Genomic DNA, 252,305 nt, shown 5'->3' with positions numbered 1-252,305 from the left:
TGGATCCCGGAATTCCCGTGGGATCCCCAGGATCGTGGGATTCACCTACTTGGCCACTTCCTTGAAGGTCTTTCTCCGTGTGACGGTGGTGCCTTTGGACACGTAAACCTTCCAGGCATCGGGCTGTGGGGGGCAGGGGTTGGTTGGGGGGCAGAGGAGCCATGGAGGGGTTGGTTGGGGGGCAGAGGGGCCATGGGGGGGTTGGTTGGGGGGCAGAGGGGTTGGGGGCTGTGGGGCTGGACCCAGCTGGTAGTGAAAAGTGGGCCGGGAGTCACAGGGGGAACTGGGGGTCACGGGGTTGTGTGGGGGGCAGGGGAGGCAGAGGGAGCTTAGGGGGTCATGGGGGGGCTGGAGGAGTCCTGAGGGGCCTGAGGGAGACCCTCAGCTGATGCCTTGGGGGTCCCACAGGGTGCTCGAGAGGTGCTGTGGTGTGTCCTGGGGCTGTGGGGAGGGGTCCCACCTGGAAGGGGAAGGTGCAGGGGCTGTGGGGAGGGGTCCCACCTGGTAGCGGAAGGTGGGCAGGGGCTGTGGGGAGGGGTCCCACCTGGAAGGGGAAGGTGGGCAGGGGCTGTGGGGAGGGGTCCCACTGGAAGGGGAAGGTGGGCAGGGCTGTGGGGAGGGGTCCCACCTGGAAGGGGAAGGTGCAGGGGCTGTGGGGAGGGGTCCCACCTGGAAGGGGAAGGTGCAGGGGCTGTGGGGAGGGGTCCCACCTGGTAGCGGAAGGTGGGCAGGGGCTGTGGGGAGGGGTCCCACCTGGTAGCGGAAGGTGGGCAGGGGCTGTGGGGAGGGTCCCACCTGGAAGGGGAAGGTGCAGGGGCTGTGGGGAGGGTCCCACCTGGTAGCGGAAGGTGGGCAGGGGCTGTGGGGAGGGTCCCACCTGGAAGGGGAAGGTGGGCAGGGGCTGTGGGGAGGGGTCCCACCTGAAGGGGAAGGTGGGCAGGGGCTGTGGGGAGGGTCCCACCTGGTAGCGGAAGGTGCAGGGGCTGTGGGGAGGGTCCCACCTGGTAGCGGAAGGTGGGCCGCAGCTGGTAGTTGACCATCTCCTGGTGGAAGACGGGGGTGAGGCTGCCCGAGAGGGGGGGCACGATCCAGGCCCAGTCCGCGGGACACCCCCCCCGTGCCCGCCCCTCCGCCGCCAGGTGCTTCACGAACGACTCGGTGGCCGCGTGGTGGTCCACGATGGTCACCTGGGCCACCTGCGGGGACAGGGGGCAATGGGCACCTGGGCCACCCGCGGGGACAGGGGCTGGGGGCTCCGGGGGGGAACGGTGTCCCCATGGCAGTGTGGCAGCGGGGGGGCCCTGGGGTGTCGGGGTCCGTGTGACGTGGTGACGGGGGTCCCAGTGCTGTGGGAGCCCCCTGGCATGACAGTGTGGGGGTCTGGGAGTTGTGGGGGTCTCAGTGTGGGGGTCTGGGAGTTGTGGGGGTCTGGGAGTTGTGGGGGTCTCAGCATCGTGGCAGTGGGAGGTTCCCCAGGACACGGGGGGAGTGTCAGGGAGGTGTGGGGGTCCCCCTGGTGCAGCAGTGGGGGGTCCCGAGGCAGGGTCCCAGCAGTGTGGGGGTCCTGACAGGGGGGTTCTGGCTCTGGGAGCTGCCCTGGCACTGGGGGGGTCCTGGCAGGGGTCCCACCTGGAAGCTGTGCAGCACGGCCACGTTCACCTCCACGGCCGCCCGGTCCTTCCAGAGGGAAGAGCTGGTCCCCGTGTCCAGCCCCATGCGCTGGGCCACCTCCTGTGGGGGGCAATCGAGGGAGGGGTCACTGGGGGGGTCGGGCGGGGGGCTCAGCCAGGGGGTGTCAGCCAGTGGAGTCCTTGTGGGGTCCCAGAGGGGTCCCACGGGAGCTTGGCCCAAGGGTCCAAATGGGGTTCCAGTGAAGGTCCCAGAGGAGATCCTGGAGGGTCCTGGTGGGTCTTGGGGTATCCCAGTGGGGGGTCCCAAAGGTTCCCAATAGGTTCCCAGTGGAGTCCTTGGGGTGTCCCAGGGGATCCCGAGAAGGGTCCCCGTTGGGTGCTGGGGAGTGCCAGGGGTGGTCCCAGTGAGGTCCTGGGGGGGTCCCAGAGTGGTCCTGGGGGGTCCCAATGCGGTCCTGGGGGGTGCTGGGGAGGTTCTGGTGGGGTCCCAGGGGGTGCTGGGGTGTGGGGTCTCACGGGCAGCACGTTGTAGCGGTGGCGGTCGCAGAGGTTGCGGGAGCCGATCTCGGTGCCCATGTACCAGCCGTTGAACGGGGCCGCGGGGAACTCGAGCCCCCCGATCTCCAGCAGCAGGTTGGCCACGGCTGGCAGCGCGTGCCAGCGCAGCCCCAGCTCTGAGAACCACTCCAGCCTGGGGGGGGCACGGGGGGGCTGCAGCCGGACCCTCACGGACCCACGTCTGCCCCACGCTGGCCCCACCTGGATCCCCAATCTCCATCCCACCTGCACCCCAGTATCCCAGTGCCCAGCCAGGGAGGGAGTCAGCAGACCAGTATCCCAGTCAGGGAGAGGATCAGCATCCCAATATCCCACTGTCCAGCCCGGGAGGAGGTCAGCAACCCACACTCCCGGTGTCCCGTGCAAGGAGGAGACCAGCAGACCAGTATACCAGTGACAGAAGGGACTAGAATCACAGCATCCCAGCCCAGGAAGGGGGCAGTTTCCCGGTATCCCAGCCAGGGAGGGGGGCAGCAGACCAGTATCCCACTCAGGGATGGAATCAGCCCCACGACAGCCCCACGTCCCCAGCGGGGGTCCCAACCTCCGTGCCCCCTCCATCCCCTCTCATCCCCTCCATCCCCTCCATCCCCTCTCCAGGAACGACCCCGTTGGATCTCAGCCCGGAGGGGTGTCCAGGGGGTCCCCTGGCCAGGGGGCCCCGGGGGGTCGCAGCCCCACTCACGTGGGGTGCTGGAGCGGCACCTCGAGGACCAGCTCCGGGGGGAGCGGGAAGAGCTCGGGGGACTCGTCGGGGCCCTGCAGCAGCAGCGGCAGCACGTCGAAGCGGCCCCCCCCGGGGGTCCAGCCGTGCTGGATGCAGAGCTGGGGGGGACAGTGTCAGGGGGGTCACCAGGCAGGCAGGGGAGTCTGGGGACACAGGAACTGGGAGAAGATGGAGCGGGAGATGAGGAAGGATGGAGGGGGCATGAGGAGATGGGGGTGGAGGAGTGAGGATGAAGGGATGGAGAGGGTTTGGAGGAGATGTGGAGGGGGGGCCAGACAGGCGAAGGAGGAGGAGATGAAGGGAGGGATGGAGAGGGGATAGAGGGGGGATGAGGGTGGTCTGGGGGCCCAGGGGTGCCCACCTCGGTGATGTCCACGTTGGCGGGGTCGCCCCTCACGGAGCCGTCGGGCTGCCGGTACCCGGCGTAGCGGATCAGCTGCGGGTTCCAGATGCGGAAATCGCCCCGTCCCGGTGCCCGCGGCGGGAAGATGGTGATGGCAGACCTGGGGGGATCGGGGGGCCGTCACAGACCCCCTCTGGCAACGGGGGTCGGGGGGCCGGGAGGGCACTCACCGGATGTTGCCGCGGTTGGTGGCGAACTGGATGTGGGAGCAGAGGAGGCTGAACATCTCCCCCACCCCTGCACAGTCCCGGGCGTCGAACACCTGCGGGGGGACGGGGTGGGGTGTGGTCGGTGCCCCCACGGGTTGTGGTGGGCGCGGTGCCAGGGGTGGGGTCGCACCTGGAGCTTGTTCCACTGGATGCGGCCGACGCAGCGAGCCGCGTTCCGCCACGCCTGCTTGGCCCCGAAGGCCAGCTCGGGCTCCCGCAGCCGGTACGAGCCCGAGGCCTCGATCTCCGCAGCCACCTCCCGCAGCCGCTGCGTGTGTGCCGGGGAGTTCTCCCTGCGGGGGGGACCCTCAGCACCCCCACAGACACAGGGACACCCCCACCACCCCCACAGACACAGGGACACCCCCAGCATCCCAGACACTGCCACCTCCCACAGCTTCTGCATCTGTCCCCCCCGTGGGGGGACCCTCGCACTCCCAGAGACAGGGACTCCCCCTTGCTCACCGCCGCAGGGACACGTAGTACTGGGTGATGAAGTCCCGGGCCAGCTCCAGCAGCTCCTCGGGGGGTCGCATCCCCTCGGGGGTCGGGCTGGGCAGCGGCCGCGGCAGCACCAGGGACCCCAGGCAGCGCTGTCCCGAGCAGGGCAGCTCCTGGGGGGGAGACGGTGTCACTCGGGGGCCTGCCTGGACCCCCGGGACAGAACCCCCGTCCCAGCATCCCCGTCCACACCCCCCTCGCCCGTGTCTGTCATCCCGGCACTCCCCAAACCGCACCCCCGGGACAAATCTCCGTCCTGGAATCCCCGGGGGTCACAACCCCCCCCAGCCCTGCACCCCCCAAACCTGCACTCCCTCCAACCCTACCCCCTCACTTTGCCCCTCCAATCTGCCCCCCAACACGCACCCCATCCCACACCCTCCATCCCTGTGCCCCCATCCCTGCGCCCCCCCATCTTGGCACCCCCCAGCCCCACCCCGGCCCCCCGCGCCCCCCGGCCCCGCACCTGCCCCGCGGTGGCGCAGAGCGTGTCGTAGCTGATGCTCCCCGTCTCCCAGTTCTTCAGGCGGGCGAAGCGCGGGGGCTCCGCCGGGTGAGCGGGCGCCGGGCTGGGGGGGACACGGGACACCCCTGAGCCCTGCCCGGGCACGGGCGGGCCAGCCGGGGGTCCCAGGGGACGGGGGGGGCTCTCGCGGTTCCGACTCCGGGACCTCCCCGGGGTGTGGGGACCAGTCCGAGGGGGCTGCGACCCCCGGGGCACGGGCGGGGGAAGCGGGGGGGGGTGGGGGTGGGGACTTCCGCGCCCCCTGTTGCTGCCGGGGGTGTCCTGAGCCCCCGGCTCAGCCCCATGGGGATGGGGGGAGGGTAAGGGCTGGGGCGGGTCAGAGGATGGGGGTGCCGAACTGGGGGGCAGCAGTTTGGGGGTCAGGGTATGGGGGGACTGAGCCGAAGAGGGATCCAGGGGGGAACAGGAGACGGGACTGAGCCGGAGGGGTCAGGAGTTGAGGGGGTCAGAGGATGGGGAGGCGCGGGGCGTTCCTGGCCCTCGTGCGAGTGTGAACAATGGCCATGAGTCAGAGCGGGCTCCGGGCCACCGGGGGGACACACCTCCTGTCCCGTTCCCATCCCTGTCCCCACTGGGCTGGGGGTCCCCACACCTCCTGGGGATCCCCACGCCTCTATCCTCACCCGACCCCATGCACCCCCTCCCCATATGTCCCCATCCCCAAATCCAACCCGTCCCAGTGCACCCCGGCAGGTCCTAAGGGCTGCCAGGGCCACGCCGTGGGACAGGGGACACTGGCGTCGTGCCACGGGCGGTGGGAGCGGGGCTGTGCTGCCGGTGGGCATCGCGTCCTGCCCCGGTGACCCACGCGTGCCACCCCGTCGGGGACACCTCCACGGCAGGGACACCTCCACGGCGGGGACACGTCTCCAGTGGGCTCCGGCCATGGGGGATGTCCCCGGGAGCCAGGAGGGGGGTCCCCGTCCAGGTTCGGGGCCGCGGCAGGGTGGGTGCCGATGCCCCGGGGCCCCGTCCGTCCATCCCGTCCCATCCCACCCCGTCCATCCCACCTGGACACCCACCCGGGGGGCTCGGTGACAGCGGCGATGGCAGCGATGACAGGAGGGTCCTCGGGCGCGGGGCCGCGCGGGCGCGAGCAGAGGCCGAGGCCGGGGCAGGCGCGGGGGGCCCCGGGCAGGACCCCCGGCAGGTTCCCCATCGCGGCCCCTCTGAGCCGGGAGCGGCCGCTTCCCGCTTCCTCCGGCCCTGGAAGTGGTGACGGGGCCGCGACGCCCCCGCCCCGCGCACAATGGGCACCGCCACCGCCACCGTCACTGCCACCTCCGTCACCTCCACTGCCACCTCCGTCACCTCCAGAGCCACCGCCACCGCCCCGCCCCTGCCACCACCGTGTGGGACACACTGGGGACCCACTGGGGGGCTTTGGACCCAATGTGACCCCCGGCACCCCGGTACGTGGCCATGGGGAAGCGGCGATGGCACCCAGAGTGGGGGACATGGCACCCATGAGGGGGACATGGCACTGGGGGGGCCGTGGGTGACCCGCGTGGCACCGAGGGGACACAGCACTGGAGGTGGCGTGGCACCAGGTGGCATACGTGGCACTTGGGGGCACACACGGCCCTGGGGGGACACGTGGCACCGGGGAGGGTAAATGGCAGCTTGGGGGTACACATTGCACCCAGGAGGGACACGGCACTGGGGGGACACGGCACCGCGGCAGAGATGGGGCACACACGGGGCACACACATGGAGCTCACGGGGACATGGCACTGGGGGGGATAGATGGCACTTGGGGACACATATGGCACCGGGGGGAGCCTGGCACCTTGGGGACGCAGTGATGGCACCCAGAGAGAGGACACCGCACCCACAGGACAGTGGAGGGGACGTGGCACCCGTGGGGGACACATGCAGCACTCGTGGGGCCATGGTGGTGGCAGGGACCCCCATCCCGGTGCTCTGTGCCGGGTAGTTGGGTGCTCCGGGGGGTCCCGGGCCCTCCCAGCCCCCCGGGCCATCCGTGGGGCGGATGTCCGGCGGGACCCCCCCCATTTCCCGCCGCTTCCACCCAGTTCCGGCCGTTGACGTGCCGGGCGCTCCCAGGGACCCCCGGACAGACACCCACCCACCCCTGGGGGAGGGACACCCTGCGAAGGGGGAGTGCACCCCCTGACCCTCCCTTGGGGGGCACTCTGGGAAGCAGCGCGGGGTGGGGGGACGTCACCCCAGTTGTGGCGGGGGAGTCGCGCGGTGACCCCGCAGTGGGGCGGGGGTCCCGGGGGTCGCGAGTGCGGGACCCCGGGGCAGGAGCGCTGTTCGGGTGCGGAGGGGTGCGGGGTCAGCCGGGGCCCGGCGGGGGGGGTCCCGCCGGAGGTTCGCGGGGGGCTCGGCCCGCAGCTCCCGCAGCGACGGGAAACCGCGCCCGGTGCCGGCGAGGCGGTTCCTTCCTGCGGGGCGGGGGAGAGCGGGGGGCGCGGGGGGGCTGCCGCGGCACGGCGGGGGGGTCGGACCACGGGGAGAACGTCCCGGGGACCGCCGGGGGGGGGCACGGAGGGGGCGGCCCCGGCCCCGAACGGGGAGTGGGGTTCGATCATCCCGCCCGGGGGGGTCCCGGGTTGCCCCCCCGGCCCCGGGGTGTTCCCTGCCCATCCCCGGGGGGCGGGGCAGGCCTGTCCGTCACGGCAGAGCGCCCATCGATTGGCTGTCCTGGCCGCGGGGGCGGGGACTGGGCCATGGGACAGGGGGGAGCTGGAGGGGTCAGAGCTTGTCCTGCCCCACAGACCCCCCTCCCTCCCAGCCCTCCCCTGTACCCCACAGTGTCCCCTGCAGCGCACGGTGTCCCCCAGCCCTACAACCCCCCCGTGCCCTACGCCCCCCTCCCCTGCTCGGCTGAGCTCCGCTTGGTCCGGCCGGTCCATTCCAGTCCACTCGGGTCTGGCGGGTCCGATCGGTCCACTGGGGTCTGGTGGGTCCATTTGGGTCCGGTCGATCCGTTCAGGTCCTTTCAGGTCCGTTTGGGTCCGGTGGGTCTGTTCGGGTCCATTCAAAGCCGTTGGGGCCGGTCGGTCCTGTCGGTCTGGTCGGCTCCGGTCAGTCCGGTCAGTCCAGCTGGTTCGGTCGGTCCATTCGGGTCCGGCTGGTCCATTCGGGTCCGGTCGGTCCATTCGGGTCCGGCTGGTCCATTCGGGTCCGGTCGGTCCATTCGGGTCCGGTCAGTCCATTCGGGTCCGGCTGGTCCATTCGGGTCCGGTTGGTCCAGTCGGGTCCGGTCAGTCCAGCTGGTTCGGTCGGTCCATTCGGGTCCGGTCGGTCCATTCGGGTCCGGTCGGTCCCCGCGGTCGCGGCCCAGCGGCGGAGCCGAGCCGAGGCCGGCGACAGCTTCAGCACCTGGGACAGAGCCCGGGGGCGGCGGGACTGGGAGGGGACTGGGACTGGGATTGAACTCGGATGAAACGAGACTGGGACCGGACTAGGGCCAGGACTAGACTGGAACCAGGAATTAACTGTGTGGGATTGAAATAGGCCTGGGAGTGAGATTTGAACAAGGACTGGACTGGGAATGGGATTGGGTCTAGAACTGGGATTGGGACAGATTTGGATTAGGACTGGGACTGGACTGGAAGTGGGATTGGGACTGGAACTCAGATTGGGACTGGAACTGAACTGGGACTGAACAGGAACTGGGACCGGCACCCAGACCAGCATCATGATTGGGTCTGGGACTGGACTGAACTGGCACAGGGACTTGCCCCTGGACTGGACTTGGCCCAGGACTGAGATTAGGACTGGATTGGGACTAGGACTGGACTGGACTGCAGTGAGACTGGATTGGGACCAGCACCATGACTGGGACTGGGATTAGGCTGGACTGTGACAGTGATGGGACCCTGACTGGACTGGGACTGATCTTTGTGTCTGGGACCAGGATTGGACTGGATTCGGGCTTGGACTGGAATGGGATTGGGTTGGACTGGGAAGGGACTGGACTAGGACTAGGACCAGAACCGGAACTGGGACCTGGACTGGAGTGGAAATGGAACTGGGTTTTGGACTAGATGGGCAGGACTACACTGAGGTTGGGACTGGGACCAGAACTGGACTGGATAGAGACTAGGTGGGAACTGGGACTGGGATTTCGGCTGGACAGGACTGCGAGTGGGACCAGGACTAAATTGGACTGGAACTAGAATTAGGATTGAGATTAGGATTAGATCAGGATTGGGACTGGGACAAGGACTGGGACTGGTACTCGGAAGGGGACTGGGCTGGGCCGGGATGGCAGGAGAGGGAGGCTCCTCACAGGACATGGCTGGGGCTGTGCCTGGAGGCTCTGCCGCGGCCCCACTGACCCCATGTCCCCATCTCCCGGTGTTCCAGTGTCTCACTGGCCCTGCATCCCGGAGTCCCCGTGTCTTGGTGTCCCCATGTCCCCGTGTCCTCGTGACCCGGTGCCCCCGTGCCGCCATGTCCCCACGTCCTGGGGTCCCGGCGTCCCCCCGTGTCGCTGCAGAAGGGGGGTCCGGGGTGTCCCCGGGGCGATGGGGGGGGCGCGGTGATCCGTGGGCGGGGCCGTGGGCGTGGTCAGTGGGTGGGCGTGGCCACTGGCACCGCTGGCGCCCCCGGGCCGGGCGGGGCGGGGGGTCCCCGGGCCCCCCCCGGCCATTGGCTGCGGCCGCGCTGGCCCCGCCCCCGGGCCCGGCTGTCAACACGCAGCGCCCGCCGCGCCCGCCGGGCCGGGCCGGGCCGAACCGAGCCCAGCACAGCCGAGCCGAGCTGAACCGAGCCCAGCAGAGCCCAGCCCAGCAGAGCCCGGCCCAGCCCGGCCCAGCCCGGCCCAGCCCGGCCCAGCACAGCCCGCCCCAGCCTCAGCCCAGCCCGGCCGAACCCGCCCGAGCCCAGCCGAACGGCGCCGGGTCGAGCCGAGCCCAGCCGAACTCAGCCCCGCCGAACCGCGCCGAACCCAGCCGAGTCCTCCCGAGCTCAGCCGAACCGGGCCGGGCCGGGCCGAACCCCGCCGAGCTCAGCCGAACCGGGCCGAACCGGCCGAGCCGAGCCGTTCCGAACGGAGCCGAGCCGTTCCGAGCCCGCCCGAGCCGCCCCGAGCGGCGCCGAGCGCGCGGGGCGGGGGCCGGTCCCCCCCGGCCGCTCCGTGACTAAATAAGGCCGATGGCGCGGCGCGCACCGGGCGGGTAGAGCGGGGGGGGGCCCGGCCCCGCCGCCCCCTCCGGGCCCCCCGCGCCCCCCCCCCCGGCCCCGCGGCCCCGCTCCGGGCGGGCGGGGTCCGCGCCCGACGGCCCCGGGCCGGGGAGGGCCCCCCCGCCCCCCGGGCCCCCCGGAGCGCCGCCGTCCTTGGCTCAAGGGCAGCGGGACCCCCCGCGGCGCGGGGCCCCCCCGGGCCCCCCCGGCCCCCCCCCGCCCGCGCTGCCCATGGGCCCGGCGCGATGCCGGTGCGGCGGGGGCACGTCGCCCCCCAGAACACCTTCCTGGACACCATCATCCGCAAGTTCGAGGGGCAGAGTGAGTGGGGCCCGGGGGGCACCGGGGCCGGGGGGGGACCCGGAGGGGCGGGGCCGGGGGACCCGGGGGTGGGAGGGCCGGGGCCGGGGATGGGGGCATTAGGGGACACTGGGGGGACCCGGGATGGGGAGGACCAGGGAGACGGTAGTCTCAGGTGGGTTTGGGGTGACTGGGGACAAGCCCAGCTCGGGGAGAGGGGGGACACTGCCCACCCTGGCCCCCAGAAGCCCCTGGAACTGCCCAGCAGCCCCCAGCCCCGGGCGGGTTTGAGGTGATGGGGAGAAGCCTAACTGGGGGGGCTGCCTGCCCCGGCTCCCAGCAGCCCACAGCTCAGGGGTTCCCCCAGTCCCCGAGGGGTGATGGAGACCCTGCCCCCGGCTCAGGCTGCTGTGGGACTGGGGGTCCCACCTGGCCCATGGCCCCCCCAGCCCGCTGCCCAGCCACAGGTGCAGGGAGATGAGGGGGACATGTGGGAATGGAGGGTCTGGGGGTCCCCAGCATCTCTTGGGGCTCAGGCCCTGAGCATCCCCCTGGGGACAGGGCAGTGATGGGGCGATGCTGCCCCACGGGCCAGGCTGGGGGGTGGGGGACAGGCTGTGGCTGGGGGGTCTGGCCTGGCTGAGGCCCTGCCTTTGGGGTGGGGGTCCCCATGGTAGTTGTGTCCTTGAGGGGTCTCTGCAGATTTGGGGGTCCCCGTGGTGATGAGGTCCCTGCAGGGCTGGGTGCCGTGGGCTCCCTGTAGTGGTGGGATCCCTGCAGTTCTGGGGTCCCTGTTGTGGGGTCCCCATTATATGAGGTCCCTGCGGTTCTGGGGTCTCTATTGTGGGGTCCCTGCTGTGATGAGGTGCCTGCCATTGTAGGGTCCCCATGATGACGACGTCCCTGCAGTGGTGGGGGTCCCTGAGTGCTCATGGTAGTGGGGTCCTTGAGGGGTCCCTGCAGTGTTTTGAGTCCCTGGGTCCCTGCAGTTGTGGGGTCCCAGGTCCCAGTGGGGGTGAGTGTCCCTGTGGTTATGGGGTCCCCACAGTTCTGGGGTCCCCATGGTGGTGGTGCCATCAGCTTAGGGAGTCCCTGGGGAGGAGGGGGGGCAACTCACAGGGTGTTTGGTCCTGGGGAGCCCAGAGCCACGGATGGACGGGTGGGCTGCCGGGCTGGGGGTGCTCCGTCCTGACCCCCCGTGTCCCCTCTCCCCCCAGGCCGCAAGTTCATCATCGGGAACGCGCGGGTGGAGAACTGCGCCGTGATCTACTGCAACGAGGGGTTCTGCCGGCTCTGCGGGTACTCGCGGGCCGAGGTGATGCAGCAGCCCAGCACCTGCGACTTCCTGCACGGGCCCCGCACCCAGCGCCGCGCGGCCGCGCAGATCGCACAGGCCCTGCTGGGGGCCGAGGAGCGCAAGGTGGAGATCTGCTTCTACCGCAAGGACGGTACGGACCCGGCACGGGGACAGCCGGGGAGGGACCCGGGGACAGCCGGGGAGGGACAGCCGGGGCTGGGGGGCCGTGCTGGGGACAGCACGTGTGGGAGCGCGAGGTGCGGATCTGTTATTGCAGGGACGGTACGGAGCCCTGGGGGGCTGCGCCGGGCACGGGGGGACGGCAGGCACGGGGCAGACCTGCGCCGTGCCCGTCCAGCACCTGCCAATGCCATGGGTGGCACGAGGTGTTGGCACAGGTGGGAGCCTGGCACCTGTGGCTCCCGAGGGACACCGGTAGCTCCCGAGGGGCTGTGACACCCCCGGGGGTCCGCAGGGCTCCCCAGTACCACGATGGCTTCCGGCAGGGTGGGAGCCTGGCACTGGTGGCAGCTCTCGAGGGGCACTGGCACCCCAGGGCTCTGCAGCCCTCCCCGGTGCCACAGTGGCTCCCAGCCAGGGAGCCAGTTGGGGTCCCAGGAAGTCGTGTGCTGTGGGGCTGGGGTTGTGGGGTGGGAGCAGCGTGCGGTGCCCCCCCGCAGAGGGGTGGCAGGCTGTGTGGGGGCACCGTGTCACCTGGGCCAGGGACAAGGGCACGGGAGTGGCGGGGGCTGAGCCGGTGTCGAGTGTCACATTTCCACCGTCCTTCTGGGGTGGGTGTGGGGTCACCGGACAGAGTGACATCCCGGGGTCCCCGTGCCAGGGGGTGGATGCTGTGACCCCCAGAGCCCAGGCCGGGGCTGGCACCCCGCGCTGGCGGTGCCGGCGCTGCCCCTCACCATGGCCTCGTGCCAGCGCCATGTGTCCCAGCTCTGGGCACGCGGCCCTAGTTCCGGTGCCGGAGTAAACAAAGCTGGTGCCAGCTGCCGGCGTGGCCACGGCACCATGGGAGCCATGGTGGCTCTGGGGGCCCTGGTGGGGCTGGGCTGGGGTGGGGGGTGCTGCTCCCGGCCCTGGGACCCCCACCTTGCCACCACGGCACTGCCTGGCACAGCCGGCACGCCCCGGTGCCCTTTGGACTGCGTGTGCGGGGGGCTGTGGGGCGCAGGTGGCATGTGAGTGCCCCCCCACACCCTGTGCTGAGCCCTCATTAGGGTGGCACTAATCACCCTAGTGGTGCCACCAGCCGTGCCAGGCGTGGGGATGGGGCTCATGCTCCTGCCTGGGGCCTTCTTGGGGCTCCCAGCATGCCCAGCTGTGCCTCCCGAGGGGGGTGGGGATCCCACCCCCTGCCAGGCCTTGGGTGCTGCTATTGGGCCCATGGGGACGTGTGATGGGGGTCCTGGGGGTGCTCTGCGGCCCCCCCCCATGACTGCCCTCCTTGGGGACCGGCTGCCCTGTGGGACAGGGGGTGGGACCCCCTGGCAGTGTGGGACCCCTGGATCTGGGGTGTCCTGCACCCACAGACAGGCCCTGTGCCTGGAGACTGTTTTGGTGGTGCCACCATGGGTGCCCCTCTCCATGGCACAATGCCAGTGCCACCTGCCACTGTGGGGCTGGCTTGGGGAGGTCTCATGGGGTCCCACTGCTGCCCCTCACTGCACTGAGACGCCCCCCACCCCCGGCACGGGAGGCAGGGATCCTATTGCCGATGGCTCCGGCCTTGTGGCTGGGCTGTGGCATTCCCGGTGCTCCCGGTGCTCCCCGTGCTGCCGTCACCCCACGAGTGCCCCTGGAGTCATGCTGACCCCCACCTCCGCCCCGCATGCCCCCATCCCGAGCCCCCGGCATGTCCCGGTCCCCGGTGCCGTGGCAGAGCCGTGGCAGAGCCGTGGCAGAGCCTGGCGGGGCTGTGGAGCCGCCGCGTCGCCGCCGCTGCCGCAGCCATTCGTCTTCCCGACGTGTTGTTTATGGCGCCGGGGACGCCGGGAGGTCACGGCGCCCGCGGGGGACCCGTGTCCCCGTGGTGGCACCCGTGGGGCCTCGGGCTGCCCGGGCAGTGTCCCCAGGGAACGGGGAGGGGGCACGGCCCCCCAGTCGCTGCCGTGGCCTGTGGGGTCCCCCCGTGCGTGGCCCCGGTGTCGGCGCAGGGCGGGAGCGGCCGAGGGCACGGAGGAGCTGGATGGGGCTGTGTCACCGTGGCACGAGGTGGCACCTCTGGGCGTGGCCGTCCCCCGTGCCAGCGGGGTGTCCCTGTCCTGGCTGCACGTCTGGGGGTGCAGCTTGCAGTCCAGGCTACGTGTGCGGGGGTGCAGGGGGTGCAGAGCAGGGTGTAGGGATGGGGGTGCAGGTTGGGGGACTGCAGGGCTTTGGGGTGCAGGGGGGTCCCCCCACTTTGGGGGTCCCGGTGGTGCCCCCTGGCCGTTCCGGGCAGTGATGCAGGGGGTGCTGGGTGGAGGGCACAGGGTGGGTTTGGGGTGCAGCTCTGGAGGTGAGGGGTGCAGTTGGAGTGCAGGGGGTTGATGTGCAGGGGGGGTCCCATTGCAGTGTGGTGTGTGTCCCTGCCACGGGGGTCCCCTCATTGGTCCTGCCATCACCCTCACCACGAGGGTCCCGCTATTGATCCCCCCATCACCCCCACCCTGCTGGTGCCCCCACAGCCCCCACCCTGGGCCACTCCCCTGTGTGCAGTGGGCCGGGGGGGGGCCAGAGTCCCTGGGCTCGGACTCGGGATTCCCGCGGGGGCGGAGGAAGCCGACAGTGGCAGCAGCCACGTGTTGGTGCCACTAATTCCCCACGGCGGTGGCTCGGCCGGGACCCCGCGGTGGCCCGGGCCACCCTGTGCCACCCTGTGCTGGCCCCCGGCCCGCGGCCCCACGTGCAGCAGGGAATCCCCCCGCCGCGGGCACAGGGACACGGTGCCAGCTGGCACCCGCCCTGCCAGGCTGCCGGGCCCGGCGCCAGCGGGGGGGGCAGAGGGAGGACAGCACCGTGGGGTGACCCGGTGCCGTCACCCGTGTGTCCCGCCCTTATACCCGCGTGTGTCCCCCCGGGGTCCTCTCGGGGTGAGGGCCCGGGAGGGGGCAGGGTGCCCCCCCATCCCCATCACACAGAGATTACCCCGGGCTGCCCTGACCGCCCCGGCCCCCCTCCAGCTGTGGCACCGGATTAACGCCACAGCTGTTAACGACTTCTGAGCGGCTTAACCCGCCCCACACCCCCAGAGCCCCCCCGCCTCCCCCGCATGGCCCTGCCTGCAGCGTTTGGGGGGGGTGGGGACCACCCCCACCCTCCTCTGCCCTCCCGTGCCTCAGTGTCCCCCCGTGGTGCAGCTGCAGGGGGGGCTGCACCCGGCTGAGTCAGGATGGGGGGCAGGACAGGGTGGCCCCCAGGATGGGGTGCCCCTCAGGATGGGGTGCCCCCAGGAGTGGGGGGGGGGGGGCAGGAGGGGGTGCCTAGATGGTTTGGGGGCCAGGAGTAGGTGCCCAGCAGGGACAGGGGTTGCCCAGCAGAGTGGGGGGCAGGAGTGGGTGCGCAGGAGGGGCAGGGGAGTGTCCCCCAGTATGCAGGGGGGGGGCAGGCAGGGGTGCCCCTAGGGGGGTGCTGTTCCCTCGTGTCACTGACCCCCCTCCCCGCAGGCAGCTCCTTCCCGTGCCTGGTGGACGTGGTGCCGGTGAAGAACGAGGATGGCGCCGTCATCATGTTCATCCTCAACTTCGAGGCCGTGAGGGAGCCCGAGCCGGGGGAGGGCCCAGCCCCCAGCACCAACCACTGGGTCACCCCGGCCCCCTGGGGCCCCGCAGGTACAGGGGACAGAGACACCAACCCCTGGGTCACCCCGGCCCCCTGGGGCCCCGCAGGTACAGGGGACAGAGACACCAACCCCTGGGTCACCCCCCTCCTGGGTCCCCACAGGTGGGGAAGGGGCCTGTGTCAGCCCAGGTCCTGCTGCCCCCGTGTCCCAGGGGGACAGGGCACTGTAGGGCTCGTGGTGAGGGCAGAGGGTGCCTCGCTGCTGCTGGACAGCACTGGTGGGGTTGAGGCGAAACCCTGACCCAGACCCCGACCCCAACCCTGACCCCCACCCTGTCCTTTCCCACCAGGGCACAGCCAGTTCCCGTGGCTGAAGCAGCACCATGGGGAGGGGATTGGAGCTGGGCCCTGACCCCAGCCCTGACCCCGACCTGTCCTTCCCCCAGGGCGCAGCCGGTCCCTGCGGCTGAAGCTGCTGGCGCTCACGGGCAGCCGCCAGTCGCTGCCCCCGGAGCCGCCGGACGTGGTGGTGGTGGACCCGGGCGTGGTGGACCCGGGGGTCACGGACCCGGGGGTGGTGGACCCGCTGGTCATGGACCCGGCCCTGCCGGGCAGCGACTCGGGCCCCGAGGATGCCTCGTCCTCGCTGGAGCCCGGGGCCGGGGACCGCCCCGAGGACGAGGCGGCGCTGATGGGGGACCCCGAGCCGCCGGTGACGCAGTCGTCCCCGCGGGCCGAGCGCCTGGCGCTGGCCTTCACCAACCACAGCCTGGCCCGGAGCCGGTCCCGGGAGCGCCGGTCCCGGGAGAGCCTCCGCAGCCTGCGCCGGGCGTCCTCCGTCGATGACATCGAGGCCATGAAGGGTGACGGGGACAAGCGCTGCCACAGCCGCCACACCAGCGCCAGCGCCGGCCTGCACCGCGGCTCCAGCACCGGTACGGCCCCGCCGGCACCGGGCACGCTCCTCGGGGCTGGGGACACTGGGGCAGCCACAGCCAGACACCCTGGTGACCCCCATTCCCCATGCACCCCACGGCAGTGCCCGAGCGCTGGCAAGGGGCTGGAACTCCCCATCACCCCTGGGACCCCCATCCTGCCTCCTGCAACCCCCCTATCACCACTGGAACCCCCCCAGCCCATCCTGCAGGCCCCCCCCACCCCTTCAGCCACATCGAGCCTCAGGAATCACCGTGGGAATCACCTTGTTGGCCCTGGAGCTCTTTAAGCTCATTAAGAGAAGGGACAATAGTTATAATGATATTAAGGGTAACTGAGAGCAGCTCCACGGGTCCCGGGGGGGGCCTGTGGCACATGGCTGGGGGGCCCCCCTTGCCCTGGAGCTCCCCACTCGCTTTACCTGCTGTGGGACCCCAACCCTGGGATCTGTGGGGAGCTGTGGGACCCCTGCCCCAGGAGCCTCGGGGAGCCATGGGATGCACCCCGGGATCCAGGGTCCATGCCCCCCCAGTGCCCTGCCCGCTGTGGGACCCCCAGGGGTCCGTGTCCCCCCTGTGTCCGTGTCCCCGGTGACAGTGTCCCCTGGCAGGCGCAGTGGCCGCCGTGCGCAGTGCTCTGCTCAACTCCACGTCGGACTCGGACCTGGCGCGGTTCCGGGCCATCGGCCGCATCCCACAGATCACCCTCAACTTCGTGGACCTGCAGCCTGGGGGGCTCCTGGCCCCGCCCCCGGCCCCCCGCCCCATCATCGCCCCCACCAAGCTGCGCGACCGCACCCACAACGTCACCGAGAAGGTCACACAGGTAGGACCTGAGGGACGGGAACCCGCAGGTTGGGCGGTGCCAAGGTGACCAGGTGGTGCTGGAGGTGACCAGGTGCTGTGGTGCCCAGGGCATGCCAGAGGTGGCTGGTCAATGCCAGGGGCTAGGGGGTGACAGAGGTTGACCAGGCAGTGACGGAGGTGACCAGGTGGTGCAGAGGTGGCCAGGCAGTGACAGGGTGTCCGAATGATGTTGGAGGTGGCCAGGCAGTGCCATTCCCAGAGGGGATGGACAGTGACAGAGGGGGTGACAGAGGTTGACCAGGCAGTGCCAGAGGTGGCCAGGTGGTGCCAGAGGTGGCCAGGTGGTGCCAGAGGTGGCCAGGTGGTGCCAGAAGTGGCCAGGTGGTGACAGAGGTGGCCGGGGTGCTGCAGGAGGTGGCCGGGCAATGCCAAGGCGGGCGAGTGGTGCTGGGGGCATGGCCGGAGCCCAGGGGATGCTCCAGCAGGAGCTGGAGCTCACTGGGAGGTGCTGGAGTGCAGTGGGAGGCAGTGGGAGTAGGTACTGGTGCCAAGGGCATCACTGGGTCCCTGGAGTGCCCCAGCCTTGGTGGGGCCAGAGGGGCCAGTGTGCAGGATTAGAGGCCACTGTAGCCCCACTCTGGCACCGAGTCCCTCAGGGAGACTGGCCAGGGGGGTTGTGGCCGCAGTGTTCTGGTGCCAGTGGGTGCCATGGTGGGGGTCATGTGGCTGGGACAGACCACCCAAGGTGCATCAGGTCCCTGGGGTCTCCCAGTGGGGCACAGGCAGCAGACACCCCCTGACCAGGGTACCCCTCACCCGGTGCCATCCCTGCCCGGTGCCAGGTACCCCTCACCCTGGTGCAGGGTACCCCTCACTCCGGTGCCGTGCCTGCCCGGTGCAGGGCACCCCTCACCCCGGTGCCAGGTACCCCTCACCCCGGTGCCAGGTACCTCTCACCCCGGTGCAGGGTACCCCTCACTCCGGTGCCGTGCCTGCCCGGTGCCAGGTACCCCTCACCCCGGTGCAGGGTACCCCTCACCCCAGTGCAGGGTACCCCTCACCCTGGTGCCAGGTACCCCTCACCCCGGTGCCGGACACCCCTCACTCTGGTGCCGTGCCTGCCCGGTGCAGGGCACCCCTCACCCCGGTGCCAGGTACCCCTCACCCTGGTGCAGGGTACCCCTCACCCCGGTGCCAGGTACCCCTCACCCCGGTGCAGGGTACCCCTCACCCCGGTGCCAGGTACCCCTCACCCCGGTGCAGGGCACCCCTCACCCCGGTGCAGGGTACCCCTCACCCCGGTGCCGTGCCTGCCCGGTGCCAGGTACCCCTCACCCCGGTGCAGGGTACCCCTCACCCCGGTGCCGTGCCTGCCCGGTGCCGGGCGCTGGCGGCGGCCGCTAATCCGTGGCCCGTTGTGTAACCGCCATCTGCCACAGGAGCAGGAGGCGCCGCTTAATTACACCCTGATTGCCCCCCCCGCTAATGAGCTGGGGGGGCCGGGGGGCTCCGGGGACCCCCGGGGGGCTGCACGGGGGGGACCCGCTGCCTGTCCCTGACCCCCCCGCGCCAGGGCTGTCCCGGGGGCCCCGGCAGCTGGCATCGACAGAACTGCCCCGGCGCATCTGCCCACGCCCCCGGAGCCCCCCCGGACCCCCCCGGCCCCGCACCTGCCCGCACACGTGAGGGAGCCCCTGGGGACCCCCGTTCCCGCCGGGAGCTCCCGGCCCTGCTGCCGGGGCTCCAGGTGCTCCTCGCGCCGGTGCTGGAGCAGCCGCGGGGACCCTCGGTGGGGTGGGGGGACCCCTCTGGGGCGGAGAACCCCCCTTCACTCCGCACCCCCCGTTCCTCACGGAGCCTCTCCGTGTCCTCGGCCGTGGTTAAATGCGCCGCCAGTGACGCCCCGGTCCCTCCTGCCCCCGCCGCCGCCACGGGGGGACACGGTCGCCGTCACCGGGGCGGGCTCTGCCCCCGGCACTGGGGAGGGGGGCTCGGGTGCCCCGGCTGTGCTGGGGGGCATCTGCCCGGAATGGGAATGGGGGTCCTCCCCGAGGTGGGCAGAGCCGAGGACAGGGACACGGGGGACATGGGAGTGGGGGCACAGAGGTGTCCCTGGCTCGGGCACGGCGACCCCCGTCCGGTGGCAGCGGGGAACGGCGTGTCCCGGCAGCGGCACCGTGACTCACCCGCGGGGCTGGAGCCAAGCGCCCGGAAAGGTCACCACGCCCCGGTGACAGTGACAGGGCCTGGCGTGGCCGGGGTGGCCCTGGCATCCCCAATGGCTCAGGAACTCCTGGGGACCCCCGGCCCGTTCCGGCGGGGACCCCTGGAGGGGACAGGATGGGGCTGGGAGACCCCGGGCCCACTCAGGGTAGTGGGTCTGCTGGTGGCACCAGGCGGGGGGGTGTCACTCGCTGTCGGTGGCGGGCTGGGGACCCCGGGGACCCCCCGATCCCTCTGGCACCCACCGCGTGTGTGCGGGCGCTGCCCCTCAGATCCCACTTGGGCCAGGCTGGGGGTGCCCGGGGGGGGGCCGGGCGGGCGCAGCCGTGGGGCACTGCCAGGGCTGGGCGGTGGCCAGGGACACCGGCGGCGTGCGGACATGGGGACACGAGGGGCCGTGAATCAGCCGAGGCTGCCACGGCCAGCTCAGCACCGCCGTCGCCGTCCCCGTCCCACCGCCCCCGTCCCACCGTCACCGTCCCCGTCCCACCGTCCCCGTCCCCGCGCCACCGCGGACGGGCCGTGCGGGTCACACGCTGGGGATCCCTTGGGACGCGCGGGGCTGCAGGCGACATCTGGCAGTGGGGCGGGGGCTGGCAGTGGGGCAGGCAGGGGGCACAGCGGTTCCGGGGTACCCCTGCGCCCCGCCTCGCCCGGGTCAACCCCCGTCGTGCCTCAGTTTCCCCGCGGGGCCGTTCCCGGTCGCTCCCGGTCCCTCCCCCGGGGAGTGGCGGCGGCTGGAGCCGGGGAGGGGAGATCGGGGGGGCCCGGCGGGGGCGGGCGGCGGGGAGGGCTCGGGGGGTCCCGCCCCGCTCCATCTGCCGCGCGCGGGGGCCGGGGGCGGCGGGGGGGCGCGGGGACCCCCGAGCGCGGCCATGGCCCCGGCGCGGCGAGACAGCGGCGACCGCTCCGACGGGGAGCGGCGGGAGCGGGTCCGCAGGGCCGTCCGGGTGTCCAGCCTGGTGGCACAGGAGGTACGGGGGGATCCCGGGAGGAGGGGACCCGCGGTTCGTCGCGTTGCGCGTGGGCGCGGGGTCCCGGGGGTGTCCCCATGCCAGGATTGCAGGGATGGAGCAGGGGAGGCACTGGGGGTCGCGGCGGGCGGCTCTGGGGGGTGCCGGGGTTCCTGGGGGGTCTCTCTTGAGGGGGAAATGGGCTCCTGCGATTTGTCCTGCCGTGCGTGGGCGTGGGGTGCCGGGACTGTCCCTGGGGTGTCCCCACACTGGGATATGGGACACGAAGAGAGGGGGCACCGGGGGTTGTGGCAGGGGTGTTTTGGAGAGTTTGGGGGTCTCGGGATTTTCAGGGGGTCTCCCCCCGGTGGGAAAAGGGACCTGCATGCCACTCGTCCTGCCACGCGTGGGTGCCGGGGCTCAGGGATGTCGTCGGGCTGGGAGGGGGGGACACTGAGCAGGGGGTGGCACCAGGAGTTGCAGCAGACGTCTCTGGAAGGCTGCGAGGGCATCTGGGGAGCCCGGGGGCTCCAGGGGGTCCCCACTGCTTGAGGAAGGGGGTCCCGTGGCTTGTCCTGCTGTGAGTGGGTGTGGGGTCCCAGGGATGCCCCCACACTAAGGGGGGGGGGGCATCAGGGGTTGTGGTGAGTGTCTCTGGGGGGTCTGGCAGGGTTTGGGGCTCTCCCAATGCCCCCCGGGGTTGGGGGTGCATCATCCCCCCACGGGCACCCCATGACCAGGGTTGGGGGGCATCTCCCATCCCGGGCCCCCCATGACCAAGACTGGGGGGCATCTCCCACTCTGAGCCCCCATGTCCACCCAGTGCCACGACTGGGCCCAGAGCTGTGTCCAACTGTGCCATGGTGGCCGTGGCTGTGGCGTGGGGAGGGCTGATGGCACGTGGCTGTTGTGGTCCCCAGGTGGTCCCTTACATACCCAGGTGGTCCCTTACATACCCAGGTGGTCCATGCCATGTCCCAGGTGATCCTCACTGTCTCCCTAGGTGGTCCCCACCGTGTCCCAGGTGGTCTCTGCCATGTCCCAGGTGGTCCCATGGCCGTCCCCTCGCCAGTGGCCCGTGGCCGTGGGGCGGGTGTGGGTCAGTGCCAGCGTCACGGGGTGGGGGTCGGTGCTGGGGCGGGTGCACCGCCCTCTGGGACGTCACCCCCTCCCCTGGGGACGTCACCCCGTCAGAGGGCTCGTCCCCACCCTGCACGGGTGCCACCAGCAGCGGTGCCGCTGTCGCCGCCTGCCCGGGGCGGCCGCGCGTCCCCCGAGCCCATGTCGGGGGGTCCCGAGGGCACCGCCACGCCCCAGCTCAGCGACGTGAGTACCCCAGTGCCACCCCGGGGACAGCGGGGCGGGGTCACCACGGTTGGGATGTCCCCAGTGTCAGAGGGTCCCCACAGCATTAGGGTGTCTGCACTATTGGGGTGTCCCCTGCATCGGGGTGTCCCCTGAGTCAGGGTGTCTGCACTATTGGGGTGTCCCCTACACTGGGGTGTCCCCTGAGTCAGGGTGTCTGCACTATTGGGGTGTCCCCTGCACTGGGGTGTCCTTGGCATTTGGGTGTGCCCTGCATTGGGGTGTCCTCACCAGGGCCAGGTGTCACTGCAGCCAGGTGTCACCTGGCCAGTGGTCAGTGCCAGTGGTGACCACGTTGGGTGACACCTGCGGGGTCACGAGGTGTCGTGGGGGTTGGTGTCTGTCTGGCCATGGGTGTCCCCAAGGGTCTCCCCTGGCCCCCCCAGGGTCGGTGACGCAGGTGGGTGTTGGTGTTCAGGTGTGTGGGGTGCAGAGGGTCTGGGAACCTGCTGGGGTGGCTGGGTGGGTGCAAGGGCCTGTGTCAGTGCTGCTGTGGGGCACCTGGGCAGGTGGGGGGCACCTGGGCAGGTGGGGGGCACCTGCCAGTGCAGGTGTAGGTGTGGATGTTGAGGGTCCATGGGGCAAGTGTCAGGTACCGGGGCAGGTGTTGGGGGTCTGGTTTGGGGTCACCTGGCACAGCGGGTGTTGGGGGGTCCAGGGGGTCCCCACTGCGTCAGGGCCGGGCGGTTCTGCCGTGGGGGTGCCAGGGGGTGTTGGGGTGCTGGGGGGTGCCGGGGGTTGTTGGTGCCCTCGGGAGTGCCCCAGGAGGTGACAGGGGTGTGTCGGTGCCCCGGGGGGGTAAATCAGGATGCCGGGGGGGGTCTGGCTGCCCCAGGAGGTGACAGGGGTGTGTCGTGCCCCGGGGGGGTAAATCAGGATGCCGGGGGGGGTCTGGCTGCCCCAGGAGGTGACAGGGGTGTGTCGTGCCCCGGGGGGGTAAATCAGGATGCCGGGGGGGGTCTGGCTGCCCCGGGGGGTGCCGGTGCCCCCGTCCCCGCGCGGGGTGTGTGGGTATTTGGGGTGCCCCGTGGGCGCGGGTGTCTGGGTCGCGGCAGGTGCGGTGCCGGGTGTCCCGGGGGGCGGGGGGTGTCGGTGCCACCGCAGGTGTCGGGGACGCGTCACCGGGGCGGGACGTGTCACCGCGTGTCGCCGAACGTGTCACCGGCGCCGCCGCCATCTGTGTCACCGTGAGTGACGGGTGTCGGGGCGGGGGGAGCGCCGGGGGGGGAGTCGGGATGTCTCCGCGGATCGGCCCCGTCGTGACCCACGCACTGAGGGGGGGGGTCCCACTTGTGTGGAGGGGTCCCCAGCCCCTCATCACGCACCCCCGAGCCCTGCGTGGCACGGGGGGGGCTGTCCCCGTGGCTGGGGGACGTGGGGGAGCTGGGGGCTGTCCCCAGACTAGGGGGGCTGGGGGCTGTCCCCACCTTGGTGGGCTGGGGCCCCCCGACTGGGGCTCATGGGACGCTCGAGGGGTCCCCGGCTGTGTGTGCAGGGGGGTTGGCTCAGGGAGGGGTTACCAGGACTGTGCCCCCCCGGGAGTGCCCCCCGGGGGTGGCATGGGCCTGCCCTGAGGGGGTTAACCAAGTGCTGGGGTCGGGGGTGTGTTCGGGGGGCTGTGACTGGGTCGGGGTCCTGGTCCTCCTGCCCCCCCATCCAGCTGCCTGCAGGGCCAGAGGGTCCCCAAATGGGGGTCCCGGGGGGGTGTCCAGGTGGGATGTGGGCACCACCCCCCCCACCTCACCCGTGGGGCCCCATGGTTCAGGGAAGGGGCCGATGGTGCACAGTGGGGGGGTCCCAGCTGGTCCGGGGTCTCCCTTGGTGCACGGCAGGACCCCCCCCCACACCTCGAGGGCTTCTGCAGGCCCCGGGCCCCCCACTGTCGCCCCCCCGCCCTCCCCTGTGCCGCGGGCCGGGATTTGTCCCACTTTGCCGTGGCAGCTGCGATAAATTTAGCGGCGGGAGCTGCTGGTGGCTGGAGCCGCCCCCCGGCCCCCCCCTCCCCTGCTGTCCCCCCTGTCCCCCCCCGGTCCCCCTGCCCCCATCACACCGCAGCCACCCGGCACAGCCACGGCCAAAGGGGCCCGGCAGCCCCGGGGTCGGGGTGTCCCCCCCACCCCCTCCCCTTCCCTGCTGTCCCCCGTACCCCACCCACACTCACGCCGTAGTTGGGGGGGGCCACGAGAAGCTCTGGAGTTGGGGTGTCCCCCCCGCCCCCCCGTGACACCCTCCCCTGCTGTCCCCCCTTCCCTCCCTCTCCCCACTCACGTGGGAGCCAAAGGGGCCATCTGGGGCTCCGGGATTGGGGTTTCTTCTGCAGGACACTCCCAGGGACTCCCCCAGCCCCCCAGGGACCCCCCTGCCATCTGGGGCGCTGCAGCCCGAGGGGCTGTGACCCACAGTGCCTGTTACCCCCCGTGTCCCCAGGGTCCCCTGACCTGACGTGACCCCGTGACACCTGCCACCCCCTGGGGGGACATATTTGGGACACGTGGTGGGTGTTGGTGCTCAGCACCTCAGGAAAGGATGTGGGAACTGGGACCACCCCCCAGACAGGCCACGCGTGGCCTCGTCCCTGCGTCACACGGCGCGTGGGGACGCGGTGGCAGCGGGGATCCCCCGCCCGGGGGGGAGTGGGTGACGCAGGAGCTGCTGCGTGTCCCCGAGCTGTCACCCTGTGTCCCAGTGCTGGCATCACATGTCACCGTGTGTCCCAGCACCCTCACCGTGTGTCCCGGTGCCGTCACCGCGTGTCCCTGGCACTGTGTGTCACTGTGTGTCACTGTGTGTCACTGTGTGTCACTGTGTGTCCCAGTGCCATCACCGCGTGTCCCTGGCACTGTGTGTCACTGTGTGTCACTGTGTGTCACTGTGTGTCCCAGTGCCATCACCGCATGTCACCGCATGTCCCGGTGCCATCACCGCATGTCCCTGGCACTGTGTGTCACTGTGTGTCACTGTGTGTCACTGTGTGTCCCAGTGCCATCACCGCGTGTCCCTGGCACTGTGTCACTGTGTGTCACTGTGTGTCACTGTGTGTCCCGGTGCCATCACTGCGTGTCACCGCATGTCCCGGTGCCATCACCGCGTGTCCCTGGCACTGTGTGTCACTGTGTGTCACTGTGTGTCACTGTGTGTCACTGTGTGTCACTTTGTGTCCCAGTGCCATCACTGCGTGTCACCGCATGTCCCGGTGCCATCACCGCGTGTCCCTGGCACTGTGTGTCACTGCACACCCCGGTGCCATCACCTTTTGCCCCACTGCTGTCACCACGTGTCCCGTTGTCACGCGACTGTCCCTGCAGTGACACGGCTGTACCCGCTGCCCCCTGAGGGCACCGAGGCTCCTGGGGATGGAAGTGACAGGGCCCCCCTGCACCCCAGGGACATCCCCTGGCCCTGTGACCCAGGGGAGGGTGGTGGCAGCAGGGGACACGTTTGGGCTGAGCTGGCAGGACAGGAAGCGTGTCCTGGCCCGTGGGCACCACGCAGGTGGGACATTTTCCTGGCATGTTCCTGCTGTGTTCCCGGCGTGTTCATAGCATGTTCGTGCCCCATGGCACCTGCTCCCCACCACGGGGCTGATCGTATCCCCTCCATGCCAGGCAGAGGTGTGGGCTGTTCCTGGCGTGTTCCTGGCGTGTTCCTGGCGTGTTCCTGGTGTGGGTGTGCCCCGTGACACTGCTCCCTGCAGGGCTGGCTGCGTGCCCCCCACGCTGGCGCAGGTGTGGGATGTCCCTGGCGCGTTCCTGACGTGTTCCCGCGATGTTTGTGGCGTGTGTGTGCCCCGTCACACCCTGCTCGCTGCCACGGGGCTGCCTTGTCCCCCTCCGTGCCATTGGGGTGCCTGGGGGGGTTGTGACGTGTCCCACCTCGAGCCACATCGCCTGTGGGCACCCCCAGCCCTGCCGGTGTCGCCGCCGTGTCACCGCCGCACGCTGACCCCTCCGGCGTGTCACCGCGTGTCACCGCGTGTCACCGCGTGTCACCGGGGGCCGGGGGGGCTGACGGGGGGCCGGGGGGGGCAGCCCTGGCCGTGGCCGTGGCGGCGGCAGCGGAGCAGCCTGGGAAAAATTTCCGCCCCAATAATTCCTGTCGGCTCCGGCGGAGCGTGGCCGGCGCGCGCCACACCGGGGTCCCTGCCACACTGGGGGCCCTGCCACACCAGGATCCCTGCCACACCAGGGTCCCTGCCACACCGGGGGTCCCTGCCACACCGGGGGCCCTGCCACGCCGGGGTCCCTGCCATGCCGTGGGGCCCCACTGCCACTGAGGACCCCCCCTGCCCCTGAGGGTCCCCGCTGCTGCCGGGGGTCCCTGGGCACTGCGATGGGCACAGGGCCGGGGCACGGGGGTCCCCGGTGCCCACGGGCCGGCGGGAGCTGACCCCCACTGCCCCCCGCCCGAGGATGCTGCCCGCGCTCCTGCAGCTGCTCCAGGAGTTCCCGGGCACCCCCCCCGCGTCCCCCCGGTCCGGGCCCCCCCCCGGGCCCAGCTCCATGCCCGGGGTCCCCCTCTGTGGCACCTGCCTGGGGCTGCGCCGCGATGGCAGCGGGCACGGACAGGAGGAGAAGGTACCGGTACCGCACCCGGGCTCTGGCGTTGGGGGGGGTGGTGCTGCACGGGGGGGGGGGGTGGTGCTGCACGGGGGGGGCGGGGGGTGCTGCACGGGGGGGGCACCGTGCCCACCGTGACCCGGCCGTGGCCACACGAGGCTCCGGCTGCGTCTGGTCTGGGGAGGTTTGGGGCTTGCCTAAAGCTCTGGCCCTGCATGACTGGGGATCCCCAGGAGACCCCCCGGCCCCCCAGAGGTGCCCCCGGGGTTGGGGGGCCGGTGGGGTGCAGGGTGACGGTGCCCGTTCCCCTCCCTGCAGTGCCACAGGGGGTGGGAGCCCCACGGTGGGCATGGGCGGGGGGGGCAGAAGTGGGGTGAGGGGACCCCAGTGGGGAGCAGGGGGACTGTGACTGCTGTGGGGCACAGGGCAGGGGGGCTGTGGGTCACCCCCTGTCATCTCTCACCTGAGCCGTGGGGCTGCACATGGTGACAGTCTCTGTGGTGGCAGGGAGGGGAGGGACCCCCCCCAGGGACCCCCCAGAATGCCCAGGGACCCCTGGGTCACACCTAAAGGCTGTGCCAGGTGTCCTGCACAGGGAATGGGAGGCACGGGGGGTCTGTGCCCTCCAGTGGAGATGGTGAGGGTGGCTGGGGGGGGATTCATGCTCTCCTGATGGGGATGCTGGGCGGATGTCTGTGCCCCCCCTAGATGGAGATGTTGGGAGTGGGGCAGGTTGAAGGGCATGGGGGGGGAGCACAGGGTGAGTGGCACAGGACAGAGTCGTGTCTGCGGGTGTTTGGGGTGGGAAGTGCCCTGAAAGTGCCCCAACGGTGTCTGTGGGGCAGAAGGGGTTTGTGGGGTGACTCGGTGTTGGGGGGGCCTTTGTCCCAGCTGTGCCCTCCAGCCATTCCCCTTCACCCCCCATCACCCATGTCAGGGCCCCCGTGCACCCCCTGTGGCTCACACGGGGGTCCCTCTGCACTGGGGTCCCTCTGCACCCCAGAGAGTTACAAAACTGTTCATTTTAACACCACCGTGCCCAGTGTTGACCCAGCGTGGCCAAGGCCACCCCTGACCCACGTCTCCAAGTGCCACCTGTACCTGGGCCGGGGAGCGGAGCCCTGTGGGGTGCCGGGGTGCAGCACTGACCCCCCCGTGCCCCCAGGTGCTGTCGCTGGGCGCCGACGTGCTCCCCGAGTACAAGCTGCAGGCGCCGCGCATCCACCGCTGGACCATCCTGCACTACAGCCCCTTCAAGGCGGTGTGGGACTGGCTCATCCTGCTGCTCGTCATCTACACGGCCATCTTCACGCCCTACTCGGCCGCCTTCCTGCTCAGCGACTCCGAGGAGGCCCAGCGGCACCACTGCGGCTACTCCTGCAGCCCCCTCAACGTGGTGGACCTCATCGTGGACATCATGTTCATCATCGACATCCTCATCAACTTCCGCACCACCTACGTCAACTCCAACGAGGAGGTGGTCAGCCACCCCGCCAAGATCGCCATCCACTACTTCAAGGGCTGGTTCCTCATCGACATGGTGGCCGCCATCCCCTTCGACCTGCTCATCTTCGGCTCCGGCTCCGAGGAGGTGACGGACGTGGGGACGTGGTGGCTCTGGCTGGGCCGTGCCCTGGCTGGGCGGGGCTGTTTTGGTGCTGGGGGTTGCGTTTGGAGGTCCTACCTGTGCCCCCAGGCCGGGGATGGGTGCCGGGTCCTCCCAGGGGCTGGTGCTTGGGGGTCCCACGTGTGCCCCCAGCCCAGGACACCCCCATGCCCCCTGTCCTGCTCTGCAAACCACCTTTGCTCTGGGCTGGGACACGGGGGGCACCTGGGGCTCTTGTGGAGAGAGGGGACGGGGATCCTGCTTTGGGGCAGGGACCCAGGGCACCCTTTGACCTTCCAGGGATCTGTGGTGGTTCTTTGCCTCCACTGTCCCCTTTCCTCCCTCTCCAGACCACCTTTGCCCTGGGGGGCACCTGAGGCCCCCTCTGTTGGAGAGAGACTTATAGAATGGAGGTGCCTGGCTGGGGCAGAGACCCCTGGGCTTTTGGTGGTTCTGTGGGGTGTCTCCCCACTGTTGTCCCCCCGGCTGACGACACTGATGGGGCTGCTGGTGCGGATGGGATGGCCCCCCCTTCTGGGTGCCCATGGAGTGTCTCTGCCCCATTAACCCCCTTTCCCCCCACACCCCTAGATGACGACTCTGCTCGGGCTGCTGATGTGGGGAGAGGGGCCGGGGGGCCGGAGGTGCCTGGCTTAGGTCAGGGCCCCCCCTCGCCCTTCCGGGTGCCCGTGGGGTGTCTCTCCCCCCACCGACCCCTGTCCCCCCCAGACGACGACGCTGATCGGGCTGCTGAAGACGGCGCGGCTGCTGCGGCTGGTGCGGGTGGCGCGGAAGCTGGACCGGTACTCGGAGTACGGGGCGGCCGTGCTCTTCCTGCTCATGTGCACCTTCGCCCTCATCGCCCACTGGCTCGCCTGCATCTGGTACGCCATCGGCAACGTGGAGGGGCAGAGCACGGGCTGGCTGCACGCCCTGGGCCAGCAGATCGGCAAGCCCCTCAACAGCAGCGACCCCCGGCGAGGGCCCTCCATCAAGGACAAGTACGTCACCGCCCTCTACTTCACCTTCAGCAGCCTCACCAGCGTCGGCTTCGGCAACGTCTCCCCCAACACCAACTCCGAGAAGATCTTCTCCATCTGCGTCATGTTGATTGGATGTGAGTGACCGGGGGGTGAGAGCACCTCTGGGGGGTGTGAGTGTGAGAGGACACCTGTACATGTGTGTGCACACCTGTGTGTGTGTGCACACCTGTGTGTGTGTGAGAGCATCTCTGTGTGTGTGTGAGAGGACACCTGTACATGTGTGTGAGAGCACACCTGTGTGTGTGTGCACACCTGTGTGTGTGAGAGCATCTCTGTGTGTGTGTGAGAGCACCTCTGGGGGGTGTGAGTGTGAGAGGACACCTGTACATGTGTGTGCACACCTGTACGTGTGTGTGAGAGCACCTCTGGGTGGGTGTGAGAGCACCTCTGGGTGTGTGTGTGTGAGAGAGCACACCTGTACATGTGTGTGTGCACACCTGTGTGTGTGAGAGCATCTCTGTGTGGGTGTCAGAACACAGCTGTACGTGTGTGTGTGTGTGTGTGTGTGTGTGTGAGAGCACACCTGTATGTGTGTATGTGCACACCTGTGTGTGTGTTTGTGAGAGCACACCTGTATGTGTGCACACCTGTGTGTGTGTGCACACCTGTGTGTGTGAGAGCACACCTGTGTGTGTGTGTGCATACCTGTGTGTGTGTGTGAGAGCACACCTGTGTGTGTGTGAGAGCACACCTGTGTGTGTGTGTGTGAGCACAGCTGTGTGTGTGTGAGAGCACACCTGTGTGTGTGTGAGAGCACACCTGTGTGTGTGTGCACACCTGTGTGTGTGAGAACACACCTGTGTGTGTGTGTGCATACCTGTGTGTGTGTGTGAGAGCACACCTGTGTGTGTGAGAGCACACCTGTGTGTGCATACCTGTACACGTGTGCACACCTGTGTGTGTGAGAGCACACCTGTGTGTGCATACCTGTACACGTGTGCACACCCGTGTGTGTGAGAGCACACCTGTGTGTGCACACCTGTGTGTGTGAGAGCACAGCTGTGTGTGTATGCATACCTGTACACATGTGCACACCCGTGTGTGTGTGTGTGTGTGTGAGAGCACACCTGTGTGTGCATACCTGTACACGTGTGCACACCTGTGTGTGTGAGAGCACACCTGTGTGTGTGTGTGCATACCTGTACACATGTGCACACCCGTGTGTGTGTGTGTGTGTGTGAGAGCACACCTGTGTGTGCATACCTGTACACGTGTGCACACCTGTGTGTGTGAGAGCACACCTGTGTGTGTGTGTGCATACCTGTACACATGTGCACACCCGTGTGCGTGTGACGCCTTCCCCGATGCTCCATCCGAGGGGACCAGGGGCACCTCGGCCCGTGCACAGGTGACACACATGGGTAGGATGTGGCTCTGCTGAGGCAGGAGGCTCCACAGAGGGATCCAGACAGGTGGGATCCCTGGGCTGGGGACACCTGCATGAGGACCAGGCAGGCCAAGTGCCAGATCCTGCTCTGGGGCCACACCAGCCCCATGGAACACTCCAGACGTGGGGCAGAGTGGCTGGAAAGGTGGAAAAACCCTGGAGGTGCTGGTGACAGAGGCTGGACATGAGCCCAGGTGGGCAAGAGTGGGCACCTGGCTTGTGTCACCATAGTGTGACCAGGACAGTGACCATCTCCTGTGCTGGCACTGCTGAGCCACCTCCAGTCCTGGGGCAGTTCTGGGCCCCTCACAACAGGACACTGAGGGGCTGGAGCATGTCCAGGGAAGGGAAGGGAGCTGGGAAGGGGCTGGAGCAGCAGGAGCAGCTGAGGGAGCTGGGGGGGCTCAGCCTGGAGAAAAGGAGGCTCAGGGGGGACCTTCTGGCTCTGCAACCCCCTGACAGGAGGGGGGAGCCGGGGGGGTCGGGCTCTGCTGCCAGGGAACAAGGGACAGGAGGAGAGGGAAGAACGGCCTCAGGCTGTGCCAGGGGAGGGTCAGGTTGGATATTGGGGAAATTTCTTCCCCGAAACAGCCCTGGCACAGCTGCCCAGGGCAGGGGTGGAGTCCCCACCCCTGGAGGGATTTCAAAGCCCTGTGGATGTGGCACTTGGGGACATGGGCAGTGCTGGTGGGTGGGTGGGCTCGGGGGTCTGAGAAGTCCCTTGGTGATGGGGACCCCGGTGACTCTGAGCACCCCCCACGACAATGGGGACCCCCATGGTGATGAGGAGTCCCGTGACAATGTGGGCCCCAATGACAGTGGGCACCCTGGTGATGATGGGGACCCTCACAATGATGGGGACCCTCACAATGATGGGATCCCATGATGGTGGGGAGCCCTGTGGTGATGGGGACCACTGTGACGATGGGCACCCCCGGTGGTGATGGGTGCCCCGTGCTGATGGACACCCCCCTGTGCTGGTGGGCACTCCTGTGACAAAGGGGACTCTGTGCTGGTGGGCACCCCCCATGATGATGGGGATCCCCAATGGCAATGGGCACCCCAAGACAATGGGCACCCCATGCTGATAGAGACCCCTGTGACATTGGGCACCCCCCATGATGATGAGCATCCCGTGGTGACAATGGGGATCCCGTGGTGACAATGGGATCCCGTGGTGATGGGAGCCCTGGGTGACAATGGGATCCCATGGTGATGGGAGCCCTGGGTGACAATGGGGATCCCGTGGTGATGGGAGCCCTGGGTGACAGTGGGGATCCTGTGGTGACAATGGGGATCCCGTGGTGATGGGAGCCCTGGGTGACAATGGGATCCCGTGGTGATGGGAGCCCTGGGTGACAATGGGGATCCCGTGGTGATGGGAGCCCTGGGTGACAGTGGGGATCCTGTGGTGACAATGGGGATCCCGTGGTGATGGGAGCCCTGGGTGACAATGGGGATCCCGTGGTGACAATGGGGATCCCGTGGTGATGGGAGCCCTGGGTGACAGTGGGGATCCTGTGGTGACAATGGGGATCCCGTGGTGATGGGAGCCCTGGGTGACAATGGGCCTCCCTGTGACAATGGGCACCCCTGCGATGATGAAGACCCCCATGCCAACAGGTACCCCGAGCCTCAGCCCTGGCAGCAGCGGGGGGGGTTGGTTTGGAGGGGTTTGGGGGTGCAGAGCCCCCCCGACCTGCCCCTTCCCCAGCACCGATGTGATCCAGCGTCTTTGAGAACGTGTCTGCACCATCCAGCGCCCACACCCGGGGGCACGGGGACCCGGGGGTGGCAGTGGAGGGGGGGGTGTTGGGGTGCAGCCCCCCTGACGTGCCCCCTCCCCAGCGCTGATGTACGCCAGCATCTTCGGGAACGTGTCAGCCATCATCCAGCGGCTGTACTCGGGCACGGCGCGGTACCACACGCAGATGCTGCGCGTCCGCGAGTTCATCCGCTTCCACCAGATCCCCAACCCCCTGCGCCAGCGCCTCGAGGAGTATTTCCAGCACGCCTGGTCCTACACCAACGGCATCGACATGAACGCGGTGAGACCCCCGGCACCCCTGGAACCCACCACAGCCCCCCAAACCCCCACGGCCCTCCAGGACCCCCAAAACCCACCACGGACCCCTGGAACCCACCACAGCCCCCCCAAACCCCAACAGCCCTCCAGGACCCCCAAAACCTACCATGGACCCCTGGAACCCACCACAGCCCCCCCAAACCTCCACATCCCCCAAGGACCCCCAAAACCTACCACAGACCCCTGGAACCCACCACAGCCCCCCAAACCCCCACGGCCCTCCAGGACCCCCAAAACCTGCCACAGACCCCTGGAACCCACCACAGCCCCCCAAACCCCCACGGCCCTCCAGGACCCCCAAAACCCACCATGGACCCCTGGAACCCACCACAGCCCCCCCAGACCTCCACATCCCCCAAGGACCCCCAAAACCTACCATGGACCCCTGGAACCCACCACAGCCCCCCAAACCCCCACGGCCCTCCAGGACCCCCAAAACCCACCACGGACCCCTGGAACCCACCTCAGCCCCCCCAAACCCCCACGGCCCTCCAGGACCCCCAAAACCCACCACGGACCCCTGGAACCCACCTCAGCCCCCCCAAACCCCCACGGCCCTCCAGGACCCCCAAAACCTGCCCTGGACTCCCGTAACCTATTGCACCCCCTCCAAGCCCTCATGGCTCCCCAGGACCCCCAGATCCCTCCGTAGACCCCCATAACCCACTGCATCCCCCCCAAACTCCCATGGCCCCCCAGCCCCCCCACTCCTCGACAAGTATTTCCAGCACTTCTGGTCCTGCACCAGCAGCTTCAACGTGAACGTGGTGAGACCCCCAGGACCCCTTGGGACCCCCAAAAGGACCCCTAAAACCCCCCCCGGTGCCCCAGCCCCCCACTCCTCAAGGAGTATTTCCAGCACACCTGGTCCTGCACTAATGGCATTGACATGAATGCAGTGAGACCCCTCAAAACCCACAGGCCCCCAAAACCTCCATGGGACCCCTAAAACCCCCCATGGCCCTCAGGCCCCCACTCCTCAGGGATTGCTTCCAGCAGTCCTGGTCCTGCAGCCATGGCATCGACATGAACACGGTGAGACCCCCGGGACCCCCAAACCCAGCAGGGCCCCCCAGCACCCCCCGCAGTCCCCTGGCCCCTCGCTCCTCGAGCTCTCCAGCACGCCCGGCCCTACAGCAGTGGCACTGTCATGAATGCAGTGAACCCCCCAGGACACCCCTGCGGACCCCCAAAACTTCCTGGAGACCCCTAAAATCCCCCATGACCCTCAGCCCCCCATTGCTTGGGAAGTGCTTCCAGCAGTCCTGGTCCTGGACCAACAGCAGCCCCATGAACGTGGTGACCTCCTTTCCAAACCCGCCGTGCCCCTGACCCCTGTGCCCCCCCGACCCCTGTGCCCCCCCGACCCCTGTTCCCCCCTGACCCCTGTTCCCCCCTGACCCCTGTGCCCCCCTGACCCCTGTGCTCCCCTGACCCCTGTGCCCCCCCGACCCCTGTGCCCCCCCGACCCCTGTGCCCCTGACCCCTGTGCCCCCCCGACCCCTGTGCCCCCCCGACCCCTGTGCCCCCCGACCCCTGTGCCCCTGACCCCTGTGCCCCCCTGACCCCTGTGCCCCCCTGACCCCTGTGCCCCCCTGACCCCTGTTCCCCCCTGACCCTGTGCCCCTGACCCCTGTGCCCCCCTGACCCCTGTGCCCCCCAGGTGCTGAAGGGGTTCCCCGAGTGCCTGCAGGCCGACATCTGCCTGCACCTGAACCGCAGCCTGCTGCAGAACTGTGCCCCGTTCCGGGGGGCCACCAAGGGCTGCCTGCGGGCGCTGGCCATGAAGTTCAAGACCACCCACGCGCCGCCCGGGGACACGCTGGTGCACGCGGGGGACGTGCTCACCGCGCTCTACTTCATCTCCCGCGGCTCCATCGAGATCCTGCGCGGGGACGTCGTCGTCGCCATCCTGGGTGAGACCCCCCACGCGGCCCGGGGGTCCCGCGGGGTCCCCTCGGTGTCCCCCGGGGCAGCCACTGTGTTCAGGGGCCCCCAGTGCTGGGTGCCCCCAGGGTGAGCCCCCACCTCCTGGGCACCTCACAGTGCCCCATGGGGACCCTCTGTGGCCTGGGGTGCCCCCAGTCCCCCTCGAGTGACTCCCCCCAGGGTCCCCCAGTGCCCCATGAGGCATTTGCCCAATCCTGGAGAACCCCCGATGCCCCTCGGGGAACCCCCTCTCATTGTGGGTCCCACAATGTCCCGTGGGTGACACCCCCACCTCCCGAGGACCCCCCCAGCACCCCGTGGGATGGCCCCCTGCCTCCCCAAATGCTTCCTAGGGTCCCCCCAGCCCTTAGTGCCCCTTGTGTGACACCCCACCTCCTGGGGACCCCCCACTGCCCCTCATAGCCCCCCGGTCCTGTGCACAGCCCGAGTGTCCCCATGGTGACACCGAGGCTCCCAGGGACCCCCTGTGCTGGAGGCACCCCAGGGTGACCTCCCGCCTCCCGGGGACCCCCCAGTACCTCTGAGATAACCCCTCACCTCCTGGGGTCCCCCCAGCCCGGGGTACAGCCCCAGTGACCCCCCAGTGCTGGACACAACCCCGGTGCCCCCCGGGTGCTGGGGGCAACCCACATTGACCCCGCTCGTCCTGCTGAACCCCCATTGTCCTGGGGTGACCCTCCACCTCCCAGGGTGTCCCCCCTCTCGGGGACCCCCCAGTGCCCCTCCTGCCCCCCAGGTAAGACCAACAGCCGGGGCAGTGCCGGGACCTGCTGCACCCCCGAGCCCCTGGGATCCCCCCCCGCACCCACCAGGTGCTCCTCCAGTGACCACCCCTTCTCGGGGACCCCAGAGTCACCCCTGCCCTTCTCGGGACCCCCCAGAGACCCCCCCTTTCCCGGGGTGCCCCGCCAGGCACAAACCCCTTTGGGGAGCCGCTGCACCCGCGGGTGTGGCTGGGACGGTCCGAGCACCCCCAGAGCCCCCGGGACCCCCCAGCCCCGCGGACCCCCCCGGTCACTCCCCGGGCCCTCCCCCCCCCAGGTAAGAACGACACCTTCGGGGAGCCGCTGCACCTCCACGCGCGGCCGGGGAAGTCCCGGGCGGACGTGCGGGCACTCACCTACTGCGACCTGCACAAGATCCTGCGCGAGGACCTGCTCGAGGTGCTCGACATGTACCCCGAGTTCTCCGACCGCTTCTGGGGCACCCTCGAGATCACCTTCAACCTGCGCGACGTGAGGGGGGCTCGGGGGGGCGGGGGGGCGGGTGGGGGGTCCTGAGCGAGTCATGGGGTCCTGAGCCGGCTGGAGTGTCCAAATGAACTGGGGGTTCCTGAGAAAGTTGGGGGGTCCTGAACAAAGCAGGGGGCTCCAAGGAAGCTGGTGGGGGTCCTGAGCAAACCAGGAGGTCCTGAGCAAGTGTGGGGGGGGGTCCTGAGCAAGTTAGAGGGGGCTGAGCAATCTGGGGGGTCTCGGGTGATCTGGGGGTCCTGAGCAAGCCTGAGGGCTCTGAGCAACCCCTGGGGGGTCCTGAGCAAGCTGGGGGGCTCCTGGCAAAGCGGGGGGGTCCCGCAGCCCCCCGACTGTGCCCCCGTGTCCCCGCAGACCAACATGATCCCCGGCTCCCCGGGCAGTGACGAGCTGGACGGCGGCTTCTCCCGGCTCCGGCGCCGCAAGCTGTCCTTCCGCCGGCGCCCCGACAAAGGTGGGGGCTCGGGGGGGCCGGGCGGGCGCCGGGACCCCGGGGGTGACCCCAGGGGTGACCCCAGGGTCACCGGGACCCGGCCCTGACCCCGCCTGTCCCCCGCAGACGCCCCCAGTCCCGAGAAGCCCCGGGCGCTGCGGGAGGGCAATGGGGGGGGTCAGGCCCCCGGCGCCCCCCGAGGCCCGGCCGAGTGGGACCCCCCCAGCCCCTCCAGCTGCGGCTCCAGCGATGAGGAGGAGCCCCCCGCGCCCCCCCCGGGGGCCACCGCGCTGTCCCCTTTCCGCAGTGCCCCCCCGGCCCCCCCCGAGCCCGAGGAGCGCGAGGGCAGCGACACGTGCAACCCCCTCTCAGGTGGGTCGGGGGGCTCGGGGTGGGGCGGAGGGTCCCTCGTTCCTTCCCTCCCTGCTCGGGGTCCTGCAGACCCCACACAAACCCCGGCACCCCCGGGGGGGGGGTCCCGCATTCCCCCCCTCCTCACTGGGGGTTCTGCAGACACTCCCCAAAATCCCAAACCCACCTCCCCCAGCACCTGCCCCTGCACCCCCTCAGAAGGGCATGGGGGGGCTCATGGGGGGGGAGGGGGGCAATCCTCCCCTCCCTGTTTAAGGCTCTGTAGCCCCCCCAAAAGCCCCCACACCCTCTCCCCATCCTCCCCATCCTTCTCCCAGTCCCCCTTAAGCGTCCCACCCCATTCACCCCCCAAACCCACCCCCCCAACACCTTTTCCAGGCGCCTTCTCGGGGGTCTCCAACATCTTCAGTTTTTGGGGTGACACCCGGGCCCGCCAGTACCAGGAGCTCCCCCGTTGTTCCCACGGGGCCCCCCCAAATCCCAGCCCGTCCCTGACCCGGCGCCAGCGCTCCGACCTGGAATCCCGCTTGGATCTGCTCCAAAAACAGCTCAACAGGTAATTTGGGGGGTTCAGGTGAGACCCCAAGGGAGCCCCCCGACCATCCCCAAAGGGGTCTGGGGAGCCCTGAGTGCAAGGGGAGGAATGAGGGACCCCCAGCCCTACCCGAGCCCTCTGACACACCTTGAGGGGTACAGAGGTGCAGGGGGAGGTGCTGCGGGTCCGGGGGGCTGGGGGAGGGATGGGCTTGGGGGGGCTGGAGTTTTGGGGGGTCTGTAGAGCCCTGAGTGAGGAGGGGGGGAATGGGGGATCCCCACCCCATCCTGAGGTGCCTAAACCACCCAGTGGGATGGAGGGTGCCCCCCCCCAGGGGTGCAGGGGCAGGTGCTGGGCAGGTCTGGGGATCCTGGGGGGCTGGGGAGGGCTGGGGTTGGGGGTCCCACGTCTCGTCCCGGCCTGGCCACGCTCCCCATGGCCATTCCAGGCTGGAGTCCAGGCTGAGCGCGGACATCTCGTCCATCGTGCACCTGCTGCAGCGCCAGGTGTTGGTGCCCCCCGCCTACAGCACCGTGACCTCCCCCCACCAGCCCCCCCCGGCGCCGCTGCAGCCCCCCCTGCCCATCACCCCCCTCCGGCCGCTCGCTCAGGTGAGGGACCCCGGGGCTGGGGGGCACCTGCTTTGGGGGGATCCCACTGTCCCAGTCTCTGTGGTTGGGGTCACCCCTGAGCCCCCACAGATTTGGGGTGCACCCCGTTTTGGGGGCCATCACCCCGTTATCCAGCCCCTCCGTGGGTTGGGGTCACCCCTGAGCCCCCCCAGATTTGGGGTGTACCCCTTCCCGTGCCCCACCACTCCGTTCCCCACTGCTGTGGGTGGGCCCTGTGCTGGGTTGGGGGGACGCCCTAAATCCCTGGTGCTGAGTGGGGAACACCCCAAGTCCCCCAGATTTGGGGCAAACCCCCTCCTGTGCCCATCACCGTGTTTCCAGCCCTTCTGTGGGTTGGGGTCACCCACCGAGGGTCCCGGTGCTGGGGGGGTTCCTGGTGTGGGTCCCCCTGGATGTGGGTCCCCCGATCGATCGAACCCCCCCTACTCTCCCCCTCCCCGGTTCCGGCAGGTCCCGCCCCCCCCGCGTGCCCCGGACCCCCCCGACGTGGTGCTGCTGCTGGAGCCGCCCCCCCCTCGGCGCCGTTCGCTGCCCGGGGCGCTGCCCCCCCCCGCGGGGACCCCCCCGGGGACCCCCCCGCTCCAGAGACACTGCTCCGACCCCGGCAGCTAATGGGAGCGCCGGGGCACGGCGGGACCCCGGAGCCACGGGACCCCCGACCCCGGAAAGTGGCACCCCCGGAGCCCTCGGACCCCAGGACCTGGGACCCCTGGAGTCCTCGGGCCCCGGCACGTGAGACCCCCAAAGCCCAGGACGTGGGACCCCCGGAGCCACAGGACCCCCAGATTCCGGAATGTGGGACCCCCAGCCCCGGCCCCCCTGGACACCATGGCCTGGGACCCCTGGAGTCACAGGATCCCTGGAACGTGAGACCCCCGGAGCCCTGGGACCCCCGACCCTGGAACATTGGGACCTCCACAGTCCTCAGACCCCCACACCCTGGGACCTGGGACCCCTGCAAGTCCCGGACCCCGGCGTGTGGGACCCATGGAGCCACAGGACCCCCGAGCCCAGCATGTGGGACCCCCAACGCCCAGGACGTGGGACCTCCAGAGCCTGGGACCCCCGACCCTGGAATGTGGGACCCCCGACCCTGGAACGTGGGACCCCCACACCCTGGGACGTGGAACTCCCCTGTCCCGGGAGCTGGGACCCCCGGAGCCGTGGGACTTCTGGAGCCAAGGGACCCCCGGAGCCCCCACCCCTGGGCCCTGACCTGCCGGGGGGCTCCAGCCACTGCCCCCCACGGACACTGCCCCAGTGCCGGCGGGGGGGTTCGCCCCCCGGGGACCCCCCGCTCTCCGGCCCCCCCGGGGTCCCCCTGCCCCGGACTACCGGACTCTGCTGCTCTTCCTGCTCCTCCTTCCAGACCCCCCGGGACCCCCGGGCCGGGGGGGGGGTGTGCACAGCTGTGCCCCCGTGTGTCCCCAGGACCTCACGTGTGTGTCGGGGGTCCCGCCGTGCCGGGACACGTGTGTCCCCCCCCATCCGTGTGTCTGTGTGTCCCTGCCATGTGCCCCCCCGGACCCCCCAGCCGGGCCCCCCGCACACGTGTGTGAGCGCCCGCAGGCTCGGGGGGTCCGTGTGTGTCCCCCCGCGTGTCCCCGTCCGTGTCCCGGCTGGGGGGTGGGGGCACGTGTGTGCCCTCCCCGTCTGGCTGCGTGTCCCCTTGGACCCCCCGAGCCCCCCGAGCCCCCCGGGCGCTCCCCCCGCACAGCCGGGTGTCACATCGTGGGCACCCCACGCACAGGGAGGGGGACACGGGGCGGGGGGGCTGCCACCCCATAGCGTGTGCCGTGTTTGTCCCATGTCACCCCTGCATGTCACCCCCGCCGTAGGTGTCCCCAATAAACCGGACAGAGACCCCCGGGCTCTGTGTGTCACCGGGGGAGGGGACAGAACCGCGGGGGGGGGACACAATGACCTCGAGTGTCACTGTGCTCAAACATGGTGACAGCCGGGACGGGGCGGGGCGTCCGGCGGTGGCAGAGACAGGACAGAGGAGGTGACATGGCCTTTACTGGGCACCGTGTGACACATCCCAGTGGCACTGGTGTCCCACGTGGCGATGGAGGGGGTGGCATCACCTTTGCTGAGCCCAACAGGTGCAGTATGGCACTGTGAGGCACCGGGTGACACGTCCCGTGCCACGGTGTCCCAGAGGCACTGCTGTCCCACACGGTGTCCCAGAGGCACTGCTGTCCCACACGGTGTCCCAGGGGCACTGGTGTCCCACACGGTGTCCCAGGGGCACTGGTGTCCCACACGGTGTCCCAGAGGCACTGGTGTCCCAGAGGCACTGCTGTCCCACACGGTGTCCCAGGGGCACTGCTGTCCCACACGGTGTCCCAGAGGCACTGCTGTCCCACACGGTGTCCCAGGGGCACTGCTGTCCCACACGGTGTCCCAGAGGCACTGGTGTCCCAGAGGCACTGGTGTCCCAGGGGCACTGGTGTCCCACACGGTGTCCCAGAGGCACTGGTGTCCCACACGGTGCCAGTGCTGGGGTCAGATGAGGTGACATCACCGTTACCGAGCCCGGCACGGCGCGCGTGGCACCAAGTGACACGTGTGTGACACGTTACCGTGGCACCACGTGATGGTCTGGCACACGGCGCCGTGTGACATGGAGTGACACGTCCCACACCCCGGTGTCCCGGTGTTCCCGGTGTCCCCGTGGTGCCGGTGCCGGGCTCGGAGGGGTGTTGGCCCGTGGCCCGTCCCAGGGCGGTGTCAGGGTGTCCCCGTGCCGGGTCACACCGGGCGGTAGGTGCCGTTGTAGGTGAAGGGCTCGGGGTGGACGCAGGCGCCGGGGCTGGGGGGGGTCCAGCGCTGGATGTGCAGGCGGGAGCAGGCCGGGGGGTCCAGCGGGCGCACGATGACGGGGGCTCGTGAGGCCACCGACGGGTCCTCGTCGAAGAAGTTGAAGGGGCGCAGGAAGAAGCCGACGGCGTTGCCGGGGGTGGCCGTGTTGGGGACGTCCTCGGAGTGGGGCACGTGCAGGAAGCCCACGGTCACCCAGGCCACCAGGTCCTGGGGGAACCGCGGAGTCAGCTGACCCGTGGCACCATGGACCCCCCCACGGGAGCTGGGGACACCAGTGGGAAATGGGGAGACCCCCCAGAGCTGGGGAACCCCTCAGACCTGGGAATCCCCTCAGGAGCTGGGGATACGCTGGAGCTGGGGAGCCCCATGGGAGTGGGGGAGACCCTGGAGCTGGGAAGCCCCCTGGATCTGGGAGCCCCCAAAGCTGGGCCCCCCCAGGAGATGGGACCCCCCGTGCCCCCAGCGCTGTGTCCCCGGTGTCACCTGGTCCTCGATGGTCTCGTTGTCGCGGATGAAGCTCTCGAAGGTGACCGGGGGGTCCCAGGGGTTGTTCTGGCTGTAGATGCTGCTGCTGCTCGGCTCGTTCTCGTGACGCCGCGTCACGGCCAGGTGGTACCTGCACAGGTGAGGGGGTGGAGTCAGCCTGGGCCTGGCACCCACCCGTGCTGGGGGGGTCCCAGCCGGGGGGGCCCTCTCCCACCCCTGCCTGGGCCCCCCTGCTGTGCCACCCCCTGCCCAGTCACATTATGGGGGCATGGGGCTGGCAAGGGGGCTCGGGGGTTCCCCGGCTTTGGGTGCTCCCCAGCTTCAAGGTCCACCCAGCCCTGGGGGACACCCCACTTCCAGGGGGGTTCCCCGACTCCTGAGGGGCTCTCAAGCTTGGGGGTGTCACTGGACACGTCCCCACTGCAGCAGGCTGGGGTCCCCCTCAGCCAGGGCACTCACGGCTGGGACCACAGAGCCCCTGGGCGAGGCCACCGCCTGCTCTGGGGGGCTATGGAAGGAATGGGGGGCTCCGGGGGTCAGGTGCCAGCAAGGGAAGGTGCCACCAGGGGACTGTGGCAGTGAGGCATGGTGCCATCGAGGTCTGGTGCTACCAGGGGTAGGTACCACTGAGGGAAGGTGTCACCAAGGGGGAAGTGCCACCAGAGGAAGGTGTGACCGGGGAAAGGCACCGTGCCCACAGCAGTGGGTGACGCCGGTGAGTCGGCACAGAGCCGGGTGCCAGAGCCCACGGGGCAGCCACGCCCCCCCAGGGGCCCCCGCGCCCACCTGGCCCAGGTGACGCCGCGCTCCTCGCGCCAGCCGCGGGGCAGGACGGGCCCGGCGTGGGAGCTGAGCTGCAGGCGGTAGGCGCGGCGGTGGCCCCAGCGGTTGCGCCGGCGCGGGTTGGTGAAGAGCAGGTACCGCGGCGGGGCCCGGCCCAGCGGCAGCGCGGCCTCGCGCTCCCGGCGCCGCGGCTCCCGGTGCAGCCACGGCTGCACCACGCGGGCCCCCGCGCTCCAGGGGTTCGAGATGTTCTCGAAGCGAATGTCCATCGTCTCGAAGCTGTTCCCGGTGCCTGCGGGGAGGGGGTCGTGGGGGGGACACGGCGGAACAGACCCCCCGGCCGGGGACGGGACCCCGCGGAGGTGTCACCGCACAGGGCTGGGACCCTACGGACGTGCTGCACGGAGGGGGGGGGACGCTGTGGGGGTGACACCAAGGATGTGGACTGGGACCCCCTGGAGATGCCACCACCACGGAGGGGGGACACAGTGGAGATGCCACCAGGGAGGACTGGGAAACCAGGGAGCCCCCCCATCATGGGGGGCTGGGACCCTCCAGAGATGCCACCAGCATGGAGGGTTGGGGCCCCAGGAGATGCCACCACCATGGAAGACTGAGACTGCAGAGATGTTCCCATGGAGGGGTGGGACCCCACTGAGGATGGTCATCACCAGAGGGTCCAGGTGATGTCCAGGTGGCCCACCCCCCTCAGGGACAAGGCCCCCTGGTCCCTGGAACACCCCCTGGGTCCAGCTCCCCCTCCCAGCGCCCTCCCCACGGCCGGGGCGTGTCGAGAGCTGTCGGGGCCCCTCACCTGCGACATCCAGGTCCACCTTGTAGTGCACGAGGTGCGTGTGGAGGTTGCCCAGGACGTGGCTGTGCACGCGGCTGCCGTAGCGCCGGCCCTGGGGCGTGTAGAAGGTGGCGTGGATGTAGCCAGTGGCGTGGACCTTGGCCTCCAGCACGCCGTTGGGGTAGAGCAGGAAGTCCCAGATGTAGTCGTAGTTGTAGACGGTGGAGGTGGTCCTGAGCACCAGCGCCCGCCCCTCCAGCCCCGCGTAGAAGTGGAAGCCGCCCTGGAAGTCGTTGTCGAAGTGGCGGCGCAGGGGGACCCCCGTGGGCAGCTCGAAGACGCAGAGGGCGTTTCTGAAGCGCACGGGGCCGTCGGCGTCCAGGAGGTGGTGGGCGTCCAGGAAGGTGGCGGTCTCGGGGCAGTCCACGCCGCGCGCCAGCTCGAAGCCGGAGGCGCCCATGGCCCAGCCGGCGTCCATGTACTTGGTCTGCATGGCCGCCGGCGAGTGGCCGCCGTAGAAGGCGATGGCCTCCTGCACGCTCAGCTCGTAGGCCACGCGCTCGCCGCCGAAGCGCACGTCGAAGAGCTGGAGGCCGGCGGAGGAGCGCAGGCGGAAGGCCAGGCTCCAGCCGCCGTACTCCAGCCGGTTGCCGCGCAGGCGGTAGCGCCGGCCCTGCGGCTCGCACACCTTGGCGCCGTGCACCTCGGTGGGCGTCCCGGTGAAGAAGCGCCCGCGGGGCTCGTAGCCGGAGAAGAGGTGGCGGGCGGGGGGCTCGGGCAGGCGGGCCAGGGCCAGCGCCCCCCGCGCGTGGAGCTCGGCCAGCTCCCGCGCGGAGCCGAAGTAGCGCCCGTCGTACCAGAGCCGCCGCACGGCCCAGCGCCGCGGGTCGGGGTCCCGGTGGTCCAGCAGCACCTCCAGCCCCACGGGGTGCAGGAAGTAGCCCTCGACGAAGCGCTGGATCACCAGCCAGGTGCGGCGCTCGCCGGGGCCGAGCCCGCGCGGCGCCACGTCGGAGAAGGTGAGGCAGCGCGCGGAGCAGTTCCGGAAGCCGAAGCCGGTGGCCTCGCGCAGCAGCGGCTCCAGCGGCTCCAGGGCGGCCGCGAGCGCCTCGTGCAGCAGCTCGTACTCCCGCTGGGTCATGGGCCGCGCCCAGAAGGGCACAGCGCGGCCCCTCCGGGGCCCCAGCGCGCGGTAGGAGCCGGGCCGCGGCAGGGGCCCCACGGCCAGCTCGGTGACGTTGGGCTCCGCCTGCGCCCCGAAGAACACCACGGCCCGAGCCTCGCGCCGCGGGCGCGGCCCCCCGTGCGCCAGGAAGCGCAGGGCAGCGCGCTTGGGGGGCGGCAGCAGCTCCACCAGGAACAGCGAGTTCTTGGCCAGGGGGCCCCCCCGGCTCGGGGCCAGGCCCAGCTCCGGCCGCTCCATCAGGAAGGCCCGCACGGCCCGGAGCTCCGCCGGGGACAGGTCCGAGAAGATGGACGCGGGGTCCAGGGGGGCCGCCGAGGGGCCGGGGGGGGGCCGCGCTGACCAGCAGGGCCAGCGCCCAGGGGACGCCCAGAAACCACATCCTGGGGACACGGGACAGGGGGGTCAGCACTGGGGGGGGACAGCTGAGCCCTCCCGCTCCGGTGCCACCACCGGCAGTGCCGGGACCCCCCAAAACTGGGGGAACCACGGGCTGACCCCCAGCAAAACCGGAGACACCACGGGATGACCCCCAGGAAAACCAGGGAGAGCATTGGGTGACCCCCAGGAAAACTGGGAACCCCACAGGGTGACCCCCAGGAAAACTGGGAACCCCCCAGGGTGACCACCATGAAAACTGGGGACACTGCGGGATGACCCCCAGGAAAAGCAGGGACAGCAGAGACGACCCCGGTGGAACCCAGGGGGTGTTCCCAGGGAAACTGGGGGGCATCGTGGGCTGAGCCCCGGGAAAATCGGGAGGAGTGTGGGCTGAGCCCGGTGCCAGTGGGGATGACCCCTGGGGATGACCCCCGGGGACACCACAGGGCGACCCCAGACCAACTGGGGACCCCATGAGACGACCGCTGGGAAAACCGAGGGCACCGTGGGGGGATTCCCTGGAAACCTGCCCCCCCTCCCCTGCAGAGCCCCCCGGGCCCGGGGACGGGGGCCGTGCACCCCCAGGGTGGCTGTTGAACCCCAACCCTGCACTGACCCCCCCCGGGGCGGGCAAGGGGAGACCCCCCCGTGCCCCCAAGGAGTGCCCGGGGACCACCCCCGGCCCCCCCGCGCCCCCCTCACCTGCCCGGGCTCTGCCGACCCGTCGGTGCAGCGGGGCCGTCTCTGCCCGGCCCGGGGGCACTGACCCCCCCTCCCAGCCCCCGGGGGCACTGACCCCCCGCCCGCCCCCCCGGGGTCACCGCCCCCGTTCCCGCCCCCTCCCGCCCCCCTCCCACGGGCCCGCCCCGATTCAAGGCCCCCAGCGGGACCCCCATGTGTGTCCCCTCCCGGGGGGCTGCCCCCCCCCGCCCCCCTACCTGCGTTCCCTCGGCCGCATCGCGCCCCCCGAAGGGTCGGGGAGGGCCCCCCGCGGGTTAATGATCACCGGGGGGGTCACGAGTGCTCCGGGGCCGCCCGGTCGTTGCCCCCCCGCGCCCGGGGGGGCTCGGAGCGATCAAATTCCAGGGACGAGGCGAGATAAGAGCCGGGAATATCCCACGGGAGGGCTCCCAAATCTGCCGGGGGGGGCTCGAGGGGGGGTGTGGGGCCCCCCAAAAAAATCCAAACGGAAAAGGGTTTCTGACCCCCCCATCCCCACGGCGCATCCCGTCTCCATGGCAACGCCTCCCCGACCCCCCCGTTCCCATGGAAACGGGGCCCCGACCCCCAAAATCCACACGGAAAGGGGGGTTGGACCCCCCCCAGCCCCACGGCTGCATCCCGTTCCCATGGCAACGCATCCCTGGCCACGCCCCTCCCCGGCCACGCCCCTCCATGGCCACGCCCCCCGCTCCTCCCGCCCAAACCCGGGATAAATGGATTTAAAAGAAAAAAAATAAAAGGGATAATTGGTCTTTAAAGGGCAAAAAAACCGAGAGAAGTTGTTTGGACAAATCCCAAAATTCGGAAACAGCGAATTCACGAGCCCGAGGAATGGGATGGGGGGGTTTAAAAGCCAAAAACCCCCCCGGGAAAAGTTCTTTTAAAAGCCCCTAAAACGGGATACAGGGTTTTGAAGCCCCCGAAAATTGAACGAGAGGTTTTAAAAGCCAAAAAAACCCCAGGATAAGTAATTTTAAAGGCCAAAATATTGGGATAAATGGTTTTAAAAGGCCCCGAAATTGGGATGAGTCGTTTTAAACCCCAACAAAAAACCCCAGGATAAGTCATTTTAAAAGCCAAGAAATGGCACAAACTGTTTTTAACCCCCCCCAAAATGCAGAAGTGGCTTTAAAAGCCCCCCCAAATGGTATCAGTGGCTCTAAAGGCCCAAAGCCCCGGGATAAATCATTTTAAAAGCCAGAACTCTGGGACGGGTGGTTTTGAAACCCCCCCCAAAATAAGATGAGTGGGTTTAAGAGCCAAAAAATAAATTGGAAAAGCTCTTTTAAAAGCAAAAAAACCCCGGGCTAAGTGGTTTTTAAAGCCCCAAATGGGGATGAGAGGATTTAAAGGCCTGGGAGAGGGGGATAAGTGGGAAACGCCCCCAGAATGGGGTGAGTGGTTCTGAGAGCCCCCAAAAATGGGAAAAGTGGGTTTAAAACACGAAAAAACAAGGGATAAGAAATTTTACAGGTCCCCCAAAATGGGAGGAGTGGTTTTAAAAGAAAAAAAAAAAGAAGAATAACTTGTTCTAAAAGCAAAAAAAAAATCCCAGGGTAAGTTATTTTAGAAGTCAGGAAAATGGGATGAGAGGTTTTAAAAGCCCCCAAATTGGGATGAGTGGTTTTAAAAGAAAAAAAAATAATAATAACTTGTTCTAAAAGCAAAAAAAACCCACAGGATGAGTTATTTTAGAAGTCCCCAAATTGGGATGAGTGGTTTTAAGAGCCACAAAGAACAGGATAAGTGGATTTAAATGCCAGAACCCATAAAGTAAAATAAATAAAATAAAATAAATAAAAAATAAAATAAAATAAAATAAAATAAATAAATAAATAAATAAATAAATAAATAAATAAAACAAAAAACCAAAACAAAATAAAATAATAAAATAATAAAATATTAAAATAAAATAAAATAAAATAAAATAAAATAAAATATAAATTAAAATAAAATGAAATAAATTTGAATAAAATAACATAAAATAAAAAATAAAATAAAATAAAATAAAAATTAAATAAAATGGGATGAATGGGGTTTGAAGATGCAAGAGAATACTAAAAGCAGTTTCAAGAGTCCCTAAAAAGCAGGATAAATGGCTTTAAAAGAAAAAAACAACCAGAAAAACAAGGGAAAACAAACAAACAAACAAATAAACAAAACCCCACCTCTCCCACCAGGAAAAGTCATTTTTAAAGGCAAAAGAAAAACAGGGGATAAATGACCTTAAAGCCCCAAAAGAACTGGGTGAGTGGTTTGAAAGGCAACAAGAATTCAAAGGGGACAAAGTGGTTTTAAAGCCCCCCCAAAACGGGAGGAGCAGTTTTTAAAGCCCCTCAAACAGAATAAGTGGTTTTAAAAGGCACAGAAATAGGATGAGCAGTTCTAAAAGAACCAAAAAAACCAAAAAACAAAACAAGAGAAGTGGTTTTAAAGGGAAAAAATGGGGTAAGTGGGTTTTAAAGCCCCAAAAATGTGACGAGGAGCTTTAAAAGAATAAAATCCCCGAGCATATGTCATTTTAAAAGCCAAAAAAAAGGGATAAACTCTTCTAAAAGCCCCCCCAAAAAATGGATTCATTGGTTTTAAAAGCAAAAAAAAGCAAAGGAAAAAAAAAAACAAACCCAAAACACGCAAAAAAAAATCACAACAAACAAACAAACCAGCAAAAAAAAACCCAAAACAAAACAAAAAAACCCACCAGGATAAATCATCTTTAAAGCAAAAAGAAAAAAAAAGGATAAGTGGTTTTAAAAGCAAGAAAAAGAAAAAAATCAAACCAGGATTAAAAAAAAGAAAAGAGGATAAGATCTTTAAAAAGACAAAAATAGAGATGAGTGGGTTTAGTGAACGCCCCAAAATCGGGATAAGTGGTTTTAAAGCAAATAAATCGGGATGAATAATTTATAAAGGAAAAACCCCGGGGGGTAAATGGTTCTGAAAGCCCTGAAAATGGGATAAGGGGGTTTAAAAGAAAAAAAAAAACAAACACCCAGAGCGAGGAATTTTAAAGGCCCCAAAAACTGGGACGAGGTTTTAGGAGCCCCAAAAAAAATAAATAAATAAAATAAAAAAAGGGGGTGATAATTTGTTTTAAAGGTCAAAAATCCCGGGAAAGTCATTCTGAAAGCAAATAAAAATAAATGCCAAAAATAGGGGGAGAAGTGGTTTGAAAAGAAAAGAGAAAAAAATTAAAACCCAAACCAACCAAACAAAAAAAAAACCCAGAAAAAACCTTCCAAACCCAACCAAACAAAAAGCAAAACAAACAACCAAAGCAGGAAAAAAAAAAAAACTAACACAAAAAACCACACAAAAAACCCCAAACAAATAAAACAACTCAACTCCCCCCCAAAATCCCACCAAGACATCATTTTAAAAGCCAAAAAATTGGGATCAGGGGGTTTAAAGCCCCTGGAAAATGGGATGAGCAGCTTGGAAAGCCCCAAAACGGGACAAGGGGGTTAAGAAAAAAAAAGGGGGGGGGGGTTATGTGGCTTTAAGAGTTCCAAAAACTGGGTTAAGGGGGTTTTAAAGCCACAAAAAATGGGAAAAGTGGTGATAAAAACAAAAAAAAACCCACAGGGATAAATCAATGGAAAAGCCAGAAAATGGGAAAAGTGGTTTTAAGAGCCCCAAAATGGGAAAAGTGAGTTTTAAAGTCAGAAAAGAAAGTGGGACAAGGGGGGGTTGTAACCTGAAAATATCCCCGGAATGGGTTGGTTTAAAATAAAATAAAAAAATGGGATAAAAGGTTTTAAAAGCAAAAAGAACCCCAAGACATTTTAAAAGCCCCAAAAATTGGGATACAAGCCCCAAAAAAATCCACAACCCCCCCCAACAAACAAAACCAAACAAAACCAACCAAAAAAACACAAACACCCAGAAAAAAACCCAAAAATAAAACTTGGGATGAGTGGGTTTGATGCCCTTCAAAAGGGGGGTGAGGGGCTTCACAGGGCCCAAAACTGGGATAAGGGGTTTGAGGAGGGAAAACAAATGAAAAAATTGGAGAAGTGGCTTGAAAAGCTCCAAAAACGGAATAAGGGGGTTTAAAAGCCTAAAAAAACCCTCCCAGGATGAGCCCCTTTGGACACAAACCCCCCTTTCCCTCGCCAGAAAAAAAAGGATAATGGGTTTAAAAAGCAAAAAAACCCAAACCACTCCAGGATAAGTGATTTTAAAAGCCTTAAAACTGGGGATGAGTGGGTTTAAAAGCCAAAAAAACCCTCGGGATATATCATTTTAAAAGCCCCAAGGGAATGGTTCAGGTGAATGTAAAAACCCCCAAAAATGGGAATAAGGGTTATTAAAAGAAAAAAAAAACAACAAAACAGGATAAGTCACTTTTAACACCCCCCAGAAAAAAGATAAGTGGTTTTAAAAGACTCAAAAGATGGGATAAGTGGGTTAAAAACCAAAAAAACACCCCAAACCCTAAGTTAAGTCATTTTAAAAGACCCAAAAAATGGGATGAGTGGGTTAAAAAGCCCCAAAAAAGGGTCGAGTGGATTTGAAAGCCCCCAAAAATGGGATGAGCAGTTTTAAAGACTAAAATAAAAAAAAAAAAGACCAGGACTGGTGGTTTTAAAAGCAAAAAAACACCAAAAACCAAGCAGGATCAGTAATTTTACAAGCCCAGAAAATGGGGTCTAAAAGTTCCAAAACATGGGACAAGGTGGTTTTAAAATTATAAAAAAAAACCACCCTGGGATAAATCTTTTTAAAGGCAAAAAACCCCAATGGGATGAGTGGTTTTAAAAGCCAAAAAAAACCCCACCAAGATGTCACTTTAAAAGCCAAAAAACTGGGATAAGTGCTTTTAATGCCCTTCAAAAACGGCACGAGCAGTTTTAAACCCCTCCCCAAATGGGTTCAGTGCCTTTAAAACCACAAAAAATTGGATGAGTTGTTTTAAGAGTCCCCAAAAATAGGGATTAGTTGGTTTAAAATAAAAAAAAAAAAATAAAACCCAGGAAAAGTCATTTTTAAACCCCTGAAAAAAAGGGAAAAGCGGTTTTAAAAGCTCCAGGAGAAGAGGATAAGAGGCTCTTAAAAAGCAAAAAAAAAAAATAAAAACCCACCCCAGGGTAAGTAATTTTAAAGGCCAAAAAATAAATGGTTATAAGTGGTTTAAAAATGCCCTCAAAAGTGGTTAAAAGCCAAAAAAAAACCCAAACAGGAAAAGTCACTTTAAAAGTCACAACAGAATGGGCCAAGTGGTTTTAAAAAACGGGGTAAAGTGGATCAGACAGCCCCCAAAAATGGGATAAGAGCTTTTGAGAGCCCCCAAAAATGGGATGGGCAGTTTTAAAGACAAAACTAAAGAGCAGGACGGGTGGGTTGAAAGGTCAAACAAGTGCCCAGGGCTGAGTCATTAAACCAACCCGGGAGGGAGGTTCCAGAGCCCCAGGGCGGAGGGGGGGTTTGAAATCCCAAACGCTGCTCCCGGGGGGTTCCAGGGGCACCGCAGGAGCTGCATCCCGGATTCCAGCAGGGAAAACCCCTGGATCTTGGGGGGGGGGCTGGGGGGGATACAGGGAATATTCCAGAGGGTTCTGCCCCGGGCAGGGACACCTTCCACCCTGGGCCAGCCCGGGGGGTTTATCCCCGTGTTCCCAGTTATTCCCTCTGGGTTTATCCCCGTGTTCCCAGTTATTCCCTCTGGGTTTATCCCCGTGTTCCCAGTTATTCCCTCTGGGTTTACCCCCGTGTTCCTGGTTATTCCCTCTGGTTTTATCCCAGCTATTCCCTCTGTTTTATCCTGGTTATTCCCTCTGGTTTTACCCCCGTGTTCCCAGTTATTCCCTCTGGTTTTATCCCAGTTATTCCCTCTGGTTTTATCCCAGTTATTCCCTCTGTTTTCCCCCCACATTCCCAGTTATTCCCTCTGTTTTATCCCAGCTATTCCCTCTGTTTTATCCCGGTTATTCCCTCTGGTTTTATCCCAGTTATTCCCTCTGTTTTATCCCGGTTATTCCCCCTGGTTTCATCCCCACACTCCCAGTTATTCCCTCTGGTTTTATCCCAGCTATTCCCTCTGTTTTATCCCGGTTATTCCCTCTGGTTTTACCCCTGTGTTCCCAGTTATTCCCTCTGTTTTATCCCATCTATTCCCTCTGTTTTATCCCGGTTATTCCCTCTGGTTTTATCCCAGTTATTCCCTCTGTTTTATCCCAGCTATTCCCTCTGTTTTATCCCAGTTATTCCCTCTGTTTTATCCCAGCTATTCCCTCTGTTTTATCCCGGTTATTCCCTCTGTTTTCCCCCCGTGTTCCCGGTTATTCCCTCTCTGCCCCCCCTCCCAGTCCATCCCCCCCGGGGCAGTGCAGGGATGAAGGTCTGGCCGTTTCTCTCCCCCAGGTATGGCCAGGGCCAGCTGGAGACCTTTTCCCCTGCAGACTGGCTCCGTCCCCCTTTCCCAGGAATTCCCATAACTTGTCCTGGGGGGCTCCCTCCGTGCCCGACTCTCTCCCAGCACCACGGGATCCCTCAGCAAACGGGGATGTTGCTTCTCCCTTCCAGTAATTCTCGCTGCTGAGAGGCCCCTTCAGCACGTGCCACCTCCTGCTCCGGTGCCATCCCAAACTCGGGGCCTCCGGGCCGGTCCACGGTCACTTCCAAGGTTCCTGGATGAGGGGGGTTCCTCTCCGAGCTCTCTGTGGCCGTGGAGACCCTCTCTGTGAACACCCTCCCTGGGAACACCTTCCCTGTGAACACCCTCCCTGGGAACACCCTCCCTGTGAACACCCTCCCTGTGAACACCCTCCCTGGGAACACCCTCCCTGTGAACACCTTCCCTGTGAACACCCTCCCTGTGAACACCCTCCCTGGGAACACCCTCCCTGTGAACACCCTCCCTGTGAACACCCTCCCTGTGAACACCCTCCCTGGGAACACCCTCCCTGGGAACACCCTCCCTGGGAACACCTTCCCTGGGAACACCTTCCCTGGGAACACCCTCCCTGGGAACACCTTCCCTGGGAACACCTTCCCTGGGAACACCTTCCCTGGGAACACCCTCCCTGGGAACACCTTCCCTGGGAACACCCTCCCTGGGAACACCCTCCCTGTGAACACCCTCCCTGTGAACACCCTCCCTGGGAACACCCTCCCTGTGAACACCCTCCCTGGGAACACCCTCCCTGGGAACACCCTCCCCAGAGGGACAGCAGGAGCAGCTGGATTCGGCTCCAACCACCTCCTTCACGAGCCCCCGGATCTCCTTTCCAGCTGGAACGTTGTGGGGTTGGGATCCTCTCCCGTTGTGGGTTTGGGATCCTCTCCCGTTGTGGGGTTGGGATCCTCTCCCGTTGTGGGGTTGGGATCCTCTCCCGTTGTGGGGTTGGGATCCTCTCCCGTTGTGGGGTTGGGATCCTCTCCCGTTGTGGGGTTGGGATCCTCTCCACCCCTGACTCTGAGCTGGAGTGTCCCGGTGCTCCGGGCCAGAGGCTCCAGGAGGGACCATTGTCCCTGTCTGGGGTGGCCCAAGGACAGTGGGGAAAATCTCCTGCTGGAATTGCACAGAACCTGCTGAGGGTCCATTGGGAAGGAGGGGGGGACACAACCAGGCTGGAACCGGGAATGTGCACACTCCAAAATCCCACAGGGTCCCAAAATCCCACAGGGTCCCAAAATCCTCGTGTTTCCTTCTTGCCAGCTGGTGGGGATGTGGCCGTTATCCCGTTATCCGTTGGGATCTCACCACACCCATCCTGCCAGTTCATTCCTAAAAACTGGATCTCCTCTGCAGGTCCCTGTACTCTGTTCTATGGAAAACCCTGCTTTTGGTGGGATTTGGGTTGTTTTCTCCAGTTTCTCAAAGCCTTCAGCTCTGCTGCCTTGGTGATGCCACCGATGTCCCACAGGGATTCCGGAGCCTCCCCCGTTCCAGCCCAGTCTGGATGGACCCACGGGGCAGAGATGGGCCCTTCCCAGCCCTGGGAGGGTTCAGGGTCAGGGGATCAGACCCAGGGGATCCGACCCCGGCCTGGCCAGTGGAATTCCAGCGTCCCGGGACACCGGCTGCTTTGGGAATTGTGTTTCCCTTGGGAAAGCTGCTGTGGGGGCAGAGGCACCGTGTGACCCCCGAGGACGTGGTAAAAGGGGAGGAAATGTCCTTTATGGACCTCAGTCCCATCACTCGCAGCAGCCCGAGGCCCTCTGGGTGCCAAAGGCTCTGCAGATCCCGGGATGAGCCACATCCACCCCCATCCCTCCAGAGCTCAGCTCCAGGCACGGAGAACTAAGGAGGTTTGGTCCCAAAAATCCGCATCCTCAAGGGTGTTGGGGGAGGGTGACGGACACCTCACATCCCAACCCCCTCCGTGCTCCCAGCTCTGCTCTGATTTCAGGGATTTAATTGGGAAAACGTCTCCCAGCCTCGTGACTGCACCTGAAAGGCACAAACGGAAGAGGGAAGGTTGGGATTTGTCCTGGTTCTCTGAGGCCTGGAGCACAGAGGACTCGTGGCCCAGCACCTCCCTCGCCCTGTCCCGTCCCCCCGACCTGGATTCCGGAGGATCCTCCACGTGTGCTCCCGGCACGTGGAACTGGGACATCCCAAAAAAGCCCCCGGGGCCGTTGTCACAGCCGGGGGTGGCAGGGAGGTGACAGGGAGGTGACAGGGTGACATTCCCAGCGCTGGGCTGGGAGTGCTGGGAACAGCCTCGGGTGGCACAAGGGGGTGGGCTGCACGTGGGATCTTGGGAATATTTTGGGAATATTCCTCCTGAAAAGGGTCGTCCAGCCCTGGGAGGCTCAACAGCCGTGGGGATGTGGCACTGGGGACACGGGCAGTGGTGGCACTGGGGACAGGGGCAGTGGTGGCACTGGGGACAGGGGCAGTGGTGGCACTGGGGACACGGTCAGTGGTGGCACTGGGGACAGGGGCAGTGGTGGCACTGGGGACAGGGTCAGTGGTGGCACTGGGGACACGGTCAGTGGTGGCACTGGGGACAGGGGCAGTGGTGGCACTGGGGACAGGGTCGGTGGTGGCATTGGGGACAGGGGCAGTGGTGGCACTGGGGACACAGTGGTGGCACTGGGGACAGGGGCAGTGGTGGCACTGGGGACAGGGGCAGTGGTGGCCCTTGGGGACAGGGGCAGTGGTGGCACTGGGGACAGGGGCAGTGGTGGCACTGGGGACAGGGTCAGTGGTGGCACTGGGGACAGGGGCAGTGGTGGCACTGGGGACACAGTGGTGGCACTGGGGACACAGTCAGTGGTGGCACTGGGGACAGGGGCAGTGGTGGCCTCCAGGCCAGGCAGACTCGGGGGGTCTCCTGCAGTTTTCCCAGCCCAGCAGTTCCCCGATTCCGTGGTGTCCCAGTTTCCCCAGTGCATTCCCGTCCTCCTTCCCGGCTCCGGGGGCAGATGGAGGGGGGGGGGGGTCTGTCCCCGTTCCCGTGGGAATGTCACCATCTGTCCTCTGCTCGGTGACATCCAGCTGGGGGCACTCCCAGTGCTCCCAGTGCAGAGCAGCCTCCGGCTTACTGGGAGTGGAGGGAGATTCCCATACTGGGAATCACTGCAGGGCTGGTCTGTGTGAACTGGGCTGTACTGGGGCTGCCCTGTATGTACTGGGCTGTACTGGGGCTGGTCTGTGTGAACTGGGCCGTACTGGGGCCATACTGGGGCTGGTCTGTGTGAACTGGGCCATACTGGGCCGTGCTGGGGCTGGTCCATGTGAACTGGGCCATACTGGGCTGTACTGGGGCTGGTCTGTGTGAACTGGGCCATACTGGGGCTGCCCTGTAGGGACTGGGCCATACTGGGGCTGGTCTGTGTGAACTGGGCCGTACTGGGACTGGTCCGTGTGAACTGGGCCATACTGGGGCTGCCCTGTAGGGACTGGGCCATACTGGGGTTGGTCTGTGTGAACTGGGCCATACTGGGGCTGCCCCATATGTACTGGGCCGTACTGGGGCTGGTCTGTGTGAACTGGGCCGTGCTGGGCCATACTGGGGGTGGTCTGTGTAAACTGGGCCATACTGGGGCTGCCCCATATGTACTGGGCTGTACTGGGGCTGGTCTGTGTAAACTGGGCCGTACTGGGGCTGGTCTGTGTAAACTGGGCTGTACTGGGGCTGGTCTGTGTAAACTGGGCCATACTGGGGCTGCCCCATATGTACTGGGCTGTACTGGGGCTGCCCTGTATGTACTGGGCTGTACTGGGGCTGGTCTGTGTAAACTGGGCCGTACTGGGCCATACTGGGGCTGGTCTGTGTAAACTGGGCCATACTGGGGCTGTCCCATATGTACTAGGCTGTACTGGGGGTGGTCTGTGTAAACTGGGCCATACTGGGGCTGGTCTGTGTAAACTGGGCCATACTGGGGCTGCCCCATATGTACTGGGCTGTACTGGGGGTGGTCTGTGTAAACTGGGCCGTACTGGGGCTGGTCTGTGTAAACTGGGCTGTACTGGGGCTGGTCTGTGTAAACTGGGCTGTACTGGGGCTGCCCCATACATACTGGGCTGTACTGGGGCTGGTCTGTGTAAACTGGGCTGTACTGGGGCTGCCCCATACGTACTGGGCTGTACTGGGGGTGGCTGTGGGGCTGCAGGTGCCCCCCCAGGTCCGTGGGTGCCCCCCCGGGTGCCCCCAAACCACCCCCTGAGCCTCATCTGCATTTTTTACTTGTTTCTCCATTAACCCCCCCATTTTGGGGGGTTATTTATTGGGGGGGGCACTGGGGGCACCCGTGGTGGGTCCCACTGTCACAGCACCCCCAGGACTGGGAGGCTCTGTCCCAGTAGGTCCCAGTGGGTCCAGAGGGAGGGGAAGGGACACAAGGAGAAGAATTAGAATAAGTAGAAGAACAGCTGGAATAACCTAAATAGAATTTAATAAAATAGAAAAATAGAAAAGAATAAATAAACGACAATAACCAGAATAAACAGACATAAAGAGACTCCTGGCTTTAAACACAGACCTGGGGCAGGGCACTGGTGGGACTGGGAGGACTGGGAAGTGCCCTGGAGGGACATTCTGAGGTCTGGAGGCACTTCAGTGCCCAAAGGGAACATGGAGACACATCCCAGGGGGATTTTCCAAGGCCTGAAGATACTTCAGAATCCAAAGGGAACATGGAGACACATCCCAGAGGGATTTCCGAAGTCTGAAGATATATCAAGGGCCAGATACATCCTGATATATCTTGATCCATCCCTCTGGGGTGTGTCTCCGTGTCCAAAGGGACGCAGAGACACATCCCAGGGGGATCCCTGAGGTCCAAAGGGACACAGAGACACATCCCAGGGGGATCCCTGAGGTCCAAAGGGACACAGAGACACATCCCAGAGGGATCCCTGAGGTCCAAAGGGACGCAGAGACACATCCCAGAGGGATCCCTGAGGTCCAAAGGGACGCAGAGACACATCCCAGAGGGATTCCTGAGGTCCAAAGGGACGCAGAGACACATCCCAGGGGGATCCCTGAGGTCCAAAGGGACACAGAGACACATCCCAGAGGGATCCCTGAGGTCCAAAGGGACAGGGAGACACATCCCAGGGGGATCCCTGAGGTCCAAAGGGACACAGAGACACATCCCAGAGGGATCCCTGAGGTCCAAAGGGACACGGAGACACATCCCAGGGGGATCCCTGAGGTCCCAAGAGACGCAGAGACACATCCCAGGGGGATCCCTGAGGTCCCAAGGGACAGGGAGAAGCCCCTCAGGTGGTTTCAGGGGTGCCCAGGTGCTCAGTTCCGGGGTGTCCGGGATGGGCCGTGGCACTGGCATCACGTTCACGGGAGCACTGGGACAATCCCATCCTGTGGCTACTGCTGGTCACCCCCCGGGTCAGCCCCATCCCCGAGGGGGTTCCCATCCCCGAGGGGGTTCCCATCCCTGAGGGTATCCCTGTCTCTGAGGAGGTCCCCGTTCCCCAGGGGGTCCCTGACCCCACAGGCATCACCATCCCCAAGGGGGTCCTTGTCCCCCTGGCGACCCCTGTCCCCAGGGGTGACCTGGTCCCCAAGGGAGTCCCTGTCCCTGTGGGTGTCCCTCTCCCCCTGGGGGTCCTTGTTCCCATCCCTGGGGGTGTCCTTCTCCCCCTCGGGGTCCCTGTTCCCATCCCCATGGGGCTCCCTCTCCCCAAAGGGGTCCCTGTTCCCATCCCTGTGGGGGTCCTTCTCCCCCTGGGGGTCCCTGTTCCCATCCCCATGGGGCTCCCTCTCCCCAGAGGGGTCCCTGTTCCCATCCCCCTGGGGGTCCCTGTTCTCCTCCCTGGGAGGGTCCCTCTCCCCAGAGGGGTCCCTGTTCCCATCCCCAGAGGGGTCCCTGTTCCCATCCCCCTGGGGGTCCCTGTTCCCATCCCCATGGAGCTCCCTCTCCCCAGAGGGGTCCTTGTTCCCATCCCTGTGGGGCTCCCTCTCCTCGCAGGGGTCCCTGTTCTCCTCCCTAGGGGAGTCCCTCTCCCCCTGGGGGTCCATGTTCCCATTCCTGGAGGGGTCCCTGTTCCCATCCCCACAAGGGTCTCCATTCCCATCCCCATGGGGGTCCCTCTCCCCCTGGGGGTCCCTATTCCCATCCTCGAGGTGGTCCCTATTCCCATCCCCATGGGGGTCCCTGTTCCCATCCCTGTGGGGGTCCCTCTCCCCCTGGGGGTCCCTGTTCCCATCCCTGTGGGGGTCCTTCTCCCCCTGGGGGTCTCTGTTCCCATCCCTGTGGGGGTCCCTCTCCCCCTGGGGGTCCCTGTTCCCATCCCTGTGGGGGTCCCTCTCCCCCTGGGGGTCCCTGTTCCCATCCCTGTGGGGGTCCCTCTCCCCAGAGGGGTCCCTGTTCCCATCCCTGAGAGAGTCCCTCTCCCCTTGGGGGTCCCTATTCCCATCCCCGGGGTGGTCCCTGTTCCAATCTCCGTGGGGGTCCCTGTTCCCATCCCCAAGAGAGTCCCTCTCCCCCTGAGGGTCCCTGTTCCTATACCTGTAGGGGTCTCTCTCCCCTTGGGGGTCCCTGTTCCCCTGGGCGTGGGGGTCCCTCTCCCCTTGGGGGTCCCTATTCCCATCCCTGGGGTGGTCCCTGTTCCCATCCCTGCGGGGGTCCCTCTCCCTCTGGGGATCCATGTTCCCATCCCCATGGGGGTCCCTCTCCCCAGAGGGGTCCCTGTTCCTATCCCTGAGAGAGTCTCTCTCCCCTTGGGGGTCCCTATTCCCATCCCCGGGGTGGTCCCTGTTCCCATCCCTGCAGGGGTCCCTCTCCCCCTGGGGGTCCCTGTTCCCATCCTTGTGGGGGTCCCTCTCCCCCTGGGGGTCCCTGTTCCCCTGGGGGTCCCTGTTGCCCTGGGGGTCCCTCTCCCCCTGGGGGTCCCTGTTCCCCTGGGGGTCCCTGCTGCCCTGTGCCCGGGGGTCCCTGTTCCCATCCCCCTGGGGGTCCCTGTTCCCCTGGGGGTCCCTGTTCCCCTGGGGGTCCCTGCTGCCCCGGGGGTCCCTGCTGCCCTGTGCCCGGGGGTCGCGGCAGCGGCGGCGCAGCCGGCGGTGTGTGCTCAGGTTGGCCTGCGAGGCGAAGGCGCGGCCGCAGCGGGCGCAGGGGAAGGGCCGGTGCCCGGCGTGTGCCCGGCGGTGCAGCCGGAGGTGCCCGCGGCTGCGGAAGGCGCGGCCGCACTCGGGGCAGGGGTGGGCGCGCTCGGGGGGCGGGTGGGACCGCACGTGCAGCTCCAGGCTCTCCCGCCAGGCGAAGCCGCGCCCGCAGCGCCCGCACACGAAGGGACGCTCCTCGCACGGCCCCGCCGCGCCCGCGGGGCGCTGGGGGCACTGGGGGCACTGGGGGCACTGGGGGCACTGGGGGCACTGGGGGCACTGGGGGCAGCCGGGCCGCCCCCGCGATCCGCGGTGCCGCAGCAGGTCCCCGCGCAGGCAGAAGGCGCGGCCGCACTCGGGGCAGCCGTGCCGGGCGCGGTTCCCCCCGCGCAGCCGCTTGTGCGTGAGCAGGTTGCGGCGGTGCCGGAAGGCTTTGCCGCAGGTCCCGCACACGAACGGCGGGCCCGGGGCGGGGGGCTCGGCCCGGGCATCCCCCAGCTCGGCCCCGCAGCTCGGCCCCAGCCCGTCACACGGCTCCTCCCGAGGGGGGTCCCCGGCACAGCCCCCCGGGGCGGTGTCGCTCCAGCCGGAGCGGGGGGCACCGAACCCCAATTCCCAGTGTCCCCCGTCATCATCCTCACTGGCAGAACCGTCCTGGGCAACTGTTGGGAAAAGGGTGTCACCACAGGGGGTCCCAGAGCCACCGTCGGCCCCCCACCCACCCCCGTGACACCCGGGGGGCTGGAGGGACTCCCACCCAGCCCAGGGGAGTGTCAGACAGGGGCTCTGGCCCCGGCCAGCCCCTCACGGCCCAGTGACAGCCCAGGGCGTCCCCAAGGATGTCCCCAGTCACTCACCGGTGCTGGAGGCGTCAGAAGTTCTGCTGTCCCCCCCAGCACAGGGGACCTCCCCGGGCCACTCCTCCTTCATGTCAGTGAACTTGGACACGGAGCCTGTGCAGGAAAGAGACCCCTCAGTGCCCCCCAAAGTGCCCGGTGAGTGTCACTGGGGGACTGTCACCGCCACCAGGCCGGGGGCTGCCCTGGGGGCTGTGGGGGCTGCCCTGGGGGCTGTGGGGCTGGGGCACAGCGGATGGGGGGCTGTGGGGGCTGTGGGGGCTGGGGCACAGCGGATGGGGGGCTGTGGGGGCTGTGGGGCTGGGGCACAGCGGATGGGGGGCTGTGGGGGCTGTGGGGGCTGTGGGGGCTGTGGGGCTGGGGCACAGCGGATGGGGGGCTGTAGGGACTGTGGGGCAGCAGGGCTGGGGGATCTGGTGCCTTTACTCCTCACACCCGCGGATGCACTCACGGCCCTGTTCCCATCGGGAGATGGCAGGTCGGGCTCTGCCAGGGGGCTTAGGCTGCAGACCCCTGGCTCAGCCCCCAGACCCCTGACCAAGCCCCCAGGCCCCAGCTGAGCCTCTGAACCCCCGGCTGAGCCCCTGGGGCCCCCGCTCAGCCTCCAGACCCCCAGCCAAGCCCTGGGCTCCTGCCGAGCCCCCGGACCCCTGGCTGAGGCTGTGGACCCTCACCTCAGCCTGTGCCCCCCGGCCGAGCCTCTGGACCCCCGGTTCAGCCTCCGGCCATGCCCCCAGGCCTGTGACACCCCCATCTCCATGCCCCCGGCCTGGTGACACCCCCAGCCCGGTGCCCTCCGGCCCCTCACCCAGACTGGCCACCAGGTCGTAGTTGTCAGCCATGACCTCTCGGTACAGCGCCCGCTGCCAGGGCAGGAGCTCTGCCCACTCCTCGGGGGAGAAGTAAATGGCCACCTCTTCGAACGACACGTCGGGGGGCACCCCCTGGGGGGACAGCGGGGGGCTCAGGGGAGCCGGCAGCACCGACCCCTCGCTGGGCACCCCTGGCGGGTCACCCCAGGACTGCAGCACCTCCCGGGTCCCAAAGGGTCCTGTCCTGGGGCTGCTCCGGCCCCCACAGTCAGCACAGGGGGCCCGGGGGGACTGCCAGGGCTGGGGCGAACCCCGGGAGGAGCGGGGACCCCCGGGGCTCCCCGGGGCTGTGGGGACTCATGAGAAGAGCAGGGACCCCCAAGGCTGGGGGGCTTCCCGGGGCGAGAGCAGTGGGGTCCCCCGGGGCTGTGGGGACCCCCCGGAGGAGCAGGGACCTCAGGGGCTGTGGGGACCCTAGAGACGAGTGGGGACCTCTGGGGCTCTGGAGTTCCCTGGGGCTGTGGAGACTCCCGGGAGGAGCTGTGGGGACCCCCTGGGCCGTGGGGACCCCCCGGTGCCGCCCCCCGGTCTCTGCGAGCCCGCCCTCCCCCCTCCCGTTACCGCGCCCGGAGGCGCCGGGACCGCCCCGCCCTGTCCGGCCCCCGCCCCCCCGCGGGGACCCCCGGAGCCCCCCAACCCCGGGACCGGCCCCTCCGCCGGGACAGCGGGACCCCCCGGGGACCCCCCGAGCCCTCCCGGCGCTCCCGGGCCCCCCCGCTCACCCTCTGCATCTCCGGGCGGGGCCCGATGGCGGCGGCGGAAGGGGCCGGGCTGGGGGGCGGCCCCGGGAGCGGGGGGGGGCTCGGGAGCGGGGGGGGGCCCCGGGAGCGGGGGGGGGCCCCGGGAGCGGGGGGGGGCCCCGGGAGCGGGGGGGGGCCCCGGGAGCGGGGGGGGCCTCGGGAGCGGGGGGGGCCCCGGGAGCGGGGGGGGGGCCGGGAGCGGGTGTGGGGTACCGCGGACCCACCCCCGCACCCACGGGCCGGGGGGTCCCCGCGTGGTTTGGGGGGCTCTGCCGGGGCGATGGCGGCCGCGATCGCCCACCCCGGCAGCATCGGCCACCCCCCAAGCGGGGCTGCCCGGGGACACCCCCCCTGCTCTCCAAGACCACCTTCCACCCCCCAAATCCCGAGAAACCAGCCCGGCTGCTCCGGGAGTCTGGGAGCCCCCGCACCGGAGGGTCCCACACCGGAGGGTCCCACACCGAAGGGTCTCATGCCAGAGGAGGGTCCCTCACTGGAGGGTCCCACACCAGGGCAGGACCAACCAAAGCCCCCCCGGGTCCTGCCCCTGCAGCCCCTGTGCCCGATCCTCCCAGAACCCACCCGGGGGGACTCCAAGTGCCCCCAGCCGGGACAGGGGGGGGTCTGTGTCCCAGCGTGTCCCCCCAGTGAGAGCCCTCAGTGAGAGCCCCCCGGTCCGTCCCCAGGAGCACAGGGGGGGTCAGTGCCACCCCAGCGGATGTGACGGTGACCCCGGGGTGGGCTGGGTGGCCGCGCTGGTCCTGAGCTCCCACCTGGTGTCCAGGGAGGTTTGGTGGCCGCAGGGCGCGCTGGAGGGTCCCGGCACTGTCACTGTCCCGGTGGCCCCTTGGTCACGGTGACCCGGGGGCTGCAGCTGGCACAGCCTTTGCCAGGACTCAGGCTGAGATTGAGGCTCCAGGGAGACCCCCGTGTCCCCCCATTCCTGGACAGAGCACCCCGAGCTGCTGGAGCCATCAGAAGCTTTTATTTTAAATAACCTCAAAAAATAGAATTGCAGAGAGCAGAGCTGGGGGAGGAAGAGGGCTGGGGCGGGACCCCCTGCCCAGCTGGGGCTCCAGCGGTGGCTGCCCCGCGTCGGTCCCCTCAGAAGATCCTATTCCCTTTGGGATGAAGCGATGGCAGATCCCAGTGCCCATGGCCAAAGCTCTGCCCGAGGCTGCAGCCCCCTGGCCACTGGCTCTGTCACACCAGGGGGGACACAGAGATGCCAAGCAAAGCCCAACAAGCATCCCATGCCCCCCACGCCCCTGGAAGCCCCCCCAGCCCCCACCAATATCAAGTCCCAAAGCACAGTTATCCAGAGCAAGCAGAAGCACAAGCTGCCCCCCCCGCCCCCCCCGGACCAGAGGCATCTCCGGGTCCCTTCTGGAAGCAGAGCTGACCCTTTCCAGGCCACTTTCCTGGCTGTTTTCCCAGTGCTCTCCCAGCTCCTCTGTGTGGAGCCGGACCGGGGATCCCAGGTCATCCAACAGGAGAAAGGGCCTCAAGACTCCTGCAGTGGCAGGGCTTGGCTCTTCCATCCCAGCCATGTCCTTGTGGAATGCCATCCAGTCTGGAACAGCCTGGAAGGTTCTGGAAGCAGCTGGAGCCCTCTCGCCCCATGGCTGCCTCCAGTGGATGCAACTTTTAAGCCACTGGATCCAGCTCTTCCCAGTCTGTGTGGCCGGAGCCAACGTGGCAGATCCAGGTCCAGTGGCACCCCCTCCAGTCCTTTGGTGTCTTCCCGAGCCAGAAATGGGCCATGGCCCAGTCTGGCTCTGGTTTGCCCCATCCAATCCCCCCGAGGCTCCTCCAAGTCCCAGTGTCACGTCCAGCCGGAGGGATCACCCTGGCTCCGACCCCTCGGCTCCGACCCCTCGGCTCCGACCCCTTGGCTCCGTCCTCGTCAGGGGCCGGCGTGGGCGACTGTGGGAGCTGAGGGCCGGCCCTTGCCCGTGGGGGTCCTGGTGGGGGTCCCAGTGCAGGGGGGTCCCAGACAGCCAGGGCAGGTCCCAGTGCAGGTCCTGCTGTGGGTCACAGGCGGCCTGGACAGGTCCCAGCGAGGGTCCCGGTGCAGGGGCAGGGGTGGGGGTCCTGGCAGGGGCCCCAGCGTGCATCCTGGGGCACGTCCCCGTGAGGGTCCCGGGGGGTTACAGACAGCCGGGACACGGGGCCGGTTTTTCCTCGATGTGCTCCTGCTCCGGCGCTCCCGGCGTTCCCGGCATTCCCGGCGTTCCCGGCATTCCCGGCACGCGCTTCTCCTCGAAGGCCCGCGCGCAGCCCCCGGCCTTGGCCCAGAGCTGCCCCCGGGGGGGCTCGGGGGGGCGGGGGGCCAGGCAGGCGGCACAGCAGCACGGGGGGGGCAGCCCCGGCGCCCTGGGGCCCGGACCCTCCCCCGGGCACTTGCACGGGGGCACCGGGGGGGCTCCGGGGCCCGGGGGGTGCTCGTCCTGCATGAGCTGCAGGAGGATGTCGGCGGCGCCCGAGGGGCTGTCGGGCCGGGCCGGGGGGGCCCCGCGGGAGCAGGGGGGCAGCAGCAGGGCCGGGGGCTCGGGGCCCTTGCCCAGGGGGTCCCCGGCGGAGCAGGCGGGCGCGAGGCCGGTGCCGTGGGTGCGGCGGTGCCGCAGCAGATGGGCCTTCTGGCTGAAGCCCTTGCCGCAGTCGGCGCAGCGGAACGGGCGCTCCCCCGTGTGCGTGCGCAGGTGCACGGCCAGGTTCACCTTCTGCCGGAACCGCTTCCCGCACTCGGCACACGCGTGCGGCCGCTCGGCGCAGCCGTGGGGGCACTCGGGGCACGGCCGGGGCTGCTCGGCGCAGGGCGGCGGCTGCTCGCAGGGGTGGGCGCGCTCGGCGCAGGCGTGGGGGCACTCGCCGCAGGCGCGGGGCTGCTCCACGCAGGCGTGAGGGTGCTCGGCGCAGCCGTGGGGCTGCTTGGTGCAGGCGTGGGGCCGCTCGGCGCAGGCGTGGGGACACCCGGCGCAGGGGTGCAGCTGCTCAGCGCAGCCGTGGGGCCGCTCACAGGCGTGGGGCTGCTCGGCGCAGGTGTGGGGCCGCTCGCAGGCGTGGGGCCGCTCGCAGACGTGGGGCCGCTCGCAGGCGTGGGGCTGCTCGCCGCAGGGCCGGGGCTGCTCGAGGCAGGGGTGCAGCCGCTTGGCGCAGGGGCACTTGGCGCAGGCGTGCAGCTGCTCGGCACAGGCGCGGTGCTGCTCCGTGCAGGGGTGGTGGTGCTCGGCGCAGGGCCGGCGCTGCTCGGGGCAGGAGTGGGGCCGCCCGCGCGGGTTCGCCGGCGGTCCCCCGTGCTCGCCGCAGGCCTCCCCGCAGGGCCCGCAGGGGAAGGGGGCCCCGGCGGGGTCGGCGGCGCCGGGGGCCGTGCCGGGGGGCCCCGCGTGCACCCGCTGGTGCACCCGCAGGGACAGTTTGCTCTTGAAGCGCTTGGGGCACTCGAGGCAGGTGAAGGGCTGGCGGCCCAGGTGGGTCTTCTGGTGGGCCAGCAGGTTGGGCTTCTGCGCGAAGCGCTTCCCGCACTGGGCGCAGGCGAAGGGCCGCTCGCCCGTGTGCACCCGGTAGTGCGTCACCAGGTTGCCCTTCTGGTTGAAGCGGCGGCCGCAGACGCCGCAGGTGAAGGGCCGCTCACCTGTGTGGATGCGCTGGTGTGTGGCCAGGTTGGTTTTGAGGCTGAAGCGCTTCCCGCAGGTGTCGCAGCGGAAGGGGCCGCGCCCGCCGGCGCCGTGCCCGTGCCGCAGCAGCCGCTCGCACTGCGCCAGGCTGCGCCCGCACTCGGGGCACGGCCAGGGCCGGGCCTCGCCCGCCCGTGCCGGGGGGGACCCGGGGGGCAGCTCCGCGCCGGGACCGGGCTCGGGGGGGGCCCCGGGGCACGGCTTGTGCCCCGTGTGGCTCTTCTGGTGGGCGACGAGGGCGAGCCAGAGCCCGAAGCTGTTCCCGCACTGGTTGCAGATGAAGGGCTTCTCGGGGGGGGCCGTGGCGTCCCCCAGCCCCGGCTGTGCCCCCGGGGGCCCCAGGAGGGGGGGGCCGGGGGAGAAGTTTGGGGGGGCCTCGGGGGGCCGCAGCAGGGGCACCTTGGGGCAGAAGCCGTCGCCGCAGTGGGCGCAGGGGAAGGGGGGCTCGCCCGGGGGCGGGGGGGGGAAGCCCTTCTCTTCGCAGGGGAACAGCTCGGCGCCCTCGGGGGGCTTCGGGGCGGGCGGGAGCGGGGCGAAGGGGGGGTCCTGCGGGGCGGGCGCGGGGGGCAGCAGGGCGGGCGCGGCCCCGAAGGGCGCGGCGGGGGCCGGGCCGCGCGCCAGGCAGCGGCGCTGGCGGGGGACGTGCGTCTTCTGGTGGGCCTTGAGGGACACCTTGTCCTTGAAGCACTTGTGGCACTGGGCGCAGGGGAAGGGGCGCAGGTCGGTGTGGGTGCTCTGGTGCGTGACCAGGTTGGTTTTCTGGGTGAAGCGCTTCCCGCACTGGGCGCAGGCGAAGGGCCGCTCACCTGTGTGCACCCGGTAGTGCGTCACCAGGTTGGTTTTCTGGTTGAAGCTGCGGCCGCACAGGAAGCAGGAGAAGGGCCGCTCGCCCGTGTGGATGCGCCGGTGCGTGATCAGGTTGGGCTTCTGCCGGAAGCTCTTCCCGCACTCGGGGCACACGAAGGGCGTGTCCTCGGCGCAGCCCCGCGCCGGCCGCGCCCGCGCCTTGCCCTCGTCGGGGTGGGCGCCGTGGATGCGCTGGTGGGCCAGCAGGTTGGCCTTCTGCGAGAAGCTCTTGCCGCACTGGGCGCAGGGGAAGGGCCGCTCGCCCGTGTGCACCCGCCGGTGCGTGAGCAGGTTGGGCCGCTGGCTGAAGCTCTTCCCGCAGTCCCCGCACCGGAACGGCTTCTCCCCGGTGTGGATCCGCTCGTGCGTCACCAGGCTCTGCTTCTGCCGGAAGCCCTTCCCGCACTGCCCGCAGCGGAAGGGGCCGGGGACGCCCCCCTGGGCCCCCCAGCAGCCGGCGCGGGGGGCCGGGGGGTCCCGGGGGGGCTCGGGGCCACGCTGCCCGCCGGGGAACCAGCGGCCAGAGCTGCTGCCGGCGGCCGGGAACAGCTCCAGGGAGCCGGCGCCGATCCCGGGCTTCTCCTCGGGCTCCACCTTGCTCACCCGCCCGGGCTCCACTGCACCGGAGACAGCCCGCAGTCAGCCCGGCCCTCGGGGAGTTCCAGGCTGTCCCGAGTGGGAAGGCCCTGGATCCAGCCCCCCCTGCTCCGTGTGGGACCCCAACATGGAATCACCGTGGTCTGTGGCCCCCCAAACAGCCTCCAAACCCCCCTGAAGCTCCCAGTTTGTGACACCTCGAAGTGCCCCCAAAAACCCACTGCACTCCCCAGTCTGTGACACCCCCCAGCCTCCTGCACCCCTCGGCCTCACCCGCAGTGGTGCTGGGCTGGTGCCAGCAAAAAACTGCCAGTACCTGGCCCAGAGTGGTCAAAACTGACCCTAAATTACCATAAACTGGCCACAACCTGGTTCGGAATGGCCCAGAATGGGGGCAAACTGCCCCAGGATGACAAAAACTGGCCCAAAACTGCCCAAACCAGCCCAGAATGGCCAAAACTGGTTGAGAATGGACATAAACTGGTCCAAACTGGCAAAAACTGGTCCACAAAACTGGCCTAGAATGGCCATAAATTGGTCATAAATGGCTGCAAACGGGCCCAGAATGGCCACCAAATGGCTCCAAAATGGCTGAAAACTGGCCCAAAATGGACATAAACCAGCCCCACGCCGGCTCCAAACTGACCCAGAATAGTCCCAAACTGCCCTACACTGGCTCAGAACGGCCCCAAAGCATCTCTGAAGGTCCCAAATGTCCTCACACGGCCCCAGCCCGTCCCTTCCCCCAGTCCCAGGCTCCCCCATTCCCGAGGATCCAGACTCACCGGCGCAGGGGCTGCCCAGGGCCTTGGAGTCCTCCGGGCCCGTCCGCGCGGCTCCGAACGGCTCCTCCGGCGGCTTCATCCCGAACAATCCCACCGGCTTGAAGAACCGGTACCCTGGGGGCACACGGCTGTCACTGGGGGAGCCAGGGTTGGGGACCAGGGGACACGGCTGCCACCCAGAGAGCCGGGATCAGGGCTGGGGCTGCCACTGGGAGAACTGGGAAGGCGGGACTGAGCCGCTCCTGGGAGAACGGGGCTCTGGGAATGGGGGATGGAGCCGCTCCTGGAGAACCAGGTTCCAGGTGAGGTGGGACGGAGCCATTCCTGGGCTCTGGTTTCTTCCCGCAGCCTCTCCCACTCCCGGGAATCCCCCGGAACACTTTCATCGGCCCAGTTCAAAGCTCCCACAAAAATGCACTGAGCTCTGAGCAGAGAATTCCCCACCCCCCCATCCCACAGGGTCCCCTGCCCGTGCCCCCCCCACCCACCTGTGCAGGGATCCGAGGGGATCTCGGCGCCGACAGCATCCAGCTGGGATCCGGCCCGCGGCGCCGGGCTCAGCCGGGAATACGGGAGCAGATCCAGGGCGTGGGCGGGCTGGGGAGGGGGCAGCAGCTCAGCGCCATTTGGGGGCATTTGGGGCCCCTTTGTGTCAGTCTGGGACACTTCCCTGGGCAGGGATCATCCCCTTGTTCCTGCATCCCAAATCCCAGGTCCAGGCCCTCGCTCCAGGATGGAGCCCATGGCACTGGAGCATGTCCTGCCCGGGTAACAGGGATGTCACCCCACTCTCCCATGGCCCCTCGGGGGGTCCCAGCTCCGGGTGGGCTCATTCCCACAGGAAAGCCCAGCACTGGGACCCACTGGAATCTCCCTCAGCGTAGGGAAGCTGCGGCCCCTCCGTGCCTGTGACCCCATCAGAGCAAGCAGGGCTTGGCAGAGCCCCCAGAGCTGAGGGATGAGCCCCCACAGATCCCTGGTCCCCAAACCAGATCCCTGCCCCCCCAAACCAGATCCCTGCCCCCCCAAACCAGATCCCTGCCCCCCTAAACCAGATCCCTGCTCCCCCAGCAGATCCCTGCTCCCCCACCAGATTCCTGTTCCCCCATCCCGACCCCTGCCCCTAAACCTGGTTCCTGTCCCTCCAAACCAGATCCCTGCCCCCTGAGCTGGGGGCTGACCCCCCCCGCTCCCTGAGCCCCCCCAGGATCCGCACTGGGGGAGGAACCTTCCCTGAGGAGCCGATCCTGCTTTTCCAGGGACACCGAACCCCCCAAGCCCCGACCCCCCCCGTGTCCCCCAGGATTCCTCTCCTGTTCCCAACCCCAGAGCCTGGTGCAGGGCAGAGCCGGGGGGGGCCCCGCGCTCCGGGACTTCCCAAAGCGCCGATTTCCCGGAAAAACTCTCGGGGGGTTCCAGGGATTGAAAAAAAAAAAAGCACGGGAGGAGTCCCGGGCCCGGGAATCCCCCCCAACGTCCCCCCCAAAAGTCCCGGGGTGGCGGAGCCGCGGGGGATCCCGACGGGAATCCCCCCGTACCTGGGGCGCTCCCCCCGCGGACATCGCTCCCCGGGGCCCCTTCCCGGCCCCTTCCCGCTTCCTTCCCGCTTCCTTCCCGGCCTCTTCCTCAGCCCCTTCCCGGGCTCTTCCTCAGCCTCTTCCCGGCCTCTTCCCGTCCTTTTCCTGGTCTCCTTCCGCCACCGACTCGCTCAAATGGCCGCAGCGGGGTCCTGGGAGAGCGGGAGAGCGGGAATGTGAGTGGGGATGGGATCGGGACGGGATCGGGAGCGGGAGCGGGAGCCGGGCCCGAGGAGCTCGGCAGCCCCGGAGCGGACTCGGCCTCCCCCCGCCCCTCTTCCTCTTCCTCCTCCTCCTCCTCCTCCTCCTCCTCCCCCCGGAATTTGGGGCGCGGAAGGGCCGAGCGGGGCCGGATCCGACTGCGAACCGAGAGAGCTCGGGAGAGCTGGGAGTTGTAGTTCGGGATGGGATGGGACGGAGGGGATGGGAGACAGCGGGAGCGGCAGCCGGGAAGGGCCCCGGAGCAGGGAACGACCCCAGCACGGCAACGGCTTATCCAGCCGGGAACAGCCCCCGAGGCAGGAATTGCCCCGGGAGCCGGGAACAGCCCCGGTACAGCATCTCCTGGACAACCGGGAATAGCCCCGGGGCTGGGAATGGCCCCGAGGCAGCCTCGTCCTGCCAGGAATGGCCCCGGGAGCTGGGAATGGCCCCGGCACAGCCCCGTCTGGGCAGGCAGGAACAGCCCCGGGAGGCAGGAATAGCCCCGGGACAGCCCGGCCTCGTCCAGCCGGGAATAGCCCCCGGGAACATGGAATAGCCGGGAATGTGGAATCACTCGATAACCGAGAGCAGCCCCCGGAGCCGGGAGCAGATCCAGCCCCGATCCCGGGCTCGGGGGGTCCCGGTTCTCCTCGGTGCCGCTCGGGGGGTTCGGGATGGCCCCCCCAGCACCAGCACTCCCGGATCCCCCCCAGCAGCTCCTGCGGGAGCCTCGAACCCGCCGCTGCCCCGCGTGTCCCCCCCGAGACCCCCAAAAACACCCCCCAAAACACGCCCCGACACCCCTCTGAGCCCCCAAACACCCCCGGCACCCCCGAGACCCCCCTGAGGCCCCCAAAAACACCCCCTGACACACCGACCCCCCCCGACCCCCCCAGCCCCCCGTTCGCGTCCCCGGGGTCACGTGACCCCCCCCGAGCCCCCTCCCAGGGAACCTCACGGGCGGCCGCTGTCCCGCGACGCGATGACGTCACACGCCCGATGACGTCAACGCGTCCGTGATGTCATCTAGAAAAGACACGCCCACCGCGTGGCCGCGCCCGGCCGGGGGCGGGGCCTGAGGCAGCGCCCCCTGTCGGCATCACCGGGCTGCGACGGGATGGGAGGGGCCGGAGAGACCCCGCCCCCGGGTGCCCCCAGTGCCCCCCAGTGACACCCCCAGTGCCTCCAGTGCCCCCAGTGCCCCCCAGTGTCACCCCCAGTACCCCCCAGTGCCCCCCGGTGCTCCCAGTGCCCCCCAGTGTCACCCTAGTGTCACCCCCAGTGCCCCCCAGTGTCACCCCCAGTGCCCTCCGATGCCCCCAGTGCCCCCCAGTGTCACCCCCAGTGCCCCCAGTGTCCCCCAGTGTCACCCCCAGTGCCCCCCAGTGTCACCCCCAGTGCCCCCCGTGCCCCCCAGTGCCCCCCAGCGTCACCCCCAGTGCCCCCCAGTGCCCCCCAGCGTCACTCCCAGTGCTCCTCCAGTGCCCCACAGTGACCCCCCAGTGTCACCCCCAGTGCCCCCCAGTGCCCCCAGTGCCCCCCAGTGTCACCACCAGTGCCCCCCAGTGCCCCTCCAGTGGCCCCCAGTAATTCCAGTGTTCCCCCAGTGCCCACCTGGTGCCCCCAGTGCCCCCCATTGTCCCCCAGTGACTCCTCTGTGCCTCCCTGTGTCCCCCCGGTGTCTCCCCACGACTCCTCAGCCCCCTCAGTGCCCCCCGCTCCCCCCGGTGCCCCCCCTGTGTCCCCCCGTGTCCCCCCCATCCCTTCCCCTCCCCCCTTCAGCCTCTCCATGTCCTCCCAATGTTCCCCAGTCCCCTCCGTGTCCCCCACCTCGACACCCCCCGTCTCTCCCGGTGCCCCCCCATCTCCTGGCGTTCATCATCCCCCGCTCCTGCTCCCAGAGGGGACATCCAGGACAGGGACACTTGGGAGGGGGCAGGAGCCATTCCCGGGGGGCTGGAGCCCATTCCTGGGGTTCGGGGGTTATTCCCAGGAGCACGATCCCGTTCCCAGGGGGAGGAGCTCATTCCCAGGGAGGTGACACCATTCCCAGTGGCCAGGAGTCTGTTCCTGGGGGCAGGATGGCATTCCCAGCAGGATGTGATGACATTCCCGGGGGCAGAAGGTTGTTCCCAGAGGCAGGAGCCCATTCCCAGTGGGCTGGTGCCCGTTCCTGGAGTTCAGGAGCCCGTTCCTGGGGGCAGGAGACATTCCCGGGGCACAGCGTCATTCCCAGTGGGACATGGATCCATTCCCGGGGGGCAGGAGCCTGTTCCCAGGGGGTGGAGCCCATTTCCCGGGGCAGGAGTTTGTTCCCGGGGGCAGGATGCCATTCCCAGCGGGACATGAAGCTGTTTCTGGGGACAGGAGGTTGTTCCCGGGGGCAGGATGCCATTCCCAGTGGGACATGAAGCTATTTCTGGGGACAGGAGTTTGTTCCCGGGGGCAGGATGCCATTCCCAGTGGGACATGAAGCTGTTTCTGGGCACAGGAGGTTGTTCCCGGGGGCGGGATGCCATTCCCAGCGGGACATGAAGCCATTCCAGAGGGCTGGAGTTGGTTCCCGGGAGGTCATTCCCAGCATGACGCCATTCCCGGGAGCTGGAGTTTGTTCCCGGGGCGCCGCAGCCCATTCCCGGGGGTGCGGGAGTTTGTTCCCGGGGAGCAGGAGCCCATTCCCGAGGGCAGGAGCCCATTCCCGAGGGCAGGAGCCCATTCCCGAGGGCAGCCCGTGATTCCCGCGGGCCCCGCCGCCATTCCCGGGGTCTCTCCCCCATCCCATTCCAGCCCCTCCTCCCGGTCACTCGCGGGGCCGTCCCGGGGGCGGATTTGGGGGCAGATCCCAGGAAATCGGCTCATGCCAGCCCGACGCCAGCGGCCGGCGGCTCGGTGAGGCCATTCCCGGCGGGATGAGGCTCCCGGTGGCCCTGTGGCTGCCGCTGGCCCTGGCGGTGGCCGCGCTGGCCGCGGGGCAGTCCCCGCTCCAGCGGCGCGTGGTCCGGGACGTGCTGGAATATTTCCACGGGCGCAGCAACGTGCATTTCCTCTTCAGGGAGAGGGAGCTGGACGGGCTCGTCGAGAGGGTGAGCGGCGGGACCGAGCGGGGCCGGGAGCGGGGCCGGGATGGCCACGGGAACGGGGAGGGGGCCGGGGGGGGTCGAGTGTCCCAGAGGGAGTGGGGAGGGGGACGGAGTGTCCAGGAGGGAGCAGGCGGCTGGGGGGGTCATGGAATGGGGGAGCAGGGATTGGAATTAGGATCTGGGGCTCAGGGTGGCCACAGGAACAGGGAGAGGGTTGGGGAGGCAGTTGGGATGTCCTGGAAGGAATGGGGAGAGGGTTGGGGACGCAGTTGGGATGTCCTGGAAGGAACAGGGAGAGGGTTGGGGACACAGTTGGGATGTCCTGGAAGGAATGGGGAGAGGGTTGGGGACACAGTTGGGATGTCCTGGAAGGAATGGGGAGAGGGTTGGGGAGGCAGTTGGGATGTCCTGGAAGGAATGGGGAGAGGGTTGGGGCGTCCCAGAGGGAATGGGGAGGTATTTGGGGTGTCCCGGATGGAGCAGTCGGTGGAGAGGATCATCGGGCAGGTGAGTAACAGCATTCGGGATCTGGGATCCAGGGTTTGGGATGGCCACAGGAACAGGGAGGGTGGTGTTGTGCCCCAGAGGGAGCAGGTGGTGGAGAGGATCACTGAGGGGGTGAGCAATGGGATTCGGGATTGGGATCCGGGATTAAGGATCCAGGATGGCCGTGGGAATGGGGAGGGTGTTGGGGTGTCCCAGAGGGAATGGGGAACGGGTTGGAGTGTCCCCAAGGGAGTGGGAGGTGGATGGGGATGAGCACCAGGATTTCAGGGTTCAGGACTGGGATCCAGGATGGCCATGGCAATGATGAGGGGGTCAGGGCAGTGGGGTGGGGTGTCCCAGAGGGAACAGGTGGGCAGTGGGTGCCAGGGTGTCCTGGAGTGCCCGGGATCGGCCCCGCTGGCTGGGCCTGGCTGAGCTCGGTTACTCATTAATGATCCGGGTCCATCCCGCTGCCCCTGGAGCACCACGCACGTCCAGGAAGAGCCAGGAGCTCTGGGCACCCCCCCTTTGGGCCACTCACCCACCCTGGAGCCACCCTGGGGTCATTCCCGGGGCTGGATTTCCCTGGGAGTCTGCAGGATTCAGGAGCCCTTTGGAGTCTGGGGTCCCTCCCAGGGGTTGGGATCTGGGGGGCTCAGGGTCCCTCCTGGCATTTGGGGTCCCCCAGGGTTTGGGATTCCTCCGGGGGCTGGGTTTCCTGGGAGGCTGTGGGCTCTGGGGTCCCTGGCACGTGTTCCCGCAGGAGGATCCCTCGGGGACGTTCGTGCAGCTCCGGCTGGGCCTGGCGCAGACGTCGTGCCGCAAGCGGAGCCCGCAGCGCCAGTGCCGCGTGGTGGAGAACCGGGTGAGGGGCACGGCCTGGGCGTCCCCCCGTCCCTGAGGCACATCCCGGGGCGTTCCCATCCCTCGGTGCACGTCCCACACCCCGGGGTGTCCCCCCCTCCCTTGGGCCACGTCCCGCGAGTGTCCCCATCTCCCCTGGGTCACATCCCAGGTGTCCCCATCTCCCCTGGGTCACATCTCAGGTGTCCCCATCTCCCCTGGGTCACACCCCAGGTGTCCCCATCTCCCCTGGGTCACACCCCAGGTGTCCCCATCTCCCCTGGGTCACACCCCAGGTGTCCCCATCTCCCCTGGGTCACATCTCAGGTGTCCCCATCTCCCCTGGGTCACACCCCAGGTGTCCCCATCTCCCCTGGGTCACACCCCAGGTGTCCCCATCTCCCCTGGGTCACACCCCAGGTGTCCCCATCTCCCCTGGGTCACACCCCAGGTGTCCCCATCTCCCCTGGGTCACACCCCAGGTGTCCCCATCTCCCCTGGGTCACACCCCAGGTGTCCCCCCACCTCGCTTAGGGCACATTCCAAGGCGTCCCCCTCCCTTGGGCAACATTCCCCCTCCTCTGGGACACATCCTGGGGTGTCCCCATTCCTCGAGCCACGTGCTGGAGTGTCCCCCCTCCCTTAGGGCACATCCCAGGGTGTCCCTTCCCTTGGGCCCCATCCTGGGTGTGACACAGTCCCTGGACGTCCCCCAGGCCCCCCATTCCCCTCCCGCACTGCTGCGGGTGCCAGGGTGGGACGGAGGGGACAGCAGTGGGTGCCAGGGGCTGGGACACCCCTGGGGGGGGTGACGGGACACCCCTGGGGGGTGACATCCCGCCGTGTCCCCAGCGGAAGCCGACCTGCCTGGCCTGCTACAAGTTCGACACCGGTGACGTCCCCAAGGTGCTGGACAAGTACCACAACTGCGGCCCCGCCCATCACCTGGCGGCCAAGGTGAGGTGCCCCCTGTCCCCCCAGTGTCCCCTGTGGCCCCCCGTGCCCCCGGCCGGTGCCAGCCCGTCTGTGCCCGCAGGAGATCCGGCAGCGGGATGAGGCCGAGTGCCGGGCGGTGGAGGAGGCCGGGAAGGGAGGGGACGCGCTGTACCTGCCCGGAATGTTCGCCTTCTCCCGGGGGCTGCCGGCATAGGTGGGTACGGGGACAGCCCCGGGGACACCCCCAGGGACACCCTGGGACAGGGACATAGCCGGGAACCCGCTGGGATGGTGACATGGGAGTGCACCTGGAGAACACCCTGGGATGGGGACACGGGGACACCACGGGACAGGAACACGACTGGGAGAACCCCCAGGATGGGAACACGTCTGAGAACCCCCCCAGCATGGGGACGTCGGGACACCCCTGGGACAGGGACATGGGCGGGAGAGCTCCCTGGGATGGGGACAGGGGACACACCTGGAGAAATCCCCTGAGGGGGGACATGGGGACACAGATGGAGAACCCCCCAGGATGGGGACACGGCTGAAGAACCCCCTGGAATGGGGACACAGGGACATGGGGGTCCCGTCACAGCCCCCCCTCCCCGTGTCCCCTCTCCAGGCACCACAGCCCCGCCGGACGCTGCCATGGGGGTCCCGGACTCCCCGCTTGTCACCCCCCAGCACCGCGTGACCGAGGAGGGGCCCGGGCGTGTCCCCCCCTCCTGCCTGTCCCCGCTCCCCAGTAAACCCAGTGCTGGCTCCGCTGTCCCGGCTCTTATTCCCAGCGGGAACTGGGAGGGAACTGGGCTCCGTGTCACCACCCCCTGTGCCACCCCCGCCCGTTGTCCCCAGGGAGGGGGGGACTCAGAGGGCCCGGGCTGAGCAGTGGGTACAAGGCAGTGCCCCCGAGGCCGCAGGACACAGGGACACCAGAGGGTGGGACGTGTTTACTGCAGTGACACCATGTCCCTGTCCCGGGGATGTCCCCCAGCATCCCCCGGTCCCCACGATGTCCCGCAGCCAAGGCCAGGCTCCCTGCAGCTCCTCTGTGTCCCCCGGCGATCCTGTGCCAGGCTGGGGTGGCTCTGGGGGTCCCCCAGCCCCGGTTTGGGATCCCATGGCTCAGAAGGTGCCAGGCTGGGGTGGTTCTGGGGGTCTCCCAGCCCCGGTTTGGGACCCCATGGCTCAGAAGCTGACGGTGCCAGGCTGGGGTGGCTCTGAGGGTCTCCCAGTCCCAGTGTTGGCTGTAGTGGCTCTGAGTGGTCTCCTGGTCCTGGTGTGGTCCGTGGTGGTTCTGGATGCCCCCCCAGCCCTGGTTGGGACCCCCCAGCTCAGAACCCCGAGGTGCCAGGCTGTGGTGCTCTGGGTGGTTTCCTGGTGTGGGCTCTGGTGGCTTTGGGGGTCCCCCAGTCCAAAGCTAAAGGCTCTGGGGTCTCCTGACCCGGCGTGGTCTGTGGTGACTCTGGGTGGTCTCGTGGTCCCCGTATTGGCTATGGTAGCTCTGGGTGCCCCCCCATCCCCATTTGGAGCCCCTCAGCCCCATTTTGGGACCTCCCCAGCCCCATTTCAGGCCCCCTCAGCTCAGAACTCAAGGGCTCTGGGCTGTGCTGTCTCTGGGTGTCCCCCAGCCCCATTTGGAGCCCCCCTAACCCCATTTAAAGTCCCCCAGCCCTGTTTGGAGCCCTCCAGCCCCATTTTGGGAGTCCCTTGGCTCAAAACTCAAAGCCTCTGGGCTGTGGTGGCTCTGGGTGGTCTCATGGGCTCAGTGCTGGTTGTGGCATCTCTGGGTGCCCACCAGCCCCATTTGGAGCTCCTCCAACCCCTTTTGGACCCCCCAGCCCCATTTGGACCCCACAGCCCCTTTTGGTGCCCCCTGAGCCCCCATTTTGGGAGCCCCTCAGCCCTGTCTCAGGCCCCCCCAGCTCAGAACTTGAGGGCTCCTGGCTGTGGCACCTGGGATGGTCTGAGTCCCAGTGTTGGCTGTGTTGTCTCTGGGTGCCCCCTGGCCCCATCTGGTGCCCTCCCAGTCCCATTTTGGGACCCTCCCCAGCCCCATTTGGAAGCCCCAACCCTACATGGAGTCCTCCAGCTCAGAACTCGAGGGCTCCTGGTTGCGGTGTCTCTGGTGGTCTCCCAGTCCTGGTGTTGGCTGTGGTGTCTCTGGGTGCCCCCCAGCCCCATTTGGAGCCCCCCCGGCCCCATTCGGAGCCCCCCCGGCCCCCCCGGAGCTCAGAAGCCGTAGTTGCCGGCGTGCCGGCGGCCGAGCGCTCGCTGTGCCTGGGCGATGGAGTCGTCGGCGCGCCGGCCGAGCTCGCGGCACTCCCGCAGGGCCTCCCCGAGCTGGCGCGTGGCCTCCTCCAGCACGGCGCTGCGGCGCGGCGCCCGCGGCTCCCAGAACCCGGCCTGCACCCAGGGCTGGGGGCCCCGGGGGGGCTCGGCCGGCCCCTCGGCCGCGGCCCCGCCGTCCAGCGCGGCGTCCAGCTCGCGGCACAGGCGGAAGAGCTCGCTGCCGCGCCCGGCCACGCGCTGCCCGTCGATGGCCTTGAGGCCGGGCAGCATGGCGGCCAGCGCGGCGCGGTAGGCGGGCGCGGCGCAGAGCGGGTTGCCCAGGCGGGCCAGCGGGTCCCGCAGGCGCAGGCTCTCGAGGTGCCGCAGCCCCTGCAGGCAGCGCAGCTGGCGCAGGCTGCGCAGCCGGTTGCCGGCCAGGTTGAGCTGGCGCAGGCTGCGGCAGCCCCGCAGCGGCTCCACGCTGGCCACGCGGTTGCCCGCCAGGTTGAGCACGGCCAGGGCGCGCAGCGCGGCCAGCGGGGCCAGCGCCGCGATGGCGTTCCCGGACAGGTCCAGCCACTCCAGGTTGGAGCAGTCGGCCAGGCAGCCCAGGTGGGCGATGCCGCGGCCCCGCAGCCGCAGCAGCAGGATGGACTCCAGGGAGAACTCGCCCGTGCAGGCCTTCAGCAGGGCCGGGGTCACGCACACCCCCGAGCCCTCCTCCTCCTCCTCCTCCTCCTCCTCCTCCTGCTCCTCCTCCTCCTCTGACGGCTCCGACAGCTCCGGCGCCGGCGCCTCCTCCCCGCGCCCCTCCATCCCCGCGGGGGGGTCCTGGGAGGGGGAAAGGGGTTGGGGGGGGCACTGGGGAACTGCCCGGGGGGCTGGGGGTGTCCTGGGGCATGGGGACATGGGGGGGGTGGGTGGGGCACAGGGACACACGTGGGGCACATCTGGGGGATCCTGGGGACACAAGGACACATGTGGGGCACATCTGGGGGATCCTGGGGACACAAGGACACATGTGGGGCACATCTGGGGGATCCTGGGGACACAAGGACACATGTGGGGCACATCTGGGGGATCCTGGGGGCACAAGGACACACGTGGGGCACATCTGGAGGATGCTGGGGACACAAGGACACGTGTGGGGCACATCTGGGGGATCCTGGGGGCACAGGGACACACGTGGGGCATATATGGGGGGGACCTGGTGCCTCTGGGGTGTCCTGGGGTGTGGGGGACACATGGGGTGTGTGAGTGGGGCACAGGGACATGTGTGGGGCACATCTGGGGGACTCTGGGACATGGGGGGGATGTATGGAACGCAGGGAGGCACGTGGGGCACATCTGGGGGTGTCCCCTCCTCCTCCCCAAGCCCCTCCATCCCCGCAGGGTGGTCTGAGGGGGGAGAGGGGTTGCGGGTGGTACTGGGGAACCTCTCAGGGGCGACACGGTGGCCATGGGGTGACCTGGGGTGTGGGGACACGTGTGGGGCTCATCTTGGGGGGCGGACCTGGAGCGCAGGGACAGGTCCAGAGCCCATGCGGAGCCCCCGGACCCCGGCCTGCCCCCACCCTGGTGCCCCCGAACCGCCCAGAACCCTTCGGACCCCCTCTCTTCCCTTCCCCCGTGCCCCCAGACCCCCCCAGGCTCCCTGTGCTCCCCCATCAGTGCCCCCGTTACGCCCCCCAAAGCCCACCCCTTACCCCGGACCCCCCCAGACCCTTCCTATTTCCTCCCCTGGTGCCCCCCCCCATCCCCCTGGCCCTCCCGGTGCCCCCATTATCCCCCTCGCAACCCCCCACACCCCCCATCTCTCTCCGCTCCCCCCCAGTGCCCCCAAACCCCCCCAACCCCCCTAAACCCCCCCCCCCCACTCACCGCACGGCGGCTCCCGGCGGCCCCCGAGGCCCCGCCCCCCGTCGCCATGGAGACCAATCCCCGCCCACCGCCCCGGCCACACCCCATTGGACGGGTACCCTCCGCTGGCCCCGCCCACACCCCGGGTGCCTCCTCCCCCTTTACCCCCCCCCAGACCCCCCCCCGGCCCCGGAATGTTCCATAAAAAAGGTTTATTGACGTTTCGGTTCGCTCCCGCTGTCCCCGCGGCACAGCCACGGCAGGGACACCGCCCCTTCCCCGGGGGGTCCCCCCGTGCCCCCCTCCGGCCCTCAGCCGGGGTTCGGCCATCCCGGAGCCACCGGAGCCGCGACGCTCCCGCGCCAGGCCGGAATCCTGGGGGGGTCCCTCCCGATGGGCCCCCCGGTGCATCCCGGCACACCCCGGGGCTCGGGATGCGGCCCTGGCAAACACCAGGGCCCCAGGCACAGCCTGGCACATCGCGGTGCCCAGGACTCACCGCCGGCAGCGGCCGGAGCCACCGGCACGTCCTGGCACATCCCGGGGCTCGGGGTGCGGGGCTGGAAGCCGCCCAAGTCCTTGGCACCTCCTGACACATCCCAGTGGAGGGTGCCAAGGATGCAGCACTGGCAGTCACGGGGAACCAGGCACATCCCAGTGCTCGGGTTGCACCACTGGCAGCTACCAGGTCCCTGGCACATCCCAGTGCCAGGACTCAGCACTGGCAGCCCTCAGAGCCCCTGCCATCTCCCACCCCGGTACTCAGGGTGCGCTGCTGGAAGCCACAGAAGCTCCTGGCACACCCTGGCACATCCCAGTGCCCAGGATTCAGCACTTGGCATCTGCTGGAGACTCTGGCACCTCCTGGTACCGAGGACACACCGCTGGCAGCCGTAAGGCCCCCTGGCACATCCCAGTGCTCGGGATGCGCTACTGGCAGCCACTGGAACCCCTGGCACCTCCCAGCACATCCCAGCGCTCAGGACGTGGCACCGGCAGCCACCAGGCCCCCTGGCACGTCCTGGCACTCAGGGGCAGAGAGTGGGGGGCTCTGGCCAGCCCAGCTGGGGCCCGGCGATGCCAGTGCCAGTCCCCGTGCCCACCCCAGCGCTGGCAGCGGTGCCAGCCCCCGTGCCGGCGGTGCCCGTGCCGGCGCCGGCGCGGCTGTGGGTGCGCTCGTGGCGCTCCAGGTGAGTCTTGCGGGTGAAGCCGCGGCCGCAGCGGGCGCAGTGGTGGGGCCGCAGCCCCGTGTGCACGGCCTCGTGCCGGCCCAGGTTGGTCTTGGAGCTGAAGCGGCGCCCGCAGCGGGCGCAGGCGTGGGGGCGGGTGCCCGTGTGCACCAGCAGGTGCCGCGCCAGGTGCGCCTTGCGCCCGAAACCGCGCCCGCACTGCGGGCAGGAGAAGGGGCGCTGGGCGGGGGGCGCCTGCGGGGCGGGCGGGGGGTCCTGGGCGAAGGGGCGCTGGGCGGGGGGCACCTGGGACACGTGGTGGGGGAAGGGGGGCTCAGTGCCGGGCACCTGCGACAGGTGCTGGGGGTCCTGGACAGCGGGCACCTGTGGGGGCTGCAGGAGGTGCTGGGGGTCCCGGGCACTGGGCGCCTGTGGCGGGTACTGGGGGTCCTGGGTGCAGCCACGGCCACACTTGGCACCGGGCCCCTGTGGTGGGTGCTCAGGGTCCCGGGCACCGGGTGCCTGCAGTGGGTGCTGGGGGTCCCGGGCACTGGGTGCCTGCAGTGGGTGCTGGGGGTTCCGGGCGCAGCCGTGGCCGCACTCGGCACAGCCCAGGGGTCGGTTCTCCAGGTGCTGCCACAGGTGTGGCGCCGGGCTCTGCTTCCAGCTGAGGCTCGTCCCGCACTGGGGGCAAGGGAGGGGCTTCTCCTCGTCCCCGTCCTCATCCCGGTGCCCATCCAGGTGTCCGTTCCCGGCCCCCGGCCCCGTGTGCAGCCGCGGGTGCGACGCCGGGCTCTGCTTCCAGGTGAGGCTCGTCTCGCACCCCGGGCAGGGCGGCGGCTTCTCCTCGGGGGGCACCTCCCCGTGCCCGTCCCGCTGTCCCTGGGCGGGCTCCCCGTGCAGGCGCAGGTGGCGCAGGAGGTGCTGGCGGTGGGCGAAGCGGCGGGCGCAGCGCGGGCAGGGGTGCGGCCGCTCCCCGGTGTGGGTGCGCAGGTGCCGGTCCAGGTGGGTTTTCTTGCGGAAGCGGCGGGCGCAGCGCGGGCAGGGGTAGGGCCGCTCCCCGGTGTGCGTGCGCAGGTGGGAGCGCAGGTGGATGCGCTGGCGGAAGCGGCGCCCGCAGTGGGCGCAGGGGAAGGGGCGCTCGCCCGTGTGCACCCGCAGGTGCCGCGTCAGGTGCGCCTTCTTCCCGAAGGCCTTCCCGCACTGGGAGCAGGAGAAGGGCCGCGGGGCGGGCTGGGGGCGGCGCTCGTGCCCCACGGGGACGGGGCTCATCCCGGGGCACGTCCCCATCCCGGGGCCGATCTCGATCCTGGCGCCGAAGCCGATCCCGATCCCGGAGCCATCCGGGCGCTGCCCCAGCCCCCAGGTTGGCAGCACCCCGTACCCCAGCTCCTCCGGGCACGGCTCCTCCGCTTTGCAGGCGCCGGCGATTCCCGGCGTCCCGGCGGGATCAGAGGGGATGGCGCCGGGAAGGGGCTGCGGAGCCAGTGGGGCCTCGGCTCCGGCTGCCCAGGCCTCGTCCTCCTCCTCCTCCTCCACCTTCACCTTCCGCACCAGCCAGTGCCCTGCGGGGACACGTGGGGAGACATGCCAGGGATGGGAGGTCCCGGCACGGCCACCAGCACTGGGACACGGCGACTGTCACCCCGTGGACTTAGAGCTGCCACTGGCCCTGGGACACAGTGACTGTCACCCAAGGACCTGGAGCTGCCACTGGCCCTGGGACATAGTGACTGTCACCCCGTGGACTTAGAGCTGCCACTGGCCCTGGGACATAGTGACTGTCACCCAAGGACCTGGAGCTGCCACTGGCCCATGGACACAGTGACTGTCACCCCAAGGACTTAGAGCTGCCACTGGCCCACGGACACAGTGACTGTCACTCCGTGGACTTAGAGCTGCCACTGGCCCTGGGACATAGTGACTGTCACCCAAGGACCTGGAGCTGCCACCGGCCCTGGGACGCAGTGACCATCAAGGCCAGTGGCACCAGGGACACAGTGACCGCCACCCAAGGAGCCAGCACTGCCCCCAGCCCCAGGACAGGGTGACAGTGCCCCTGTGGCCCCAGTGCTCCCAGGGGACCCCCAGCAGTGCCGGGTCACAGCCGTGTTCCTCACCTGAGCCGTGGAGCTCCGGGTCCTCCAGACTGTCCCCATCGCCTTCAGGGGTCACCTCCACCTTGGGGACCACCGGCCACACTGGGGGGACAAGGGGCACAGCCAGGTCTCCCCCCTGCTCCAGGGTGGCCCCAAGTACCCCGGGACCACCCTGGTGCCCACCTGACACCCCCCAGGACCCCCGTGCCCACCTGAGCTGGCACATCCTGGTGCCTCCATCTCCTCCAGCTCCACCTTGGCCACGGCGGGACCTGTGGGGGGTGGGGGTAGCACCGGGTGAGACCCCTAGACCAGAACTGGGGATCCCCCTGAACCCCCCGCAGGGGGTTGGGATCCCCCGGACGCCCAGGACCCCCAGCACGTACCCAGGGCACAGTGGGGGTCGACGCTGTCCTGCATGGTGGGTCCAGGGGGTTCGAGGAGGGTTTGTGGGGGTCCGGGGGTTCCCGTGGGGTGCGAGGGTCCGGCGCTCAGTGGGGCTGGGGGTGGGCAAGAGCCGCGGGCTCGCTTGGGGGGCCAGGGCTCCCGGGGGGCCCCCAGCCAAGAGATGGGGGGGTCCCCGCCAGCCCTGACCCCTCCCAGCGAAGAGGGGAAGTCTCGGGCCCCCCTGCCCCGGGGACACGCCCCGGGGGTCCCCCACCGGGGGGGTTTCCCCGTCCTAGTTCCCCCCAGCAGCTCGCGGCCCCCCCCGGAACCCCACCCAAGCCACCCCCGCCCCTTCAGTCCCCCGCCACTGTCCCCCAGCCCCCTCAGTCCCCCTCTGGCCCCACCAAAGCCTTTTCGTCCCCCACTGTCACCCCCACGCCCTTCCCGTCCCCGCCCCCCAATCCTGCACCATCCCCCGGTCCCCCCCGCCCCTCCCGCACCGACCCCCCGCCGGCTCCGCTCGCGGCCCTGATCCCGACCCCAGCCCTGGTCCCGATCCCGGTCCCGGTCCCAGTCCCCCCGTACCCTCGGGGCACCCCCGGCCCCACCGGCTCCGCCGCCGCCGCCACCGACCCCGCCCCCCGCGGTGGCCGCCGGTCCCCCCGCCCCGGGACCGCCCCCCGAGACCGCCCCCCGTGTCCTCCCGCCCCCTGTGTCCCCCCGCCCCAGGACCGCCTCCCATGTCCTCCCGCCGGTCCCCCCGCCCCCCGTGTCCGGACCCCCGGGTCCCGTGTGTCCTCCTCCGTGTCCCCCACTGTCCCCTCCCGTGGGTCTCTAGTGCCCTCCCGTGTGTCCCGGTGCCCCCCCGGTGCCCCCCCGGTGCCCCCCGCCCCGTGCGTACCGGGTGTGCTCCCCCCAGAGGGGACACGGACACGGCGGGGGCAGGATGGGGGTCGTGGAGACATGGACAGGGACACGGGGACACGGGGGGGACACGGGACAGGGACATGGGGATATGGGGACAAGGGACAGGGACATGGGGACACGGGGGGGACACGGGACAGGGACATGGGGACACGGGGGGGACACGGGACAGGGACGTGGGGATATGGGGAGGGACACGGGACAGGGACATGGGGACACGGGGGGGACACGGGACAGGGACATGGGGATATGGGGAGGGACACGGGACAGGGACATGGGGACACGGGGGGGACACGGGACAGGGACATGGGGATATGGGGACAAGGGACAGGGATATGAGGACACGAGGGACGTGAGGACACGGGGATAAGGGACAGGGACATGGGGACACGGGGGGTGACACAGGGAGGACAATGGCAAGGGCACGAGACAGACACGGAGGGAATGGGGGAGACACGGGACGGGGACCTGTGGACTTGGGGGACACTGGGGAGGACATGGGGGGACACAGGAGAGGGAGTGAAAATATGGGGGGACCCCGTGCAGGGACATGGAGGGACACAGGGGGACACAGGGGGACAGAGGACAGGGCTGTGAGGGGACACAGGACAGGGAGATGGGGACACGAGGGACGTGGGGCACGAGGGGACATCGGGGGATACGGGCAGGGACCCAAGGACACAGGGTACAGGGGGAGACACGGGAGTGCGAGAGGGGACATGGGGGGACACAGATCAGGGAGTGGAGATATGGGGGGACACGGTGCAGGGACATGGAGGGACATAGGGGCACATGGGGGGACATGAGGGGACGGGAGACAGAGACATGAGGGGACACAGGAGGACGTGAGGGGAAACAGGGGGACACAGGACAGGGACATTGGAAGGCACAGGACACAGGGGAGCACAGGGGGACACAGGACAGGGACATTGGAAGGCACAGGACACAGGGGAGCACAGGGGGACACAGGACAGGGACATTGGAAGGCACAGGACAGGGACATGGGAACAAAAGGGGCCGAGTGTGACCAGGACCCACAGTCCCGCCACATCCGTGTCCCCCCCCTGTGCCGGATCCTGGGTGTCCCATGCCATGACCTTCTCCCGGGAAACAGGGAGATGTCCCCCTGATGTCACCGTGTTCCCCCCCAGCCGCCAGCTGGGCCCAATCAGTGTCTCCTCAGCTGGTGGCACTTTTGGGGACTTTCCATAAATCCCAGAGCCTCTCGGCAGTGCCGGAGCTGGGGCCGGTGAGTGACATCGGGGGGGGACACTGGGAGCGTTCCTGTGGCTGGGGGGTCCCACCACAGGGGTGGCCCTGGAACTGTGACAGTCGAGTCACCTGGATTCCACTTTTCCAGGAAAAATGGGATCTGGCACGGCTGGAGTGACCTGTCCGGGCGTGGCCAGGGGGGCTGTGGCTGTCACCGTGCTGTGGGTGACGGTGGTGGGGGCAGCCACGGGGTGAGGAACTGGGAATGGGAGTGGGAACGGGAAATGGGAGTGGGAGGTGGGAAAGGGAACTGGGAATGGGAGTGGGAACTGGGAATGGGTGTGGGAGGTGGGAAAGGGAACTGGGAATGGGAGTGGGAACTGGGAATGGGTGTGGGAGGTGGGAAAGGGAACTGGGAATGGGAGTGGGAACTGGGAATGGGAGTGGGAGGTGGGAAAGGGAACTGGGAATGGGAGGTGGGAACTGGGAATGGGAGTGGGAGGTGGGAAAGGGAACTGGGAATGGGAGTGGGAACTGGGAATGGGTGTGGGAGGTGGGAAAGGGAACTGGGAATGGGAGTGGGAACTGGGAATGGGAGTGGGAGGTGGGAAAGGGAACTGGGAATGGGAGGTGGGAACTGGGTCTGAGTGACAGGAACTGGGAATATGGGTTGGGAGCTGGGAATGGGGGGTGGGAACTGGGAATGGGGGATGGGATGGGTGCTGTGGGATGGGACGGATCCCAGGATGGGAGCAGGGAGCCAGGATGTATGTCGGGAGTTGGGATGGGTGCTGGGAGCAGGGATGGGATCTGGATGGACCCCGGGATGGGTGCTTAGACGCAGGCTGGGAGCTGGGGTGGGTGCCAGGAGTGGGGATAGGTGTGGTGAGTGCCAGATGGGTGCTGGGGTGGATCTGGGATGGGTGCTGGGGTGGGTGCCAGGATGGGTGCTGGGGTGGATCTGGGATGGGTGCCGGGATGGGTGCTGGGACAGGTGCCGGGATGGGTGCTGGGATGGGTGCTGGGACGGGTGCTGGGGTGGGTGCTGGGACGGGTGCTGGGACGGGTGCTGGGTCCCGGCTGGGTCCCGGCTGGATCCCGGCTGGATCCCGGCTGGATGCCGCGGGTGCCCGGCAGGCGCTGGTGCGAGCGGACGGTGCAGGTGACGGAGCAGGAGGAGGTGACGCCCCGGCGCGAGGCCACCGTGCCCTGTCCCAGTTTGTACCAGTACAGCCTGGCCGGGTGGCGGCTGGACCGGGACCGCACACGCCAGGGGCACGGGGACCCCCCGGGGGACACCAAAACCGACCCCCCTGGGGACACCAAAACCGACCCCCCTGGGGACACCAAAACCAACCCCCCTGGGGACACAAAAACTGACCCACCCGGGGACACCAGCACCGACCCCCCCCTCTGCTACATCTACCGGTGAGCCTGGAGAGACGGGGCACGGGGTGACCCCGGGTGGCACTGAGGTGGCACCGGGTGACACTGGGGTCCCCCCGCAGCCCCCCGGAGACACGGCCGGTGGTCCGGAGCCACACGGAGCGCGGCTGCTGTCCCGGCTGGAGCGGCCCCCGCTGCACCGAGGGTATGGGGACATGGGGGTGGCACCCAGGGGTGTCCCCAGGGTGCCATTGCCACTGCCCCATTCCCACTGGGTACTGGGAGGGGTGCCGGGAGCTGGGATGGGCACTGGGATGGGTGACAGGAGCTGGGATGGGCACTGGGATGGGCACCATTCCCACTGTGCCATTCCCACCAGGTGCTGGCATGGGTGCTGGGAGCGGTGGTAGGTGCCAGGATGGGAGCTCAGATGGGTAATGGAAGCAGGAACGGGATCCAGGATGGGATCTAAGATGTGTTCTGGGAGCCAGGATTGGGTGCTGGGACGGGTGCTGGGATTGGATCCAGGGCAGGTGCTGGGATGGGAACTGGGATGGGTACCATCCCACCCACCCATGTCACCCAGTGCCACCCAATGCCACCCCCTCCCACAGGCCCGGGCTCCCTGGGCCGCTGTTTCGGCACGTGGCAGTGCCAGGATGGCCCCGGTGGCCACAACGGCAGCGCCATGAGCCGCTCCGAGTGCTGCCGGCAGCCCTGGGGGCACAGCTGGCACCGCGGGGACACCGGGGGCACGGGGCCCTGCCTGCCCTGCACCCGCCTGCCCCTGGGGGGGGACGGGGGGTCCCCGCGCCACCGCAGCCCCCCGGCCACGTGCCAGGCCTGGGCCGGGACGCGGTTCCGCACCTTCGACGGGCGGCACTTCGGCTTCACCGGGACCTGCCGGTACCGCCTGGCCACGGCCACCGACGGCACCTGGGACGTCACCATCGGCCTCGGCCACCCCCGGGTATGGGGGGGTCAGAGGGGTCACGGGGGTCATCCCCCGGGGAGTGGGATGGGGCTGGGAGAGGGAACGGGGGCTGGGAGAGGGAACGGGGCTGGGAGCTGGGGTGGGTTTTGGGACGGGGGCTGGGAGGTGGGATGGGTGCTGAGATGGGTCCTGTCCCTGTCCTCAGGGGCTGTGACACATCTGTGTGTCCTGTTCCCATCTCTGATGACTGTGACACACCTGTGTGTGCCATCCCCATCCCCCCGGCCCCTGGCACACCTGTGTCCCGGTGCCATCCCTGGTGACACGGTGCTGCCCCAGGTGCTGCACATGACCTTCGGGACAGACACGGTGGTGGCCTGGGGACGGAACGTGTCGGCGAACGGGCTGGCGGTGCTGGAGGGACACCCCTACCTGCACAGAGGTGCGGCCCCGAGGCCACCAACCCGCGGGAGGGCGGGGATGAGCCCCCGGTGACGCTGGGTGGCACCAGGACACCGGGATGGATCAGCGGGGGTGGCAAAGCTGCCACCAGGTTGCCTGTCCCCATCCCGGCCCCGTCCCGCCCCGCAGGGCTCGGTGTCACCTGGCCGGGGGACTGGGTGGCCGTGGCCAGCAGCCTGGGCGTGCGGGTGGCCTGGGACGGGCACCTGGCGGTGACAGTGACGGTGGAGCCCGAGCTGCGGGGGGGCACCGGGGGGCTCTGCGGCACCTACACCGACGACCCTGCAGGTAAGCACCACCCGCCCGGTGCCACCCCCGCTCCACCTGGGGACTGGGGGGACACCCCCTGTCCCTCCACCCTCCCTGTCCCCCCAGACGACTTCGTGAGCCCCGATGGGGACGTCGCTCCCTTTGCCGCCGCCTTTGGCAACGCCTGGAAGGTGCCGGCAGCTGGCACAGAGGTACCCGGGCAGTGCCACACACCTGGGGGGCGGGGTGACCCCCCCGTGCCCGTTTGGGGGTTCCCGGCGCTGAGGGACCCCCGGCTCAGCCCCCGTGCAGGGACGTGCCGGAGGGCGGCTCCAGGTGTGGCCCAGGCCAGGTGGCACCTGCGGTGGCCACGTGCGGGCAGCTGCTGGCCCAGCCCTTCCAGCAGTGCCACGGCGAGGTCAGCGGCACCCGGGGGCGTCGGGGGGCCGGGTGGGGGGGTCCCGAGGGGTCCAGGGGGTTACCGGGAAGGTCCTGGGAGGTCCTGGGAGTGTCCTGGGGGGCCCTGACGGATCCTGGGGGAATCCTGTCCTGTCCTGGGGGATATTGGAAGGTCCCAGGGGGTCTGAGGGTCCAGGGGATTCTGGGGGGTCCAGGGGGTTCCAGGGGGGCTCCAAGGGGTCCAGAAGGGTCCCGGGGGGTCCGGGAGGGGTTCCGAGTGTCCTGGAGAATTCTGGAGGGGTCTAGGGGATTCTGGGGGGTCCTGGAAGAGTCTGGGGGGCGTGGGAGTCCCAGGGGTTTACGTGGGGTCCTCCCCTCTGCCCCCCTCCAGGTGGACCCCAGCGGGTTCTATGCGGCGTGTCTGGCGCTGCTGTGCGGGGACGGGGACCCTGGACCCTCGTCACCCCCCGACCCCCTGTCGCCCCCCGACCCCCCGTCGCCCCCCGTCCCCCCGCCCCCCACCGCCTGCGACACCTTCTCCGCGTACTCCCGGGAGTGCTCCCGCCGCCAGGTCCATGTCCCCTGGCGCCGTCCCGGCTTCTGCGGTAGGAACTGCGGGGGGGCCCCTCCCCGACCCCCCTCCGCGGTGCCGCCGGTGCCACCGCAGTGTCCCCTCCCCAGAGCGCGGCTGCGGCGCCGGGCAGCGCTTCTCGGACTGCGTGTCCCTGTGCCCGGTCACCTGTGCCACCGCGGGCAGCGCCGAGGAGGGGCCGTGCCAGCGCCACTGCCACGGCGGCTGCGAGTGCGGCCCGGGGCTGGCCCGGGACGGGGACGGCTGCGTCCCCCCCGCCGCCTGCCCCTGCCACCACCGGCGACAGCGCTACGGGCCCGGCCAGAGCATCCGCCAGCGCTGCAACCGCTGGTGGGTGACACCACGAGGACAGCGGTGGCACCGGGGTGGCACCCATCGGAGGGGGACCCGGCTGATGGGCAGCGCCAGGGGCCCCTGTGGCGTGTCCCCTCCCTAGCCCGGGGTCCCCTCGATGTATCCCTCTTCACTCCGCTGTGGCACGTGTCCTCCCAGTCTGATGTCCCCTGTGGTGTCCCCCACTACCCCGGGGTCCCCTGTGACATGTCTCCCTTCATCCCAGGGTCCCTGTGACATCTCCCCCACTACCCCAGTGTCCCCTGTGGGGTGTGTGCCCCACCCTGGGTCCCCTGCAGCATGTCCCCCTCCATGCCGGTGTCCCCTGCAGTGTCTCCCCTCCCCCCAGTGCCCCCCCCCGTCCCCCCCCGGTGTCCCCCCCGGTGTCCCCCCCGTGTCCCCCCGGTGTCCCCCGGTGACCGGTGTCCCCGGTGTCCGCAGCACGTGCGAGGGCGGGCGCTGGCGCTGTGAGCAGCAGCGGTGCCCGGCCGAGTGCGCGGTGCTGGGGGGGCGTCACTTCGTCACCTTCGACCGCCGCCGCTTCTCCCTGCCGGCCCCCTGCGCCCACACCCTGGTGGAGGTGAGGGGCCGGGGGGCACGGGGGGGCTCTGGGGGGGGCCGCGGTGCCCGGGCTCTGCCCGGGAGGTGTCACCGTGTTTCTGCCCGCCAGGACTTCGTGGGGAGGCGGCTGCTGATCACGGCCGAGCACGAGCCCTGCGACAGCCCCCGGCCCCTCGGCTGTCCCCGCACCCTCACTGTCACCACCGGCCGCACCACGGCCCGTCTGCACGGCACAGGTGACACACCGGGACGGGACCGGGACCGGGGCCGGGATCAGCCTTGCACCCTGCTGGGGTGATGGCAGCCGTCCCAATACCTGTCTCCAATGTCCCCAACGTCCCCACGGCAGCGGGGGCCATCCCAGTGCCTGTCCCCGATGTCCCCACGGCAGTGGGGGCCATCCCAGTGCCTGTCCCCCATGTCCCCACGGCAGTGGGGCCATCCCAGTGCCTGTCCCCGATGTCCCCACAGCAGTGGGTCCCGTCCCCACTGTCCCCACAGTGGCGGGTCCACCCCGGTGCCCACCCTCACGGTGCCACCGCTGTCCCCCTCAGGGGAGGTGACAGTGGCCGGGCGGGAGGTGACACTGCCCTTCTCCGGTGCCGGGCTGAGCGTCCGCCGCGCGTCCTCGGCCTTCCTGCACCTGCAGGTGCCCGACGCCCACCTGCTCTGGGGGCTGGGGACCCCCAACACCTACATCACCCTCCAGCCCGCCATGGCCGGCACGGTGAGTGGGACCCGGGGATGCTCCCGGTGGGACGGGGATCCGGTGGGATCCCGCGGGATGGGGGCGCGGTGGGCTCACCGTGACACACCCGTGCAGGTGCGGGGGCTCTGCGGGACCTTCACCGGGGACCAGCGGGACGAGTTCACGACGCCGGAGGGGGATGTGGAGCCGGGAGTCGCCGCCTTCGCCAACGCCTTCCGTGCGGCCGGAGCCTGCCCGGCGCTGGGCCCCGGCATTCCCGACCCCTGCCACGGCTTTCCCGGGAGCCGGGAGCGCGCCGAGGCCGCCTGCGCCGTGCTCATGGGGCCGGCGTTCCAGGTGAGGGGCCGGCACGGCGGGAGCGGGGACGGGTGACAGGGGTGTGACAATGTCCCCCCGGCACGGCGGGGACGGGTGACAGGGCCGTGACAATGTCCCCCCGGCACAGCGGGGAGGGGTGACAGGGATGTGACAATGTCCCCCCGGCACAGCGGGGAGGGGTGACAGGGATGTGACAATGTCCCCCCGGCACGGCGGGGAGAGGGGACGGGTGACAGGGCCGTGACAATGTCCCCCCGGCCCAGCCGTGTCACCGCGCGGTGGACCCGGAGCCGTTCGTGGAGCTGTGCCGGTGGGACGTGTGTTCCTGCCGGGAGCAGGAGCCGGAGCGGTGCCTGTGCCCGGCGCTGGGAGCCTACGGCCGGGAATGCGCCCGGGAGGGGACGGAGCTGCAGTGGAGGAACCGGAGCCTCTGCGGTGGGATAGGATGGGATTGGGAATGGGAATGGGATTGGGAATGGGAATGGGAATGGGAATGGGAATGGGGATGGGAATGGGAATGGGAATGGGAATGGGAATGGGGATGGGAATGGGAATGGGGATGGGAATGGGAATGGGAATGGGGATGGGAATGAGAATGGGAATGGGACGGGACGGGACGGGACGGGACGGGACGGGACGGGACGGGATGGGATGGGATGGGATGGGATGGGATGGGATGGGATGGGATGGGATGGGATGGGAAGGGATGGGAAGGGATAGGATGGGAAGGGATGGGATGAGGTGGGGTCAGAGGAGATGGGGTGAGAGGGGCTGGGGATGGAGATAGGAGTGGGATGGGGATAGAATGGGATGGGAGGGGATGGGATGATGTGGCACATCTGCCCCTCCGGTAACCCCTCTGTCCCCCCCAGACGAGCCGTGCCCCGGGGGGCAGCAGTTCCAGGACTGTGGGGGTCCCTGCGGCCGTTCCTGCTCGGAGCCCCCTGGAGCAGGGGACTGTCCCCCACCGGACACCCTCTGTGTCCCCGGCTGCCGCTGCCCCCCGGGGCTGCTGCTGGCCCAGGGGGGCCAGTGTGTGCCCCCCGCCGCCTGCCCGTGCCCCCGCGGCGCCCGCCTGTACCCCCCCGGCGCCCGCCTGCGCCGCGGCTGCCAGGCCTGGTGGGTCCTGGGGCAATTGGGGGGCCCGGGGAGGTTTGGGGGGCCGGGGCGTCACCCACAGGACAGAGTCACCCAGGCAGGACATGGCGGTGCCAGTGACACCTGATGAAACCCCCTCCGGCCCGGTGTGACCCCCTGCGGGACGGGGGGGCTTTTGTCCCGTGTCCCACCGCGGGGACAGCGCCGGGGACCCCGGAGGGGGGGAGGGGGGGGCGCCGGGGGGAGCTCGGGGGGATGTGGGTCCTGCGGGATGAGGATGGGGGTGCAGGGACCCCGTTGCGGGGGACTCAGTGGGGTTTGGGATGCTGGGGGTGGGGGAACTGGAGCGTGGGGGGCTTGGTAGGATTTGGGGTGCAGGGACCAGGGCGTGGTGACGGGCTGGGGGTGCGGGAGGGTGGAGATGGGGACATGGGGACCCCGGTGTGGGGGTCTCAGTGGGATGTGGATGCTGGGTACTGAAGCTGGGTGGGGAGGGTTACTGATGTGGGGGGCCCGGTGGGTTGGGGGTGCTGTAGATGGGGCGCAGGTGGGCTCAGTAGGATTCGGAGGGTGGGGATGGGGGTGCAGGGACCGTGTCTCGGGGTCTCAGCGGGACAGGGGTCCCTCCCCGCCCCCCGCAGTGTGTGCGCAGGGGGGTCGTGGCGCTGCGCCCCCGCCCCGTGTCCCCCCGCCCCGCGCTGCCCCCCGGGGCTGCTCCACGCGCCGGGGTCGTGCCTGCGCCGCTGCGACCCCGCCGAGCCCGCCGGCACCTGCGGGGGCCCCGCCGACGGCTGCGTCTGCCCCCCCGGGACCCTCTTCCTGGTGCGTGACTCCCCGGGGGGGAGGATGGGGACGGGGGACCCCCCCGGCCCCACTGACCCCGGTCTGGCCGCAGGACGGGCGCTGCGTGTCACCGGACGAGTGTCCCTGTCACCACGGCGGGCGGCTGTACCCCCCCAACGCCACCATCGCCCGCGACTGCAACACCTGGTGGGACCCCCGGACACCCTCGGACCACCCCGCACCCCTGCCAGCCCCTGCTGACACCCGCAGACCCCTGCCAACCCTCAGGGACACCCCCGGACCTCTTCCAGCCCCCGCGGGGACACCCCCAAACCCCTACCGGCCTCCCCCGACCCCCGCCACCCCCACGGAGACACCCCCAGACCCTTTCTAACCCCTCAGCGACACCCCCAGCCCCCCGCAGGCCCCTGGTGACCCCCCCAGCCCCCGGCACGCCCCCGGTGCCCCGCGGTGGCACCGAGCCCGTCCCGCAGCGTGTGCCGGCGGCAGCGGTGGCACTGCGGGCGCGAGGAGTGCGCGGGGACGTGCGTGGCCACCGGGGACCCCCACTATGTCACCTTCGACGGCCGCGCCTTCACCTTCGCGGGGGACTGCGAGTACCTGCTGGCCCGAGAGGCCACCGGGCTGTTCGCTGTCACCGCCGAGAACGTCCCCTGCGGGGCCACCGGCGTCACCTGCACCAAGTCCGTGCTGGTGGCCATGGGCAACACCGTGGTGCACATGCTGAGGGGTGAGGGACGGGGGGGACATGGGGACATGGGGGACATGGGGACAGGGGGGGACATGGGGGACATGGGGGGACATGGGGGGACACCGTGCACATGCTGAGGGGTGAGGGGACACGAGGACGGGGGGGACATGGGGGACGGGGGGGACACCGTGCACATGCTGCGGCTGAGGGGGGACAGGAGGGCACATGGGGAGGACACGGGGACATGTGAGGGTCACCCCCGGTGACATCCTGGCTCGACCGTGGTAGGGTGGGGGCTGCGGGGGGTGGGGACATGGAGGGGCACGGGGGACAAGAGGGGGGCCATGGGGGGCCGTGGGGGACACGGGGACGTGGCAGGGTGACCCACAGTGACGTCCCAACCCTGTCATGGCAGGGTGGGACACGTGGGGGGACATGAGGGAACAAGGGGGGCACGGTGGAATGTGGGTGACCCTCTGTGCCGGGCCGGCAGGGCGGGAGGTGACAGTGAACGGGGTGGCCGTGAGACCCCCCAAGGTGTTCGGGGGGTCGGGGCTGGCGCTGCAGCGCGCGGGGCTCTTCCTGCTGCTCCTCACGCGCCTGGGCGTGGCCGTGCTGTGGGACGGAGGTGAGACCCCCGGGGGGCCGGGGGGGTGTCTGGGGGGCCATGGCCGTGGCTATGCTGTGGGATGGAGGTGAGACCCCCGGGGGGCCGTGGGGGGATATGGGGAGGCCATGGGACTGGGGGGTTGCTGGGAGACAGGTGGGACCCCCCTCTAGGGCACAGGGGTGGCACCGGAGTGGGGGGGCTCTGGAACAGAGGTGAGACCAGAGTAGGGCGCAGGGGGGGTCCCCGGTACGGGGGGGGGGGGGGGTTATGGGGGGGCCCCTGATGCTGGTGGTGCCATGGAGGGGTCACCATGGTGGGTCCCCTGTGCCATGGGGGAGGGTCCCTGGTGCCATGGGTGACAGGGGGACCCCCCGGTGCCCCCCAGGGACCCGCGTGTACGTGCGCGCGTCCCCGCGGCTCCGCGGGCGCCTGGCCGGGCTCTGCGGGAACTTCGACGGCGACGCCGAGAACGATTTCGGGAGCCGGGAGGGGGCTCTGGAGGCGACCCCCGAGATCTTCGGGGACTCCTGGCGCCTCAGCCCCCTCTGCCCCGAGGCCGACGGGCACCGCCAGCACCCCTGCGACGTACGGGGGGCACGGGGGACGTGCGGGACGGGGGGCACGGGGAGACATGGGGGGCTGACAGGGGGACACGGGGGGGCACGGGGAGACATGGGGGGCTGACAGGGGGACACGGGGGGGCACGGGGAGACATGGGGGGCTGACAGGGGGACACGGGGGGGCACGGGGAGACATGGGGGGCTGACAGGGGGACACGGGGGGGCACGGGGAGACATGGGGGGCTGACAGGGGGACACGGGGGGGCACGGGGAGACATGGGGGGCTGACAGGGGGACACGGGGGGGCACGGAGGGACACGGGGGGCTGACAGGGGGACACGGGGGGGCACGGGGGGACATGGGGGGCTGACAGGGGGACACGGGGGCGCACGGAGGGACACGGGGGGGCTGACAGGGGGACACGGGGGGGCACGGGGGGACATGGGGGCCTGGCACAGGGGATGGACAGGGGGACACAGGAGGTGGATGGGACGACACAGGGCGACACGGGGGGGTGGACGGGGGGGACACACAGGGGCTGACGGGGGGTGTCCCCCCCAGGACACCCCCAGCACTCGGCCTGGACCATGTGGGGGACACCGTGACTGGATGAGGGGGACACAGGGGGACGCGGGGGAGGATGGGGGGGGCATAGAGGGTGATGGGGGTCCCGCGTGGGGGACATGGGGGGTCTGAAGGGGTGTGTCCCCCTCAGGACAGCCCGCAGCGCGCAGCCTGGGCGCGGGGGCGCTGCGGGGTCCTGCGGCACCAGCTCTTTGCCCCCTGCCACGACCTGGTGCCCCCCCAGCGCTTCTACGAGTGGTGCCTGTTCGACGCCTGCGGGTGAGTTTGGGGGGGTCGGGGGGTCCCCAGGCCCCAGGGGCGCGTCCCGGGCCCCGTCCCACGGCGTGTCCCCAGGTGTGACAGCGGGGGGGACTGCGAGTGTCTGTGCACGGCCCTGGCCGCCTACGCCGAGGAGTGCGGCCGTCGGGGGAGACCCCTGCGCTGGCGGAGCCAGGGGCTGTGCCGTGAGTGCCCACACCGGGGGGCACCGGGGCGGGCCGGGGGGCCGAGGGGTCCCAGCCCCGCCCTGAGCCAGGGGCTGTGCCGTGAGCCCGGGGAGGGGGAGTCAGGGGGGTCCCGAAGGTCCGGGGGTGCTGGGGGGTCCCGGGGGACACAGAGAAACCCAGGCTGAGGCCCCCATGGGGTGTGCCAGGGATGGGGGCCGGGCAAGGGGTCTGGGGGCGCAGGAGCCCCCCGTGGGTGGGAGGGGAATCCGGGTTGTGGGTCACGGGTGTCCTGAATGTGGGTCGGTGGGATCCCGGGCTGTGGGTCATGGGTGGTCCTGGATGTGTGTTGGGGGGTCCCAGCCCCCCTAAACGCCCCCTCTCTGCAGCGCTGCAGTGCGAGGGGGGGCAGGAGTACAACCCCTGCGGCCCCCCCTGCCCCCCCACCTGCCGCGACCTCGGCCGGGACCCCCCCGAGCTCTGCGGGGCCCTGGGGTGTCTCGAGGGGTGCTTCTGCCCCCCCGGGAGGGTCCTGCACGGTGAGAAGGGGGCAGGGGGCTGAGGGGGCCTGGGGGGCGCTGGGAGGGGGCTGAGGGAGGGGCCGGAGGAGGGGGGGACTGGGGCGGAGAGGAGGGGGCTGGGGAGGGGGCTGGATGAGGCCGGGGGGGCCCGGGGAGGGCTGGGGGAGGTCCTGGTGCCAGCCCGTGTCCCCCTCACCCCCGGCAGACGGGGCGTGTGTGGACCCCCCATCCTGTCCCTGCTTCTGGGACGGGTTCGCCTTCCCGGCTGGAGCCACCGTGAGCCAGGGCTGCAGCAACTGGTGAGGCACGGGGGCTACTGGGACACTGGGAGGCTGGGGCACTGGGATACTGGGGGACTGGGATACTGGGGGACTGGGACATGGGGACACTGGGATCTTGGGACACTGGGACACCAGGACACTGGGACATAGAGATGCTGGGATATGGGGATACTGGGACACTAGGACGCTGGGACATGGAGACACTGGGATATGGGGATACTGGGACCCCCAGGCACTGGGACATGGAGACACTGGGATATGGGGATACTGGGACCCCCAGGCACTGGGACACCATGATAGCTGGGCACTGGGATACCAGGACACTGACACTGGGATAGTGGGATACCAGAACACCGGGACATGGGGACACCGGGACACTGGGCCCCCCGGCCCCCCGTGTGTCTGACCTGTCCCCCCCAGCACGTGTCTCGAGGGGCGCTGGCAGTGCCCCCCGACCCCGTCCCCGTGTCCCGCCGCCCCCGGCTGTGCCCCGTGGGAGTTCCGCTGCCGGGAGGGGGGTCTCTGCGTGCCGGGGGCCTGGCTCTGCGACAACGAGGACGACTGCGGTGACGGCTCGGACGAGCTGTGCGACCCCCCCTGCGCCCCCCACCAGCCCCGCTGCCCCGGCGGACGCTGCCTGCCCTGGGGGGCCCGCTGTGACGGTGTCACCCACTGCCCCGACGGCTGGGACGAGGCGGGGTGTCCCCCCCAGCCCTGCGCCCCCCCCGAGTTCGCCTGTGCCGGGGGGCGCTGCCTCCCCCCCGCCCGCGTCTGCGACGGGCGGCTCGACTGTCCCCCCGGGGACCACTCGGACGAGGCGGGTGAGTGACCCCGGGGGGGCCCGGGATGGGGGAGCTTGGGGTCCCGGGGAACCAGAGACGCGTCTGAGCCCCCCAGTCCTGAGGTCTGTGTCCCACGGCAGCATCCAGGGGGCCCGGCAACTGGGGGGGGGGAGTTGGGGGTCCCAGAGAACCAGAGAAGTACCTGTGCCCCACAGAGGGGGGTCCGAGCCCCACAACCCTCGGAGTCTGTGCCCCATAGCGAGGGTCCCTGAGCTCCACAACCAAGGGGTCCATGGACCACGCTGGGGGGGGGGGGGGATGTCTGTGCCCCATGATGGGGGGATCTGAGCCCCCCAGTCGTGGGGGTCTGTTCCCACTGCGGGGGTGTCTGTGCCCCACTGTGGGGTGTCCGTAGCCCACGGTGGGAGTGTCCGTGCCCCACACGGGGGTCCCCTCCCCGCAGGCTGTGCCCCCCGGTGCGGGCCGGGGCAGTTCAGGTGCGCGGGGGGCCGCTGTGTCCCCCACCCCCACCGCTGCGACGGCCGCGACGACTGCGGGGACGGGAGCGACGAGCGCGGCTGCTCCTGCCCCGAGGGGCACCTGCCGTGCCCCGGGGGGGGCTGCCACCCCCCCGCCGCGCTCTGCGACGGCCGCCGCCACTGCCCCGACGGCGCCGACGAGGCCAATTGTCCCGGTGAGGGGAGCGGGGGGTCCCCCACCCTGGGAACCGCGTCTGGGACCCCCGACCGGGGAACCCCGACCCTGCGACCCCCTGGGATCCCCCACCCCGGGAACCCCATCTGGGACCCTCAGTCCTGGGACCCCCGACCTGGGCATCAACTCTGGACCCCTCCACCCTGGGACCACCCTGGGGCCCCACCTGAGGACCACCTTCACCCTGGGACCCCCCCACCTCGGCACCCCCCACCTCGGCACCATCCCCTACCCGGACTCCCCTTTGGGGACCCTCCACCCTGCAGTTCCCGCCCCCTTTGGAGGGACCCCCCTTTGGGGGCCCCTCCATCCCGGGACCACCCAGACCCCTCTTTGAGACCCCCGTTTTGGGGATTCCCCTCGGCACCCCCCGCCCGGGGACCCCCTCTTTGGAGACCTCTCCCCAGGGCGGCGGTGTCACCGCTGTCCCCGTGTCCCGTGTCCCCAGCGCGGGCCACCTGCGCCCCCGGCACCGTGCCCTGCCCCGACGGTTCCTGCGTGCCCGAGGTCGCCGTGTGCGACGGCGCTCGCGACTGTCGCGACGGCTGGGACGAGAGTCCGGCGGGGTGTGCGGTGGCCCTGCCCCCCGCGCCGCTGGCACCTGGCACCGCTGGCACCGCCACTGGCACCGCTGGCACCGCCACTGGCACCGCCACTGGCACCGCTGGCACCGCTGGCACCGCTGGCACCGCCCCTGGCACCGCTGGCACCGCCGGCATCACCACTGGCACCGCTGGCACCGCTGGCACCGCCCCTGGCACCGCTGGCACCGCCACTGGCACCGCTGGCACTGTCATCGCGGCTACCGGCGCCACCGACACCGCTGCTGTCACCGCCGCTGTCGCCGACATTGGCACCGTCACCGCCACTGCCACCAGCGCTGCCAACGCCTCGGCAGGTGAGGGGGGCTCGGGGACTCCCGGGCGTGGCCGGGACCTCGGGGTGAGAGGACAGGTGGGCTCCGAGGGATGGGTGGGCTCCTGGGTGGGCTCTGGGGGTGGGTGGGCTGGCTGGGGTGGGAGGGACGGCTCCGTGGGTTGGTGGGTGCCGGTGGGACGGGAGGGCTCGGGGACAGGAGGGCTCTGTGGTGGGGGGGCTCTGTGGTGGGGGGGCTCTGTGGGACCCGGGGGCTCCCCAGGGTCGGGCACGCCCTGGGGCCGGTGGTCCCCGCAGGTCGATGGTCCCGCGGCTCCGGGGGGTTCTCTGTGCCCCCCCGTGGCTGTAGGGGAGTGGGTGGTCCCCGTGGATGGGTGGTCCCTGCGGCCGTGCTCCCCCCGACCCCGCGTCCCCCTCCCCAGCGCCCTGTGCCCCCCGGTCCCTGCGCTGTGACAGCGGCGGGTGCGTCCCGCGGGGGTGGCGCTGCGACGGCGACAGCGACTGTCCCGACGGCAGCGACGAGGGGGGCTGCGACCCCCCCTGCGCCCCCGGACACCTGCCCTGCGACCCCCCCTGCGCCCCCGGACATGTCCCCTGCGCCCCCCTCTGCGTCCCCCCCCGCCACCTCTGTGACGGCGTCCCCCACTGTCGCGACAGCGCCGATGAGAGCCCTGAGCTGTGCGGTGAGACCCCCGGGACCCCCGGTCACTTCTGGGAACACCCGGGGGGGGGAGGTCTGGGGGTCCCCCCGGATGCGCTCCTGGGGACCCCGGGGACCCTGGGGGGCGGGGGTAGGGCGGGGGCTCAGCAGTGGAGGGACCCGCCGGAGGGGGCTTGGCCGGGGATCCCCTCCCCACCACAGCCCCCCTGTCCCCCGGGGACCCCTCAGAGTCCCCCCTGTCCGACCCCCGCCAGAGCCCCGCGGTCCCGGGAGCAGCCCGGGCGGTCCTTGCACCGAGTTCGACTGCGGGGGGGACGAATGTGTCACCTTCCAACAGGTAACGGGGGCCAAGGGGGACCCCCCGTGGGGTCCCGGGGTCCCTCCGACCCCCGTCTAGTGCCACCCCGCTGTCCCCAACCCCTCCTGATGCCACCTCTGTGTCCTCTCAGCCCTCCCCGCGGTGTCTCCCGACCCCCCGCCAGTGCCACCTCGTAACCTCTGCCCCCTTCCGATGTCCCCTCGACCCTCCCACCCGTGTCCCCGACGCCCCGAACCCCTCCTGGTGTCGCCCCGCTGTCACTCCAGTGTCCCGGCGTCCCCTCGACTTCTTTTCAATGCCACCTCGGTGTCCCCCGCCTCCCTCGCGGTGTCACCCCCCTGTCCCCGAGCTCCCCGAAGTCCCCCCCCGCTGTCCCCTCAGGTGTGTGACGGGGTGCGGGACTGTAGCTCGGGGACGGACGAGCGGGGGTGCGGCCTCTGGGGTCCCTGGGGCCCCTGGGGGTCCTGCAGCCGCCCCTGCGGGCCCGGGGGGCAGCGCCGGGCGCGGGGGTGTCACCAGGGTCACCCCGGGCTGCTGCGGGGGTGCCGGGGGCCGCGCGAGCAGGAGAGACCCTGCTTCCAGCGGGCCTGCCCAGGTGAGCCGGGGGGACCCGCGGGCTGGGGGGGGACGGGACACCCGGGGAGGTTTGGGGGGGTTGGGGGGACGGGACACCCGGGGAGGTTTGGGGGGGTTGGGGGGGACGGGGGTTTTGGGGTCCTGGGAGGTTTTGGGGTCCCGGGGGGCGGGGGCAGCGCGGGCAGGAGCGACTCTGCTTCCACTGAGCCTGCCCAGGTGAGCGGGGGGTCTGGGGGGGACCCCGGGGTTTGGGGGTCTCATGGGGTGCCTGAGGGATTTGAGGGTCCCTGTGGCTCCCTGTGGCACCCCCGGGTGCTGCACAGGGAGTTCGGGGGATTTGAGGGGGTCCCATGGACCGGGGGGGTTGGAGGGGTCCCATGGGATGCCGAGAGTTTTGGGGGTCCCCATGGTTCAGGCTGCACAAGAGGTTTGGGGGTCCCGCAGCCCGGGGGACCTGGGGGGTTCCGAGGCTCCCCCTGACGCCCCCCCGCCCCCCCCCTCCCCGCAGTGGACGGCGAGTGGGGCCCGTGGGGACCCTGGTCCGACTGCCCGGGGGGCTGCGGGGGGGTCCGGCTGCGCAGGAGGGGGTGTCGGCCCCCCCAAAACGGCGGCCGAGCCTGCGAGGATCTGCCCGGGGGGGCCCCCGGAGCCCTGGAGATGGGTGGGTGCGGGGGGAGGGGGTACGGGGCAGGGGGGGGGCTCGGGGAGGGCTCTGGGCACTGTGCCAGGGGGCCCAAGGAGATGGGGGGGTCCCGCTGGGACGGGGGGGCTCCATAGACGGGGGGGCTCTGTGGGTGGGGAGTCCTCACAGCGCGGGGGGGCTTTGTGGGACGGGTGGGGCCCGGTGGGATGGGGGCTCTATAGACTGGGGGGCCTCTGCGGGGCAGGTGGTCTCCGCGGCTGACCCCCTCGCTCCCCCCAGCCCCCTGCTCCCCGGGGGGGTGCCTCAACGCCTCCGAGTGCGAGGGGGGGCTGCACCCCCTCCCCTGCGCCCCCTGCCCCGCCTCCTGCGCCGACCTGGCCGCCGCCGTCGCCTGCCCGCGACCCCCGCCCTGCCGCCCAGGTGAGGGGGACCCGGGGGGGGCACCCCGAGGTGAGGGGCACCCGCTGACCCCCCGCCCCTCCCCAGGGTGCTGGTGCCCGGCGGGGCGGGTGCTGGACGCCCCCGAGCCCGGCGCGGGGCCCGCCCGGTGCGTGCGGCCGCGGGAGTGCCCGTGCCGGGCCGGGGGGCGCGCGTACCCCCCGGGGGGCCCGGTGCCCCTCGGCTGCCGCCTCTGCACCTGCCTCGAGGGGCGCCTGCGGCACTGCCGCCCCCTCCCCGGCTGCTCAGGTGGGTCCGGGCGCGGGGCGGGTGCGGGGGGACCCCCGGCGGTGCGGGGGGACCCCCTGTGACCCGGTGCCCCCCACAGTGGACTGCGGGTGGTCGTCGTGGTCGCCGTGGGGCGCGTGCGCGGGCACCTGCGGGACCCCCGGCGTGCAGTGGTCGTTCCGCAGCCCCTCGAACCCCCCCCGGCGCGGGGGGGGGGCGGCACTGCCGCGGCATCTACCGCAAGGCCCGACGGTCAGCGGGGCCCGGGGGGGTGGCGGGGGGGCCGGGGGGTCCCCCGGGTGCGTGACGCCCCCCCCGCCCCGCAGGTGCCACGCGGGGCCGTGCCGGCGGTGCCACGAGCGGGGCCGGTGGCGCGTCCCCGGCGAGCGCTGGCGGGGGGGGCCCGTGCCAGGTGTGCCAGTGCCTGCCCGGCGGGGGGGTCCGCTGTGTCCCCTACTGCCCCCTCCGCGACTCCGGCTGTCCCCGGGTGAGTGGGGGGCGCGGGGGGCGGGGGCGGCCGCGGGGGCGGTGGCGGTGACGCTGTCGGTGTCCCCAAGGGCCTCATGCTGCGGGAAGGGGACGGCGGGTCCTGCTGCTCCTGCGCCCCCGAGGGTGAGTGGGGGCCCGGGGAGTCCCGGGGGGAGCGGGGGTGACCCCGAGGTCCCGGGGCGCGGGGGAGACCCTGTGACCGTCGCCCCGGTGTCCGTCCCCGCTGCAGGTGACAACGCGACCTCCCCGGGCCCCCCCCCCGCGGTGACCACGGCGCTGTCCCCCGCCCCCCGGACCGAGCCCCCCGGCAGCCCCAGGTGCGGGGGGACACCGGGGGTGGAAGGCTCAGGACTTGGGGGTCCTGGGAGTTGGGGGTCCCCAAGTCCGGAGGGCACCGAGGGGGTCTCCCCTGACCCCCTCTCCCCCTCCAGCCCTACGGCCGCTCTCGGGGGGCCGCCATCGGGGACCCCCAAAAGTGCCGAGACCCACCCGGAGCCCCCCAGCGCAGCCGGGGACACCCCCAGAACCGTGACCCTCCCCGAGGAGACCCCGAGAGCCCCCGGGAGTGCCACGACCTCCCCCGAGCCCCCCCAGCTCCGGGCGCTGCCCTCGCCGGCTCCCACGGGGGTCCCCGCCGAGACCCCCGCAGGTGAGGGGACCCCGGGGGGGGGGGGACGGACGGGCCCCTCGAAACAGCCCCCCCGGGACGGGGGGTTCCTGAGCGGGGGCACCCCGGCCAAGGCGGCGGGGGGGGGTGGGTGGGCTGGGGCCTTCCAAGGTTGGGGGTTTGGGGGGGCACCAAGACTGTGGGTTCAGGGGCGGGGGGGGCCCCCAACACATGGGGGTCACGCTGCCCCCTCCGTCCCCCCCAGGCTGCGCCCCCCCGCCCTGGGGAGGGTGGGGGTCCTGCAGCCGCTCCTGCGGGGTGGGGGTCGCCCTGCGGCGCCGGGGGGGGCCCCCGCCCGGGGGGAGCTGCGCTCACCCCCCCAACATCGACACCCGCGTCTGCTTCCTGCGAGCCTGCCCAGGTACCCCCAAACCCCCGGGACCCCCGGGACGGGCCGGGACCCTCCCCTGGGGTGGGAACCACAATGAGCTGGGACCCCGGTGAGGGGCTGGGACCCCAGTGAGGGGTTGGGACCCCCGGGGATCCGGGCCCTCTATGGGGTCGAACCAAGCCCCACCGCCGGGGTGAGACCCCCAAAACTCGGGACCCCCAGAGCGGTCTGGGACCCCCCTCCCCGGGCTGGGGAGGATCCTCAGGGTTGGGAGATCTCGGGGTTGGGGGGTCAGGGGAGTCCCCAAGGGCCGGGGGCTCGGGGTTGGGGGGTGCAGGGAGTCCCCCCCAAAGGGCAGTGGGGGGATGCTGACCCCCCTGACCCCCCTGACCCCCCCGTGTCCCCCCAGTTGCGGGCGGGTGGGCGCCCTGGGGGTCCTGGACCCCCTGCGACGCCCCGTGCGGGGGGGGGCAGCGGAGCCGCCGCCGCAGCTGCAGCGACCCCCCCCCGAAAAACGGAGGGCGGCCGTGCGAGGGGGGGGCCCTGCAGAGCCGACCCTGCAACCTGCGGCCCTGCGGGGACGGCCCAGGTACGGGGGGGCGCGGGGGGGCTGCGGGGGGCTGGGGAGACACCTCCGACTCTGCTCCCCCGGCCTTAAGCCCCATTGCCCACCCCATTGCCCTCAATCCCTGAGCCCCCTATTGCCCCCCCAGATCCTTCCCCCGTCCCCCCAAACACCCCCGTGCCCACCCCAGTCTCCCCCCAAGCCCCACAAATCCCCCTTAAGTGCCCCCACCCCTCCCACTTACCCCCCCGCCCTTGCCCCCCCAGCCTGCCCCCCCCAGATGCTGCTGGTGCCCCCGGGGGGGTGCGAGGATTTGGGGGTGCCCCCCTGCCCCCCCACCTGCGCGGACCCGAGTGGGAACAGCTCGTGCCCGGGGGGCTGTGAGGAAGGTCGGGGGGGCACGAGGGGCGTGCGGGGGAGGGGTTGGGGGGCACGGGGGGTCTTGAGGGGTCTCCGGGGGGGGAGGTGACCTGGGTAGGGCGGGGGGGGCAGGGGGAGTATTGGGAGGATTTGGGAGTGGCCTGGGAACCTGAGGGGACATGGGGGGTCTGGAGGGGGCTTGGAGGGACCTGGGGATTTGGGGGGGCAGGGGGATTTAGGGGGAGCTTGGGAACTTGGGAGGGGGCACGGGGGGTCTGGGACGCCCTTGAGGGGGACGGGGGGTGGTTGGGAGGGTCTGGGGGGTCTTGAGGGGCTCGGGAGGGGTCTTGGTGGTCGGGGGGGGCACAGGGGGTCTTGGGGGGATTTGGGGGCTCGGAAGGCACTTGGGGAGCTGAGGAGCTCTTGGGGGGCTGGGGGCGAATTTAGGGGTTCAGGAGGCTCAGAAGAAACTGAAGCCCCCCCATATTCCCCCACCCCCCAGGCTGTCGGTGCCCACCCGGGCTGGTGCTGTGGGGGCGTGACTGCATCGAGCCCGGGTACCCCAAAACCCCCCGACCCCCAAAACCCACCCGTGCCCAAAACCCGGGGTTGGGGTCCCGGGGTTGTTGGGGACCCCCCAGGATTTGGGATGACCCCTCGTTTTCCTCCAGCGCGTGTGGGGGTCCCGCGGGGGTGTTGGGGCTCCCCGCGAGCCGGGCCCCCCCTGAACCCTGCGGGTGGTCGCGCTGGACCCCCTGGACCCGCTGTGACTGCGGCACCGGGACCCGGCAGCGCTTCAGGTGGGGGGCTGCCCCATAGCAGGGGGGCTGACCCATAGCGGGGGGGTCCTGCCCCACAGAGGGGGGTCTGACCCATAGCGGGGGGGTCCTGCCCCACAGAGAGGGGTCTGACCCATAGCGGGGGGGTCCTGCCCCACAGAGGGGGGTCTGACCCATAGCGGGGGGGTCCTGCCCCACAGAGGGGGGTCTGAACTGTAACGAGGGGTCTGACCCAGAGCGGGGGGATGTCCCTGCCCCACAGCAGAGGGTCCTGCCCTGTAGTGGAGGGGTCTTGCCCCACGGGGCTGTGGGGGGGCTGTGGGGTCCCACTCCATAACGGGGCGGGTCCCTGCCCCACGGCAAGAGGGTCTTGTCCCGCGGGGATTGGGGGTCCCTGCCCCGCAGTGAGGGGGGTCCTGTCCCATAGCAATGGCGGGTCCCTGCCCCATACCGAGGGGGTCTCTGCTTCACAGGGATGGGGGTCCCTGCCCCATACCGAGGGGGTCTCTGCCCCACGGCGATGGGGTCCTGCCCCACACCTCGCTCTCCGCAGGTCTCCCACCAACCCCGCGGCCGTGCCCGGCGGTGCCCCCTGCGCCGGGCCCCCCCGGGAGGTTCAGGGCTGCCCCGAGCCCTGCGGCCCCGGTGCGTGTCCCGGACCCCCCGGACCCCCCGAACCCCCCAACCCCCGAGTGCTGCCGCGGCCCCTCGAGCGCCCCGTGTCCGTCTGTCCCCAGAGCCCGGGAGCGCGGGGGCACCCGGGGGCACCGCGGCGCTGTGGGGCACGGGGCTGACGTGGGGCACCGAGACCCCGGAGTCGCCGTGGGTCGCGGGGTCTCCGTGGGCCCCGGACTCGCCGGGGGTCCCGGGGTCGCCGTGGGGCACAGAATCCCCCTGGGTCCCGGGGTCGTCGGAGCTGCCGGGGGTCCCGGACTCGCCGGGGGTCCCGGAGTCCCCGGAGCCGGGGGTCCCAGCGTCCCTGGGGGTCCTGGAGCCCCCGGAGTCCCCAAAGCCCACGGACTCCCCGCGTGGCCGGTGGTCGCCGTGGGGCCCCTGGAGCGGCTGCAGTGCCCCCTGCGGGGGGGGCGAGCGCTGGCGCCGCCGGGGCTGTGAAGCCCCCCCGTGCCCGGGGCCGGCGCTGCAGAGCCAGAGCTGCCACAGCCACGTGTGTCGCGGTGAGTGCGGGGGGGCCGGGACCCCCGAGCCGAGACCCCCCCGAGATCTGAGCCAGAGTCCCCCAGCCCAGAGACCTCCACCTAGGGACCCCCGCCCAGAGACCCCCAACCCACAGATCCGACCCCCAACCCCTGACCCCCAGAGCTGATCTGTCCCACAGCCCCTCCCCAGAGACCCCCCCAGCGCTGCCCCACACCCCGCCCCACACCCCTTCCCTGCCCGTGGGGCGCACAGCTGGGTGTTTGGGGGGTGTTTTGGGGGGGCAGAGGGGGCACCCCAGGGGGACTGGGGGGGAGTTAGGAAGGGGGCAGCAGCCGGGTGCTGAGGGTTTTTTGAGGGGGGGGCAGAGGCCGGGTGCCCCCAGGTACTGAGGGTTTTTTTGGGGGGGCAGAGGCCGGGTGCCCCCCCGGCCGGACGTTCCGTGAGTGCGGGGGGGGCTCCGGGTGCCCCCGGAGCTGCGCCCACCTGGGCGGGGCCGTGGGGTGCGCGGGGGGGTGTCAGGAGGGGTGTCACTGCCCCCCCGGCACCTTCCTGCACCACCGCACCTGCCTGCAGGTGAGACCCCCGGGGGGACCCCCGGGAGCGCTGCCCCCCCATCGCTCCTGCCCCCCCCCATGGGTGTTGCCCCCCCAAAACCCGGGGAGGGGACCGGCGGGGGGGTCCTGGGTGTGAGGGCGGGGCCCGCAGATCCCTGGGTGCCCCCCAGGGTGGTTGGGGGTCCCTGGGGTGGGGGTTCCCCGGGGCGATGGGGGCTCAGCTGGGGGTTCTATGGGGAGGTGGGTGCCCCGTGGGTGTCCTCCAGGACGGTGGGTGCCCCCCGGGGTGGTTTGGGGTCCCCGGGTGCCCCCCGGGCGCCCCCCACCCCCGTGCTCAGCCCCAGCAGTGCCCCTGCTCGGTGCCGGCCGCGCTGCTGCGGGGGGGGGACCCTGGGACCCCCGTCGGGACCCCCCCCGGCCCGGAGCCCTCTGGGACCCCCCCTGGGGACCCCCCGATCCTGGAGCTGCCGCCGGGCGGGACCGTCCACGTGGGCTGCGCCCGCTGGTGAGAGCGGGGACCCCCCCGGGGGTCCTTCCCCCCCTTCACGGACCCCCTGCCCTTCCCCACGACCCTTCCCCACCCCTCACCTGCTGCCCTCCCCCACCCCCGTGTTCTCCCTCCTCTTCCCCATCACCCACCGCCCCCCGGCCCTTCCCCACCCGCCAGGACCTCCCTGTCTTTCCCTCCCCCTATTCCTCGACCCTTCCCCACCACCCACAGCCCCTCCCCACGGCCCCCCCCCCCGGTACCCCCCTGACGCCCCTTTGCCCCCCCAGCACCTGCCTGGGGGGCCGCCTGCGCTGTGCCCCCCCCGGCGGCTCCCCCGGGAGCCCCCCCTGCACCGGGACCCCCACGGAGAGACCGACCTGCCTGAGCCCCCCCTGCGCCGGTGGGTCACGGCCCCCCCACAGCCCCCCCGGCCCCAGTGGGGCACAGCCTCCCCAGCCCTTCTCCCGGGGGTCCCAACCCGGGGGGTCCCAACCCGGGGGGTCCCGCTACCCCGGCCCCGTTGGGGGGGGGCAGACGGTGTCACCGAGTTGGTTCTACCCCCTCAGCAGAGCCCGGCACCACACGGGATCTCAGCCCCACAGCTCTCAGCCCCACGGGGGATCTCAGCCCCACACCAGCTCTCAGCCCCACGGGGGATCTCAGCCCCACATGGGATTTCGGCCCCACGGGGGATCTCAGCCCCACACCAGCTCCCAGCCCCACAGCAGCTCTCAGCCCCACAGCTCTCAGCCCCACAGCTCTCAGCCCCACGGGGGATCTCGGCCCCACATGGGATCTCAGCCCCACGGGGGATCTCGGCCCCACACCAGCTCTCAGCCCCACGGGGGATTTTGGCCCCACACCAGCTCTCAGCCCCACGGGGGATCTCAGCCCCACATGGGATTTCGGCCCCACGGGGGATCTCGGCCCCACGGGGGATCTCAGCCCCACACCAGCTCCCAGCCCCACAGCAGCTCCCAGCCCCACAGCTCTCAGCCCCACGGCTCTCAGCCCCACGGGGGATCTCAGCCCCACAACCCCAGGTGAGGTCCCACTGCCCCCCCGTGCCCCCCCCGGGGGTCTCTGCCCCTCCCGCCCCCCTGACCGGCTGTTCCCGCAGGGCCCGGGGAGGAGCCCGGGGGGCCCGCGGGGGTCCCGGGGGGGCCGTGGGGGCCGTGGGGGCCGTGGGGGCCCTGCTCCCACACCTGCACCCGCCCCGAGACCCCCGCGAGCCGGAGCCGCCGCCGGGCCTGCGGGGGGGGGCACTGCGGGGAGGGGGGCAGCACCCAGAGCAGACCCTGCAACCTGCCCCTCTGCCAAGGTGGGTCTGGGGGGGCCGGGGGATACGGGGGTCTGGAGAATCTGGGGGGGCCCTGCAACCGGCCCCACTGGGAAGGGGACTGGGGGTCTGGGGGGTCTGGGGGGGTTATGGGGTCCTTGCAACCTGTCCCAGTGCAGAGGGAGGGGGGGCTGTGGGGGAGGATACTGAGGGGCTGGGGGGGCTCTGGGGGCGCTGGGGGTCCCTGCAGCTGCCCCACTGTGCGGGTGTGGGGGGGCTCTGGGGGGCTATTGGGGGCGATCAGGGGGCTCTGGAGGGTCCTCGCCCCACTGTGCTGGTGTGGGGGGGCTCTGGGGGTCCCTGCAGCTGCCCCACTGTGCGGGTGTGGGGGTCTATGGGGGGCTATTGGGGGCGATCAGGGGGCTCTGGAGGGTCCTCACCCCACAGCGGGAGGTTTGGGGGCATCGTGGGGGTCCCACTGACACTGGGGTCCCCCCGCAGCCCCCCCCTGTGTGACACCCCCCTGCCCGTGCCAGTGGAGCCCCTGGGGGCCCTGGGGGTCCTGCTCGCGGCCCTGCGGGGGGGGGCAGCAGCGGCGGCTCCGGGCCTTCACCCCCCCCAGCCCGGGGGGCTCCTGGTGCCCCCACATCCGGGGGGGCCACGAGCAGCGGCGCCCGTGTGGGGTGACGGCATGTCGGGGTGCGGGGGGCGCGGGGGGTTATGGGGGGTTATGGGGGGTTATGGGGGGTTATGGGGGGTTATGGGGGGCTAGGGGGGGCCATGAGGGGGTTATGGGGGGTTATGGGGGGTTATGGGGGGCCATGAGGGGGTGGGGGCGATGGGGGAGTGGGTGTGACGGGGGGGTTGGGGAGCTCTGTGGGGCTGTGGATGGGGGGGTTTGGGGAGGGGGGCTCTGCTGGGATTGGGGGGCTCAGGCAGGACGAGGGGTCTGGGGGATCTGGGACTTGTGGAGGGGGGGGCTGGGTGGGGCTCTGGGGAGACCGGGGGGTGGGGGGTTTGGGGGGGCCGGGGGTCTTGGAGGGGGTCTGGGGGTCGGGGGACTCCCGGGGGGCTGGTTGGGTGGTCCGGGGGGGGCGGGAGTTGGCCCCGGGAGGATGGGGGGTCACCCCCTGTGTCCCCCCGCAGTGAACGGCGCGTGGTCCCCGTGGGGTCCCTGGTCGCGCTGTGACGTCACGTGCGGGGGGGGGCCGCTCCGTCCGCAGCCGCTCCTGCTCCCGACCCCCCCCCAAAAACGGGGGGAGCCCCTGCCCCGGGGGGGGGCACGAGCTGCGGGTCTGCAACCCCCGGCCCTGCGGTACGGGGGGGCCGGGGGGGCCCTGGGAGCACTGGAGGGGTCCGGGGGGCTCGGGGGCAACAGGAGGCCCCGGAGGGCGGCGGGGGGGTCCCGGGGTTCTCGGGGTGCTGGCGGTGCCCCCCCGGCCTGCGGTGCCCCCCGGGGTACCCGTGCCACCCGCTGGGAGGGGGTTGGGGGTGCCCTGGGGTGGCTGGGGGGTCCCGGGGCGGTCGGTGGTGCTGATGGGGGCCCTGTGCCCCCCCCAGGCCCGCGGTGCCCCCCCGGGCAGACGCTGTCCCCCTGTGCCACCCAGTGCCCACGGAGCTGCCGGGACCTGCAGGAGGGGGTGTCCTGCGGGGGGGGGACCCCCTGCGAGCCCGGCTGCCGCTGCCCCCCCGGTGAGTCCCCCCCGGACCCCCCTGTGCCCCCTCGTGCCCCATCCCGACCCCCTCGTTCAGCCCCCCAACTCTCCCCGAAGCCCCAGACCCCCCCGCCCCCCCTGACCCCGCCGTGCCCCCCCAGGGACCCTGGAGCAGGACGGGGGGTGCGTCCCCCCCGCGCTCTGCGAGTGCCTGGACGCGGGGGGGCACCTCTGGGTGCCGGGGGGCGGGGGGCACCCCCGGGGGTGCCAGAACTGCACCTGCGCGGGGGGGCGGCTGCGCTGCACCCCCGGGGGGTGTCCCCCCCCACCCCCCACCCCCGGGAGCCCCCCCGGGACCCCCCCCTGCGCCTGGAGCCGCTGGAGCCAGTGGGGCCCCTGCAGTGTCACCTGCGGGGGGGGGCGGCAGGAGCGGTACCGGTGAGGGGGGCACGGGGGGGCACGGGGGGGCACGGGGGGGGCACGGCAGGGGGGGAGGGACACGGGGGGGACTTGGGGGTCGGGGGACTGGAGGGGGAAACGGGGGGGGGAACCCGGTACCTTGGGGACACACCTGGCACGGGGGGGGGACACGGAACTGGGGGGGGGACACGGGACTGGGGGGGGGACACGGGACTGGGGGGCACAAACGGCACCGGGGGGGACACAACTGGGGGGTGACACGGTCACGACACTGGGGGGGACACATGTCACCCGTGGGGATCATCTGGGGGGCCATGACATACCCGCAGGGGGGAACGTGACACTGGGGGGGCACACGGGGGGCCATGACATACCCGGAGGGGGGAACATGGCACTGGGGGGGCACACGTGGCACTGCGGGGACACAGAGGGACCTGAGGGGACACAGCATTGGGGGGGGGCACGGGAATGGGGGGGACGTGGGGCTGGGGGCACACGGGAGTGGGGGGGACACCCGTGCTCTGAGTGACCTCCCTGCCCCCCAGGACCCCCATCCCACCAGACAGCGGGGGGAGACCCTGCGGGGCCCCCCAGGAGGAGAGTCGGGGGTGCGAGGAGACCCCCTGCCCCCCCCTGTGCCCCTGGGGGGGGGGGCGAGCGGGGGCTGGGCGAGCACTGGACCCCCGGGCCCTGCCGGCAGTGGTGAGTCGGGGGCTGGAGGGCCGGGGGGGTCCCCAGGGACTCCCCACCCATCGTGTGCCCCCCTCCCGCAGCACCTGCACCCCCGAGGGACCCCAGTGCTGGGACACCCCGTGTGCCGCCGGTATGGGGGGCTGGGGGGGGCGTGCTGGGGGTGCTGGGAGGGGCAGGGCAGTCACACAAGGCACTGGGGGGGGTCCTGCGGGGAGGCAGGGGGGTCGGGGGGGGGGGTTTAGGGGGTCCAGGGAGTTATGGGGTGTCAGAAGGTCCCAATGGTCAGCGAGGTTCTGGGGACTGGGGGGGGTCGTGAGGGTGATGTGCGGTCGGGGGGGTCCCGAGAGTCCTGCTGACCCCGGGGCCCCCCCGTGCCCCCCAGAGCCCTGTGACTGGAGTCCTTGGGGGCCCTGGGGACCCTGCGGAGACCCCTGTGGGGGGGGGTCCCGCCTGCGCCACCGGCACCCCCTGAACCCCGAGACCCCCGGGCGGGCGTGTGGGGGGATCCGGACCCAGAGCGAGAGCTGCAACACCACTGCCTGTGCCGGTAACCCCCGGGCACCCCCAGGGGCACCCCCCTCCCTGGCACCCCCACCGCAGGGACCGTCCATCCCGCACCCCGGGGACACCCCTCCGGTAACCCCCACCCGGGGACATCCCACCCAGGGACCTCCCACCCCGGGGACCTCCCACCCCGGGACCCCAACCCCTGTAACCCCCCACTCAGGGCCCCCCCTGTCCTGGGGACTCCCAGTAACCCCTCTCTGGGAGACCCCACCCCAGCACCCTGGAGACCCCCCCCAGCAACCCCTTCTCTGGGCCCCCCTACCCTGTGGCCTCTCTACCCCTCAGCCCCCTCCGGCACCCCCACCCTGGGGCCCCCCGCCCCTGCCCCCCCACCCTGCACCCTTGGGACCCGCACGCAGCCCCCCCGGGGGTGCTGAGGGGGTGCTGAGGGGGTGCTGAGGGGGTGCCGTGCCCCCCCAGGGCCGGGCTGCGGGGGGGGCCGGACCCGCAGTGCCTGTGCCGGGCGGTGCCCCCGGAGCTGCGCGGACACCTGGGCACAGGTGCTGTGTCTGCAGGGCCCCTGCGAGCCAGGTACGGCCCCGCACCGGGGGGGCTGCCCCAGCACCCGGGGGTGCCCCCCCGTGCCCCCCCCCCGACTCCAGTACCCCCCCAGCCCCCACGGGCTCCCCCGGGTCCTTCATGCCCGCAGTGCCGCCCTGTGCCCCCCCGGGGTGTTGGTGCCACCTCGTACCCCCCCAGGTCCCAGTGGCCCCCTCCCGTACCCATGGGTGCTCTTGTGTCCCCCCGTGCCCCCCCCAGCACCCGTGGTTGCCTCCCCGTGCCCCCCATATCCATGGGTGTCCCCCCCAGCCCCTATGGTTACCCTCTGCCCTCCCCGTGACCCCAAGGGTCCCAGAGCCCCCTCGTGCCCCCCTCAGGGTGTTGGTGGCCCCCCCCGGCACCCACGGGTGCCTCCCCAGGGTCCCAGTGCCCGCCAAGGGTCCCAGTGCCCCCCTGTGCCCCCCCAGGGTGCCGATGGCCCCCCCAAGGGTCCCAGTGCCGCCCTGTGCCCCCTCAGGGTGCCAGTGCCCCCCTCAAGGGTCCCAGTGCCCCCTGTGCCCCCTCAGGGTGCCAATGCCCCCCCCCAAGGGTCCCAGTGCCCCCTCCCCGCCCTCCCAGGGTGCCGATGCCCCCCCAAGGGTCCCATTGCCTCCTGTGCCCCCTCAGGGTGCCGGTGCCCCCCCCAAGGGTCCCAGTGCCCCCCTGTGCCCCCTCAGGGTGCCGATGCCCCCCCAAGGGTCCCATTGCCCCCTGTGCCCCCTCAGGGTGCCGGTGCCCCCCCGGGCAGCTGCTGCAGGACGGTCACTGCGTCCCCCTGGGCCGGTGCCGCTGCGGGACCCCCGGGGGGGGCAACGGGAGCAGAGAGGTGCCCCCGGGGGGGGCGACCCAGATCGGGTGTCACAACTGGTGGGTGGCACGGAGGGGGACACACGGAGGGGACACGGCGTGTGGGAGGGGGACAGGGGAGGGGACACGGCTGGGGAGGGGGACGGTGGGGTGGACACGGCTGGGGGGACACGGGGGGACACGGGACAGACGCAGCAGTCGCGGGCACTGGGGGACGAGCACGGTGACAGGGGGATGGACACGGGGACACTGGGATGGGCACGGGGGCACTGGGATGGACACGGTGGCACTAGGATGGGCACGGTGGCACTGGGATGGGCGCGGGGGACACGGCGGGACAGGGACGGGGACGATGGGACGGGCACGGGGGGACGGACACCGTGGCGGTGGGAGGGGCGCGGGGACGGGAGGACAAACCCGGGGGGACGCGGTGGGCCGGGGCCGGGGGCGGTGGGCCAGGTGCGGTGGCGGTGCCGCCCAGCAGAGCCCCGGGTGCGGTGACGGTGACACCCGCGTGTCCCCCCGCGCAGCACCTGCGGGAACGGGACCTTCACCTGCCCGGCGCTGGCCTGTCCCTCCCCGCGGCCCGCCACCCCCCCGAGCCCCCTGTCCCCCGCGGCCCCCGGGACCCCCGTGTCCCCCTGGTCCCCGGAGTCTTCCGTGTCCGCTCTGTCCCCCTCGTCGCCCCCGTCCCCTACGACCTCCACGTCCCCCCTTTTGGCCCCCGCGTCCCCCTGGTCCCACTCACCCTCCGCGTCCTTCGTGTCCCCCGTGACACCTCTATCCCCCGTGTCCCCCGTGTCCCCCGTGACACCTCTGTCCCCCGTGTCCCCCGTGACACCTCTGTCCCCCGTGTCCCCCGTGTCCCCCGCGTCCCCCGCGTCCCCCCCGTCCCCCGCCGCGTCCCCCTGGTCCCCCTGGTCCCGCTGCTCCCGCACTTGTGGCGGCGGCACCCGGACACGGCACCGGCAGTGCCGGGAGGGCCCCGAGGGGGGGTCCCCGTGCGGGGAGACCCCCGGGGAGGAGACGGCGGAGTGTAACCCCCAACCCTGTGCCGGTGAGAGGGGGAGCGGGGAGAGGGAGGGAGGAGAGAGGGTTGGAGGGGATGGAGAGAGGGATGGAGCGGGAAAGGGGACGGAGGGATGGAAGGACGGGAGGATGGAGGGAGGGACGGGGGGAGGAATCGAGGGATGGGGAGACGGATGGAAAGGGAGGGGATGGAGGGAGGGAGAGCAGGAGGGAGAAAGGGCTGAAGGGACGAGGAAAGAGATGGAGGGAGGGACAGGGGGACGGAAGGATGGAGGGACGGAGGGTTGGGGGGAGGGACAGAGGGAGGAAAGACCGGAGGGTCGAGGGGAAAGAGGGAGGGAGAGAGTGAAAGAGGGATAGGAGGGGACGAGAGGGATGGAGGGGACGGGGCAATGGAAGGAGCGAGGGCCGGGGGAGGGAGGGGTGGAGGGAGGAGAGCCGGAAGGAGGGAGGGCCGGGTGCCGGTGCCACCCCCGGTGCCCCCAGGCTGCCCCCCGGGCGAGGTCTGGCTGGACCCCGGCCCCGCCTGCGAGCGCAGCTGCCACGACCTGGCGGAGCCCCCCGGCACCTGCGGGACCCCCGGCACCCCCGGAACTCCCGGCAGCCCCGGCACCTCAAGCACCCCCGGGACCCCCGCGACCCCCGGGACCCTCCCGACCCCCGCCCCGCGCTGCTCCTGCGCCCCCGGGCGGTACCGGAACGAGTCCGGGCAGTGCGTGAGCGCGGGGGGCTGCGGGTGCCGCCACCGCGGGGCAGTGCGAGCGGTGAGCGGCGGGGGGGCCGCACCCGGGCTGGGGGCGATCCCTCATGTCCGGGGGAACAGCCCGTGTGTGGGTGTCTCTGTCCCGCGGTTGTGTCCGGGGTTGGTCCCCGACCTGGGTTTGGGGGTTCCCGATCCATGGTGGGAGGTTGCTGCGTTTGGGGGTTCCCGGCGCCGTGCCCGGGGGTGTGTCCCGGTTCTGAGGGGGTCCCTTGTGTCTGGGGATCCCTGATCCGTTTTGGGGGGGTTCCTTGTGTTTGGAGATCCCTCGTGTTTGTGGTTACCCCATGTTTGTGGGGGGGTCCTGACCCGTATTTAGGGGGCACCCAGTGCTGGGGGGATCCCTGGGGTTTGGGAGTTCCCCCATGCTTTAGGGGGGTCTCTGACCCGTGTTTGGAGGTTCCTGACCCATGTTTAGGGGGGCACTCCGTACTGGGGGGATCCCTCGGGTTTGGGAGTTACCTCATGCTTTAGGGGGGGTCCCTGACCCGTGTTTTGGGGTCCCTGCTCCTGCCCCCCCCCAGGCCGACAGCGAGTGGCAGGAGCAGTGCGGGACCTGCCGCTGCGCCGAGGGACGTGTCACCTGTGCCACCACCTGCCCCGCGCTCACCTGCCCGGAGGTGAGGGGGGGTCCCGGGGGGGGCGCGGGGGTGTCCCCGCGGGCAGGGGTTGAGCGCGGGGTCCCCGCAGGGCACGGAGCCGGTGCGGGAGCCCGGGAGCTGCTGCCCCGTGTGCCGGGACGAGTGGCCAGGTGAGACCCCGCACCTGGGGACCGCGGGGTGAGGGGACGGCCCCGGCAGCCCCCCCCCCCGCTCACGCCGCCCCCTCACCCCCCAGAGGAGACCCCCGGGCCGTGCCGGCTCCTCACGGCTCTCCGGACCATCGCCAAGGGCGCGTGTGTCCTGCGGGGCGTCCGCGTCACCTACTGCGCGGGGGGGTGTCGGTCCCGCACCGCCGTCAGCGCTCAGGTGCGGGGGGGGCTGGTGGGACCCCCCGGGGGAGGGGGGAGACCGGTGGGACCCCCGGGTGAGGGGACTGAGACCCTTAGGTGTGGGGGAGTGGGACCCCCGGGTGTGGGGGTGTCGCCCGCGCACCGCCCTCAGCCCTCGGGGGTGGGGGGGGGCGGGTGAGACCCCCAGATCCGTGTGACCCCCCCCCCCGCCCCAGGGGCCGCCTCTGCGCAGCCCGGGCGGGGGGCTCGGGGCAGGGGGCGGGGGGGTGCAGGGCTGTGCGGGGAGCCCGGGGGTGCCCGGGGGATCCCCCCGGTCTGTGTGACCCCCCCGGTCTGTGTGACCCCCCGTGCCCCCCAGGAGCCGTACGTGCGGTCGCTGTGCGAGTGCTGCAGTTACCGCCTGGACCCCGCCCGGCCCGTGCGCCCCCTCCTCCTGCCCTGTCCCCGCGGCCGCCCCCGGCCCGCGCTGCTGCCCCGCATCGCCCAGTGCCACTGCGAGCCCTGCCGGGGTCCGGGGGGCACGGGGGGGGCACAGGGGGGGGTCTGGGGTGTCCTGGGGGAGGGGACACAGCCCCGCATCGCCCAGTGCCACTGCGAGCCCTGCCGGGGTCCGGGGGGCACGGGGGGGGCACAGGGGGGGGGTCTGGGGGGTCCTGGGGGAGGGGACACAGCCCCGCATCGCCCAGTGCCACTGCGAGCCCTGCCGGGGTCCGGGGGGCACGGGGGGGCACAGGGGGGTCCTGGGGGAGGGGACACAGCCCCGCATGGCCCAGTGCCACTGCGAGACCCCGGGGGGGAGGTCCTGGAGGGGGGTCCTACGGGGGGGGATCCTGAAGGGTCCCGGGGTGGGTCCCGAGGGATCCCAGAGGGTCACGGGGGGGACTCAGCCCCCCGCGTCGCCCCCAGTGTCACTGCGAGCCCTGCAGGGGTGGGGCGGTCCCGGGGGGTCGAGGGGGTGCCGGGGTGCACGGGGGGATCCTGGGGAGGTCCTGGGTGTCCGGGCAGAGGGGTGGGACACAGCCCCGCATCACACACTGCCACTGCGAGCCTTTCGGGGGTGGGGGGTCTTGGAGGGGTCCTTGGGTAGCTGGGGGGACTGCAGGGGCTGGGGAGGGGAACCCCAAGGCGCCCCGGCCCCCCCTGAACCCCCCTGTCCCGCAGGAGGGGACTTCACCCGGCGCTGAGGAGCCCCCTGAGCTGGGACCCTCCCGAGGAGCCCCCCCGGACACCCCATCCCCCTCTCGGACACCCCGTCCGTGTCGGCCCCGGGGAGTTTGTTATGGATGCCAATAAACGATCAATAGTGCACAGGGATCGATAACCGATATTTGATCAGTAACACACGACCCCCCTCGGGGGCACGGGGGGAAATGTGGGGGACACTGAGGGGGCCACTGGGAGGAACTGGGGGGGCACCGGGAACTCATTGGGGGAGCACTGGAGGAGCACCCGGGGGTCACTGGGAGCACTGGGAGGGTCTCCGAGGGGCACTGGGAGCACAGGGGGACACCCCGAGGGGACCCCCCAGAGCCCCCCCGGTACCGGGGCCGGCCCCGCTCCCGCCCCTCCCGCACGTGGCGCCGGCGCCGGCTGATGACGCAGGAGCGGCCGGTGCGGAGCAGGCGCGTTGCTGTGACGTCATCGCCGCGCGCCTCGGTGGCGGCCCGTGCGCGGGGCTGGGCGGGAGAGGTCAGAGGGGAACGGGAGTGGGATCGGGGCTGAGGGGGAACCGGGACCGGGGGGAGCGGGGGAACGGCAGTGTGGAGGGGAACGGGAGTGGGATCGGGACTGAGGGGGAACCGGGGGGAGCGGGGGAGCGGGGGATCGGGAATGTGGAGGGGAACGGGAGTGGGAGCGGGGCTGAGGGGGGAACCGGGACCGGGGGGGAGCGGGGGAACGGCAGTGTGGAGGGGAACGGCGTCGGGGGGGCCTCGGCCCGCGGGGCTGAGCAGGGCCCCGGAGAGGCACCGGTCCCGGGGGGAGAGACGGAGCGGGAACCAGGCCCGGCGGTGCGGGGTGGGCTCGGCCCGAGGGGGCCCGAAGGGAGAGTCCCGGGGGTGCTCGGGACCCGGGGACGGAGGAGGGGAACCGGGACCGGGGGGGCTCGGCACGGGCGGGTGGAGGGGACGGGTCGGGGGGGTGTCCGGGGACCGGGGGGTGAGAGTCTGAGGGAAAATATCCCCGGGAGAGGGTGATCCGGGGAGGCTCCGGTGGAGAACATCCCGGGCAGCGGCTGGGCAGGGAGGCTCGGGGAGGGTTACTGGGGGGATACTGGGAGCACTGGGAATGTGGGGCCGCACCCCTGGGGAGGGGCTGGGGGTGTTCCAGAGCCCCCAGAGCGGCTCCGAGGAGCACTGGGGGAGTCTGGGGGCCGGTTCCCCCCCGGGCAGTTCCAAGCGCTCCCTTTCCCCCGCAGCCCCCGGGATGTGGCTCTGACGGCCGCGGTGCCCCCATGGCCGCACACCTCGTTCGCCGGTGCTGCCGGCGCCTGCTGCTCCCGGGCCCCCCCGGGCTCCCCCGGCCGCCCCCCGGGGCCGCCCCCGGCCCGGGCAGGGCCCCCCCCGCGGCCGCCCCCCGCCCCCTGCGCACCGGCCCCCCCCGCTGGGCCGAGACCCCCCAGGCGCAGCCGCGGGAGGAGGGGCCGGAGCAGCAGCTCCGGGAGCTGATCCAGGGAGCCACCGACCCCCAGGAGCTGCTGCAGCTGTGCGGGGGGCACAGGCTGAGCAGCAACCTGGCGGGCATGGCCATCGCCCGCCTCGCCCGCCTCGCCCACGGGCACCCCGAGGCACCGGCCCTCCACGGGGACCCCCGGCTGCTGCGGCTGCTCGACACCCTGGACGGGCAGGTGGGGCACGGGGGGCTGGGCTGGGCCTGCCCCACCTGGGAGGGGCTGGGGCACCGCTCTGCAGGGACCTGGGCACTGCAGTGCCTGGCTGGCTGCTCAGAGCACACCCAGGAGGGGCTCAGCGGGACAGCCGTGCCCCAAACCCCCTCCCCTGCTGCCCCTGTCCCTCCCCTGCTGCCCCTGTCCCTCCCCTGGCCTTGTCCCCTGGGTCCCCCAGATCTGCCAGGTGTGGAACGTGATACTGGTGCTCCTGTTCCATTTCTGTCCCACACTGTCCCTGTCCCCAGACCCCAGATGTCCTGGGTGTGGCACAGCTGTCCCACACTGTCCCTGATGTCCTGGGTGTCCCCAGATGTCCCACCCTGTCCCTGATGTCCCGGGTGTCCCCAGCTGTCCCACACTGTCCCTGATGTCCCACGCTGTCCCTGTCCCCGATGTCCCGGGTGTCCCCAGCTGTCCCACCCTGTCCCTGTCCCCAGGGACATCCCACACTGTCCCTGATGTCCCGGGTGTCCCCAGCTGTCCCACCCTGTCCCTGTCCCCAGGGACATCCCACACTGTCCCTGATGTCCCGGGTGTCCCCAGCTGTCCCACCCTGTCCCTGATGTCCTGGGTGTCCCCAGCTGTCCCACAGTGACCCTGTCCCTGATGTCCCCCCCTGTCCCCGATGTCCCGGGTGTCCCAGCTGTCCCCCCGTCCCTGTCCCAGCTGTCCCCCCCTGTCCCCGATGTCCCAGCTGTCCCCAGCTGTCCCCCCTGTCCCCAGGGACATCCCACCCTGTCCCCGATGTCCCGGGTGTCCCATCTGTCCCCCCCTGTCCCCGATGTCCCAGCTGTCCCCAGCTGTCCCCCCTGTCCCCGATGTCCCGGGTGTCCCAGCTGTCCCCCCTGTCCCTGTCCCTGATGTCCCGGGTGTCCCAGCTGTCCCCCCCCTGTCCCCGATGTCCCAGCTGTCCCCAGCTGTCCCCCCTGTCCCTGTCCCCGATGTCCCAGCTGTCCCCAGCTGTCCCCCCTGTCCCTGTCCCCGATGTCCCAGCTGTCCCCAGCTGTCCCCCCTGTCCCCCCCTGTCCCCCCTGTCCCAGCTGTCCCCAGCTGTCCCCCCTGTCCCCGCCGCAGATCTCCCAGGTGTGGAACGCGACGCTGGTGCAGGTGCTGCGGGCGCTGCCCGCGCTGGGGCTGCCCCGTGCCGGGCGCCAGGCCCGCTCGGTGGAGCAGGAGGTGCTGTGGCGGCTGCGGCGGCTCCCCCTGCGCCAGCTGGTGCAGCTGGCAGAGCACCTGGCGGGGCACAGGGACAGCCCCCTCCTGCCCGAGGTGCTGCGCAAGCTGGAGCTGCGCTGGACGGAGCTGGAGGGGACGCGGACCGTGGTGACCCTCATGGCCAAGGTGGGACACCTGGCACCCGCCCTCATGGAGCGCCTGGAGGACAAGGTGGGACCCGAGCACACCCGGGCACTGCGGGGGGCACTGCGGGGGGCTCGGGGGACACCTGGGCACTGTTCCCCCTCTCCTGTCACCCCCGTGCCAGGCTCTGGAGCTGGCAGAGCAGTTGGGTCGCGAGGGGATCCCCCCTCACCTGTCCCCCGTGTCCCCTGTCCCCCTGTGCCAGGCTCTGGAGCTGATGGAGCACTTTGATCCTGAGGGGATCCCCCTTCTCCTGCTCCCCCATGTCCCCTGTCCTCCTGTCCCAGGCTCTGGAGCTGATGGAGCACTTTGATCCCGAGGGGATCCCCCTTCTCCTGCTGCCCCTCACCTGCCCCGCTTTCCACAGGCTCTGGAGCTGGTGGAGCGGTTCAGCCCTGAGGGGATCCCCTCTCCCGTGTCCCCTGTGCCCCATCCCCCGTGTCCCCAGGCCCTGGAGCTGCAGAGCAGCTGGGTGCCCAGGGGATCCCTCTGAGCTGTGCCCTGCCCTGTCCCAGGCCCTGGAGCTGGCAGAGCAGCTGGTGCCAGGGGATCCCTCTGAGCTGTGCCCTGCCCTGTCCCAGGCCCTGGAGCTGGCAGAGCAGCTGGATGTGGACGAGATCCGGCGCATGGCCGTGGCCCTGGCGCTGCAGCAGCGCCGCTGCGTGCCCCTGCTGCGGGCACTGTCCTACCACCTGCTGCAGAAACCCCCCGAGCTGGGGCTGCCCGTGCTCACTGACCTGCTCTTCGCCTACAGTGAGTGCCAGGGGGCACCTGGGCACGGGTCTGGGGACGGATCCCGTGGGATGGGGCTGGGAACCACCCAGGACGGTGGCAGGCGGGGGGAGCCGGGTGAGCTTTGAGGCCCCAAACCTTTCTGTGGGCTGTTCTCCAGCCAGGGGGGAGAAGGGAATCCAGGGAGCCTGAGGAGCTCTTCTGAGCCTGAGGAGTGGGTTATCCCGATCCTGGGGGTGGAACAGGGGCGTTGTACCTTACCTGTGTGCTCCAGGCACGAACACCAGCACACCTGGGAGCTCGGTGTGAGCCTGTTCCAGGTGTCCTGTCACTCCAGGTGTCCCAGCTCCATCCCCAGCACACCTGGGAGCTCGGTGTGAGCCTGTTCCAGGTGTCCCAGCTCCATCCCCAGCACACCTGGGAGCTCAGTGTGAGCCTGTTCCAGGTGTCCTGTCACTCCAGGTGTCCCAGCTCCATCCCCAGCACACCTGGGAGCTCGGTGTGAGCCTGTTCCAGGTGTCCTGTCACTCCAGGTGTCCCAGCTCCATCCCCAGCACACCTGGGAGCTCGGTGTGAGCCCATTCCAGGTGTCCTGTCACTCCAGGTGTCCCACCTCCATCCCCAGCACACCTGGAGCCCCTTTAGACACCAGGGCTACTTGGGACCATTTGTCCCTCCCAGTGACACCAGTTGCACCCAGAGCCACCAGTCCCCCCCAGTGACCCCCAGTTCCTCCCTGAGCTCAGGTGAACTGGGGGGTGTTTCCACCCAAGGCACCAGGTAGCTGGGGGGGGATTCCCCACCCCTAGGCCTTCCCAGTCTGTCCTGGTCTGAGAGGTGACTCATACTGGTCTGTACTGGTGCCAGGCACGCTCTGAGGTCTCCCTGGAGCCTTCCCTTCTCCAGGAGACCATTCCCAGCTCACCTGTGTGCTGGGTGCCCGGCTGGGGTGGGGGCACTGGGGGACAGGTGCCCCCCTGCCCTCAGCCATGCCCTTCTGCCCAGGTAAGCTGAACTTCCAGCAGCCCCAGGTGCTGCACAGGCTGTCCCTGGAGCTGCAGCCCCACCTGGGGGCTCTCACACCTGCCCAGGTGTCGCGCTGTGCCCGCTCCTTCGCTGCCCTGCGCTGGCTCAGCCGCCCCCTCGCCGAGGGCATCGCACAGGTGAGGGCTGGGGGGTGCTCACCTGGCTGGGGGGGTCACTCACCTGGCTGGGGGGTGCTCACCTGGCTGGGGGGTCACTCACCTGGCTGGGGGGGTCACTGACCTGACTGGGGGGTTCCTCTCACCTGTCAGGGGGGATCACTTACCTGTCTGGGGTGGTGTCACCGTTTCCCAGCAGGGACTGGGGGGGCACAGCTGGTGGGAGGTTCCACTCACCTGTCTGGGGGGCAGAGGGGGGCAGGGGGGACCCCTCACCTGTCCAGGCTGTGTCACCGTTTCCCAGCAGCAATCAGGGATCATTTTCTTCTGGATTCAGCTTGGTCTGGAGCCTCCAGCCCCGGGTGCTGGTGCTGCTCCTCTCCCAGTTTCCTCCCAGTTCATCTCTTGTGCACTTCCCCATCCACGCAGGAATATTCCAGAGCTTCCCCTTGTACCTGGATAAAACCCCAGGGAAGCACCAAATGATGCTTCATCCCTGTTTTCTCACACTGGGGGGTGTCTGTGGCCAATGTTTCCAAGCTTTTCCTCACTGCTTCTCTCCCGATTCCTCCCAGTCATCCCCCTGCTTTTTCCAATCTGGGCTATTCCAGAGCTTCCCCTTGGATAAACCCCAGGGCTCCCTCGCTCCCGTTTCCCCACCCGGGAGGTGTCCCTGGCTCCTGTTACTGCTGTTCCCTCCTGGGGCCGTTTCACACAGCCCCAAACTCCCGTTTTCCCCCCAGTATTCCCTGGATAACACCTGGGACATGTCCATTTTCCTCAGTATTCCCTGGATAACACCTGGGACATGTCCATTTTCCCCACTATTCCCTGGATAATACAACATGTCCCTTTTCCCCAGTATTCCCTGGATAACACCCAGGACATGTCCCTTTTCCCCAGTATTCCCTGGATAACACAACATGTCCCTTTTCCCCAGTATTCCCTGGATAACACAACATGTCCCTTTTCCCCAGTATTCCCTGGATAACACAACATGTCCCTTTTCCCCAGTATTCCCTGGATAACACCCAGGACATGTCCCCTTTCCCCAGTATTCCCTGGATAACACCCAGGACATGTCCCTTTTCCCCAGTATTCCCTGGATAACACAACATGTCCCTTTTCCCCAGTATTCCCTGGATAACACCCAGGACATGTCCGTTGCCCACCTCTGTGCCATCGTCGTGTCCTTCGCCCGCCTCAACTTCCAGCCCAGCTCCGGCGAGGAATTCTTCACCATGGTGACTCCTCTGGGAACCCCGGGATTCTGGGGGTGCTCTCGGGGGGGCAGGGGACCTCAAAGGCTTCCCACAGCCATGGATTCCATCCCCAAATCCCCCCCTCTTCCCGGGTCCCGAATCCCTCCCGGCTCCCCCTTTAGGCAGAGCCCCCCCAGCTCTCACCCCTCCTCAGAGCACAGATGTTCTCCTGGCACGTTCCCGTGGGGAAGGGGGTGTTGGATGGCTGGATCCATGGATTGAGGGACCGAGGGATCACCTGAGAGGGGCCCTAAAGCCTCACCTGGGGGACAGGGGGGACCCCCGGGCACACCTGTGGGTGTGGTCGAGCTCCCCTCGTGTTCTCCATCCCAGCTCCACGAGCAGCTCCAGGGGCAGGTGCAGCAGCTGGATCCCCACGTGCTGACGGACGTGGTGTGGTCACTGTGTGTCCTGCAGCAGGCCCGGCCCCCCTACCTGCGCCAGGTGCTCGCCCCCGACTTCCACACCTGCCTCCGAGGTGAGGGACCCGCACGGGGGGAGGGACCCACACGGGGGGGAGGGACCTGCACAGGGGGGAGGGACCCACATGGGGGGTGAGGGACCCGCACGGGGGGGAGGGACCTGCACAGGGGGGAGGGACCCACATGGGGGGGAGGGACCCACACGGGGCTGGGCCCTCCAGCTGGGACCCAGGGATCCACCAGGAGCTCCAGCCCTGGGGATGGGGGGGTTACCTGTCCCACAGGTGGTGCTGGGGGGGTTACCTGTCCCACAGGTGATGCTGGGGGGGTTACCTGTCCCACAGGCGGTGCTGGGGGGGTTACCTGTCCCCCAGGTGGTGCTGGGGGGATTACCTGTCCCACAGGTGATGCTGGGGGGATTACCTGTCCCACAGGTGATGCTGGGGGGATTACCTGCCCCACAGGTGATGCTGGGGGGGGGATTACCTGTCTCACAGGTGATGCTGGGGGGGGGATTACCTGTCCCACAGGTGGTGCTGGGGGGGTTACCTGTCCCCCAGGTGGTGCTGGACAGGTGCAGCCCAGTCAAATTCGGTCCCTGCCCCACCCATGGCCGGGACCGGCCACCGGCTGCCACAGCAACCTCTGTGCCCACGAGCCCCAGGTCCCTGTCTGTGAGACCTGGGGGGTGAATCCCACTGGAGACACGAGATCAGGGGACGCGTGGGGCTGGGAAGGGCTTCCCAGGGGCTGGAGTTCACCTGTCCCCACCCCTGGGGACACAGCCCGGGTCCCACTGCCCCATCCACCCCCGGGGCTGGACAGCCCTCCCCAGGAGGAGCATTCCCAGCATCCCACGTGCCCCTCCCTTGGTTCTCCCGAGGCCATTCCCCCCGTGCCATGGGTGTCCCCCGAGCCGTCCCCGCTGTCCCCACAGGTGACATGTCCCCACAGGTGACACATCCCCACTGTCCCCACAGGTGACATGTCCCCACAGGTGACACATCCCCACTGTCCCCACAGGTGACATGTCCCTCTGTCCCCACAGGTGACACATCCCCACTGTCCCCACAGGTGACATGTCCCTCTGTCCCCACAGGTGACACATCCCCTCTGTCCCCACAGGTGACACATCCCCTCTGTCCCCACAGGTGACATGTCCCTCTGTCCCCACAGGTGACACATCCCCACTGTCCCCACAGGTGACACATCCTCACTGTCCCCACAGGTGACCCATCCCCTCTGTCCCCACAGGTGACACGTCCCTCTGTCCCCACAGGTGACATGTCCCCACTGTCCCCACAGGTGACACATCCCCACTGTCCCCAGAGGTGACACATCCCCTCTGTCCCCACAGGTGACATGTCCCTCTGTCCCCACAGGTGACATGTCCCCATTTCCCCACAGGTGACACATCCTCACTGTCCCCACAGGTGACATGTCCCTCTGTCCCCACAGGTGACATGTCCCTCTGTCCCCACAGGTGACACATCCCCACTGTCCCCACAGGTGACACATCCTCACTGTCCCCACAGGTGACATGTCCCTCTGTCCCCACAGGTGACACATCCCCACTGTCCCCACAGGTGACACATCCTCACTGTCCCCACAGGTGACCCATCCCCTCTGTCCCCACAGGTGACATGTCCCTCTGTCCCCACAGGTGACATGTCCCCATTTCCCCACAGGTGACACATCCTCACTGTCCCCACAGGTGACATGTCCCTCTGTCCCCACAGGTGACATGTCCCTCTGTCCCCACAGGTGACACATCCCCACTGTCCCCACAGGTGACACATCCTCACTGTCCCCACAGGTGACATGTCCCTCTGTCCCCACAGGTGACACATCCCCACTGTCCCCACAGGTGACACATCCTCACTGTCCCCACAGGTGACCCATCCCCTCTGTCCCCACAGGTGACACATCCTCACTGTCCCCACAGGTGACATGTCCCTCTGTCCCCACAGGTGACACATCCCCACTCCCCACAGGTGACACATCCCCTCTGTCCCCACAGGTGACATGTCCCCACAGGTGACACATCCCCTCTGTCCCCACAGGTGACATGTCCCTCTGTCCCCACAGGTGACGTGTCCCTCTGTCCCCACAGGTGACCCGTCCCCGCGGGCGCACAGCTCGTGGCAGAAGCTGGTGCACATCAACGCCACGGCCCGGCTGGAGACCCCGGGCTACCCAGGGCCCTTCCTGCCCCCCGAGGCGCTGGGGGGGGACGGGGACAGGGACAAGGACAAGGCCAAGGCCACCCCCCTGCAGCAGGGGCTGCGGGAGGCGCTGCCGGGGGCCCTGGGGGGCCGCGACCTCGGGCGCTACGACGTGCACACGGTGTTCGGCTGGGACATCGGTGAGTGGCCCCTGTGCCACCCCCGCACCTGCCCTGCCACCCCTGCCACCCCAGCCCTGTCACCTGCCCCTGCCACCCACACCCCTGCCACCCCCGGCCCTGTCACCTGCCCCGAGCACCCCCAGCCTTGTCACCTGCCCCGGGCACCCCCAGCCACCCCAGCCCTGTCACCTGCCCTGCCACCTCCAGCCCTGCCACCCCCACCCCTGTCACCTGCCCTGAGCACCCCCTGCCACCCCCAGCCCTGTCACCTGCCCCGGGCACCCCCAGGTGCTCTCAGGTACCCCCAGCCCTGTCACAGCCCTGTCACCTCCCCTGTTGTCCCCCAGCCCTGTCCCCCCCTGTCACCCCCGCAGCCCAGTCAAATTCGGTCCCTGTCCCCCCGTGTCGGGGACCGGCCACCGGCTGCCACAGCGACCTCCGTGCTCCCAGTGCCCCCGTCCCCCCCCGTGGGACAGGGGGACGGATCTCCCACGGACACATCCCTGCCCAGGGCCAGGGAGAGCCCCCTGACCCCTGAGGGTGGCTCTGAGTGCCCGTGTCCCCTCTGTCCCCACAGATGCCGAGGTGGTGCTGGACGGCGACAACAAACCCCTGCCCGTGGGGGACTTCACTGCCCCCCACCTGCCCCACTCCCAGGGGGCAAAGCCACTGCCCCCAGGGGCCAAGAGGTGGGCAGGGGACAGGGGGGACAAAGCCACTGCCACTGGGGACCAGGAGGCGGGGAGGGGACAGGAGGGGACAAAGATACTGTCCCCAGGGGCCAGGAGGTGGGTGGGGAACAGAACGGGGACAGTGGGGGGACAAGGAGTGGGGCAGGAGGAAGAAGAGGGGGACAGGAGGGGACAAAGGCACTGCCCCCGGGGACCAGGAGGTGGAGAGGGGACAGGAGGGGACAGGAGGGGACAAAGGCACTGCCCCCAGGGACCAGGAGGTGGAGAGGGGACAGGAGGGGACAAAGGCATTGCCCCCGGGGACCAGGAGGTGGAGAGGGACAGGAGGGGACAGGAGGGGACAAAGGCACTGCCCCCGGGGGCCAGGAGGTGGAGAGGGGACAGGAGGGGACAGGAGGGGACAAAGGCACTGCCCCCGGGGGCCAGGAGGTGGGTGAGGGTTGGGAGATTACTCGAGGTGGGGGCAAGGGGGGGACAGGAGCAGGAAGAGGAGGGGGACAGGAAGGGAAGGAGGGGGACAAGGAGGGGGACAGGAAGGGAAGGAGAAGAGGTGACAGGAGTGGGACAAGGAGAGGCAGAGGAGGGAGGACAGGAGGTGGCAGGAGGGGGCCAGCTGTGCCATGGCAGGCTGGGGGTGTGTGCCTGTGCTCAGCCCGCTGTCCCTGTGTCCCTGTCCCTGTGCCCAGGCTGGCACCATGGCAGGCTGGGGGTGTGTGCCTGTGCTCAGCCCAGTGTCCCTGTGTCCCTGTCCCTGTGCCCAGGCTGGCACCATGGCAGGGCTGGGGGGTGTGTGCCTGTGCTCAGCTGCTGTCCCTGTGCCCATGTGTGCCCAGGCTGGCACCATGGCAGGCTGGGGGTGTGTGCCTGTGCTCAGCCCAGTGTCCCTGTGTCCCTGTCCCTGTGCCCAGGCTGGCACCATGGCAGGGCTGGGGGTGTGTGTGCCTGTGCTCAGCTGCTGTCCCTGTGCCCATGTGTGCCCAGGCTGGCACCATGGCAGGGCTGGGGGGTGTGTGTGCCTGTGCTCAGCTGCTGTCCCTGTGCCCAGGCTGGCACCATGGCAGGGCTGGGGGTGTGTGTGCCTGTGCTCAGCTGCTGTCCCTGTGCCCATGTGTGCCCAGGCTGGCACCATGGCAGGCTGGGGGTGTGTGCCTGTGCTCAGCCGGTGTCCCTGTGCCCAGGCTGGCACCATGGCAGGGCTGGGGGGTGTGTGCCTGTGCTCAGCCGGTGTCCCTGTGCCCAGGCTGGCACCATGGCAGGCTGGGGGTGTGTGCCTGTGCTCAGCTGCTGTCCCTGTGCCCATGTGTGCCCAGGCTGGCGTTCCTGCGCTGGGAGTTCCCGCAGTTCAGCTCGCGGGGCCGGGAGCTGCTGGGCCGGGGGGCCCTGGCGCGGCGGCACCTGCGCAGGGCCGGCTTCCTGCTGGTGGAGGTGAGCTGGGAACGGGAATGCTGGGCTGGGAGCGCTGGGCTGGGCACCCCCAGGCCCCCTGTGTGTCCCCACAGTGCCACCGCTGACCTGTCCCCATGTGCCACATCCACACTTAACCCCCCCCGCCTCTCCAGGAGGAACGTTCTGAAAACATTCCCCAAATCCTCCCCAAACGCCACCTGAACGTCCCCAGGTGCCATCTGAGCCAATTCCCTCTCGGGAGCAGAGCCTGACCCCCCCCGTGAGGTGCCCCCAGGACTCAGGTGTGGCCTCACCTGTGCCCAGCCCAGGGCACGGTCCCTGTGGCCACACCCTGGTGACACCAGCCGGGTGCCATCGCCCACCTGGGCACACCTGGTTCCGTAGGGGTGGAGGCACAGACCCCTCTGGGGGGCTGCCAGCTCCTCCCTCCCCAGGGCTCAGCGGGGATGAGCCGCTGTGATCCCCCCGGGCCACCTGCCAGGTGACAGGGAGGTGACACAGACGAGCTCTTAGAGCTGATCCCACGGGTCAGCCAGGATTAAACCCCAGGGTAATTATAGCCCTGGGGGGGTGACAGCCACGTGTCACCCCCAGTGTCACTGTCAGCCCCTGGCATCGCTGTCACCCCCCTCCAGTGTCACCCTCTCCCCCGGGTGGGTGGTGGGATCCTCCAGGTGGGCTCTGGGAATACCCCAGGGGGGCTCTGGGACCCTCCAGGTGGGGGTTGAGATCTTCCTGGGCAGGCACTGGGACCCCCAGATGGGTGCTGGGCCCCCAGGGATCAGGGTGTGCTGGGGGCACAGCTGGGACCCCCAGGGGGGTGCTGGGACCCCCAGGGGGTGCTGGGACCCCGGGATCAGGGCGTGCTGGGGGCACAGCTGGGACCCCCAGGTGGGTGCTGGGACCCCCAGGGGGGTGCTGGGACCCCCAGGGGGGTGCTGGGCCCCTGGGGATCAGGGCGTGCTGGGGGCACATCTGGGACCCCCAGGGGGGTGCTGGGACCCCGTGCTGGGCCCCCGGGGATCAGGGTGTGCTGGGGGCACAGCTGGGACCCCCAGGGGGGTGCTGGGACCCCGGGATCAGGGCGTGCTGGGGGCACAGCTGGGACCCCCAGGTGGGTGCCGTGGGACAGGTGGGCCCGGCACAGGGTGGGGACAGCCCTGGCCCCCCGTGGGCTCCTGTCACCCCCTCCTCCCCAGGTGCCCCACTACGAGTTCCTGGAGCTGAGGCTGGAGCGGCAGCGCGTGTCCTACCTGAGGGACAAGGTGGCCAAGGCCGTGGCCAGCGACATGGCCACCGACACGGCCCCCGACACGGCCCCCGACACGGCCGCCTAGCCCTGCCCGCGGCCACCTCACCCGGCCAGAGGGCCGTGTCACCGTGCCAGGGTGACCAGGTCACCACGTCACCGGGTCACCACGCCGAGGTGGCCGAGTCGCCGTGCCCAGGTGGCCACGTCACCGCTCTGAGGTGGCCACATCACTGGGTCACTGTGCCCAGGGGGGGCCAGGTGGCCACAGCGAGGTCACCGTGTCCCCGAGTGGCTCCAGCGTCGCTGCTCTGTGTCACAAACGGCTCAAATAAACCCCAAATGTACAGGGACGGGGGCTGGGACCGGTGACATTGGGGATGGGTGGCCTTGGGAGTGGGTGACATTGGGGACAGGTGACATTGGGGACGGGTGGCATTGGGGACCGGTGATGTTGGGGATGGGTGACATTGGGGACGGGTGGCATTGGGGACGGGTGGCATTGGGGATGGGTGACATTGGGGATGGGTGGCCTTGGGAGTGGGTGACATTGGGGATGGGTGACATTGGGGACCGGTGATGTTGGGGATGGGTGACATTGGGGACAGGTGGCATCAGTGCCAGGTGACATCGGGGCCAGGTGACATCAATGACAGGAGACATCAGTGCCAGTAGGTGTCAGGGTGAAGTGACCTCGGGGCCAGGTGACATCGGGGATGGGTGACCTTGGGGCCAGGTGGCATCACTGCCGGGTGACACCAGTGTTGGTGGCACGTGGCAGTGCCCGCTCCTGGGTGGGACCCGCCCCCCGTGTCCCCCCCGCGCTCCATCCCCCTCTCCCCGTGCCCGGGGCCGCCGGTCTGAGCCGGGATCGGGATCAGGAGCCACCTGGCCTTTATTCCCGATTATCCCGGGATTGTCCCCGAGGGGACAGGGATGGGGCCGGGGCCGAGGAGCAGCGGCAGAGGGGAAGGGGCACCGAGGGGCACCGGGGTTTGGGGGGGTCTCTCCTGCGTGGAGCCCCCACGGTGTCCCGTGTCCCTCAGGCCACGTGTCCCCGCGCGGGGGCGGGGGGGGACAAGGTGGCTCGGGACAACCCTCGGGGGTGACACCCCGGGGCCGGGAAGGGCTTTAGGGGCAGATTAGCGACCACCTGGCCCGGGACCCCTCCGGCCCCCGGGGGGGACACGGCCCGGCTGGGGGGGGGCACACAGTGATGAGGGGGGCACAGCCCGGCCACCCCGGGGGGACACACAGTGACGGGGGGGCACACGGTGATGGGGGGGGCACAGCCCGGCTGGGGGGGGGGCACACAGTGACGGGGGGGGCACACGGTGACGGGGGGGGCACAGCCCGGCTGGGGGGGGGGGCACAGCCCGGCCACCCCGGGGGGGGCACACGGTGGCAGGGGGGGCACAGCCCGGCTGGGGGGGGGGGGGGCACACAGTGATGGGGGGGGCACAGCCCGGCCACCCCGGGGGGGGCACACGGTGGCAGGGGGGGCCCGGCGGGGCCGGAGCTGCTGAGTCACCGCTGGGGCCGTGCCCGTGCCTGGCACCGGCAGCGCGGGCACGGCCTCGGTGCCAGCGCGGGGGGGACGGTGCCGGGGGGGTGACAGTGCCCGGGGGGGTGACAGTGCCCGGGGGGGCCCTGGCAGCGCTCCGCGTGCCCGCACCCCAGCTCCTCGCCCCCCCAGGTCCCTCGGGGGTGCTGTGGGGGTCCAGGCCGTGGGGTGACCGGGGCGGGGGGACCTGGGGGTGTCCGGTGCCTCCTGGGCATCACCCCCCTCCCACCCCGCTGTCCAGGGGGGTCGTGTGTGTCCCCCCCAGGGACCCCTCCTCATCCTCCTCCCCATCCTCAGGGAGACGGGGAAGGGGAAGAGCCGTTGCCATGGCAACGCGCGTCCTCTCCCGTCCCCCCCCATCCCGCCCCCCCGGCGGTGACAGACGGGGGGGACACGCGGGTCCGTGTGCCCCCCTCCCCCGCGGTGTCCCCACACACGCGCAGACGCTTTTGGGGGGCTCCGCCCTGCGCGTCCCCTCCAACCCCCCCGGACCGCGGGGAGGCTCAGCCCCCTTTTTAAGGACAAAACTCCACTGCGCGGGGGGAGCTGAGGCTGGACCCCCCCTCCGACCCCCCCACCCCGGAGCTGACGGACACGCCACGTGCCCCCCCCGGTGTCACCGCACACACGCAGATGCTTTTCGGGGGGTTCCCCCCCGGTGTCCCCGCGCCAAATCCCCCCGGACACCGGGGATGCTCAACCCCCTCTTCTAAGGGACAAAATCCCGCTCCGGGAGGGGACACCGGGGCCGGGCCCCCCCTCCGACGCCCCCACGTCTCCCCGCTCCGCTGCCACCTCACACGCGCAGACGCTTTCAGGGGGGCTCCGCCCTGCGTGTCCCCCCCCCAGTCCCCGCAGGACCCCGCGGGAGGCTCAGCCCCCTTTTTTACGAGACAAAGTGGGGGAAACTGAGGCCGGGCGCCGCCCCCTTCCCCCCCCCGGAGCTGATGCAAGCGCTGGGTGGGCCCTGAGCCCCCCCGACCCCCCTCCCGCCGCAGCGCCCTCCGGCACGAGCCCCGTGTCGCGACAGAGCGGGGCCGGGCCGCGATTGCCGCTGACATCAGCGGGGTGCCGGGGCCGAGCCCCCCCGCGCCCCCCCCGCCCCCGCCCCCGCCCCGCTGATGCTCCGGCGCTGCCGCCGCAGCCGCGTCCGCCCGAGCGGGGGGAGCGGGGGGGGGCGGCGGGGGGGGCCGCGCCGGGGGGGGCCGCGGGCAGCGCCGACACCGGAGAGTCCCTGAAATCCGCCGGGGGGGCGGATCGGAGCAGAACGGGATGCCGGAGGGAGCGGAGGCAGGTGAGGCCGGGGGGGCGCGGGGGGAGAGCAGGGAGCGGGGCGGCCGGGATGGAGCTGGGGGAACGGGAGCGCGGGGAGGGGGAGGAAGGACCGGCCGGGGGATGGAGAGGGAGGAATTGGGAGCGCGGGGAGGGGGATGAAGAACCGGCCGGGGGGATGGAGCTGGGGGAACGGGAGCGCGGGGAGGGGGATGAAGGACGGGCCGGGGGATGCAGGGGGAGCCGGGCCATGGAGCCGCAGGGCGAGGACGGAGCGGGGCGATGAGGATGGGGCGGGGGGCCGAGGGTGGCTCGGGGGGAAGAAGGACGGAGCCGGAAGGATGAAGGACGGAGCGGAAAGGACGGAGCGGGAGGATGAGGATGGAGCCGGTGGGATGAAGGGTGGAGAAGGGAGGATGGAGACGGAGACACGAGGATGGGACTGGAGGGATGAAGGACGGAGCGGGAGGGGTGGAGGGGTGCGGGATGGGAGGATGAGGATGGAGCTGGGGGAGGAAGGACAGACCCAGAGGATGAGGATGGAGGGGGGGAATGAGGAACAGAGTGGGAACGATGGAGCCGGAGGATGAGGACGGAGCGGGAGCCATGGAGGACAGAGCAGGAGGGATGAGGATGGAGCGGGGGATGAAGGACGGGCTGGAATGACGGAGCCCGAGGATGAGGATGGAGGGGAGCGCTGCAGGACGCGGGCCCCGCTCTCGGCAGCCGCCACCGCCCGCGGCTCCGGGCCCGGCACAGCCGGGGGGCTCCGGCACGGCCCCCCAGGGAGGGACTTTGGGGACCCCGCTTCGGGGCCGCCCCTCCCTCACCCCCAGGAGCCCCAGGGGGGTCGGGGCGGGTTGTCCCCCACCCCAGCGCTGGACTGGGGGGACTGGGGGGGCTGAGCCTCACTCCCCCCAGCACCATCCCACCCCCGGGACCAGCGCGTGGGGAAACTGAGGCACAGCCCAAGGTCACCCCGTCCCGATGTCCCCGGGGGGCCGCTGTCACCTGCCGGGGGGATGGAAGGGACACAGCCCAGTGTCACCCCCCCGGGCCTCAGGAGCTCAGTCGGGGGGACCCCAAATGGGATAAGGGTCCATTTTTGGGGGGGGGGGGATTAGGGCATCCTCTCCAGGGGGTTCTGGGGGACCGTGTGCCAGGTGGGAGTGCGAGGGGACCCCAAAACATCCCCCCACAGTGTGGGGGTGTCCCGGCCAGGCAGGGGTGGGGAAGGGTTGCGTTATGGGGGTCCCGGTAGCCCCCCCCCCCCCGTTATAGGCCAGAATCACCCCCCAAAGTGACTCGGGGGGTGGAAGGGCAGTACAGGACCCCCTTGGCGGGGTGACCCCCCCCAAGGAACCTTTCAGGAGTTCCTTCAGTACGTTGCGGGGAGGGGGGGCTTGGACCGAACCATCTCAGAGTGGGGGGGGGGCAGCGGCACCTGCCCCGCAGATACCCCCGCCAGGCCCCGCCCCCTCCCGGCACGCCCCGCGCCGCCCCGCCCCCGCCCCTATATCACACCGGGGAGCGGGGGGGCGGGGCTGCAGGTTTGGGGGTCTCGTGGGATTTGGCTGCTCCGTCCCTATGGATCCACCCCTGGGGGGCCCAGGTAATATGGGGGGGGTCAGGTAACGGCCGAGGGGTCCCAGGGGACATGGGGAGGATCCCAAGTAATGGGGAAAGGGGTCCAGGTAATATGGGGGGGTCCCACAAGGGGGTTTTGGGGTGTTTGGGGAGGGAGAAGGGGCTGCACCCCCCCCAAACCCCCTCGGGTGTGCAGTGGGGGGCTGAGCACCCCCAAACTCGGGGACTCCCTGGAGAGGGGACTGTAAGGGGGGGGTGCTCCCCCCACCCAGTGGAGGGGTCCCTCTGCGTTGTGGGGGTCTGGCTTGGGGTCCCCCCTCGATGCAGCTGCAGCCTTATTGCCCCCCCCTCCTCCGAGAGGGGTTTGAGGAGGGGGAGCCGCTGGTGTCCCCCCCGGTGTCCCCAGACCCTGGAGAGCCCCCCCAACAACTGCTTTGGGTGGGGGTCACCCTGTTCTCCCCCCCGGATGGGTGGGGGGTGACACCACCCCCCCAGGCAGTTCCCTGGGTGACCCCCCCTCCCCAGCCTGGACTGGCCCTGGGGGTCCGTGGCACTGGGGGGGGTCTCCCCTCCCCGTGGTGACTGGGGGGGTCTGTGGCACTGAGGGCTGTCCCCTCTCTCCGCAGCCCCCCCGCCGATGGCCGCGACCCCCCCGCCGATGCCGGCCAAGGAGGAGGCCCGTCCCCCCCCCGAGGGGGCCAGCTGCGACCCCGGCCCCCCCGCCGCCGCCCCCCCCGGCTCTCCCTGCCGGCCCCCCCCGCCCGCGGACCCCCTGGACACCCGCATCGTCATGGGGGAGGAGACCCGCTGCTCCCCCCCCGAGCCCCGGGGGGGCCCCCCCGTGCCTTGCCCCTTCCCCGCGCCCCCCAAGGAGCCCCCCCCGGGCTGCCCCCCCGCGCTGGACCCCGAGCTGTTCTTCACGGCCCCCTCGACGCCGGTGCGGGCGGGGGGGGCGCGGCCCCCCCCCCGAGGAGCCGACGGACGGGGACAGCGAGGGGCTGTGCTCGCCCCCCACCTCCCCCTCGGGCTCCTACATGACGGCCGAGGGCGGCAGCTGGGGCTCCTCGGGCACCGCCAGCACCTCCCCGTCCTGCTCCCCCAACCTGGCCGCCGAGGCCGAGGGCCTGGGGGAGCCCGAGGGGGACCCCGAGGGGCTGGGGGGGGCCCTGCTGCTGCCCCCCGGCCTGGGGGACCCCCCGGCCTTCCCCCCGCTGTCCCCCGAGGAGGAGGATGAGGAGGACGAGGACGGTTCCTTTGCCCCCCCGGGCTGCGAGGAAGATGAGGATGAGGATGAGGAGGACGGGCAGACGCCGGAGGAGGACGAAGAGGAGGATGAGGACGAGGTGTCGGGGCTGATCCCGGCGGCGCTGCTCCCGTTCCGGGGCAGCCTCCTGTTCCAGGCCGAGGCCGTGGAGATCTCCCCCCGCGCCCCCCCCGGGGACGGGCAGGAGGAGGAGGAGGAGGAGGACGAAGGCAGCACCTCGGCCTCGTTCCTGCGCTCGCTGTCCGAGAGCTCCATCCCCGAGGGGGGGGACGAGGCCTTCGCCTTCCGCGACGACACCGACGCCTCGTCCGACTCGGCCGCCTACGACGGGGACGAGGACGAGCGGCTCTACGGCACCGAGCGCCACGCGGGGGGCACGGCCACCCCCCCGGGCACCCCCCCGGGCACCCCCACCGCCCCCCCGGGCACCCCCGGCGTCGAGCTCCACCTTCACGCCGGGTCCCCGTGTCACCCCCCCGGAGAGGGGACGGGCCCCGGGTCTGCGGGGACCCCCCCGGGACTGCCCAGAGGGGACACGGAGCAGGACGGCCACGCCTTTGTCCCCACGGTGGAGGCGGGGTCCCCCCTGGAGCCCCCCCAGCAGGTGGCAGAAAGTTCTGGAGCGGCAGCGTCGGGACAGGGACCTCGCCCGGAGCCAGCGGTGACAGTCGGTGTCCCCCAGAGCCCCGGGCTCTGCGCCGGGGACCCCCAGAGCCACCGGCCGAGGGGGGCCAACGGGGACCCCCGGGACAGCCCTGGGGGTGACAGCGACAGTGACAGTGACCTTGAGCTGGGCACAGGGACAGCAGGGAGCACTGACGGCCACGGCGAGCCGGACACCGCGGCCACCGGCCCGGGGACGGCGGTGACACCGATCCCCCGGGATGAGACGGACACTGCGGCCGCTGGGGAGGTGACACCAGTGACACCTGGCCTGGAGGACACTGCGGAGACTGACCTGGGGACATCAGCAACACCTGGGCTGGACACTGACCTGGGGACACCGGTGACCCCCAGCCTGATGGACACCATGGATGCTGACCTGGTGACACCGGTGACACCGGTGACCCCCAGCCTGATGGACACCATGGACGCTGACCTGGTGACACCAGGTGACACCATTGGTGTGGCACCAATCCTCCTGGATGAGATGGACGCTGTGGCCACCAGCCCTGTGGCACCCAGCCCGCCCGGTGAGCCAGACACTGTGGCCACTGCCATGGTGGCACCAGTGACACCAACCCCTCTGGATGAGCCGGACACTGATCTGGGGACACTGGTGACACCCAGCCTGATGGACAGCACAGCCACCGGCCCAGTGACACCCAGCCCACCGGACACTGCGGCCACTGAGCTGGTGACCCCCAGCCCGCTGGATGAGCTGGACACTGTGGCCACTGACATGGTGACACCAACCCCGCTGGATGAGCCGGACACTGCAGGCACTGCACTGGGGACACCAGTGACGCCCGACCTGATGGACAGCACGGCCACTGACCTGGTGACAGCGGTGACACCGACCCCCCTGGGTGAGATGGACGCTGCGGACACTGACCTGCTGACAACGAGCCCCCCAGACGAGCTGAACACAGTGGCCACCAACTTGGTGACACCAACCCCACCGGACACTGCGGCCACTGACCTGGTGACACGAGTGACAGCAAGGCCACCAGATGAGATGGACACTGCAGCCACTGACCCGGTGACACCGGTGACTCCCAGCCTGCTGGACAAGATGGACACTGTGGACGCTGCCCTGGTGACACCGGTGACACCCACCCTGAAGGATGCTGTGCTCACTGACGTGCTGACATCAGTGACACCCACCCTGATGGACACTGTGGCCACCAGCCTGGTGACACCGGTGACACCAACCCCGCTGGATGAGATGGACACTGCAGCCACTGCCCCAGTGACACCAGTGACCTGCAGCCTGATGGACACCGGGGACACCGAGCCAGTGACACCGGTGACACCAACCCTGCTGGATGACGCGGCCACTGACCTGGTGACCACCACAGCCAGTGCTCCGGTGACCCCAGTGACCCCCAGCCCGGTGACCACCACAGCCAGTGCCCCGGTGACCCCAGTGACCCCCAGCCCGGTGGCCACCACAGCCAGTGCCCCGGTGACCCCAGTGACCCCGAGCCTGGTGGCCACCACGGCCAGTGCCCCGGTGACCCCGAGCCCCCTGCCCCAGCCCGTGTCCCCCGTGGTGCTGGCAGCTGAGGTGGCCCTGTCCCACGAGCCCCTGGCTGCCCTCCCGTGTCCCCCATCACAGGGGTCGCTGTCACAGCCCCCCAGGGAGGTCCCCGAGCCCCCCAAAGGGTGGGGGGACGTGGCCACCGCCTCGCCCGAGGGCTCGTCCCCGGATGCTTCTCAATCCCGCCCCGACTCCAGCCTCGACAGCGCCAGGGAGGGCCCCCCACGCCCCCCCGGCCCCCCACACCCCCCCGGGACCCCCGGCCCCCCCTGTGCCCTCGGGGGGCCGTCGGAGGAGGAAGAGGCAGAAGAGAAGGGGGAGGAGGATGATGAGGGTCCCGCGGCCCCCCCGCTGTTCACGGCCTCGGAGCGGGAGGTGTTTGTGGGGACCCCCCCGGCCCCCCCCGAGCTGCTCCCACCACCCGGTGCCTTTTCGGGGCGCGGGGCCGGCCCGGGGGTCACTGCCCTGCCCCGGGGGACCCTCGGGGACCTGCCCCCGCCCCTGCAGGAGCCCCCCACCCCCCGGCCGGGCCCTGAGCCCCCCGGCCCCACCGAGGGGGGCACCGATGCCAAAGTCCCGGGGGAGGGTGGCCCCCCAAGCCCCCCCGGCCCCCCAAGATCCCCCCCAGCTCCCCCTGAGCAGCAGCAGCAGAAGGGGGAGGCGGTGGGGAGGGTCTCCTCCAGCCCCCTCCCTGCTGTGGGGGCTCAGCAGGGGCCCCTCCAGGAGCCGACCCCCCCTGAGCCCCCCCGCCCTGCGCCCCCCAAACTCAGCCAAGTGCCTCCTCCCGCCGCCGTGTCCCTGCTGGCCCCGGCCCCCCCCGGGTCCCTCCCCGGCCAGGAGCCCCCCCCGGGGCTGCCCCCCTCCAGGAAGCACCTGGAAGGTAAGAGACACCCCCCAGGTTCCTCCGTGGCCGTGGGTCTGGGGTGGGCACCCGGGGGGGCTGGGGAGGGTCTCTAGGGGGGTTCAGACCTATGGAGGGGTTTTGGGGGCCCCCCAGCTCAGCCCCCTCCCACTGCCATAGGGGACTGTGTGGGGCCAGGGTGGGCACTTGGGGGGGCTGGGAGTGCCTTTGGGGGGTGGGGGGTTGTTGTTCCCGGGTGGGTGATGGGGGTGAGCAGGGGGGTTCACCCCCGTGGGAGGTTCCCCCCCCCAGCTCAGCCCCCCTCCCGGGGTGTTTCTTGGCACCAGGGTGGGCACCTGGGGGGGGATGTGCCTTTGGGGGCATCCCGGGGTGGTTGATGGGGGTGAGCAGGGGGTTTGACCCCCCCAAAGGAGTTTTGGGGACCCCTGGGCTCAGCCCCCCGTCCCCCCGCAGCCCCCCAGCCCCCCCCGCAGAAGGATCCGGAGCCCCGGGGCCGAGCGGCAGGGCCGGGGGCTGGGGGGGGCCGGGGGCCCCCCCGGGGGTCTCTGCAGTCCGAGTCGAGCTCCTCCAGCGAGGCTGAGACCCCCCGGGCCGAGCCGGCCCCCCAGCGCTGCCAGCCCAACCACCGAGGTGAGGGGGGGGCCCTGGGTACCCCCGGGCTTGGGGGGTCGGGGCCCCCTCTCACCTGCCCCCCCTCATTCCCAGGGTCCGGCAACGAGTCCGAGAGCAACGACGAGTCCATCCCGGAGCTGGAGGAGCCCGAGGGCTCGGAGCCGCCCCCCGCCCAGCCCCAGGTGGGGGTTTGGGGGGTCGGGGTTGGTGGGACCCCCCCGGGGGTGCTGGGGGCCCCCCTGACCCCCCCTCTCTGCAGGTGCCCCTGGGCCACGCGCTCGGCCCCGGAGAGGAACCGCTGAGCAAGGCCAAGCAGAGCCGGAGCGAGAAGAAGGCCCGGAAGGTGGGGGTCCCACTGGGAAGGGGGGGGCCCACTGGGAACGGGGGGTCTCACTGGGAATGGGGGGTCCCTATGTGGGGTTGGGATCCCCATCCCACGGTTCGGGCAGGGGGGTCAGTCCTGGGGTGTTGGGGGTCTGGTCCCCACTCTGGGGGTCCCCGGGTCACACTGGGGGGGGGCTGGGCTCACCCATGGGGTTGGGGTCCTTATTTCACCCCGGGTTTTTGGGGTGGTTAGTTCTGGGGTGTTGGGGTTCAAGCCCCCACTCCAGGGGGTTCTCCAGGCCACACTGGGGAGTGTCTGGGGGTCCCCACCCTGGGCTGGGGGTCCCATCCTGGCCGTGCCAGGGACAATGTCCTCCATCCCCCATCCCGGTTTCCCCGTTATCCCGGGGATTTGGGGTGTCGCTGGGGGGGCTGGAGCCCCCCGGGCTGCTGTGCAGGGGGTGACCCCGTGCCCCCCGTGCCCCCAGGCCATGTCCAAGCTGGGGCTGCGGCAGATCCACGGCGTCACCCGCATCACCATCCGCAAGTCCAAGAACATCCTGTTCGTCATCTCCAAGCCCGACGTGTTCAAGAGCCCCGCCTCCGACATCTACATCGTCTTCGGGGAGGCCAAGGTGGGCTCGGGGGTCCCAGGGGTGTGTGGGGGGTGTCCCTGCCCGGGGGGGCCGGCAGTGACCCCCTGTGCCCCCCAGATCGAGGACCTGTCCCAGCAAGTGCACAAAGCGGCGGCCGAGAAGTTCAAGGTGCCGCTGGAACACTCGGCCCTGGTGACGGACGCGGCCCCCGCCCTCGCCATCAAGGAGGAGAGCGAGGAGGAGGAGGAGGTGGGTGCTGGGGGGCTCGGGGGTGACACGGGGGGTAACGGAGCTGTTCCTCCCCCAGGTGGGGGGGATAGGGCTGGGGGGGCAGGACACGGAGCTGGGGGTGGCTCAGGTTAGGGTCTTGTGCCCTGGGAGGGGCATGGGGGGAGTCCCTGGGCTGTGCTGAGGGACCCCCGGGGTCCTGTGGGGTGTTATGGGGGGACAGGACGGGGCTGGAGGGGCAGGACACGGAGCTGGGGATGGCCCTGGCCAGGGTGGTGTGCCCGGGGAGGGGACACAGAGGGGCTCCCGGGATGGGGGCTGGGGGACCCCCGGAGCTCTGGGTGGGTGCCTTTGGGGGGTGACAGCCCTGTGCCCCCCCAGGTGGACGAGACGGGGCTGGAGGTGCGGGACATCGAGCTGGTGATGGCCCAGGCCAACGTGTCCCGCCCCAAAGCCGTGCGGGCCCTGCGGCACAACAACAACGACATCGTCAACGCCATCATGGTGAGTGGGGCCGGGCTGGGACCCTCCCTGCCGGGGGCTGGGACCCTCCCTGCTGGGGCTGGGACCCACTGGGGGCTGGGACCCCTCCCTGCTGGGGCTGGGACCCCTCCCCGGCGGGCCTGGGGTGTCCTGGGGGTCCCTGACTCGCCCTCTCTCCCACAGGAACTGACCATGTAGCGGCCGGGGCTGGCCTGGCCCCCCTGTATAGATGCACAGAGCCCCCCCAGATCCTTCCTCCTGCCCCCCACCCTCCTCCTCCCCCCCTGGACCGCTCAATAAAGGCCTCCTGCACCCCTTGGATTGCACTTGGCCCCCCCTGTGATGATTTTGGGGGGTCTGGGGACCCCCTTTTCCAGCGGTGAGGTGGGGGGGCAGCACAGGGGGTTGTAACTGGGATGGGGAGGTGGAGGGACAGCAGGGTGGGCGGGTTTTGGGGCTCTCATGGTGCTGGGGGTCAGGGGTGGCAGCACCCCAGGGTGCTCCCAACACCATTGGGGGTCAGGGTTTACCCCCCCCAACTTTAGGGGGGCAATGGGGGTGTGGCAGAGACCTGCCAGGACACTGCAGCTCTGCCTTACTCCCAGAATTCAATCCCCTTTCCCATGGAAACATAAAAACACCCCCCCACTCCCCCATGGGCTGTTAGGAGCTCTCTGGATCCTGTCAAAAACGGGGGGTTTCCTGAAATTCCCAATTCCCCAAAGGGTTTAATGATGGGAAGGAAACTCCCCCAGCTCTGAGGGAGGGAATTCCTGCTCCCCAAATCCCAGGGACCCGGGGTCCCCCCACTTTGCTGCCCCTTCCTGCCCCCAGTTCCTTGGCCTGGGAATGGGAAGGCTCTCGGAGGGGCCCCCTCTGTGCCCCCCAGGTGAGTCCCCGGGATCACTCAGCTTCCAGCACCCCCAGATTCCAGGGGGAGGAGGAGCTGGGGCTGGGGGACCCGTGGGAGAAGGAGGGGGTCACCAGTTAAGGGTGAGAAGACATCACTGAGGGTAAAGGGAGAAAGGGGACACCAGTAAAAGTAACAGTGAAGGGGGGGGGACACACCAGTTAAGGGTGCTGGTGAACTGGGGACACGCCAGTGAGGGTGCTGGTGAACTGGGGACACGCCAGTTAAGGGTGCTGGTGAACTGGGGACACACCAGTGTGGGTGCTGGTGAACTGGGGACACACCAGTGTGGGTGCTGGTGAACTGGGGACACACCAGTGTGGGTGCTGGTGAACTGGGGACACCCCAGTGAGGGTGCTGGTGAACTGGGGACACGCCAGTGAGGGTGCTGGTGAACTGGGGACACCCCAGTGAGGGTGCTGGTGAACTGGTGGGCACTGGGAGCAGAGGGGTTAAAGGCACTGCGGGGATTTGGGGCTGAGGCCGCTGGAATGTGCTGGAGCTGCGGGATCCCCCAAACTGCTGAGTCAGCGTCTGCCTCTGGGTGGAGGGGCCCATTCCCCCCCCCGGGCACCCATGGAGGGGTCAGCACCCCTCTGGTGTGGCTGTGGGATTAACTGGGACCCCCCCATCCCATATAGGGACCCCCCCTCAGGGTGGGACTCCTATCAGGGGGTGCAGATAGAAGGGGGGTCCTGGATCAGCTCTGGGGGTCCTGGGGTGCCCCAGCAGCCCCCCCTGAGTTCCTGCCCCCACCAGGACTGCTGGGATGGGCAGGGGGGGATTGTGGGAAATCTGGGGGAGCCAGAACGTTCCGGAATGTTCCGACAGCAGGGCCGAGAGGGTGAAATGATTCACATTGTGGCAAAACTTCATTGGGGGGGTCAGGGGGGGTTATGGGGGACCTGCTGTGCAAAACTGTAAACTGGGGAGGGAGCGGGTCTGGCCCCTCAGGAAGAGATCTGGATGCTCAAGAGCAGATCCATCCTCCGGGGAGATCCATCCCCTTGGAAGGAAACCTCGGTGCTCAGAAAGAGATCTGTCCCCAAAAACCCAAACCCCAAATCCAGCTCTGCCCCCAAATCCACACCGGAGCCGTTCCTGCCCCTGGAGCTGTTAATGAGGCCAGGAGAGTGAATCCATCCTGCTGGAGCCCCAGGTCCTGCAGAAGGATCCACGTTCTGGGACCCTCCAAGGGCAGCTCCGTGTCCCCCACCCGAGGGCACAGGTTGGTGTTCTTGGGTCCCTCCGAGGGCCACTCTGGGGTCCCCAGGGGCAGCTCCATGTCCCAGGGTACCCCCAGGGGCAGCTCCATGTCTCCCCTAAAGGCAGCTCCATGTTCTCCTCAGGAGCAGCTCCACATCCTGGTGTCCCTCCAAGGGCAGCTCCGTGTTCCCCCAGGGGCAGGTCCATGTCCCACGTCCCCCCCAAAGGCACCTCCGTGTCCCGGTGTCCCTCCGAGGGCCGGGATCCCCCCTGGGATCAGCTCCGTGTCCGGCCCCCGTGTCCAGCCCCGCTCCCTCAGGACGAGTCCCTGTCCAGGCTGCAGCCCAGCGCCTCGATGTCGCTGCTGATGTGGGAGATCATCCTGTCCCACTCGTCCTCCTCCGAGGGCACGGACTGCTCGTCGGAGCTGCCGGCGGCGCCGGTGCCGTTGGAGGCGGAGGCGGCGCCGAGGGAGCGGCGGTAGCGCCCGAAGCTGTCCGTGATGATCCCGCGCCCGTCCTTCACCCCGATGGTCTCCAGGAAGTTCTCGAAGTGCTGGCTGTCCTTCTCCGGGATGAAGGGACGCAGGCCTGGAGCCGGGAGAGAGCACGGGCAGGGTGCGGGACGCTCAGGGCAGGTACCCGTGGGGTTCTCACTGCACGGTGCTCCCGAGGCTCCCGAGCCTTCCGGGAGAGCCCGGGAGCCTCCCTGGGGGGACGGGGAGCTCCAGGGTCTCCCAGTCACACCTGGGACCTGTGGCCACCGCCCACTGAGGGCAAAATCCGGCCCAAGGGGGATCTTCCAAACTCCAAAGGATCTAATTCCTCACCCAACTCCTTGCTCGGCTTTGCTGAGCTTATGCCAATAATTTGTCCCATCAGGGACATCTGCCCCGTCCCCTTGGTGTCCCCAGGGGCCAGCAGGGCCCAGGTGAGACACACTGCTTCGATCCTGGGGGGATTTGAAATTCCTGGTCTGTTTTCCTTGGATATTAGAGGCCAGGAGGGAGGCCCTGGGTGTGGTCAGACAAACTGTTCCTGTCCTGTCAGGATTTTAAACTCCTGGCCTGTTTTTCCTTGGATAGTAAAGGCCAGGTGAGAGGATCCAGGTGTTTAAGCCCAGGTTATTTAAATGTCCCAGGTCTGGAGGAAATTCCCAGGTTGGGAGGAGATTCCCTGGCCTGGAGATTTCCCAGGTCTGGGGGAGGTTCCCAGGTCTGGATTAAGTTCCCTGGTCTGGAGAAGGTTCCCTGTTCTGGAGGAGGTTCCCAGGTCTGGGAGAGACTCCCAGGTTGGCAGGAGGTTCCCAGGTGCTCCACAGCCAGGAGAGAACAGGGAACAGCTCCAAGGCAGGGACTCAAACCGGGATAGGCTGGGACAGATGGCCCAGGAAGGAGGAATCTCCACAGGAGTGGTGGATTGAGACACTCCCCTTGTGTGGTAACCCCAAGGCCTCCCCGTGCCCCGACCCTTTCCCCCCTCAGTCCCATCCCACTGCCTGTCCCTTAGCACCCAGTGCCCATCCCTGGAGCTCTCCTGCACTCACCCAGGAGCAGGAATTTCCTGCTGTCCCCGTAGAGCTGCTTGAGGTTGATGCAGAACTCGTGGATGGAGGCCCCGTTGCGGTACTCGTGCAGCAGCATGGCAAACTGCTGGATCTCCTGGGAGGACAGCTTGGTCCGGAGCTGCGGGACAGCACTCGTGGCACCGGGGCTTGGGAGTGGCACTGCCTGCTGCCAGGGACCCCCTCATCCCAATGGGAAAGCAGGGACAGGCTCGGGGTGTTGCTGGGGCTGGGACTTATGGATATGGATGACTTTGGACAGGGGGAAGGAGACAGAGTGGGGGATGCTCCTGTGGGAGATGGACAGAGTCCAGAGGAGGCCCCGGAGATGCTCCAGGGCTGGAGCCCCTCTGCTCTGGAGCCAGGCTGGGAGAGCTGGGGGGGTTCCCCTGGAGAAGAGAAGGCTCCAGGGAGAGCTGAGAGCCCCTGGCAGGGCCTGAAGGGGCTCCAGGAGAGCTGGAGAGGGACTGGGGACAAGGGATGGGGGGACAGGACACAGGGAATGGCTTCCCACTGGAAAAGTGGAGATTTAGATGGGATATTGGCAAGAAATGCTGTGAGGGTGGGGAGGGACTGAAGTGGATTTCTGAGACAAGCTGTGGCTGCCCCACCTCTGGAATTGTCCAAGGCCAGGTTGGATGGGGCTTGGAGAAACTTGGGAGGGTGGAAGGTGTCCCTGCCCATGGCACGGGGTGGAACTGGATGATCCGTAAGGTCCCTTCCCACCCAAACCACTCCAAGATTCCAGGACACGAGCCCACAGTCGGGCCCGCCCGGCCCAGCCTGGCTGGGAAGGAGGAGGTCGAGCTGCTCCTACACCCCTGCACCCCTGCTGCTCCTACAGCTGCTCCTGTCCCTCCCTCTGAGGCCACAATCCGAGAGCCCAGGAGCGTCCCAGCGCCCCGAGGGTCCCAGTCCCAAATCCCAGGATCATCCCAACACCCCAAGGGTCCCAGTCCCAAATCCCAGGATCATCCCAACACCCCGAGGGTCCCAGTCCCAAATCCCAGGATCATCCCAGTGCCCTGAGGGTTCCAGTCCCAAATCCCAGGATCATCCCAACACCCCGAGGGTCCCAGTCCCAAATCCCAGGAACATCCCAATGCCCCGAGGGTCCCGATCCCAAATCCCAGGAGCATCCCAACACCCCAAGGGTCCCAGTCCCAAATCCCTGGATCATCCCAGCCCCCGAGGGTCCCAGTCCCAAATCCCAGGATGATCCCAGCCCCCGAGGGTCCCAGTCCCAAATCCCAGGATGATCCCAGCCCCCAAGGGTCCTGATCCCAAATCCCAGGATGATCCCAGCTCCCAAGGGTCCTGATCCCAAATCCCAGGATGATCCCAGCCCCTGAGGGTCCCGGTCCCAAATCCCAGGATGATCCCAGCCCCCGAGGGTCCCGCTCCCAAATCCCAGGATGATCCCAGCCCCCAAGGGTCCCAATCCCAAATCCCAGGATGATCCCAGCCCCTGAGGGTCCCGCTCCCAAATCCCAGGATGATCCCAGCCCCCGAGGGTCCCGGTCCCAAATCCCAGGATGATCCCAGCCCCCGAGGGTCCCAGTCCCAAATCCCAGGATGATCCCAGCCCCCGAGGGTCCCGGTCCCAAATCCCAGGATGATCCCAGCCCCTGAGGGTCCTGATCCCAAATCCCAGGATGATCCCAGCATTTTGAGGGTCCCAGTCCCAAATCCCAGGATGATCCCAGCCCCCGAGGGTCCCAGTCCCAAATCCCAGGATGATCCCAGCCCCCGAGGGTCCCGGTCCCAAATCCCAGGATGATCCCAGCCCCCGAGGGTCCCAGCCCCAGGGCCGGCCAGGCCCCCACCGTCATCATGTAGTCCTGGAGCAGCTCGGTGGCCGTGGTGCTGAGCTCGCTCTCGCTGGCCGTGGTCACGTGCGGGGACGGGCGCGCCGAGAACGACGACGGGGACGTGTCTCCTGCCTCCAGGGTGTCTGGGAAGGAACTGACACGGGACACGGTGAGTTCTCGGGAGCTCCTCGGGCACGGAGGGGCTGCAGGGGTGGGAATTTTGGGGCGGGCTGTGCAGGGCCAGGAGCCGGGCTCTGATCCTTGGGGGTCCCTCCCAGCCCAGGATATTCCATGATTCTGGAACCTCCAGGTCTGAGGACCCCGGGGAGCCAAACATTGGTTTGGTGACCCCGTGACAACAGAGCCCCACAGAGGGAATTATCCCTCCAGGTGCTTCCTCGTTGGGAACAGCACAGGGAAAAATCCCCAAACTCCTCATTTTGGGGCTAAAGGTGCAAATTTCCAATAGTGTTCATAATTCCTTCATGTTAAACATTTCAAGAGCATCCCTCCCTGTTGGATACTCCAAGAGCATCCCTCCATGTTGGATACTCCCAGAACATCCCTCCATGTTGGATACTCCAAGAGCATCCCTCCGTGTTGGATATTCCAAGAACATCCCTCCATGTTGGATATTCCAAGAGCATCCCTCCATGTTGGATACTCCAAGAACATCCCTCCATGTTGGATACTCCCAGAACATCCCTCCATATTGGATACTCCAAGAGCATCCCTCCCTGTTGGATACTCCCAGAACATCCCTCCCTGTTGGATACTCCCAGAACATCCCTCCCTGTTGGATACTCCCAGAACATCCCTCAGCGTTGGACATTCCAAGAGCATCCCTCAATCTTGGCTATTCCAAGGGCGCCCCCCCATGTTAACCCATGGATTGTGTGTTGGGATTCCATCCCACAAACACTACGGAGGTTTCCAGTGATCCAGGAGAGAAAAGTTTCCCAAACAAAGGGGTTTTTTGGGAAAACCCTTCTCCCAGCTCCAGCAGGGCCGGTCAGCCGCGGACCCCGTGCTGTGCTGACACAGGGACTGCTGGCTGTGGACGTGACTTTCCCTGGAATGCTGAGGGCAGGACAATCCGGGCCCGGACAGGATCCGTGCCAACACCCAGCGGGGCCGGGCTGAGCTTCCCACTGTGCCCACAGCAGTGGATCCGGGGCTGATCCCAGGGCTCACTTACAAAGTGCTGGCATCCGCCTCCAAGGGCTCCTTCACGTCCACTTTGGTGGAAGAGTCATCTGGAAGGAGAGAAATTGGGGATACGGAATGTGAGAGGCACGAACTCGGTGATTTCCCAGCCCAGGAGCGACAGAGCAGGATTGATTCCTGACCCAGTGATTGATTCCTGACAGAGAGGGATTGATTCCTGACCCAGAGGGATTGATTCCTGACAGAGAGGGATTGATTCCTGACACAGTGATTGATTCCTGATAGAGAGGGATTGATTCCTGACACAGTGATTGATTCCTGACACAGAGAGTGATTGATTCCTGACCCAGAGGGATTGATTCCTGACCCAGAGGGATTGATTCCTGACAGAGAGGGATTGATTCCTGACAGAGAGTGATTGATTCCTGATAGAGAGGGATTGATTCCTGATAGAGAGGGATTGATTCCTGACCCAGAGTGATTGATTTCTGACCCAGAGTGATTGATTCCTGACACAGTGATTGATTCCTGACAGAGAGGGATTGATTCCTGACCCAGAGTGATTGATTCCTGACAGAGAGGGATTGATTCCTGACAGAGAGGGATTGATTCCTGACCCAGAGTGATTCCTGACTCTGCTGGAAGGGGACAGGCCGGGAATGAGCGACAGGAGAGGAAACAGCCTCAGGTTGTGCCACGGGAGGTTTAGGTTGGATCTTGGGAAAATTCCATCCTGGAAAGGGTTGCCCAGGCTGCCCAGGGCAGGGGTGCAGTCCCCACCCCTGGAGGGGTTTAACATCCACGGGGATGTGGCACTTGGGGACGTGTGTTGGTGGCGAGGGACGGGTGGGCTCGAGGGTCTCTGAGGCTTTTCCACCCTGAGTGTGGCTGTCCCTGGCCCCCCACAGGGTGGATGTGGGGGATGCTGGGAGCACCCCTGGGATAGGTGACACCCACCGCTGTGCTGGGACAGGTGACAGGGACAGGTGACAGGGACAGTGACACCCACCGCTGTGCAGGGACAGGTGACAGGGACAGGTGACAGTGACACCCACCGCTGTGCAGGGACAGGTGACAGGTGAGAGGTGACACCCACCGCTGTGCAGGGACAGAGGACAGGTGACAGGGACAGTGACACCCACCGCTGTGCAGGGACAGGTGACAAGGTGACAGTGACACCCACCGCTGTGCAGGGACAGGGGACAGGGACAGGTGACAGTGACAGGTGACAGTGACACCCACCGCTGTGCAGGGACAGGGACAAGGTGACAGGGACAGTGACACCCACTGCTGTGCAGGGACAGGGACAAGGTGACAGGTGACAGTGACACCCACTGCTGTGCAGGGACAGGGACAAGGTGACAGGTGACAGTGACACCCACCGCTGTGCAGGGACAGGGACAGGTGACAGTGACACCCACCGCTGTGCAGGGACAGGTGACAGTGACAGGTGACAGTGACAGGTGAGAGGTGACACCCACTGCTGTGCAGGGACAGGTGACAGGGACAGGGACAGTGACACCCACCGCTGTGCAGGGACAGGTGACAGGGACAGGTCACAGGTGACAGTGACACCCACCGCTGTGCAGGGACAGGGGACAGGGACAGGTGACAGTGACAGGTGAGAGGTGACACCCACCGCTGTGCAGGGACAGGTGACAGTGACACCCACCGCTGTGCAGGGACAGGTGACAGTGACAGGTGACAGGGACAGGTGACAGGGACAGTGACACCCACCGCTGTGCAGGGACAGGTGACAGTGACAGGTGACAGGGACAGGTGACAGGGACAGTGACACCCACCGCTGTGCAGGGACAGGTGCCGCGTGGGCGTGGAGGCCCCGTCGAAGATGGCGCGGTCCAGGAAGTCGATGGTGGACTCGGTGTAGACGATCTGGAAGACCTGGCTGAGCAGGGAGCACAGCTCCTCGGCACCCACCTGGAACAGCAGGGAGCTTGGGAAACCCCAGGCCGGCCCTTCCCTTTGGCACCATCTCCCACGAGGACCTGAAGTCCATCACCCTCCCGCGCTGCCAGAGGAACATCCCGACCCTCTCCCACCCGGGAATGGGGCTGGGATGCTCCAGCATCCACTCCTGAGCCCTCTCATTCCGTGCCGAGGCTCCTCCGTGCAGCTCCCTGGGATTTTGGCTCATCACCTGCATCCCAGAGAGGTGGAGGTGGCCCAGGGAACGTCACAACTGGGAACACGGGGACTGAAACTCCAGCCCAACTGGAGACTGGAGGGACTGAGAGCAGGAGCTCTGGATCCAGACACTGGATGAAACAAACTCCCAGGTCAGCACTGGGAAAACGCCCTGATCAGCAAAATCCCATTATGGGATTGTCATCCTCGGGGATTTTCTGCTGCTGGAGGAGGCTCTGGGCAGCAGGAACCAAGGGAAACCATCCCTGGAGCCCCTCTTGTGTCCCTCTCCAGGTATCACCTTGTGCTCCAGCAATGCCCAACGACACCTGCATCCCTAAATGCAGCCCCGTGTGTCCCACAAGGCAGGGAGGCAGGGCAGGATCCGGACACCCCACGGGCTGTGGCCACTGTGGAGTTTGGGGCTCCACGCTCACACCGATCCAAGAGCCAGACATGTCCCAGCAATCCCCCTGCAGCAATGGCCAGGTGCTGCTGGGGTTTCCCTGGCCAGGTGGGAGCTGTACCTTGTTCTCCGTGGCCAGGACCACCAGGCAGCAGCACTCCAGGGGCCCCCCCGCGCTCTCCGACAGCGACCCCGACGTCAGCGCCTTGGAGCCCTCGGCACACAGGCTCTGGCTCGGGGAGATCCCGGGATCCTGAGCTGGGGGGAGAGGAGGAGTGAGGGAAAGGGGGGCAGGGAGGGGACAGGAAGGAATCTTGGGGTGGGCAGAGCAGAAGGGGATGAAAAGCCTCAACTTTGCAGTTTGTTTTGACAGCTCTGGAGATCTCTGCCATTCCCACGGCTCAGAATTCCACCAGGGGAATTCCAGCCCCTACGGCACTTACTCCTTTATCCCACAGCCTGTCGGGGGGGTTTGTAATGTGACGAATCCCTGGCTCAGCCAGGGACAGGCTGAGAGCACACAGGGACAGGCTCCCGGTGTCACAGGGAGCCCTGGAATGGCCCGGGTTGGAAAGGCCTTGAGGATCCCCCAGTCCCACCTGCAGGGACGGGCAGGGACAGCCCCGGGAGCAGGGGCAGGGCTCACCTGTCTTGAGCAGGACGAGGTGCGCGGAGTCGTCGCGGACGTAGGACACGGCGGCGATGTCGTGGATGGGCACGCGCAGGATCAGGTCCTCCCCATCCCGCCACACCAGCTTCACGTTGTAGGCAGACAGGCTGAGCACGGCGTCGTGCTCCGCGCTCAGCTGGCCCGGCAGCTGGTGGGCCCTCTGGGGCACAGGGATGGGCACGGCTCAGCCACGGAGCGGTGGGGCGGGGCGGGCCTTAGGGATCGTCCGGCTCCGTGCCACGGGCAGGGACAGCTCCCACCAGCCCAGCTCGCTCCAGCCTGGCCTGGGACACCTCCAGGGATGGGGCAGCCCCAGCTTCTCTGGGAAACCCATTCCAGTCCCTCACTGCCCTCCCAGGGGTGTTTCACCGTTCCCTCCCACCTTGGAACCTTTCCCTCCCATCCACGGGACACCAGGATGGAGGACACCGGGATGGAGGACACCGGGATGGAGGACACCGGGATGGAGGACACCAGGATGGGAGGACACCGGGATGGAGGACACCGGGATGGAGGACACCAGGATGGGAGGACACCGGGATGGAGGACACCGGGATGGAGGACACCGGGATGGAGGACACCAGGATGGGAGGACACCAGCTGGACGAGCCCCAGCGCCGTGGGAGCTCCGTGACCCTGGATTTTCCCTGCTGGGATCCCTGGAACAGGTGACCCCTCACCTTGGCGTTGTCGATGAGGTGCAGGATCTCCGTGCGGCTGGAGGGGTTCAGGTATCCCGGGATGGAGGTGAGCTGGCCTAAATACTGGGAAAGAAGAGCCAAACCGTTACCACAGCACGGACACAGCCTTGGAATGAGTCCAGAAGAGCCGTGGAGATGCTCCAAGGAAAACCTGCAGACAGGTGAGAGCTGGGAATGTCCCCCTGCAGAAGGGAAGGTTCCGGGGAGACCTCAGAGCCCCTTCCAGTGCCTAAAGGGGCTCCAGGAGAGCTGGAGAGGGACTGGGGACAAGGGATGGAGGGTCAGGACATGGGGATATCGGGAAGGGATTCCCAGCGAGCAGGTGGAGCGTTACCTTGACCTCCTTCTCGATGTAGTCGTGCAGCAGCAGGTCGGGCTCCACGCGCTCGGGCAGCGGCACCACCACCGTGTGCAGCGGCCGCCGCTCCGTCACCTTCTCCTGGGCCTTCTTATCCCGGCCCTTCTCGCCCTTCAGGAACACCCGCTTGAACGGAGACACGATCCCAGGCTGGGGAGGGAAGGGGACACCGGGCTGAGGGGGACGGGGGCTGTGGCACCGGAACTCGGGGCCCTTGCCCAGCCCTCCTCAACCCCACCCTGCCGCTCCGACATCCTGCTGCTCCGCGCTTGGAGCTACAGATCCGCGGCTTTCCACTGGAAAGCGTTTCCCTAGGACGTGTCCCGAGTGCTGAACGCTTCCAAAATGCGGTGCTTTTCCCCCAGGGTCACCACGTTCAACCTCCCAGGCGAGGGGAGTACAAGTGTGTTCCAGGTAAAGAGCACATCCGGAGGGTTCCTCCGTGGTTCTGTACCTCCTGCCATGGAGACTCGCCAAGGAATGCCCAAGGGACAGGCAGGAATGTTCCAAGGAGACCCAAAATAATGAGAAAATCATCCAGAAAGCGAATTTCTCTGGGAGAAACGGCTCTTGGTGGTTCCTGAAGTGCCAGGTTTGGAAAACCGTTGGAGCCAACAGGTGGGCTCCTGGCTGAGAGGGAGCACCTTTGGCATCGGCACGGGAATTCCAAGCGGATCCCACCGAGCTCCACGCTGGATAAACGACTGGGAACATCCCCAAACTGCTCCAATTCCAGGGTTATCAGGTGAAGTGGATGTTTGGAGCAGGCAGATCCATGGCTGGACCCGGGAGCTCCTCGGCAACATGGCTCCAGTGCCCCATTCCCAGGTGGCCTCTGCTTCCCACCCCTCAGGACAGTCACATCCCAGCTTTCCTGACCCCCACAGCCAGGAGAAAGGAATATGGGATCTGCAGGGGCAGAGAAGGCGCTTCCAAAGGTGAATTAATTAAATATAAACCAACAAAAAGCTCCTGGGAGAATGGGAATGATCAGCCACAAGGACACTGGGGACAGCACGGCCTGGAAAAACATCCCTTGGATCAGGGAGAGAAAAATAAAGGGATTCTACAGGACAAAAGGGAAGACAACAACTGCACGGCCCCTGCCTCAGGAGCAGCAGTGTGGATTTTTGGGAAGCATCCAGGAGAAGGACTCCATGATCCTTGATGGGGATATTCCCTGATTCTGTGACCCCATAACCCTGCCCAGGGGTTGGGACTCCACAGAGAAGGAAATCCTGGATTCAACAGGTTCTGTTTGCCAAAAGCAGAGGTTTGGGGACGCTCCAACTCCAGGGTGCCCCATCCCAACTCTTGGCTGCTGATGCCCAGGGATCTAATTCCACAGGAACCTCTTAGGAATGCAAAGCAGAGCGACGCAGGAATCCCCGGCTGGAATCAGCACCCAGACACTTCCCCTTTCCCCAGCTGGCTCCAGATCCACCCCAACCCATAAACCCCCCTTCTCCCTCCGGGATGTGCTGTCTCCATGGGGCTGGGGTGATCCCGAGCCCCCCAGGCTCTCTGGGGAGGGGATCTGGGGATCCCAAACCCGGGGCAGAGGCACCTCCCGCGGTGACGCAGCTCTGAGACAGCTCCTGCTTTTGGGGCTCCCCATCCCGGCACCCACCTCGTCCTCCATGGAACTCCCTGGGAGCTGGGACAGAACCGTGCTGGGAGAGCTGGGGGGGCTCTGGGGGGAAACGGGGAGCTGCTCCCCTGGCTTTGGGGGAGCCAGGGCCGCAATGGAGGAGCTCAGGGCCAGGAAGTGCCACGGCCACAGCTTCCTCCCTCCCACGTGACAGGGCGAGCTGGGGGTGGAACTGGTGATGGGGCTGTGGCACGAGCCCATTCCCACCTCCCACCCCGCCTCCTGCACCCCTAAATCCCTGGGAACACCCCAAACCCTTGGTGCTTTGCTGCTGGGAAATCCCCCCATCCCACAGGAGGCTGAGCCCTGGTTTCTCCTCAGAGTTCAGAGCTGGTTTGTCTCCAGCACCTGGGTAGAGACCAGTGGTTGGACCTGATGATGCCAGAGGCTCTTCCAACCTTAATGATCCCATGATCCACCGAGTCCATGGGCGGGAAGGCTTCTTCCTGCCCAGAGAAGCCGTGGCTGCCCCATCCCTGGAGGTGTCCCGGGCCAGGTTGGATGGGCCTTGGAGCAACCTGGGCTGGTGGGAGGTGGGCAAGGGGTGGAACTGGGTGAGCCTTAAGGTCCTTCCAACCCAAACTATTCCATCATTCCATGGTTCTGTTTTGAGTTTCAGGTTTCACATTTGGAAAGCAAAGCTGGGAATGAGGCTACAACTCCCTGAAGAAGGAGGTTGGTTGGAGAAGCAGCAGCCCAAGACCTGGTGGCTGGTTTGGGGAGGATGGGCCATCCTGGGAATGGGAGCCAGGAGTCATTCCCATGGGAGCTGCTGGAGAGAGTCCAGAGGAGGCCCCGGAGATGCTCCAGGGCTGGAGCCCCTCTGCTCTGGAGCCAGGCTGGGAGAGCTGGGGGGGTTCCCCTGGAGAAGAGAAGGCTCCAGGGAGAGCTGAGAGCCCCTGGCAGGGCCTGAAGGGGCTCCAGGAGAGCTGGAGAGGGACTGGGGACAAGGGATGGAGGGACAGGACACAGGGAGTGGCTTCCCACTGCCAGAGGGCAGGGAGAGATGGGAGATTGGGAAGGAATTCCTGGCTGTGAGGGTGGGCAGACCCTGGCACAGGTTTCCCAGAGAAGCTGTGGCTGCCCCTGGATCCCTGGAAGTGTCCAAGGCAGGGTTGGAGGGGGCTTGGAGCAACCTGGGCCAGTGGAATTTTCTCTGTTACCCCGTTCCCCATCTCCCAGTAAGCACAGGCAGCTGTTTGCTCCCCCAGCAGCCACAGCACAGACACTCCAAAATCCACTTTATTGGCCCCCAAACGCCCCAAGGAGCAGAGGGGCTCCAGCCCTGGACTCTCTCCAGCAGCTCCACGTCCTCCTGCTGCTGTTCCCAGGGCTGGGGCAGCTCTGCAGGGGGGTCTCAGCTGAGGGGGCAGAGGGGCAGAATCCCCCCTGCCCTGCTGAGGGATCAGCCCAGGGCACGGGGCTGGATCTGTCCAGGGCATTCCCAAGCTGGAAAGGTCAGGAATTTCATGCTAACCGAGAATTCCCTCAGGGACATCGTGCAAGCTCCGGATCACCTGCAGCCGTCGGACGGATTCCAGAGTCAGACCAGCAGGAAAATCCTCCTGACAGGCAAATCATTCCCAGAAAATCCACCTCCACCCTCTCCTCTTCCCAGGAATAACCAGGCTGGGAACATCCCTCCTCACCTGGGGCTCCAGGTGTGACCCCACCCGCTCCCAGCCCTGGGCAGGCTCCCACAGCCCCATGGGAATTCCGGATGGGAAATGGGAGTTTACCCCAAACCTGCCCAGGGAACAGCTCATTCCTGCTGGGATAACCACCAGGGAGATCCTGGGAACACCAGCTCCTGGCAGGAATTCCAGGCCCCCAGTTTAAACCAGTTCAGGCTCTCCCCAAAGCTGAGCTGGGACTTTCCTGCTCATCCCAAACCTGCCCCACCATCCCTTTGGATCAGCACCTGAGGGGCTCAGTGCCCTCACTTCAGCCCAGAACGCTGCTGGAATGATCCACAGGGGGAAAAAAAACAGGGGGAAGAGTTCTCCCTGCAGCTGGACCAGCAGCTGGACACAGGGATGGATCCCCCCGACTCCACAGCTGAATGATCCGGGTTTAATGGTGATCCACCACCAAAACCATGGAAAACTGGCTCCAAGGAAGCTCCATAAGCCCAGGAATCAGCCCAGGAGATGCCACAGCTCTGGAGGGGCTCAGGGAGCTCACAATCCATTGGGATCAGGACAGGAACAGACAGGTCTGAGATTACCAGTGCAGGAGAGACTGGAAAATGTGGGATCAGCCGTGGGAATCCTCCTCATCCACCAGGATCACCCACAAGGCAGGAGGGAAACAGACTGGGGCAGCCAGGCCTGGACAGAAGGGACTGGAAAATGTGGGATCAGCCCTGGGCAGGGGCTGTGAGGAGGATTTAGGGATCAGAAGGAGGACAGGTGGGATCATCCAGGGGGGATGGAGAGCAGTGGGGGATCAGCTGAACACATCCAAGCACTTAAGAGGAGGATCCAGACCCCAACCTGGGACATCCCAAGGAAGAGGTGGGACCCACACCTGGGTCACCCCACACCTCCTGAAGCCTTGGGAGCCAAGTCCTTCCCAAAGGCAGGAGCATCCCGTCTCCAGGAGGGTAATTCCTCCCCCACAGCACCAGGTGACACCAGGGGGGTTGAATTCCCAGGTCTGGCTCCATGGGAAGCCTGGATGGCAGTGCCCCAAGAGATCCATCCCTTTTCCCTCACTCTGGGAATGTTTTGCTCAGTCCCAGGCAGAGGCTCAGTGGGAACCTGCTGCCCCTTCCCTGGGAGTGGAGGCCCCCCCAGAATATCTGATTTCTCCCCAAAATTACGGGATCAAAGCCCCCCCGCTCCAGGATTGTGGAGCAGCTCCGGCTGAACCTCCCCCGCAGGACCCAGAAATGGGCTGAAATGAGGGAAATTAGGGCAAGGTGGGAACAGGGGCAGCTGCTGAGACCCAGAGACACGAGGAAGTACAAATGTATAAAGGTATAAATGAACCGGTATAGAAATGAGATTAATTCACGTAAGGAGTTGATTTAAGTAAGTTAACAAGCCCATAAATTAAGAGCTTCATAAATAATAACCCCATCAATTAACGATCTTCTCAACACCCCCATTCACATCGGGAGGAGGATTTTTTGTTTTGAGGGGGCGGGATCCCGGGCAATCCCCGGGAAGGGGGATCCGGGCAACCCCCGGGAAGGGGGATCCGGGCAATCCCCGGGAAGGGGGATCCGGCCCGGGGGTCCCGCAGGTCCCACGCCCGCGTTCGGGAGCGCCCCGCGCCGGGGCTGAGCGACCCCCGGAGGGGCCCCGCGGTGCCGCCGCTCTCACCTTCTTGCCCTTCTTGCCCTCCTCCTCCATGGCTCCGGCGGCGGCCCGGGCCCCCCCCGGGGCATCCCGGCCTGGCTGCGCGGCGGGGCCTCAGTGCGCGGCGGCGGCGGCGGCGGCGGCAGCCATGGCCCGCCCGGGTCCCGCTCCAGCCCCGCTTCCCGCTCCCGTTCCCGATCCCGGCCCCGCTCCCGCTCCCGGCCCCGGCGCCGCCTCAGTGCCCGCGGCTCAGCCCCGCCGCCATCTTGGGCGGCGCCTTCCCGTGACGTCATCGGCCCGCCGCCAGGGGGAGACGGCCGCCATGCGCACGCGCTGACCCTCCAGCGCCCCGAGCCACGCCCACTCACGCCAAAGCCACGCCCCTCAAGTGAAGAACAGCTCAATGGCCACGCCCACGACGGCGAGGCCTCGCCCTCCAAATAGCCACGCCCCCAGTTGATCGACCGTCGTATTGGCCACGCCCACCACACAGACACCGCGCCCCATTGTAACCCCGCCCCCAGTTGCGATGCCGAATTTGTAGCAACGCCCACCGCTCTCAGGTCCCGCCCCCTTGTGACCACGCCCACCTACTGCTGCCAGGTGGCGCCGCCGCGCGTCGCGTCGCGGTGACGTCAGAGCCGGCGCGCGCGCTGTCTCGGCCATGGCGGCGGCGGGAGGTGAGGGGGGACTGGACTGGGCCACCCGGCGACATCCGCCCGCAGCGGCTCCCCGGGAGTACCGAGGGCTCCCCGGGGCGGCCCCCGCGGCGCCTCCCCCGCACCGGGCCGTGAGGGGCGGTAGGCACGGTGCACGCTCGGAAGGGCGGCGGGGGGATCCGACGAGATCGGGAGCGGTTTCCCGCCGCAGGCTCCAGCATGACGGGGCCTGGCGTGGCCCCCGCCATTCCTGCAGCGCTGCTAGAGTATCCCGGGGCCGTTTGAGGCCTCTCCCGGCGCTTCCCGGGGGCGGTTATGGAACCCCCGGACACCCCCAGGGCCCGGGAGGGATCTGGGGAGGGACACCGGGAGAGCCCTGGAACCCCCAGGCAGGGCCGGGGGCATTCCTGCCCTTTCCCATTCCAGGCTCCCGCTCTGGGGATCCAGCCCCGTTGAGGAAGCCATCGGGAAGGAGGAGGTGGATTCAGAGGACCTATCATCGAAACTGGCCTTATTGTGGTTAATTAATGCTGCCTAATTAACGCCACCGAGGGCTCAGCCCCTCCTGTGGGGGGGACCCGGGATACAGCCCTGTCCCTCTATCCCGGCGGGATTTCTCCGGAGTCACCACGTGTCCAGGTGAGCTGTCCTTGCTCTGCCCCATCCTGGTAATTCCCTCATTCCCTGGAATTACCTCTGCCAGCCCCGCCCAGGGAGTCCCCGGGGCTGGGATCCCACGGGAATGCTTGGGGGGGGGGGGTTTGGCTACTGGGACCCTCCCAGTGACCCCGTGGGCTGTGGGGCTGTGTTCCCTGGCTGTCCTCGGGTCACCCCTTGCTCCGGCCGTGCCTTCCTAGAGCTTCCCATGGTTCTGGAGAGCCTGGGATTGGCCGTGTCCGGGATCCCACAGCCCTCCCGCGGCAGGCTCCAGCGTGGGGGGGCCTGGCGTGGCCTCTGCCATTCCTGCAGTGCTGCCAGAGTACACTGGGAACGTTTGAGGCCTCTCCCGGTGCTTCCCGGGAGTGGTCATGGAACCCCCGGACACCCCTGATCCAGGGGGACAGGAGGGGAACCCCTGGAACCCCCCGGCAGGGCCAGTGACCTTCCTGCCCTTTGCCATTCCAGGCTCCTCTGATCCAGGGGGACAGGAGGGGAACCCCTGGAACCCCCCGGCAGGGCCAGTGACCTTCCTGCCCTTTGCCGTTCCAGGCTCCTGCTCCAGCGATCCAGAGGGATTTAGGAAGGCCCAGGAAGTGGGTGCAGTGTTTCTGTCACCGTCATTAACCCAGCTGTAGTTAATTAAAGCTGGAATCCCCCAGGAATGCTGATCTGGGACACTTCCCATCCCCCAGGGGTCCATCTGGTGTCACCCCCTGTGCAGGGCAGGGTTGTCACCTTGTCACCTGCACCAGGCTTGGGCGGCTCATCCCACCCTCCCCGTGCCAGCGCCCTCGTCCCACAGGGATTTGTCCTGCAGACGTGGATGGAGGAGCAGCTGGGGCAACGTGGCACTTTCCCTGTGGGAGAACGTGGATCCAGCTGCACCAGAACCAGGGAATTAAACGTGAAACCATGATTTTTCCAATTTACAATTGAGAGCCTTTGTCTCCTTCTGTTTTAGGTAAAAATGGGATAAAACGGGACTGGAGGGAGGGGCTCCAGGTGCTGGAGTGGGGATTCCCAGGGAGCAGGGACTCTCCCTGTGTCCCCATGTCCCTGACAGGCCTAGGGTCACCTGGACTCACTGTCTCTGTGTCCCAGGTCCTGATGTCTCTGCAGCCCAGTGTCCCTACAGCCCAGTGTCCCAGTATCCCTGGATCCTGATGTCCCCAGGGCCCTGTGCCCACATCCTGGTGTCCCCATGCCTGAAAAACCGGGACAAGTGGGCTGGGAAAACTGGGTGGGGAGTGGGTTTTTCCAGCTGGAAGAAGATGGCTCCAGTCCCTCTGGGATCTGGGAAGCTCTCGAGGGGCTGTTCCTGTGCCAGAGCTCATCAAATCCTTCAATTAACGGATGGAATAATTCAATTAATGGGCCAAGTGATTTCAGTTAATGGGGCAAATAAATTAATGGGTCAATTAATTAATGGATCGAATAATTCAATTAACGAGTTCAATAAATGAATGGAACTCCGGTTTTGTGATTGTTCCACATTGTTGGAAAAGGCCTGGGGAGAGGATGGGGCATCCCCCGGACCACCGAGGGGTCCTGGAGGCCTCAATATGCGTCACGGGAGGTGAGGAAAGGGGTAATTAATGGGGTAATTAACAGGGTAATTAACGGCGCCCGTGCGGGGAGGGTTTGACAGGGCCTGGTACCGGGGGTTGCCATGGCAGCCGCCCCTCCTGTCCGGGGGCGGAGCTTCGCATGACAACACCAGTCTCCTCCAATCAGCGCCCGGGGCGTCGCCATGGTTACACCTGTCTCCTCCAATCAGCGCCGGAGGTGTCACCATGGTTACACCCGCTTCAGCCTATCAGCGTGGGCTGCATCGCCATGGCAACAGCTATTGTCCTGCCCTGAGTGGGCGTGGTCCCGGCGGTGGGCGGGGCGTCGCCATGGGAACGGCGCCGGAAGTGTCGCGCGGACTCGGTGTCCCGTGAGGCCCCGCGCGGTTCCGGCGGGCCGGGATCGGGATCACCGGGATCAGCGGGATCAGCGGGAGCGGGGCCGGGAGCGGGGCCGGGAGCGGCCGGGCCGCCATGGAGGCCGTGCCCCGCATGCCCATGATCTGGCTCGACCTCAAGGAGGCCGGGGAGTTCGCCTTCAACGCCGCCGTCAAGAAGGTGGGCTCGGGGGGCCTGAGGGGCGTGGGAGGGGAGGGGACGGGCGGGGCTGGCAGGGGGAGCGGGGGCCGTGGGCCGGGGGGTCACGGTCCGTTGCGAGTTTGGGGTCCGTGAGGCTCTGGGGGGTCGTTTGGGGTCTGGGAGGGAGGGGAGGGCTTGGAGAGTGGGGTAGGTGTCTGGGAGCGGGGTTGGGGTCTGTGAGACTCGGGGGGCACTGGGGGTCTGGGACGGAGGGAGGGTTGGAGACTGGGGCAGGGGGCTCTGGGGGTCTTTGGGGTCTGTGAGCTCAGGGGGTTTTGGGGTCTGTGAGGCTCGGGGCGGTGTTTGGGGTCTGTGAGGCTCGGGGGTGCCCAGGGAAGGGCAAAGCGGGGGGGGGTCGGTTTGGGGGTCCCTGGGGCAGCGGGGGGGTGAAGCGGGGGGGGCCGTGGGTCAGCGAAGGCTCGGGGGGTTCCGGAGAGGGGGAACCGGGGCGGGGCCGCTTGGGACCCTCGGGGGGCTGCGGGGTGGGACGGGCGGGGAGGAGGTGACACGAGGCGGGGGGTTCCCCCCTTCCCGGAGCCCCCCGAGGTCTGGGGGGGCCCGGCCCTGTCACCCCCATGGGGACCTGAGTAATTATTCCCTTAATGACGAGGTGTAAACAAGCCCCGCCCCTGCCCGGCGCTGCCCGTGCCGGGATTCCTGGAAGGGCAGGGGGATGGGGGAGGTTCCCCCCGTGTTTGCCTCCCTCCCCTGCGGTTCGAGGGGGGCACACAGGGCGCAGGTGGCCCTGGGAGTGTCCCCAGCCTGCCTCACCTGCGGGGGTCGGGGGGACCTTCTCCTTTCCCGCAACTTCCTTTTCCAACCTCAGCAATTCCCGGATTCCCTCCCTTGCCCGCGGGGTTGGAACTCGTCCCTCGGGGGGTCGGAGCGTTTTCATCCCCGAGCCCCCCTGGCCCAGCCCGGGGTCCCCCACCCCCGCTGGCCCCCCCGGGGGTCTCCGGGCCCCTCACCCCCCTCCCCTCCCGCAGTTTGTCCTGAAGAATTATGGGGAGAACCCCGAGAACTACAACGAGGAGCTGCGGAAGCTGGAGCTGCTCCGGCAGGTGAGGGGGGACCTGCCCGGGGGGGCCCTCGGGGGGGGCTCTGCCGACCCCCCCTCACCCCCTCCGTGTTCCCAGAGCGCCGTCAGCGTTCCCAGGGATTTCGAGGGCTGCAGCACCCTGCGGAAGTACCTGGGCCAGCTGCACTTCCTGCAGAGCCGCATTCCCATGGGAGCGGGGCAGGACGCCGCCGTGCCCGTCACCTGGTGAGGGGAACCTCGGGGAAGGGGGCTGTCCTGGCACAGGGGGATCCCAGGGACCCCCTGGGGAACCCTGTCCTGCCCTGGGGTGGCACAGGAGGATCCCAGGGACCCCCTGGGGAACCCTGTCCTGCCCTGGGGTGGCACAGGAGGATCCCAGGGACCCCGTGGGGAACCCTGTCCTGCCCTGGGGTGGCACAGGAGGATCCCAGGGACCCCGTGGGGAACCCTGTCCTGCCCTGGGGTGGCACAGGGAGGTCCTGGGAGCCCTCGGGGAATGGGGTCCTGGCACAGGGGAGTCCTGGGGACCCCTCAGGGGATGGGGTTCTACCTCGGGGTGGTACAGTGGGAACCTCTGGGAAATGGGATGCTGTGCCAGGGAGGCACAGGGGGGCTCTGGAGGACCCCCTAGGGAACGGGCTCCTGGCACAGGGAGGTCCTGGGGACCCCTCAAGGATCAGTGTCCTGCCCCAGGGTGGAAGGGGGGGATCCCAGGGAACCTCTGGGGAGCAGTGTCCTGCACAGGGGGTTCCCAGGGACCCATGGGGAACAGGGCTCCCAACACATCCTGCTTCTGGGAGAATCCCTGCTTGTTCCCTGTCCTGGGACCCCCTTTTCCCCCAGGACCGAGATCTTCTCGGGGAAGGTGGTGACACACGAGGACATCAAGTATGAGCAGGCCTGTGTTCTCTACAACCTGGGTGAGGAACGGGACCCCATGGATTGACCTCCCTGCTCCATTCCCGGGGCTCTTGGGGGTCTCTGCCCCACTGAGCCCGCCCTGTCCCCACAGGAGCACTGCATTCCATGCTGGGAGCCATGGACAAGAGAGTGTCTGAGGAGGTACCGGCCCCCAGAGAGCCCAGAGCCAGCTCTGCCCCACGGGGGTGACAGGGCAGGGGCTGTCCCTGTGCTGGGAGCTGGGAGGGCACACCTGGAATCGTGGGGGCACGTTTTGGGCTCTGGGAATAGGTCATGGAGGAGCTGGAGCATGTCCAGGGAAGGGAAGGGAGTTGGGGAAGGGGCTGGAGCACCAGGAGCAGCTGGGGGGTCTCAGGGGGGACCGCAGGGGGACAGGAGGGTGAATATGGGGAGGTTGGGCTCTGCTCCCAGGGAACAAGGGACGGGAGGAGAGGGAATGGCCTCCAGGTGAGCCAGGGGAGGGTCAGGTTGGATATTGGAAAATTCCTGCTGGGAAGGGCTGTCCAGCCCCGGCACAGCTGCAGGGGGAGTTCCCATCCCTGCAGGGATTCCAAAGCCCTGTGGATGTGGCACCTGGGGCCATGGGCAGTGGTGGCCTTGGCAGTGCTGGGGGTGGGGTGAACTCCATGATCTGGGAAGTCTTTCCCAACCCAAACCATTCCATCCCCTCAGGGCATGAAGGTTTCCTGCACCCACTTCCAATGTGCTGCTGGTGCCTTCACCTACCTGCGGGATCACTTCCCACACTCCTACAGCGTGGACATGAGCCACCAGATCCTCAGCCTCAACATCAACCTCATGCTGGTGGGCACTGGGGGCACTGGGCACACTGGGACACCTCCACCTGTGTCCATAGGGTTGGGTGTTCCCTGGGGATCCAAGGAGACGGGATCCCAGTGTCCCACGGGGAGTTGTCTGTGGGATCTGGGCTCCCTCCAGGGGGGAAAGGATGTTTTGGGGAGCAATGGGAGTCAGGGAAGGCTCTGTGACATTCCTGGACTCTGGACACCTTGGGACTGATATTACCTGTGCCTCCTTGAACTCTCAGGAAAGGGGCTGGAGCTGGGGGGTCCTGCTGCAGTTCTGGGGTGTCCCAAGGGTTGGGGACACTGAACATTCCCCCTCTTGTCCCTGGCAGGGCCAGGCACAGGAGTGTCTCCTGGAGAAGTCCATGCTGGACAACAGGAAGAGCTTCCTGGTGGCCCGGATCAGTGCCCAGGTGAGCTCCAGGAGCTGCTCCCAGCACAATCCGGGCATTGGGAACTGCAGAGGGACTTTGGGCAAGGGCCTGGAGGGACAGGACACAGGGAATGGCTGCCCCCTGGCACAGGGGACATTTGGGGGGGATATTGGGAAGGAATTCTTGGCTGTGAAGGAGGTGAGGGACTGGAATGAATTTCCCAGAGAAGCTGTGGCTGCCCCATCCCTGGGAGTGTCCAAGGCCAGGTTGGACGGGACTTGGAGCCACCTGGACCGGGGGCAGGTGTCCCAGTGATGTCCCCAGTCCCTGCCTCTGATCCCAGACACGTCCCTGAGTTCCCACCAGAACCGTTTTTCCGGGCGATCCCAATCCCGGGGCCGGTGCCCCCTTGCCCCCCTGCCGTGGCTCCCTGGGCTCCGTGCTGCCGGGTGCCCCAGCCCTGTGCCCCCCAGGTGGTGGATTACTACAAGGAGGCCTGCAGGGCGCTGGAGAACCCGGAGACGGCGGCGCTGCTGGGCAAGATCCAGAAGGACTGGAAGAAGCTGGTGCAGATGAAGATCTACTACTTTGCTGCCGTGGCCCACGTGAGTGGGGAGGGGCTGGGGGGCTCCCATCCCCCCTTGGGCTGATCCCTGGGCTTTTCCTGCCCCTCTCAAAGCTCTCCCTGGAGTCACACAGCTCTGCTCTGTTTTCCTGCAGCTGCACATGGGGAAGCAGGCCGAGGAGCAGCAGAAGTTTGGGGAGAGGGTAAGCGAGGCCACGTCATCCCACGTCATCCACTCCAGGCTCTGGATCGTGGTTCTGGGCAGGGGGTTGTGTCTTGGGAGAGGTTGGCATGTGGGGCATCCATGAGTGTCTCACCCGTGCCCTGTGTCCTGCCAGTGCCTGGGAGCTCTGGGAAGCCCTGGGAAGCTCTGGCCCTCAGGGACTGGTGTCCCTGTGCAGGGCAGGGACATTTCCTCCCGTGCCAACCCCAATTCCTGCTCTCTCCACAGGTCATCTACTTCCAGAGTGCTCTGGATAAGCTCAACGAAGCCATCAAGCTGGCAAAGGTGTGTTCCTGGGAGCAGGGATTGGGGCTTTCCCACTCTAGAGCTGGGCCCTGGGCTGCCAGGCTGGGAAGGCTGGGAAGGGGGGGATTGGGATGGCTTTAAGAGGCTTCAGCTGCCCCCAGGCCTCTCCATTCCTGTCTGGAGCACAGCAGGAGGTGCCTGGGAGGCTCTGGGAACACTGGCAGTGGTTCCTGCTCTCAATTCCACAGGGCCAGCCCGACACCGTGCAGGAAGCCCTGAGGTTCACCATGGATGTGATTGGTGGGAAGTGAGTGTGGATGGGGCACCCCGGGGTGGTGTATGTGTCCTTCTCCAGGGATTGGGAATGCTGGGGGACAGGGAGCCTGGGGAGCATCCCTGGTGTCCCCATGGCAGAGCCCGGCACTGCCCCAGGCCCTGGGGATGAACGGCTGCTGTGGGAATGCTGGAGTGATCCTGGGAGGCTGATCCCAGTGGGAGCGAGCTCAGGGAGCTGGGAATGCTGCCCACTGCTCCTGACAAGGCATCACCTCCCAATTCCAGGTACAATTCCGCCAAGAAGGACAACGACTTCATCTACCACGAGGCCGTGCCCGCGCTGGACACCCTGCAGTCCGTCAAAGGTGGGCAGTGGGACACGGCCAGGGGCTCCCTGGGAACAGGGATCCGTGTGGGACACGGCCAGGGGCTCCCTGGGAACAGGGATCCGTGTGGGACACGGCCAGGGGCTCCCTGGGAACAGGGATCCGTGTGGGACACGGCCAGGGGCTCCCTGGAACAGGGATCCGTGTGGGACAGTCCCAGCCAGGGGCTCCCTGGGAACAGGGATCCGTGTGGGAGTGATCCCAGCCAGGGGCTCCCTGGAACAGGGATCCGTGTGGGACAGTCCCAGCCAGGGGCTCCCTGGGAACAGGGATCCGTGTGGGAGTGATCCCAGCCAGGGGCTCCCTGGGAACAGGGATCCGTGTGGGACACGGCCAGGGGCTCCCTGGAACAGGGATCCGTGTGGGAGTGATCCCAGCCAGGGGCTCCCTGGAACAGGGATCCGTGTGGGATGGTCCCAGCCAGGGGCTCCCTGGAACAGGGATCCGTGTGGGATGGTCCCAGCCAGGGGCTCCCTGGAACAGGGATCCGTGTGGGATGGTCCCAGCCAGGGGCTCCCTGGGAACAGGGATCCGTGTGGGATGGTCCCAGCCAGGGGCTCCCTGGGAACAGGGATCCGTGTGGGACATGGCCAGGGGCTCCCTGGAACAGGGATCTGTGTGGGATGGTCCCAGCCAGGGGCTCCCTGGGAACAGGGATCCGTGTGGGATGGTCCCAGCCAGGGGCTCCCTGGGAACAGGGATCCGTGTGGGATGGTCCCAGCCAGGGGCTCCCTGGGAACAGGATCCGTGTGGGATGGTCCCAGCCAGGGGCTCCCTGGGAACAGGGATCCTGGGACAGTCCCAGCCAGGGGCTCCCTGGGAACAGGGATCTGTGTGGGATGGTCCCAGCCAGGGCTGTGTCCCGCAGGTGCCCCCCTGGTGAAGGCTCTGCCCGTGAACCCCACGGACCCCGCGGTCACTGGCCCCGACATCTTTGCCAAGCTGGTGCCCATGGCTGCCCACGAGGCCTCGTCCCTGTACAGGTGTGTCTGGGGTGGGATGGGGGTGTGCCCCCCAGCAAGGACCCCCTGTCCCAGCTCAGGCTCTGCAGGCTGGAGGAGCTGCAGGGGACCGATGTCACAGCCATCTGTGGCCCCCCAGGGCTGGACGGGGCTCCAGCCAGTCCCCAGGGGGAGCAGGGCTCAGGGGACCCAGGGACCCCCGGGCTCAGGAATCCTGGCACAGGTTTCCCTGCACTCACGGGATGTTTTGTCCTGTCACAGCGAGGAAAAGGCCAAACTGCTGCGGGACGTGATGGCCAAGATCGAGGCCAAGAACGAAGTGCTGGAGTACGTGAGGGGACTGGTGGGGCCCTCCCACCCCCAGGGGCCCTGCGGGTCCTGGGCTCTGCCAGGGGGCACACGGCCACCCCTCAGGGGCCCCTCTGTGTCCCACAGCCAGTTCATGGACTCCATGCAGCTGGACCCCGAGACCGTGGACAACCTGGACATGTACAACCACATCCCGGCCGTGCTGATGGAGAAGTGTGCTGCCCTCAGCGTGCGCCCCGACACCGTCCGCAACCTCGTCCAGTCCATGCAGGGTGAGTGGGCACTGCTGCCTGCCCACAGCCTGGCACTGGGAACGGCTGCACCAACGGCCAATTCCTGAATCCCAAAGTGTTTTCCCTGTTGGATGGGAGGGGGGTGACCCTGAGGGGGTTGGGGCCCAGGAGCGCCCACCACCCCGGGGTCTGGGCTGCCATGTCCTGCCCTGGGCTGCCCACAGCCGGGTTTCACCCTGGGAGGCCGTGTCTGTGCCTGGCTCCAGGCCCAGAGCAGTTGGGGGGTGTCCCAGCCCCGCTCCACGTGTCCCCCCAGTGCTCTCCGGGGTCTTCACGGACGTGGAGGCGTCGCTGAAGGAGATCCGGGACCTGCTGGAGGAGGACGAGGCGCAGGAGCGGAAGCTGCAGGAGCTGCTGGGGCGGGTCCCGCCGGCGCCGGGGTCCCCCCCGGGGCTGGCCGAGGTGAGCAAGGAGTGCTCCAAGTACCTGGAGCTGCACGAGAAGGCCAGCTTCACCAACACCGAGCTGCACCGCGCCATGAACCTGCACCTGGGCAACCTGCGCCTGCTCGGCGGCCCCCTGGAGCAGGTCCGGGCCGCGCTGCCCACCCCCTCCCTGAGCGAAGGTGAGGCCTGGCCCTGGCAGGGGGGAGGCAGGGCTGTCCCTCCCTGTGCCCCCCCTGAGCTGAATGTGTCCCCCTGGCATGGGGGAGGCAGGGCTGTCCCTCCCTGTGCCCCCCCAGGCTGAATGTGTCCCCCCGGATTGGGGGAGGCAGGGCTGTCCCTCCCTGTGCCCCCCCTGAGCTGAATGTGTCCCCCCGGACTGGGGGAGGCAGGGCTGTCCCTCCCTGTGCCCCCCCGGGCTGAATGTGTCTCCCCGGACGGGGGGAGGGAGGGCTGCTCTCCCTGTGCCACTCTGGGGGTCTGCCTGTCCCCACCACACCCCAGGGTAGGGGAGGCAGGGCTATAACCCCCTGAGGCTGGATGTGGCACCCTGGGCTGAGGGAGGCAGGGCTGTCCCTCCCTGTGCCCCCCTGGGGGTCCCTGTGTGTCACTGGGCACTGGCACCGTCCGTGTGAGCTGGGTGGGTGCTTGTCCCCATGGAAATGTGACAAGTGGGGCCTTGTTTGGGGACAGAGCCCTGGTCGCTGTCCTAGGGCGTGGCCCCTCACCCCTGGGGGTCCCAGCCCTGACCCACCCCCTCGGGCTCCGTGCGGTCCCTCGGGGTCCGGCCCAGCCCCTGACCCTGTCCCTGCCCCTGTCCCACCCCCAGACGACAAACAGGTGCTGCAGAACCTGAAGCGGATCCTGGCCAAGGTGCAGGAGATGCGGGACCAGCGGCTGTCCCTGGAGCAGCAGCTGCGGGAGATGATCCAGAAGGACGACATCACCACCTCGCTGGTCACCACCGACCGCTCCGAGATGAAGGTGGGGCTGGGGACGTGCCCGTCCCCCCGCGGGGGCTGCTCCGGCCCCCAGCCCCACGGCCCCTGCCCTGTCCCGGCAGAAGCTCTTTGAGGAGCAGCTCAGGAAGTACGACCAGCTGAAGGTGTACCTGGAGCAGAACCTGGCGGCGCAGGAGAACGTGCTCAAGGCCCTGACCGACGCCAACGTCAAGTACGCGGCCGTGCGCAAGGGGCTGGCCGAGGTGGAGCACAAGTGAGTGCGGGGCTCAGGGCCCAGCGACAGGGCTGGGCTCACCCCTGGGCTGGGAGCTGTGCCAGCGGCTTTGTCCTGCCCCCGTGTCCATCCCAGTGGGAGCTGCTGGGTCACCCGGGAGCCTGGACTGGGACCAACCTTTATACCGGTCGTCCATCCCCTCCCTGCCCTGTCCCAGGTGGAACACCACCGTCCAGACCCTGGTGGCCTCCTACGAGGCCTACGAGGACCTGATGAAGAAGTCCCAGGAGGGGAAGGATTTCTACACGGACCTGGAGGGGAAGGCGGCCAAGCTGCTGGAGCGGGCACGGGCCGTGTGCCAGGCCAGCCAGGCCCAGCGCCAGCAGCTGCTCGAGAGGTGGGTGCTGCCCAGACCTGGGGGGCTGCTGAGACCCCCGGGAGGGGGAAGGGCCTCGGGGTGCTCTGTGTGGTGGCTCGGGGCTCCCGGTGCCCATGGAGGGGGGCGGTGGGCAGGCGGTGCCCAGCCCCCCTGAGCCCCCCTGCCCCCCCAGGGAGCTGAAGAAGCAGCCGCCCCCCCGGCCCACGGCCCCCAAGCCCCCCCTGCAGAAGAAGGCGCTGGAGCTGGAGCCCGGGGGCTCCGAGGCCGCAGATTTGGGCTCCCTGGGGCTGCCGGACCTGCCCGAGGAGCTGCGGAGCCTCCCCCCGGAGCTGCTGCCCGGGCCCTTGGCACAGCTGCCCCCCCCGGCACTGGCCGCCCTGGCTGGGGGGCTGCGGCCCCCCGAGCCCTTCGTGCCGCCGGGGGGGGTGGCCAGTGCCCCGCTGCCCCCCCTGGCCCCCACGCCCCCGTTCCCGGGGCACTACCGCCTGCCCGGCCCCCCCGGCCCCTTTCCCCCCGCGGGGGGGGCCCCGGGGCAGCTCCTGCAGCCCTCGGCCCCCGCCGGGCCCGTGCCCAGCTCGGCCCCGGCCCCGCCCCAGCTCTTCCCGGCCGCCCCCCTGCTCCGCGCTCCGGGCCAGCCGGCCTTCGGGGCGCCCCACGTGCTGCCCCCGCGCTCGTCCCCCCAGCACGGGGCCCTGCCCGCCCCCGCCTACGGCCTGGGCCAGCCCGGGGGGGCCCCCGGCCCGCTCCGCCCCCCCGGCCCGGGGGCAGCTCCCCTGGGTGCCCAGCCGGGGGTGGGCGGCCCCGAGCCCCCGGGCACCCGCCCGGCCACCACCACGGTGGACAGCGTGCAGGCTCCCATCTCCAGCTGCACCGCCCCTCCGCGGGGACCCCCGGGCCCCTTCCTGCCCCCCCAGCGCCCGGCGGGGCCCCCGGCCCCCTTCCCCTACCCCGCGGGAGGGGTTCAGCCCTTCGTGGCGCCGGCTCAGCACCCCTTCCCCCCGGCACAGCCCCCCCACACCTTCGCCCCCGCCCAGGCCCCCCAGCAGTTCCCCCCGGGGCCGTTCCTGCCCCCGGGCTCGGCCCAGGCCCCGCTGCCCTTCCAGCCGCCCCCCCGGCCCTCCCTCGCCCCCCCGGCCCAGTTCCCCCAGCAGCCCTTCGCCGGTCCCGGGGGGCAGCTGCCCCCCCCCGCCCCCGGGCAGCCCCCGCTGCCCCCCCAGCTCTACCAGCTCCCGGGGCAGGACCAGCTGCCCCCGCCGGGGCTCGCCCCGCACCCGGGGGCCGTGCCCTTCCCCAGGGCCCCTGCCCAGGGCGGTCCCGCGGCGCTGGGGGGGCTCCCGGCCGTGCCCCCCGGCTCCCCCGCGCTGCCCTTCTGCCCCAGCCCGGCCCCCCCCGGCGCTCAGCTGCCCCCCGGGTCCATGGCAGCCCCCGCCCAGGCGCCCCCGCCCAGCCCCGTGCCGGGCACCGTGGTGGTCCAGGGCCCTCTGGTGCCGTCCCCGGCCCCCTCCCCGGTGCCGGCCCTGCCCGTGCAGCCCCCGGCGCCCCGTCCCCCTCCCGCGCTGCCGCCGCCGGGCCCGGGGGACGCGCCGTTCCCGCGGCAGAGCCCCTGCCCCGCGGACCTGCTCTCGTCCAGCCCCGAGAGCCAGCCCGGCGGGGCGGCGGCCGGGGGGCTGCTGCAGCCCACCAAGGCGGGCGCGCAGGAGGGGCAGCGGCCGCGGGCCGTGCAGGTGATCGAGGCGGACCCGTACGCGGAGCCCGAGCGGGTGCAGCGGCTGCGGGCCGAGCTGGAGCGGTTCCGGGCCGCGGCCGAGCGGCTGGAGCGGCCCGTGCCCGGCGGCGGCTCCGAGCTGGACGCGCTCTGGAAGGAGCTGCAGGAGGCCCAGGAGCGGGACGCCCGCCAGCGCTCCATCGCCATCGCCCGCTGCTACTCCATGAAGAACCGGCACCAGGACATCATGCCCTACGACCGCAACCGCGTCGTGCTCTGCTCGGGCAAGGACGACTACATCAACGCCAGCCGCGTGGAGGACCTGTCCCCGTACTGCCCCGCCCTCATCGCCACCCAGGCCCCGCTGCTCGGCACCGCCGCCGACTTCTGGCTCATGATCTACGAGCAGAAGGTCTCCGTGGTCGTCATGTTGGTGTCCGAGCAGGAGCTGGACAAGGTGCGTCCTGGCCCGGGTGAGGGACAGCGGGGGCGGCCGGGGCGGGTTCCCCGGGGATGGGACACCCTGCCTGCTGCCTCCTGCCCTTGTGCTGCGCACGGGGGGCCGTGGGGGAGCGGCCCCGGCAGGGTGTCCTGACGCCCGTCCCCCGGCAGAAGGTGCTACGGTACTTCCCGTCGGAGCGGGGCCAGCCCGTGGCTCACGGCCCCCTGACCCTGGTGCTGACCAGCCTGCGGGTGACCCCCACGCACGTGGAGCGGATGCTGACGCTGCAGTACCGCGACCAGAGCCTCAAGCGCACCGTGGCCCACCTCCAGTTCACCTCCTGGCCTGAGCTGTACGGAACGGGCGGGCAAGGGGGGCTGGGGGCGTTGCAGGGGAGGGCCTGGGAGGCCTGATCTGCTGGGGGGCTGTGGGACCAGAGCTCTGAGTGTGGGACGGTGTTTGGGCAGCCCTGACGCCTCCTGGGGGGGCTGAGCGCAGGGACTCCCCAGTGAGTGTCCCCCCCCAATGCAGGGGCCTGCCCGACAGCAAGGGGAGCCTCCTGCGCTTCATCCAGGAGGTGCACGGGCACTACCTGCACCAGCGCCCGCTCCACACGCCCGTCGTGGTGCACTGCAGGTGAGCGGGGACGGGGCTCCCGGGGCGGGGTGGGGTCCCCCCTCGTCCCTCGGGGTGTCACAGCCGGGGGTCTCTCCACAGCTCCGGCGTGGGTCGCACGGGGGCCTTCTGCCTCCTGTACGCGGCCGTGCAGGAGGTGGAGGCCGGGAAGGGCATCCCGGACCTGCCGCAGCTGGTGAGGCGCATGCGGCAGCAGCGCAAGCACATGCTGCAGGAGAAGGTACCGGGCAGGGCTGCAGCCCCTCGGGGGCGGGGGGAAGGGGCTGCAGCCCCCCGGGCTCTCACCGTGTCCCTCTGCCCTGCAGCTGCACCTCAAGTTCTGTTTCGAGGCCGTCCTGCTCCACGTGGAGCAGGTGCTGCTGCGCCACGGCGTGGGGACCCCCGCGCTGCCCAAGCCCCCCAACAGCACCTCACCCAAGGTGGGTACGGGGGGGAGTACCGGGGGGGCTGGGGGGACTCTGCCACCCCCGGGCTCATGGGGCTGCTCTCCCCCAGCTCTACTTCCAGCAGGACCCCCAGGACCTGGTGCTGGGGGGGGACGTTCCCATCAGCTCCATCCAGGCCACCATCGCCAAGCTCAGCATCAAACCGGGGGGGCCCAGCACAGAGCCCGGGGGGAGCTGGGGGACAGACCCCACCTCCCCTCCGGACCCCACGGACCCCGAGATGCCACCAGTGCTTCCTGACGGCGTCGTGGACGGTGTCGGTGCCCCCCTGCCCGAGCCCCCCGCCCCGGGGCCGCCCCTCCCCGAGGCACAGGGTGACGCCGAGAGCAGCAACCACGTGGGGGAGAGCCCCGAGGGGCCGGGGGGGCCCCCAGAGCCCCCCGCCGCCCCCCCTGCCTCCTCCTCCTCCTCGCTGGAGCTGCTGGCGTCGCTCACGCCCGAAGCCTTCAGCCTGGACGCCTCCCTGAAGGGCAAGCAGCGCATGAACAAGCAGAACTTCCTGCAGGCGCAGCCGGGCGAGGGGCTCCGCGGGCCCCGGCCCAGCGACGACCCCCTGAGCATGCTCGACCCCCTCTGGACACTCAACAAGGCGTGAGGGGGGCGGGGGCCCCCCGGCCCCCCCAGCTCCACTTTGACTCCAGGTAGAACTGACTTTTTCAGCTCTTTGCTACTAAAATAAAGCGAGTTTATCGGCCGGGCGCTGGTGCTGCTGTGGGCGGGGGGCTGTGCCCCGGGGGCTCAGCCAGGCTCGGTTAGTTCCGTTTAATGGGCGTTCTCGCACAGTTATAAAACACGTCGGTACAAAAAGCGTCCCCTGTACGGCACAAAGGTACAGCTGGGCGAAGGCCACCCGCGGGGCCGGCCGGGGGGGCCCACCGGGGCCCGGGGCTGCAGGGGCCCCGTGCCGGGCCGGCACCGCCTCTACAATCACCGCGGGTCGAGAACAGGCGTCATCGGCGTTCGGGGGCACGGCAGGACGGGCGGGGACCCCCGGCCTGGGGAGGGGCTGCAGCGGGGCCTGTAGTGCAGCGGGGAGGGGAGTGCAGCCCCCGGCCCGCAGTGGGTGGGGGGCTCTGGGTGCAGCCCCGTGCCCGGGGTGGTGCCTGCCCATGGTTGGTCCCACTCAGGGGTCCCTCGGGTGCTCCCCCCGCCCGGGGGTCCCTCCCCGGCACCTGCAGGAGCGTGGGCGAGGCTCCTGCCCCTCCCAACCTGAGAAAAGCCTCCTCTGGCCCCGCAGCAGGAGGAGGAGGAGGAGGAAGGTGCTATTGCTGCAAACGGGGTGCAGGAGGGACCAGGCAGGGTGGCTGTGCCAGGGTGAGGGGGGTGCTGGCCCCCCGTGCCCCCCTGCCCCAATAAATAATAACTATTTACAGCATATAAATAAATAGGGCAGGGCTGCTGTGGCCGGGGTGGGGCTGGGGGGGCCCTGCCACGCCCTAAGGCACGTGGGGGCTGAGCCACGCCCGGGGGGTCGGTCCCGGCCCTCTCCCCGCTGCCCCCGGGGCTCTCCGGGGGCTGTTCCGTGCCCTGGCAGGTCAGCGCTGGGAGCCACCACCACTGTCCCCCCCTGCCCTACCCTGTGTCCCTCTGTACCATCCCTGGGAGCCCCCGGACGGCAGGGAAGGTGCTGGTACAGGGAGAGGAGCAGGAAGGCGGGGCCCTGCCGGGTGTCTGAGGCGGGGAGGCGCCGGAGGCAGGGCCGGAGCGATGGAGCCGCTGTCCCGTCCCCTCGGGCCGAGCCCCCCTCGGTCCCGCCTGCCCCCGCTCCTGCTCAGTCCAACTTCTCGAGCACGGAGGGCACGTAGAGCAGGCTGAGCTCGCTGCCGAAGTTGCAGACGATGGCGGCGTTGTCCAGCACCAGGATCTGCCGCGCCGGCTGCGCCTCGTTGCTCTTGCCCAGGTACACGGTCTGCAGCAGGTCCCCGTAGCCGATGTCCCAGAAGGACACGCAGCCCTGGCCCCCCGTCACCAGCACGCTGTCCGAGATGACGCCCAGGCTGGCACCACAGCCCAGCTCCTGTGGGGACGGGCAGGGAGCTGAGCCAGGGGCCTGGCGTGGGAGAGAGCAAGCCCTGGTTCTGGGATGGGGAGAGCTGAGCCCTGGGGGTTTGGAATGGGGCAGAGCTCTGCTCCTGGGGAACAAGGGACAGGACAGGAGGAAATGCCCTCAGGTTGTGCCAGGGAACGTTTTCGTTGGTATTGGGAAAATTCCTCCTGGAAAGGGCTGTCCAGCCCTGGCACAGCTGCCCAGGGCAGGGGTGGAGTCCCATCCCTGGAGGGATTTCGAAGCCCTGTGGATGTGGCGCTTGGGGACATGGTCAGTGGTGGCCTTGGCAGTGCTGGGGAATGGTTGGACTCGACGGTCTCAGAGGGCTTTTCCAACCCCACCAATTCCCGCTGCCCTGGCTGTCCCTCCCCCGTGCCCCCAGTGCCCACCTGCTGGATGGAGTAGAGCTTGGTGCCCGAGCTGCGGTCCCAGATGCTGATGACGTCGTCCAGGCCGCTGCTGATGACGCAGGACGTGGTGCAGGTCAGGGACGTGACGTCCCCGCGGTGGGCGAACATGTGGCTCACCCGGCTGCCCGTCAGCACGTCCCACAGGCAGATGGCCCCGTCCTGGCCACCGCTCGCCAGCACCATGGTCTGCAGGGACACCGGCTGGGTCAGGACCCCGAGGGGGGACGGTGCCCGGGCTGGCTCTGCACACCAGCATTCCCAGCGGGCTCTGCACACCAGCGTTCCCAGCTGGGAATGCACACCAGCATTCCCAGCTGGCTCTGCACACCAGCGTTCCCAGCTGGCTCTGCACACCAGCATTCCCAGCTGGCTCTGCACACCAGCGTTCCCAGCTGGCTCTGCACACCAGCATTCCCAGCTGGCTCTGCACACCAGCATTCCCAGCGGGCTCTGCACACCAGCGTTCCCAGCTGGCTCTGCACACCAGCGTTCCCAGCTGGCTCTGCACACCAACGTTCCCAGCTGGCTCTGCACACCAACGTTCCCAGCGGGCTCTGCACACCAGTGTTCCCAGCTGGCTCTGCACACCAGCATTCCCAGCTGGCTCTGCACACCAGCGTTCCCAGCTGGCTCTGCACACCAATATTCCCAGCTGGCTCTGCACACCAGTGTTCCCAGCTGGCTCTGCACACCAGTGTTCCCAGCTGGCTCTGCACACCAATGTTCCCAGCTGGCTCTGCACACCAGCGTTCCCAGCTGGCTCTGCACACCAACGTTCAGCTGGGAATGCACACCAGTGTTCCCAGTGCTCCCAGGCTGCGGCAGGCCACGGGAATGTGGGATGGGAGCCTGAACTACCTGCTCAGGGGTTCCCTGCCTGTGTCCCTGTGCTCAAGCAGGCTGGGGGTGACAAACCCCCAAGGCCACCAGGGGCAGAGACACCCGAGTTCATTTACACAGGGCTGGACAGCACAGGGGGGGCTCCCCCTCCTCTTTCTGGGGGGTGGGGGCAGACCCTCCTCAGGGGCTCAGGCTCCGTTTCAGCCCTGCTCACCCCCTGGCCTGGCAGTGCAGGAACAGGGGTTCCCTGCTCCAACGGGGCAGGGAGGCAGGAGATCTGCAGGTAAAGGGATCACTGAGCTCACAGTGACCTGGGGGGAAACTCTGGCTCAGCCTGTGGGGACACAGCAAGGGATGGAGGGGTCCAGGTGAGTCCCTCTGGCTGAGCTGGTGGCTCAGGGATGGTCTCAGGGGTGGGTCAGGGATGCTCTCAGGGATAAGCTCAGGGCTGGGTCAGGGATGGTTTCAAGGACGGTCTCAGGATGAGCTCAGGGATGCTCTCAGGGAGGGTCAGGAATGGGTCAGGGCTGGGTCAGGGATGCTCTCAGGGATAAGCTCAGGGCTGGGTCAGGGATGGTTTCAAGGACAGTCTCAGGGTGAGCTCAGGGATGAGCTCAGGGATGGTCCCCACCCCGTACCTGGTCCATGTACACGGCTGTGATGGCTCCCGAGTGGCCCTGCAGGGTGAAGAGGCAGCAGGAGTCCTCCAGCCGGAACACCTGGGGCAGGACAGGCAGGTGAGGGCCCTGGGGCAGCCACTGTGGGTGTGGGTGGTGCCACCCGAGCTCCCCATGACCCAGCAGATCCACCTGATCCCTGTCCCGGCAGAGCCAGAGCCTGGCAGTGATTCCAGAGGCCTCGGGATGGTGCTGCCAGGGCAGGGGGAGGTCACAGCTGTCGGGAGGTGACAGGGCAGGGCAGGGACGTGCAGGGCTGAAGGGGATGGGGAGAGGAAGGGGGACACCCCAGAACAGAGACCCTGATATTGGTGTTGAGTCACAGCAATCCCCTGCAGCTCCAGGACTGGCAGTGTCTGGAAAGCTGGAAAAGGCCCTGGGGCTGCTGGTGACAGTGGCTGGACACAAGCCCAGGTGGGCAGGAGGGCAGTGGCACCTGGCTTGTGTCACCATAGTGTAGCCACAGGCCCAGGGCACTGCTGAGGCACTTCCAGTCCTGGGGGCAGTTCTGGGGACTCCAGTACAGGACATGGAGGGGCTGGAGCGTGTCCAGGGAAGGGAACGGAGCTGGGAAGGGGCTGGAGCAGCAGGAGCAGCTGAGGGAGCTGGGGGGGCTCAGCCTGGAGAAAAGGAGGCTCAGGGGGGACCTTCTGGCTCTGCAACCCCCTGACAGGAGGGGAGAGCCGGGGGGGGTCGGGCTCTGCTCCCAGGGAACAAGGGACAGGAGGAGAGGGAACGGCCTCAGTTGCAGGTTCAAGTTGGATACAGGGAAGATTCCTTCCTGGGAAGGGCTGTCCAGCCCTGGCACAGCTGCCCAGGGTAGTGGTGGGGTTCCCATCCCTGGAGGGATTTCAAAGCCCTGTGGATGTGGCACTTGGGGATGTGGGTCAGTGGTGGCCTTGGCAGTGCTGGGGGAGTGTTGCACTCCATGGTCTCAGAGGCATTTTCCAACCTCTGTAATTCCATGATCCTCTGAAGTCACCCATCCCACAGGGATCCCACACTCAGCTCAGGGTGACACTCGGGCTCTGTCCTTCCAACTCCACCGGTGCCACATCCGGGCACGGGCAGAGCCTGTGGAGCTTCCGGGATGTGCCAGGTTGGCTCCAAGCCCCCTCCCCTCCAAGCTCCCCAAGCTTCCCCTGTGCACAAACAGCTCAGCTGTGCCCCGGCTGAGCCCAGCCCGTGTCCCCATGTCCCCATGTCCCCACATGCCCTGTCCCCATGTCCCCATGTCCCCACATGCCCTGTCCCCACGTCCCCCTGTCCCCAGGTCCCCCTGTCCCCGTGTCCCTCTCACCCTGAGCGTGTGGTCCTGGCTGCCTGTGACAAGCCGTCCGGCCGCCGCCTTCAGCGCCGTGATGGGTTTGTGGTGGGCACAGGCCACGCTGTGGGTGAGCTGGCACAGCACCACGGCCCCCCCGCTCAGCACTGGTGATGATGGCACGCTGCCCCGGCCCGGGGCCCCTGCACACACACGGGTGAGGGCACTGCAGGGACCTGGGGCTGCCCCTCAGGGAACCCTCGGGCTGGAGCTGCAGCTCAGGGCTCATGAACAGGGAGGGGCTCAACAGTTATGGAATCCTGGAATGACTGGGTGGGAAGGGACCCGAAAGATCACCCAGTGCCAGCCCCTGCCACCAGCCCAGGTTGCTCCAAGCCCCATCCAACCTGGCCTTGGACACTTCCAGGGGTGGGGCAGCCACAGCTTCTCCGGGCAACCTGTGCCAGGGCCTGCCCACCCTCCCAGCCAGGAATTCCTTCCCATCTAAATCATCCACTCCAGAAGTGAAGGAACCCCTGTGCTCAAAGCAGTTACCCCCTCAGACCTGTGGCTGTGCTGAGGCCCTGGGCTGGGAATGAGTGAAAACTGAGAGAAATAAGTGGGAGAGGAAGGAGGTAAGGGTAGAGCTGACCCTGGGAGCACACTGGAGCCTCCAGCCTGGAGCCTCCAGCCCCTTGCCTTGGGGAAAACCAGCATAGGGATGGGACTCCCTGCACAGGGAACTGCCCCAGAACCCCTTACCTCTCCTCGGCCCCTGGCAGCACAGGGTGCCCTTACTGCTAAAGCTGGAGAGGGTGTGAGAAGAGTCAGCTCCAAAGAGGGAGAGGGAGGAGGAAGAGGGAGGAGCACAGGGCAGTGCAGACACTGCCAGCCCTGCTCACCTCGGAACTGCAGGTGGTTCAGGGCCGCGTGTGTCTCCAGAGAGAAGAAATCCAAGGAGCCGTTCAGGCGGGCAGCCACGATCCTGAGGAGAGATGGGGGTGAGGAGAGGCCCCCCCGGGCCCCCAGACTGGGCAGAGCACAGAGCACCCACTCCTGGGAGGAACTGCAGCAGCAGGGCTGGGAGATTACAGAGCTCAGCACCCACTGCCCCATGGCAGCACCTCTGCAACAGCAGCCACAGGAACCAGGGACCCAAAGCTCTCCCAGCCCTGAAACCTTCTGGATATTTTGCTGCTGGGGAAACTGAAGAATGAAGAAGTGGCTGCTGGAGCAGACCTGGAGCCAGAAAAGCTGGTGAGAGGTGGACACAGGGAAGGATATGGCTGGATATAAGGATAGATCTCAGGAAAAAGTTCCTTTCCCAGAGGGTGGTTGGCACTGACCAGGCTCCCCAGGGCAGTGGGCACGGCCCCAAGGCTGCCAGAGCTCCAAGAGGGTTTGGACAACGCTCTCAGGGACAGAGTGGGACTGCTGAGGTGTCTGTGCAGGGCCAGGGGTGGGACTGGATGACCCTTGTGGGTCCCATCCCACTCAGGACATTCCATGGGTCTGAGGAAGTGACTTCCCAGCTGAGCCTGGAGCTGCTGTGGTCGGGGCTGGGTCCTGGCCCACCCTGGCAGGGGATCTCCAGCCCTGCCCAAGGAATTACCTGTTGTTGAGGAAGACGAGGGCCGTGATTCCAGACTGTCCTTCCTCGTTGCTGCTGCAGAGGGTGCCCTCGATGGCATCCCACACCTGGGGGAGGAGGGGTCACTGTCACCAGGTAACAGCTCCCCGGGCTGTGCCCCTGGAGCTGTGTGACCTCTACCTTCCTTTTACCGTGTCCCTGTCCCTCCCCTCCACCTTCCCGTTACCGTGTCCCTGCTCCTCCCCTCCACCTTCCCGTTACCGTATCCCTGCTCCTCCCCTCCACCTTCCCGTTACCGTATCCCTGCTCCTCCCCTCCACCTTCCCGTTACCGTATCCCTGCTCCTCCCCTCCACCTTCCCGTTACCGTATCCCTGCCCCTCCCCTCCACCCTCCCATCGCCCCAGCCCCGCTCCTCACCTCCAGTTTCCCGTTGCTCCGGCCGGCCACGATCAGGTGCCCCTGCAGGTCGAGGCTCCAGACGGAGCTGTCCAGGTCCCCTCCCCAGGCGGGCAGGGGTGCGGATGTCTCGCAGCCCGCGCAGGGCTCGTCCCCCAGGCTCCGGTCCCCGAGGCTGCGCCGGCGGCCGCCCCCGCCCTCGTCGGAGCCGCATCCCGGGGCGCGGCCGCTGCTCCCGCAGAACCCGGCGGGGCCGAGCGGGGCCGGCAGCCCCGGGAAGGCCGCGCTCCTGCAGCCGGAGCCGCCGTGCTCCTCGTACACCTTCCCCACCAGGCTGCTGAAGTCGTAGCCCGCGTCCTTGTGGCGGCTGCCCACGGCCCGGAGCCGCGGCTCCGACTCGGCCGCCTTCACCTGCTCCGAGAAGTTGGTGTCGATGAGGGACGTGAGGTCGGGCTGGTCGCAGAACAGGGGGGGCTGGGGGGGGCCCAGCAGCCTCTTGAGCTGGTGACTGCTCTCAAAGGAGTCCTCCAGCCCGTTCTTCCTGTCCGGGCTCTGATCCCAGCCTTCCTGGTAGTCGAAGATGCCACTGCTGTCCCTCCGCAGCCTGCAAGGAGGGATAAAGCTCAGTCATGTCCTGCTGCAGGGCTGCTCCCGGAGCTGCTCCCTCAGCAGCGGGGCCCGAGGAGCCAGCAGAGGTGATCCCTGAGCAGATGGAACCCAAGGATCCAGCGGAGCTGCTCCCCTGCAGAGGAGGAGGAGCAGCGGGGGCTCCGTGCCCGTACCTGGGTTTGGGGATGATGGTGGGGCAGTACCTGGGTTTGGGGATGATGGTGGGGCAGTACCTGGGTTTGGGGATGGTACCTGGGTTTGGGGATGATGGTGAGGCAGTACCTGGGTTTGAGTATGATGGTGAGGCAGTACCTGGGTTTGGGGATGGTACCTGGTTTTGGGGATGATGGTGGGGCAGTACCTGGGTTTGGGGATGATGGTGAGGCAGTAGCTGGGTTTGGGGATGATGGTGGGGCAGTACCTGGGTTTGGGGATGATGGTGGGGCAGTACCTGGGTTTGGGGATGGTACCTGGGTTTGGGGATAGTACCTGGTTTTGGGGATGGTACCTGGGTTTGGGGATGATGGTGAGGCAGTACCTGGGTTTGGGGATGATGGTGAGGCAGTACCTGGGTTTGGGGATGGTACCTGGTTTTGGGGATGGTACCTGGGTTTGGGGATGATGGTGAGGCAGTACCTGGGTTTGGGGATGACGGTGAGGCAGTACCTGGGTTTGGGGATGATGGTGAGGCAGTACCTGGGTTTGGGGATGGTATCTGGGTTTGGGGATGATGGTGAGGCAGTACCTGGGTTTGGGGATGACGGTGAGGCAGTACCTGGGTTTGGGGATGATGGTGGGGCAGTACCTGGGTTTGGGGATGATGGTGAGGCAGTACCTGGGTTTGGGGATGGTACCTGGGTTTGGGGATGGTACCTGGGTTTGGGGATGGTATCTGGGTTTGGGGATGATGGTGGGGCAGTACCTGGGTTTGGGGATGGTACCTGGGTTTGGGGATGGTACCTGGTTTTGGGGATGATGGTGGGGCAGTACCTGGGTTTGGGGATGACGGTGAGGCAGTACCTGGGTTTGGGGATGACGGTGAGGCAGTACCTGGGTTTGGGGATGATGGTGGGGCAGTAGCTGGGTTTGGGGATGGTACCTGGGTTTGGGGATGACGGTGAGGCAGTAGCTGGGTTTGGGGATGGTACCTGGGTTTGGGGATGATGGCGGGGCAGTACCTGGGTTTGGGGATGATGGTGAGGCAGTACCTGGGTTTGGGGATGACGGTGAGGCAGTACCTGGGTTTGGGGATGGTACCTGGGTTTGGGGATGACGGTGAGGCAGTAGCTGGGTTTGGGGATGGTACCTGGGTTTGGGGATGATGGCGGGGCAGTACCTGGGTTTGGGGATGATGGTGAGGCAGTACCTGGGTTTGGGGATGATGGTGAGGCAGTCGCCCGTCTGCGCGTCCCACACGCGGATCTGCCCCACGAGGCAGCAGCTGACCAGGAGCATCCCATCACTGGCCAGGCACTCGATGTCCTGCCAAGGAAGGAAGGACAGGCACTGCTGAGTGTGGCCCTGGAGCCTGACCACAGCCTTGTGTGGCTGAGGAACACAGAGGTGACAGATTTTGTGTCAGAACTGGCTGGCTTAGGAACCGAGGGACACCGAGAATATCCCTGGAAGTGTCCCAGGCCAGGCCGGACGAGGCAATAATGGGAACCGCAGAGAGCTCAGAGCAAGTCCCAGGAGCAGGTGGGAAAGCGCTGCAGATTCCGTGCTCCCATATCCTTTGCCAGGGACATTTCTCCCCAAATGTGACGTACCATGAGGTGGCCCCTGAGGACCAGGGGCACGATCTCGGTCTCGGGGGGGGAGTATCCGTAGTCGTCGCAGGGCAGGTCCCCCCTCTTCCTGCGGCCGTGCCCGTTCTGCCCGTAGTTCTTGGGGCAGAACACCCGGTACAGGCAGAACAGCAGCAGCACCAGGATGATGCCCGAGGCCAGACCCAGAGCAGCCACCCTGGGGGGGACACACAGACACAACGACAAGCACAAGGTGAGAGAAAAGAGATGAGAGATCCAGTTTCCAGGTTTGAAAAATCCTGTGCCAGGATTACACATGCACTGCTCTAAATGTCCCGGTGTGAGAAAGATTTTAAGCAAATTACAAAGATTTGTTGGAAATTAAAGGGGTTTTTAATGGGAAAATGACAATTTCAACAAGATTTGAGGCTTTCCAGTAAGGAAAGTAGAGAGCAACTAAGACTAAGTCCCCACTGGGATGGGGACTGGGATAATCCAAAGTGTGCTCAGCACCTGCAGATTCAGGCAGGGAAGGAAGTTCCTTGCCCCAGAGTTTGATCTGACACCCCATAAGTCATTATCAAATGATATCCAGGTGGTGGCTGCCCCATCCCTGGAAGTGTTGAAGGCCAGGTTAGACAGGGCTTGGAGCAACCTGGGCTAGTGGAAGGTGTCCCTGCCCTGGACAGGGGGTTGGAATGAGATGGGCTTTAAGGTCCCTTCCAAACCAAACCAAACCAGTCTGGGATTCTCTGAAATCATGGCATTTATACCCCAAATCAGTCTCCCGTCCCTGCTCCCCAGTGATAAACAGGCTGGATGCAGAGCCCACTCCTGCCCTCAGCTGATGGGCCCCTGCCAGGGGAGATGAATTCAGCTGTGCCCGCAGTGTCCCAGCCCAGGCTCTGGCCCTGGAGCTCCACAGGTGTGTGTTGGTCCCCCAGCCCAAAGCAGCCCCGGGGCTGAGGAGGGTCAGAAGGCTGTGACAAGGACATTTTACTTGTAAAGGGTGACATCCTGGTGGCCCTGGAGCTTGGCTGTGTGGTCGGGCTGAGCGCCGGTGTCCGCATCCCCTCTGCTGGAGGCCAGGAAGGGGTGGTAGCGCGAGGCCTCCTGGGGATGTCGCACCTCCAGGGCCTCCTGGGGGTTCAGGTACAGCGTGACAGGGATGGCTGGCAGGATGCTGATGTACCTGAAGGGGGGAGAGGGGAGAACAGCTCAGGAACAGACACCAGGGACACAGGAATCCCTCCAGGTGACCAGGCAGCCAGGGCAGGGTTCGGGTGCTTTCGGTCAGGAACTCCAGGTGTTCTAAACTAAAGATCTCCTTGGAAATATTCTTCTCCAAAGGTATTTCCCAGGTCTTAACCCTTCAAAGAGCCAACACTGGGATGAACTCCTGATGAGATCAAACGGATCCCATGGATTTAAGGAAGGATACAACCATCTGGTGCAGTTTCCTGAGCACTGCAGACCAGGAGATCTCCCCAAGAAGGTTCTTCAGCTCAGATGTCTCTTCCTCACACGTACCATCCCCACCACTTACAGGTGATCAGACTATGGAATCACAGGACCACTGAGGTTGGAAAAGCCTCTGAGACCATCGAGTCCAATCATTCCCCAGCACTGCCAAAGCCACCACTGACCCACGTCCCCAGGTGCCACATCCACAGGGCTTTGAAATCCCTCCAGGAATGGGGACTGCACCACCTCCCTGGGCAGCCCCTTCCAATGCCTGACCAGGCTTTCCATGAAGAAGTTCTTCCTGATGTCCAACCTAAACCTCCCCTGGCACAGCCTGAGGCTGTTTCCTCTCATCCTGTTCCTTGTTCCCTGGGAGCAGAGCCCGACCCCCCCCAGCTCCACCCTCCTGTCAGGAGTGAGAAGTTTCCCCTGAGTCTCCTCTTATTGTTTTACAAAATCCTAACCTTCACCTCCAGGGTCCAGGAAGACCCCAAGCACATAAAGCACCCAAGAGCACAGAGAGGAACAACCCTGATTCCCAGAGGAACAGCCCTGGAGAGTCTGGGAGCTCTGCCCCTGCAGGACCTGCTCAGCAGCTCCTCCCAAACACCGCTGGAGTGACCCCGTGGAACCAGTTCTGTGACCCAGGAGGACAAAGGACAGAAGAAAGACCAACCCTTGGGGTCGATCCCCCAGCCCCAGTGCCCACAGCATTCCAGCCCACTTGCCTCTTGGCCAGGGTGATGTTGTAGTAGCTGAAGAGGGCTGGCCAGTGCCTGAAGGAAAGCTTCCTCCACATCTCCTCGTCCTCCGCTCCCCAGGTCACCTCTGCCTCCGTGCCCAGCTCGCCCTGCCCGTTCCCCCTGCCCTCTGCTCCCGGGGCCCAGGGGGGCTGGTTGGGCTCCCGCTGCTGCTCCCGCTGCTGCGTCTGGTTCTCGGGCAGCTGGATGGGCTCCGACGGGAACACTGACAGGTCGAGCTTGGGGTCGCCGGCGGGCAGGACCCCCCCGGGCACAGGCATGGGGGGCAGCCCCGCCTCTCCCAGGGGGCTCTGCTCCGTCACCTGGGACGTCAGGTAGGTGCGGAGGCCGGCGGGGTCGGTGTACACCAGGATCCCGATCCAGATCACCGTCCCGGCCTGCAGGGCGAGCACAGACACCCCTCAGTGCCACTGACCCATGGCCCCTCTGGGGGCTGACCCATGGCCCTGCTGGGGGCTGACCCATGGCCCTGCTGGGGGCTGACCCACGGCTCCCCTGGGGGCTGACCCATGGCCCCTCTGGGGGCTGACCCATGGCCCCTCTGGGGGCTGACCCACGGCCCCTCTGGGGGCTGACCCACGGCCTCCCTGGGGGCTGACCCATGGCCCCGCTGGGGGCTGACCCACAGCTCCCCTGGGGGCTGACCCACGGCTCCCCTGGGGGCTGACCCATGGCCCCTCTGGGGGCTGACCCATGGCCCTGCTGGGGGCTGACCCATGGCCCTGCTGGGGGCTGACCCACGGCTCCCCTGGGGGCTGACCCACGGCCCCTCTGGGGGCTGACCCACGGCCCCCCTGGGGGCTGACCCATGGCCCCGCTGGGGGCTGACCCACGGCCCCCCTGGGGGCTGACCCATGGCCCCTCTGGGGGCTGACCCATGGCCCCCCTGGGGGCTGACCCATGGCCCCTCTGGGGGCTGACCCATGGCCCCCTGGGGGCTGACCCATGGCCCCGCTGGGGACTGACCCACAGCTCCCCTGGGGGCTGACCCATGGCCCCTCTGGGGGCTGACCCATGGCCCCTCTGGGGACTGACCCACGGCTTGTCCTGCCCCGTGTGATGGTCAGAGCCCCAGTCCTGCCCCCAAAACACACAGCAGGGAGGGGATTCCATGCTGGGAGCAGGGACCAGCAGGTCTGACCCCCCCAGACAGGGCTGGAACGGCTCAGGTGGGGGTTCTGGATCCCCAGTTGTGCAGGACACATGGCAGCAGCTCCAGGACTGGGGGGGATTTAACTGGAACTGCCAGTGGTGGCTGACTGGGAATTCCCCTAATTCCATTAGAAACATCCAACCCAGACACAGAGGGCCGAGCAGGGGCAGTCACTGGTGTGACCACTGCGGCCACACCCGCAAAAGGTAAAGCCTGAAGCCTCTCATGCAGCAAAAAATATCCCCTAAATGTCTGTATCCCACAGGATCTGCAGGAGCAGACCATGATTTCTACCCATAAAAGTCATCCCAAGGCTCAGACAGTCTCCTAAGGGTGCTTATGGAAAGCAGGTTATTTTCCATTCGCCGTGGGGCAGCACGAGGCCCGTGGAGGCCTGAGGAGCTGTGGGAATGGGGGATCCCCCCTGTGGGAATGGGGGATCCCCCCTGCAGAGGCCCAAGGAGCTGTAGGAATGTGGGATTCCCCCCTGTTGGAATGTGGGATCCTCCCTGTGGGAGTGTGGGATCTCCCCTGTGGGAATGTGGGATCCTCCCCATGGGAATGTGGGATCCCCCCTGTGGGGATGTGGGATCCTCCCTGTGGGAATGTGGGATCCACCCCTGCAGAGGCCCGAGGAGCTGTGGGAATGTGGGATTCCCCCCCGTGGGAATGTGGGATCCCCCCCTGTGGAGGCCTGAGGAGCTGTGGGGATGTGGGATCCCCCCTGTGGGAGTGTGGGATCCTCTCTGTGGGAATGTGGGATCCCCCCCTGTGGGAATGTGGGATCCCCCCCTGTGGGAATGTGGGATCCTCCCCGTGGGAATGTGGGATTCCCCCTGTGGGGATGTGGGATCCCCCCTGTGGAGGCCTGAGGAGCTGTGGGTATGTGAGATCCCCCGTGGGAATGTGGGATCCCCCCTGTGGGAATGTGGGATCCCCCTCTGTGGGAATGTGGGATCCCCCCTGTGGGATGTGAGATCCCCCTGTGGGATGTGGGATCCCCCCGTGGGGCTGAGGGCTCCCCGGGGCTGAGGGATCCCCCTGTGGGGCTGTGGGATCCCCCGTGGGGTGAGGGCTCCCCGAGGCCGTGCCGTACCATGATGTGGGATCCCCCTGTGGGGCTGTGGGATCCCCGGGGCTGTGGGATCCCCCTGTGGGATGTGGGATCCCCCCGTGGGCTGTGGATCCCCCGTGGGGCTGAGGGCTCCCTGGGGCCGTGCCGTACCATGATGTGGGATCCCCCCTGCGGGATGTGGATCCCCCTGTGGGCTGTGGGCTCCCCGGGGCCGTGCCGTACCATGATGTGGGATCCCCCCGTGGGGCTGAGGGATCCCCGGGGCTGTGGGATCCCCCCGTGGGGCTGTGGATCCCCGGGGCTGTGGGATCCCCCCTGTGGGATCCCCCCTGGGGCTGTGGGATCCCCAGGGCTGTGGGATCCCCAGGGCTGTGGGATCCCCCCTGGGGCTGTGGGATCCCCCGTGGGCTGAGGGCTCCCTGGGGCCGTGCCGTACCATGATGTGGGATCCCCCCTGTGGGCTGTGGATCCCCCCGTGGGGTGAGGGCTCCCCAGGGCTGAGGGATCCCCCCCTGGGGATGTGTGATCCCCCCTGGGGCTGAGGGCTCCCCGGGGCCATGCCGTACCATGATGTGGGATCCCCCTGTGGGGCTGTGGGATCCCCCCTGTGTGATCCCCCCATGGGGTGAGGGCTCCCCGGGGCCGTGCCGTACCATGATGTGGGATCCCCCTGTGGGATGTGGGATCCCCGGGGCTGTGGGATCCCCCCGTGTGATCCCCTGTGGGGTGAGGGCTCCCCGGGGCCGTGCCGTACCATGATGTGGGATCCCCCTGTGGGGCTGTGGGATCCCCCCTGTGTGATCCCCCGTGGGCTGAGGGATCCCCGGGGCTGTGGGATCCCCCCTGTGTGATCCCCCCTGGGGCTGAGGGTTCCCCGGGGCCGTGCCGTACCATGATGTGGGATCCCCCCCGTGGGCTGTGGGATCCCCGGGGCTGTGGGATCCCCCCTGTGTGATCCCCCCTGGGGCTGAGGGTTCCCCGGGGCCGTGCCGTACCATGATGTGGGATCCCCGGGGCTGTGGGATCCTCCCTGTGTGATCCCCCCTGGGGCTGAGGGCTCCCCGGGGCCGTGCCGTACCATGATGTGGGATCCCCGGGGCTGTGGGATCCCCCCTGTGTGATCCCCCCTGGGGCTGAGGGCTCCCCGGGGCCGTGCCGTACCATGATGTGGGATCCCCGGGGCTGTGGGATCCCCCCTGTGTGATCCCCCCGTGGGCTGAGGGCTCCCCGGGGCCGTGCCGTACCATGATGAGGCGCTGGGCCAGGCGGGTGCGTGCGAAGAAGTAGATGAGGCGGAGGCGCTTGGGCAGGCGCAGGTTGCGCAGGGACGAGGGCTGCAGGGTGATGGTGTGCGGGCTGGACGCGCTCGCCCGCGCCGGGGGGGCCCGGGGGCGGCACGGCGCCTTCCCCGGGGGCAGGATGGACTCGGGGGGCACCCGCCGGTTCAGGTCGGCCAGCTGGGGAGACAGGGAGGGACGGTGAGGGAGGGAACCCCGGGGAGGGGAGGGAACCCCGGAGAGGTCCCGCAGGGAAATGTCCCGGCACAGACTCTCCCCCAGCCGTGGCCGTGGTGTGACCGTGGCCCCTTCCACCACACCTACTGAGAATCATGGAATCATGGAATGGTTGGGGTTGGAAGGGACCTCAAAGCCCATCCTGTTCCACCCCCTGCCATGGGCAGGGACACCTCCCACTAGCCCAGGTTGCTCCAACCCGGCCTTGGACACTTCCAGGGATCCAGGGGCAGCCACAGCTTCTCTGGGCAACCTGTGCCAGGGCCTCCCCACCCTCACAGGGAAGAATTCCTTCTCAGTATCCCATCTAACCCTTTCCTCTGTCAGTTTGAAGCCATTCCCCCTCGTCCTGTCCCTCCATCCCTTGATAATAGTCTCTCTCCATCTTTCCTGTCGGTTCCTCCATGTCCTGGAAGGCCACAATTAGGTCACCCCAAAGCTTCTCCTCTCCAGGCTGAACAATCCCAATTCTCAGCCTTTGCTCCCAGCAGAGCTGCTCCATCCCTCTGATCACCTTGGTGCCTCCCCTGGACTCACTCCAACAGCTCCATGTCCTTCCTGAGGGTGTCTCATTCCCTCAGGTGTCCTGTCCCCATCCCTGGGAGTGTAACTGGGCAAGCACAGGAACTTTAACAGCTCAGGCCCCCCAGGACCAGAGGACACGGCCTCAAGTTGTGCCAGGGGAGGTTTAGATGAGCTATTGGGAAAATTTCTTCCTGGAAAGGGCTGTCCAGCCCTGGCACAGGCCAGAGGCCCCATCCCTGGGGGGACTGACAAGCCACCTGGATGTGGCAACTGGGGACACGGTGGTGACCAAGGTGGTGGTGCTGTTTGATGGTTTGACTTGATGATCTTAAAGGTCTTTTCCAACCTTAATGATTCCATGACCCTCTGATTCTATGGGTTTTTTCTGTTTGAAGGGTGAAAGTCCCCCAGCACAGCAGGGAAGGAAGCCCAGCCGGCCCCGTGTCCCTTCCCCACCTCCATCCGTCGGATGTCGATGGACAGCACGGTGGTGAAGAAGAACATCTGCAGGAAGAAGTCGGACACCAGGCCAACCACGGCAAAGAGGCAGAACTCCTGTGGTGGGAGACAGGGATCAGCTCTGATTTCAACCCCAGAACAAGGGAACTCAGCAAAGCCTTGCCCAGAGCCCAGGGCTGGGTGTTCTACTGACAAACCCCAGAGTGACTGAGGGTTTAGGGCTGGGAAATTTCATTTTATTCAGATTCTCATCCTTTGCTCTTTTTAGCCACAAACCGTGTGCCTCAGGAGCACCCACGGTGACACTGGGACAGGAGGACAGGACACTGGGACAGGGAACAGGACACTGCCAGCAGAGCAGGGCAGGGGGGCAGGAGAGCAGGACACTGGGACAGGATGTGGCACTTGGGGACGAGGTCAGTGGTGGCCTCGGCATGGCCAGGGATTGGTTGGACTCAGTGGTCTCCGAGGCTTTTCCAAGCCAAGCAGTTCCATGGCTCTGTGCCTCGAGCCTCTGTCCCACTGCCCACGCTCACCTGGATGGCCGGGACCAGGGTGAAGTACCCGATGAGGATGATCCCCAGCTCCGTTGCCATGTTCTTCATGATGGACCAGCTCTCGTTGCTCAGCCCTGGAGAAAGGCAGGGACAGGTCAAAGGAGCCTCTTCCCTGGTGCCAGCAAAGGGAACTGCATTTCCCTTCTTCAGAACCACAGACAACAGGCAAAAAGGGCCTTTCAGGCTAAAATTCCAGAGTGCAAAGGCCCACTGAGGTCTTGGGGCTTCTTTTCCACCTGGGATGCAAAACACCTTTGTGTTTTGTTATTGTTAAAACTAGATGGATTTTTCTGGGCATCACTCTGGGCTCTGTCCTCCCTGATGGTTAGAAACAGCTTTGAAGTTTGCAAGTTCCACTTATCCATGGTTTGGGCACACTCAAATCCTCACTCGGGCACAGAGTGTTTAGAGAATGGAAAAGATAATTTTGTCACAATTCAGGAGAATTTGGTACCACCTGTGGACTGCACTCAGGATATCCCTGACACGAGGACAAGGTGCTCAATATTACACCAGCAGATCCAGCTCTCCCTTACTAATCTGTTTTTAAACTTATTTAGCCATGTCTCAGTCCACAACCCCAAAAAGCAGTGCCCACAACGACAGGGTTATGTTATTTCTCGGGATTAAAAATGGGACAAAAAGATGAACCATTCACATTGTTTTCCTCCATGGAGCAGAATCAGACCTCTCCCCCTTTCCCAGTCCTTGGGATTCCCCAGTTTCCCTCCCTGGAGCCTCCCAGAGCAGAGCCCCACCTTGGGCGATGCGCAGCTTCACTTCCAGGTCCACGGGCGTGGAGACGACGGACTTGGTGAGGACCAGCACGTTCTCCAGGCCAATCACCACCACCAGGTAGGGGAAGATCTCCCTGCAGGGCACAGAGGTGGAGCTGAGGGGGAGATCCAGGGTGGAAAGGAGGAAAGAGGCAGCTGAAGCAGCAAACCCAGCCCGGAGCCGAGGTGAGGAGACACCCCCAGAGCCCAGTCCCTTCTCCCAGGGTCACGCTGGGATGGGGGAGAAGGTTTGTGTTTAATCCCCACTTTTGCAAAGCTGCAGGAATTTCTGGAAGTGGCCCTTGTGGAGCACCACTGCTTTAGTGTTGGTGCTTCCCAGGGTGGGGGCAGAGCCCTCACTCTCCAGCACCTGGTACAAGGAGGTGTAAAGAGAGGGGTGGACCTGGAACACTGCAGTGGACTTGGGGGTAATTAGTCATCAGGGAGGGGGGTTGGGAGTGTGTCCCACCTCCACAGGGACCATCTGATAAACCCCAGCTCAGCACCACAGCAAACACAGCTTTCCAACTGGAATTCCCAGGTGAGGAGCAGGGGCAGGGCCTGGCTTGGGCACCCTGTGGGCCAAAGTTCCAGCCTGGGGGGCTCTGAGTGATCCCACCCTGGGCAGTGAAGAGACATGTGAAGGGATTTCTCAGCTGGGAGGTGGTGGAGCTCTGCTCTCCAGCCATAGCACCGGGAACAACCCCAGCTGAGCATGTGCTTTGTGCATAAATAACCTAAACCCTGCCAGAGAGAGCCAGGAGAACACCCTGCAGGCAGCACAGTAACCTAAACCCTGCCAGGGAGAGCCAGGAGAACGCCCTGCAGGCAGCACAATAACCTAAACCCTGCCAGGGAGAGCCAGGAGAACACCCTGCAGGCAGCACAGTAACCTAAACCCTGCCAGGGAGAGCCAGGAGAACACCCTGCAGGAAGGACAATAACCTAAACCCTGCCAGGGAGAGCCAGGAGAACACCCTGCAGGCAGCACAATAACCTAAACCCTGCCAGAGAGAGCCAGGAGAACACCCTGCAGGCAGCACAATAACCTAAACCCTGCCAGGGAGAGCCAGGAAAACACCCTGCAGGCAGCACCTCGGGACAGGAGACTGCTGTGAGGAAAGGGCTGGAAATCCTCAAACAAAGACAGTGCAGCCACAGGAGGAGGTGTGGGAGAACCTGCTCAGCCCCGGGAAATCAGGTTATGAACAAGACGTTCTCCCAACAATTCCTGCTGCTTCAGGCACACAGAGCCAGCTGCTCAGAGGAACCTCCTGGAGGACTGGGCTCTGGCCAGCAGGGAACACATCCCCTGATCCCTGGAGAGCTGTGATGGTGCCTGTGCAGGGCAGTGTGTGACTGATGCCCCAGGAGCACCGACCAGCAGGTCCCAGGTGATCCCACGTGCATCCCCCCGGGAAAGGGGCCGGACATACCCTCCATTGAGCGTGGGGGTGAGGCCAAAGAGGGTGCAGAGCCCCACGGACATGAGCAGGGAGCTGAGCACTGTCACCACTGCAGCCAGAGCCAGGCCCCACTTGGACTTCACCATGTCGATCTTCCCTGGAAAACACAGCACGGATGAGCAGGAACAGCCCAGGGCACCCACACAAAGGGAGGAGGGACCCTCGTCCTGACTGACTTCAGGAGGTAACCGAGACCCCACAGCCCCCAGGAAAGGGGAGTTCAGTGTCAGTGCCTGAGGTGCAGCTCCCAGAGCCTCCCAGAGCCTCCCAGCACACGGCTGGGACACGGCACAGTGCTGGTTCCCAGCTCAAACCAATCCCAGCCCAGCACTGAGGGCTGAAAAAAAGGAACTGAAATGTGGCCAGAGGGGTCTGACCTGTCTGATAATGGATGGAATAATCTGGGGAAAGAAGTCATTCCTATGGCATTTAAAAGCTGCCTGAGACAGAAAACACCCCAGAAGTTATCACGGAATCACGGAATGGTTTGGGTGGGAAGGGAGCTTAAGAATTATCTTGTTCCAACCCCCTGCCATGGGCAGGGACACCTTCCACAAGACCAGGACACTTCCAGGGACGGGGAGGTGTATCACAAGGAATAACCCCACACCGCCTAAGGGGACAAATTAGCAGAAAGTGGATAAAAAGGACTATGAACTGTCTCCATGAGAGCCCAGGGTAACATTCCAAGAGCAGCACTGCTGCTGAGACAGGCGGGAATGGCAGTGCCACAGCCAGCAGTGTCTCATGGGGGCCCTGCAGCCCTGACCCCAAGGCAGCTGGGAGGTGCCCAGGTGGCCCCCAGCCTGCAGGGCCCCCACCGTACGTGTGGAGAAGTAGATGTAGGCGAAGAGGATGATGTAGGTGGTGACGAGCGGGATGAGCTCGGCGATGCCGATCTCCTCCTTGAAGTGCACGTGGACCACGCTCTCCTCTCGCAGGGAGCAGTTGGGGCTGGGGTGCAGCAGCTTCAGGCGCGAGCGGAGGCTGCTCAGGAACCTGCACAAGGGAGAGCAGCAGAGCAGGTGCCTCACACCGCTCCCAGAACCCACACACAGTTCCCAGAGCCCAGCAGGAAGCGGCTCCATGGATTCACTGGGACCAACAGGGCGTGGGTCTCTCCAGTCTCACTCCCAAGGCTGTTCCTGGGTGGCCCAAACTCACAGACCTTGATTCCTGCCAAGATCTGCTGTTCATTCTCTCCAAATCTATTTAAAGCAAAGGCTCATCAACCAGAATCTGGGCCCTGGGGAACAGGACACGCCGTGGTCTCAAACACCCCCAGAATTTGCACAGAATCACAGAATTCTGTGTAAAAATGGCTGGGAGAGGTGCCACACGACAGCCCTGGGGGCTGTGGGGTCCTGCAGAGCAGGTCTGGACTCCTGTGCTGCCAATTCCACCCCAGGCATCCCCCGGGGAATTCTGTGCAGCACTGAGTCCTCAGATCCACTCGATCCATGCTGGCTTTGCCAAAGTGCTTTCACCGGTGGAACCAGTGGTTACTGGGAAGCAAACCAGTATGTGAGCAGGGAACTGGGTCAAACCAGCCCCACTGGACCCTGGATGCCACAGGAATTCCCAGTGGCATCTCTGGATATTACAGATAATATTTTTTAATGAGGAGCTGAGAACTGATCGTATTTTATCTCCTTAAAACACGGCGAGTTTTCCCTCCCAAACAGCTCCTTCGGAGGATCCAAAGTACCTTAAACCCCAGGAGAATGGAGACCAAAGGCAAACACGGCAGTGGTGAGTGGAGCAGAGAGCCCATGTTCTGGGAGCAGCCCCAGGCCCCGGGGAGCCGGGCTGTGCCTCACCTGGAGTCGTAGCGCTGCAGCGCCAGGGTGACGGTGTAGGACACCACGCGCTGCCGCTTGGACAGGCTGACCCCGCTGCTCCTCCCGGGCAGCCCGAACAGCAGGTCTGCAGGGACACAGGGACAGCACTCAGGGGACAGCAGGACAGGGGACAGCAGGACAGGGGACAGCAGGACACGGGGAGAGGGCACACGGCTGTGCCTGGTGAAGAACAGCGGTGGCTGCTCCTATGGAAGCACTTCCCGGTGCTCGGGGACACCAACGGATGGGGGCAACACCCGGGGCAGGGAGTGGGGATGGAGCATCACAGAGATTGTGTCAGATATTGTGTATCACAATATCTGCATCACAGAGATTGTGTCAGCACTGCTGAGGCCCCACCTCCAGTCCCAGGGCAGTTTTGGGGTCCCCAGGCACAGGACATTTGAGGGGCTGGACAGGGTGGAGTCCCCATCCCTGGGGATGTGGCACTTGGGGACATGGTCAGTGGTGGCCCTGGCAGTGCTGGGGGAATGGTTGGGCTTGGTGGTCTCAGAGGGCTTTTCCAGCCCCAACAATTCTCTGATTCCATGATTCTCCCTCTACTTCATTTGCAAGTGAGCTCCCACACAGGCTCCAGGTGCTCCATCCTCAGTGTGCTCACACTCTGGATGCTCAAAAATAGCCTTTAAAGCAAACTTACTTCAGGGTTACAACTCCCTTTTCAGACACGTCCCATTATACCTTTTACACTTCCTGACAGGTACAGAGTTCCTTTAAAACCAAAGGACTGAAACAGCATTTAATACACCATTTCCTCTGGCATTATGGAGCCACTAATGATCCCACACATGGTCAGAAGGTTTTTTTTTAATTAAGAGAGGAAAAATACGTTTCTGCTCTCCATTGTCAGCTCGGGCTGTGTGCAGGGAACCATCAGTGAAGGCCCAGGGGAGCAGGATTAATGCTCATTTATCCCTGACAACGGGGAGTGTGACAGAGGGAAAAGCCAGGCTGGAGCTTGGGTGGAGTGAGAGGAACAAAACAGCTGCTATTTTTACCTGCAGAAAGGAGCCTGACTGAGTGAATTATTCATCTTCCACATTCTGAGCTCAAACACAGATATAAAATAAGAGCTGTCACAGATTGGGCACCTTCCTTTCAGCTGCTGTGAGTGACAAAATGCCGCCCAAATCGGGACTTGGAGCAATCCAGATGCTGGAATTAGTGAGGATGGAATAACAATGGAATCCAGGGGCAACTCTCACAGCTCCTGTGGCACTGCAGCACCTCACCTTTGAGAGTGGCTGACGTCTGCAGGGTCTTTGGCTCATGCTGGTGGATGGTTTTGAAGATGTCTGGGTCGGCGTTGAAGCGCTCCCGGTCGTTCTGCCAGAAGTTCCCTGGAGACAGCAACAGGCAGCCGTGCTCCGGGAGCAGGTTCCGCAGCTTCCTGAGGCCAGGCAGGAGATCTGTGACCTGCAGGCAAAGCTCCTCCAAGCTCCTGACTCCAGAACTGAAAGGCAAACACGGGGGAGTGGGACCCAAACTGCCCTGTGTGTGTTTAACTCTCCCTAAGGAAAGGCAGAGCCGCCGAGATGGACATTCCAGCACCTTCCTCACTGGGTCGCTGCTCTTCTTCCTCACAGCTGAGCACCAGGAGCTTCCTTCTCCCTGGAACCAGGCACAGGCTCCAGAACTCCATCCCCACTCCTCTGGGTGCTGCCTGCCCACACAGCTCTCACTGCTCACCCATCCTCAGTGACGCGATTCCCACTCGCACATTCTCCACTCAACAGAGAGAGTGTCTCCCTGGAATTCTTCTTCCAAGCCCCCAAACCCCTCTGCACACCTCTCTCCACACACAGAACGGCATGTGTTACAGGAATCCTGGCCAGCCCTCCTGAAGTGGATCCTCTGAGGTGCCCAGAGTGCTCTAAAACCTTCCAAGGATTCAATGTCTCACCTGGCTGTGGTGTCCTCCCAGTTCCCCTGCTTTGTGTGGAAAGGAGAACTTCTGAACCTTGGGGCTTCAGAAATCCACAGAGCTGTAACTGGTATGAACTGGAACCTGTGTTTGCTCCCAGACTTCCTTTACCACAGTGACAGAATCCTTATCAACCACTGATCCAAGCAAAACTCAGCCTGGGATTACACAAGGCCCTGGTGTGAAGGGTCAGTGACAGAACCAGCTGTTGGACAGACAAGGAGGAGCTGCTGGTCCAGAAGAGACAATTCCCTCCTTGGGACACAGAAACTGGTGGGATCTGCCCAGGAAAGGTGTACTGAGCAGAGGCCAAGTGAAGAACAGAGACCAGCCCTTGCTGGCTCCGGCCTCGCAGGTCACAGGAAGGTGGTTCCAGAGGAGATTGTTTCTATAACTACAAAGAGCAAACACAGAAATCAATCCATGATGATTTGTCTTTGTGAGGGCTCCCTCCAGAACCTGTATCCAGTGGCTGAATGGCAGGACACCTGGAGAAGTCACAGCTACCAAAAGACAAGACTGGAAAATACACCCGAAAAGAGGGTGTTTGTAGGGACAAAAGCTTTGGGAAGAACAATTTCAAGGGATTGATGCAGGGATGCCTCTGGTAGCTCCAGGAAGAGCCAGCTGACCATGTGTAAGGTGACAGATAAGGCCACACAAAAGAAGAAAAGAAACCCTCCTGGTGGTTTCCTGGAAAACCCCAGCACTGGGAGACATTCCCAGGAACTGATAAAAGGATTAAAAGGAAGAAACAGAGATAACCCAGGAACTGGACCCTTGGGCCTATTTCATCTGCCTATCACCCCAAAATTAGTTTACTGACTGCAGCCACTCCAACTGCCTAAAGAGAAAGGTATAAAAAGAGATTGGACCCGAGCAAAAGCTATTCCTTATACACAGACACTCATTTTGCTTTTGCTCCACAGCACTTCAAAACTTTTCCTGATTACTTCGTTGTAAGTTGTTTTTGCTCTATGCTGTGCACTTCAGTTTTTTGCTTTACTTATTTCCTGTCAGTTGTTTTACTTCTCTATAAGTTGCTTTTGCTTTAGTGTGTGAGCCTACGCTTTGCATTACTGTTATTATTATTATCACTACACAGTTTAAGTGTGGGTTTTTTGCAGTTAGACCCTCTTCCAGACATAGTGAACCTCACAAACTGTCACAAATTTGTATAAATAAAGGTGTTATTTCGTGAATTGTTCGAGTGAGTCCATTTTCAGGTGCTGAAATAACTCATAGGAGGAACCTGCTGGGGGGTTTTCTGACCACTTTTGCTGCAGTCCTTACATAAAAGGTACCAATAATTCCTGTCCTCTGGGGAATCTGTTAAGTGAAGGTGAGACAACAGCAGAATGTTCTGGACATTAAAAGGCTTTGATCTCCTGGGGGACACTGACAGACACTGATAAATTAATATAGGCTGGACAGAAAATTCTTCTTTTCTGCCCCTTTTAAGGTGACAGAAAATGGTACCAGGAAAGTGTCAGGAATATTCTTCGGCAAAAATGCAAATTTACCTCTTCCCAAGTGGAGCAAGAGTGCACTGAAATGCTTAAAAAAGCTAAAGGGAAAGTTCTGAAATGCTTGAACCACCTTAAAACTCTTCCTGCAAACCACAAAGAGAAACCACCGCCAGAAAAACAAACTGCTGGAGTCAAACAGCCCCAGAAGCCAATAACTCATCCAGATATGGGAATCTGGAAAGGGCATATTTGCTGTGACAAAACCACAGAAAACTCTATTTCTAATGAAGGTTAGAATTGCTGTTCTGCACGATGATTCCTGCTCTCCAACAGAGGTGGCAAAAATGCAAGAAAATACAGAGGAACTGGAATTACAATTCCAACAACAAAGTGTGTTTGGTGCACAACAAAAATCCAAAGATTCACCTGCTTCTAAACTGATCGGTGATGTTGAATATGTGGGTTTGAAATCAGACAGTAAAGGATTAAAGTTATCGTTATCCTGTAAGAGGGAGACGGGAGAAAACCGGAAAACTCCAGTTTCTGAACTGGTGGCTAAAAACAAGTTGTTTAGAACTGAAATGAACAACCTCGAGTTTCCACTTCCCAGGCTGGGAACAAAAGGAGCTGCAGGTAAATGAGGTGATAACAGCTTAAAAAGAACAAAACCCGCTGCTGTTAAACGACTGTACATCAACGAAACTGCCAGGTGTTAAACTCACTGAAGGCAGGGTTTGCCAGGCCACTAAAACCCACCGACAGAACTCGGGAAAACAATTCCTGTGGGCTCTCCACTGCAGGCACTTGTCTGCCAAGGCGTTTCTGCAGCGACTCAACAGCTAAAACACAGCGGGCCCCTAAAACACAGCGGGCCCCTAAAACAAACACAGAGGGCCCCTAAAACACAGCGGGCCCCTCAAACCCAGCGGGCCCCTCAAACACAGCGGGCCCCTAAAACACAGCGGGCCCCTAAAACACAGCGGGCCCCTAAAACAAACCCAGCGGGCCCCTCAAACACAGCGGGCCCCTAAAACACAGCGGGCCCCTCAAACACAGTGGCCCCCTAAAACACAGCGGGCCCCTCAAACACAGCGGGCCCCTCAAACACAGCGGGCCCCTAAAACACAGCGGGCCCCTCAAACACAGCGGGCCCCTAAAACACAGCGGGCCCCTAAAACAAACACAGCGGGCCCCTCAAACCCAGCGGACCCCTCAAACACAGCGGACCCCTCAAACACAGCGGGCCCCTCAAACACAGCGGACCCCTCAAACACAGCGGACCCCTCAAACACAGCGGGCCCCTAGAACACAGCGGGCCCCTAAAACACAGCGGGCCCCTAAAACACAGCGGGCCCCTCAAACACAGCGGACCCCTAAAACACAGCGGGCCCCTCAAACACAGCGGGCCCCTCAAACACAGCGGGGCCCTAAAACACAGAGGGCCCCTAAAGCACAGCGGGCCCCTAAAACACAGCAGGCCCCTAGAACACAGCGGGCCCCTAAAACACAGCGGGCCCCTAAAACAAACACAGCAGGCCCCTCAAACCCAGCGGGGCCCTAAAACACAGCGGGGCCCTCAAACACAGCGGGCCCCTAAAACAAACACAGCGGGCCCCTCAAACCCAACGGGCCCCTAAAACACAGCGGGCCCCTAAACCACAGCGGGCCCCTAAAACACAGCGGGCCCCTAAAACACAGCGGGCCCCTCAGGTGCTCCCGGCGTGGGAACAACGCCCAAAGGAAGAGGGGTCAGCGCTCACTCGGCCTTGGGGAATCCTCCTGCCTGTCTGGGGAAAACCGCAGAGAGAAAACCGTGGGTTCCCTTTTGCTGCAGAAAAATGCACCCTGATGTTTTGATTAAACTATCAAAATGTGACCCTGAATCAGGCGAGGCTGTAATCCAGCCCGTACCAGTGCAGTGGGATGCTGAGGAGCTGCAGGCACTGGAGTGAACTGAGCAAGTGTCCTCTCTAAAGGGAACTCCCAGCTCCAGGGACAGAGGCAGAGCCTTCAAAAAACCCTAAAGGCAACCCAGCTCAAACAGGGACTCCTGTCGAGGCTTTTACCTCCTCACAGGGGAGATCCACCCCCAAACCTGGGCACAAACTGTACAATCCAAGTGGCAAACTCTTCGGGAAGCAGCAGCTGGGATTTGTTTGGATCCCAAACCCCTCTTTCTGACCAGCCTCGCTGGCTCAGGAGTGAACCGAGCCCATTTCTCTTTTCCCTTTCCCAGGAACACCCTTAAAAAGCAGGAAGGGCACTCAGCAAAGCTGGGGTGACCTCACCCCCTCTCTGTTCCTGTACCCAGCTGGTTGTCACCTACAACGAAATAAAGGTGTCTGACTGTGCTGAACAACCTGCTGAGTGTTCCCCTGGAAGGGAAACCCCTCTGGGCTTGGGGTTTTTAACCTTTTCCTCTTTCTCCAGGAATGCAACCCCCCCCATGACTGAAGACACTGCCAGCAAACTGCCCTGGAACTCTTTTACCTTGTGGGACATGCACAGAGACCAAGTCAACACTGGATACATTATTTTTTCGGGGTTTTTTAGTGGTTAATTTGTAGGAGGCCGAATTTTCACCTCATCTTTTTACAGGCACAAGCTACGAGCGAATCAGAACCGCCTGAGACTGATGAAACATCTCATAATTATTTACATTATTAGTTTATTAATTCTCATAATGTGTGTTTTCATCGAGAGCCACTTGTTGGAAGACCAACAATTAATAACCAAGTTATATAAAACAAACCATTTTATGTGTTATTAGTTTAAATTTTAATAAGTTCACTTTGTCTTTTCTCTTTATTAAATAAAACAATAGTGTGGAAAAACCTTTTACCTTATCAATATATACAATATTATTTCAATCAATTAAAAATTTAAAAATTCAACCAAATATATCTTGGAAGTAGACACCAAGATTTATGCATATATGAAATTACGTAAATATGTGTTAACCTTTCCAATTCTTCCTCAGGTAACTAGTTTTTTTTCTTCCTCCCTTAACCAAAAGGAAAGATAACTATAGAATGCAAATATGACCTGCAAATAAAATATAAAAAACCTATAACTATTTTTTTAAAAAAAGAAAATACTTATATTCTCCTAAGTACTTTTTATTTTACCTCACTTTCTGTTACCTATGCTAATCAATCATTGTTATCAGAATGTGATAAGAGCAATTTATCCACTGGAAAAAAAAAAAAAAAAAAGGGAAAACCAAGTTTATTTTAACACAACCTGTGCTTGCATCTTGTTTATAACAGAAACAAGGCATAAAACTATCATTTAATTTTATAAAATTCACGTGTGACAGGGTGGTCATAAACAAAAAACGTGTACTTCTGCTTAAGCTGCTTTTTATAAACAGAAATGGAGCATCACAAAGAAGAGTGGAAATCCACTCTTTCTGTCCCTAAAAGGAATTAACAGAAACATCATCTCACTAGGATGCTAAATTAAAAATGATGCTCTAAATGCACAAGAACACTCTTACACGTTGTAAACTATACTACAAAAGAAAAATAAATATATGCCTGCTTTTTAAGCACAAATACTGATATAACTTTAAAATATAGCTTTTAACAGAGCCTGGGCCTTCAGTCCCCAGGTGAGTCGAGCTGCTGGTGCAAAGTAATATTTCCACAATGACCCAGCTTGCTCTCCATCCCTGCCAGCCTCGGGTGTGGGGTGCAGGGAACATCCTGACAACAGCACTGGGAGCTCTCAAATATTCATGTATCAGCTACCAAACTGGTGCAATCACCTCAGGAAATCCAAACAACCCTCTAGACTTCTCCCTTTTAACTTTGGGAACTAATCAGTGGCCTTTAACAAACCTGTGACCAAAATGAGAGAGAACTGGTTAAAAAAAGAACCAAAGACCATCAGCTGATCACAGATGCACTTGGCATCACCCAGACAAACACCCCTCTGGCCCTCAGATGTGCCCATGGGTACAGTCAGTAACAACTGCCTTCACAAAGGAAAGGGGAAGGGAAAAACCACCTCACCCAACCAAACTCAACAGGTGATTTGGAATAGTACAATTGACTCAAACAGAAAATGGAATGCTGGTGGTATCCAGGCAGCCTGAGCCCAGCAGCAACACAGGGCTTTGGGACATGGAACACACCCAACCACTGCCTGAAAACCAAATCACACAGCACTGTGCTCTGCCCTCTGCAGCACAGAGGATGAACCCGAAAAGATGGAAATAAATGACAAACTGTTAATGCTAATATATGTACTGTACGAGGGCAACAAGGATTTGTTTGTGAAGGTAACACCATTAAAGCCCCAGGCATTTGTCCAGACACTGAACAAAATGTCTATAATTTAAATTAAAATTATTAGGGTAAATTAAAATTTATCCTAATGAAAATTTAAAAACAGTGCTCGTATATATCAATAAAAAATATGCTTCCATAAAACTTTGTGTAATTCAGTGCTTGTAGATAATGTCTTTGCAGATACAAGTAATGGCTCTAATGCTTGTGTTTGTAATTTTGTTAACATTACAAAACCCAATTTTAATTGCTATCAGTTTTTAGAACCTAATTATATTCTAATTCAGGATTTACAGCCCACCCCCACGAGCATGAATTTCACACCAGTGAAAGGGACTGCTGCAAGATGAGGACTTGAGGCAATTACTAAGAGGTGCTCAAGAAGATGGACAAAAAGCTAATTACTGCCTATCACAATGTAGAAGAAATATCCTGTGTGACAAAAGGAGTGAAAAAGGAGGGGGAACACCCCTGGTGAGACCCCCTGTCTGGGTGGGCCCCTGCAGCTGCCAGGATCTGCCATCAAAAGCTTCATGCTGTTATTACACTGTTGGGATTGACCTCCTTGCTTCTCATCCTAGTGATTGTGTTTATATTAAAGTTTGGGTCATTAGGGACCAATCAGCCCATGAGTTACCTGCACTGACACTGACAATCCCCAGGGTGTGAAATCACATCCCACTGCACAACTCTAACTGAATACTGTGCAGTTTGAGTGGCTGCAGCCACGGGGTGGGGACTGTAAGGTGATAGATAAGGCCACAGAAAAGAAGGAAAAACCCTCCTGATGGCTGCCTGGAAAAGCCCAGCACCTGGGGAGACATTCCCAGAAACTGAGAGAAGGCTGAAAACCAAGATATGGAGATTTTTTCTGTTCCTCTTAATGTGACACCACAGTGTGTCCCCACGGGGATGTTGTGGGGGCAGAGTGACACCAAAGCCCAGGAACTGGGCACATCACAAATTCCAGGTCACACCAAAGCCCAGGAACTGGGCACACCACAGATTCCAGGTCACACCAAAGCCCAGGAACTGGGCACATCACAGATTCCAGGTCACACCAAAACCCAGGAACTGGGCACACCACAGATTCCAGGTCACACCAAAGCCCAGGAACTGGGCACATCACAGATTCCAGGTCACACCAAAGCCCAGGAACTGGGCACATCACAGATTCCAGGTCACACCAAAGCCCAGGAACTGGGCACACCACAGATTCCAGGTCACACCAAAACCCAGGAACTGGGCACACTACAAATTCCAGGTCACACCAAAGCCCAGGAACTGGGCACATCACAGATTCCAGGTCACACCAAAACCCAGGAACTGGGCACACCACAGATTCCAGGTCACACCAAAGCCCAGGAACTGGGCACACCACAGATTCCAGGTCACACCAAAGCCCAGGAACTGGGCACATCACAGATTCCAGGTCACACCAAAGCCCAGGAACTGGGCACATCACAGATTCCAGGTCACACCAAAGCCCAGGAACTGGGCACACCACAGATTCCAGGTCACACCAAAACCCAGGAACTGGGCACACTACAAATTCCAGGTCACACCAAAGCCCAGGAACTGGGCACACCACAGATTCCAGGTCACTCCTGGTTTTACAGGGGGAGAGCTCAAAGCTCAGCCACCTTGGGCTGAGGAAAACACACCCACGGTGTCTTCCTGCCCAGTCACACTCAGCAACCACAGCTCCTTCTGGGCTTCAACATCAAAAATATAAAACAGAAGATAAAAAGAGGCCTGTTTGTAAATCAAGGAAATCCACTGTGCTCAACTTTGATAGGGACAAAAGCAACCTACAAGAACTTCCTAAGGACTTTCAGAATTTATCTCAAAATCAGATGTTTCCTCAACTGTCAGAGCCCACCACTGAAATGGTGACCTTACCCCAGTGTTTAGGTCGAAATATTGAGGTGGTTTTCTTCTGGTAATAATAATAATAATAATAAAAGTAATAATTTTGCCTCCATGTGGTACCACTGCTCATCAAGGGCAATGCCAAGGGGAGATAATGGAAATACAAGGAGAACAAAGGGAGATAAGGGGGGGACAACACAGTCCTGGCAGCAAGTTGTTTCTGCCTTGGACTTGGGAACAGATTATCATCCATGGGATAACGGGGGAGAGGGGCTGGGCACATGGACAGAAGGTCAGGCCAAGGCTGTGGGAGTTGGTAGGGGAGAGGAAAAAGTGAATCTGTGTTTAACAGTAAAAATGGCACTGCTAAAGAATGACCCCCAGAGCAGCAGCTGGGGGCAAGGGATGGGTCACAGCGGGCACATCCTGAGGCAGAGAGCCAGGGGCACCCTCAGAAATGAAGCAAAGGAGGTGGGGCAGTGAATCCTCCCTGACTGTGACAGCTGGAGGACAAAGAATGAAGGAAGCTCCTGGCTGGACAGCTGGGGGATGATCAGAGGCTCCAATATCACCATTTCCCCCATCTGGGCTGTTCTCAGCACCCCCATCCTCACCCAGCACCAAAGGACACTCTGGGAAGCCTCTCTGGCCTTTGACAGCAAACCCAGGCAGGAGCTTGGCCAGGGACCCCATGAAACCTGGAACTCTCAGACAAAACAGTGGATCTCAATGGAAAACTTATTAAAAGGAAAACCAAACCCACCAGGGTAATTTATGGTGCATAAAAGGCATTCTTGGCTTGCCAGGAGAGAACAGGAGGGGTCTGTCCTTTCAGTTCCTGACTCCTTGGCTGGGGGAAGCAGAGCAGGTCTCATCTCCTTGGGCCCCAAAGCTTTGGATGCAGCACCACACAGAAAATGCTTTAACTCACAGGAGAGACATAGAACTGTGGTGCAGGAAGAACCAGGTTAACAGGAAAATGCCAGGGAGCTGCTGGAAGGGGAGCCCCCAGTGCTGAGGGAAACAAGTGGGATCTCTCACGGGCAGGTCACAGAACCAGGGATGCAACAGTTGCCCAGAGGAGCTGTGGCTGTCTCTGGATCCCTGGAAGTGTCCAAGGCCAGGTTGGACAGGGTTTGGAGCAGCCTGGGCTAGTGGAAGGTGTCCCTGCCCATGGCAGGGGGTGGCACTGGATGGGCTCTCAAGTCCCTTCCAACCCAAACCATTCCAGGATTCTGTGATTATTATGTATGTTTATTAATAAGTTGTGATAAGACCCAGGGACGTCTGCCAATGACACAAAATCCAGGAACACTGTGGATTCAGGAAAGGAACAGAGGCTCTGGAGTGAAGGATGTGAGGGCTGGGACAAATTTAATCCCCTTTCTTTAAATAGTTCCTGCTGTGAGGTGGGACCTGGTGGGCTGGAAGGGACAGAGGGACACAGGGGTGGTGATAAATCCCCTCCTAATGGGAAAAAGGGCCCTGTGATCTCCCTGAGATCAGGAAAGGGAAATACCACACAAGTGAGACTCTGAATCCGTGCACGGCTCTGCTCTCCCACCTCCAGGAATGCCACAGCAGCAGTGCCAAGGGGAGGGCTCAGGATGGCACATGGAATACTGAGCATCTCACCAGTGAGCCAGGAGGTTTATGTTTGGCTTTACAGCCACAGGTATGGAGTGGGGAGTGGGAGTTCTCCCTGGAATTGTCTGGAAGCAGAGGAAAATCACTGTTGTAGGATAAACATCCTGCTGTGACAGGATAAAACAAAGCAGGCACAAACTGGTCCTAATAACAGCTGAAGGGAGAGTCAGGAGAAGGTTCCTGCCCACCTGGAATTCCCAGGAGCAGGGCAGGGGCACAGGAGCTCCCTGTGATTCACACCTGGTTGGTTATGAAGGAATTCTGTGACACTGAAATGGCTCTAACAGGTATCACCTTGGAGGCCCCATCCAGACTGTGACCAGAAGATTCCTGAGGATTATCAGTGATTTATCCAGAGGACAGGGAAGTTCTCCGGCACAAATGGGAACTGTTCTGTGTGAGGATGGATCCCACATCCCTTGTCAGCACTGATCCCTCATTTTCCTTTAATTTTGAGAGTGTCACCAACTCGAAGCTCACCCTTGGACCCAGAGGCAGTGGTTTACAGCCAGGTGGGTCCCTGGGCCTTACCTGTCCCTCAGGGCGTGGTTCCTGATCTCCTCCACCAGCTGGAAGACGCGGGACAGCGGGGCCCGGAACACATCCACGGCCAGGAAGTTCTTCTGCCACGGGGACACGGTGGCTTTCACAAAGATCTGCTGGATGTAGGCCACGGGAGCACCCACGTACTGCGGGGGGACAGGGGCACGGTGAGGGTCCTGGGCAAAGGGAAGCTCCCAGCAGGACCAGGCACAGCCTGGCACCTCTCGGGAAGGGCTGTGCCGGGCTCTGTTTGCCCTTCCCTAAGCAGAGGTGGAACGTGACAGGACCAACAGAGCAGGAACAAAAAGGGGGTTTCTCCAAGAGGCAAAATGCCACTGATGGTTCTGGAGCAGCCTGGGGCACCTCTGTGGGAGGCAGGGGCTGCCATTCCTGCTGGAGTTGGTCCCTGAAGGGCAGGCAGGAGCAGGGACTCACTGCCTCTCACAGACACCTCACGGTGCTGCAGATCCCCCCAGCCTGTGCTGGCAGGCGGGACTGGATGATCTTGGAGGTCTCTTCCAGCCTCAGTGGCTCTGTGATTCCGTGTGAACCCGCCCTGTCCCTCACAGTGGCAGAGGACACACGAGCAGCAACCAGCAGGTTCCTCACGGAGTCACTGCCAGGCCGCTCCCTTGGACACTCCAGGGACGGGGCAGCACAGCCTCCCCGGCCCCAGAACTGCTCCCAGTGAGGCTCAGGCAGCACAGCAGGGTCATTCCCCCAGCCCCAGAAATGCTCCCAGTGAGGCCCCAGCCCCAGCAGGGCCATTCCCCCAGCCCCAGAACTGCTCCCAGTGAGGAGGCTCAGGCAGCACAGCAGGGTCATTCCCCCAGCCCCAGAACTGCTCCCAGTGAGGCTCAGGCAGCACAGCAGGGCCGTTCCCCCAGCCCCAGAACTGCTCCCAGTGAGGCCCCGATAGCCCAGCAGGGCCATTCCCCCACAGCCCCCAGAACTGCTCCCAGTGAGGCTCAGGCAGCACAGCAGGGCCATTCCCCCAGCCCCAGAACTGCCCCCAGTGAGGCCCCAGCAGCCCAGCAGGGCCGTTCCCCCAGAACTCCCAGTGAGGTCCAGGTAGCCCAGCAGGGCCATTCCCCCACAGCCCCCAGAACTGTTCCCAGTGAGGCCCCAGCAGCCCAGCAGGGCCGTTCCCCCCAGAACTGCTCCCAGTGAGGCCCCGATAGCCCAGCAGGGCCGTTCCCCCACAGCCCCCAGAACTGCTCCCAGTGAGGCCCCGATAGCCCAGCAGGGCCATTCCCCCACAGCCCCCAGAACTGCTCCCAGTGAGGCCCCAGCCCCAGCAGGGCCGTTCCCCCAGAACTCCCAGTGAGGCCCCAGCCCCAGCAGGGCCGTTCCCCCAGCCCCAGCACTCACCCAGTCGGGTCTCTCGGTTCCCCCAGCCCCAGCACTCACCCAGTCGGGTCTCTCGGCCGGGTCCCCGTGCGGCGCCGGGCCGGGCGCGGGGGGAGCGTAATCCTTCACCGGGGTGCTGAACTCCACCGGGCCCGTCCCCGGCAGCGGCAGCTTCAGCAGCGGGTAACTGGGGAGAGACCAGCACACGGCAGAGTTGGGGCTCTGGAGGGACTCTGTGAGACAGAAGAGCCCAGAACACGAGCGGGCCCAGGCCAGTGCAGGCCCAGCTGTGCAGGACAGGGCACGGGGAGAGAGGGTTAAGGTTTCACGGGAACTGATCGGTGTCCTGTCCCAACACAGGAGTCTTTCCCCATTGGAAAGGGATGACTAAAAGTCCTGGAAGAGGAATAAGACAAATTCCTCCACCACCTCAAAGTTAGTCGTGCTAAAAACACTGAGCGTGGCCATGGCTCGGTTATTGCAAATCCTGCACAAACCCAAGACATTCAGTGCTTTCCAGGGGCTGCCTCCCTGCCCCAAACCCTTTATAATCCTCTCATTTTCCTCACTTGGATTGAAACCATTTCCAAAACTTGTCACTAATTTCATTTGTCCTCAAAGCACTTTTAAAGGCAGCAACGAGAAACAGCTAAAAATACTGATCTTCTTGCTCCTTTGCCCCCTAACCTTCGGTTGAGCAGCTGTCCCACAACAAAGGCTTGAAACTACTCAGAAGTTGAGAAACCAGTGTTTCAGAGAGTTTAGAACGGGCTTTGTAACTCCAGAGGTTCTCAAAAGTGGTTAAAAGCAAATCAGGAGTGAAGTGGTGGGACAAGCAGAACTGCAGATACAGCAATCATCGATGGGCTGGGACTGTCAGCACTGAAAGGAACCAGAGAACAGCCTGGGTCTTTTTGTGGCCTTACAACTCCCGATACATTTTCCTGTTCATAGATGAATTTTCTGGCAGTATTTCCAGAACAAATATAAAGGCCTTGGAATTGTTTTCATGCAACGCTCTGCCCACTTCATCAAGGCTTAGTTTGGATCATCAGAGGCCAGGGAGGAACAAGCAACGAGGCCTCAGAGTGAACAACAAACAGCCAAAAAAACCCAATGAAATCGGGGCAAAGCTTGTCAGATTTGCTTTTTATTAGTCTGACAGAAACACAACATCTACTTATTATCATTTCCTTATGGAACGGGAGGGAAGAGAAAAAGGAATAATAAAATATCAAAATCAAATCAAGGGATAAAACAAAGCACAGGGACTGACCAGACTGAGGGGGAATGATTTTTTCCCTAAATGATTTCGATGCCAGGACAGGACATCCCAGCATGTTGTTGGGCACGTGGACAAAGAAAAAGCTGAACCTGTTTTTTATTATAATCCCCATTTTCAGAGAAATGACCCACAGGAAACCCACGTCTAAAAGATTTGAAGTGAAGGTTAAACCAGCCCCTGTTGTCTGTACACAGCTGTGTGTAGCTACTACAGCCCTTACTGCAACACCTGGACTACTCATGGTGTGGATCCCAGGAGAGCTCAGTTATTGGGATTCCTGTTCTTGGGATTTGGGAGTTGGACCAGCTGATCTCCTGAAGTCCCTTCCAACTCCAACCAGTCTGGGACTCTGGGATCAACAGAGATGGCAGGAAAGCTCAGGAAGAAGTTCTGGGTTTGAGAAAAGCCCTTTTCAGATGCTCATGTCACCATGCACCTCAAACCCTTTGGAAAACCCATCATAAAGGAAAAATGGCTCATGCAACAAGCTGGAATTGGTGAACTGAAGTGAGAGTGCATTTTAGTCACCAAGCACAAGGCAGGTCTGAGCAAAAACGCTCCTCCAGCTCCTTTACACATTCCCAGGAGGGCTCAGGGGGCCAGGATGGAGCAGGGCCAGGTGAGCCCCAGGAACCCCACACTGGCAGGTTCCTCCTTCCCAGAGCTCCAGCACCCAGAGCAGCCAGGGAGGATGGAGGGGAGCAGGGGGCTGCCAGGTCCCAGGCAATACATGGAATTAAACCAGCTCCCAGCTCTGCTGGCTCACTGCAGGACAAGCTGCCTGTCTGCAGCCTCAGCTCTCGCAGGGACAGCCCAGCTGGAATCCCACTGCTGAGGAGAGGGGGAATCTGGTAACATTCCCTCTGCCAGAGGCTTGGGAATGTCAGTATCTGGCAGCAACAGCTCCTTTTCAGCCTTGGCAGGTGCACCAACAGGCCCTGTTTCTGAACAAGTGATGGTGGCTTTGCCCTGTTTCCCACTGACAGGGCCCCAGAACTCTGCCCTGGGAAAGGAGAACTCCCCTTTCCTGTGCAGCAGAACAGAGGCCTCATCACACCCCTCCTGCTCCAGCAGCATCAGGAAATCCCAGGGGAGACTGTTCTGAGGGGATCCAGAACATGAGGAGTCTGAGGGCAACTCAGCTCCTCTGGTTCCCCAAACGGTGCAAAACTGTGAGAGTGAAATGTTCTTCCAGCAATAAAGAAATAAATATACACCCTCCCAGGGGCTCTGGGTCCAGCCAGTTCTGCAGTTCTTTAGGAGCAGAACTTCCCTTTTCAGTTAAACAACAAACACCTGCAGAGCCTGAGCTGTTTAACCCCCCTGAACCTGCTGCACAGGCTCCTGGCTCATGTTGAACTCCACTGCACCCAGGAGCTGTTCTTCAGAGTGACACAGGCATCTCAAATTCACCCTGATGGCCACCTTTAGAGGCATCACCCGTTCCCTGGGCTGGCAGGAGGAACCACTGCTGTCACACAGTTCCCATTTTAGGGAAAAAAGGCAGATCCCAAAGCAGATCCGTTCAAAGGGGATGAGGAAAATAAGTGTCACCTACAAAGGATTTAGAGTAAAACAAAAAAACCTTCCCTCTGAAGCAGAGACTGACTTGGATTTTCAGACTACAGAGTGAGAATGAGTCACAGGAATCTGTGCTTTGGATATTACTTTATTGTCAAACCCAGAGCCATCATGTCTTGTCTCTCAGTGACATTAAAAGCAGTGTCCCCTCCAAGGCTGAAGACAAACATGTTCCACACCAGAACAGCCTCTGTGGTGACTGTGCCAGGTGACCCTCACCCTGCCCTCCCCAGGCAGGAGGAACCCCTGCATGTCACTGCTGCCACCCTGAGCCCAGAACTGAACCTGGATACAGGGGATTTATTCTGGACCACGGGAGTTATTTCAGCTTCTAAAAGCCTTCTCTGCACACGAGGATGGTCGGGTTTGACTGAGGGGAGGGGGAGGAAAACAACAACTGAGATCATTTCCTCTGCAGCAGAATTCCACAAGCTCTCCTTGATCCCAGAAGGATCAAGAGGACTGGTTCACCTCTCTCCCTTTGGGGAATTCAGGATGCAAGATCCACTCCTGTTTGCTGGAATGTCTTTACTAACCACATTTCAGGCTGAGAAATAAAGAACAGATCCCTTCTGCTCTCTTTCCTTCTCCTCTTCCCACCCACGTCTCCGGGGACAGGGAGGACCTTCTCAGCAATTCTGAGGATGTTTCCAGCTCCTTCCCTGCCCACAGAAGTCAGGAGGAACCCCCTGGATCACTGGGTATCTTCTTTCCTCTTTAGAAAGACCTGCCCAAGGTCAGGCTTAGGCCTTGTAGCTCCCTCCAGCTCCCTGACAGGAGGGGGGAGCCAGGGGGGGGTCAAGCTCTGCTCCCAGGGAACAGGGACAGGAGGAGAGGGAACGGCCTCAGGCTGTGCCAGGGGAGGGGCAGGTTGGATATTGGGGAAATTTCTTCCCTGAAACAGCCCTGGCACAGCTGCCCAGGGCAGGGGTGGAGTCCCCATCCCTGGAGGGATTTCAAAGCCCTGTGGATGTGGCACGTGGGGACATGGGCAGTGGCCTTGGCAGTGCTGGGGGATGGTTGGACTCAACGGTCTCAGAGGGCTTTTCCAACCTTCAGGATTCAGTGATTCCATGATTTTGTGTTCCCTGCTCTGTGCTGGGGGCTCTGACCAGCCAGGCTGCACAGGAACGCTGTCAGAAGGAGCTTCTGTTCCAAAGCTGGGCCTTGATCTTCCCCTGCCAGCTTCTTTCTCCCCATTCCAGCTCGTTTCTCACTCATTTTTGCAGAGGGGTGGCCGAGGTGAATCAGTGAGATCCGTCCCAGGAAAACACAGCATTTCCCAGGAGCACAAATCACCCAATCCCAGCAGTGAATCCATGCCAAGGACCAGTGCTGGGTCCTCAGCACGAGGCAAGGGCAGATGTGACACTGGGTGGCCACCAGAGAGGCCCTGCCCAGGCCAACAGAGCTGCCCTGGGGGTGCCCATCCCACAGCTCCCTTGGGAACCCCCCTGCCCAGGGATCAGTGTCCACCCAGGCACGGAGCCAACCCACACACAGGGGACCATCCCACACCCAGCAAACAGGCGGGAGGCACCTGGACTGCCAGGGATGTTCTCCAAGTGCTGGGTGCAGAGAGCAGCCCCTGGATTGAGCCCTGGCCAGAAAATGCCCCAATGACAGAGGAAACCAAGGAGAAATCCAACTCCCCTGGGACGCAGCCTGGTTGCAACGGGACATAATCAGTTCTATTTCTTGCTTTAAAGAGATCAACAGTATGTGGACTGCAGCTGCAAAGCTACCTGGCCAAGAGACGAGTTCTTCCCATATCCCTCAGAAGCATGGATCTGTGCTCCCTTCAGCACCACTTCCCTTCCCAGCTTGGAAACACCACAGCAAGTGGAAGGAAGGAGGGGTGGGGGGAAAGGGCACGCTCCAAACACCTTGATAAAGTAACAGCACCCTGGGACACCCCCAGGGATCCAGGGGCAGCCACAGCTTCTCTGGGCAGCCTGTGCCAGGGGCTCCCCACCCTCCCAGCCAGGAATCTCTTCCTGATACAGGAAATAGGTGAAGCTACAGGAGACAGAAGAAGTTTGTGGCACCATCCACCCTAAGAGGAAGACTTGAAGACCTCAACCCCAAACTCAGCTTCCCACACCCATTTCAGTGAGCTGTGCAGAGACAGCCTGTCAGAGCTGACTCCTGTCAGAGCTGGCTCCTGCCAGGGCTGGCTCCTGCCAGGGCTGGCTCTCACCACACTGATGTGCTCGGGGGTAGAAGGGCCCCGCTCCAGAACAGGTCTGACCTAATTAGCAAAGCCACTTCTCCAGCCAGAATTAACACCCAGCCACCAGCAGTTAATGCAGAGCAGAGCAGGGACTGGAACACCCCCCAGCAATGGCTTCTGAAGAGGGAGCACTTCAGCCACACTCCCGTTTTTGCCGAGGTTCTCTTGCTCTCCAGGGGTGTCCCTGAGTGTTTAACCCCTGTCTCTCCCAGGGTCATTATCTGCTTTGCTAACGAGCTCCTGGAGCTTGTCAAAGAAAACAGACTCTTCCCTTCACGCCTGATGGTGTCTTGGACGAGTTCCTGCAGCCTGGAGGTAACCAGGCACTGCAGAACCCTCAACTATTGGCACTTGGGAATGCAGACACTGCCAAACCCCACAGTTACCACAGACCACCTGGAGCCTCAGGGATGTGGTGGGAACACCTCAATTCCCTGCTCTGAACAATGCCAGGGCAGGTACAAGGCCTGACCCAGTGGGCTCGAGGTTCCCAAGAACAAGGACAGCTGCTGGTGACCCCCCTCAGATTTCCTCCTGTCTGGGAAATCCTGAATTAAGGAAGAGGAATAAGCATGGAGGTTTTGTTTTGACCCCTCCCAAAACACAGCACGTGTGGGTGAACATTCCCCACTGCAGCAGTTGTCCTGCATTCCTGAATCCACCCCGGGCAGGAGCACCTGGGAGAGCTGAAAAGCAGAGCCTGAGGCCAGGAGCAGCTCTGGGAAGTCATTCCCAAGCAGGAATGAGGTGGAACTGTGACTCAGGTGACTCAGGACACAGGTGGAACTCTGGTTTGGCCTTGCTGGCTGCAGCTTTCAGGTGAAAAAATGCCACCAGAGCTGGTACTTGGAACCTTATCCAAGATAAAGAAAAGGTAGGATCCAGTTGCTTGGGCCTTGTAGAAGCTTCATGTTCCACAGAGCAAGAGATCTGAGAATAAAACTGTCCCTGACAGTTCCAAGGATTCCTGCAGAGCAGTGAAAAATCAGGAAGCAACACCCTGACTGCTGCTCACAACCACAAAGGGCCCCAGGCAGGAGAAGCCCCCTCAGGGGGGTTTCAATACCTGGAAGCAGTCCCTCTGATAATCCTTTAAGTGATGTGAGAGCAGCCCCAGCACCATCCCAGCTCAAAGGAAAACCTGCAGCTCTGGCAGCACAGGGGCAGCTCTTCCAAAAGCAGAGGAGGAAAATCATCACAGCAGGAGTGTTTTGACCAAAACAGACTTGGAACTGAAAACTCAGAGACAGACTCTGGCTATACACACAGGTGTGCCCAGACCCAAGCACAGAGGTTTGCTCAGCCCCACTGAAACGATCCCGAGCCCCTGGGACGTTTCTGACAGAGATTCTATCCTGCTGCAGCTTGGATCCCAGTGAGGTCCCCAAGGAGAGCAGGGCAGGCAGGTGTGGAGAGAAGGATCAGCTTTCCTTCTCCCCATTTTTAATTCATGGCTTTGGGGGCCACCACCAGGTGCCTGCTTGTATCTCATTTACTGCTTTAGCTCACTTTCTGTGGTGCTTTGAAACTCCCAAGAATCTAATTTTTAAGTTCAAGCCCCCCCCTCCCACAGTTTGCCCCTGTGAGAGGGTTTAGTGATGGACCTTTATTTGAAGAAGAAGAGAAATTTAATTTAATGTAAATATATATGTAGGTGTAAATAAACCTTTGTAAATATTTTCCCCTTCCCCCCAATAACGAATGGTTGTGTTTTGTCTGAAAACTCTTCACATGGGGGGGAAAGAGATACCAAGTCCATACCACCACTGAACCCTCTCACAGGGGCAAACTGTGGGGGGGAGGGCTTGAGCTTAAAAATTAGATTCTTGGGAGTTTCAAACTACCACCCTTACTCAATTAGTTTCTGCTTCTCAAACCAGATGAAGGTGCTTCACCCTCGTTGTTTCCTCTGTCCCACCAAAGGAGACGACACAGCACCACGAGTTCAAACAAACCCCAGCTCCTGGGGTGGCCTGGAAGGGAGAGCCTTGCCCAGAACCCCCAGGCCCCCGGGTGTGACTCACCAGCAGGCCAGGATGCAGAGGCCCGTGAAGAGGATGATGGGGATGGGGTAGGAGGCACAGAGCAGCCCGTGGCTGTAGAAGGCCCCCGAGATCCTGAGGCGCAGCCGCTCCGTCAGGGTCATCCTCACCCTCACCTCGCTGCCATCCCGGGGCACGGCGGGCACGGGGGCACCTCCCACATGGGGCACTCCTGCCTGGGGGCAGGGGGGCTGGGAGAGAAACAGAGAGCAAAGAGGGAAAAAAATAAATTATTGGCTTGCTTTAGAGAGATCTTCGGAATTCAGGAAGGAATTCCTGGCTGGGAGGGAGGGGAGGCCCTGGCACAGGTTGCCCAGAGAACCTGGGTCCAGAACCCCTGGATCCCTGAGGGTGTCCAAGGCCAGGTTGGACAGGGCTTGGAGCAACCTGGGCTGGTGGGAGGTGTCCCTGCCCATGGCAGGGGGTGGAATTAGATGAGCTCCGAGGTCCCTCCCAAAACCCAAACCAGAACTGTGTGATTCTATGAAATGACAGAGCAGATCCAACCTCCCTCTCAGGACTGGACCATCCCTGTTCCATGATGAACTTGGGAACAACACAGACTTGCTGCTCCCGTGGCAAAAAAATCAATCAGTAGTGGCTCCTTGCCCAGCCTGAGCTGCCAGCAGCCACTCTGGGAGCATCGTGACTCTGGGAACAACTCCACTAATTGCAAGGAGGAAAACTTGGGATCTGCTCACTTCACCTGCTGGGAAACAGCAGCACCAGGAAGAAAACATGAAGCATTCCAAGGCTAATGATTCCCTATTACATTTTTGGGGATTGCCTACTGAACTCTGCCACCTCTCTTGGCTTTACCCTGCGACAGAGCTCTAAGGGTGAAGGGCAGGAACTGCTCCTGCTCCAAGTCACTTCTGCAAACAGATGTTATCTAACTCAGAACAAACCCTCTGACTGCAGGACAAGTGCTGAGGAGAATCCATTCCTTTTGGCAGGACCACAAAGCCCAGACAAAGTCTGCCTGGAGGCACAGGGACATCGGGATGTTCCCACCCTGCAGCACCACAGGTGGCATTTCTGGTTCACTTCAGGTGCAAGACATGGACACACCCACAGAATCCCACAATCCCTGGGGCTGGAAAAGCCCTCCCAGCCCATGGATCCCCCCTGTGCCCCATCCCCACCTTGTCCCCCAGCCCAGAGCACTGAGTGCCACGGCCAGGCCTTCCTGGGACACCTCCAGGGCTGGGCACTCCAAACCTCCCTGGGCAGCCCCTGCCAAGGCCTGACCAACCTTTCCAGGGAGAAATTCCTCCTGATGTCCAGTCTGACCCTTCCTCTCCTCCTGTCCCTGTTCCCTGGGAGCAGAGCCTGACCCCCCCTCGCTCCCCCCTCCTGCACATTCTCACACAACCCAAGACTGACCAGCACAAGGAACAAATGTAGAATTTCTTCTTGTAGGGGGAAAAAAAAAATCAACTCCAACTTGCTACTTTTCCCAAGACAAAAGCTTTTATCTCACTCAACAATAGTTACATGTTCCAAATTCTTTACCTTTCTGCCTGAAAGACTATTAAAGCCTTCCCAGGAGCCTCCCTGCACACTGGGAGCAGGGAACCACAGCCAGGAGCAGCTCAGAGCCCACAGTGAGCTCTGAGGAAAAACTACCAAAGGCAGAGAACTCCTCCATATACAACACACAGAATCCCGGGGTTTTAATTATATTCCACTCCTCAGTCTTCCACAAAACATTCTGGAATTCTTGGCAAAGGTGTCCTAAAACCACACAGCCGGGCTAGTGAAGAGTGAAGGGGGTTGAAATAAGGAAAAACAAACAAATCCCTGTTCTGTAGCAATTTCTCTTGTACTTCAATACATACAATAACTTGCTCCATCGTGCTGCCTGAAATCAAACTTCCAACGGGAATTTTAACCCAGCATTTTCCATCTAGAACATCTACTACCAAGCTTGGTAAAGCAGGAACGGACACAACGTGTTCCCTCTGCCCCTCAAAGCCCCCACCAAGATCCCACTGGGATCAAAACATCCAGGGCCTGACCTGCCTCTCCCCCAGGAGCAGATGTGGGACCTGAGGAGCTTTCCTGCCAAGGCTGTGTTTGGGAAGGGCAGGGGAGGTGGGAAAGGGAAAGAAGGAAGGGTTTAGTGAAACTGCAGATTTATAAAGGTCCCTGGGTGGGTCCCTGCCCAGGGAGCAGCTCAGGGTGCTCACACAGCACGTGGGCAGGGGACCAGCAGCACTGACTGCCCCTCCTGTGGGCACTGCCATGGATCCATCCATCCATCCATCCATCACCCAGCAATCCAGCACTGACTGCCCCTCCTGTGGGCACTGCCATGGATCCATCCATCCATCCATCCATCCATCCATCCACCCACCCATCCATCCATCCATCCAACACCCAGCACTCCAGCACTGACTGCCCCTCCCTGCAGGCACTGCCATGGATCCATCCATCCATCCATCCATCCATCCATCCATCCGTCCATCCAACACCCAACACCCAGCAATCCAGCACTGACTGCCCCTCCCTGCAGGCACTGCCACAGATCAATCCATCCATCCATCCATCCATCCATCCATCCATCCATCCATCCATCCATCCATCCAACACCCAGTACTGACTGCCCCTCCCTGCAGGCACTGCCATGGATCCATCCATCCATCCATCCATCCATCCATCCATCCAACACCCAGCAATCCAGCACCAGCTCCTGAGGACCAGAGCAACCTTCTGCCTCCAGAGCTGCCCCAGGACAAGTGGGAGCAGCAGGACTGATGCTGCTGGAGACAGGATCAGCCAGAGCACTGGGAATTCCCTCTGTGAATGAGGAACATCAGATGTGTGCTCCAGCTCGGATCAGGAGCCAGGAATGGAGGGTCCAAACAGGACAAAGCTCATATCCATGTGCCACCTCCTTCCCAGCACACAGGATGTGCTCACAGCCCCAGGGACTGAGTTACAGGTGCTGCACACACTCCCAGGCTATTCCAGCACACACAGAGCACAGGAATCCCTGACCCACGGCCTCCCCTCGACCTGCAAATGGTTCCAGCCTCTCCTGAGCCCTCCACACCACGGTGATTCCACAGGAATGCTGGAACTCAGCTCCACAGACACCCAAAAACAGGGGAAATCAGTGTCCCTGGGGGTGCAAACAGCCAGATGTCAGATCACTCACACCAGCAAAACACCTGCATTTTCCTGCCCTTTCCTGGAGGTGGTTCAGGGCCTCGAGGTGCTCAGAGGGATCCCCGGCCTTGTCAGCTGCCACAGAGCCCCCAAATCCCACCAAGGGATCCCTGACTGTGTCAGCTGCCACAGAGCTCCCAAATCCCACCAAGGGATCCCTCACTGTGTCAGCTGCCACAGAGCTCCCAAATCCCACCAAGGGATCCCTCACTGTGTCAGCTGCCATGGAGCCCCCAAATCCCACCAAGGGATCCCTGACTGTGTCAGCTGCCACAGAGCCCCCAAATCCCACCAAGGGATCCCTGACCATGTCAGAGGCCACAGAGCCCCCAAATCCCACCAAGGGATCCCTCACTGTGTCAGCTGCCACGGAGCCCCCAAATCCCACCAAGGGATCCCTGACTGTGTCAAAGGCCACAGAGCCCCCAAATCCCACCAAGGGATCCCTGACCATGTCAGCTGCCATGGAGCCCCCAAATCCCCCCAGCAGCCAAGGGGAGCAGGGGAAGGAGGAGAGGCCCAGACCTCAGGAACCCAGCTCTCCCTCTCCTCAGCAAGAGTGGGTTCTGGCCCAGCGAGGGCCAGGGATGAAACATTCCTGTGAGGACTTCAGAGGTGGGAAAACAAGAGCCATGCTGAGGACAAACCTCCCTTCTGAGAACTGCTGCACAAAGGGCTCTAACACCAGGGTCCTGCTCTCCCCTGGCATTCCCAGGGGAAGAATAACGTGCTTTGTGCTGGGAGGGGACAGGGAGGTCACGGGGAACAGAACACTTCCTATGGGAAAATCCCAGCCCTGCACAGCCCCCAGGGGCCAGGGTGTGCAAGGGGTTAATCCCAGGGGTGTGCAAGGGGTTAATCCCAGGGGTGTGCAAGGGGTTAATCCAGCACTGCTCAGGGTGTGCAGGGGGTTAATCCAGCACTGCTCAGGGTGTGCAGGGGGTTAATCCAGCACTGCTCAGGGTGTGCAGGGGGTTAATCCAGCACTGCTCAGGGTGTGCAAGGGGTTAATCCAGCACTGCTCCGGGGTGTGCAGGGGGTTAATCCCAGCACTCCTCAGGGTGTGCAAGGGGTTAATCCAGCACTGCTCTGGGGTGTGCAGGGGGTTAATCCCAGGGGTGTGCAAGGGGTTAATCCCAGCACTGCTCTGGGGTGTGCAAGGGGTTAATCCAGCACTGCTCCGGGGTGTGCAAGGGGTTAATCCCAGGGGTGTGCAGGGGGTTAATCCCAGCACTGCTCCAGCAGGAACCAGGCTCAGGCTGGAAGGCCCCAGTGGATTGTTCAGCACAGAAGGGTTACTTTTCATATCCAAGAAGGAGAAACTCCTCCATAAATTAGATTTCGGGCTGCGTTCCCTCCACTCCAGCTCTGTGGTTAAACCAGTGGTGAAAGTCTGAAACAGGGTTTTGAACCGGGTTTGACCCCAAAATGTGCAAACTCCCTCCACTCTCCCCTTTGTGCCTGTTTCCCCCCCTCGACAACATTCATTTCTGTTTTGAGTTTAAAAACCCAGAGGTTGTCTGAAACAGATCCCATTTTACAAGTGGTATTTCACTCATTTTACAAGTTATTAACCACATCTTAAAATGCTTGAGCAGCAACGACAGATTCAAAGAGAACACTTCAATAATCTCTACATCCCAGATAACATTATCTGCCCCAAAACAGGGGCTGGCATCCAAAATCAGTTTCCAAACCTGTTTTCAGGACATTTTTTGAACTTTTCTGCCCCAAGAGAAGAACCTCAGCTGAACTCCTGCCTTGGAGAAGTCATTCATGGAATGTGGTTCCTATCCAATGTCCTCCCTTCCTCCTGAAACACTCCCAGCAGCACCAGACAACAGCTTGTTGGTGTGGGTGAGGTGACAGGATGTCCCCTGGGAGGAGCCATGGAACACACAAGTTTGGGATTTGTCACAAAAACAGAAGAGGAGTAAACTCCCAAGTGCTACAAACAGACAAACTTCAAACAAGGGTCAGAACACCCTTTAGAAAAGACTTTTCCCAACGCCTCTGAACCTCCTCCAGCATCCCCTGGCAAACACGGAGCTGACTCTGGAGTGGCAATTCCTTCACTTTATCCCAGGAGTCACCAAGTTCAGCACTTCCCATCCAACACATTTGACTCTGAACTCCTCTGTCAATAAAGACCAACCAACCCACCACTGTTCAGTCCCCCAAGATCCTCCCAGTGTTGTTCCTGCTGTGTGGATGGTGAGGAATGTCTGGAACACCAGGGGAGGGGATGGGGCACTCCCAGAGGGAAGTGGTGCCTGGGAGACTCAGCTTCCCTGGAAAAAGGTGCAGTGCTGAGATAAGTAACCCTTTGAGTTGCCTGTTACTCCTGGGCAAGGTCCAGCTGATCGGAGATTTGGGAGAAACAGCCCCACACCAAGTGCCTTGGGAAGTTCAAATCCAGGGAACAGGATGTGATGCACACAGGGAAAACAACATCCAGGGGTCCTGATCCTTAATTCCCTGAAAGTGTGGCCTGATGCAGTTAAACTAAAGGACACTGTGTGTTAGGAACTGTTTGGGATGGAATGGGATCAGTGTGGAAATCCGTGCTCAGTGCCACACACAGCACTGGGCATTCCTCCTCTTCCTCAGCACCCCACGAAGGAGGGGAACTGGAAGAGGTGCTCAGAAGTTCAGGGATGATGAAAGACATGGAGCAGCTTCCACAAAACAAAGAAGTATGGGAAGACTTCTCCAGCTGGAGAAGATTTTAGCAGTGAGTGGAGGAAGCAGAGCCAGGAAGGGATATCCCTGGGATAACTCATCCCGGGATAATTCAGCACCAACCCACAGAGCAGCAGCTCAAAATAACCCCTGGGCTAAGCTGGGAGATCCTTCCCCAGGACACTGTCCCTGTCACATGGCTGCAAAGCCGGGGATAAACCTCTGGGGAGGGAGCTGGGGGGCCCTGCTGAGCCAAGCCAAGGATTCCTCTGGCTCCAGGAGATTCCTCTGGCTCCAGGAGATTCCCCTGGCTCCAGGAGCCCTGAGCCACGAGCCACTTGTGCCCAGCGTGGCACTGGGTGCCAGTGCCCCAAGGATGGTCCCGTCTGTGCCACCCCAGGCCAGCTCTGGATCCAGGGGAACCCCAGGGGCCGAGCCCGCCCTGCAAATGTCCTTATGCAACACACCCCACGTGACCCCTCGGGATAATCTCCTTTCTGCTCATCAGAGCTGCTCCACAGGTGGCTGGGGAATCACTGTCTCCTAAGAATACCAGACTGATGCAACACCCCCGTGCAGTTACAGCCCAGAGCTCCCCCGGCCCCGCACACCCCGCTCCCTCTCCCTGGGGTACAGCCCAGCCCAGAGCCAGGATCAAACAGGAGGAGTCCATCCATGCCTCCCCCCTGGCTGAAGCCTTGTGCAAACAGCTGGCCCAGCACAGCCCTGCACTGCTCTGCCCTTCCTGCTACAGCTGGTGCTTCTGCTGCTGCCCTTCCCCAACCCTCTCCACCATTCAGGAGGAGCAGCTCAACCCCAGCCTCCTGCTCAGGGTATGAAATGGGTAAAATGCTTTGGGACAATCCACCTGGACCTGTGCAAAGCACCTGACACTGTCCCACACAACACCCTTGTCTCTGAAGTGCCCAGACATGGATCGATGGATGGGACACTCAGTGGAGGAGGAATGGGCTGGATGGTCACACTCAGGGCTGTGGGCAATGGCTCAGTGTCCAAGGGGAGACCAGTGAGCAGTGGGGTCCTCAGGGGCTGGGACTGGGACAGGACTGTTCAAGGAATTCCTGGCTGGGAGGGTGGGCAGGCCCTGGCACAGGTTGCCCAGAGAACCTGTGGCTGCCCCTGGATCCCTGGAAGTGTCCAAGGCCAGGTTGGAGCAACCTGGGAGAGTGGAAGGTGTCCCTGCCCATGGCAGGGGTGGCACTGGATGGGCTTTGAGGTCCCTTCCAACCCAGGAAATGCCATTTCTGAAGTGGTCACTTTGTCAGATCCACGCTCGGTGTCATTTCTGAGTTCCCAGCACCACACGAGACTCAAACCCTCCCCAGAGCTGCCCCCACTCCCCACAAGAGAACAGGAACTGCCTAAAATCCAGACAAACCCTTCAGCACAGCCCTGGCAGATTTCTGGGCCTCACTCAAGGCCATCCCAGGCTGCACTGAAGGACACACCACTTCTCTCCCTGTCCCTGTCCCTCCCCCTGCCTGCAGGGAAAGGCCCTTCTCCCCCTGCATCCCTCCTGCCCCACCATGCTCAGGGAGCCACAGCACTGCCAGACCCTGGGCAGCAATTACAGCTCACCAGGGGGAGCAGACAGGCCTGAGGGGACTCCCAGGGCTCCACCTCGTGCCCCTCACCCAGAGCATCACGAGTTCCACTCAGATCATTCCCAAGGGACCGTTATCCCATTTGCTCCCAAGCAGCTGGAGACTCCTCAGCCACCCTGAGCAATGGCTGCAGGTCCCAGGCCTTACACAGGGTTTGGGGACATTTCACCTGGGCCCTCCCTGCCATTTAAACCCCCCCAGTGCTGTTCCCAGCGGGCACAGAGCCCGGGAGCAGCACCTGGAACCTGGAATCACTGAGGTTGGAAAAGCCCTCCAGGATCATCGAGTCCAACCAGCCCCAGCACTGCCAAGGCCACCACTGACCATGTCCCCAAGTGCCACATCCACAGGGCTTTGAAATCCCTCCAGGGATGGGGACTCCACCCTGGGCAGCTGTGTCAGGGCTGGACGACCATTTCCAAGAAGGAATTGTCCCAATATCCAACCTGCCCCTCCCCTGGCACAGCCTGAGGCCGTTCCCTCTCCTCCTGTCCCTTGTTCCCTGGCAGCAGAGCCCAACCCCCCCCCGGCTCCCCCCTCCTGTCAGGGACTTGTGGAGAGCTCCAGGTCCCCCCTGAGCCTCCTTTGCTCCAGGCTGAGCCCCCCCAGCTCCCTCAGCTGCTCCTGCTGCTCCAGCCCCTTCCCAGCTCCCTTCCCTTCCCTGCACACATTCCAGCCCCTCCATGTCTTGTCCTGAGAGTCCCAGCACTGCCCCAGGACTGGAGGTGGCTCAGCAGTGCCAGCACAGGGGTGGGCACTGCCCTGGGCCTGTGTCACACCTGGTGACACAAACCAGGATGCTCCTTGTACCAGTAAATCCCTGGAGTGTCCCCTCAATCTCCCCAGGACACACAACCTCCCCCCTCACCCTGCACAGGCTGGGCTGATTCACACTCTGCCCTTGTCTGGGTCACTGCACCAGTGTCACCCCAGAGTCACACGAGGGGTGTCCCCTGGCACCTCATCACTGCTGGGGCCAGAGACATCCCCTCACATCCTGCAGCCTCCTGCCCAACTCTCACACTCAGCACTCCCACAGCCCCTCCTCCCCTCCCCACAGGAGCTCACCAGGTTCCTTCCACGAGGGATTACACCTCCTCAGTTATCCTGGAGCCTGCAGCTGGCTGGTTCTGCTGGAACCCCAACCCTCACCCTGCCCTTGTGACCTGCAGCCCATCTTCAGGCCACACTGAATTCCTCAAACCCCTCTGTCCCTCTTCAGTCACCGGCCATAGGTGCAGCCCTTCCCTCCCTGTGCCATTTACAGCTCTGACCTGCACAGTCACTGCCCTGCAGTGGTGACTGAGACCCCCCAGCCCCTCTCAGCACACCCAGAGCCCTCACTGGGGGTGTTCCCACTGCTCTGAGTGGGTTTATTTAACCACATTTTTATCCACCACAGACTGGCACCTTCTGAGGCTCTGGGTTTTTTCAGCCTCACCTACTTGAGCAGTTTTTTTGGCACGGAAATCAAACCTCACTGGCTCCGTGACTGCAGCCAGGAACAGCCCTGACACCTTATCCTAGAAAGAGCCAACTGCCCCTGCCAAGGAAGTGCCCGTGGCCAAGCAGCACCGGCTGCTCCACACGCCCTGCCCCTGGCAGGGCTTCCCCAACCATCCCTGCCTGCTGCAGGATCTCAGCACGACTGCTCTTCCCCATCCCCTGTGCCCCACACCCTCACCCACTGCTCGCTCCCCTCGGGGACTGCAAAGCCCCACCATGTTCCCTGCTCAGGAGACACCTCCTGAAGCCTGGAAGGGTTTTTTAGTCCTACTTTGAGCACACAAGGCAGAAATACCTCCCTGCAACCACAGCTCACAAAGCTGCTCTTCCTTTTCGTGGCCTGGCACCACCAGCAGTTGCTCACCAAGAGCCCAGAGATGCTGAACACTCTGGTTTTGGGGGTGCCAGCCTAAGTTTTCCCCTGTGTTCTTTCCTCCTCTACCTTCTTGAAGTGTTCCTGCTGGCACCCAAGATGCCCAGAACAGGGAGGAAGAGGGAACCAAGGGTGGTTGTCCTGGAGGGCGTTCCCAGAACAATCTCTGTGTCCCTCCATGCCCTCTGAGAGGCGGGTTTGAATTTTATCCTAATCCTCCTTAGTGGCCTTGCTGCTCCTCAAAGGAGGACTGGAATGACCCTGGGTTTGAACAACCCCCGGGGCAGGAGGGCTCAGCACTGTTCAACCAGCACTGGGAAGGTTCTGCCCAGCTCCAGCTCTGCCTTTTTCAGACAAAGTCCACCTGGGAAGCCCTTGGAGCAGCCTGGGACCACCACAACACAGCCCTTGGAGACTGACCCTCCTGGAGCAGCCACTCACCACCACAGCACAGCCAGGAAGGCCAGAGCCAGGGCTCAGACACAACCCCCTGCACTGTTCCCTCAGAAATAAACCCCAAACCCTCAACCAGGACGGTTTTCATGGTTAAAAACTCTCCACTCCCAGATCTTTGGGGCTTGGGAAGTGGCCTGGGAAGGCAGGAGGGACACAGCACCCTAAGGTGACACATCTCCATGGGACTGGCTTTGCACAGGCTCTGGGTCACAGCAGGAACACCAGAAAAGGCTGAACACACCAACTTCCAGGGCTCCCACCCCGAGAGGGAGCCTTTGGCATCTCCAGCATCACACAACAAATATTATCCTTTCTAATAACCACCATTAGGAAGCCAGGCTCAGGAAATCACTCTGCTCTTTCTTCCCCACACAGAAACGATCCCAAACCCCCTCTGTGAGGCAGCAAGTCCCACAGTCTGACTCGGGCATTGTCTTTGGGAAACAAACCCACTATTATCCCTTTCTCACAATGCTCCACACAAGATTAATTCAGATTTTCCCAAGGAACTGCAGTGCTGCTCCCCTCCCCACTCCCCACCGTGCTCTCACTCCAGCTAAAATCACTCTTTTCCTGGAAGGAGAAGTTCATTTTTTCCCAGGGGAGCCCAGTTATGCCAAAAGGCCACAGCTGTTCTGAGCCACTGGGGCTGTGTCTTCACCTGAAGAGAGGAACTGAAAGATTCCCTGCAAGCCAAGCACCTTTCACTCCCTGTTCCTCCTGGAGTGGGTACCTGGGATGTGAGCAGGAACACTCCCCAAGGCTGCAGCACCACAGAACAGCTCAGTGCTCCTCCAGCCTCTCCTTCTCACCCCTCAGTGCACTGTACAAGGGGGAGAGAGGGATTCAGAGGAATTATAACCCCAGGCATTAGAGCCAAGGAATGCCTGGAAAGCTCAGTCCACACCTACTTTCAGTCTCTTGGGCCCTCGTGCTGAGCACCATCAGTCCCCCCTTGCTCCCAGGGCAGGGAATTGTGCCTCCACCTCCAGCCACAGCTCGCTGGAGAAAGCCTCTTGTCAAAGGGAAGGAAGGTGCTGCAGCCCCCTGGCCTGGAAAGGATTCCCAGGTCACAGGATCCCCTGGAATTGCTGTGCTGCTGCTCCTCCCCAGCCCCTCCTCACGCACAACGTTCCACTACAGGCAGGTAAAGCTATTTCTGCTCCTCCAGCTGCACCTGTTCTATTTTCTGAACTCTTTGCTCATCACAGAGAAAAAAAAAAAAACAGGACTTTTTGGTGCACAGTGATCCAAACTCTGACGCCAGACAGGCCCAGCAACCCCCTGCCTGAAATAGCACCGAGTAACTCAGTGAGAGCCCGACAGGTTCATTCATCACCACCATCCTGACACTCAAAACGCTATTTCAGTGCTCCTGAGACAATCCCCGATTGTTCTCTGCTCCTTTTGGGCTGTGATATTTGACTCACAACTGGGAAAACAAACAGCCCTGTGCCAAGTTCAGGGTTGTACCTGGAAATGGAGCAGAGCTGGGCTGGGGGACGTTCCCGGAACATCCCGGGGTGTTTTCCTCTCATCCCAATCCCAGCTAATCTCCTTTCTGCATTACACAACAGCCCCGCGTAATCCCAAATTTACCACCCCGTCCTGGTTTCACAGAGGGAGCTCACGCCTCATCTCTGCCCCTTTCGGGAAAGGAAACTTGGTCCGTCTTCCCACGATCCTGGAAAACACGTGGATGTCGCACTCAGGAAACTCCGGAATCCTTCCGGAGTCCTTTCCTCGGGATTCTCCCGAGCGCAGCCCACGGTCGCTCCGGCATCCAAACAGCTCCTTGTTCTTTGTATTAAAACACCCTACAATCGCTCACCGGGGCTCGCCCGGGGAAGTCGATTCCCGGGTCCGGACCGACCCCCGAGCCCGGGGCGGTGCCGGGGCAGGACCGGGCTGTGAGCTCAGAGCCCCGGGATCCTCCTGCTTCCCGAGCGCTCGGCACAAACCCCGGGCGATGGAACACTCCATGTTCCCAGCATTCCCTTCAGGTATTCCCTCCTTTTAGTCCTTATCCCGGCCCCGCAGAGCAGGTGATTTAACTCCTTCCCTCCTCCCCCTCCTGGCTTCGCACCTTCAGGACCCCAGAACCGGAGTATTTTACTCCACGTTCCCATCAGTCCCTTTACATGTTCCCTCATTTTAACCCTTTTTCCAACAAGCACCTTCTCCCGACCCCGCAGGGAAGATCTTCCCAAATTCCTTTTCGATTATCGCTAAAAACACGGAGGGGGGAGGGGAGCGCGCCCGGACCCCGGGAGGGGGAAACTGAGGCACGGAGGGGCCCGAGGGGAGCTGAGGCAGGGCAGGGGGCCGGGAAGGGGGTTCTGGGGGCTGTTTCCTCCTCACCTCACCGGGAAGCGGCTCCCTCCTCACCTCCGCCCTCTGACCTCCCGCCGGCCGCGGCGCTCGCCCGTGCTTCTTTCCGGTAGCGTTTCCTGCCCGCTGTTCGCCTGGGCCGCAGCCCAGCGGGTCCGCCGCCGTTGTTCGGTTCGGCTCGGTTCGGTTCGGCTCGGCCCGGCCCTGCTCCCGGCCCTGCTCCCGGCCCTGCTCCCGGCCCTGCTCCCGGCCCTGCCCGCTCCGCTCCCGGCCCGCTCCGCTCCCGCCGCTCCGGCCCGGGCTCTGCCCCCCGCCGGGCACCCACCGCGCGCGCGCAGCGCCGCGCGCCCGCCGCGCCCCCCGCCCACACCGCGCCGGCCACGCCCCCCGCGGGCCCGCTCGCTCCCGGGATGGGGGATTTGCATAACCACGCCCACACGCCAATAACAGCGGGGTTTTTCCATAGCCACGCCCATATGCAGATGAGGACGTGTATTTGCATGGCCACGCCTCCGGTTGATCCCCCGCGCTTCGCTGCCTTTGGCCACGCCCCCCGGAAGCGGCGCGGGGGCGGCGGGAACACGTGGAGCCGGGAGGGGATGGGATGGGATGGGATGGGATGGACACACGGCAAGGCCGGGAGGGGGGTCCTGGGGACGGGGAGGGCCGTGGGAGCGGAGCAGAACCGGGCACGCTGGGGGAGAGCGGAGCCGGCCCGTGCACCCGCGAGCCGCGGCCATGTGCGGGTCAGGCGCTGGGGGCACGGGAGGGTTGAGCACCAGGAGCCCTGGGGGGGAGAACGGGTCTGGAGAGATGACCTTGCACTAGGAGCGCTGGAAGGCCTCAGGAACGGGGGATGGGGAGCAGAGGTGGGATGCTGGGCACCAGGACCCCTGGGGCATGCGGGGGAGCGCGGATCTGTACGGAGGGCCTGGCACCGGGAGCCCTGGCTCGGTGCAGGGGACAGAGTTGACTCAGATACTGGAACAGGAGTGGGACAGGCACGGGGAGCGCTGAGAACGGAGCGCATGGTGGACGCCTGGAAGGGCCAGGGGCAGATGGTACCCAGAGCCAAGGGATCTTCCCTTCCCCCCGGGAATGCCCACGCTGTCCTGCCAGCACACTGCTGGCATGGGGTGAAGTGCTGGGAGACACAAGCCCTGCCCCTTCATCTCCAGGGACTGAGCACCTCCAAAAACAGCCATCGGGCTCTGACACTTCCCAACAGTCCCTGCTGCTGGCAGCCCTTCCCAACACATCACCCCCCTCTCCCAGGACCCACATCCCTGTCCCACCAGCCCAGCCGTGGTGGACCTTTCCCCAAGGCCCCAGGTGCTCCCCCCGAGGCCGAGGGAACAAAACCGAGCCCGGTCCCGCTGGATTCCCCGGCATTGCCCAAGGGAACAAAGCCGAGCCCGATCCCGCTGGATTCCCCGGCATTGCCCAAGCTCTGGCTCGCACAGCCCTGAGCACGCAGCTGGGGGCTGACCCTGGGCAAGGCCACCCCGTCCTGGTTCCCGATCTCCGCTCCCTGGCTGCTCTCCCGCAGCGTCAGCCCCGGAGCGAGGTCCCGGCGGGGTCCTGGCCGTGCCCCTGGCCTTGGCGCAGCAGGGCTGCCCCTCCGTGTCCTGATGGCCAAGGCCACTGCTGGACATGGGCAGGGATGCTGGGAATGCTGGGCTCAGTCCCCAGCAGCACCACCCCCTGCTCCAGCAGGAATCTCCCTGCCCGAGCTCCCCCCGCTCACGGTGCAGGCAGAGCAGCTCATCCCGAAGGGCTCAGATCCTGGGAACGTGGAGGTCAGGCTGAGGCTCCCCAGCCCTGGTTGCTTGGATGCTGACACTGGGTGAGCACAGAACAAAGCAGGCAAAGGCCAGCAGTGATGTCACACAGTGATGTCACACAGTGATGTCACACAGTGATGTCACACGGCCACCCTGCCAGTTCCACAGGAGGCAGGCAGAGCTTTGAGCCAGGAGGTTTTGGGATCCCTCCAAGGGTAATCACACGGACATTACTCCAATTATGTACCATTCTCTGCTCATTACAGGTGTATTTTAAGCAGCTCCTTTCCCCAAGAACCACAGGTTGTCTCATCCTCCTCCCTTTGCAGACTGTGCCCTGGGCCCTGTCACCACGCTGGGCTGGCAGCAGCAGCCCTGGCACTGCCACTTCCATGGCAGAGCACGGACAGACCCACAGCTCATGTGATCCTACAGCACATGCAGGGCCCGGTTGCCCTCCCCAGTTCCTCAGAGCCTGCCTGGCCTCCCTGCACTGCCATCACTCAGCCAGGGCTTCCCAAACTCAAGCCAAAGGGACCATTCCCAAACCTGCAGCAGGATGGGTCACTGAGTCCCCATGGAAAATGCAGGAACGTGTCCCACTGCTGGAGCTGTTCCCCAGCTCAGGACCTGCAAGGACCTGGCAGGTCACTTGTCTCTCACAAGCGTGTGGGATGTTGTTTCTCTCCCAGGATACATGGGAGATCCCAGCTGAGCATCTGCTGGGAGACCTCCAGGCCTGAGCTCTGCTCCCAGGATTGCCCTCCCGGCCATGGGGAGGGAGGGGACCCACAGCCCTCTCCTCATCCAGGCTTGGGAGATGCCCATTCCTGCCCTCTGCCAAGGAGCCGGGGGGAGTGGTTCCCACACAGAAATCCGTGGTTAATTCATCACTGTACCCTTATCTCATTAAAATTAGGGATTATTATCCCAAAAAAATGCTTCAGTACAGGCAGGTCATGTACCTGCTGGTCAGGATTTGGGATGGGGAAGCAGTGGCTGAGACAGAGGCTCACGGACAGGGGTTTATCCAACCCCAAAGCCCAGGACAAGCTTGGGAAGCCAAGGGATCAGCCAGTGAAGGCAACACCCAGGTCCCACTGCAGTGTGAGGGGCTGCACAGAGCTGTGGATTTACCCTGTGTGGAGGCTGGAGTGGAGCAGCTCTCCCCAGCCAGAGCTGGCACAAGGAGAGCACTGCAGAGGCTCCCAGACCATCCCTGCCCCACCCGCTGTGTCATCTCTGCCGTGCCAGTGCTCCCCCAGCGCCTGGCACACACCGGAAAAGGTGAGGCACACCCAGCCCACGGGGCATCCCTGCCTGTGCTCACAGGCTCCCAGGGCCATTCCTGAGGGCCATTCCTGCACGTTCTTGCTCCTCTTCTTGGCCTGAGCCCATTGGCAACCGGGTGGGAGGACAAAGGGATGTGGCATCCCTGGGCAGGCTGATCCCCGTGCTGGCACCGCTTCCAGGTGTGTCCGAGCCTCCCTCCCGGGTCAGATTGCTGTGCTGCTCCTGGAAGGTGCTGGTGGAGCTGCCAGGCTAGCTGGAGGCAGGGACTGGCATTCCCAGGCTCACAGTCACAGCCTCACAGGACTGCAGCCGACAGCCCCCTGGCGAAAAAGGTGACGTTGCGGTCCTGGATCTTGTACTGGTAGATCTGGACGAGATCCTGCTCCCCCGCCTGCTGCAGGGACACCCTCTGGATTATCTTCAGCTGCAAGGGAAAGGAACAGCAACATCAGCCCTCTGCCTGCCCCCACGCCTCTGCTGGCCTGCAGGGAGGGGATCACTGAAAAATAACCCCTCGTACAGCTTCCTGTCCCTGTGGTGGCAGCCCCTGCCTGCCCCTGTCCCTGTGGTGGCAGCCCTGCCTGTCCCTGTCCCTGTGGTGGCAGCCCCTGCCTGTCCCTGTCCCTGTGGTGGCAGCCCTGCCTGTCCCTGTCCCTGTGGTGGCAGCCCTGCCTGCCCTGTCCCTGTGGTGGCAGCCCCTGCCTGCCCCTGTCCCTGTGGTGGCAGCCCTGCCTGTCCCTGTCCCTGTGGTGGCAGCCCCTGCCTGTCCCTGTCCCTGTGGTGGCAGCCCTGCCTGCCCCTGTCCCTGTGGTGGCAGCCCTGCCTGCCCTGTCCCTGTGGTGGCAGCCCTGCCTGTCCCTGTCCCTGTGGTGGCAGCCCTGCCTGCCCTGTCCCTTCAGTGGCAGACCCCGATGAGGGATCAGACTCCAAAGCTGTCCCAGCCCCGAGGGGATCACCACTGGCCAGGCTCAGATCCACCCCTGGGGAAACTTCCCAGGAAACTGGTATTTTTCTTTGCCATCACCTTGGGGTGGGAGAAACCGGTGCTGCAGCTGCTGTATAAACCCTGGAAAGCTTCCAGAGGTGGGGGAGTCCCCAGGTGGGGCAGGATGTCCCCAGATATCCCCACAGAAGCGGAGTCACAGCCATAGGAGCCCGGGTGTTGCAGCAGATCCTGGTGCCCAGGATCAGTCCCTCACCAGGCTGTCTCCCACAGGCAGTGCTGCAGGTGACAGGGACAGTGCCACCCCTGGGTGCCCTCCCGTGCCTCACCTGCCCGTGCACATCCTTGCAGAAGCCAGTGGCCAGTCCCTCTGCCCACAGGATCAGGTCGCTGTGGTGGCACAGGGAGTTCACAACCAGTTCGTTCTCCTCGTCCTCCGAGTCCTCGCTGCTGTGAACCAGCACCACGACGTTCCCCTGCAACGGGAGCAGCAGGCAGGGATGAGCCACGGGATGGGCCCCATCCCTCGGGGGAGGAAGGGGAGATGCACATGGGAGTTTGCACAGAGGTCCCAGCTGAGCTCAGGCATCCCCCAGTATGGGCTGAGCTGAACTGCACTGGGAACAGAGCCAGCAGCTGCAGGGACAGGCTGGACATGCCCTGGCCACGTGCCCTGGGCTGACCCCATGGCAGGGCAGCAGGGCAGGGGGGATTCTGCCCCTCTGCCCCACTCAGAGCTGCCTCCAGCCCTGGGAACAGCAGCAGGAGGACGTGGAGCTGCTGGAGAGAGTCCAGAGGAGGCCCCGGAGCTGCTGCCAGGGCTGGAGCCCCTCTGCTCTGGAGCCAGGCTGGGAGAGCTGGGGGGGTTCCCCTGGAGAAGAGAAGGCTCCAGGGAGAGCTGAGAGCCCCTGGCAGGGCCTAAAGGGGCTCCAGGAGAGCTGGAGAGGGACTGGGGACAAGGGATGGGGGGACAGGACACAGGGAATGGCTTCCCACTGCCAGAGGGCAGGGAGAGGTGGGATAGTGGAAAGGAATTCTTCCCTGTGAGGGTGGTGTGGCCCCGACATAGGCTGCCCAGAGAAGCTGTGGCTGCCCCATCCCTGGGAGTGTCCAAGGCCAGGTTGGACGGGGCTTGGAGCAACCTGGGCTAGTGGAAGGTGTCCTGGCCCACAGCAGGAGGTGGGACTGGATGATCCTTAAGGTCCCTTCCAACCCAAACCATTCTGTGATTGCATGACTATAAACTCCAGAAGAGCTTGCTGTGTGTGCACTGTGCACACACACACATAATGTGCAGCCTAAAAATACCTCGAGCTCTGTTATGAGACAGAGTCTGGTTAAACCAGTCTGTCAGGCTGGGCAGATGGCACTGACTGAATTCAGAGCAGGTAAATAAAGAGGTGGCCCAAGGGCTGCAGCAACACTCACACAATCACAACTCTGACAAGGAGCAAAGAGCTCCCCAGCACACCCACTCTATTAACATCCATCCCCAGAGTCTCTGCTCAGACGATGCAAGTCACCAAGGACTTAAAATAACATGGAATTCTCAATCAATTAAAATGTACTTGAAAGCTTCAGAACACCTCAGACTGAAATAGAAAAGTGTTAGCATGGTTTCTCATCTTTTATAGCTGCTTTGGAGGTAAATACTCCGCAGAGGCAGAACATCCCCTGTCAGCACGTTCAGCCCAACACCCTGTGCTGTGTGAAGGGCAGGATGAGCCCACCATCCCACCCGACACCTTCAGCCCTCACCCCTGCACAGAAGTGCCCAGCAGGGGACACGGTGGTGTGGCTGGCACAGTCTGGAACCAGTTCTGGCTGTGGTGCTCCCAGGAGTCAGCACATCACTGGGCAGATCTTGGACATCATCACAGCCCCTTGGAAACCAGCTGGAGCGACACGCAGACACTGGAGGTTGGTGGGAGCAGGGACTGGGGTGCCCTCCAAGGGGACCCTTGTTTCTGTCCCCTGTGAGAGTCACCAACCTCTCACATAACCCATTTCCTTCCCTGCCTCCTCCCACCACGGATGTGAGTTGGGATTTCTGGAGAGCCTGGAGCTCCAAGAAACACTATTTTACACCTCAAATCCCTGCTCACATGTCAGGGACACTGAGAACCCTTCTCTGGGGGAACCCAGCTGCACAGGACCCTGCACAGGTACTCAGGGACTCACACAACTCCTGAGAGTGGCTCTAGAGCAGGAATCCAGCTGCACAGCTATTCCAGGGTCTCACACAATTTCCAAAGACCGACCCCAGAGCAACAGTCTGAATCTCTTGGACAGCCAAAGCCTTCCAAAGCTTCACTGGGGTCAGGTGGAAGAGCAAACCAAGGCAGGCTTTGCTGTGGAGCTCAGCCCAGGCCCAGGGGAGCAGTACCTTCAGCTGGCAGCACACGAGGGCCCGGCAGTAGTGGATGAAGTCCAGCAGGGCCACGGGCGTGGCCCCCAGGCCCAGCAGCACGCTCAGGTCATCCAGCAGCAGCACGGGGCCCGCGCAGGCCTCGCTGCCCGCGGCGCTCAGGGACACGCGCACGAAGTGGAACAGCGCCCGCAGGTCGGAGGGGCTCTCACTGCAAGGGATGGAGGAGCTGTCAGGGCCTGGCATCGCCTGCTCACCACTGCCCCAGCACGGGGACCTCTGCCCCAGCTGTCCCCTCTGCTGGGACAGTCCCCAGGCCCTGCACTGCCCTCAGTCACTGCTCCTTCACCCCGTGTGTGGTGACACCCTCCCGCCTGGCCCCAGGGATCATGGAATGGTTTGGATGGGAAGGGACCTTAAAGCCCATCCAGGTCCATCCCTGCCACGGATAGGGACACCTTCCACTAGACCAGGCTGCTCCAAACCCCGTCCAACCTGGCCTTGAACACTTCCAGAGAAGTGTTTTGCCTTTGCTGAGCTTACCGTGGGGCATGGAGAAAGTGAAGTGGGAATAAACCCCAAAGCCAGCATGGATAAAGCAGCACTGTGCCCTTGGATAAGATCAAAACTCAAAATAATTAAAGAAAAGGAATAAAACAACTTGGCTGGAGTTTTGTTTGACACAAACCTGCTGAGTGTTGAACTAAATGTTCTTCTAGACTTGTAACATGCTGGCAGTGTGGATGGGGGCAGGAATTCCCCCAAAATGCCCAAGAGGGGCACAGACTCCCTCTCTGACAGCAGGGAGGGACAGGCCAGGACACGCACAGGGATGTGCCTGGTGCTGGTGCTCCCCTTCACTCGGTGGTGCCCTGGGGGCTGTGGAGGCAGGACAGGGGGGAACACTCTGTGCTGGGCTCAGCTCACCTCAGGAACAGCAGAGGACTGGGCTGCCCTGGCTGCTCCTCCTCCTCCCCAAACACGAGGTCAAGGCAGGACTTGAGGCCTTCCAGGAAGACCAGCTGCCCCCGCTCCTTGGCAGCTGTCAGATTGACTCCCTGGGGAGAGGAAAACAGCAGGTTTGGAGTGAACAGCTCTGGAGAAATGGTGCAAACAGAACTACACGGGGCAGCAGCCCAATGTTATCAAACCTTATCTAAATGGCTGATAATGCCAGTGCTTCAGCAGTGAAATGGGTGGTTCTGTGACACACTGGTGGCACATTCCCTCTCCTGTATTTTACCAGGAGATTAAAAAAACCCTGCTGGGATTTGGGGGCTCAAACATCCTGGTACTCCTCCTGGGCAGTCAGCCTGGCAGCACGGGAGAAAACCAGCTGCCTCTGCAGAGGCAGGGAGGGGATGGCCCAGGCTCCTGCAAGGACCTGCTGTGAGCAATTGCTTCACCCTCCCTCCATGGGTGGCAAACCCTTCTGGCTTTCCCTGTCTCCAGCTCAGGGCTGTGGCAGTGCTGACTCCCCGGCACAGCCCACGCGCCCGAGCCGGGCACGGCCCCGACCAGGGCAGAGCCGTGGGCACCAGGACACTGCACAACACCCGGGAGAGAGCAGCCAGGGCTCCAAGGGAAGGCCTCAGCCTGATCCACACGGAGCAGGAGGGACCAAGGCTCAAAGCACAGCCGGCTCTCAGCCCTGTGTGCTGGGGAGGCCAAGGAGAGCCAAGGCAGGGCACGTCCAGCTCCAACGGGAACATCCCAGAGCTGCAGCACACATGGAGGAGAGTCCAGGGGGAGATCACAGAACCCAGAGAGGTTGGGCTGGAGGGGACTTTTAAAGACCACCCAGTGCCACCCCCTGCCAAGGGCAGGGACACTTTCACTCTCCCAGGTTGCTCCAAGCCCTGTCCAGCCTGGCCTTGGACACTTCCAGGGATCCAGGGGCAGCCACAGCTTCTCTGGGCAACCTGGGCCAGGGCCTCCCCACCCTCATTGTAAAAAACTTCCTTATATCCAAGTTCATGAGTTGGAGTTGGTGAAAGTCAGAAGGGACCTTCTCACTCTCTGCAACCCCCTGACAGGACAGGGGAGCCAGGGGGAGTCAGGCTCTGCTCCCAGGGAACAGGGACAGGACAAGGGGAATAGCTTCAAATTGTGCCAGGGGATGTTTAGGTTGGATATTGGGGAAATTTCTTCCCTGAAACAGCTGTCCAGCCCTGGCACAGCTGCCCAGGGCAGGGGTGGAGTCCCATCCCTGGAGGGGTTTCAAAGCCCTGTGGATGTGGCAGTTGGGGACATGGTCAGGGGTGGCCTTGGCAGTGCTGGGGGACAGTTGGGACTCAGTGGACTCAGAGGCTTTTTCCAGCCTTAACTATTCTGTGATCCCATGATCCCATGCAGGACAACTATTTCCTGGGGGGTCAGATTAGGTGACCTTTTCAGGTCCCTTCCAACCCAAACTATTCCACTTCCCAGACTCAGTTTTGCAGTACTACCACTCTGGACATTGCTATTCAGAACAATCTGAGGCCTGACCCAACTCCTGCCTGCTGCCATCTCTTCCTGCTTTGAATGGAAGCCACTTGGACTCCCAGCCCAGTGAATCCTGCTACCTGAGAAGAACGTTTACCCTTTTTTCCTCTTGCTCAGCTGGGAAGGAATGTGTGCCTGAATGTTCCTTTTCCCTCCAAACCCCCTCTACAAAGCAATAGATTTTATTCAACACCTCCCTCCAGAAATAACTTCAAACTATCAGCATTTTGGGCAATTGCAAGCACACCCCATGGAAAACTTTCCAGCCAAGGCCAGAAGCAGCTTTCTGTGGCAGGTGAGGAGCAGGGAACAGCTGGCAAATAAATACCTGCCATGCCATAAAGCAGGGCTGGGCTGCAGAGCAGCAGCACAAACCTCATTCCCTCAGGCATTTCTGGACCCACAGGACCAGGAACCTGCTGAAATGCCACAACTAAATTCACTACTAATAACTCAGCAACGGATTTTACCTCTGCTTCAGCCACCTCCTCCTGCACACACCGTCTCTCTGGACTTCAGCAGCAAAGCAGTGTCCCCTCTGCAGAGGGGAGCTCAGTGCTGTGCCACCAGGGCCTGCTGGGTGCCAGGGAAGGGCCACAGCAGCAGGGACAGGCTGTCTGTGTGTCAAACCAGGAATTCCATCTCTTGGTACACGGACACAGCAAGTCCAGCCTCATTTTCCAGGTGGAGAACCAGGGCCCAGAGAGACCTGGACTCACCCCCTGCCCTGCCACAGCCAGCTCTGCTGTCTCCCAGGGAGCAGCCTGCCCAGCATAACCTCTGGAAGCAGCACAGGACAGCTTGGAGACGGTGGGAAAACTGCTCCAAATGGCCAGTGGCACCTCCCTGAGTGCCCACGGGACACACGGTGCTGCCCAGCACCCACAGCCTGAGAGCCCCCCTGCTCTCCCACATCCCACCCCACTGCCAGCTATGGATCCAGCCAGGAATGGCTCTGCAGCACAGCTCAGCTCTTCCCACCCCTCTGGGAAGCTGCCTGGAGCGTGGGGCCCAGGATGTCCCCTCAAACCAGAACTGCCATTCCATAAGGGAAAGCAAAATATCTGGAGGGAGCAAGGAATGGAGAGTGTGAGGCAGCAGGAATGAGCTGTGGGACAAAGTGTGGCCATCAGTGATCAGGCCAGGCCACGTCCTCCAGGCTCAGGGCTTGGAGCAGGGAACAGGGGACAGGCCAGGGGGAGACCAAACGAGGACAAATCTGTTTGTCCTTTAAAACACAACAAACTTTGTCCAAACGAGGGTGGGAACACCAGCCTGGCAAAGTGCCCTGGTGTTGTTAGTCCAGCTACGGCCCAGCATGTTCTCTGCAAGGTCATGGCAAAAAACATTGACTGTCCCTGAAAACGAAGTGCAAATCCTCAGGAAAAGAGGACACGGGCACAAAAAGCCAGGAAAGCTTTTTCCTGCCAGTGAAAATCCATCCCTGCATTTGGCTAACATGCAAGGAACTGGTCTGGGACTGGTAGAACGTGGTACCCTGGGAAGGCAGCACACACATGGAAGCAGCACTCCAGCTGGGTGTAAATACCCCCTGTAGCACTGCCCAGGCACTACAAGGACCAGATCCACAAACCAGTGTGTGAAGGCTGTAAAATCCACCCTGTCCAGGACCTTCCTCCCAGGCCTGGGACCATCTAGTTCCCAGGGGAAACAAGAGCATCACTCAGTTCTGAAGCTCTTCCAAGTGCAATCTTTCCTAAAGGCATAATCATAGAATTACTGAGACTGGAAAAGCCCTCTGAGACCATCGAATCCAACTGTCCCCCAGCACTGCCAAGGCCACCACTGACCATGTCCCCAAGTGCCACACCCACAGGGCTTTGAAATCCCTCCAGGGATGGGAACCCCACCACTACCCTGGGCAGCTGTGCCAGGGCTGGACAGCCCTTCCCAGGAAGAAATTTCCCCAATATCCAGCCTGCCCCTCCCCTGGCACAGCCTGAGGCCGTTCCCTCTCCTCCTGTCCCTTGTTCCCTGGGAGCAGAGCCCGACCCCCCCCAGCTCCCCCCTCCTGTCAGGGGGTTGCAGAGCCAGAAGGTCCCCCCTGAGCCTCCTTTTCTCCAGGCTGAGCCCCCCCAGCTCCCTCAGCTGCTCCTGCTGCTCCAGCCCCTTCCCCAGCTCCCTTCCCTTCCCTGCACACGCTCCAGCCCCTCAGTGTCCTGTTGTGAGGGGCCCAGAACTGCCCCCAGGACTGGAGGTGGCTCAGCAGTGCCAGCACAGGGGTGGGCACTGCCCTGGGCTTGTGCCCACACTGGGGCTGGCACAAACCAGGTGCCACTGGCTGTCTTGGCCACTTGGGCACAGCTGGGCTCACGTCCAGCCCCTTTGGATGGATAACACAAAGCAGTGGCTGCTCACGGGTCAGATTCTTCCAATCCCTTCCCAGAGGAACTACAGCCTGATCTCTGCAACCCTCCTGGCCAACATGGAAAGCCCAGCAGTTGCTCTGGAGCTCATTCCCAAGGAACAGGAGATGGGAAGGAAGGAGCTGGTCACTGGGTGGAGTGTGCAGTTCACCTCCCAGCAGCAGGACACAGCTCAGGCACACTGAAATCGGGGTGTCCTGCACCCCAGCTGGTCTCCTGCAGAGATCTACAGCACCAAGTCCTCAAACAAACCCAAGAGTGAAACTACTCTGCCAAGAACCCCCTTCACTGAGCCTGGCATGCTCACCTGGGCACAAGAGGGTTAAAGCAAAGACAAGATGTGATGGAAACCCGGCTATAAATAACTGATGTTGGATGTTAGGACCCCCAGCTGGGCAGAGCCTGGGAGGAGTTCACACCAACCGAGCACAGGGACAGTTACAATGTGAAGTTACAATGCCAGAGTGACTCAGCTGAGCTGGGCTCAGCTCTCAGCCCCCCGGGCAAATGTGCTGTTCTCATGCCCTCCTCATGGCAGCCACCTTTGTGCAGGAGTGTCACCCAGCACAGCACCCTGACCTGCACTGCACCTGCACTCCAGCTAATCCCCACGCTCTGTCCCTGCTCAGCCTCTCCCACAGGGAGATGGCAGCAGCTCCTGTTAACTCTCACCACGTTAGGAACCACAGGGACAGACACCACCCTGCTCCAGGAGCAGGCAGGGAGCCCACATTTAACAGCTGGATCTCCTCCCCACACCAGCTGCTGGGCCCCATTTCCTGCCCTATTCAGCGAGTTCCCCCCAAGGTTTCCTCCTCTCTGCACCACAAAGGCCGGGACAGCTCCATGCTGGGAGCTGGTTTGCTCAGTGGGGATCTGCTCTGCAGGGGAATCCCACGTCAAGGATCCAGCTGGGAGTTACAGCTCCATTCCCTCAGCCCGCTTCATGTACCTCAGCCCACTGATCTCCTTTCAAAAGGTAAAGACTGAGCAGCAAATAAAACACAGGTTTTTAGCAGCACAGAAACTCAGCCCCTGTTTACAGCAGGGAATACAGGAGGTGCAACACCTGGCTCCCCAGCACCTGGAAGGCTTCATGGATTCCCAGCAGAGCCAGAGGAGGGAGGACCAATGCAGGCCCTCATCCCTCCGGCCCTGGAAGGTCACCTGGGCTTCCCACCTGGAGCGTTTCACCTCTGAGCACTGTACAAAGAGCTGAGAGCAGCAGTTTGGAGCTCAGACAATTTGCTGACACAGGGAATTATCCTGCCTACCTTGGCTCTCTGCTGCTTCATTTCAGGGTACACATAATCCTTGCCTGACTCACCGTGGGAAGGACACCCCTAAGAACATGGGAATGAGTGGCTCCTCATACAGCTCAAACTCATGGCTTGGCCCACAGGTGTCCCTATGCCCAGGTGACCCAGCCCTTCATCCCAGCACAACCAGGGACAGAACAGAGTGCCCTGGGGGGCTCCTGTGCCACACAGCCAGCGTGTCCTGCGGCGTGCAGGGCCCTGGGAACACCCACCCCACGGCACTCTCCTCCCCAGAGGATTCAGGGAACTCTGTACCAGTGTGGGCCTGTCTGGGAACGCTGATCCCCAGGAAACATTCCTCAGCACAGAGCAAGCAGCCGTCCAGCTCCTGCCCGTGGGGCACCCCACAGCCAGGGCTTTGCCCCTGAGTGCTCTCCACCCCCCACCACAGGAGCACCAACCCTGACTGTCCCCACCAGGACCTGGAGACATCCCACGCAATTCCTGTTCCCCACTCCCATTCCTTCCCACCCAGCACAAAAAACCTGGAGCTGGAATGCTGAACCTGCAGCCAGAGACTCACCAGCTTCTGTGCCACGATGCTGTAGTGACTGAAGGACTGGAGCAGGGCCACGAAGCAAACCTTGCAGCCAGCTGGGGAGGACAGACACGTCAGCAGCTCCACAGGGCAGTGCTGTTAGCAGAGCCCACCGACCACGGCAGCCAGGCCGCAGGGCTGTCTGGAAGGGCCCTGACAGGCCCAGGCAGACCCCTCCCTGCTTTCAGTTTTCACCTTTCTAGAGGATTGCTACTTTAGGGGAGATGTTAGTTTAAAAAGAGGGGTAAGGAATAAGAAAAAGATGGCATCACAAAAGTGTAAGGCCCCTGTTGTGCCCCCTGCCCTGGTGCCCTGGGACCTCCTGGCACTGTTTGCTGGAGTCACTGTAAGGAGGCCAGTGGCCGACCATGACACCAACTCCTGAAACCACTGACGTGCCAAAAACCCCCAGTTTGGCTCTCCTAAGGTGAGGGACCTTGACTGGAAAAGCACACAGAACAAGGAATTTCTACAAAGACACCTCACTCACTAAAATGGGATTTTGGAAAACCACGTGACAACCTGGCCTTACAGGTATGAACACAACCAGGGCATGTCAGGACACAGATCTCCAGTGCAACAGGGCAGTGGCCCCACTGAGCCTCCACAGGGAGGCCCCAAAGGTTTTGGGCACCAAGGGGACAACACGGGGCTGCTGCAGACAGGGAATGAGTGCACCCAGGCCCTGGGGTGGAAGGGAGCAGGTGACAGCAAGGACACCTGTCCTGGGACAGTAACGTTCCACAGGGCTGCCCACCCACAGGGGATGGAAGGCTCTTCCCAGGCAGATGAGCAGCTCCTCCCGGGGCAGTGCTGCAGGGCAGCACATCAGCAGAGCCAGGATGTGGGCAGACCCCAAGGCAGTGCCTGGCCAGTCCCTGTGAACCATTCACACCACCACCAACCTGCTCTCCATGGCATTTCCCACAGTTTCCCTCTTTCCATTAAGTAAAAGAATATTTCCAAGCAGGGTAAATCCCTGCTGAGGCAGTGGCAGTTCTGGGGGCAGGACACCCTCAGACCACCCCCTGCCCAGCACTCTGAGCTCCCTTTCAAGCCTGACAGCACCAGATTTGCTGGGTTGGTGGCTGTGCCAGCAGAAAGCTGGAGGAGTCGAGTCCAGTGCCTGCTGCACAGGGAGCAGGAGGTTACTCACTGGGGAAACTGTTCCCAGAAAAGCAATTAGGCAACTTGCCAGGCCCTTTGTTTGCTTCTTTACTCACTATGAGCTTGTCTGTTGTTAGTTGCTCCTGATATGTGTAATTACACTATAAAACACGGAGGCAGTGAGGAATTGCAGTGAACAGCTCACTGTCAGAGCCCCTGTGACTGACCAGGATCCCCAGGCTGGGTGAGGAAACAAGGCACAGACATTACGGGAGGTACCCGAGGGCACAGAGCGAGTCCCCACAGCAAGTCAGGACTGGGATCCCCAGCCCCAGCCCCCAAGCTCTGTGTTAACCCAAGGGAGCCTCACGCTCCCGGAGCAAGGGGAAGGCACCCCGTGGTTGCCGTGCCCACCCTCGGAGCGCTCTGCTCACCCACCTCGCAGGTAGAAGGACAGGAAGTGGTGCACCAGGAAGCTGCCGTCCGTCCCGCTGGCCTGCAGCAGCGTCAACCTGCCCTGCAAGAGAGGCAGCAAAGCCACTGAACAGAGGAGGTGAGGGCACAAACTGCTCCTGGGGGACAAGGTGCCTGCTCAGCCTATGGCAGATCTGCAGGGATCAGCTGGAGGAAGGAGAGGACAAGCCGAGCTCCAGCTGCCTGTTCACAAAGGGACACCAGCGCTTCCTCCAGACACAGCTCATGGGGAGGCACCTGAATCACAGAACTGTTAGGGCTGGAAAAGCCCTCTGAGATCATCAATCCAATTGTTAACCCAGCACTGCCAAAGTCACCACTAACCCACGTCCCCACGTGCCTGATGTGGAATCCACTGCCTTCTGAAAGAGCCACCCACCAGCTAAGAACCCTTGCTGAGGCCCCTGCTGGACCCCCACGCCCTGTGCCCACCAAGAGCCACCCCCTCCCCAGGAGACCCCTGGCTGCTGCAGAGCACACTGGGGTGCAGCACCGTGCCCCCAGTGCTGGCACATCCACAGCTTTTGGTGCTGGACACCATCATTGGGGGGTTCTGAGCAACCCCCCAGCTTTGTTCCTCTCTCCTTCAACTCACAGTCATCTTTTCTCTGCAAGGGGCAGAGACAACAGCCACCCACTGCACTCCCAGCCCATTCTGCCACTGCCACAGCCAGTGTCACTGGTGTGTTTAAAATGAAAGCACTGCTAAAGCTGCTGCTCCTCTTGTCCCCAAACAGACCTCCCTGGCCCCTTTTCCAGGTTTACCTCCAACGTGCCACACCCAGGGCAGAAAACCTTATCACCCAACTTGTGTAGTGCAGCAGAGCTCTGGGCACAAGGAATAAACCTTGTTTTGATCAGGCAGGAAATTAATTCCGTTCCTCATTATCAGCCCCAGCCTCATCAAGGTGTTTGTTTCCATTACAGTCTTAGGCAGGATGTTTCTTTAATCAACACAAATCATAGAAGGGCTGCTTGGAATCACAAAGAACTTATTGAAGTGGGGTTTTTTTAACCCCCAAGAACAAGCCTTTTGCAGCAACGAGCCATCTCTGCACAGGCAATTCCCAACTGATCCATCAGAGTGAACTCCCTGGTGCCCAAAGCCTAAAGAGGAGCAACTGGAACAGCAAATATTGAACAGGGCTGCAGGGAATGCAAAGCACAGGCCAGGGCACAGAAGCTGCTCTGCCTCAGTCACAGACAGAGCTCTTCCCCCAAAAACGGGTTATGCATTGGTGGCCACAGCAGTGACAGGGACAGTGCTGCAGTGAGCACAAATCCGAGATGTGTCCTCCATGGATGAGCCTGGAGGAGTCTCTGGGCTCAAACAGCACAAGCCCAGCTCCCCTCTTCCCCAAAAGGGTCCCTGGAAGAGCAGGGATCCCCTCCCTCCCTCCTTGGCTGGCTCCTGACTGGAGCAGGCCGTGCCCAGCACAGTGGGATGCTGTCACTCTGAGCACACGGCATTTCACTGTTCCAAACCTTCCAGCAATCCCCCCTCAATCCTGCCAGCCCTCACTCTGCTGTCACACCGCAGCTGCTCAGACAGCACTGACAGAACCATGGCATCTGTCACTGGCAGTGGAAAAGGCCTCTGCATCCAGCGAGCCCATCCCCTTCCAAGACCCTTACGAACTGGACCGAGCTGCTACCCCAGTTATTCCCTCCCCCTTCTTGAGCCCAGAAAGCTGCTGCTGGGGATGAAGCCCTTCCAAAGGCAAATCCTCCCTGTAGCACCCTCTCCCCGTGCCCCAGCCCATTCCCTCCACACCCTGCCCTCACACTCTCTCCTCCCGCAGGCTACGAGGGAGAAGCTGCAGCTACTTGTCAGGAGCTGCCAAAATGGCTGGCGGGGTGTCACAGCTCCCTGACACGGCACACACACCCACTGGAGACAGCCCTGTGCACCCACAGCCCTGTGCACCCACAGCCCTGTGCACCCACAGCCCTGTCCACCCACAGCCCTGTCCACCCACAGCCCTGTCCACCCACAGCCCTGTGCACCCACAGCCCTGTCCACCCACAGCCCTGTCCACCCACAGCCCTGTGCACCCACAGCCCTGTCCACCCACAGCCCTGTCCACCCACAGCCCTGTCCACCCACAGCCCTGCGGGCACGGCACCTGTCAGCACCTGGAAATGGCCCGGCCCAGCCCTGGAGCTGCAGGACTCAGAGGGCAGAGCTGGGAAGGAGAGGGCTGCAGAGGGCTGAGGCTGGGTCAGTACAGTGGGACATCGACTCCCAGCCAGCCAGGCCGGGTACCTCAGCACACCCAGGGACCGGTGACACTGCACTGGAAACACTGACACTCATGATTTACTACCAGGTGAGACCATAGAGCAGGGCAGGAACTCAGTCCCCCAACTCCAGAACCGAGAACTGCTCCTTGGGCAGCCAGGCACGCTCTGCTGCTCCACAGCCAGGCACCTGCACAGAGGGACCTGGAGCACGCCGGGGGCAGTCCGTGGCTGCTGGGAGGGGAAGAGCCAACTCAATCCAAGGGAATTCCTCGCACAGAGGAGCCTTTGGATCGGCTCCTCTGTCCTGCTTCGGCAGGCAAGTCCAAACCCAGGATCTTGAGGCCAAATCTTTTGGTTTTGCTCTGTGGAATTTCTGTTCACGTCAAGGTGAGCTCCCTGCTCCCCAAACCAGACTTGTGGATGGCAGCATTCCTGGTCATCCCACAGCTCCACCATCAAATACACCTCAGGGCACAGGCTCTGCTCTGCCAACACTCCAACTCCACCAAGGGCTCCTCATTTAAGAGTTTCACGTGCATTAAAAACTCAGCATGGAACCACAGGGACCACGGGGATTTGGGCATTTGCACAGCCTCAGACTATCCTTTACCACCACCAAGCCTCAGCCAACACCTCCATCAGAATTGCTTTGAGCCTTGAGGGCACTCTCCTAAATCTTCCCCGGTGTTTCTTCCCCACCAGACCAGCCCTGCCCCACTCTGGGCAGCCTGACAAGGACTGACCTCACTGGTGTTTTCCAGCCCAGGGAGAAACTGGAGACAAGGGGGGAAAGTCAGACTTACAAAATCAATTATCACCTCAAACCTGTTTTTGTTATCTCAGCTCGTATCTGTCAGTAAAAACAAGGTGTAACGCACAGCACAAGGATAATTTGTTAATAATTACTGATAACACCGAGCTGTGGGGCCGTCACACACTGGGGGGAAGGGATGGGGCAACCAGAGGGGCCCAGACAGGCTGGACAGGTGGGGCTGTGCCAACCTCAGGGGTTCCACGAGGCCAAGGGCAAAGCCCTGCACCTGGGTTGGGACAACTCCTGTTATCAGCACAGGCTGGGGATGAAGGGAGTGATGGATCGATGGAGAACAGCCCTGATAATGGGTGAGAGGCTGGACCTGCCCCAGCCCAGAACCCTCCCCGTGCCCTGGACTGATCCCACAGAGGGGCAGCAGGGCAGGGGGAGATTCTGCCCCTCTGCCCCTGTCTCAGCTGAGACCCCCCTGCAGAGCTGCCCCAGCCCTGGGAACAGCAGCAGGAGGACGTGGAGCTGCTGGAGAGAGTCCAGAGGAGGCCCCGGAGATGCTCCAGGGCTGGAGCCCCTCTGCTCTGGAGCCAGGCTGGGAGAGCTGGGGGGGTTCCCCTGGAGAAGAGAAGGCTCCAGGGAGAGCTGAGAGCCCCTGGCAAGGCCTGAAGGGGCTCCAGGAGAGCTGGAGAGGGACTGGGGACAAGGGATGGAGGGACAGGACACAGGGAATGGCTTCCCACTGCCAGAGGGCAGGGAGAGGTGGGACATTGGGAAGGAATTGTTGGCTGTGAGGGTGGGGAGGGACTGGAATGGATTTGGCAGAGAAGCTGTGGCTGCCCCTGGATCCCTGAAGTGTCCAAGGCCAGGCTGGACTGATGGGGTTAATAGCGGGTGGCACCAGGTAATCCTCACGGTCCCTTCCAAACCAAGACACTCTGTGATTCCACGATGAACGTTTTACCTACACGGTTATCACACAGGGCGAGGGTGTTTAGTTCCAGCGTGACTTCCATTAGCACAAAACCTGCCTGAACGAACTAAATCAACGCGCCCTGAAGAATAAGAACCTGCAGAACACCCCCGGCCCAGAGCAGCGCCTGGCAGCGACCACGCACGGGACACACCGCGGGAGCACGTCCCGGCCGCCGATACCGGCGCCGTGAGGGGCGGCGAGGACCCGGCACCGAGCGAGGGGAGCGCCGGCGGCCGCTCGGCCCCGGGACCGGCCGCGGCCGCCGCCTGAGGCCGCGCCCCTCCCAGCGTGCCTCGCCGCTCCCAGCGGCCCCGGCCGGTCCCTCCCGCCCCCTGGCCGCCCTCCGGGCGCGCTCTCACCGGCTCCGGGCGCTGCGGGGACGCCCCGAGCAGCTCGTTGAGCTCCGCGAACATGGCGGGCGGCGCTGAGGGGGCCGCGGCCGCGCCGGGACACCGCGCATGCGCCGCGCGGGGGCGCCGCCTGCCGGAGGGGCGCGAGCCCCGGCCGCCATTACCGCCCCTCAGGGACCCACGGTCAATTAGCGGGGATGGACCCGCGACCCGGCCGTCATTAATTAGCGGGGATGGACCCGCGACCCGGCCTTCATTAATTAGCGGGGATGGACCCGCGACCCGGCCTTCATTAATTAGCGGGGATGGACCCGCGACCCGGCCTTCATTAATTAGCGGGGTTGGAGTCTCGTCCTGTCATAATGAAGGTGTTACACGGGACTGGATCCTCATCCCTGTCGTTAATAAAGGTGCTAAATGCCACTGGATCCTCATCACATTGTAATAAAGGTGTTAAATGGGTTTGGATCCTCACCCCTGTCTTTAATAAATGGGACCAGATCCTCATGCCGTCGTTAATAAGTGGGGCTGGATCCTCGTCCCATCATCAATAATGGTGTTAAATGGGTCTGGATCCGTGTCCCCATCGGTAATAAAGGTGCCAAATGGGAATGGAGCCTCATCCAATTGTCACTTAACGGGGCTGGATTTTCATCCCATCGTTAATAAAAGTGTTAAATGGGACTGGATTTTCATCCCGTCATTAATAAAAGTGTTAAATGGGACTGGAGCCTCATGTCTGTCATTAATAAATAGGACTGGAACCTCGTCCCACCGTTAATTAATTGGGCTGGATCCTCATCCCATCATTAATAAATGTGTTAAATAGGACTGGATCCTCATCCCACCGTTAATTAATTGGCCTGGATCCTCATCCCATCATTAATAAGTGTGTTAAATAGGACTGGATCCTCTTCACATCCTTAATAAATGGGACTGGATCTCAGTTCCCACTTCCAGCTGGACTTGGTGTCACTGTCACCGCCCTGATCCCTGGCCCAGGGGTGTCCCCCTACAGCCCTTTGTCATCTCCCCTGGTTTGTGTGGCACATTTAACATATCTGGGAAACATTTGGGACGTTTAGGGACAGTGGGATATTTGGGAGGGGTCTGTTACTCCCAATATTTCCATTACACCGATGGCCTTAGGGGAGGATTGCCTGGCTGAGGGGAGAAGGGCCAGAGCCTGGGATGTGCCAGGGAGATGATTCTGGAGCCTGGGATGTGCTGAGAGGCTCAGAGAAATTATTCTAGAGCCCAGGATGTGCCCAGGGGGTTGGAGAGATGATTTCTGGAGCCCGGGATGCTCTGCTGTGAGCATTAGGGGGCATCCCACGATCCCGATAAACACCAAGCACCAGGGAAGGGAGAGGAGATGCCTCCGTGGTGCAGCTCTTTGGAACCACAGACGATCACTGCTGAGGGATTGGGTGGCTTTAGGAGGGGGAGTCGATGGCAGAAGGGGACAAGCCTGTGGAAGAGAGGGCCACCACCATCCCGGGCAGTCCCTGAGCTGCGGATTCCCAGGAGAAGAGCTGTGGGAACACGGGAAGTGTTTGGCTCAGCCTCAGTTTTCCCTCAGCTTCCCCTTAGGATGATGGCTGTAGGAAAGAGGGGCTGTGTGAAGATTTGGCTGAACCACTGCAGCTGTTCTTCTGCCCTTACTCCCTGTGTTTGTGCGTGTATTACCTTTAAAACGTATCCTCCTGCTCTCCATCCCCTCCTGGGAGCATTTAGGATAAGCCGGTCGCGGTCCCAGCCCCCGAGATCCCTCAGAAACTGTTTGTGCCCCCTCCTTCCTGTGCTTGAACCAGTGACTCGGCTGTGAAAGGAACTTCCTCTCTGCTTTCCCTTTGATGGCTTCAATCCTGAAAAAGCTGCAGCTGAAAGCGCCTTTAAAAGTCCCAATCGCTTGGCTTTTGTTTTCCCCCCCTTTCAGGGAGCTGGGAACCCCGGGCCGATCCCAGGGAGTCCGGGAACCAGCTCAGTCCTTGCAGCCAGAGCCTTAATTTCTAATTCTCCTTTGAGAGAGCCTGGCTCCTTCCCGGCTCCTGGATCACAGGGTCTGGCTGTGGAGCCCGGTTCTGGCAGCACAGGGAGCCCTGGGAGTGCTCCTGGATCCTGGGGGTGCTCCTGGGGGTGCTCCTGGGGGTGCTCCTGGAGGTGCTCCTGGAGGTGCTCCCGGGGGTGCTCCTACCTGGCTCCATCGGTCTGCGAGCGGAGCCGCCGCCCTCTGGCACCTTTTGTCTGCGCTGCCACATCCCTTCCCTGCGGAACTTCCCTCCCGGCTCCGCCGGCAGCCGCAGAGCCCTGAATGCCTTGTAAATGACATGTTAAATCCTCCCTTTCTCTCTTCCCAGTGGGAAGGGGACCAGGACCGCATGCAAAGTACAGCTGCGTCTCTGGAAACACCTCTTGTCCTTCCTAATGTATTCCCTCCCACACCCCAGGACTTGTTACCCTGCGAAGGCAGCGAGGGTTTTGCTGTCAAAGCTGTTGCCCCTTCCCCTCCCATCTGCTCGTGCTTATCTCCAGTGTTCACCACGGAGCTGTTTCCCAGAGGAGCCATATGGGATCCATAGGTATCCACGGGGCTGCCAATGAAGCTCCTATATCAGGGCCAGGGGGTAAAAAGTAATTCATTCCCAAAAGTAGGAAAAAAACAAACAGAACAAATAAAACCAATTAATCTTGCAGTGATTGAGGTGATTCCCAGGAACATGGCAGGTTAAAACCACCAGGTTTCACCACGTGGGTGTGTGGAAAAGGATTTTTTAGGGAGAAGGCACTTTGATTCAACTCCTTTGGTTGTTACTTACTTCTGAACTATCCAGGATATTCCCGTCCCTGTGGGTTTTAAGGCACAAATCCGATTCCACCCCCGCAGAAAGGAGGGTTTTCTTCCCTTTGCTGAGACAATGCCAGGGGCTTTAGTAATGCTTTGGAGTCATAAAGGACCATCAGTGCGTGGGGCCAGCGAGGGTTAACGGGAGCAGATGTTGGGCCCAGTCAATGGCCAGGGAAGAAAAGAATGGGACAGGTCCCTTCAGCTCCGGGATAAATTGGGATAAACTCCACCTCCTCAATGCCCGGCCCTGACATGGCCAAAAGCAGCTGGGGGAATAATGGATGAGCTGAGCCAGGTGCTGGGTTTCTCTGAAGAAATGCAAGAGCCAGAGTTTGAAAAGGATTCCTGAGGCAGAGGGTCCGTCCCAGTGAAGGAAGGGGGACAGGGAGCCCGGATCCAGAGGCAGGGCTGTTCTCCAGGTCACCCCTCTGCCATGACAGCACTCCTTCCTCTAGGAAAACTCAGGGAAAAACTGGTCTCTTCTGGATGTTCCCATCTCCTTTAGCTTGGCAGGGTTGGGAGAAGTGCTGCCGATGAATCCACATCCCCCAGGTGTTTACAAACCCTCTGGCCTGGGACTCCCTGAGGCTGCAAGTCACGGGATAATTTGGGTTGTGCTGCAGGGATAAAGCACCAGGGAGGAGATGGGGAAACTGTGTATGGATTTGGATCCTGAGGATGTGGTGAAATGGCTGAGCTGCCTTTAAAAGACTCCAACAAAAACATGGAACAGCATCAGCACATCTCCCTCCTTCTCCTTCTCCTTCTCCTTCTCCTTCTCCTTCTCCTTCTCCTTCTCCTTCTCCTTCTCCTTCTCCTTCTCCTTCTCCTTCTCCTTCTCCTTCTCCTTCTCCTTCTCCTTCTCCTTCTCCTTCTCCTTCTCCTTCTCCTTCTCCTTCTCCTTCTCCTTCTCCTTCTCCTTCTCCTTCTCCTTCTCCTTCCACTGATTGCCTGGAGCCAGACCTGCAGGCTGGAGTTATCCTCACCTCAGGCTATTCCTTGTCCTGGAATATTTCATGGAAGACTGGAACAGAAAAGCACAAGATAAATAGAGTAAACTGACAGAAACAGCAATGATGTTTATTCTTTCCCATTTCAAATATTTTTGCCTGTCTGTGTTCATGTAAATAAATTTATCCCCAGTGTAAGGAACAAGTATGAGATGCAGGAGAAAATGATTGAGAATTGCCACTGTCAGCCCCCAGAGCGAGGACAGAGCTCACAGAGCTGCTCTGCAGAGGCTGGCAGAGGGGTGGAGGAGCCAGGCTGGCATTTCTGCTGGAAGAAAAGCAGGATCACTGAGCACGAGGCCGGAGGGGCCGGAGAGGTCGTTCAGAAAAATCCGCCCTGCTCAAGCTTTGCTGGCAGATGTTTGTCCAGCCTGCCCCGGGAAACCCTCGGGGATGGGGCTCCCCAACCTCTCCTGGCACTGCTCTGCAGCACCTCGGGGTTCCCACCCATGCCCTGTCTCCCCCAGGCCTCCCTGGCTGGGTTCACCCGGGGGTTTGTGCTGGGTGGCCCTGGCTGTGGGGGATAATCTCCTGCCTTTGGAAAGTGGGGAGAGAAACAGAACAGTTCGGATTCAGTGCTCAGCTCACCTTTAAAATTCACTTTCCCACTGAAGCAAAATGCTGCTGGCTCTCCACGAGGGACCTCCAGGCCTTTTCCAGCAGAGGCTGAAGAATACCCGGGAAATGTGCTGAAACCAGCAGGGATCTGGCAGCAAAGCCAGCTCAGCAGGGAGCCAGTGAGGTCCTGAGGGTGGCTGGGAGCAAAGTGGGGTCAGAGCAGGCGAGGAAAGCACTGTCCCCTCTCCCAGATCCAGGTGTTTGGCTCCCTAACGCCAGGAATCTCTGCCAGACCCTCTGTGCCAGCATCTCCTCCTTACCCTCTCCAGCCTCTCCTCCTCCTCGTTTTTCCCCATCCTGCTGTTCCTCTCGCTCCTCTGACCATTCCTGCAGCAGCACTTCCTCCTCCTCCTCCCAGCTCCTGCTCACAGAGCTCTCCCACAGCTCCTCTTTCCCTGCCCTCTCCTATTCCCACCGATCCCACGCACAACATTCCACAGCCTGAGGACGACACAGACAACTCCAGGGATCCCCTTCTCCCCCCCAGTCTGTATTCCAGGCCTGGACCACCGTGCAGAGCTGGAGTTCTGAACCTACAGAAGAATCTCCACATTTAACCCTGACATAACATAACCCTGACCGAGCCCAAATCCTCTCTGCAATCTCCTCTTTTCCAATGCCTGCACAAACCCCTCCAAGTGTGACTGGCCTGGTGCTCCCCCCCAGTGTGCCGTGGCAGCCAGTGTTGTCTCACTGCTGCTCTGGGGCCTCCACCCACCCCGTTGTCCCATCTGCCATCTCCTCCCTCCGTGTGCAGTTCCCAGCTCCAAACAAGGACCGTATTTTCACGCTGTGTTTTTGTAGCTCCCAGGAAAAGGTGACTGAGCCCCCCGGGAGCTCCTGCAGGATGGCTCTGGGTTCCTTCAATAACTGCAAATTGCACACACAGGTGGACACTTTCTGCTAGAGCAGATTGTTCCAACCTGGCCTGGGACACTTCCAGGGGTGGGACAGCCCACATCCACAGGGCTTTTAAGTCCCTCCAGGGATGGGGACTCCACCTCTGCCCTGGGCAGCTGTGCCAGGGTTGGATAACCATCTCCATGGAGAAATTTTCCCCAATACCCAACCTGACCCTCCCCTGGCACAGCTTGAGGCCATTTCCTCTTGTCCTGTCTCATGTTACCTGGGAGAAGAATTTGATCCCAACCTGGCTCCCCCCTCCTGTCAGGGAGTTGCAGAGTCTTTCAGGGATTGTTCTTTTGTCTCCTTTGCTCCCAAGGTCTCCACACTTCCCACTGCTGGCTTTCCTGGATCTCTCCTCTTTCTCCTTGGTCCCCTGAACCTTCTCCCATGGGTTCCATCTTTCCTCACATGTCATGCCCCAAACGGGGCCTGCTCCTATAAACCCTTATCCATCCATCCCTTGTGCTACCCAACAGGCCTGGAGTGGCTTTAACTGCTTTCCACCTAGCAGGTCTCAGGAGGCTTTAACTGGTGTTCTGAGTGCCACAGGATGAAGCTGGGAGTGCTGGGGGCAGTCTGATGCACTGTTCAAATTGTCATTATTGCAGCTGCTGCTCTCAGTGGCAGCACAGCACCTTATTTATTGTGCTGGGCATCTGCTTGCAGTTGGCATCTTTAAGGGCTGGGGTTTTTTAAAGGCTGGTTTTAAAACAAACCGGTGAACCCCTTGAATGCCTCCTTTGCCAGCTGCCTTCCTCCTTCCCTGGGTCGGGACCAACGCTCCCTTCTCGTCCTCCTCCTGCCGATGGAGCCTTTTCTTCTTCCTCTTAATGACTCCTGCCTATTTCCATCTCAATCTGGCCCTTCTGATGTCTCCCCACATGCTTACGCTCCCCTTGGAACTGTCCTTAGTAATTTGACCCAGTTCCCACTTTCCAGAGCCCTTTTTTCCCGAGCCCGGGGTCAGTGAGGCGCTGGCTCCGCAGCCCGGCTGGTTCCTGCCGTGTTTCCTGCTGGGATGGCCCCGGGTGTGCTGTTTGCAGCCTGCCTTTGAAGCCCTGCCAGTTTCCTTAACTCCTTTCACTTTTAAACGTGCCTCCCATGAGATCCCACTTCTCCAAGCGTCCCTTGTCTTTGTTTTTCCCTTTTCTTCCCCATCCCTCCGCGAGGGCCGTGAACTCGCTCGCTCCACGCTCGCTCTCAGGCAGTTTTCCTCCTGCCTTTACGTTCCAAACGGGTGGCTGGTGGCTGGTTGCCATCGCTGCCAGTGCCCCACTGCCTTCCTCTCCCAGCAGAACCAGTTCCCCAGTGCTGTGCTGGCCAGAGACACCCGGGAGCTGTTGTGGTTGAGGCCACCCCAGTGCGTGCCCAGCTCGTCGTTCCCACACTGGGCATTTTACAGTTTATGAAGATTAAGAGGATTTTGCATTTCTCCTCCCTTCAAATCCAACACAGGGTCACTTCAATACTGGAATCACTCCCAGTTCCAGCCAGACTGAAAGTAATGGAGTAATTGGTATTTCCCATCTCTGAATGCTGAGATCCTGGTGCTTTCTGGCTACACAAATACCAGTGAAGGGCTCCTACAAGCCAGGAGGCAGCTCAGTGATGGTGGGAACACCTAGATGTCACCAGAGATGCTCCCACAGTGACCTACAGGACACATCTCCTCCCAAACCTGCCTTTGGGTCACTGGGAACATCCCAGAGCTCCCCATGTAACGCTCCTGTGCCAAGGGTGGGCAGAGCAACTCCCAGGGATGGTCCAAAAGGGTTTGGGAATGGCCCCTCCTTTCCCTGTGGGCTGGGGGCTGGAGGTGGGACAGCACAGGTGGGATTCATCCACCACGTTGAGATGTGTGTGATTGGAGCTGTCTGGGCTGCAGCCACAGGCAGAGGGAGCCCGACTGTGGAGGACACGGGACAGGAGAACCAAGAGGGGAAAGGAGAGACCCATCTTCCAAATGCTCCTCAAAGGAAAGGCTGTGGGACCAAAGGACAGGGTGTGGGACCAAAGGACAGGGTGTCAGGGGGTCTAGAAGGGCACAAGGGACAGACATGGCAGTGCCAGCTCCAGGCAGCTCAGGGAGGGATGGACAAACCTGGGATCCCCCAGGAGCAGCGTCCTGCAGCGAGGGCACTGGGCACAGGCTGACAGGGACCATGGCACTGCTGCTCCCAGCCCTTCTCCCTCCTTCCTGGCTGGGGAACTGGACTCCTGGATGTTGAATCAGGACTCAGCCGATGGATTGGGATGGTTGGTCAGTGAGTCTGGACTCTCAGCTGGTGCACTGGGACTCTTGGGTGGGGAATCTGGACTCAGTTGTGAATCAGGACTCGGTTGTGAATTGGGACTCAGTTGTGAATCAGGACTCAGTTGTGAATAAGGACTCAGTTGTGAATCAGGACTCGGTTGTGGATCAGGACTCAGTTGTGAATCAGGATCAGTTGTGAATTGGGACTCAGTTGTGAATCAGGACTCAGTTGTGAATCAGGACTCAGTTGTGGATCAGGACTCAGTTGTGAATCAGGACTCGGTTGTGGATCAGGACTCAGTTGTGAATCAGGACTCGGTTGTGAATCAGGACTCAGTTGTGAATCGGGACTCAGTTGTGAATCAGGACTCAGTTGGTGAATCAGGACTCGGTTGTGAATCAGGACTCAGTTGTGAATCAGGACTCAGTTGTGAATCAGGACTCAGTTGGTGAATCAGGACTCGGTTGTGAATCAGGACTCAGTTGTGAATCAGGATCAGTTGTGAATTAGGACTCAGTTGTGATTCGGGACTCAGTTGTGAATCAGGACTCGGTTGTGAATCAGGACTCAGCTGACGAATCCTGACTCCGGCTATTTTGTTCCGGACAGCCGGAGCTCATCAAGGGAAGAAAAGGTTCCTTGTCTGGGGTCGTGGCTCCGGTCCTGTTGTGTGTCTGCAAGAGAAAAGAGGCCGACAGGGCGAGGAGGGCCGATGCCAGCTCCCTTCCCGCGTCCCGTGCCAGCCCTTCGGGCCACAATGGGCCCGGCCCCCCCTCCAGCAAACCAACCAAGCATTGAAATTTAATGGCAGAGCCGGGCCTGTGACCAGGCCTGTGATTACAGCCCGTGTGCTGCTTTGCTGGCTGGGAGGCAAATTCCTGCCCAGGGCCCGTGGAGTCGGCTCCGGTGCCCGGCACAGCACACGGTGCCTGCTCCTCACTCTGCCTGCTCCTCTCTGTGCCTGCTCCTCACTCTGCCTGCTCCTCACTGTGCCTGCTCCTCTCTGTGCCTGCTCCTCACTGTGCCTGCTCCTCTCTGTGCCTGCTCCTCACTCTGCCTGCTCCTCACTCTGCCTGCTCCTCACCGTGCCTGCTCCTCTCTGTGCCTGCTCCTCACTCTGCCTGCTCCTCACTGTGCCTGCTCCTCTCTGTGCCTGCTCCTCACTCTGCCTGCTCCTCACTGTGCCTGCTCCTCACTCCTGCTCCTCTCTGTGCCTGCTCCTCACTGTGCCTGCTCCTCACTGTGCCTGCTCCTCTCTGTGCCTGCTCCTCACTGTGCCTGCTCCTCACTCTGCCTGCTCCTCACCATGCCTGCTCCTCACTCCTGCTCCTCACTGTGCCTGCTCCTCTCTGTGCCTGCTCCTCTCTGTGCCTGCTCCTCACTGTGCCTGCTCCTCACTGTGCCTGCTCCTCACCATGCCTGCTCCTCACTCCTGCTCCTCACTGTGCCTGCTCCTCACTGTGCCTGCTCCTCACTCTGCCTGCTCCTCACTGTGCCTGCTCCTCACTGTGCCTGCTCCTCACCATGCCTGCTCCTCACTGTGCCTGCTCCTCTCTGTGCCTGCTCCTCACCGTGCCTGCTCCTCACCGTGCCTGCTCCTCACCGTGCCTGCTCCTCACTCTGCCTGCTCCTCTCTGTGCCTGCTCCTCTCTGTACCTGCTCCTCTCTGTGCCTGCTCCTCACTGTGCCTGCTCCTCTCTGTGCCTGCTCCTCTCTGTGCCTGCTCCTCACTGTGCCTGCTCCTCTCTGTGCCTGCTCCTCTCTGTGCCTGCTCCTCACTGTGCCTGCTCCTCACTCTGCCTGCTCCTCACCGTGCCTGCTCCTCACTCTGCCTGCTCCTCACCGTGCCCCGCTCTCCCTGCTGATGGGGAGCCCTGGCCCTGGGGGAATCCCTCCAAACCACGCTCCTCCCTGCATCTGGGAAAGCCAGAGTGGGATGAGAGCCCAGGGGCTGGGAACAGGCCGTCACCTCCGGGGGACACTGAGGCACAGCGAGGGACACTGACCCCAGAGCCACGTGGGCTCCAGGGCTCGTGACCCCCCCACAGGGAAGGAGGCTGTGCCTTCCCACGGGAACAGGAGCACTCAGGGCAGGTGAGTGGGGTCTGACAGTGGGAACAGCCGGGGGGAATTGTGGGGGTGACAGAGGGGGGGGGCAGGGGGACAAATCCCCCCCATGCTCCTAACACGGGAGCACCCCTAGACCTGCTTAAATCCCTGTGCCCCAGTTTTGTCCCGAATCCCAGTGAGTCCCTGCAGCCCATGGGGTGAGTGGCTGCAGCCGAGGATGGCTCTGGTCCCTGGGATTCCTCCACTGGTCATCCCAAAATGAGGGGCTGCTCCAAGGAGTCCCCCCCCGGCTCTGCAGAGGGGCTGCTCCCACCACTGCCCACCCTGGCTGTGCATGGGCTCCTCAAAAGGGGCAAACCCAGGTGGCAGGGGAAGGTGGGC

At 65.0% G+C, this 252,305-nt stretch overlaps 15 protein-coding genes, 1 long non-coding RNA gene and 2 other non-coding genes across 27 annotated transcripts in view; 9 read left to right on the top strand and 9 right to left on the bottom strand.

Annotated features, from left to right (window-relative positions):
- The window catches only part of NOS3 (nitric oxide synthase 3), a 9,370-nt gene extending 3,634 nt beyond the window's left edge, over positions 1-5,736 (bottom strand). Inside the window, 11 exon segments of the mRNA XM_064645645.1 lie at positions 50-123; positions 1,002-1,196; positions 1,630-1,731; positions 2,148-2,322; positions 2,875-3,014; positions 3,278-3,419; positions 3,490-3,581; positions 3,659-3,821; positions 3,994-4,142; positions 4,496-4,598; positions 5,578-5,736. Of these exon segments, the coding sequence (XP_064501715.1) occupies positions 50-123; positions 1,002-1,196; positions 1,630-1,731; positions 2,148-2,322; positions 2,875-3,014; positions 3,278-3,419; positions 3,490-3,581; positions 3,659-3,821; positions 3,994-4,142; positions 4,496-4,598; positions 5,578-5,714 (1,472 nt within the window). The 5' untranslated portion in view covers positions 5,715-5,736.
- A 4,161-nt stretch (positions 5,737-9,897) lies between these two features.
- On the top strand, positions 9,898-39,080 carry KCNH2 (potassium voltage-gated channel subfamily H member 2). 2 transcript variants are annotated; one of them, XM_064647368.1, is made up of 15 exons: positions 9,898-10,036; positions 11,233-11,463; positions 14,969-15,133; positions 15,530-16,018; positions 16,630-16,844; positions 27,088-27,513; positions 28,258-28,645; positions 31,807-32,006; positions 33,708-33,960; positions 35,036-35,229; positions 35,599-35,698; positions 35,804-36,049; positions 36,428-36,605; positions 37,033-37,195; positions 37,667-39,080. In XM_064647368.1, exons 1-15 carry the CDS (start codon positions 9,961-9,963, stop codon positions 37,826-37,828), a joined length of 3,486 nt encoding a protein of 1,161 aa, XP_064503438.1. In that variant the 5' UTR covers positions 9,898-9,960; the 3' UTR covers positions 37,829-39,080. The 2 variants fall into 2 exon arrangements, with proteins under 2 accessions (XP_064503438.1, XP_064503492.1); XM_064647422.1 differs by lacking the exons at positions 9,898-10,036; positions 11,233-11,463; positions 14,969-15,133 and adding an exon at positions 15,165-15,190.
- An 805-nt stretch (positions 39,081-39,885) lies between these two features.
- AOC1 (amine oxidase copper containing 1) lies at positions 39,886-43,669 on the bottom strand. The gene is given in 5 exon segments (XM_064649265.1): positions 39,886-40,249; positions 40,526-40,658; positions 41,315-41,603; positions 42,126-43,617; positions 43,619-43,669. Coding segments are annotated over 5 exon segments (2,244 nt in total). The 3' UTR covers positions 39,886-39,970.
- Positions 43,670-55,222: 11,553 nt separating this feature from the next.
- On the bottom strand, positions 55,223-60,420 carry LOC135411115 (S-antigen protein-like). The gene is made up of 4 exons (XM_064648369.1): positions 60,363-60,420; positions 59,577-59,712; positions 58,769-58,864; positions 55,223-58,573 (listed from the first exon to the last, which is right to left on the bottom strand). Exons 1-4 carry the CDS (start codon positions 60,369-60,371, stop codon positions 56,175-56,177), a joined length of 2,640 nt encoding a protein of 879 aa, XP_064504439.1. The 5' UTR covers positions 60,372-60,420; the 3' UTR covers positions 55,223-56,174.
- A 923-nt stretch (positions 60,421-61,343) lies between these two features.
- On the bottom strand, positions 61,344-69,184 carry LOC135410939 (zinc finger protein 135-like). Of its 2 annotated transcripts, none has more exons than XM_064648037.1 (5): positions 69,020-69,184; positions 67,824-68,014; positions 66,774-66,882; positions 66,286-66,399; positions 61,344-65,520 (listed from the first exon to the last, which is right to left on the bottom strand). In XM_064648037.1, the coding sequence occupies exons 2-5, from the start codon at positions 67,845-67,847 to the stop codon at positions 62,531-62,533; spliced, it is 3,237 nt and encodes a 1,078-aa protein (XP_064504107.1). In that variant the 5' UTR covers positions 67,848-68,014; positions 69,020-69,184; the 3' UTR covers positions 61,344-62,530. The 2 variants fall into 2 exon arrangements, with proteins under 2 accessions (XP_064504107.1, XP_064504022.1); XM_064647952.1 differs by having other exon boundaries at positions 69,025-69,184.
- A 1,524-nt stretch (positions 69,185-70,708) lies between these two features.
- On the top strand, positions 70,709-74,181 carry RARRES2 (retinoic acid receptor responder 2). The gene is made up of 5 exons (XM_064652708.1): positions 70,709-71,149; positions 72,396-72,497; positions 73,328-73,432; positions 73,512-73,625; positions 74,037-74,181. The coding sequence occupies exons 1-4, from the start codon at positions 70,976-70,978 to the stop codon at positions 73,623-73,625; spliced, it is 495 nt and encodes a 164-aa protein (XP_064508778.1). The 5' UTR covers positions 70,709-70,975; the 3' UTR covers positions 74,037-74,181.
- A 1,396-nt stretch (positions 74,182-75,577) lies between these two features.
- LRRC61 (leucine rich repeat containing 61) lies at positions 75,578-77,637 on the bottom strand. Its single transcript, XM_064651802.1, has 2 exons — positions 77,567-77,637; positions 75,578-76,516 (listed from the first exon to the last, which is right to left on the bottom strand). Exons 1-2 carry the CDS (start codon positions 77,612-77,614, stop codon positions 75,647-75,649), a joined length of 918 nt encoding a protein of 305 aa, XP_064507872.1. The 5' UTR covers positions 77,615-77,637; the 3' UTR covers positions 75,578-75,646.
- A 117-nt stretch (positions 77,638-77,754) lies between these two features.
- On the bottom strand, positions 77,755-81,857 carry ZNF467 (zinc finger protein 467). The gene is made up of 5 exons (XM_064650173.1): positions 81,786-81,857; positions 81,200-81,313; positions 81,026-81,085; positions 80,835-80,915; positions 77,755-80,279 (listed from the first exon to the last, which is right to left on the bottom strand). The coding sequence occupies exons 2-5, from the start codon at positions 81,231-81,233 to the stop codon at positions 78,574-78,576; spliced, it is 1,881 nt and encodes a 626-aa protein (XP_064506243.1). The 5' UTR covers positions 81,234-81,313; positions 81,786-81,857; the 3' UTR covers positions 77,755-78,573.
- Positions 81,858-83,343: 1,486 nt separating this feature from the next.
- Positions 83,344-115,491, top strand: LOC135413369 (SCO-spondin-like). The gene is given in 70 exon segments (XM_064653061.1): positions 83,344-83,587; positions 84,474-84,764; positions 84,845-84,927; positions 85,337-85,692; positions 85,996-86,098; positions 86,248-86,406; positions 86,494-86,579; positions 86,669-86,785; positions 87,158-87,371; positions 87,448-87,688; positions 88,133-88,271; positions 88,362-88,488; positions 88,807-88,979; positions 89,076-89,297; positions 89,543-89,714; positions 90,152-90,398; positions 91,019-91,199; positions 91,273-91,367; positions 91,655-91,911; positions 92,366-92,500; positions 92,868-93,067; positions 93,758-93,885; positions 93,961-94,070; positions 94,439-94,588; positions 94,776-94,869; positions 95,272-95,672; positions 96,097-96,327; positions 96,796-96,981; positions 97,646-97,906; positions 98,139-98,221; positions 98,585-98,798; positions 99,288-99,440; positions 99,702-100,109; positions 100,189-100,295; positions 100,297-100,340; positions 100,415-100,484; positions 100,486-100,575; positions 100,646-100,700; positions 100,807-100,894; positions 101,009-101,226; positions 101,450-101,605; positions 101,985-102,164; positions 102,407-102,529; positions 103,003-103,057; positions 103,172-103,300; positions 103,833-103,924; positions 104,017-104,454; positions 104,847-105,010; positions 105,330-105,496; positions 105,769-105,881; positions 106,048-106,524; positions 106,602-106,802; positions 107,262-107,459; positions 107,907-107,959; positions 107,961-108,075; positions 108,321-108,452; positions 108,577-108,853; positions 109,381-109,474; positions 109,476-109,537; positions 109,609-109,658; positions 109,911-110,075; positions 110,516-110,626; positions 111,361-111,502; positions 111,973-112,499; positions 112,958-113,235; positions 113,756-113,851; positions 113,922-113,982; positions 114,069-114,199; positions 114,542-114,692; positions 115,345-115,491. Coding segments are annotated over 70 exon segments (11,748 nt in total). The 5' UTR covers positions 83,344-83,489; the 3' UTR covers positions 115,368-115,491.
- Positions 87,973-211,258, bottom strand: SCAP (SREBF chaperone). Of its 2 annotated transcripts, XR_010428591.1 has the most exons (23): positions 211,020-211,258; positions 203,957-204,083; positions 202,535-202,692; positions 192,032-192,252; positions 190,758-190,863; positions 189,764-189,936; positions 188,908-189,034; positions 187,454-187,566; positions 186,675-186,769; positions 186,136-186,234; positions 184,885-185,097; positions 181,380-181,789; positions 180,188-180,379; positions 179,209-179,404; positions 178,806-178,921; positions 176,852-177,434; positions 176,454-176,539; positions 175,744-175,826; positions 174,878-175,044; positions 173,539-173,619; positions 172,040-172,246; positions 171,180-171,620; positions 87,973-87,984 (listed from the first exon to the last, which is right to left on the bottom strand). XR_010428591.1 is itself a non-coding variant. In XM_064646754.1 (22 exons), exons 1-22 carry the CDS (start codon positions 211,139-211,141, stop codon positions 171,375-171,377), a joined length of 3,921 nt encoding a protein of 1,306 aa, XP_064502824.1. In that variant the 5' UTR covers positions 211,142-211,258; the 3' UTR covers positions 170,354-171,374. The 2 variants fall into 2 exon arrangements, 1 of the variants encoding a protein (XP_064502824.1); XM_064646754.1 differs by lacking the exon at positions 87,973-87,984 and having other exon boundaries at positions 170,354-171,620.
- TBRG4 (transforming growth factor beta regulator 4) lies at positions 115,762-128,035 on the top strand. Of its 2 annotated transcripts, none has more exons than XM_064649615.1 (11): positions 115,762-115,872; positions 116,600-117,028; positions 118,145-118,456; positions 119,011-119,182; positions 120,167-120,324; positions 121,437-121,547; positions 121,899-122,043; positions 124,101-124,352; positions 124,912-125,023; positions 126,337-126,451; positions 127,633-128,035. In XM_064649615.1, the coding sequence occupies exons 1-11, from the start codon at positions 115,777-115,779 to the stop codon at positions 127,768-127,770; spliced, it is 2,040 nt and encodes a 679-aa protein (XP_064505685.1). In that variant the 5' UTR covers positions 115,762-115,776; the 3' UTR covers positions 127,771-128,035. The 2 variants fall into 2 exon arrangements, with proteins under 2 accessions (XP_064505685.1, XP_064505588.1); XM_064649518.1 differs by having other exon boundaries at positions 118,945-119,182.
- On the top strand, positions 122,563-122,697 carry LOC135406069 (small nucleolar RNA SNORA5). The gene has a single exon (XR_010426127.1). It is a non-coding gene; the product is annotated as a small nucleolar RNA SNORA5 (small nucleolar RNA).
- LOC135406075 (small nucleolar RNA SNORA5) lies at positions 124,704-124,835 on the top strand. The gene has a single exon (XR_010426128.1). It is a non-coding gene; the product is annotated as a small nucleolar RNA SNORA5 (small nucleolar RNA).
- NACAD (NAC alpha domain containing) lies at positions 129,856-139,003 on the top strand. The gene is given in 11 exon segments (XM_064653183.1): positions 129,856-130,540; positions 132,732-133,071; positions 133,073-134,335; positions 134,429-136,452; positions 136,888-137,064; positions 137,140-137,228; positions 137,306-137,389; positions 137,859-138,005; positions 138,084-138,215; positions 138,576-138,698; positions 138,861-139,003. Coding segments are annotated over 11 exon segments (4,416 nt in total). The 5' UTR covers positions 129,856-130,518; the 3' UTR covers positions 138,876-139,003.
- Positions 140,441-154,794, bottom strand: CCM2 (CCM2 scaffold protein). 2 transcript variants are annotated; one of them, XM_064650915.1, is made up of 10 exons: positions 154,595-154,794; positions 149,591-149,764; positions 149,236-149,319; positions 148,532-148,715; positions 148,007-148,143; positions 147,137-147,272; positions 145,366-145,423; positions 144,183-144,321; positions 142,339-142,477; positions 140,441-141,383 (listed from the first exon to the last, which is right to left on the bottom strand). In XM_064650915.1, exons 1-10 carry the CDS (start codon positions 154,622-154,624, stop codon positions 141,109-141,111), a joined length of 1,356 nt encoding a protein of 451 aa, XP_064506985.1. In that variant the 5' UTR covers positions 154,625-154,794; the 3' UTR covers positions 140,441-141,108. The 2 variants fall into 2 exon arrangements, with proteins under 2 accessions (XP_064506985.1, XP_064506895.1); XM_064650825.1 differs by lacking the exon at positions 154,595-154,794 and adding an exon at positions 151,245-151,481.
- Positions 155,145-156,440, top strand: LOC135413486 (uncharacterized). Its single transcript, XR_010430260.1, has 3 exons — positions 155,145-155,250; positions 155,656-155,868; positions 156,355-156,440. It is a non-coding gene; the product is annotated as an uncharacterized LOC135413486 (long non-coding RNA).
- Positions 157,776-170,297, top strand: PTPN23 (protein tyrosine phosphatase non-receptor type 23). The gene is made up of 25 exons (XM_064646623.1): positions 157,776-158,015; positions 159,023-159,097; positions 159,173-159,300; positions 159,919-159,995; positions 160,088-160,137; positions 160,669-160,800; positions 161,135-161,215; positions 161,650-161,781; positions 161,897-161,944; positions 162,193-162,249; positions 162,459-162,517; positions 162,772-162,851; positions 163,741-163,855; positions 164,096-164,161; positions 164,270-164,415; positions 164,693-165,001; positions 165,649-165,803; positions 165,883-166,034; positions 166,213-166,392; positions 166,547-168,536; positions 168,692-168,873; positions 169,053-169,157; positions 169,239-169,377; positions 169,463-169,576; positions 169,653-170,297. Exons 1-25 carry the CDS (start codon positions 157,932-157,934, stop codon positions 170,196-170,198), a joined length of 5,202 nt encoding a protein of 1,733 aa, XP_064502693.1. The 5' UTR covers positions 157,776-157,931; the 3' UTR covers positions 170,199-170,297.
- Positions 211,259-226,321: 15,063 nt separating the features above from the next.
- Positions 226,322-242,319, bottom strand: ELP6 (elongator acetyltransferase complex subunit 6). Of its 5 annotated transcripts, none has more exons than XM_064652098.1 (8): positions 242,227-242,319; positions 237,849-237,927; positions 236,289-236,359; positions 235,721-235,789; positions 230,500-230,630; positions 229,591-229,783; positions 227,534-227,680; positions 226,322-226,685 (listed from the first exon to the last, which is right to left on the bottom strand). In XM_064652098.1, the coding sequence occupies exons 1-8, from the start codon at positions 242,278-242,280 to the stop codon at positions 226,557-226,559; spliced, it is 873 nt and encodes a 290-aa protein (XP_064508168.1). In that variant the 5' UTR covers positions 242,281-242,319; the 3' UTR covers positions 226,322-226,556. The 5 variants fall into 5 exon arrangements, with proteins under 5 accessions (XP_064508168.1, XP_064508260.1, XP_064508432.1 ...); XM_064652190.1 differs by lacking the exon at positions 242,227-242,319 and adding an exon at positions 241,860-241,949; XM_064652362.1 differs by lacking the exon at positions 235,721-235,789.
- Between the last annotated feature and the right edge of the window lie 9,986 nt (positions 242,320-252,305).

The sequence above is a fragment of the Pseudopipra pipra genome, chromosome 1, assembly GCF_036250125.1.
Source record: "Pseudopipra pipra isolate bDixPip1 chromosome 1, bDixPip1.hap1, whole genome shotgun sequence".
Taxonomy (NCBI): domain Eukaryota; kingdom Metazoa; phylum Chordata; class Aves; order Passeriformes; family Pipridae; genus Pseudopipra; species Pseudopipra pipra.
The sequence above is the reverse complement of the archived record's forward strand: the minus strand, read 5'-3'. Positions and strand labels throughout refer to the sequence as shown.

What these genes read in the sequence shown, in the direction of transcription:
- ELP6 (XM_064652098.1), bottom strand. Translation starts at nt 242,280, where the DNA reads ATGTTCGCGGAGCTCAACGAGCTGCTCGGGGCGTCCCCGCAGCGCCCG. An exon ending in CCCCGCAGCGCCCGGAGCCG is followed by an intron (nt 237,928 to 242,226) that starts GTGAGAGCGCGC and finishes CCTCTCTTGCAG; the next exon opens with GGCAGGTTGACGCTGCTGCA. An exon ending in CCTGTCCTTCTACCTGCGAG is followed by an intron (nt 236,360 to 237,848) that starts GTGGGTGAGCAG and finishes TGTCCTCCCCAG; the next exon opens with CTGGCTGCAAGGTTTGCTTC.
- RARRES2 (XM_064652708.1), top strand. Translation starts at nt 70,976, where the DNA reads ATGAGGCTCCCGGTGGCCCTGTGGCTGCCGCTGGCCCTGGCGGTGGCC. An exon ending in TGGACGGGCTCGTCGAGAGG is followed by an intron (nt 71,150 to 72,395) that starts GTGAGCGGCGGG and finishes GTGTTCCCGCAG; the next exon opens with GAGGATCCCTCGGGGACGTT. An exon ending in CCCATCACCTGGCGGCCAAG is followed by an intron (nt 73,433 to 73,511) that starts GTGAGGTGCCCC and finishes CTGTGCCCGCAG; the next exon opens with GAGATCCGGCAGCGGGATGA.
- LOC135411115 (XM_064648369.1), bottom strand. An exon ending in CGACCTGGTGGCCAGTCTGG is followed by an intron (nt 58,865 to 59,576) that starts GTGAGGGGCCGG and finishes TTTCCTGCACAG; the next exon opens with GCTCCGTGTCCAAGTTCACT. An exon ending in TTCTGACGCCTCCAGCACCG is followed by an intron (nt 58,574 to 58,768) that starts GTGAGTGACTGG and finishes TTTTCCCAACAG; the next exon opens with TTGCCCAGGACGGTTCTGCC.
- LRRC61 (XM_064651802.1), bottom strand. Translation starts at nt 77,614, where the DNA reads ATGGCGACGGGGGGCGGGGCCTCGGGGGCCGCCGGGAGCCGCCGTGCG. An exon ending in CCGCCGGGAGCCGCCGTGCG is followed by an intron (nt 76,517 to 77,566) that starts GTGAGTGGGGGG and finishes TCCCCCTCCCAG; the next exon opens with GACCCCCCCGCGGGGATGGA.
- LOC135410939 (XM_064648037.1), bottom strand. Translation starts at nt 67,847, where the DNA reads ATGTCCGCGGGGGGAGCGCCCCAG. An exon ending in CCCCTCGGATCCCTGCACAG is followed by an intron (nt 66,400 to 66,773) that starts GTGGGTGGGGGG and finishes GTGTGCCCCCAG; the next exon opens with GGTACCGGTTCTTCAAGCCG. An exon ending in CCTGGGCAGCCCCTGCGCCG is followed by an intron (nt 65,521 to 66,285) that starts GTGAGTCTGGAT and finishes TCTCCGGTGCAG; the next exon opens with TGGAGCCCGGGCGGGTGAGC.
- PTPN23 (XM_064646623.1), top strand. Translation starts at nt 157,932, where the DNA reads ATGGAGGCCGTGCCCCGCATGCCCATGATCTGGCTCGACCTCAAGGAG. An exon ending in TCAACATCAACCTCATGCTG is followed by an intron (nt 160,801 to 161,134) that starts GTGGGCACTGGG and finishes TGTCCCTGGCAG; the next exon opens with GGCCAGGCACAGGAGTGTCT. An exon ending in TTCACCTCCTGGCCTGAGCT is followed by an intron (nt 168,874 to 169,052) that starts GTACGGAACGGG and finishes CCCCCAATGCAG; the next exon opens with GGGCCTGCCCGACAGCAAGG.
- TBRG4 (XM_064649518.1), top strand. Translation starts at nt 115,777, where the DNA reads ATGACGCAGGAGCGGCCGGTGCGGAGCAGGCGCGTTGCTGTGACGTCA. An exon ending in TGACCTGCTCTTCGCCTACA is followed by an intron (nt 119,183 to 120,166) that starts GTGAGTGCCAGG and finishes CCTTCTGCCCAG; the next exon opens with GTAAGCTGAACTTCCAGCAG. An exon ending in CTGCCCCCAGGGGCCAAGAG is followed by an intron (nt 125,024 to 126,336) that starts GTGGGCAGGGGA and finishes ATGTGTGCCCAG; the next exon opens with GCTGGCGTTCCTGCGCTGGG.
- SCAP (XM_064646754.1), bottom strand. Translation starts at nt 211,141, where the DNA reads ATGACCCTGACGGAGCGGCTGCGCCTCAGGATCTCGGGGGCCTTCTAC. An exon ending in CGGCCGAGAGACCCGACTGG is followed by an intron (nt 202,693 to 203,956) that starts GTGAGTGCTGGG and finishes GTCCCCCCGCAG; the next exon opens with TACGTGGGTGCTCCCGTGGC. An exon ending in AACCACGCCCTGAGGGACAG is followed by an intron (nt 192,253 to 202,534) that starts GTAAGGCCCAGG and finishes TTTGCCTTTCAG; the next exon opens with TTCTGGAGTCAGGAGCTTGG.
- ZNF467 (XM_064650173.1), bottom strand. Translation starts at nt 81,233, where the DNA reads ATGCAGGACAGCGTCGACCCCCACTGTGCCCTGG. An exon ending in CGACCCCCACTGTGCCCTGG is followed by an intron (nt 81,086 to 81,199) that starts GTACGTGCTGGG and finishes CACCCCCCACAG; the next exon opens with GTCCCGCCGTGGCCAAGGTG. An exon ending in ACCAGGATGTGCCAGCTCAG is followed by an intron (nt 80,916 to 81,025) that starts GTGGGCACGGGG and finishes TTGTCCCCCCAG; the next exon opens with TGTGGCCGGTGGTCCCCAAG.
- KCNH2 (XM_064647368.1), top strand. Translation starts at nt 9,961, where the DNA reads ATGCCGGTGCGGCGGGGGCACGTCGCCCCCCAGAACACCTTCCTGGAC. An exon ending in GGCCCCCTGGGGCCCCGCAG is followed by an intron (nt 15,134 to 15,529) that starts GTACAGGGGACA and finishes TCCTTCCCCCAG; the next exon opens with GGCGCAGCCGGTCCCTGCGG. An exon ending in TCACCGAGAAGGTCACACAG is followed by an intron (nt 16,845 to 27,087) that starts GTAGGACCTGAG and finishes CCGTGCCCCCAG; the next exon opens with GTGCTGTCGCTGGGCGCCGA.
- CCM2 (XM_064650825.1), bottom strand. Translation starts at nt 151,466, where the DNA reads ATGGGCTCGTGCCACAGCCCCATCACCAGTTCCACCCCCAGCTCGCCC. An exon ending in GAGGCGGATGCCAGCACTTT is followed by an intron (nt 144,322 to 145,365) that starts GTAAGTGAGCCC and finishes GTCCCGTGTCAG; the next exon opens with TTCCTTCCCAGACACCCTGG. An exon ending in CAGGAAATTCCTGCTCCTGG is followed by an intron (nt 141,384 to 142,338) that starts GTGAGTGCAGGA and finishes TCCCGGCTCCAG; the next exon opens with GCCTGCGTCCCTTCATCCCG.